General features: G+C 40.8%; 1 protein-coding gene across 4 annotated transcripts; it reads left to right on the plus strand.

Annotated features, from left to right (window-relative positions):
* The first annotated feature begins 42,619 nt into the window (after positions 1 to 42,619).
* Positions 42,620 to 225,140, plus strand: PRUNE2 (prune homolog 2 with BCH domain). Of its 4 annotated transcripts, XM_075128716.1 has the most exons (20): positions 42,620 to 42,814; positions 84,479 to 84,583; positions 85,571 to 85,773; positions 87,433 to 87,596; positions 99,529 to 99,681; positions 103,094 to 103,188; positions 151,417 to 151,575; positions 153,180 to 159,819; positions 160,307 to 161,141; positions 189,977 to 190,056; positions 191,253 to 191,453; positions 198,423 to 198,599; positions 205,775 to 205,877; positions 212,312 to 212,443; positions 212,610 to 212,696; positions 214,793 to 214,891; positions 217,348 to 217,383; positions 217,933 to 217,971; positions 220,317 to 220,364; positions 224,708 to 225,140. In XM_075128716.1, exons 1-20 carry the CDS (start codon positions 42,779 to 42,781, stop codon positions 224,739 to 224,741), a joined length of 9,426 nt encoding a protein of 3,141 aa, XP_074984817.1. In that variant the 5' UTR covers positions 42,620 to 42,778; the 3' UTR covers positions 224,742 to 225,140. The 4 variants fall into 4 exon arrangements, with proteins under 4 accessions (XP_074984817.1, XP_074984818.1, XP_074984819.1 ...); XM_075128717.1 differs by lacking the exon at positions 217,933 to 217,971; XM_075128718.1 differs by lacking the exons at positions 217,933 to 217,971; positions 220,317 to 220,364.
* The last annotated feature ends 681 nt before the right edge of the window (positions 225,141 to 225,821 follow it).

Raw genomic sequence — 225,821 nt, forward strand, 5'->3', positions numbered from 1 at the left:
TTTCAGCTGGAATGATTCAGCCATTTATGAAAATGAGCCTAGGGGAAAATGCATTGTTATACTCAAGTTAAAAAATCTTTTTACAACTATTTCATTGAGAAGCTCTAGCACTGTCTGTTGTTGAAACTGGGCAGAGGTGTCATCACATTGGTGTTACCAATATGCCTTTTGCAATTCCTCTGAAAAACTACCCAAATACAAGCCCTTTGAAAATATTCAGTTTACACATGCTCAGTAGAAAGGGATTAATATTTTCAAGGTCAATTCTTAAAAGATTGTCAGTAGTGAACATGCTCCAGCCCAGTGTTGCAGGAACTGAGCAAATCTTTCCTCCTAGCTGCTCCAGGCCATTGTGGTACTCGGCACCAGAAGCAAGAGCCTGGAGTCACATAGGGATTTAAATACCGAATGTTTAGGTGCCTAGAAAACACTGGAATAATAAGGGGATCTACAAACCCTGAGTTACAATCACAGGACTGGAAGGGACCTTGAGAGTTCATCTAGTCCAGTCCCCTGCACTCATGGCAGGACTTAGGTGCTTAGACTCCCTGTACAATGCATGGGGAGAGATGCCTAAGAATGGGATCCACAAAAGGCAGTATGCTGGGTGGCTCCCCACCTAAGATAGCCAATGACAAATGTTGATTAAATGGGTGTTCTAAATCCTGTTTGCCATCCACAGCTGGGCACTCATTTTATGGAGTTAAGCAGCTTAGGCACCCAAGCTACTCTTGCATGAAACACTAGAGTAGGAAGTGTGCTTCCCTTCTAAGTTTTAGCCCAGCAGTTAGAACACATACCCAGGATGTGAGAGATCTGGGTTAAAATCCCCACCTCTGCCTGATGCAGAGAAAGTACTTCAGCCGGGATCTTGCAGAAGAGTGCCCTAATCACAAGGCAAAAGTCCTTCTGTGGATCTAAAAAGAAAAGGAGTACTTGTGGCACCTTAGAGACTAACCAATTTATTTGAGCATGAGCTTTCGTGAGCTACAGCTCACTTCATCGGATGCATACCGTGGAAACTGCAGCAGACTTTATATATACACAGAGAATAAAGTCTGCTGCAGTTTCCACGGTATGCATCCGATGAAGTGAGCTGTAGCTCACGAAAGCTCATGCTCAAATAAATTGGTTAGTCTCTAAGGTGCCACAAGTACTCCTTTTCTTTTTGCGAATACAGACTAACACGGCTGTTACTCTGAAATCTGTGGATCTAGGCCACCATTCCTCTTCTGTCAGCAAATATCTGTGACACCAACTGGCAAATTGTGTGCCTCATCCCTCTCTAGTGGCTGCTTGACATAGAGGATGACAGCTTACTACTTCTATCAGTTACTTCATTAGCTCAAGTATCAGATGTGTGTGCTGTGGAAAGGTTCCAAACCTCTGGATGAATCATGGGGTTCTACATAATTGAATTCCTGCTTTTTTTTTTTTTTTATAAAGTTTGCTTTTTAAAAGTCTAGGAAATTACATACAAGAAGCCAGGTTAAAAGAACATTCAGGTTGCAAAGTGACACACTCAAAAGTAAGGAAATGCCAGAATTAAAAATGCCTGTGCAATGTGAATTCAGCTATCTTGTGTTTATGCATTAGGATACATAACCACATAATGTGGTGTTTTTATTTTTTAAGCAGCTCAGGCAGTAGAGGCTTATGGTTTTAGATTCAGAGGTCTTGCATTTGACCCCCCCTGCTGATGACTCACCAAAGTGAGCATTTTACAAGTGCTGACCTGTAGAAGGATTTAATCTCAATGGACTGACCCACACAAAGAATTACAGTTTTACACAAGTATACACACAGAAAGTATTACACAAGAACAAGAAAAACAAACAGCTTCTTCCAAAAATATCAAGCACTTTTCAAATAACTAACCAACCAAAAGGTCCCCCAAAATCCCATAGTATCAAAGTTTTGGGACTTGTAGGCAGAAAACAAAGCCAAAGCTTACTATTGGGATCAGTCTTAAATCATTTAGTTTCATGAAATAGCTTCTAGATAAGGGAAACATACATACATACAAACATCACATAATTTATATAGTTAGTCAGAAATTACACAAAGTTCATTAAATCTCATCTAGGGAATTTAAGTGAACTCAAGTAAGTAAATTAAGTGCTGAGTTAATTAAGTTGTTAATTAGTTAATTAACTGCTATGGTTTTAAGAGATGCCATTAACAAACTGACAAATTTCAGTTTAATTTCCTATATATAGAAAGTCTTTATGAAACTGTAAAGCTTGGGGGCTTAATTCCTTCCACAGAGTTTAGAACCAAACACTAACATATTCATAATAGGATTTTTATTATTCAGTGGCGAGGGTAGTTTTTAAACCATTTAACTAATTGCTTTTTTTTAAAAAATAAAGCCTTTTTGTATTGCACTATTTTATTCTAAAATAGAGCTTCAGACAAATAAAAAATGAAAATAAGATAGTAAAAATTTCACTGTTGAACTTCATTAGATACGTATAGAAGAATTTGCTTCTTTAGAATGAGATCGCTGTAGACACTGTTAAATAAAATTTCACTTTTTGAGTGCCAACAGTGCCTGGTCATTATATACTTTTATGACTGAGCACCTGTGGAAAGTACTACTGTTTGAAGAGCTAGACATCCAGGATATCTTACTCCTAGCTCAAGCTCACGTGATACAGCAAACCTTTCCCCTGGCATATATTGTTTTTACAAATGATTGATGACCTGGCCATGATCAAAAAATGATGGTGAGGCTAGGACTGCCTTAATGTGGTAGTGACCCATTCACAAAGAAGTTATAATATCCCATAATGTAAGGGTTTGAGTTAAAAAAAAAAAAAGAAAAAGAAAAAAGGTAGAAATGAACGCAACCTTAACCACCGCATTTGAACTTTGGGGAAGTTTGGCTTTAAAACCAAATTTAGATCCCAACTTCTGCAGCTTGGGCCTATTGCTAAAGTTTCACTTCAAAACAAAAGAAAATCCTATTGTTAGACAGAGATGTTAGAAGCATCATTTTTAGGCACAAGATGCTGAGGCAGCCTGTTTGGTTAAAAGTGTAAGACAGTGAAGCACTGAAAGTGTGGGGGCAATGTTTTAATATCCAGGGCACAGATGTGACATTTTTTGGGTGGGAGATGAATGAGCTCTCAATACATTCATGCCTGCACTCTTTCCACCTTGCTTCTTCTGTTTGGTGAATGCTCCAAAGGCCAGCTCCGACAGCGACAAAGATGGTGAAAGGCTCACAAGTGAGGTCACCATTCTGCATAAGACTTGGATCTAACTCTGTTCTATCGTCGATCTATTTGTCTGGGATCTAACAGCATGACATCACAATATCCTCAGCCAGCAGACTGACAGCCATATTTCACTATGGTATGTACCTTGAAATGGGCTTGGACACTAAACAGGATATTTGATTACACATACTGTTGCCTACATTACACTATTAGACACTAAACTCACGCAAACAATAACTGCGTGAACTCCTGTATAGGGTTAACTGCTTTGAATTTTCCATACATTGCTACGTCCAAAATCTGGAAATCATAGACACTGGAAATAGAAAGGCCTATCAGGTTTATCTCCTGACCAATGCAGATTGTTTCCTATGATACATCTTCAAGTGTTTTCTCCAGTCTAATTTAAATGCCTTAAGCAGCATTAAGACTCCCATTACTTCCTTTAGAGGCTATTCTAAATTGTATATATCTCACTGTCAGGAAGTTTTTTTTGATATTCAGCCTAAGTTTCCTTTCCTTTTATCATACTACTCCAAGCTGTCCCCCCTTGTACCATACTAAAAAATTCTTGATGGTATCTGGCGCTTATCCCCTTCAAATATTTGTGGATGGTTATCATGTAGCACCCCTTTAGCCAGGATATTAAAATACCCAAATATGTGTTTGTTCTCATAAGTCATTTCCTCCATCCCCCTGATCACTTTGACTGCTTTTTAAAAATTGCATCCAGTTAGTCTACATCTTGCTGGTAATGAGTTTTATAGAGCTGAAGAGAGTACCCTCAGTGTGGTCATCAGAGCAATTTATAGGGGAACTGCTACCTCTCAACTCCATAAAAATGAAGTCTTTGCAAATCAAAGCACTGAATTATTTTCTGGTATGATAGTTCATTGCCATAAAGTACCCTTATTTTCTTTAGTATTTATACTCCTATGAGCACAGGTTAAAAAGTGACTAGCTCGTTATTAGCAATGACATGTCTTTGAATTCTTATACATTGGACAAAGTAAGATTTGCTGCCAGCTTTTAGGATTGCAGAAATACTCACTCATTAGTACCTCAGATTCTGTTTAAAAAAAAAAAATCCATTCTAACTTTAACTAATCTGACAAACTCTCTTCCCAGCTGGAATAACTATTGATTTTATCATCCAAAATTATCCAAAAAACCCAAAATCTCTACCCACAGTCCCTTAAAAATAGTTGCCCATTCCTTATTGCAGTAGTGTTGGGTGCAGTTGCTGTTTGTAATGCAGCCAGCAGAGGAAGCACAAGTTAACTGACAAACCTTGTTCCTGGAGATTCATTATCATTAGTGTACGGACAATCACTGTTGTTCCAGTCTTCTCCATTTTGTTTTGAAGTTTAATACAGGATAAAAATGTTAAATAACTCTTGATTCTGGATATGGAGAGCAGTTTCTCTCTCTTTTTTAAGAAGCTGTATGTGTTTATATGGTTATTTGCAGGTAAATATACACATAGAATACAAATACATAGGTTTTAAGTGCAGTATTGTGATCTGTAAGGAAAAAGGCAGGTATTTGGTGCTGTACTGTTCTACTTAATAATACACAATATTTGGTGCTATATTTTTATACATAAGTGTTTAGTGTAAAATTGTTGTATGCTGTTAGGTCCTCAAGTAACTGCTGTATAGTTTTTATACATAGTTAGTTACTATGGACAGGAAATTGTTATGCAATCTTGCACGTGTTGTTTAATCATCATCATCATGATGATTTTCAGAGGTGCTAGGAACATACAGCTTCCTTTAGTTTCAATGTTTTTTTGTAAAGTTGGAAGAGTGCATCCTAGAACATGATAGATTGGGTTTTTAATCAAAACTCTTATTCATGTGTGACCAAAATGTCTCTCTCTTTCAGAAAATATATACATGGTGTTGTAATAGATCAGATGAGTAAGGCTATAGCACTGACTGGTAAGCCCAATCAAGAACAATGCCACCACCTTTATAATGTGTTTTGGAGGATGCCTGGCCAGATGTCAGGTATAGTACCTTGCAATTCTGCTTCCTTTAAAAAAAAAACAAAAACAAAAAACAGTACATGCTGTCCATTATTCAGAGCTGTACAGATAATGACATTTGTCCTTTAGACATGCCTGCTTTTCTGAGGCATTTCAATATTTTTTCAGTTTTAAGGGGATTTTCTGAATGTTTTTCCGTAGGTGGAGGTAGTGCCATCCTGGCTGGAGATATTGATGAGCTAATCTTTGAAGATTTTATTTTTGAGTGAGGGCTTCAAATGAATGCAGCACTGAAATCTGAAAAATAGGTGCTGTAGAAGAGTATGTTTATTCTGCTTCTATTTATATATGGTTTTGTGGGGGAAATCAGGGGCCAAGTCTTTGATTTCAGAGTGTTTACTGAATAGACATGTAGCTTCTTTATTATGTACTTTCAAACAGTTGATGTGGCTTTGGGCCATCATGAATTTGTGTATTTACCTTTGTGGAATCTACAAAGGCCAGTGTGGTCATTGAAGGGCTGACTTTTTTGAATGCACCCAAGCTCTCTGTGTGGTACAAAGATATGCTATCCAGTCTATTAGGTAATCTGCCTGATAGAAGTTAATGTTTGGAAGAACCAATCCCTGCGTCTTTTGCTGCCCAAAGAGTATTGTATTTGATTCTTTGCTATTTCTCTCGCCAAGTGAAAATGGAAATGTATGAATCAAGAGATCATAACAAGCCTGTTAGGAGCATCAGGGGTAGGTAATGGAAAAGGTACACAAACATAAATTTTGGTAGAAAGGGCATTTTAATTGCCGATATTATACTTCCTAATGCTGGCAGGAGAACTGATAATCAATCTTTGAAAGTTTGTTCAAATAATGGGGGCAGTTGTATCACAGAGTCATTATGTCCATGTACATTATTGTTCCTCCAAAGCATGCAGTAGTCTGCATGGGATCTTTCTCAGCATAAAGGAACAGAATCCATGGAGTGCCACGCAGGAAGTCCATGGTTGTCAGCAATGCTGTTGGTTCTGATTGCAGAAGGTCTTCAAAGCCATGCTGCGCCCCCTCTGCTCAGCCCTGATAGTTCTTAAAACAGTGGCTCCACACTGGCCTGACAACTCTGTGGAACTAAGGAGTTAACATTCCTATTATTCCTGTATGCAAGAGGTCCTTGAGCCTTTAATGAATTAAGAGCATAATAAAGGCCATACTGGGTCAGACCAATGGTTCATCTAGCCCAGTATCTTGTCTTCTGACAGGAGCCAATGCTAGAATCTTTCAGAGAGAATGAACAGAACAGGACAATTATCATGTGATCCATCCCCTATAGTCCAGTCCCAACATCTGGGATTATATTTCTCTTTCTGAAATGGTGCTGAATGTACCTAACTGGTTCCCATTTTAAATACATTTCAAACATTCTTGCTTCACTGATTCATTTTAAACAAAAGCTATACTTTTATATGTAAACAAAATAGGGACAAAACTATCTGATTCTGAGGTATGCAGTGTACTAGAAATTGGTCCCATAAAAGATATTACCTCGCCCACGTTGTCTCTCTAATGATTCTGAAATAAACTTTCTAGAAAGGTACCATAGGGGTACAGGAGGGGAGACTTACCACCAGGCACCTCAGATCAGGACACAGCATTGCAGGGGTTCTTCTATGCTAGGACCCTCAAATGTCTGAAATTCTGGTTTTGCAGCAGCCTGTAGTTTCTGTGGCCCAACCCTCTGGCAAGGTCACTTTTCAAATTTAATCCACATCCAGACAGGAAAAAAAAAAAAGTTTAAGCCTTTATATCAGGCTTTCAGCACCTTTCTGGGACTCATATGTCCTCACCTCTTTGAGTCCCAAAGCTAGTACTTCACCTCTTGCTGGCGGAGGGCCAAGGGAACCCAGGCTCACTCTCTTCCCTGGGTTCCAGCACAGTACTCATTTGTGATCAGCTAAGGATAGCTGCTTACAATCCTGGTTGCTTCCCTGGACTGCTCTTACCTCTCCCATGCTTGTCAGCATCTCTCACAGGGCTGTAGCCTCCACTATTCCTGCTCTGGAGTTCTGTTCTGTCCTCTCATGTAGCTTCTTCTCTTAGGCACTTCCTCAGGGCCACTCCCAGCTGCTGGAGAACTCCAGACTCTCCACCCTACTTTGCTGTGGGCCCTCCTTTATGGAGCTCCACCCTTCTCCTCAGCAGGGCCCAGTACTAAAGTGGGCCTGATTCCCCACCCATCCAGGTGTAACCTGGTGGGCTAATTAGGCCCTAAGACTCCTGTTAACTCTTTATTTGCCACTGTGGAGCACATGGCCCCATCACAGGTTCAAATGTTGTCTCCTTCCATGTGCTGCTGAAGAGAAAGAGAGAGATTTGAGTATGAACCTTTCCTGTTTGTTGTTCTCTTTGAGGTCACACTATATCGCTTCTGTCTAGCTGCAAATACAATGCACATATTTTTTATGGTTATTAGAGTAAGTTAACATTTTAAGATTGATTTTCAAAAGAAAAATACCACAAACAAATGATACAACATATACATCCCTAAATCCATGAGCTCTCTCTCACTTCTATACCTTCTAATGTAGTAAAACCAAAGTAAAAACATTTGGGACTAGGACTTGAGGGATCTAGTAAAACACGTACAAAAATAAAGACAAAAAATATACCAATCCTGCAGACAGGGAGAAAACATTTCTTGGGATGCTTCTAAATAAATTCAAGTCAGATTCATGTCTAAAGAATTACCAGAACTCATAAAAGGCATCCTCAAGTAGTCAGAGTGTTAAGGCCCAGGGAAGTATAGATGAAATCTCCAGAGTATTTGCCAGAGCAATAACTATATATATAAAAAAAAGTTTTTTTGTGGCCATGTATCCAGTTAGGTCACCAAAAAATAAAATAAAAAAAATAGATCAGTAGTGCTGGTGGAAGAATGCAAAATATTTTTATTTTGTTTATCATTTATTTTTCACTGAAATTTTGAATTTTTGAACAATGTTGAACACTGTAACAGATGGTTAAAAAAATTCCACAAAAAATTACGGACATTTTTGTAAAAAGTTTGTTAAAATTTCAAAACTTTGAACATATTCGCCCAGCTTGGGTAGTCAAATATCAACTCACTCTTCCTCCTACTGGCAGTTTAAGTAACATGGGCCATGAAGAAAGTACTGTGTGCAGCCTCCAAACCAAATGGAGTCAAGGGATCTGCATAGAAGAGGTGTTCTAGTCCCTAGCAGGTCAGCCCCTCTTCTAGTGCTCTGGCAGCCTGGCTTTTTCAGGAACCACATCAACATTGAGTGCCCACTCAGTATTTGTGGAGAAAAGATCTCTCTGTGGGAGTGCAGGCAATGAGCTTAAGTTAATGTTGCTTCTAGCACCATTAATTTAGGCAAGGATACTTGCTACCAATAAGCGTGTGGGGGTGTCACAGGCAGTGGCTGCTACAAAGCTCTGAAAACAGCGTTCCAGCAAAGGAGATTTCTGTAGGGGCTCAGCAAGCTGGGGCAGAGGGAGATGGTTTGGAACTGGCACTCCGCCACTTCTCTCATCCTGTCCAGCCTCGCCAGATATGCCCGATCTTTGTCCCTTCTACTCACGGAAATGGAGGAAAGAATCAGGCTCTAAACAATTAATCTGGCAACATCACTTGTAATGCTGATGCCAAATGCTGGCTTAAAAAAAAATTCCAGAAATTCTAGGTTTAAGATGTTCAACCTGTGACTTTGAATCGGACGCCAGATGTGAACTTTGTGGCTTAGGCCCATGCCTATTTTATTACACCAAAGGAAAAAAAAATCAGCACTATCTGTAGTGAGGTGAATTGTCCCAAGATTGTTCTCTACGGTTTTTCTTTCTCACCATATTATACAATGTCTGTCCATTTTTCCCAGGTGCAGATTGTTCATCCAAGTCTACTGCAATGGAAAATAAACTCCATAGAAGTGAGCAGACCGTGGTGATGATTTGGAAAGCTCAGTGCTCCGAGAAAACTGCAGCCCAGAGTGGATTCTGCAGGTGTAGAAATGTAAAGAGTTATACAGCGGTACTGCAACAAAAGTGCCTCAGAACTAATCGGTGCCATAGAATTCTCCACTGCCCTCCTCTAATGGAATGTTTCCTTACACCATTTATTTAGGGTATGTCTACACTACGGAATAAGGTCGAATTTATAGAAGTCGGTTTTTTAGAAATCGGTTTTATATATTCGAGTGTGTGTGTCCCCACAGAAAATGCTCTAAGTGCATTAAGTGCATTAACTCGGCGGAGTGCTTCCACAGTACCGAGGCTAGAGTCGACTTCCGGAGCGTTGCACTGTGGGTAGCTATCCCACATTTCCCGCAGTCTCCGCTGCCCATTGGAATTCTGGGTTGAGATCCCAATGCCTGATGGGGCTAAAACATTGTCGCGGGTAGTTCTGGGTACATATCGTCAGGCCCCCGTTCCCTCCCTCCCTCCGTGAAAGCAAGGGCAGACAATCGTTTCGCGCCTTTTTTCCTGAGTTACCTGTGCAGACGCCATACCACGGCAAGCATGGAGCCCGCTCAGGTAACCATCACCGTATGTCTCCTGGGTGCTGGCAGACGTGGTACGGCATTGCTACACTGCTGGTTACACGCAGCCAGACACCAGGGCGGTTAGAAGAGCACAGGAGGGTGCGGTACGCATCAGAGAAGCTTTGAAAACCAGTTTCATGACTGGCCAGGCTACGGTGTGAAAGTTCTGTTTGTTTCTCCTTGGTGAAACCCCCCGCCCCTTGGTTCACTCTACTTCCCTGTAAGCTAACCACCCCCCCTCCCTTTAATCATTGCTTGCAGAGGCAATAAAGTCATTGTTGCTTCACATTCATGCATTCTTTATTCATTCATCACACAAATAGGGGGATGACTACCAAGGTAGCCCAGGAGGGGTGGTGGAGGAGGGAAGGAAAATGCCACACAGCACTTTAAGCACAGCACTTTAAAAGTTTACAACTTTAAAATTTATTGAATGCCAGCCTTCTTTTTTTTGGGCAATCCTCTGTGGCGGAGTGGCTGGTGGCCCCCCCCACCGCGTTCTTGGGCGCCTGGGTGTGGAGGCTATGGAACTTGGGGAGGAGGGCGGTTGGTTACACAGGGGCTGTAGTGGCAGCCTGTGCTCCAGCTGCCTTTGCTGCAGCTCAACCATACACTGGAGCAAACTGGTTTGGTCCTCCAGCAGCCTCAGCATTGAATCCTGCCTCCTCTCATCACGCTGCCGCCACATTTGAGCTTCAGCCCTGTCTTCAGCCCGCCACTTACTCTCTTCAGCCCGCCACCTCTCCTCCTGGTCATTTTGTGCTTTCCTGCACTCTGACATTATTTGCCTCCACGCATTCGTCTGTGTTCTGTCAGTGCGGAAGGACAGCATGAGCTCGGAGAACATTTCATCTCGAGTGTGTTTTTTTTCTTTCTAATCTTCACTAGCCTCTGGGAAGGAGAAGATCCTGTGATCATTGAAACACATGCAGCTGGTGGAGAAAAAAAAAGGGACAGCGGTATTTAAAAAGACACATTTTATAAAACAGTGGCTACACTCTTTCAGGGTAAACCTTGCTGTTAACATTACATACATAGCACATGTGCTTTCGTTACAAGGTCGCATTTTGCCTCCCCCCACCACGTGGCTACCCCTTCAAACCTCCCCTCTCCCCGTGGCTAACAGCGGGGAACATTTCTGTTTAGCCACAGGCAAACAGCCCAGCAGGAATGGGCACCTCTGAGTGTCCCCTGAAGAAAAGCACTCTATTTCAACCAGGTGACCATGAATGATATCTCACTCTCCTGAGGATAACACAGAGAGATAAAGAACGGATGTTGTTTGAACGCCAGCAAACATACACTGCAATGCTTTGTTGTACAATGATTCCCGAGTATGTGTTACTGGCCTGGAGTGATAAAGTGTCCTACCATGAAGGACGCAATAAGGCTGCCCTCCCCAGAAACCTTTTGCAAAGGCTTTGGGAGTACACCCAGGAGAGCTGCGAATGCCAGGGCAAAGTAATCCTTTCACATGCTTGCTTTTAAACCATGTATAGTATTTTAAAAGGTACACTCACCGGAGGTTCCTTCTCCGCCTGCCGGGTCCAGGAAGCAGCCTTGGGTGGATTCAGGGGGTACTGGCTCCAGGTCCAGGGTGAGAAACAGTTCCTGGCTGTCGGGAAAACCAGTTTCTCCACTTGCTTGCTGTGAGCTATCTACAACCTCATCATCATCATCATCATCTTCTTCTTCGTCCCCAAAACCTGCTTCCGTGTTGCCTCCATCTCCATTGAAGGAGTCAAACAACACGGCTGGGGTAGTGGTGGCTGAACCCCCTAAAATGGCATGCAGCTCATCATAGAAACGGCATGTTTGGGGCTCTGACCCGGAGCGGCCGTTCGCCTCTCTGGTTTTCTGGTAGGCTTGCCTCAGCTCCTTCAGTTTCACGCGGCACTGCTTCGGGTCCCTGTTATGGCCTCTGTCCTTCATGCCCTGGGAGATTTTGACAAAGGTTTTGGCATTTCGAAAACTGGAACGGAGTTCTGATAGCATGGATTCCTCTCCCCAAACAGCGATCAGATCCCGTACCTCCCGTTCGGTCCATGCTGGAGCTCTTTTGCGATTCTGGGACTCCATTATGGTCACCTCTGCTGATGAGCTCTGCATGGTCACCTGCAGCTTGCCACACTGGTCAAACAGGAAATGAGATTCAAAAGTTCGTGGTTCTTTTCCTGTCTACCTGGCCAGTGCATCTGAGTTGAGAGTGCTGTCCATAGCGGTCACAATGGAGCACTCTGGGATAGCTCCCGGAGGCCAATACCGTCGAATTGTGTCCACAGTACCCCAAATTCGAGCCGGCAAGGCCGATTTAAGCGCGAATCCACTTGTCAGGGGTGGAGTAAGGAAATCGATTTTAAGAGCCCTTTAAGTCGAAATAAAGGGCTTCATCATGTGGACGGGTGCAGGTTTACATCGATTTAATGCTGCTAAATTCGACCTAAAGACCTAGTGTAGACCAGGGAGAAGCTTTGAAATTCTGCAGTCTCAGGGGCTTGATGATTTGTTGATCTCTTCTACTTGGGAGGGAGATTAAGCTGCTGTTTCTGTGACAGACATTCATGCGGCTCTTTGACCAGCCACTAGAGGGCACTCCATCTTTAAAAGACTAGACGAGCTCCCTTCTGGCCAAAAGGGTGGGTCCCTTTCTGCATTTCAGGGCCCTCCTCCTTTTATTGCAATTAAAGGAGTTTTTTTCTGGAAATTATTGGGAATAGGGTTGGGCCTAAGATGTTTATGGCCCACTTTCTGTGCACTTACATTGGTATATAGCAGGAATTGACTCAATTTACACCTGTGAAGTTGATCGTGTTGGCAACTTTCGAGTCGCATAAAACCAACCTCCTTTGCCCTGTCCCAGCCCCACCCCTCCTCTGAGGTCCCACCCCTGCCCTGCCCCTTCTTCAAGACCCCTCCACCGCACACTCTATCCCCTCTCCTTCTATTGCTTGCTTTCCCCACCCTCACTCACTCGCTCATTTTCATCAGGCTGGGGCAGAAGGTTGGGGTGCTAGATGGGGTGAGGGCTCCAACTGGGGGTGCAGGCTCTGGGGAGGGGCCAGAAATGAGTTCAGGCTGAGGGAGGGGGCTCTAGGCTGGAGGGTAGCAATGAGGAGTTCAGAGTATGGGAGGGGCTCCAGGCTGAGGAAGAGGTGTGGGGTGCGGGTTCTGGGGGGGGGGGTCTAGAAATGAGTTCAGGGTATGGGAGGGGGCTTTGGGCTGGGGCAAGGGTGCAGACTCTGGGGTTGGGGCTGTGGGGTGTAGGAGGGTGCTCTGGGCTAGGACCCACTGTACCCCCCACTGGAGTTTTAATGACTCAGTCAGTGGTGTTGACCGAAGCCGACAGGGTCCCTTTTCAACTGGCCGTTCCAGTCAAAAACTGGATACCTGGTAACCCTAGCAAGTTGAACTAGTGTAAAACCAGTGTGAATGAGAGGAAATCTTTGATCAGTTTCTTGTAACCAGAAGGGCAAGTAAATTTGTCTCTTCTTCCAGCTAATATTCCCACTGGTAGTAGTACTCTTGAGCATGGCTTCTAAAAGGGAGAGATAAGAACAAAAACTTCTTCCGCTGGAATTGATATTCTAACTACATTAAAAAAACCTTAAATTTTGATAATAAATTAGGTTTTCTTTGTATAATTGTGAAGAGCAAATTATTCTGAATCAGCAAAATACACTCATTTTCTCTTCATTTTCATTCTCAGAAAGAAGGGAAACAAGCTCAGGCATATCCAGACTTAATGTGTAAAAGAATAAAAATCTTCTGAGGTTTAAAAAGCACACCTGTTTGCAGTTGCAGCGTTGGGAAGATAGCAAAAAGGTAACAGTCCCAAAGCTATGTGACCTTGACAGAAATCTTACAAACCAACAACTCCTGACTTGGGACACCGTTTTATTTCGTTTGGTTGAGTTGAAAGAGCTTCTACAGCTCTGTGACAGCCTTCTTAGTGAAATTAAAAGGAATATATGCCTGTTTTGCAAATTGCTCTGTTATATACAGAGATATGGGGGATAACATCAGGGAGAAGTGTCCCTCTAGCATCACCACTGGGTTAGGGGAAGTAAGAGCCTCCTTGTTTGACAGACAATTGACAGTAATGGATAGGATTCATAGATTTCAAGGCCAAAAGGGACTATTAAGATCTTCTAGACTGATCACCCACATACCAGGCCATAGCATAGGGCCCATCAGTTGGGGGAACACTTCCTAGGGCAAGTAGAGAGGAATGGCTGAGGCATAACAACACAGAGCTCCCCACAGCAACCCCCCAACTTCTTTGAAAGGTAGGGAACACAAAACTTAAAACACTCGTTTAAGTGATTTGCTGGATCAGGGGGAGAGTGCTCAGCACCTTGCAGGATGAAGCCCATAGGGGGAAGCATTTAACAGTAGGAATTAACTCTGAAATTGAAAATGCTTTAAATTTTAAATAAAGTGCTTATCTGGGTCTGCTACTAAGGGCAGACACTACTGAATAGTGACATCATTTGTGTGACTCCAGAGGTAGTGAAGAGAGATGGAAGGGATTCAAAATCAGATTCCATTCTTATGCTATAATATCAGTAGACTAAACATTGTTAAGGTCCAAAAATATAGAGTGATGCATAATACTGCACTGACATTGTAAAAGCGTATGAGACATTTGAATAATATATTTACACCAAATATTAGACCACCACCCTTCACTCATGTCACTGCCCAGAAACAGAATGGCATGCTGTTTTGTATAGTGACTTAAAAAGCAAAGTAGACATTAGTAAACATCACGTTTTGTTTAAATATTAAATTTTAAAGTGCACCATTCATTTAATGAGCCAATTAACAAACCATTTGTTTCTGTGCAAATGTAAGGATAACAAGGAATTCAGCAACCAGGATGTCAGCGGCAAGGAAGAGAAAGGCTAACATTACAAAACAAAAAACAGAGCCTCTCAAAAAAAAAGCAAGCTTCTAATTAAATCTGAATATCATTTTATGGAACAGAAACCAGAGATGGTTCAGTATGATTTAAAACCTCCATTTCCGAAATGGCTCTGAGCATTTAAATGCTCAAAGTAATTAAGGGTGCAACCTCTCTGTGGCACAAGTGTTGTGACTTAGATGCTTGTCTTTTGCAAAAAGACGAGAATTATGAGGGAGGTAGAAATCTAGTATGTTATAGAGATTTAGCTTTCCTAAATAAAATGACTATCCAAAAGGAGACTTGTTACATATACAGGTTGTGTAAAGATGTTCTGGACTGTAGTTTCTGAAAACGTGTTAGGCCACTCTGTATAACTTTGTAATATAAAGGTTGTCATCAGTATACACTTCCCTGTTCAATCTGCAAAGATCCGGAAGTTCACTTCTGGAGATATTCAACACAATGGAAAGGCAGCACATTTAAAACTAATACATATTTTATTTACACAACATAATTAACCCGGAAACCCACTGCCTCCAGATGTTATTGAGAAGATAACAGGTTTTAAAAAAAGAATTAGATATTTACATGAAGACCATCATCCAGGTACATCAGCTGTGGAACAAGAGAGTGGACATAAACCCTCATGGTTCAAGGCATATCTCAGCTGCTAAGTGACATGGGTTAGCCATAGAGCTGGTTAGGAAACGGGAAGAGCAGCCCATTGGAGCTGGTGGGGGCTTGGAACCAGGGTGGACCAGCAGCCCCCACCCACCTCTTATAACGCTGTTTGGCAGCCACCTGCTTTGTCCACTGCTTGCAGGAAGAGCAGCCCATTGGAGCTAGCTGGTGGGGGCTTGGAACCAAGGTAGGCTGGCAGCCCCCCCATCAGCTCCCCTAAGTTGCCTGTGTGGCAGCCGCCCAGCAGGCTATCAATTGCCAGGCAGTTCAGCTGTCCCTCCCCCTACTGTGTGTGCTGCTCCTGCCCTCTGCTTGGAGCTGCTCCTGGGAGCCTCCTGCTTGCTGTGCAGGGGTTGGTGCTGATGTCAGGGTGTCCCCCTCCCCCCGCTCCTTCACCCCATCTCCACAGAGCAGGGATGGAAGGAGCTTGCTGGCAGCAGCTGCTGTCTCAACTTGCTGTTCTACTTAAAAAGGCAATGTATGTATGTAGAGTGGGGTCAGCATATTTAAAAGGGGCAAAGCAAAGCACTTTTCTCTCTCTCTCTCTCTCTCACACACACGTACGTGTCTCTCAGGGGTGAGGGTGAGGGGGTATGGGCTGGCACAGCGTACCGGTAAACGGTAGCCACCAGTACTGGCCTGTGCAGCTGACTTTAAAGCGCTGCCGTGGCAGTGCTTTAAGAACTCTGCTTAGAGCCCTGCCACAGCAGCGCTCTAACCTCGCTGCCCCTTTTGCACCCTGATCGGCGGCCCAGCCGGGTCCCTAACAGGACGGCCGCCAATGCAGGGGGGGGGGCACCAAAAGGGGTAGCGACGACCTGGCAGGGCCGCCGATGGGGGGCGCAAAAGGGGTGGCAAAAGAAGTAGCTGCCCCGGGGCTGCCGCTGGAGCCCCAGGCAGCGCGGGCCAGGGAGCACAGATGGACAGGCTAGGGGACGCTGACCCCCCAGCCCTGCCCCTGCTGCCTGAGGCCACGCCCCTTCTGGGGGGAGAGGGGCAGCGCCCAGAGAGGCCCCATACCAGTAAGAGCTGCATTTTACTTTCACCCCTGGTGCGTGTCTGTCTCTCTCTGCCATGCTGTGTCCCCTCCCTCCATTTCTGCTGCCTTGTAGAGTGGGAGGCTAAATTAACACCATGTTAATCCTTGAGGGCTCAGCCAAGTGCTAGGTCACCATTTAGCAGTTAGGCATTCCCTGGGAAATATCCACCCTCTGACTCCACCACCTCAACCAAGTGTCATAATCATCATTGCTGTGTACAGTATTAAATGGTTAGTTTAAAACTTATACTGTGTATTTTTTATTCAAACACACACAGTGTCTTATCTGGCAAAAAAAATATTCCCTGGAACCTAACCCTCCCCTCCCCCCTGCATTTACATTAAATCTTATGGAGAAATTGGATTCACTTAAAGTAGCATTTTTCAGGAACATAACTACAATGCTAAGTGAGGAGTTACTGTACATGCAGCTTTGAAGTTGGCTTTTCACAATTTTGTTGTTTAATTTTACTAGCCAAACAAAGCAACAACCTGAAAGCTCATAGAAAGTGAAGACATTTGGGTATGAAGGTGGCCAGTGAAAAATTAAAAATTCAAATACATTACCTCACTCACCTCTTCTGATAAGGACTGAGGCAGCAGGCCCTTTAAAAAGAATGATCAAAGCTGTTAAATCCCCATGGTTGCCACAAGCAGAGTGCAATGAAATTATTTGTAGATCTTCAGCTCCTACACTGCACACAAGTACACTACGAAACTGATGAGAAATAGTGGCGTAGCAGTTAGAGCAAGAGACTGGGGGTCAGAACGCCTTGGTTTTATTCCTGATTCATCCATTGACTCATTGTGGCTACATCTACACTTCGAGCTGGGGGTGGGGTATGATGCGCCTGCTCATGTACGCATACTCACACCAATTCTGACGGAGCTAGTACAAGAAGAAGTCGAAGTAGAAGTGTAGCCATGATAGCAACAGCCGACGCATGGCTTAGCTGTATTGAGTACAAACCTGCCTGAAACGTGCTTGGCCTGGCCAAGCAGTACCTCCACTGCCTGTCCTACAGTGGCTACACTTCTACTTGCACTAGCTTGAATATGTGTGCACAAGCAAGGGAAATCACACCCCTAAGTTTGCAGTGCAGCTGTAATCTTTGAGCAAGTCATTTCACGGTGTATCAAATTTAACCATGTGTAAAATGTATAGAATATTTGTCTGTCTCATATGGTCTTGTCAGGCTTAAGGAATTAATATTTCTACCTCAATTTGAGATCTTCAGATAAAAGGTGTTATAGAAATGTTTTCTTCTTAGATAATATATCTGAAAGGAAATGGGTGGAAAAAAAAAAACCCACGTTAGCTGAGTGGTGCCATACACAGATAAGAGGTACAATATATTTTATATGGGAGGTATTACCACTACATTGGAAAGGGAAAACATTAGCTGAGTACAATTTCTAGTACTAAATCCTCTCTTTTTTTTAAAATATATTATATAGATATAAAAATAAAAAAAAAAAGAGGAGAATTTTAAAAGTAAACATTATGCAGAGTATTGCTAATTTAGGCTCTGATCCTGCAAGCATATTCTTCACTTTAATCAAATGGATAGTCGCTACACATGTGACTAAATGTAGGCATGTGCTTATATGCTTGCAGGATCAGAGCCTTAATGAGGATTTAAGAGGCATTATCGGTAATCATGCTATAAATCAAGCTAAATGTAAGAAACTAAGGTGCAAGTCTCCAAAGTGAGTCCAGGAGCACCAGACGACTGATTTTAACAGTCATAGTTTCTGTATCTTAAATGTATAATGTCTGCGGTGCAAGGACAGTGGAAGCAAATTGCCACCCACTAACAGCAGAAGCAAGTTACTATATGAACAGAAGTAAAACAGAGTTTTGATTGGCAGGTAAATTAGAAAATTCTGACCTTTGACAACCAATATCACCCCTTTATTTGAATTAAGTTTTTGTGTGTAGAATACTTGCAAACAGCATTTTGCTAGAGAATAAAAAGTTAGTTAGCTATAGTGCTCTGTGGACAGCTTAACGCTCTAGGCAAATTTCTGTTTAATTGGCTATCCAAGGCAGAAAATGAGCAGTGACAGGGAGATCCCTGAAATGTCCTCTATCCCCACTGTGGACACATCCATGTGAAGGAGAGATAGAGGAGAAGAAAATACAGTCTAACCACAGAAGTGGATAGATTAATTGCCAAGTAAATTCCTTCTAGGTTTCTTGAAGAGATTGCTAAGAAAAAACAAACAACAACAACAAAAAACAAAACAGCAACCTAATAATGCATTTTTGTATTGTACTATACTACATTTGCAACAAATAATGCTAATCATGTACCATTGCTAAAGGGGGAAAAAGTTTTGTTGAACCCCTCATACAGCTGTAGCATTTCAGGCAGCTCTAATTTCTACTTTTCCCTAGCAGTTAGTCTCACTTTCAGTTAACAATGGTTCAAATGACACAAAAATGCATTCCCACAAGGATTTATTAACTATGAGAAAAATCAGAAAGAAGGAGGAGGAATCTGTTGAAGCTAGCCTTCCTGAATATTGGGATCTAGGGACCCACCTTGCACCCATACAGAATGCGTTGCAGAGCACAGAATCACAGTATATTTGTGACAACACAATCCAGTCTCTGTTCTTCCATTATTATTCTCTATTTTCAGGGAAAAGTATCTTTTGTAAAATGTATCAAAATTGGTTTGGACATTGAGTTAACCAAAACAGGAGACGGACACCTTTTAGTGGCTTCTGTGATGGTTTTAGCCGTCTTTTAGCAAAATAAAAAAAGCCTGGTCTTAACTAAACTCAGAGAGGTCACAAATGTAAACATGATGGAGAGAGGAGTCTTTAAATTTAACTATTTCTTACATCAACTAGGCCTGCTTCACCACTGAAATCAGTAGAATATTCTAGTGCCAGAATGGAGTAAGGCAGAGGTGAATCAAACCAGCTGAGTGACAGGGTTCCAGAGGTCTGCATGGACATATGGGGATTACTTACAAAAAAGTCTGGATTTAAAAGACTAAAGAGGCAGCGGAAGTTTAGAAATACCTAAACAGCATCAGCTAAAATAGAAGTTTGATACAGCACAAATATACAAAGATGGAGCATTATTAGAACCTAGATCCGTAAGAGTTTGTTGTGAATATTGGGATAGCATGAGAAAGGGTATGGTGTGCCATACCCTGTTTCTGATATTAATCTGGTTATTTCTGTGTTCACAGCATATCACAGAGAAATTAGAGGGGGAAAAAAACCAACAACAAATTCTGTTGTTGGAAGGTTGCAATGTAGCACGACTTTATTTCTTAATATTCAGAACAATAGACACAGAACCCAAAAAACAGAGGAAACAGTCTGGTCCCTCAAACAGCAAAGCACAACCAACCCGACCTTGCTTTAAGCAGTCTCTTTCCAAATGGGACTCTGCAGCCACGCTTTGCTACAGAGTCCCCTAGCCACAGGTGCTGGAACTAGGGATGCTGGGGGTCCTGCTGTACCCCCTGGCTTGAAGTGATTTCCATCATATACAGGGTTTACAGTTTGATTCAATGGTTCTCAGCACCCTCTATAAAAATTGTTCCAGCACCACTGCCCCTAGCTTGCCAGCAGGACCAGGAAACAGCCTCAGTCTTAAAGAGAGAGCTTGCAATCCCAACACAATCCTCAGGTACTATATATAAAAAAATAAAATAAATAAAAAAATTTGTGGTTCCTATAAAACAAACCCACAGTACAGGACTCTAAAGATGTCTGAGTTGCAGAATTTCTGCGAAGGAATGACCGACTGGACAACTGTAGCCTATGCATCCAGAGCCTCCACAGACACATACATTTAAAGCTTCCTGCTACCCCTGAAAAAAGGGAAGGAGGATGTGGGAGCAGCTGCTGTTGCTATGTAAGATACAGGTGTGGCTACAGAAATCAAAGTTCATCCTTTGTTTTGGAAGGTGGGGCTTTGGTTTGCAGGGGCAGAATGCTGCAGCAGGTAGTGGCTTATAGCAGGAACTTGTTGATCTATTACATAATGTTTAAAAAGTTGATTTGTTAAACACAAGCTTTTCTTGCTCTAATAAGAAACAATGCAGTTCATGGGCACTAACACAAACACTTCTAAGTAGTTCTTAAATCACAGAACCTGTCTTTGTTATAAATACTAGAAGTTGTACAAAACTGTATCAGGGAAATACAAATGATCCAGATTTATTTAAGAGTTGATTTATTCCTGCTGCTTCCTGGTTCTACTGTAAGATGGCACAAAAGAGCTTTTGTTAAACTAAAGCCTCTGCTGAGAGCCTATTTTGACTGCTCTAGAGCTAGGTCTACACTTGGAGGTCGGGGTGCAAATCCCAGCTCATGCAGACATACTCATGCGAGCTGTCACAAGTGAGTGCGCTAAAGATAGTAGTGTAGCTGTGGTAACATGGACAGTGGCGCATGTCGACATGAGCTAGCCGTCTCAAGTACATACACACAGGGCCCAGGTGGGTTTGTACTCAGGATGGCTAGGCCATGCCACTGTTCGCTGCTGCCCCTGCTACACGACTATTTTTAGTGTACTAGCTTGATGAGAGCTACTGCTAATGTGTCTGCATACGCTGGCAATCACACCCATAGCTCTAAAGTGTAGATGTAGCCTCAGAACTGCTTACTGTGTTGATGTTCTTCCATCTTCTAACAACAACAACGGCCCTCAAAAATACTCCCTAATATTTTGGAGGCTGTCTCTACTGAGGAGTTACAATATAAAGGATAACAAGTTCAACATATCTTTAAGGAAAATGTACTGGTTTCTAATCAAGAGGCTTAATTCTAAGCCCAAATTTTGCTGTTGGGTATCACACACAGCTCCCATTGACTTCTGCCCCATTGCTTCAGCTTTTATCCATGCAAAACTACCAGTGATCCAATAAATACAAAAGTAGAGAATTGCCCCTTTAACACAAAAGATTCAGATGGAGTCCAGTCTCCCCCTTTAAAGATAGCAGTGTCTTCAGCTGAAGGATGATGGCATTTCCAGTGCTGCATGGGGAAGCTCCTACAACAGCTGCCTGCACTGTATTTGTACTGTGTGTAAGTAAATCTGAGTAAATATTGTAATTAGGAACATAATAGCACATTTTGATTGCCTTTAATAAGTAATACCAACATGAATCTTTTCTTAGTAGTGACACTAATGATCATTAATAGCCAAGACTGTTAGCTTTACACCATGAATTCTTGGCTGAAGAGCTTTATAAGTACAAAATACACTGCTATTGAAGCAGAAAATAAATGGAAAAAAAATATCAGCAACACTCATTATCCTGCAATAATCTCCAGAAATCTATATCATAAATGAAAAAACCTGTTGTCTCTTTTGGTCTTTAAACAACAATAATATGAAGAAACCACATGGGCACAGTAGGCTTTCACATACCCATGTTTACTTTCTATATGCAGACATGCAAGGCCTAGTAATATACTATAGCTCTGGCTAGTTTCTAAAACAAGGAACAATGAGTGCCACTAGACAGCACATCTTTTAAAAGAGATACCACCAAATCTCTCCCTAGTACAGTGGCACGTGCCTGTAATCCCAACTACTTGGGAGGCTGAGGCTGGTGGATCGCTCAGGGGTTCTGGGTTGGGGTGTGCTATGCTGATCAGGTGTCCGGTATCACTGACAGCCTAGTCAGCGGGGTGGCTGAAGGACTGGCTAGAACACCTCAACAGACATGTTGCGATTGGTGCTCTCTCCGTGAGGGCTGATGGACTGATTGATCAAGGCGACTACCCAACTCTTACAGCTGGCATACACCTCCCCTTTTAAAGTAAGGGAACAAAAGTATTACAAATGCTTTTTCATTAAATTATATAACATACTCCAAATTAAGTCTGAGAGGTAAGTTATGACTTCTCTCTGGATAAGATCTTGTAGGCATCACAGCAATATCTGGATCAGAGTCTGTACTTTTTGGGGTAGCTGGATCAGGAACATCTTCCTGTTCTGTTATGGTCACTTGTGTTACCCGCACCCACTTTTACTAGGACTCAAGCCATAACCCAGCTGATTTAGGCACCCCCACCCTTTCCCAGTTCTCCGGCAAGGGAAGGTGCCCTTCGCTCAGAGCCCTAGTTCCTACAGCTCAGGGCCACCCTTACCCAGTTCCTAGGTCTCAGGGCATACTCTTCTGTGGGTTTGCAGGATCTGTTACCAGTGAAAGAGCTGACACAGTAACATCCTTAGCCTCTATTTATTAACAGTTACCAAAACAGAATACACATGCTAAGCATACAATGCTCACCACTCCCAACAAGGTAGATGAACTTTTCCTGCTGGCCAGTCAGGATCAGGTCATCCAGGGACTCCAGCTTCTGCATGGTGTAATTGGCAGGGTGTTGAAGTCAATCAGCTCTGATATTGGGGCTGTGTCCTTTTTCCAAAGAACTTCCTTTTGGATCCCAGGTTAGATAGTGAAACTTGAGTCCTGCTTAGCTGTACCTTAACCAATTGTTTTAATAAAGTTGTAAATCGTTTTACTACCAGACAGTACTTTTCACCAAGCCTAGCCCACTATGAAACAATCTTTACCCAATTAGACCCCACCACCTTAGTTGATTTACATCTTGGAAAATTAATTTTAAAAAAACCAGACAGAGACCATGAACAATAGATTAGTAGGGACTATAAAGCAAAACAATAAAGTAGAGTGATAATTTATCTGGTGATAATGGGTACTATTAGAACAGGATCTCCTTCTTAACAGACCGACATTACATTATTTTAATGTAATTTAGAAGGAATGTGAGGATGTGACTTTGTTTCTTGGCTCATGGCTGCTGCTCTCCTAATATGGCTGCAGAATAAAGGCCTCAAATACTTTATCATTAATTATACAAATTAAGTCAGAGGTAGATTAATGACTTTTCTCTGGATAATGTCTTGTAGGTTTCATAGTAGTATCTGGATCTGCATCTGTATTTTCAGGGGTAGCCGTATCAGGAACGTCTTCCTGTTTGTAGTGTTAGGGTCACTTGCAGTAGAAACAGGGACATGAGGCTCAGTGGTATAGTCACACATCACTGTCTGTGGTGGTATTGTAGGCTCGTTAGTTTCAAAAAGCATCTCTGGTGTAGAACATGCTGAGGAACTTGCACTCAAAATCTGGTGTTATGTCTTCTCCATGACATTTGGTGCCACTCTATGATGTAATTACTCCAGGATTTCATAGAATCATAGAATATCAGGGTTGGAAGGGACCCCAGAAGGTCATCTAGTCCAACCCCCTGCTCGAAGCAGGAACATGAACTGTCTCACTGCTTTCTTACAGATCAAAGTGTATGCATACCTTTCGTAGGTTAATATTTCAGCTTGAGGAGACATATCCGCATTAGCTCTTATTGAGCTATCATGCTCAAGATGAGTGTAGCTGCTGTGATGCAAGTGGTAGGAGGGGGTAACCACCTTAAGTACATAGCCATCCAAAAATACTAGGTACGTACTTGGCCTGCTAGCGCCTCATCTTGCTTACACCACAGTGGCTACACTCTAGCTTTTACTGAGCTATTAGTCTAAATATAATGCAGATATGTCTCCTCAAGCTGGAATTTATACCTCCAGCTCTACATGTAGACGTATGCAAAGACATTTTCTACCAGGTGAAAACTGCACAGCTATGTGTGACCATTTTAATCACACTGTTTCGTAATGTCTCTCTGTAGACTAGACATTACCAAGTCCAGGCAACACCTTAAATTACATCCTAGAAACATCACATCACTTGTGTCCAATTTGTAACACCATACACTGCATTCATAGAGGACAACAGAAAGTTTGCAATCTTGTGTTATAGGATGCCTTTATCCAGAGCCAGAGCTCAAATTGCTTATTTGAATGTCTGGATAAATCTTTCCACTATTCCATTTGCAGCAGGCTTATAGCTAGCGGATGTCTGACAAAATTTCTCTTGACAAACACTTGAAGATCTTCCAATGTCAACTGAGTTCTATTGTCACAATCTGTTCAGGAACTCCATTCCTTGAAAACAAGTCTTAATACTTTCAACACTATGCTGAATTAGCTGAATTCATGCAGAATGAGCATCTATTCTATTGCAATCAAAACCCATGACCCATAAGTGATCCAGTGTAGTCTACGTGGATTCACTGCCACAGGCTGATGGGCCATTCCCATGGATACAAAGGAGCATGTTTAGGTATGTGTTGCATTTGCTGACAACCTTGACATTGTTTTGCTATTTTCTCTATTTGTGCATCAATCCCTGGCCACCACACAAAACACCTGGCAACTACTTTCATTATTACAATCCCCAAGTGGTCTTCAAATAATTTTGGAGTGTGTGTGACCTAAGCTTTGTAGGAATAACTACTCTAGTGTCACACATTGGGCAACTTTGTTATACACTTAAATTGTTCTTTCTGAGCAAAGAAAGCTGGACACAGTTGTTTGTGTACAGAAGTCCATCTATTCATTATAATATCATACACATTAAAAATGATCCAATGTTGACTAGTTTCACTTTGTATCATGGCATTTGTCACTGAAAAGGGTGCAATTTGTGCCAGATAGAACATCTACTATCCCTGGTTCCACTTCAGTGTTCTTACCTGCCACTTCTAAGGGCAAGTGTGATAAGCAATCTGCATTTACCTGTTGGTTGCTATATTTGAACTCTATAGCTAGGTCTTTACCACAATTAAAAGCCTGTGGCTAGCCCAGGCCACCTGATTTGGGCTCACAGGGCTCAAGTTGTGGGACTGTTTCATTGCAGCATAGACTTCCATGCTTGGGCTGGGATCCTCTCATGGTCCTTGAGCCCAGGTTCTAGCCTGAGCCTGGAAGCCTACCTTGCAATTCAACAGCCCTGCAGCCTAAGCCCCCATGAGCCTGAGTCAGCTGGCAGGGGCCAGCCATGGGTTTTTAACTGCAGTGTAGACATACTCATGGGCATGCGCACTCAGGGTACCACCCATCTCTGTAACGGTAACTTCACTGCAGCCATTAGTAGTAATCCTCTCTTTAGCGTTTAAAAAAAAAAAAAAGTGAAACTCAGGGTTGCTCATTGGTAACCCCACTAAGTAATTTCCCAGACAGAGAAAGATATTGGTTAAACTTTTTAATGCCCCAGACAAAACTCTGAGCTTTTATCAATTTCAGCATAGTTACGTTTTTCCAGAAACAAGAAATCTAGAAGCAAAGACAATACAATAGGCCTTTCAGTAGGATATTCCATCACGTGGGAAATTACTACCCCTATTCCAGAAAGGGGAAGCATCATACGATAACTTCATAGGAAAGTCTGCGGTGTAAAAGAACTCTTTTACATGTTATAAGCTGCCTTTGCTTCCTACACTAGGTGGATCAACTCCATTTCTGACAATCTTTGTGGTTGGGGTGCCTTAAGGATAGTTTCAGTTCTGTACTGTGATTTATGCCAGTCATCTTTGTCAATGGTATGACTGCAATGTGAAAATTCAAAGACTCATTTACATCTTTTCCTTGTTTACTCTAAAGACCATGCTCAGACAGGCAGTCTCACAAGTACCTTTGGGAGGTTCCCACTGTGCTCTTTATCACTAGATCCCATGACCAATATATCATCTAAGTAACACAATGCTAGGAATACCGTTATACTTGAGTCATAGCTCACCGGCAAAGAGCAGGTGTGGACGCTATTCCAAACACACCTATTATATTTAAAAAGGACTGTGTGTGTGTTAATAGTGAGGTACTCCTTGTCGCTCTCTTCAATCTTCATTTATAGGTAGATTTAAGCAAGGTCAATAGAGAAAAGCCTAACACCAGCTAATGAAGCAAATACATTTTCCATTCCAGGAGAATGATACTGATCCATATACAGTAGTTGGGTTAATAGTAACCTTGAAATCACCATAGGTAGAGGCAGCCCCATTCTTTTTGAATTACTTGTACTAGAAGCATGATCCTTTCACCTTGAGTATAATTCCAGAGTGCTGGAACATGAGCAGCCACCTCAAGTGCCCTCCTGTGGCCAGAGGTCACTCTGCAGTACCCTGCCTCTGTCCCTACCCTCTCCCCCCTGGCCCTTTAAGAATTCACTCAGTTCAAAGCTAGTTCAAACAATCCCCCCCAAGGAGGCTCATTTACTGAATCCTCCAGTGCACACTGGCCCCTCAGACACCAACCCTAGTTTAGTCTCTCTCTCTCTCCCACCACATAGTCCAAAATAACACAGTGTCTTTCAAAAGAGAAAACACAAATTCACAATCTTCATCTAGTTTCTTCTAGGCAAAGCCCCACCTTTCTGAGCAACTGTCTGATTCCTAGCCCTTTTTGTCTGGAGTTTGTCCTTCTCCACAGGCCTTTCCAGATAAGTTTATGTAGTTTCTCCCCTACTTAAGTAGGCTCTCTCACAGACCTCCCTGCCTCGAGCTTTCCTCACTAGCTCCTGAGCTTCTCCCCCTGCTGACTCACGGTCCTGCAGGAGTCTTTTTATTCCCTGCAGAGCTTACAGACGTAGCTGAAGTTTCCTAGGTTTCCCCCCTTCACTACAACTTCTTGCTCCTTTTGCATTGGAATCACCTGGGTGATTCCAGGTGGGGCTCATCTTGTAATCAGGACTGGCTTTGCCCCAGGCTCTCCAGGCCATTCGGGTGAGCCACGGTGTTACAAAAAGAAAAGGAGTACTTGTGGCACCTTAGAGACTAACCAATTTATTTGAGCATGAAATAAAAGCTCATGCTCAAATAAATTGGTTAGTCTCTAAGGTGCCACAAGTACTCCTTTTCTTTTTGCGAATACAGACTAACATGGCTGTTACTCTGAAACCTGTCATGTTACAAAAACACTCACATGTTCTCTTTTGTCTTAAGTAAGAGTGTAAGGTCTATAAGGCAGGTGTAACCTTTGGGTGGGCAAGAGTTCATTTCATTGCCTTTCTCCAGTGCCTAACCCCTATCCCCCCCCAAAAAAAAACTCCCATAGAAGAGCAGCAGAAGACCCAGAATTTAGTCTTTAAGGACTTTCAGCAAGGATTCCACAGGGTCAACCCCCCACTCATTCAAGTCCTAAAAAGAACAAAAGGAATGAAAAGTGCCAACTTTATAAATCTTATGATAAAGAAACATAACAATAATACTTAATTTTTACAACATAACATGGCTATTTTATAATCTTCATACATTATCTTCACAATTATACATGAGCATAAATAAAGAAAACAAATTAAATCTAAACAGGTCAGTCCCCACAGAAACACAATGAGAAGAAACTCAGAGCTCCCAAAAGCTTTAGGTTGAGTTCACCTGAGTTAGAGTCTTTGATCACCAAATCTATACAGTCTGCTGAGTCAAAAGCAACATCCTCCCTCCACTTGTTTGTAGGGATCTTCAGCTGGAATCCATGCAGACTCTTCCTCTGCTGAAATCACTGTTAGCAAGTCAATTAACTGATTAATCAAGCTCAGTTAAATAAATAGATTTAAAAAAATCCTCTTGCAAGAAAATACAAAACTGAGAATAGCAAAATATAAACAACTCTTTCCCCATTTTCACTGTCAAAGCTGAATCCCCACTCTGTCACTCCAAGTGCAGAAAGTGGGGGCTCACAAGGATTCTAAAAATTAATACTTGCCACTCCAGGCTTGTATTAAATTCTCAAGGATACAGTTTTACTCTGATCTTGGCTTGGTAAATGCTGCTACCACCGAAATGAAAACAAAACAAAACAAAAAACCCTTTGAACCCAGGAAGGAATGCCTTGGGAATTCGTCCCTGTGGGGTACCCTCAAGCCCTTTCAGCTCCCTCCTGGGAAGACCTGAGAAAGAAAACCAAAGGAAACTAGCTGTGGCCATGAGTTAATTAAACAACATATTGCACAAACCTCTTAGGACACCAAAAATCCAATCCTGTTCTTAAAAAAGGTAAATTTTATTAAAAACAAAAAGAAAGAAAATACATCTGGAACTTAGGCTTTTAATAGATTTTAATAGAGCAATTCCAAAAACAAAGCACCCAAAATAGCTTTCTTGGGGGTTCATCTTAAAGGCTACAAGCGACTAAAAGAATCTGGGGTTTGCACAGAGGAAATCCACAAGCCTTAAAAAATAAACAGAAATAAACCTGATCGACTCTAGCTAAACATTCTGAACTACTTACACCTTTAGGTTGTTAAAAGTAGTTCTAGATATGATCTGATGATTTTCATATCTGGTTCAAACTTTACACCGCATTCCTGCTGCCCTGTCTCTTCAGCCCAGAGAGCAACAGACAAAGGGAAAGTTTCTTTCCTATTTTTTAAAAGTTCTATCCTTCCCATTGGCTCTTTTGGTTAGGTGCCCATTCCTTTTCTTTTACCTGTGGGCTTGTTAACTCTTTACAGCAGGAGCGGGCAAACTTTTTGGCCTGAGGGCCACATCAGATTTCAGAAATTGTATGGAGGGCCGGTTAGGAGAGGTGCTGCCTCCCCAAACAGCCAGGCGTGGCCCGGCCCCCACCCCCTATCCAACCCCCTCTGCTTCTCGCCCCCTGACAGCCTCCCTGGGACTCCTGCCCCATCCAACCCCTCCTGTTCCCTGACAGCCCCCCCGGGACCCCTGCCCCATCCACCCCCCTGCTCTCTGTCCCCTGACTGCCCCCAGATCCGTGCCCCTAACTTCCCCCTGCCACCCCATCCAACCCCAATCTCCTTCCTGACTGCCCCCCCCCAAGGATACCTGCCCCATCCAACCACCCCTTCTCCCTGACCACCCGCGGATCCCCCGCCCCTAACTGCGCTCCACCGCCCTATCCAACCCCTCCTCTCATTCCTTCCTGCCCCTGGGGGACCCCTGCCCCATCCATCTCCCCTGCTCCCTGACTTCCCCCCACCCCGACTGCCCCCCACCACCCCATCCAACCCCTCCTCTCCTTCCTGACTTCCACCCCCATACCCCTGCCTCATCCAACCACCCCTTCTCCCTGACTGCCCCCGGAACCCCTTCCCCCATTCAAGCCCCCTGTTCCCTGCCCTCTGACTACCTCAACCCCAATCCACACTCCTGGCCCCTGCCCTCCCCTGCCCTCTATCCAACCCTGTGACAGATGTCTGTTACCAATCTGCCTGAGGCATCAGAGATCAGGCTGAAGCCGCAGGATCATTTGGGGAGGAGATGACAAAACACACCAAGTGTCTGAATTTTAAACCTTTATTGATAAAATAATAAAATAACAGTGGAGAGTGATGGGAGCTCCCCACATCACTTAAAGGAAGGAAGAAAGCGTTAGTGCCCCAACCTCTAACCCACTTTCATACTCACACATGCTCTACCCAAGGCTGGCCAAGCCTGGGTGTAACGTAAGCAGAAGAGGGGGAAGGGTGGACTGGAGTTCTGTCCTGGGCTTAGGTTGTCCGGGATACGCTGTGATCTCCAAATTACTCCAGCTCTCAGGAGTGTTTTAAGTCCTGGGTTCCTTTGGGGGTGTTCCATTCCGCGACCTCTGTTCCTGGTGCTCTTTGTGCTAGTCCAAACCAGCTTTCTGTGGTCTTCTTCGCTTTCCCAAAACACAACGGCTCCAGGGATATGAAGATCTGCTCCTCCCCTCGTCGTCTCACCTGTGTTTTCCATCTCTGCAGCCCTAGTTTGCTCATGGCTGGCTGTGGCTGAGTGAGAGATAAACTTCTCATCTAGCGCCTTGACCTTGGACTGGGGCCGGCATCTTATCATTGGACTGAGCTTGCTAGCTGCAGTGTTGAGTTGACCTATTCTCTGCTCTCTTTCTCCTTCCCCCTTTGGCCTCTTGCAGCCTGCAAAAGAATCTTCCACTCCCCACTCACACCTTTGACCCTCCGCAAAATGCTTTGCGATGCTTGTAACAGCATTAGCAACATGCAGTGCTGATCTGCCTTCCTCAGGGGAATCCCTGAGGTTGTGACAAACCTGCTCCCTGCCCCCTTACCACGCTGCCTGGAGCACTGGTGGCTGGCAGCGCGGCTGCACCAGAACAGGCAGCCGTGCTGCCCAGCTGGAGCCAGCCACGCACCGCGCAGCACAGAGCACTGGGTCAGGCTGGGCTCTGCAGCTGCACTGCCCCAGGGGCTCACAGCCCCGCCACCCAGAGCATTGTGCTGGCGGTGCAGTGAGCTGAGGTGCAGAGGAGGGGGGACAACAGGGGAGGGGCCGCGGGCTAGCCTTGTGGGCCAGGAGCTCAGGGGCCAGGCAGAACGGTCCTGCGGGCCGGATGTGGCCTGCGGGCCGTAGTTTGCCCACCTCTGCTTTACAGGCAAAGCAAGCAGAGAACAGCTACCAAGAGGGATTTTACAGCTAACTGGCTGGCTGGGTGTCCATAAAAGGGAGCTCCCCCGCTGCATTTATCACAAGCACATTTAAAGAGAAGTTGGTGAATCATATTAGCTGAGACAATTTAATTAAGACAGTTTTGCTAAAATCAAACATTTGAAGTATACAATTAAAATAAAATAAAATAAAATAATTTTCCCTTCTAATTTCCTCTTTCTATAATTAACACTGTCAGGGCTTCCCTGTTGGAGGGTTAACAATATCACTAACCTGCTGCATAATGCTTCAGAGGTCTGGAAAACAGTCTCCTTTCTGTCCTGGGTTCAGCTTCTCCCAACCCGCACATTGCCCTTTGTGAAGCAGCTGCCCTGACTACTTGATCTCATGGAATCTGAGTCCAGTTAGAGGGAACCTATTGGAGCATACTGAAAACTACCACACCTAATTCCAGAAACTTCTGGATGTGGACTGCTAATTGTGCATTAGCCTAGCTACTCACTCCTACCTACCCCCCAATAGATCGCTTCAAGAGATATCTCCCTATGGGTTAAACAGGCACTGTACTGTCCCATGTGTTTGTGGAGCAACCATTACTATGTGGTCTCAGTCCTGACTGGATCTTGAAATGCTATCACAATACAAATTAAAACTCATACTCAAATGTTTATTTGTGTTGACATATGCTTACAATGGAATTGCCCAGCCAGTGGATTTCCACATGAATGTTACCACCTTTCCAGCACCCCTGGAAATTAGTAAGGATAAGAGTTAGGCCCCAGATACAAAGCTCAAATCTGAATCTAAACTTTCTCAAGGTTTGAGTAATTAAGAAATGGGGTTCCTGTTTGTGCTCATCTCTAATAAGGAATCAAAACAAATCCCAAATATTTTCTTATGTAGGAAATAAGGTGGAGCTAGATTATGGAAACAATGGAAAGTAACAAAGACCTACATGAAGTGTTCACAATGTCCTGTACCATGTAGTATATCTGGGAATATAATTCTAAATATACTTTATGTACTTTTGACTGGAAAATTACAGTGGTGATGCAAGGAGCTTTTTAAAAGATCATAATGTCTAGGCATTCCATTTCTACATAATCACCAGGGCTATAATTCTCGAGGACACAGACAGTAAATATTATTGCAGTCATTTGTAAATCCTTGCATTGTTTTAGCACAGCTAAAGTTTAAAACAGGACCTTTTCCCAAGACCTATGAGAAAAGAGGGCATGCCTTTCTGACTTGCTTCACTTGGAAGCAAGTCATCATGTATATTTGCATATTCAGAAGCACAAAAGCATATAAAAATGTACCCATTGATCTTAGTTTCTCTCTCTGCTTGATTACAGGATATTTTGTGAACAAATCTGCTGCTATACTTTGAATGGAAACTCAGCACTACAAAGGAGACTTTTATAATAATTTAAATAAATCAATGAATGAGATTCAGGGGTAAACTCTCATTTTGATTCATGCACATAATTCCCATTGATGTCAATGGGAATTATGCATACATATCAAGGGGAGACTATATCCCTTAGGATGGGCCTCTGAAAGGATTACTAATTTACTTTGTTTAGGTACATCAGAAAGATGAATGAATAACTAGAAATAATAAGAGCCTGGTTCTCCTCTCATTTACTTCACTATAAATCAGGAGTGATTCCGTAGTCACCAATGGTGTTATATTAGTGTACATGGAAGGAGAATCAGGCCTAGGATCTCCATCAAATACTATATACATGCAAACTTCAGTACACTCTTTACAATTAACAATGAATAATGAATAGAATTATTTGCATAAATGCATCATTTAAAATGCAGTTTCAAGAGATTTACATATTTAGAGTATATTTTTACAAATATTTTCCTTCAGTTCTCTGTCTTGTCAATGCTCTATCCTGGTGGCAATCTACAGCTATTCACTAACAAACCAGTGCTCACACACCTATACATTAGAATAAAGCAACATAGAGTGTATCAGCGGCATCTGTGGTCTTCCAGTAGGGGGCATGAAGCATGTTTTTGCCAGTACCTTTTGAGAGACCACTAAGCGTATGTCTACACTACGAAATTAGGTCGAATTTATAGAAGTCGATTTTTTAGGAAGCGATTTTATATAGTCAATTGTGTGTGTCCCCACCAAGGGCATTAAGTCAGCAGAGTGCATCCACAGTATCGAGGCTAGTGTCGACTTTCGGAGCATTGCACTGTGGGTAGCTATCCCACAGTTCCCGCAGTCTTCGCCACCCATTGGAATTCTGGGTTGAGCTTCCAATGCCTGATGGGGCAAAACCATTGTTGCGGGTGGTTTGGGGTACATGTCGTCAGTTGCCCCTCTCTCCGTGAGAGCAATGGCAGACAATCGTTTCACACCTTTTTTCCACACAGACACCATACCACGGCAAATGTGCAGCCCGCTCAGCTGGTGTTGTGTCCTGGGTGCTGCTGGCAGCAGATGGTGCAGTAGGGCTATAAACCATCGTCATCGAACGACCGCTCCTGCTGCCACTCTGCTCTCCTGCTCTGGAAGCAGATGGTGCAGTAGGGCTGCAAACCATCATCATCAAATGACTGCTTCCACTGCCACTCTGCTCTCCTGCAGATGCCATACCACGGCAAGCATAGAGACCACTCAGATCACCACGGCAGTTATGAGCACTGTAAACACCTCCTGCATTATCCTGCAGTATATGCAGCACCAGAACCTGCAAAAGCAGACGAGGAGGCAATGGCAGGGCAGTGATGAGAGTGATGGGGAAATGGACAGACTTCTCTCAAAGTACGGGCCCTGGCAATTTGGACATCATGGTGGTAATGGGGTAGGTTCATGCCATTGAACACTGATTCTGGGCCAGGGAAACAAGCACAGTCTGGTGGGATCGCATAGTGTTGCAGGTCTGGGATGATTCCCAGTGGCTGCGAAACTTTCACACACATAAGGGCACTTTTATGGAACTTTGTGATTTGCTTTCCCTGCCCTGAAGTGCAGGAATACCAAGATGAGAGCAGCCCTAATAGTTCACAAATGAGTGGCAATAGCCCTGTGGAAGCTTGCAAAGCCAGACAGCTACCGGTCAGTCGGGAATCAATTTGGAGTGGGCAAATCTACTGTGGGAGCTGCTGTGATCCACGTAGCCAACGCAATCACTGAGCTGCTGCTATCAAGGGTAGTGACTCTGGGAAATGTGCAGGTCATAGTGGATGGCTTTGCTGAAATGGGATTCCCTAACTGTGGTAGGGTGATAGACGGAACCCATATCCCTATCTTGGCACCAGAGCACCAAGGCAGCCAGTACATAAACCAAAAGGGGTATTTTTCAATGGTGCTGCAAGTACTGGTGGATCACAAGGGATGTTTCACCAACATCACCGTGGGATGGCTGGGAAAGGTACATGATGCTCGCATCTTGAGGAACTCTGGTCTGTCTGAACGGCTGCAGCAAGGGACTTACTTTCCAGACCAGAAAATAACCATTGGGGATGTTGAAATGCCTATAGTTATCCTTGCGGACCCAGCCTACCCCTTAATGCCATGGCTCATGAAGCCATACCCAGGCACCCTGAACAGTAGTCAGGAGCAGTTCAACTATAGGCCGAGCAAGCGCAGAATGGTGGTAGAATGTGCATTTGGACGTTTAAAAGTGCGCTGGCGCAGTTTACTGACTCGGTTAGACCTCAGCGCAACCAATATTCCCACTGTTATTACTGCTTGCTGTGTGCTGCACAATATCTGTGAGAGTGTAAGGGGGGAACATTTATGGCGGGGTGGGAGGTTGAGGCAAATTGCCTCGCCGCTGGTTATACGCAGCCAGACACCAGAGCAGTTAGAAGAGTACAGGAGGGCGCAGTGCGCATCAGAGAAGCTTTGAAAACCAGTTTCATGACTGGCCAGACTACAGTGTGAAAGTTCTGTTTGTTTCTCCTTGATGAAAACCCCCACCCCTTGGTTCACTCTACTTCCCTGTAAGCCATCCGCCCTCCTCTCCCTTCAGTCACCGCTTGCAGAGGCAATAAAGTCATTGTTGTTTCAAATTCATGCATTCTTTATTAATTCATCACAGAAATAGGGGGATAACTGCCAAGGTAGCCTGGGAGTGGTTGGGGAGGAGGGAAGCACCGGGTGGGGTGGAAGGACAAGGCCACACTGCACTTCAAAATTTATTGAATGCCAGCCTTCTGTTGCTTGGGCAGTCCTCTGGGGTGGAGTGGTTGGGTGCCCGGAGTCCTCCCACCCCCGCGTTCTTGGGCGTCTGGGTGAGGAGGCTATGGAACTTGGGGAGGAGGGCGGTTGGTTACACAGGGGCTGCAGTGGCGGTCTGTGCTCCTGCTGCCTTTCCTTCAGCTCAGCCATATGCCAGAGCATATCAGTTTGATCCTCCAGTAGCCTCAGCATTGCATCCTGCCTCCTCCCATCATGCTGCCACCACCGGTCCTCTTGCTGCAGCCTCCTGTCCTCACGTTCATTTTGTGCTTTCCTGGACTCTGACACTGTCTGCCTCCACACATTCTGCTGGGCTCTTTCAGTGTGAGAGGCCTGCATGAGCTCAGAGAACATTTCATCGCAAGCACGTTTTTTTCATCTTCTTATCTGCACTAGCCTCTGGGACAGAGATGATAGGGGGAGCGTTGAAACATTTGCAGCTGCGGGAGTTAAAAAATGGAGAGCAGTATTTAAAAAGACACATTTTAGAGAACAATGGGTAGACTCTTTCATGGTGAACCAAGCTGTTAACATTACATACCACATGTGCTTTCTTTACAAGGTCTCATTTTGCCTCTTATATTGAGGGCCTGCCAGTTTGGTGTGAGAGATCACACACGCAGGGCCGGGCAATAGACTTTGGCTTGCAGGGAGTCATAGTAAGCCACAGTCTTTTGGCTTCTTTAACCTTCATAACATGTGGGAATGGTTTCAAAAAGCAGTGCCCTCCTTTCCCATACCAAGCACCCGTTGGGTTGGCCATTTAAAATGGGTTGGCCATTTAAAAGGAGGGGCTGCGGTTTTCAGGTTAACATGCAGCACAAACCCAGCTAAACCACCCCCTCACACCCAATTATCTGGGATGATCGCTTCACCCGTCCCCCCACCATGTGGCTAACACCGGGGATGATTTCTTTTCAGCCACAGGCAAACAGCCCAGCAGGAACGGCCACCTCTGACTGTCCCCTTAATAAAATTCCCCTATTTCAACTAGGTGACCATGAAGGATATCATTCTCCTGAGGATAACACAGAAAGATAAAGAACAGATGCTGCTTGAATGCCAGCAAACACCGGGACCATACGCTACCATGCTTTCTTATGCAATGATTCCAGACTATGTGCCACTGGCCTGCCGTGGTAAAGTGTCCTACCATGGAGGAGGCAATAAGGCTGCCCTCCCCAGAAACCTTTTGCAAAGGCTTTGGGAGTACCTCCAGGAGAGCTTCATGGAGATGTCCCTGGAGGATTTCCGCTCCATCCCCAGACATGTTAACAGAGTTTTCCAGTAGCTGTACTGGCCGCGAATGCATCCCAAGACTTCAGGGCAAATTAATCATTAAACATGCTTGCTTTTAAACCCTGCATTATATTTACAAAGGTACACTCACCAGAGGTGCCTTCTCCACCTTCAAGGTCTGGGAGCCTGGGTTGGGAGGGTATTGTCTCCAGGGTGATAAACAGTTCCTGGCTGTCGAGGAGAACGGTTTCTCCGCTTGCCTGCTGTGCGCTGTCTTCCTCATCCCCAAAATCCTCATCCCTGTTGCATGAGACTCCCTTGCAGGAGTCCACATACAGGGGTGTGGCAGTTGTAGGGGCACCCCCTAGAATTGCATGCAGCTTATCATAGAAGCAGCATGTCTGGGGGTTTGACCCGGACCAGCCGTTTGCCTCTTTGGTTTTTTGGTAGCCTTGCCTGAGCTCCTTAAGTTTCATGCGGCACTGCTGCGGGTCCCTGTTATAGCCTCTGTCCTTCATGCCCTTGGAGACTTTTTCAAATATTTTGGCATTTCATCTTTTGGAACGGAGTTCTGATAGCATGGATTTGTCTCCCCATACAGCGATCAGATCCAGTACCTCCCGTTTGGTCCATGCTGGGGCTCTTTTGCGATTCTGGGACTCCATGATCACCTGTGCTAATGAGCTCTGCATGGTCACCTGTGCTGATCAGCTTGCCACACTGGCTAAACAGGAAATTGAAATTCAAAAGTTCGCGGGGCTTTTTTCTTGTCTACCTGGCCAGTGCATCTGAGTCGAGAGTGCTGTCCAGAGTGGTCACAATGGAGCACTCTGGGATAGCTCCTGGAGGCCAATACCATCAAATTGCATCCATACTACTCCCAAATTCGACCCGGCAATGTCGATTTTAGTGCTAATACCCTCGCCGCGGAGGAATACAGAAATCGATTTTAAGAGCCCTTTCAGTCGACAAAAATGGCTTTTGGACGGGTACAGGGTTAAATCAATCTAACACTGCTAAATTCGACCTAAACTCGTAGTGTAGACCAGGACTCAGGGAGCCAGTGGGAGACAAAAAGGGTAGGGAGTAAAAATGTGTTCACCAACTACATCCACAAACCCCTCACATTCAATCAAGTCTCTTAATAATGCATGCAAACAGATATCTGCAAAATTACTTAATCTGAAAGTGCAAGCAAATGGGTTTGCGGACAATGTAACAATGCAGTTTTGCATCCTCTGAGAAAATTCAGTCTTCATTGTCCAGTAAATCTTCAACCAAGTGCTATATGCCTCCACAAACCTGCATTGTATCTCATTTTTTGAAGTATTCATGAGACAGATTTCTACTTTAAGCATTCATTCCACAAACTTCAGTTTTCCTGCTAAACTACATTGAATATTTTCATTAGTTTTGTTGAAAGGAAATGTTTGTGTTACTCTCACAGTCTCAGTTTTCACAAGACAGTATTGATTACATATTGAGACAAAGTTTTAAACAGACCCTGAACTGTTAGGTCTCAAATTATGCAGCCATCTCTATGTTGCAGTTAAATCTGTTTCAAGTATGAGACACAACTGTAATTGTAAGATTATATTTTGCAAAATATATAATCACTTAAAACGTCTTGTGACAAAGTTCCTCCTCTGCCGTGGTGGGGCCTGCACTTATTGGCAGATTTGCTTGCCTCAGAGATTCACGGCAGCCCTCAGGTTGGCCACTTTTGCTCGTGGCTCAAACCTACCGTTCACTCAGCTAACCTCATCACTGGCCAGCATGGGAAAAAGGAAGGAGAACAATCCCCGCAGTCTCTGCTGATCCACCATGTGGGTCAGCGAACAGCCCAGAGTCCTTCCCCTCTGGTGGAACCCACAGTCCAGGTCAACTCCTCCTGTGTCTGATCAGGAGTTGAGAGGTTTGTGGGGAACCCAGGCCCGCCCTCTACTCTGGGTTTCAGCCTAGGGCCCTGTAGACTGCAGCAGTCTAGAGTGCCTCCTGGAACAGCTGTGCGACGCTACAACTCCCTAGGCTACTGCCCCATGGCCTCCTCCCAACACCTTCTTTACCCTCACTACAGGATCTTCCTCCTGGTGTCTGATAATGCTTGTACTCCTCAGTGCTCCAGCAGTACGCCTTCTCATTCTCAGCTCCTAGTATCTCTTGCTCCTAGCTCCTTGCAAGCACACCACAAACTGAAGTGAGATCCTTTTTAAACTCAGGTGACCTGATTATCCAGCCTGCCCTAACTGAATATAGCAGCTTCTTAATTGGCTCTAGGTGTCATAATTAGCCTGCCTGCCTGAATTTGTTCCAGCAAGTTCCTTCTTGTTCTGGAACTGCCCCTGTTACCTTACCCAGGGAAAATGGACCTGCTTAATCTGGGACTAATGTATCTGCCTTCTAACACTCTCTTAAACTAAAGTGTGTCTGAGATGGGTGTAACTACCTGCGCAGTTGGCTGCACAGACAAATACAGATGGTTCAAGAGCATGGGATTCAGCCACAGAGCAACATTAAGTGTCCAGATGTGAACAGAAGGCTTTAAACACATCTCTAGAACATGAGGGGAGAACATGACTTTCATACTGTCCCTGTAGCCTCACCCATCTGACTGTCAGTACATTTTGGAAAAAATAAAAAACAAACAAACAAACAAGCAAACAAAACCCCACAGTCTCCTGTAGCCATCTGGCCTGACCCTGTCACAGTCTATATTTTCTAAGTGGCAAATGAAAATCTAGAGTCAAAGACAGGGTCATTAAAGTAATGGGTTTCAAATTTTAAAAAACCCCAAACACCACGAATAAATGTAGTAATATCCTCTCTATTCTACTGTGAAATTTTGTAGGATGAAATATGTTTTTTCTTGAATACTCTGTCCTTTCCAGTGATTGTTTCTGAGAATTATGCCCTTTGGGCTAGACTACAAACCACTACATATTTGAATCTTGATATATCTTTATAATTGCAAAGGGAATTAAAACCAATAGTAAAAGGTTCTATAGCCATATAAATAAGAAGAAAACAAAGAAAGAAGAAGTGGGACCGCTAAACACTGAGGATGGAGTGGAGGTTAAGGATAATCTAGGCATGGCCCAATATCTAAACAAATACTTTGTCTCAGTCTTTAATGAGGCTAATGAGGAGCTTAGGGATAATGGTAGGACAACAAATGGGAAGAATATGGAGGTAGATATTACTACATCCAAGGTAGAAACCAAACTTGAACAGTTTAATGGGACTAAATCAGGGGGGCCCAGATAATCTTCATCCAATAATATTAAAGGAACTGGCACATGAAATTGCAAGCCCATTAGCAAAATTTTTTAATGAATCTGTAAACTTAGGGTTGTACCGTATGACTGGAGAATTGCTAACAGACTTCCTATTTTTAAGAAAGGAAAAAAAGTGATCTGGGTAACTACAGGCCTGTTAGTTTGACATCTGTAGTTGCAAGGTCTTGGAAAATTTTTTGAAGGAGAAAGTAGTTAAGGACATTGAGGTCAATGGTAATTGGGACAAAACATGGTTTTACAAAAGGTAGATCGTGTCAAACCAACCTGATCTCCTTCTTTGAGAAGGTAACAGATTTTTTAGACAAAGGAAAAGCAGTGGATCTAATTTACCTTGATTTCAGTAAGGCATTTGATACGATTCCACATCAGGAATTATTAGCTAAATTGGAAAAGATGGGGATCAATATGAAAATTGAAAGGTGGATAAAGAACTGGTTAAAGAGGAGACTACAATGGGTCACACTGAAAGGTGAACTGTCAGGCTGGGAGGAGGTTACTAGTGGAGTTCCTCAGGGATCGGTTTTGGGACCAATCTTATTTAATCTTTTTATTACTGACCTTGGCACAAAAAGCAGGAATGTGCTAATAAAGTTTGCAAATGACACAAAGCTGGGAGGTATTGCCAATACAGAGAAGGACCGGGATATCACACAGGAAGATCTGGATGCCCTTGTAAACTGGAGTAATAGTAATAGAATGAAATTTAATAGCGTAAAGTGCAAGGTCATGTATTTAGGGATTAATAACAAGAATTTTTGTTATAATCTGGGGATGCATCACTTGGAAGTAACAGAGGAGGAGAAGGACCTTGGAATATTGGTTGCTCACAGGATGACTATGAGCCGCCAATGAGATATGGCGGTGAAAAAAGCTAATGCGGTCTTGGGATTCATCAGGTGAGGTATTTCCAATCGAGATAAGGAGGTGTTAGTACTGTTATACAAGGCAATTGTGAGACCTCATCTGGAATATTGTGTGCAGTTCTGGTCTCCCATGTTTAAGAAGGATGAAGTCAAACTGGAACGGGTACAGAGAAGGGCTACTAGGATGATCCGAGGAATGGAAAACCTGTCTTATGAAAGGAGACTCAAAGAGCTTGGCTTGTTTAGCCTAACCAAAAGAAGGCTGAGAGGAGATATGATTGGTATCTATAAATATATCAGAGGGATAAATACCACGGAGGGAGAAGAATTATTTAAACTCCGTACCAATGTAGACACAAGAACAAATGGATATAAACTGGCCATCAGGAAGTTTAGACTTGAAATTAGACGAAGGTTTCTAACCATCAGAGGAGTGAAGTTCTGGAACAGCCTTCCAAGGGAAGCAGTTGGGGCAAAAGACATATCTGGCTTCAAGACTAAGCTTGATAAGTTTATGGAGGGGACGATATGGTGGGATAGCCTAATTTTGGCAATTAATTGATCTTCGACTATTAGGGTAGATATGCCCAATGGCCTGTGATGGGATGTTACATGGGGTGGGATCTGAGTTACTACAGATAATTCTTTCCTGGGTGTCTGGCTGGTGAGTCTTGCCCACATGCTCAGGGTTTAGCTGATCACCATATTTGGGGTCGGGAAGGAATTTTCCTCCAGGGCAGATTGGCAGAGGCCCTGGGGTTTTTTCGCCTTCCTTTGCAGTGTGGGGCACGAGTCACTTGCTGGAGGATTCTCTGCACCTTGAAGTCTTTAAACCACGATTTGAGGACTTCAATAGCTCAGACATAGGTTAGGGGGTTGTTACAGGAGTGCATGGGTGAGATTCTGTGGCTTGTATGGTGCAGAAGGTCAGACTAGATGATCATAATGGTCCCTTCTGACCTTAAAGTCTACGATTCTAATTTGAGTGGTTGGGGTGCAGTTCAGTTTTTCTGTTCCATGGAACAAATTAGAATAAGAGCATATTACCACGTAGGATATATAGTTGGTGACAGACAGATCAGTAATATCATCTGCAAAATATCATGAAAGAACTATTAAACCAAGTGGGAGTGAAATAGAGCCCACATGTTAATGAGGAATCAGATGCTGTTGGAATTTCCTGAAATATTTTCAGTAGGCTGTAAAATAATACAAGGGAGAAAAATTCCCAGACCTCAGAGCACAGAATTTATTAATAATCACCAGTTACTAACTCCACAGATGAAGCACAATTGATTGGGAGTAATAATTGTGATGATTTCATATTCAGGTTACTTATCTATAGAAAGGGATATAAGCCAAGGGGTACTAGTGGTCAGAGCAGTAGAGGCAGCCAGGACTTCTGGGTTTTAGTCCCAGCTTTGCTATTGACTCACTGTGTAACCTTGAGTTAGCAATGTCCATTGACTTCAGTGGGCCCTGGATAGGGCCCTCAATCCCTTTGCAATTCAGTTTGTCCCCCTGTAAAATGGGTCAGAACCATAGGTGCTGGTGCTGGGGGTGCTACGGTCCCCCTGACTTGAAGCGGTTTTCATCATATACAGAGTTTACCCTTTGGTTCAAGGGCTCTCGGCACCCCCACTATACAAATTGTTCCAGCACTTCTGCAAAGAACTATTAAGCTACCTCACAGGTCAATTAGGTTGATTTAATTAACCTTTGTACATTGACTAAGGGCACCACCTGAGAGATGCCGTATGAGTAATTATTGTAAAGAAAGGATGCTCTTGTATTTAAAGCACAGGACTGGAAGTTTGGAGTAGTAACCACACCGTCCTTAGATGGTTACCCACTTAAATCCCCAGCTCTCTTATCAGACTAAATCCTTTTAGGCTCTAATCTATTGTTCCTCGCTGAGGTAAGTTTATTGTAATGTAGTGGCCACGAGGCAACGTGTGTGTCAGGGGCACAGCAACACTTCCGTGTAATTCTGTTTTAAATCACTCCTCTGGAGCAGACACATCCGACTATGAGCTGAGTGCACTGCCTTGTCCAGACAGCGCTTCCATTCCTTACCCGGCCAATAAAACCCACTGCAGTGCCAGCCAGGCGCTGGAGAGAGAGAGAGAGACACACACACATACACACAGAGCTTCCTCAGCGCATCTTTGCTGCAGAGTTCCCTGCATCCCCTCACTTTGTCCTCACTTTTGGGCGCTGTCCATGGTTGCAGCACTTGCCTGCTTGACGTCAGCCAGCCGGAGACGCCCGTGCTATTGGCTGAGGAGCCAGGCCGACCTTTGGAATTGTGCGCGCAACCCCGCTCCCGCCCCACTCCGCCCCGGGCACCCCTGTCTCTTACTCCCACCTTCCAGGCTAGGGAGAGGAGTTGGCCGGGCAGCGCTGCGCTGAGCGGGGGACAGGCGGACAGCAGCAGCAGCAGCCCGGGCAGTCGCAGCTGGAAGGAGCCGCCCCGCTCAGGCCAGAGGCTCCGTGCATGGAACTTTGCCCTGCCTGCTCGGATTCCGTATGACAACAACATGGAAGAATTTTTGCAGCGCACCAAATCCAAGCTGGTAAGTTATAGAGGAGAGTTAAAAAGGGAGGGGGCAGCAAAGCCTTAGGTGACTGTTACTTTGCGGGTCTGTTTGCATTTGTGCGCTGCACACAAAAACCTTCTGGGCAGCTTTTTAGTCCACGCAAAAGGATAATCTGTTAGTAAGAGTTAATGAGCAACCTGAGCAGCTGGAGCAAGACATAACGTGTGATCTTTCAGTGGATCACGTTTTGTTTTTCTTTCTATTGTCTCATCTAAAGTAACCGAATTGTAACCCTGCGCTTAGCACTCTTTGATCATTTTATGGAGTGTTCTAAAAACCATATTTGACTTCCATATGGGGAATAACAGTAAATGGGGCACTTCAGGAAGTTATTTATGAGTTTGTAAAGTGTCTTTCATATGCATCAAGTTGCTGTAAAAATGACCAAAACATAGAAATCTATCAAAAGTAGAGGAGAAAACAGTCTATCTACTGTGCAACCTCTATGATCTGAAGGTCATTTGGAACAGGGAATAAGTTTGGGTAGTCAAGATTTCAAATAATCAAAGGAATTTGCAAGGTAATTCAGATCCTTAGCTTGTGTTAACTGATGTCACCCTATTGAAATCAGGCAGCAGAGCTGCACCAGTTGATGATCTGGCCCCAGATATTTACTATATACCTTTCTTCAGACAGTTCTATAATCTGTTAAAGAACCAGTCCCACATTAGTTGCCTTTAGTGGGCTGCCTGCTATTCATGTGTTCACATGCAGGTTAGCATAATGTTACCCATTGGGCTGCTAATACTGTTGTCCTTGCTCAGGCAAAATTCCCATTGAAGTCATGGGAGTTTTGCCTCAGTAATTTATGAAAATCAGGCCCTGCATGCTTGTATTTTTTTCCTGGGATGTTATCATAAAAGAAAAATAAACTTCAGTGTTGATACTTCCAGTAGCAGCAACTTCCTGATTTCCAGACCTGTTTTGAAGCTTTAGAGAGAGAGGCACTACACTGGAGAGAGCCTCCATTCCTAAGCCAACCACACCCTACTTATAATAACTTGGAAGTTGTTAAGCTGTCTTTTGCTGTCGTGTATCAAGTTAAAAACAATGCTTTAATTTGACAATGAAGGCACCTTCTAAGAGGGGTAGCAAAGCACAAGAGGAAATACTTAACGGCTGATCCCCTTAACCTTAAGCACTCTGTGCAGGCAATCAGTAAAGTCTACATCAGGAATGTCTATTTGATCACGTGGCAGAAAATGTGCAGTGGTATTGTCGTAACTCTGCCTGTTAAAAGGTTGTTTAAATGTTCTCCTGTTATGCTTTTAGGATGCATTCTAACCATCAGAGGAGTGAAGTTCTGGAACAGCCTTCCAAGGGGAGCAGTGGGGGCAAAAAACCTAACTGGTTTCAAGAATGAGCTTGATAAGTTGGTGGAGGGGATGGTATGATGAGATTCCCTGCCATGGCATATGGCCCATCTGCAACTGCTATTAGCAAATATTAGCAAAACTGTTAGCAAAACTGCCAGAGATAGGACACTAGATGGGGAGGGCTCTGAGTTACTACTGAGTATTCTTTCCCAGCTGCCTGGCTGGTGGGTCTTGCTGACATGCTAACTGATTGCCATATTTGGAGTCGGGAAGGAATTTTCCCGCAAGTCAGATTGGTGGAGGCCCTGGTTGTTGTTGTTTTGCCTTCCTTTGCAGTATGAGGCATGGGTCACTTGCTGGTTTAAAGTAGAGTAAATGGTGGAGTAACCTGAAGTGTTTATTGATTTGAGCACTTCACTAACTCAGCCAGAGGCTATGGGCCTATTACAAGAGTGGATTGGTGATGTTCTGTGGCCTGCAATGTGCAGGAGGTCAGACTAGCTCATCATGATGGTCCCTTCTGGCCTTAAAGTCTGAGTCTATGAGCTCCTTGCTCCAGTGCACCTGTGTTTTGCTTAGATACAGTGGAGGTTCAAACTCTATATATTTACTTTAAGGGTTAAATTATGCAATCTTTACTTACAGTGAGTGGTACCTTAGGCCATAACAGTCCCATTGGTTTAAAGTGATTACAGTAGAATGGCTTGCAGAGTACCACTCATAGAATCATAGAATAACAGAGTTGGAAGGGACCTCTGGAGGCCATCTAGTCCAACCCCCTGCCCAGAGCAGGACCAATCCCAACTAAATCATCCCAGCCAGGGCTTTGTCAAGCCTGACCTTAAAAACTTCCAAGGAAGGGAATTCCACCACCTCCCTAGGTAACGCATTCCAGTGTTTCACCACCCTCCTAGTGAAAACGTTTTTCCTAATGTCCAACCTAAATCTCCCCCACTGCAACTTGAGACTATTACTCCTTGTTCTGTCCTCTGCTATCACTGAGAATAGTCTAGATCCATCCTCTTTGGATCCACCTTTCAGGTAGTTAAAAGCGGTTATCAAATCCCCCCTCATTGTTCGCTTCGGTAGACTAAACAATCCCAGTTCCCTCAGCCTCTCCTCATAAGTCATGTGATCCCTAATCCCTAAGACCCCTAATCATTTTTGTTGCCCTTCGCTGGACTCTCTCCAATTTCTCCACATCCTTCTTGTAGTGTGGGGCCCAAAACTGGACACAGTACTCCAGATGAGGCCTCACCAGTGTTGAATAGAGGGGAACGATCACGTCCCTCGATCTGCTGGCAATGCCCCTACTTATACACCTCAAAATGCCACTGGCCTTCTTGGCAACAAGGGCACACTGTTGACTCATATCCAGCTTCTTGTCCACTGTCACCCCTAGGTCCTTCTCTGCAGAACTGCTGCCTAGCCATTCGGTCCCTAGTCTGTAGCTGTGCATGGGATTCTTCCATCCTAAGTGCAGGACTCTGCACTTGTCCTTGTTGAACCTCATCAGATTTCTTTTGGCCCAATCCTCCAATTTGTCTAGGTCCCTCTGTATCCTATCCCTCCCCTCCAGCGTATCTACCACTCCTCCCAGTTTAGTATCATCCGCAAACTTGCTGAGGGTGCAATCCACACCATCCTCCAGATCATTAATGAAGATATTGAACAAAACCGGCCCACTCAGTTATCGCAAGGGTGGCAAAATCTGGCCTTAAATGAACAATTGCTTCAGATTATACAGGAAAGTTTATTACTGTGAGCGCTTCATCATTCATTTGTATCTGACTCCAGCCACAACATTAATCAATGCTGGTTTCCTTTCATGGCATAAGTTCTAGCCTGTATGATACGGTTTAGTCACGGAGGTCATGGCAGTCATGGATTTTGTGACTTTACCGGACCTCCATGACTTCTTCAGCTTCAGCTGTCAGTGGCTGCCGCCAGCGCTGGAGCCAGGGCCGTGTGCTCCCCCGCTGAGGCTGGGGTTGGAGCTGGGGCTGCGTCCCCTCCCCCCGGTTTCTACTGGAGCTGGGGCTGTACACAACTATCCTGGGGCTGGAGCCAAGACTGTGTATGTCCCGCTCTCCCACGACCCGAGCCTACAACTGGAGTTGGAGCTGGAACTGTGGGCCTTTGCGCTGCAGCTGCGGCCGGGGCTGGAGTCCCCACCCCTCTCATGGCTATGGAGGGGCTGGAGCTAGGGCTGTGCCCCCTGCCATGGCAATGGAGCTCAGGCTGTCAGTCCCCCCCTGGGGCTCCAGCTGTCTTCCCCCTCCCCAGCCCTGCTCCCCGGATAGTTTTAGTATAGTCACACACAGGTCACAGGCTCCTGTGAATTTTTGTTTATTGCCTGTGACCCGTCTGTGACTTTTACTAAAAATAACTGTGACAAAATCTTAATCATGTATAGGACTGTCCTATTTCATGATTTCAAATAATACAGTATTATGTAGCACTCTATAACTGCCAAAAAAGTAAAAATCTCTGCACAGCATCTAATGATATTAAAATCTCCATTAATGTATTCTTTTAAAGAAAATAAATTTTATTGTTATTTTATATGCAGTGTCAGATTATTCTCAGTAATGCTCAGTGCAGAATTTTTAGTTACAAAAATGCAATCCAGAGATATGTTTGTATAGGACAAGACAACTGTTACTCTAAAGCTGAAGGAAAAAAAGGCTAGTGAAAAAAATATTAAGGTGTGGGACAGTAATTATCCTGAAATGATCCACATTTATGGTCCAGTCCTGCAATTCTTTCTCAGGCAAAATTCTATTTGAAATCAATGAGCGTTTTGCTTAAGTAAGTGCTGAGTATGGCCCTGGTCTAGGACAAATTCTGGAGGTGGGGCTGGTGGGGGGCGGGGGGGGGGGATCAGAGGTGGGAGTAAGTGACATATTCTGCTACAGTGGTTCTGGGCTTCATCATAGGCAAGTTAGAATATTTTGGCCCCTCATACAGTCTTGAATCCAGAGAGCAGAAAGGTGGCAGAAAGCCACAATTTGCCCCTTCCTGTCTCATGGCTGCTCCTTCTATGCTGAATTGGAACTACTGGTTTTGCTTTCTCTTTAAGGATTATTAGATTATGGAAAAAAGAACCTCCAAAATACACAAGTGAAGGTCTCCAACTAGAGAACTCGTTAAAACTAGTCACACCACTTAATTTGGGGGTGGGGGGGATTTGAACTCTACTGCAACACAGACATTAGTAATGGGTCAAACCATCCCCCCACATGTGGAGGGATTCTCTGTAAGTGGATCACCCCTACCAGATGCTAAAGAGTGACTGAAGTTCTGCTGAGGAACTATTTCCTCCTTGTTCAGACACTATCGAGGGCTGTCCACATTGTGTGGAGTCAATTTTGGAGTGTGAGGGTGTGGAGTTTCAATAGACCAATAGAGAAGTGAAGGGATGGAAGATGAGACTGTGGAATAGTTTCCTTAAGGAAGTGGTGGAAGCCCTATCCTTTGACACTTTTTAAAACTAAACTAGGCAGTACACTATACACAACTATACTCTGCTATAATGTGGAGCAGAGAACAATTTTGCATTGGCTAGGAGATAGATTATGGAGTCTATTAGCCTTCTGTGTTTCTATGCAAAGCCACACAGAATGCCAGTATGTAGCACTAAGGTAAAAATAAAAAAGTATTTCCCTATTGATTTTCCTCCTTTGTAGATAGCACAGATAAATGTTTTCTTTTTTGTTATCACTAATATGTCTTGCACTTGTCCACTCCTTGCACTGGCATTTTCAAATAAATAACATTCTTCTGTTCACACAAAATGAATGGAAGGGGAAAAGGTACTATAAAAATCTTTGTGCATTGTCCCTTTAAAGTGGAAGGGTGAAGTGCATCAGAATAGTTGGAGCCTGAGAATGCACAAGAAATCCTAGCCTCCCAACCTCTCGATATTGGGATATCTGCATGGTTAGCCTGCTTCACTGATGATTATTTTGCAAGAGCAACATTAAGGTCCAAAGGGATTTCAACTGCATCAGAGCCCAGTTTGCTAGGGGAGCATGCTAGCACTCGCAACTCATTCTTGGTTCTGCCCCCACTGCCAGCCAGTTATATCCCTGAAATACCAGGATACAAAAGACATAGAGACGCTGCTCCTGGCTTAAGAGGATGCATTTGTGTACATGCTTTTTTTGCAGCCTCTGATGCCTTCCTTCAGTGCTAATAAGCCACATTTAACGTGTGTTTGTTGGTATGGCTTCTCTAGTTGTCATGCAAAACAGGAGGCATAGAGGCCTTTATCAGTGGGAATATGTATGGTTGTAGGGAAACTGTTCAATATGGCATTTCTGCTGGAAGACAACTGGGAGTGCTCACATATTGTTCATGAGTGTGCCACACAATAGTAAATTTTTTCTTAGTGGCAGGAAATTTGATGTGCTGCATAATTTATATATATGCAAACGTGTGCACACACACGCACACACATATTGAAGTGGGAGGACAAATTCAAAGTCTAAACTACCTGACGTGTCTGTATTTTTTTTCCTCTAGCAAAAGATACAGAGTCTTGTGCCAATAATATTAGAATGACTGTTAAGCATTTGAATGATGCCATATGTCCTAATGAGAGTTTAATGTAAGATTGCAGCACAATACATGCAGTGGAAAGAGTGGCAGTGAAAGGGTTAAGGACTTTTTTTTAAAATGACATCTGGAAGATGTCAAACAGTGTTCTCTTTTCATTTTGTTCATAACCATGTTTTGTTTACTTTGTCATTTGATGATAAACGTATGGTATGTAATAGCTCCACTGTGCAGGCCCTTTTCCTGTCTGTGTAATTACATCCAGGCTATATATATTTCCCTGAAGTTTTAGTTCAGTATTCTTAAACTTCCTGTCCTAAACTGCTGTTAAAGAGCTGTTATGTTCCACCAAAGAGGTAGCCACATTTCAGTGATTCCTGTAAAAAACTTTGAATGCTGTGGTATGAAAGATTTGTAATGATTGATGCAAAGCTGACCGATGGGTTATTCTGAACAGAAATTATAAATGTTTGAAGAAATATATTGGAGTTCTGTGAAGCTGGTTAGTTGTTTGTTCAAATGCTTTAATTTTCAGTACTTCATAATAAAGGGCAATGTCACTTACACATAATCAGGACACCAGTGCTTGTAAATGTATTAATATTTGTACAATGTTTTCAAAATGTAACAACTATATAGTGCCATGTAATGTTTGTTAATAGTGCAGTTCCTTCTCAGATAGAAATAAGTAATTTTCCAGAGGTTAATAAATACTATTAATTTACTTTGTCCCTGTAAAATTAATAAGGCTCCAATTCAGCAGTGTACCTCACTTTAAGCATATGAGTAGTCCCACTGAAGTCAATGGCAAATGCTTCAATTGCTGAATCAGGGCCTAAAATTCTAGCAAAATCTACAAGAAACTGAACTTTGGCCTATCGTGGGTCTCGGGCAGGGGAAATTTGGGGGAAGAAGATTTTAGCTTTGCGGGAGAGGGAGGAAAGAAGAAACATTTCTCTGGTAGTATACATTTTAAAAAAATCCAGTCATTTGAATTTGCTCTCTTTGACCCAATGAATGCTGAATTATTTCTGTAAAGTGGGACAGCTTCAACAAGAGACATTGACCATCAGAGAGAAAGGCTGTATAGCTCAATGGTTGGGGACTCACCTAGGATGTAGGAGATCCCCCCATTCTAGTCCCTCCTATCAATCAGGTAGAGCCAGGCCTTGAATTCGGGTCTCCTACAGCTTAAATAAGTACTGTAACCACTAGGTTATTGGGTGTTTTAGGGTGGACCAGGTCTCTGTCGCCCTCAAAATTCCATCCTGGACCTGCAAAAACCTTCCTAACAAAAGTTTTGTCAAAAATAATATATTTCTGCACAAAGGTTTGGGTCCAACAAATTGGCATTTTTTGACATAAGCATTTTGTTGAAAAATTCCTGACCAGGTTCAGGTAGAAAGTCTTGAGGCAGATGAATCTGTGAGCAGAGGAAAGGAGAGGTTTATTCATTGCATGGATCTGCCATTTATTACATGGATGTTATCTCCATGTGTGTGTATATTTTAATTCCCATCCATATTGAAATCATAATGTGATCTTAGAAGTGTTTCTTAATTCAGTTGTTACAATCAGGTTTCCTGTAAGCAGTACTCACAGTGATTTTTGTCTGAGAACTGTATTAGCCAAACCATTCTATAGACCACCTCCAAAAGCTAAAGTGACTATCAGGACAGTTCTGGGTTTCCAGAAGGTAATGGCCTGTTGTTCTGGGAACTTCCTTTGGAACAACTGAAGTGGCCTAGTGTTTCATAGCCAATGTAATAAACAATGTTTGGTGTGAAAGAAAGCTTTGATAGTGTTTATACTCATTTAAGGTGTTCAAAGTGAATTTCCATGAGTCTTGTTCAGTATTACATGACAGACACGTTCAGAAAACTAAGTTATTGGAAACGTTCTCCATTCCAAGAAATATACATGTGTCATTAATTGGTCAAAAACTAGCCACAGCAACACTATAATACATTAAAAAAAATCTTTATATGCTTATTTTGCAATGATAAAAATGGTGCCACAAAAATATCCTGGGATCTTGATTTTGAAAATATGGTCTCCTTATCTGGAGCAGTTCTATAGCACCGCTCTCAGACGAAGCCTCCCTGTCCATAATGATCGGAGAAATGCTGCTAGATCTTTCTAAAAACAGCTGTGTTTAAATGTTGTTGTAATCAGCACAGTTCTGATCCCTATGTGGGAAAGTCTATATTTTTTTCTGCAGTGATTGGCACTTTCTAAATAACTAAGCTAGTGAGGTAGCCAGTCTGATTAGGCGGTAGACCATCACATTGTAATAAGTCTCTTTTTTTCGAATAGAAAGTCTCATTGTACAATGATTTATTACTGAACAACAACAACAACAAAAGTATAGCAACTTGAGAAGTTTAATAAATGCTTGAGTTTTGCTAGGCAGCAGTTGGAAAAAAACAAAAGACAAAACCTGAGCCACCTGATTAGCTATTATTGTGCTTTTGTGTTCAGTAGAAATCAGTCGAATTTTTTTTTCCTAGAGATAAACTTGTCATACTATTCAAATCCAGATTTTATCTCCCCCTCCCCCACCCATCTCAAAGTTATTTGGATTTATTATTCTGGCTTACTTTTGTTTTCTGGATTTTTTTTTAAAATTCAGGCAGGAGAAAAGAAAATATTTTCATCTGACTTCAACCATTTGGTGTTAAGAAAATAAGCAAAATTTCTTTCTTCTGTAAAGTTTGACTTATCTGTCCTTTCACTTGACTTGGTCTGAACAACAGATGTGATGGTCGTCATGACAGACAGTTCATTTGCTACGCCAAAATACAGTAATTAGTTCTCAAAGTTTACCTAAGTTATAGAAAAAATAAAGTTTAACTTTAAAATGAAGTTCTGTTTACTTCACAAAAGGATTATGATGTAGACTGTGCCATTCAGGCCCAATCTAGAGCAGGGGGTGGTCCACTATTTTCCTGAGGTGTGCAGACTCTATGTAATTAGATTTCACCAATGCAGTAACAAATGTGAACTCCTGAAACACTGCTTTACCATGGAGCCACAGATATTCCTTGGGTTTTCCAAGCTAGCTTGCCACACCAAAAATCACGAAATATTCATGTTGCTTTCAGTCCCAAGAGACCAGTCACTAGCCCTAGGTCAATTTGTACCTTAGATCTCTCACCAGAGAGAATGCTTGCAGTCAATCCTGTAATAAACCAACTAAAGATTTATTAATTAGGAAAAAAGAAATGAGAGTTATTACAAGGTGCACACACATATATATGAATTAGTTATGTTATATGGGTTTAAAAGGTGACAGTTGTAATAATCTGTCAGCTCTGAATGTCTTTTAGGGCTAACCCAGGTTGACCCTGGGGAACTCTACTTCTGCTTCTTGGCTCCAGCTCTGAGAGAATCCAGACAACAAATGAGAAATGAAAACTTTTCTTGTCAGCTATAATTTCCTTCTTCCAGAATTCAAGCTGATGGGACAAGATCTTTTGCACATAGTTTCTTCATGGATGTGAAGGGGCAGTTAAAGTCTTTTATTGTGATGTCCCACAATGGCCCCTTTAGTTTTGATATCCCCCCCAACATGTTCACAGCAAACACTTTTTTCCAGTTATAAAGCAAAAACTTAAATATTACCTTGTAGTAGGTGAAGAAGATATTATAAGTGAAATTATGAACTTCTTATAAGCTGCTGATATATTAAAGTCTAAACACTATAAACACATTGTTATAAGTTCAATACTCATCTTAATCATACTAACACATGGGTGAAACAGGCTGCTTTCCAGCAATGAATTTGTCCGTGATCAGCTGAGATCTAAAGCCTTGTCAAGTGCTGGCACTTTGTTTGCCAGCGTCACACCTGACATCAGATTGCTTTGTGTTTTCATCATGTGTGATAATCTCATAATGCTAACTTCATAACACCATCTCAGAACCTGATAGCACAATTATATTTTGTGGACATCTGCAACTTCATACAATGGGCCAGCTTTCCCAGGCAGATTATTGCTACTATGCCAAGAAGAGTGGCACAGATAGATTGAACCATAGTTCATTTAGAACCATAGTTTCCCCCCATCCTAGAAACTAATGTGTATGTGCATTGTGCACAGAGCGTTTGAGGGGGAAGAAGGAAAGGTGGGGGCATTTACTCTCTCCCCAAATATTCCCTCCCAGAGCAGAATTTTCAAGGTGAGGCTTCTCACTTTCCACCTAGACAATCTCTTCATTCTGCCCCTTAGGAATTAAAGTATCTGGGATCCATCAGGCATGCCCAAACCAGGCAAACTCAACTCAACTCTCCTCTCGCCCCCACCCCATAAACTCCACTTCGTGCTTACCTGTCTCTCTGCACAAACCTCCCTTATTTATCTGTAGCAACAAACAAACAAAAAGAAGTGTAGAAATTTATAATTTATAGGTTCACCTGCATCCAATAATAAGAAACACCTTGGCTCTTCTAAACAAGTTCTAGGGGGTCTCATCTTCCTTATGGGCTGCCATTTTCGGTTCTTACCGTGTTACATAGCTGGCCAGTTACCTATGTGAACAGCCAGCCCATCCTGTCTGCACTTGGATGCTATATTCCCATGAGATTGTCCCTGACTGCATTTTGCTACACTCCTGGAATGCAACCAAGGAGGGAGAATGACATTCTAGGACTTTCAAACCCACATTAATCACTGTATCCTCCAACTGAAATTCATAAATTTAAGTTGTAATTTTTAAATGTACAAAAATCTCCATTTCCAGTGTTCAGACTGAGACCACTTGGTGATGGCTTGATCCCCACATTACCCTAAAAATGTTATTAAAAATCAAACATAGTCATTGCTTCTTTAAACAAATAGTCATTAAAAGCTAGGGACTTCTTTGCAGACCAGCTAATAATTACCAATCTAGAATTAACAAGGAGCTGTAAGAACAGAATCTGCATGTGTGCTCTTCGCTCCCCATCAATCAGGAGTAGTTATATAGTGACAGAAGTGCATAGTAACCTATAACAAACGCTGTTTAAGAAATATTAGGGTTGTGGCAGAAACCAAGGAAATTAAGTTAAACCTTCATCCTTAACCCAACACATAGCAATAAGCCATAGCTGCACCAGTCATAGTCACATGAGCCCTCCTGGTGCAACAGGAGAAGTCAAGGATGGATTTCTTTACTTTTTACAGTTTGTGTCTCATCTTTGAAGATGATCTTGTAGACTATTGTTTGCATTCAAAGCATTTTAAAGTGAAAACATCCTGCACTGAGATTTTTAAATGTATGTTATTGATTGATTATACTGTAAGAGCTCTGGGCTCTTTTTTAAGTGCAGATTATTGAACTAATGGATTGTAATAGCTCCAAATTGGATAAATAGTGCCCTAAGCTTCCTTCAGACAGACAGTGTGTATCCTTGTGTGCCTTGGCTTTGCTCACAGGATTATTTTGTGAAGCCAGTAGGAATCTTGGTGGCTGTAAGGATTGGTATTGGAGTATAGACCCTTTCATACACATGTGGTCAGATCACAGTCAGCCCACACAAGTAAAGTGTCATTATCATCTATTGGCTGTTTTGCACATGAATTGAGTTTAGTGGTCTCATTTCAGTTCCTAGTAGGCAAGAGACCATACCTCAGATACTAGCGAAATTGCACCACTGTTGTCAATTTAATGAAGAGGTCACAGACTCAAGACTGATCTAGAAATGGAGATTCTGGTCCCTGCACCCCTTTCTCTTGGCACAAAGGGAAAGTGTTGAATAGAGGGGAACGATCACGTCCCTCGATCTGCTGGCAATGCCCCTACTTATACACCTCAAAATGCCACTGGCCTTCTTGGCAACAAGGGCACACTGGTATGGTGCTTCCTCCTGGCCATTCTGGGGAATAGCTCATCACAGCTCAACACCCCTTCCTGCGTTTGCACACTGTACTTCCCACCTCAGTCTCAGTCTCTTTGTCTGTACCCCTCTCACATCTTGGGAGGTGCTGTGGCCTCTTAGTGAGAGCACTCTGGCTAGATCACTATTGTGGTTTCCCCTTCTGGGGGTTGGAAAGTCTCTTCTTACACACAGGCTCAGGCAGTCTTCCTACCCACTGGTGCCACTTCCTTAGTGGTTGGTTGGGGAACCTGGGCCCACCCTCTACTTTGGCTTCCTGCTCAGAGACCCTCTAGCCAGCAGTCAAAGTGTGTTCCACCCTGTACCATGCTCCATTTCCCTGAGCCCTTTTCTAGCCATCTGGCTCTCCATTCCTTCTCTGGGTCTGCCAGCTTCACCACTCCTTCCTCCCAGGAGTTACTTTAGGGTATACATCTCTGCAGCCTCCAAATACTCCTCCCTCTTCCAAGGAGTGACTGCAGCCTTTCCCCATGGCCCTGTCTCTTGTCAGCTTCCTGGCTTATTCCTGCACAGGTGAGCTTCTAATTAAGTCTTCTCTCAGTCTTAATTCCTAATAGATTAATTAGCCCATGTGGCCTCCATTAACCCCTTCAGGTTGCGTGTGAGGTAGACACCCCATCATACTGACCCGGGGAAAATTCCTACCTGACTCCAAATATGGTGATCGGTTAGACCCTGAGCATGTGGGCAAGACCCAGCAGCCAGTCACCTGGGAAAGAATTCTTTGTAGTAATGCAGAGTCCTCCCCATCTAGTGTCCCATCACCGGCTGTTGAAGATTTTTGCTACTAGCTGTCACAGGTCGGCTACATGCCATTGTAGGCAGTCTCATCTTACCATCCCCTCCACAAACTTACTAAGCTCATCATACCATACCCTCCTAAACTTATCAAGTCTTGAAGCCAGTTAGATTTCTTGCACCCCACTACTCCCCTTGGAAGGCTGTTCCAGACTTCACTCCTCTGATGGTTAGAAACCTTCATCTAATGTGAAGCCTAAATTTATTGATGGACGGTTTATATCTATTTGTTCTTCTATCAATACTGGCGCTTAACTTAAATACCACCTCCCCACCCCGGTATTTATCCCAGTGATGTTTTTGTAGAGAGCAATCAGCCTTCTTTTGGTTAGGCTAAACAAGCCCAGCTCTTTGAATCTGTGCTCACCAGATAGGTTTTCCATTCCTTTGATCATCCTACTAGCCCTTCTGTACACCTATTTCAGTTTGAATTAATCTTTCTTAACTATGGGAGACCAGAATTGCCCACAGTAAGACCAGATGAGGTCTCACCAGTGCCTTGCATCTTGGTACTAACACTTCCCTGTCTACTGGAAATGCCTCTCCTGATGCATCGTAGGACTGCCTTAGCCTTTTTCATGGTTGCATTGCATTGGCTGCTCATAATCATCCTGTGATCAACCAATACCCTGGTCTTTCTCCTCCTCTGTTGCTTCCAAAGAGGGATTCTCCAAGAAAAGGTTGAGGTGTGCTGTGCAGGAAAGCCCTCTGCACTCTCTGTTCTGTGGATGAGAAGACTTCAGTCTCCAGGTCTGTCAATACAGCATCTTTCATCAGTACTAAACAAACACTCAAATGTAAAAGGTAGAATAATTTAGACCTTACATCTCTGCCCTTTCAGACCACAGGCTTTGTATTTCAGAGAAAGGGCCTTATATTGAGAGGTAAGGCAGGTAAGGAAATAAACACAGTCTTTTAAATTATTTTTTAATTTGGTTTGGAAGAACCTTTTATGGCTTACCCTGAAAATGAGCTAAATGTTGAAATAAGTGTACAACAGTTAAATTTCTGCAAGTTTTTCTCCCATAACAAAATTAGGTGTGATGTTCTATGCAGTCATCATTTGACATGCTCTGATATGTATTTTCAAAGTTGGAGATTAATGAGTATGTCATTAGTAGAAATATTCAGAGCATCACAGGTACTTGATAACACATTTAAAGTCAACTGACTGTCACTTAACAGGAAGTAGAGCCTGGCTACGTCCTCCAGAGATCCATAAAGAACACACATCTGTGACTAATATAACAGATGACTGGATGTCACCAGTGCTTTATACAGCACAGCTGAAAGATCATTTATCTTGAAGTAAAAAAGTCAACCCTCATGATAAGCAGGTCAGATATGACAGTCTTGGGTAGCTAGACAGTGACATACTTCATGGCCCAGACCAGGGGTGGCCAATCTGTGGCTCCGGAGCCACATGTGGCTCTTCAGAAGTTAATAAGTGATTCCTTTATAGGAGTATAGGCACTGACGCCAGGGCTGGAGCTACAGGTGACAACTTTCCAGTGGGCCAGGGGGTGTTCACTGCTCAACCTCTGGCTCTGCCACAGGCCCTGCCCCCACTCCACCCCTTCCCACCCCCTCCCTTGAGTCTACAGTGCCCTTGCTCCTCCCCCATCCCCCCCAAAGCCTCCTGCATGCCACGAAACAGCTGATCAAGAGGTGCAGGAAGGGAGGGGGAGGCGCTGATTGGTGGGGCTGCTGACGTATTACTGTGGCTCTTTGGCAATGTACATTGGTAAATTCTGGCTCCTTCTCAGGCTCAGGTTGGCCACCCCTGGCCCAGACGGACTATGTGGCATATTGTTTTGAAGCATGTCACATGGTCATGCCTGTCTTGTGAGGTGCCTAGCACATTTCAGAGTGCTTGAAAAATAACAGTAGCAGTAATACATGTTGGTAAGTTGGTATAAGTGTGACTTGTGTGCCAAAGGGGTAGAAGCAGTGGTGAGCTGGAGCCGGTTCATGCAAACCGGTTGTTAAATTCTGAAGCCGGTTTAGAACTGGTTGTTAAAGGGGTGGGCAAACTCTGGCCCGCGGGCCATATTCGGCCCGCAAGACCGTCCTGTCCAGCCCGCCTGAGTTCCCAGCTGTGGAGGCTCCCCTGGCTGAGAATCCCTTTTTAATTTTCACTCACCGGCGGTGCTCTGGGTCTTCGGCAGCACTTTGGCGGCATGCACCTCAGTGCCGCCGAAGACCCAGAGTGAGTGAAGGACCTGCCGCCAAAGTGCCGCAGAAGACCCGGAGCGACTGAAGGAACCGGTTCTTCGGATTTTGTCAGCTCATCACTGAGTAGAAGGGTGGGAATGTAGCAGCAAAAGCAATCAACACAGCAAAAGAATGTAACAAAGAAGTGCAGTGGAAGAGGGTAGGGGAAGGACTGCTTTATCTTACATTTCTTGATGTTCCTATTTATAGAACCCCTACTTTCAATCCATTCTGCATGAATGTTACTCTCATACTTCCTCATATAACACGTATGTCACCTCTAAATTTGGCTCAGTGCACCAGATTCATCCTGATGTACTTCAGCTGAAAATTGGAATTACACAAGGATTAATTAGTCCCTATGTATTGATGATAAGCTCCCTAGAGTTGGGACTGAGTCTTCCTACTATATAGCACAATTTCATTGAAAATCTGGGCGGAGGATCCTATTTCTCATAATTTTTCTCCTAACACAGGTGGGCAAGAATATTCACATCACTAGTTAATAAAAATAAATAAAATAAAAGGGAAAGAAAACAATCAGTCTCCATAGTGATTATTTCTCTAAGGGACTTGTTCTGCCAAAACAATCACAATGGAAGTGCATAACCCAAAATACTTCCTAGGAATGATGGGCCTGATTCTGATCTAACACCTGTGAAAATAAAGAGCTATTCTATTCTCAGTGGAGCTATTCTAGTGCAAAATGAATGTGAATGAGATCAGAATCAGGCCTATTGTATGAAAATAAATAAAAAGGAGAAGTGTGGCAAATAGCAGGATGGTATGTGGGAAATGACACTAAAATGATTTGCTGAATCTGGAACAAGCATTTTGATTTGTGTGGGGTTCCTGGTTCTTGCAAGAGCCGAAGTAAACTGGGAAAAGGCCATTGAGAGTATCTCCTTCTCGCTCTTTATCTGCATTCTGTCTGTGATTGCCCACTTTGCATTCTGCTATCCTTGGAGAGATATTAATTTCGACAACCAAGGTTTATATAATTGCATATGTTTCTGAGGGCATTTAATTAACTAAAATAAACATGCATAAAAAGTTTAAAATATCTTAAACCCATCAAGGTTTAATAATTAGGCTTTTTCCTAGCAGTGTTTTGCAAACACACCTATAAAGCATGAATACTTCTAATGGGAGACCAGAAAGAAAATGTAAATCAAATAAACCAAAATGTGTGTTGAAAAGAGGATTGTGTTTCCTAATATCCTGGGGTAGAGTTCTTTTTCTTCCCTTCCTCCTCTTTTATAATCCTTTTTGTTCTTTTTAGCTCCTGTTATTGTGCATAAGCTGAAAAATGGATTTTGCACTTAGCTCTGGAGGAGGCCAGATTGGATCACATTTCGATTTCTTTGAATAAGTTTAGCACCTAACACTAAACATTTCTGGTCTCTGTCTCAGAAAAATCCCATACTGGTATAGTGTCAGCATCCCCTCTGAGTGCAGTGTCCTGGGGTGTCACTATAGGAGAGATGATCACTAAGGTAGTCTGATCTGAGCCCATTAAGGGCTTTAAAGATGAGGACCAGAATATTGAACTGGACCTGCTAGTGAATGGGGAGCCAATGGAGGACACAGAGCGCTGGTCTGACTGTGCTCACTGTGACTAATTCCACTTTACAAGCTTGCTGATATGCATTGTACAAGCTGGAGTTTGTGGATGGCCTTGGCTGATAACCCAAGAAAAGAGTGTTAGAGGAGACAGGGAAATTAGTTTTCCCCTCCCCACTGTCAGCAGATGGGTGGCAGGGCTAGGAAGAGGAATGGCTGTATCATGTCCTTTCTGTCCCCAATCCCAGGCATGTGCACTTCTGGATCAGGAACCAACTAGGGAGTGGGCATGGTGCAGGGTAGAGTTAACTCTTTTTCTCGAGTAATGGCAATACAGAGAACCAGAGGAGGATTAGACACCAAAGGGCTGTTGGTACACATTGTAAGCTCTTTGGGACAGGGAACATCTTTCTGTTATGTGTTTGAGCAGTACCTGGCACATAGGGCCCTGATCCCTAGTTAGGAAACCCTAAGCACTACCACAATACAAATAACAACGTTAAAACCTTTAAAACTATGGCAGAAATAGTCCTTTTATTTTCTAGAATAATAAACAATAAACACACACACAGTTGATTGGCCCATAGTTCATGTACCTTCCTGGGCCTTTCTCTATTCATAATTTAACAAAACCCACAAACCTTAGCCGTAGCTGTATCCTGGGCTCCCCGCAGGGCCTTATATCCAGGCACTTTAAGCTTATTTCCAATGTTTACTAATAAGTAATGTCTAAATTCTCAGAGGCAGAAAAAAATAACTTGTAGAAATGCTCTATATCCTCTTTAATGTGGTGAAAGACATCAGTAGTCCATCGATATATCACTCAATCTTGTCTTACCTTTTTGTTCACAAATGTCAGAAAAAAGAAACGGTATCTGTATCAGACAACTTTGGGACTGTTTAAAGTCATAGTAGTGCTAGATCGTTGAAAAAAAGTCTTCAATCTTAATACTGTTTTGTTTCTTCTTCTCTGATCCTTTTCTATTTTTCTGTCAACAATTGCTCTGTCAGTGTCAGTGTTTGTGTCCATTTCTCTGTTTATTCATGTGTTTGTTTCTGTCTGTTTTTAATGACCATGTAAAATGGTTTCTCTTTCAGTCCCATTCCTTTGTCCTTAAATCTTTTTTCCCTTTTGTCTCGTTTTAGTTAGTACCTCATTTTCTGACTCCTTGCTTTCTTTTCCCCACTTTATCAATCCTTCCTTTCCTTATCTTGTTCTTTCTTTCCCAGCATGTTTACAGACACATTGCTGCAGTTAAAGCAGCTTGACTCTCATGACTTTAAATTTCTATTGTGATCACAGGGCAGCGATAGGAACATCAAGGCTTGCTCACTTGAACCCCATTAGTAGTAACACAAGACTTTGTTTTCATTTGCTTGGTGGTCATTAAAGAGATACTTGTTAGCAGATATCATTACTGGGGAATAGGCTCTTTTTCAGTCTTGTTTAGAACACTTTGTTTTGCACCTTAATTTTGATAAGGTTTTGTAAACAAAATTTAAAATGTCTATCATTTTATTATTAGAATAGGTCACTCCAAGGTATGTGGAAATACAGGTGTATGCTATAGCCACTTATCAAGTGCTAAAGTTACTTAGCTTCCTCTGTTGTGCCTCACATAAGGTTTGAATACTCAACACCTACAGATATTGTGATATTCTGTTATTCCTTGATCAGTTTCTTAAATAACACTCAAGTGCCTGGGTTAGGGCTAGATTTTAGAGTTGAGTTGAAATGTTCTTCTGAAGTCTCAAGTATATAACTTGTTGCTTCTTGTTTGCAGAAACAGGCTGCCCCTTCCCAGCAATCTGTGGGGAAGGAGCTTTGAAGGAGCGTAGGGGAAGGCCACAGTGCTCAGCTGGCAGGTGTGGGTGTCAGGGCCAATGCGAGGGAGTGTGTATGGCTGGGATGGGAGCTGTTGTGCCCCTCAGGTCTGCCACCTTTCCATTGGGTGGAGGTGGGGGAACAAGCTAACTGATTGGATTTTGCCAGTCCTCCCCCTTGCCTATTTAAGCTTACCTGTGCTTTTCAAAAGCCTCTTACCCTACCATGGCCTCCCTCCCCTTTGTATAGCATTGTGTTATTTATGAAGCTGCAGATCTGACTGATGGCCTGTTTGGGGATCAGGAAAAAGTTTTTCCCAATAGAGCAAACTAACAAGTGGTCTGGTGGGATTATTTTGCCTTCCTCCCAGGATCCTGGGAGATCATAACATTAAGACTGAGAATGGATTAATATTAAGAAAAATGATACTCTTTTAGCATGTTACTACTTGAGGCTAGTGTCTAGTGCAGATAAAGATAAAAGGGACCAGCTTCTGGTGGTAGATGAGACCTGAGATTGTACTGATGGTCCTGAAATCTTTGAGGGACAGAGGTGCTCCCTTGGGAACCTCTACCTCCTCCATGCAGGGGAGGTGGAGAGGATTCAGAAATGAGCTGAGTCTTAGAGATGGGCCCAAGCAGGTCTACTCCAAGTTATTGGTGATATGGTGGGAGTCCTGAACATTGCACAAGACCCAGTTAAATGTCTGTCATGAGAGACTGGGCATATAATGCCCCTTCCAGTATTTAATATATACATAAAGTTGCAGCCTGCTGCTTAAATTTATCCTGTGTGTGTGTCTGTCATTCATTCACCTGCATCTACTGATAAATAGCTTGGTGATTGTCATTAGCCATGCATAAAATTGTTGTAAATTAGAGATTTTTACTGGTTAAGCAGCCTTGTTAGTATTCTTTAGAGGTGGAGTTCACCGGAGTAATCATTTGACGAACAAAGCTGGTGAGGGAGAAAAGGACATAGTATCATTTCCAACAGAGAAGAGACAAGAGTTGCATAAATAAATAGGATGTTTGTCCTATTATTTCCACTAACATGACTCACTGTTTTGGTTCAAGACTGAAAATATCTTAGAGGAAACAGAGGAAACCTAATACTGCTACTTCTAAAAGCTGTCAACATTTCATCTGTGTTCTTGTCATGAATTTATCTAATGCAAGGCTCAATATGAGCTGTAGTTTGTATTAAGATCAATATTGTGGTAAGCTGAGAATCCATTGCACTTAATATGTCACCATAAGAGAAATTTGAAAATCTGTGGACAATAATACAAGCAAATAGCACCTGAGAAACTGATTCTGTATTGGCACGGTTTTTTGTTTTGTTTGTTTGTTTTTTTGCTGTAGGGAAAAATTGTGCAGGGCCTGTAGACTTTTGTCTTTTACAGTAATTAAACTGAAGTCTCTGATGGCTTAATTAGTCTTGGACACTGTCATGTTTTAGTTAACACATAGCAATAATTGGTGAAGAACCTGTTGTTTAGACTTGAATTATATTTGTATTAGATGTCGTGTTATTCAGATCCCTAAATCTGATTCGCATCTGTTGCTGAGATATGTCTCTATTAAGAAGATTTGCCATTTAAGTGGCTCCACTGTATTCTCCAAATGCTGTTTCTTTGGTGGAGCATTACTGAAAAGAAGGTGACATTCAGGAAAAAAGAATCTACATGTGATTCTGTTTAAACTATGATGCGAAGATCTCCTTGTCCTTGTGTATTTCAAAGTGACATTTAAAGCCAGGATTTATTTTGGTGCTAAGCACAAGTATCACTTTGCATTCCTGATGTTAATTGATTGCACAATCCAGAAGTCAGAAAATTAAAATTTAAGCCCCTTGTGGTAATGTTAATTCAAACACATTGAACATCCCATATATTTCAAGGTATACACTTAATAACAAACTTTAATATGCTAATGTACACATTTTATTTCAGAGATCTATTTTAAATTGGAAACTTTCCATGTCGATATTATAATGCTAATATAGCACTACAGTTAGTATCATAGCTCCCTAATATTGGCAAAAAGTACTATAATGCATGTGTGACGGGCTTTTAAAAATATATTCTAACAATGGCCTGGATCTCCAAAAGGAGTTAGGTGCTGAAGTCCTTGTTTCAGGCATCTGAGTGCTAGTTTTGGCTCCACTGTGATGCACAAAACTGCTGCCTAACCCCTGTAGCCACCTAAACTCACTTGGCACTACATTTTCAGAGTAAAAGTTCCCTCAGTGCCTATGTTTCTGCATCTGGGCATGTGTCCTGCTGTCTCCCTCTAGGCACCCAGGCACCTATCTCCTAAGCCCCAGAATGATTCACACACTGGGGGTGGGGGAGTGGGAAGAGAGGTGTTCAGCCACCTAGGCTGACCACCGGATCAGGCCCCATTTAAAAAAAAAGTCAAGCAGAAGGAGGAGGTGCCCATGTTGTACCTCCTGCCAGGAGCCGGTAGATCGGAGGCTGGTAGGAGCTGCCTGGCCTGCTTGGGCCCCTGGCTCTCCACACTGTCGTTGCCAAAGATAATTGGCAATGGTTCAGATAGCTCCCAAGTCAGCTCCTTGAGTATTCTAGGATGTATTTCATCAGCTGACCTGAAGGTATCTAACTTGTTTAAGGCTGTGTCTACACTACGTCTTACGTCAGCGTAATCTATCTGTTTCAGGGGGTGTAAATAAACCACCCCACTGAGCAACGTAAGTTACACCAAGATAAGCGCTCATGTGCACAGTGGTACGTTGGCGGGAGAGTTTCTCCCCTCGACATAACTTCTGCCATCGGGGAGGTGGTTTTATTATGCCAATGGGCGAGCTCTCTCCTGTTGGCATAGAGCATCTTCACCAGACGTACTGCAGGGGCACAGCTACATTAGTACAGCTGCACCGTTGCAGCACTGTACTCGGAGACATGCCCTAAGTCATTTTTAACGTGTTCCTTCCCTATTTTAGCCTCTGATCCTACCTCATTTTCACTGGCATTCACTTTGTTAGATGTCCAATCACTACTAATCTATTTGGTGAAAACTGAAACAAAAAAGGCATTTAGCACTTCCTCCATTTTCTGTCATTGTCTCTCCCCGTCATTGAGTAATGGGCCTACTCTCTCCTTGGTCGTCTTCTTGCTTCTAATGTAATTTGGAGAATGTTTTCTTGTTACCCTTTATGTTTCTAGCTAATTGAATCTCATTGTATTCCTGTATTAGAAATTCTTTCTAATTTTGTCCCTACATGCTTGTGGTGTTGTTTTTTTATATTCATCCTTCATAATTTGACCTACTTTCCACTTTTTGCAGGACTCTTTTTTGAGTTTTTGTAGGACTCTTTTTTGAGTTTCAGATCATTGAAGATCTCCTGGTTAACTCAGGGTGGACTGTCTTCCTACACAGTGAGATAATTTGCTCTTGTGCCCTTAATAATGTCTCTTTGAAAAAACATCAGCTCTCCCAAACTGTTTTCCCTTTAGACTTCCTTCCCACCGGATCTCACGTACCAACTCCCTCAGTTTGTTTAAATTTGCCTTTCTGAAATCCATTATCTGTATTCTGCAGTTTTCTCTCCTACCATTCCTTAGAATCATGACATCTATCCTTTCATGATCACTTTCACCCAAGCTGCCTTCCACTTTCAAATTCTCAACCAGTTCCTCCTTATTTGCCAAAATCAAATCTAGAACAGCCTCGCCCCTAGTTGCTTTCTCCACTATAGGTATACAGGGTATGCTTCTTTCTGTGAATATGGCCAGCTCTGGCCAGTGTAGAGGAGACAGCGATGGTTCTGCTTACTCGCTCTCTCTCTCTCCTCCCTGCCCCTTTTGGGATTCCTGTCTCTTGGGGTACTGGGGGGGTACTTAAAGAGCAGGGATGGCAATTCTTTCCCCTCAGACTGCCAACCACACTAGGCAGAATCTAATCCTCAGTAAGAACTACTGTCCTGATTTTCCACCACAACACTGCAGTAACAGTTACTAGGCCCTCTTGGTCTACATGGGCTGCTAAGATGCCAGACACACACGTCTTTTTAGACAGAAGTATCATATACTCTTAGCCACATTTCAAAGCACTCACTCTAACCAAAAGTTGCCCTGTTTCAGTCTCCCACCCCTCTGCCTTTGTGTGTTGCAAGAGAAAAATCTCGAGTAAATTATTTCTCATATTGTGTTCCTGTTGTGAGCACATGTGAAAATTTGTGTTGATATTATTGTTTTTACAATAATGGCTTTACTTTTTCATCTCATTAATATTAAAATCACCACAGACAAAAGTTTTAGATTGCCACTGTATATTACCTTTCAGTGCATTTAATTAATGTGTATTTGTCCTACAATATTATCATTCCCTAATCATTGTACTGAGCAAGCACCACAGTGACACGGTAAGTTGCTTTGTTTTGTTCCATATGTCTGTGTTCCAAGTTTTCCAGAGTTTTAATTGGTTCCCTGTAGAATAACATTTACCAGCATACAATATAGAAAATGCTGACTGTATTTGTTATCATATATTTTAGTACATTGGTGGCAATGGATCACTTTGCTTCTAATTGTGATTGTGAGATTATTTAATGCAACTATAATAAACTTAAAAAACAACACCCCATAGTGTGCCAAATTGTATTAAGGTCCATTTTTAATAGTGTGAGGATGTTGGGGGTGGGGGGGTGGGGCGGGGTGGGCAAAGTCTGGTTCCTAAAAGCTTTTATATAAAGTTTATGTTGAAATATATTTTGTATGCAGTGTTGTTGCAGCTGTGTCGTCCAGTTGGTTAGTCTTCATAAACTGATGATGTGGTGTTGTGTAGTGTCCATGTGGTGGGTTCCGGTGCCATGGCAAAATATATTTTGTTAGTTGGGAGCAGTTTGGAAAGCAATATAGAGGCTTGCTTGTGGTTACAATGAGAGGAATGTGTACTGCTGGGAACATGCAAGGCCGTCCTTAGGATTTATGGGGCCCTACGCAGTATTATTAAACTGGTGCCCCTATGTCCAACTTGCTCTTAGCAACATAAACATAAGCTTACAGTATTGGAAAAGTTTCAGAGTAACAGCCGTGTTAGTCTGTATTCGCAAAAAGAAAAGGAGTACTTGTGGCACCTTAGAGACTAACCAATTTATTTGAGCATGAGCTTTCGTGAGCTACAGCTCACTTCATCAGATGCATGCCGTGGAAACTGCAGCAGACTTTATTTATACACAGAGAATATGTATTGGAAAACTTACCGAATGCACTTTATTAAAACCAGTTTAAACAAATTAAGCACACTATAATGCTAATGGACCCTCCTCCCCCCAATTACTGACACACCGAGCTTCGAACGGAAGCCTGGGTTCGCAGTCTGGGGGGAGGGATGAGGCAGCAAAGGATACCAAGCCTCCATGGTGGTGGGGGAGATGGGGCAGGGGGAACTGGGTCTCCAGTTGCTCCCTGGGGCCAGGGCCGAGGGGGCTTATCTAGAACAAGGAGCACCCAGTGATCGGGATGTCCGTCCAGTGGGTGCTGGTGCCGTCTCCGCCCAGCATGGTCCGGGAACCCCATGCTGTTGAGCCTCCGCATTCGAATAATGGCGGGGCCAGCGCACAGGGCGAGAAGGGAGCTGCATGCACAGGACCCTTGCATCATCGCTGCCCCAGGCCCCGCAGGGGCCCGAGAGCACAGGGAGGAGGCCGCGGCCACGTCCTGGGGGAGCCCAGCTGTCCACAGTGCATGGTGGCGCAGCAACCAGAAACCCCTGGGCCTGCCGCTGACCCTCCCCCCTCCCGCACCACCAAGTGGTACGAGACTTTGGGGGGAGGAGGTGGGGCCGGAGCGGAGCTGCAGAGGCTGAGAACTCCTCTCCGCCCCGTCACTGGCAGGAGCTCTCAGCTGGCAGCGGGCTGGCTGAGAGGAGCAAGTGGGCTGGGGGAGGGAGAAGGCAGCCCAGGGCCCGCCAGCCGAAAGCAGCCAGGGGGAGGGGCTGAGCCAGAGAGGAACCAGCGCTGTGGCCACTCTTTGGCTGGCCGCCCTGGGCACCCGTCCCAGCTCCCCACCCCTGGTCCCAGTGATGCCCCAAATTTTCTGGTGCCCTACGGAGCCATGTATGCTCCATATGCCTAAGGATGGCCCTGGGAACATGAAAAGCAAAAAAGACAAAATATATGGTGCCTAATGCTTCATGCCAATGTTATATTATCAGCATTAACTCCATTGACTGCAGAGGAGTTATTCTGATGTTATGCTATGTAATGGAGTAGCGTATCAGGTCCCAAATCTGTGGTGTCCCACTTTTGATACACCAGTTCCAGCACTGTTCTGATAAGAGACTTCTAGTACAAAAGAAAACTGGGCTGACTGAAAAAGAGAGCTCCCTTTCAGATGCAGTGTAAGCTAAATTAGTGGTGACTGAAGGAGTGTGGGCTACACCTATGTCACAGTTAGACCATTACAGTCTAGGGTTAGGGTTAGGGCTCACCTGTGGTGCTGTCAGTGTGGAGGGCTAAATTGTTTTGCCCTCTGAGGCAGACTAACCCATGCAGTATTATTCCTCACAGCAATCTGAAACCAACCAGTTCAGTCTGTTAATAGTCTATTTGGATTTTATGGGCTCAGCAAAAGTTATAAGCTGCAGCCCATGATCAGAAGGGATGCCGAGTAATTCCTAAACTCAGGAAATTGCAAGGGTGCAGCCCTTGCATATAGATACAAAAGGTTAATTGTTCCCTCCCCCATCCCTTGCTTACCTCTGGAGGGCTGGATGTAATCAAGCTTGTTTTTAGCTATGACTATAAATAGAGTAACTCCCCAATTCTCCCTCCTCTTATATCATCCTCACAAGGATGAGCTTTGGAGACTGAAGACTTATTGGTGACTATTGACATAAGTTGAAAAGTGTACATGTCGGGGAAAAGATGATACATGAACACGACATCTCTCTAGAACTATGATATTTTCCACTGCCCATACTCAATATGCTCTCTGATTAGTACAGTGATGAGGGTAGTACAAAAACCCATATAAAATAGCACAGCATATGCAAACCTTCATAGTTATTAATTTCTACTTCTTTTTCCACCCAAACTTGATGCCGGAGGTCCTCTTCAGTCAGGACTATTTACATGCCAAATTTCAAGTTTCAAGCTTTAGTCATTCACATTATTTGTGGGTAGGGAAAGGGTAGCAATGGTGTCTTCAAGTGGGAAATGTTTCCTTTTTCCAACACATTCCTAAGTCAAAAACAGTATAGCACAGGTAATGCTCTAATTCTCCAAAGGGAAGGGGGAACTACCAGAAAACCTTTGGGTGGAGACCAGTCATGAAAAGCTTTATCCAAAAACGATGAAATTTTCAGATGGGTATGAACATGTAAAAACAGACATATATTTGTGTTCGGGGCAGTGGTTTTACTCTATCTAACATCCATATGGATTGCTTATATATTTGTCATTTTTAAATGGTTATAAAGCATCCAGGGGTTATGAATATATAAGTGCAGAATGTTCTGTCTTTCTGTTTTGTGCATCCTTTATTTATGAAGACTGACATTTCATTACAAGAGTGAAACACACAGACAGGTGGACAGAGTTATAAAAAACAGAGCACTCAGGATTAGTTTATCAGTTCCAATATATTTCCTATTAATATTAACAGTGATGTTATACATATATTATTAATTCATTTGGATAATTAGATTATTACCTGCTTTACTGCTGTATTGGTTTAGGAATATGTTGGGGGAAAAAAACAGCCCTTTCTCACTGTAACAGTTATTCTTCTGTGCAAAAGATGGAGGCACCAAATGAGGCTAAGCACTCTTTGGTTATAGATAAATAACATAACATATTATATTAAAATAATAGCATTCATGACTGCAATTTTGGAAAACCAGTAATTACCTATATTTTCCAGTACATCATTTTCTAGTATACCATAATTTCATTAATGTAGCCGTTGTTGGAAGCCTATTTTCTCTTTCATATGTAACTTTAGCGCCCTCGTGGCCAAGATGGAGCCTGCTCTGCAGGTTCCTCTGGCCAAGAGAAGGTGCGCACAAGAACGCATCAGGAAAAATCCCTTCCACCCCAGGGGCACCTGTTCCACCCCCTACTCCTCCCAGAGTGAACACACACACCCACCGGAAAAGTACAGTGGATATAACAAAGGGAAATATTTATTTACAGAGGGATGAGAGGAGAAAAACAACAAGGGGAAATCTAGGGGGAGCAGTAGAACAGGGTTGCATTCAAACCAAGGCCCCACAGGCCCAGCGGTAGCACAATCTGAAAGGGCAGACACTGAGCAATGTGTCTGCACACAGAGTTCAGGAGCCACACAGAGCGACCACCTCCCCACTTAACTGGCTAGCAGCCTCCTTATTCCCAATGCAGAGTCACAAGCCCCAGTACTCACAGCCCCATGCAGCTCTGGGCAGCAGTGATACTGGGTCTAGCTCCAGCCTGTCCTTCTCAGGCGATTCCCCACTGGCACAGTGCTCCTCCTGGCCCGTCCTGGCGTGTCCCCGATCGGCCGCCCTGTCCTTCCCAGGGTTCAGGTAGGTTCTCTCTCTGCCTCACTTTGTGAGGGCCTGTGGGCTGCATCCCCTCTCTTTCTCTCTTTCTCGCTCGCTTGCTCGCTCCAGAGCCCCACCTGGAGTTTCCCTCCTTTCTCACACTGCTCCCCCTCCCCGATTAGGAAAAATATGTAAAGGGGCCATGCTTTCTAAACCCCAAGGGGTCACACATACATACCCAGTTTCCATGGGATATCACCTTGACATACATCTCTCACAAAGACACTTGCACTCAAGAGTATTACAATAGATCTCCCCAGTGAAAAAGAAAAGTTACCTATGGTAAAGAGAGTGTTTTGGGAAAATCCTTCCAGGAAGTGGGGTTTCTAGCGGGCGTAAAGGGAGTTAGGGGAGTCATGCTAATTAATTTCTACATTTTCAACCAGGAAAAAAGAAATTATTAATAAAATAATATTAATATAAGAGAATATTGGACATATGCAGAGCCATCCATGCTACAGTCAAAAAAGGGAGGGAATTAAAAAAGTTAAATTATGTTAAAATGTTCTTTTTTTAAAAAGGCAAATTTAAAAATTGACTTCAACAGCTCAGTCATTTGTTCTAGCTACAACTATGATTTTTGCCCTCATCTATAAGTAATATGATCTGGTTCATTATATTTCACCTCAATTCTTTCACAGGTATGGAAGCAAACCTGAAACCCAAGATGGGGTCAGTGCAATTATTGCTAATCCCTTTTCGCTCCACTATGCATCCAACATAATTTTGAGTATTGTTAATGATGAATGTGAGACAGAAGCTCACATAGAAGATCTGTAGCAAAATGAAATGTAACCATGTATATTATATAATTGTGTGTGCGTGTGTATGCAAAATATGCAATTTCACACACACATATATTCCAAACAAATAAAACATACAAACACACACACATAAAGAGTACATACATTCAAACAAAAAATACATTAAAAATCTTAAGATTGCCAGGTAAAGCACTCAAGTCAGAAAATGACAATGTTAATACCGCCTGTACAATCTTAATGTTGCTCCCCAGTACAAATACATTACAATATAGTCTAATTACATAGTCACATACTATTTTTTCCCAAGGACCACTGCCTCAGTTCCGTGTGTGACCACATGTTTCATGTACTACATACCATCCAAACTATAACTCAATAAGAAATGTTTGCCATAGGATTTATTATGGCTCTCATCTGGCATGCAGTGTCTGAGTCTAGATACATTTATCATTTTATTATTTATATATTATATATTGATATTTTATTTTTAGATGTTAAGTGACTATCCCCATTTTAGAGTTAGAGAACTGAGGCACACAGTAACTTGCCCAAAGTGGGGAATCTGTGGCACAGGCAGGAAGAGAACTTGCACTTACTGCATCCAAGACCAGTACCTCTTTGATAGAGTCCTCTTGACTCTGAAGTATTGCTGATTCATGCTTAAACAATAGTTCTACTGAGAACATTTTCCTTGTTCAGTCATAGAGGATATGTCCTGCTTTTGTCTTGGCAGGGAAAGCAGTTAGGTATCTTTATTTGGCCTGAGATCATTTCAATGGATTTTTCGTTTCTCTTGTTTTGTCACAAAAAAGTGTGTGTGTGTGGGGGGGGGGGGGGATTGTGGTTTTTGTGTGTGTGTGTGTGTGTGGCTAAAATCAAGTTAGTTTAATATCTGACTGACTCCAGTTGGAATTATTTCTAGGTGTAAGTGCAGAACTGGGCTTTAAGAGACAACTTTTCAGACACTGGTGCCAAAGTTGTGCCCACAAAATTTGTGTGCACACCTACAACATGATCAAAATATGCAGCTGTATATGTATGTCCCTGTTTTCTTGAGCAATGAGCAGTTTTGGATGACAGGTGATATTAGGCACATGATTAGACACATGCCAAGTCCAAAAGCAGCACAGGGTCTGAAGATCTGGCCTGAATAGTAAATTATGGAAACACTTGAGAATTGAACATTTAACATTTAAAGGTTAGAAAATATCAAGGAAAATCTGTGCCAGATCAATAGGTGGAATAGATCTGATTTTAAAAGGAGCAGACAAAACTTCTGAGGAATGTTGTTAGTTCTATGGCAGTTCTCTTGATATTTAAATAGTTTCTGTGCTTTTTTTGTGCTTTCAAGCCATCCTTTTTAGGGGGGAACAGCACACAGAGATCATTTTTTAAAATCTATTTTTCACAATGTGGGTAGTTGGTGTGATGAATAAGTTAGGCTGCGTAGAGGTAGGATCCAGAAATAGGCAGAGCTGATTAGCATGTAAACAAACTCATCAATCACTTCAAATGGATATTTTAAGTCATTGGAAACTATTTCTTGCATAGAAGTGAAATTTACTATTGTGCAGAGGCCCAGAACAGGCCCTATGTGTAAGGCTGATTCCCTGGATGAACTGTCAGAGTGTAGACCTGAACCTAAGAACTGTGGATTAGAATTCACCAGGAAAAGGAATTTCCATTTTGCAGGAAATTCCAGGTTGTCAAAGTTTCGCTTTGATCTGCGTGGGAATGTAATGTTGACATCACAGAATTTGCGGCAAAATGGAACAGTTTGGTTGAGCTCCACCAACCAGGCAGCCAGCCAGCCAGCCAGGTTTCATTAATGAAAATTCAACAGAATAGATGGAAAACTGTTCCATCAGAAATTTTTCAATCAGCTCTACTCTGGATTTTAAAGTATGAGCCTTTACTGCCTGAGCTAACTGACCCCGATCTGCTAAGAAAGCCTATAGTAGGCTCATCAACTTTTTGCATCTAGTCCAACCACTACTAAAGGGGGACAGAACTCCCCACTGAACAAGTGTTTGTTACATATTCGCCACTTAAGCCCCACATACATCCTCTTTTCATGGCCGGTGGCACACAGGCCTTGTACTAGGCTCAACTCAAAAGCCCTCAAGCCAATGGAGATATCATGCTGCCTGCTATTCTGGGACAAATTCAGAGAATATTCTGAAATGACTGCTCAGGGTTGTGCTCATGGATCAAAAGGTTAGAACTGAGCCCTTAATATCCATTGAACAAATTCTCTGTTAAATGGTTTAAAGTCACATTCAGTTCACATGCATCTAAAGAAGTGGATATTCACCCACGAAAGCTTATGCTCCAATACATCTGATAGTCTATAAGGTGCCACAGGACTCTTTGCCGCTTATTCAGTTCACAGGATGTATTCATACCCTGTTCCCAAAGGGACAAATCCTGTTCCAAGCTTCCAGCAGAAGCAGCCAGGTTTAGTGCTAAGGGTTCTCCCACAGGGGAAGAATTCAATTCTTTGGGCCACACTGAGGCAGCAGAACTGCTCCATGGTTGCTACACCAGCATCAGGACTGGAGTAGCCTTCACAGGCACGTCACCCGCCATGTGGTTGCCAGTGGGCAGTGACTGTGCAGCACCTTACCTACTAGCCATATTCCCGTCATCCCATGTACTTTCCTCTTCCAAAGAACTATGTCATAGAGACATGCAGAGAATCCTCATAAAGCTGCCTTCTGTACTCTCTTCAGGAGTGCCCTAAATCTTGCCCCTGTCCCATGGCGTAGATGTTGCAGTGGTTCTATTGCAGGCAGGGTCCACCACATGCACAGAGAGCAGAGTAAGATCTGGGGCAACCCCTTAATTCAGAATGCGAGGTTATCATGTCTGTTTTGTAGGGGAGAGGGTAAGAGGAACTGGTGCAGGAATACTGGTCTGAAGATTGTGAACATAATGTATGATTTTCTTTTTATAGTAGAGGAAGTCAGCTCACAGCAGCTCCTTCTATGTAGGAGCATTTCAACCTTGTATTAATACAGTAAGGAGGAAAGGAAGATGATGTCTTGATTGTAATTGAGATATCATGATGTGATTAGCCACTGTTACAGTATATATTAGCTGAAGACGTTGCAATCCTGATTCAAAGCATATGTAGGACATATGAATGAGTCAGATGATAAGAACGAATAATAAAGGTTTCTTACCACAGTTGTCTTATTTTCAGAGAACAAAGCTAGGTAGAAAAGGAAGTTTTACTATAAAATACCAGAGTGCATCTTCTATTTGGGTACCAGATTGCAGGGGCAGTTTATTGTTTAATAATATACATAAATTTCAAACTGTGTTGTACTTTTTGATCACTATGGGCTTAATCCTCAGCTGATGTAAATCGATGTAGCGCTGTTGGCTTAAATTGAGCTATGCTGATTTACACCAGCTGAGAATGTGACCTGTGTCTAATTAATTTCATACCTCACACCTGGAATATCAAGAGTCAATCTTTTAAAAGTGAATACGTTGTTACAGTGTGACTACTGCACAGAATATATCTTTTATAAAGCTGTATAGAAACTCATTAATCATAACAGAAATCTGTGGGTTCCACTCAGGGGGACAGAGATTTGTTTAGTGACACAAATCTCACTCATCTACCTAGGCTGCTTTCAGGTTTTCAGAATTGCTAACAATTGAGTATGGGTTTGCATTAGTACAAGGGGGCTCCGCTAGGCGGAATGGATTTACAAATTTTGCTGAGCTGGAAGAGGAAGCTTCACATTTGATCCCCATATTTTTCTTCTAGCTAATTGACTAGTCCCAGGACATGCAGGCTAGGTTTGTGTGGGGGGGAAGAGCTTCTGTTCTCTGAAAGTATGTCTGCACTGCAATGTAAGCCTAGGGTTCAAACTCAGGTGCAAGCCAAACTCCTCTTCCATCTACGTACAAATTGTGCTAACCCAGGACTCAGACCCCATGTCCCAGCCCGTTCAAGGGCTAGAGTGGTCACGTTTGGGAGGGTGCTAGGAAGTCTGGGATATGGACGTTTGGACTCAGGGCCACATAATGCAGCGTAGATTCTGGAATCCCAGGTTGGGACACAGCTTTCTATAATTCCGAACCTGGGGTTGCAAATGAGTGTAGACGCTCCTGCTCTAGGTTAACAAACTCAAGGTTTGCTAATTCAAGTTCTACTAATCCTGGGCCTACGGCACTGTAAAGCACATTAGGGGTGTTCTCATTGAGAATACAGTGGCAGTTCAGCAACTCCTGGGAGGCTGGGACTAAAGAGTAAGCACTGAAGGAGCCTTCCAGAGGAGCTGAAAATGCTGATGATCGCAAGTACTGGGGCTCTGCAGGAAGAGCTGTCATACATATAAAGGGAAGGGTAACAACCTTTAAGTATGCAGTAATATAAAATCCCTCCTGGCCAGAGGTACAGAATCCCTTTACCTGTAAAGGGTTAAGAAGCTCAGATAACCTGGTTGGCACCTGACTAAAAGGACCAATAAGGGGAGAAGATACTTTCAAATCTGTGGGGGGAAGGTTTTGCTTTCTCTTTGTGTGTGTTCTCTCTGAGACAAAGAGAGAGACCAAGCAAGTAATCTAGCTCCTACTGAATGATACATCTAACTTACAGAAATAGTAAGTAATAGCGAGGAAATACGTTAGAGTATCTTTTGTTTTAGCTTGTGAATTTTCCCTGTGCTAAGAGGGAGGTTTATCCCTGTTTTTGTAACTTTAAAGTTTTGCCTAGAGGGGAATCCTCTGTGTTTTGAATCTTATTATACTGTAAAATTACCTTCCATCCTGATTCTTTTCTTTTACTTTTTTTTACAGAGGTGTTTCTTTTACTTTTTTTTCTTTATAATAAAGTTATGTTTTTTAAGAATCTGATTGGTTTTTAGTGTCCTAAAAACCCAAGGGTCTGGTCTGTGCTCACCTGGTTTACCTATTTGGTTGGTAGATTATTCTCAAGCCTTCCCAGGAAGGGGGGTGAAGGGGTTTGGGGGGATATTTTAGGGAAACAGGAACTCCAAGTGATCCTTTTCTTGAATCTTTGTCTAACTCACTTGGTGGTGGCAGCGATATCAAGGGCAAGGACGAAATGTGTGCCTTGGGGAAGTTTTTAACCTAAGCTGGTAGCAATAAGCTTAGGGGGTCTTTCATGCGGGTCCCCACATCTGTACCCCAGAGTTCAGAGTGGGGAAGGAACCTTGATAAGAACAAAGTGCTGTTCAGAGCATCGTAAGAGAAGAGAGCATGATCTTTCCTATCAAATAAAACAGAAGACATGACGGGAGGAGGTACTGCTGCACTCCAAAGTAGGCTGGCAGGACTGTGTAGCTAAGCTCTCCAAGGAGTATAGGCCTTGTGGAGTCTTCCTGTTAACGAGGAGTGATCCTCTGAAAGCCAAGAAGCTAGCTAAGTCATATCAAAAGTGAACAAAGGCTGCCTGTATCGTGCTGATTGTTGACCTGGAGTATCTGCTAGTATCTGAAGAGGCTGTGACAAATTAACAGAATGGTTTTCTCAGAAAAATCTTTGAAAGCAGATTGAGGTGTCACCAGTGACAGGTAATACTGCCAGTATGGTATGATTCTGAGTGCATTAATACAAATTTTGACCGCTGCTGTTTCACCGTGATGCTCCAAAGGGATAGTATCTCTTTGTTTACAATGTAATGAAAATGCAGTATGAAGTTGCCTTAGGGAAGCAGTACCTTGTGCATTGATTATATTGTCACAGACACATTACAAGATTAGGCCCTAAATGCTAAATTTTGAAGATAAAATTATATTTTTAAATTTTGCAATCAGAAAAGATAACTTTATAATATTTTTTCAAATATTCTCTTTACTATAATCTCAAACCTATTTGTACCATTTTCTTTGCCAGATCTTAATTGCCTGTTAACATCTTTTCTTGAAATCATCATAAGATACTTTAGCTATAGACAGTGAAAACGTTGGCTATTTCTGGAACTATGTTTGATAATTTATAATCTATCGTGAATTCATGTTACTTCCCTAAGTAACCCCTGGATGATGTTGCATTATTTGTCAGTAATCATTAGCTGAGATGGTGATGTCATTCCAGGAAATATTGCCTTTTAGAGATTGTATTTCAAACACTGCATCCTCAGCAGAACAGATCCAAGGTTAAAAATAGCTGGCTGCATGATCACCAGTTAAATTGCACACCTGCAGAATTGGAGAAAAACCCCAGGATCTTTGGCTCCAAACACACAAACTTTTCCCAGTTGAGCTAAAAAAATGTTTGTCACTTAGCACTAAATAGTAAGTTGATAAGCACTGAGTAGCACTAAAGCTTATATCATCTACAAGCTGCTGCTGCTAGAGGTCTAGGTGATCACGTACATTTGAACAGGTCTGATATTCCATACATCAGAGGACAGTATGAAATAAATTCTAATATATTACACTGATAACATGCTTGTGGTGGGTAAGATATTTGCACTGTTAGAACATACAGGTTTCCTATGCTTCTGTGAGGCACAGCGGCCACTAATTAGCTATCTGGGTACGTTGGAATATAAAGGCTTACACTATAAGATTTACTATGTTGGAATATAAAGACTTACACTATAAGACTTACTTTAATTATGGTGTCTAATAAATGCCTGGATCAAGTGGTAGAGATGCTTGGGACAGGAAACACAAATCACTGCCAGTATGTGTGTGATGCTGGCTTATATGAATCTCTGGATATTAATTGAGTGATTTAAGTAGTTATCTCTAGGAAAAAGAAGAAGGATGGTTCACAGGTTAGGGCACTAGCTGGAGACAGGGGTTCAATTCCCTACTCCACAAGTCTTCCTGTGTGACCCAGGGCAAGCAACTTAGCCTCTCTGGGCCTCAGTTCCCCATCTGTAAAATGGGGATAGTACTTTCCTACCTCACAGGGGTGAGTGGGAATAAACATGTTAAAGACATGTGCTCAGATACTGTGGTAATGGGGTCATAAGTACATAACATAGATAGAAAATTAAATATTTAAGAGGTCAGTGAGATATTTATAGAGGGACCCAAACTATGTGGTGTTTTGTTGTTAGAGTTCAACATGTGCTTGATTGTGCTACATGGGATGGGCAGCAAGAGCTGAAGTGTTTTCTGTGCCACTCGTTCTTGCAGCAGGAACTTCCTGGAGGAGATGTACTTACAGAGAGGGGGTGAGCCTGACCATAGGCCTTTTGTGTTCTGGAAAATCAAATGAAATGACCGAGGGTCATTGTGTTTCTGTTGCCTATATGTTATTGGTTACACTGGAGAACGTGCTACTAAGAATTATTTTTGTATATTCAAATGGCGCAGTGAGTTACCTGCTCAGGTTGTATCACATGTGAGTAATTTTTGTTTTGTTTTGGCATGAAGCAGCATTTGACTTTGTAGGGGAGGGATTAGGGATAAACTCCTCCTAAGGCAGAGCAGTCAAAGCAGCCTTACTTGCTAGAATTTAGATGCTGCTGGAGGGAGCCTGGGAGCAGGCAGAAACCTGACTCCCCATATGAGCTACAAGGTGTTTTGCTAATTTATGATCTGATTGATAGAAAACGATTTAAAAGGCCCTGTGATTGTTCCATGTATTTTACTGTTCTTTTCTCTCCCCTTTAATTATTTAAAAAATGTAAAAAAAAAAAATGGTTCATAGAAACCTTTCTTGGTTCTTCAGTGGAATATCCCTGCCTCTCAGTTTGCAGCTTTGACTGGGGCCTCCTTTCCACTGGGCTCTGCCTGATCCTCACATGCAGTGAGGCGCAGGCTCAAAGGACTACCAACTCAGGCTGCAGTCTGGACCCCAGCCCAGAGCTCGGACTTTCAGCCTGCTAGGTCCCAGCAGGAGCTGCTGCTACAGCCCATGCAGATGCAGTTGCACATCCTCCTCTAATCCAGGAGCAGGAAAGCTCAGATCACAGTAGGAAGTAGGGGTGGGATTTTGTGCCAGCTCTCTAGCCAGTCAGAGGTCTGTGTGGGTGAGAGGCCAGCTTCTTCCCCTGCCAGCCAGGGTTCCAGGGTCAGCGCCAAATTTCACAGCATCGCTGTTGGTCTGGGGAGTGGGACTCCACACGAGCATCATTTGACCCAAAGTTTCTAATCTTTGTATTTGCTTCATTTCCAAAGATTCTATTATTTTGCATTTCTCTTGGATGTATTTAAATGAGTGGCCTTAAATACAGAAACTTACCTGTGGAGTGGGTACTAATGGTGAGTTCTCATAGTTACCTGTAGTGCAGCTGGTATACACTATCTACCAATTGTCTGATATACAGTATCTAATGCACTTCTACAAGCTTGTGGAGGTAGCCAGGAAGAACTATTTCAGATCAAAAGCTGCTGCTTTTTTCCAAGAGCCTCTTGGCCTAATGAGATCAGGATGCTTTAATGGATAAGGATATTTATTCTGATAAGGGAGAATTTCATATAGGAACATAAAAGTTAACTTAGCTTTAGGTTAAGCTCTACCTTTTAATAATAATTAAAGATTACTTGTTTTTTAATTATTTTTATAGGGGACATTGACAGGCAGAGCTTTTATTCCCATAAGTAACATGTTAATATCTAGTTACTGGACTTTTCATGAATAATTAGTTTGATCATGCATAATTCAACTAGTGCAGGCTGCCTCTTTAAAACTACTGCAGACACACTATTTTGCAATAAATAATCTTTAGGATGGAGAAAGAAGATGAGGTCTCAAGCCTTCTTCTCAGAGTCATTGTTTTTTTTTTACATTTTTAGAAAAAATGAAGACATATGATAAGTGGCTCTCCATAACTGAGAGAATAGGCTCAAACTACGAATGGGGGGTTATACAACAGGTCAGACCAGATGATCTAATTGTTCCTTCTGGCCTTAAATTCTGTGAATCTATGAAATAACATTGGAAGGTCTGTTGGACATAACGTTTTTTAAAGGAATGTTTTCTGATCAAATGTGATAAAAACATAGATTTTGTGAAAACAACTTTTTTGCAGACCCCCAGGGCAATTAGAATGTTTCAGCTGCCATATTTCTGGACGCTGCAGCATTGTTTTAAAGTATGGGAGCCTGAAAGTTAAAGTGAAACCTACTGGTCAATGCTTCTGTGGGTCATGAAAGTGAAACAAATGGTGAACAAGCAGCCAAAATAGTGCAAGTTATTTTTTTAACAGTCTTTCATTTTTAATAGTTTTGGGTGTTATAAGAAACATAGATAAGGACATTTTAATGTATTTATTTATTAAATATAGGTCTTTTAACCTGACTTTGTCCTTTAAAAATCTGGAGGCATGCTCAGGACAGTGCCTGTGTTTGATTAGGAACATTCCATTACCTGGGATTCTTGGTTCCTCTAGCACACAACGAGGGGAGTGAAATTCCCACGTAAATTGCCGTATGGAAGAGGATTAGAGAATGGGAATTTTGGAAGGAGCTGTTACAGTTACCAGGATAACTGTATCTCGTGTCTGATCCCTTCTTGTCTGTTCAAGTGCACCCCCTCTCAGATCTTGGGCCTGTAGCTATCACCTCAGGGTAGAGTCATGGAATTCTCCCACTCTCAGACTGGGCTGCAGTCCCCTGTGATCAGCTGTGATTACTTCAGCTGTCCTGGTTTGTCTTCAGCACCTCCAATTGCATCCCCTCCAGGACAATGACAATGGTAACCAGTGACTACATTGCCTTCTAAAAGCAAAGCATTATTTATTTAGAACAAAAGCATTTAGGAGAAAACAGATCTTACAACAATAAACAGTCTACATGCTTGCCTGTCTTTCTCTAAGGCATACCATTCCTGGAAGCTAGGGGATATCCAGTGTCTGTTCTCCCTCTGCAGAGCCTCTCTCTATGTCAGCATGTCCCCCTTGACAGCAGTTGACGTGTCGTCCCCCCCCCCCCACCGCCCCCAGAAAAGAGATTTTTACAACTGTTTAAAGTCTGAGAGAGACATGGTGGGTGAGGCAATATCTTTTATTGGACCAACTTCTGTTGGTGAAAGAGACTCGCTTTGGCACTCCACAGAGCTCTTCTTCAGGTCTGAAGTTCTTTCGATCTCTTTGTTCCCAGCATTCCCAGCAGAACAGCTGTGTCACTTAGTTGGAGACAGGATACAGTATGCTTGAAGCTAATACTTTTCTCATTGTCTTGTAATTGCCCCCTAAGTGTTGTTCCAAGGTTGCTTATCTGGGCTCATTGGATCGCTTCCCTGCTTGTTTTTTCCACTGGCTGCTACTGAGTTATATCAATACAGGAAATCCTAATAGCCCACCATAATTGTACAATAATTTTATCTCCCTATCCAAGTCTCATATAGGGTTCACAAAATTATTACATCTCAGTATTCTTAGACTATTACATAGTAATGCCATGTCAGTCACAAGAGGGTTGAAGAGAAGATGGATAGATAACGGGATGGGGAAATAAAAGCAGGGAAACTGTGGGCGTGTGAAGAAGGCAAATGCTGGTTTAGAAATTTGAACGCTCCTTGTCCTTTAAAGCAACTACAAAGACAAAGGATTATCGGAAGCTGCTATATTTAGGTTTTTATCTCACCTACCCAATTTGTTTCTCTTTGGAACTGCAGCATATCTTTATAGCAAAGCCACTGCTAATTAGTAACATGGGTATTTTGTGTGAATTTTAGTGTACAGGAAAGGTGTCACATGGACAATGCTGGAGACTGAAGTTCTCTCTCTTTATTTTATTTTTATTTAAGAAAACACGATGGTGTCTGAGCAATCGTATGGAGCTGAAGTTGGAGCTGGAGTTTAATCTCTGTGCCTATTCAATCCTAGGCCTTTCTGCTGGGACTGCCACTGCGGTTTCTTGCTTGCTAGTGTCACATTTTTAGGATGTGGACATGTGTTCACTGGGAAGTAGACAAGATCAAGAAACTCATTTTATAGAGGCACCATGACTGCCATATAGATGGTAGATACTACTGGTTGGATTGTATTCTGAGAGGTGACAGGCTCACTATCTAATTATCAACCCCCCTGATCCATTCAATCGCTTATTGCTTTTGTAGAATACACAAATGCCACAAAAATAACCCAAAGGCTGAAATAGCACATTTGTCAAGGAGCTAAAGAAAAAGAATGTCAATACATTTCTGTTTGTATTAAAGAAGCCAAGAAGTCATGAGTTTTTATTTAGTCATTAGGATGGCACTGAAATTGGCATTATTTGGTAATCCTAAAAATATTTTGAGCAAGGACAATTTGAGAAAGGGGAAAAATTAGAAATTGGGTGTGACACTGGCAGACCAGGTGCCAGCTCATGCCAAGGTCCCTAGGCCTCACTGAACACTGACAACCATAGCTGGAAACCAGTCTGGTTCAACTGTGTGTTAGCATTGATAAAATAGATGTTAAGCTGATAAGAATGTGTTTAGTGTTTAGACTCAATGAAATGTTTGTAGGATGCTGCATGCATTTATCTCACTTATATCATCTGTAGCCCATGGTAAAAAGTAATATTGAGTGTTTGCATTGTAAACCTCTGTAGTTGTGTAACTCACCAAATAGAAAAGAAGAATGAATTAATGTAAAGTGCTGGCCCGCTGTTCCATTGTAAAACATCAAAGGACAAAGACTTTGTTGATTGCTTTTCCCCAACTCCCAGAAGAGGAGACAGGCACCAATACTTGTTCCATCAGTTTGAACTCTGAAGAAAGGGAATTAAAAATCCCTGGCCAGACGAACTGTATTATGTTGCTTGGAATTTGGAGAGGGCAAAATTTCTAAGCATAAAGAAGGGATTACCAAGCTGCTTAGCCTGGGTTAGCTCTGAAGGACATAGAAAGCTTGCATATCACAGCAACTACTGTTACCTTTTGGAACCTGAGGCTTGGTTTACACTACAGAGTTAGATCGACAAGGCATCTTATGCCGACCTAAATCTGTAAGTGTCTACACTAAAATTTCGTTCCTGGTGACATAACTGTCCTGCTACGCTGACTTAGGCCATGTCTACCACTACCACTTATGTCAGCAAAACTTATGTCGCTCAGGGTTGTGAAAAAACTCACCTCCTGAATGACCTAAGAAGTTTTGCTGGCATAAGTGGTAGTATGCACAGCACTATGTTGACGGGAGAGCTTTTCCCACCAACGTAGCTACCACTGCTGGGTGGTTTAATTATGTCAATGGGAGAGCTCTCTTCCGTTGGCATAGAGTAGCTACACAAGAGATCGTACAGTGACGCATATAGACATAGCCTTAATAACTCCACCTCCACGAGAGGCATAGAGTCAGTGTCGATGTAGTTAGGTTGGCGGAGTGTTAGTGTTGCTTACATTGACAGTTACTGGGTTTTAGAAGCCATCCCACAATACCCCACACTGACAGTGTAATCGGTACAAGTGCTCCTGGTGAGGAAGTGCACTGCTGACATAAGGAGCAAAGTGTAGACACGCAAAGTGTAGATGTAATCACTGTGTGATGCCATAAGTTAGGTTAACTTAGTTTTGTAGTGTAGACATGCCCTAAGACAATGACTCATTTGTGTGTGTATATTTACCTGCTTTAACCTTGTAAATCACTCTTATTTCTTTTTCTTAATAAGTCTTTAGTTAGTTTATTATAGGATTGGCTACAAGAATTGTCTTTGGTGAGAGATCTAAGGTACAATTGAGCTGGGGGTAAGTCACTAGTCCTTTGGGACTGGAAGTAACCTGAATATTGTGATTTTGTTGGCATAAGGGACCATCTATCACAAAGATAGGGGGCAAGATAGACTGGAGTACCCAAGGGGACTGTCTGTGACTCCATATTAAGGCTGTTGTAGTGCTTGAGGAGTTCACACTTTATACTTGGTTGGTGAAATCTAAGTATAGAACACACAGCCAGTTTGGGGTTTGTGCCCTGCTTCTTCACAGTTTGTCCTGAGGTTGGCACTCACGGTCATGAGCCACTCTAGACAGCTTGACATAGGGAAATAAAGAAGTAGAGAAATATCGATGGTAGAAAAGATGTACATTTAAGTCATAGGTGTCTGCTCTAGACAGTTTTTACAACTGCATTGTTCAGAAAGGTATCTTGCTTAAGTAGTTTCCTTCCAAGTGCACAGGAGATTGGGAACGATTGACCTGGTTTTATTACCCAAGCGTATTTTGAATGATTGTGTTCTACATAATGAAAAAAGAGCTGTACCTCTTTTTTCTCTCCTGGTAGAGTGAAGATTAGACATTTGTATTCTTTTATTAACAGGTAATTGAGGCAAGTATGCTAATTATAGCTCTTTGCAGGAAGATTAGATTTCACTTGAGAAAGTGTAGAAAATTAACTCAAAATAACAAAATGTACTTCAACCTTCAGACATGGAAAAGAACCTCTTTAATTGTGTATGTTTGGATGTGAGACACCTATATTAGTGTCAGACACATTTGTTTCTCAAATTAAGATGCACAGCTCATTAAAAGCAATAGGCTAGAACATTTCTGTACAGTTGGCATCTCATTAATGATGTGTTCAAGGAAAAGCATAATTCGCAATCATCTGACGTGTGTGGGGGTGTGTGTATGAATTGTGCATGAACCTCTCTGAAATACTTCGCATTTACACAGCATGTTTGGCATTTCCCTGTCTATTGTTTGGAAGGGACCCAATTTTACCCGATATTGAATGTCCTTAATTCCTGTTGCTGTCAGTGGGAATTAAAGACATGCAGCACCTCACAGAGGTGTGCTCGTCTTCTTGCAGGATCAGGCTTAAGGCTAGTTACATTTTTAAAGTTGCAAATATCAGGCCAAGTGGCAGACAAGGAAAACAGCTACTACCAGAAGAACTCACCATGCTTTGTGATTCAGTGGTTTGTCAAGTAGGTCTTCACCCCTTGCCCCCATGCTGCTTTGATAACTACGTCTGTGTAGTGTGTTTAGCATCTCACCATTCGCACTGGAAGCTGCTTTTCTCATTATTCCACCTACACCATTGATTTTAGTGGGAACTGACCTATGTGAGTTCAGTCCATATGTCTAAACCTGGGTCCCCATGCACTCCAAGCTCCTATCGACTTCATTGGGAGTTATGGGTGCATGGGGATTGGACTGACCCTATAATGAGCACATTTATTATGCTGACTGACTGAGAAGTTTTACAATTAAGCAAAACATTTAGATATTTCAATTGGCAAGTTAAATGTCTGCATTCCTTGCTGTTTTTTACAGTCACCTTTTAAAATGGTCTTATATGTTTCAGAACCGGAGCAAACGCCTTGGGAAAGTCCATGTTGTTCTTGGGAATAAACCATGTGATTTGGATTCTCTCATTTCTGCATTAACATATGCCTACTTCCTAGACAAGGTAAAAAGAAAAATGAGATCCTGACTTATTTGTTATAGATGTAATAATGTTCAGCAAATAAAAACATGCATGTACAAAATTAGGGTCTGATCCCCTGGCAGTCAAAGACAAGACTCCCGTTGAGTTAAGTGGGAGCAGATGGCAGCCCTTTATTATACAGAAGTAATGATCTAGAGATTATCTACATACAAGAGATGAATGGCAATAACGAAAACCCGAAGAACATGTTAATGCAATGTAGGTGAAATTCATTGCCAGCACATGGCCTATTCATCGCTAAAAGCTGACTTAAGTGATGCATAGAACTCATGCAAATCCTAATCTTGTGCACAGGGTTGAGTTTCATCCTCAAATCTTTGATACAAATAACATATCCATTGTTATTCTTTTTGTTCAGTAGACTGTTGATTCACAGGAGACAGAGGACAGATTACTATCATTTACTTACTGCTTGTGTCACAGTTGCACCTACAAGACCCCTTTGTTCTAAGCACTGTACATATGCATAGTAAAAGTCAGTCACCACAGAAAGTGAAATCTTGACCCCTCTAAAGTCAATGGAATTTTATGGGATCAGAATTTTTTCTCTTGACTTTAGTGGGATCACAATTTCACCAAGAGTAATTAAGTAACTTGTCCATGGTTATACAATATATGTGTCTTAGAGCTGGGAATTGAACTAAGATCTCCTGATTTTTAGTCAAACGGCTTAACCATGAGACCAAACCAAGTTTGAAAGGTAAACGTTGACTACAGTTGATGGGGATTTAGGCACATGCTGAAAAAACAGAAATAGAATTTTTAGCAATTTCCCCCACTCATTTTTCCAACATCTCTCTTACAGCTACATAAAGAGGAATCAGCAAAGAGGAATTATCTGTGGGAAAATAAGGTTTACTGATGGGCAGAAATTCAGACAAAATTGTCCCAATGAAAGTCAGTTATTCTTTTGCACCATTCTGACAGATACACATTCTCTTGTTACAGGTCAGTCCCCCGGATGTTCTATGCTTGCCCGTGCTGAACATACCAAGAAGAGAATTCAGCTACTACCCAGAAACAAGGTTTATTTTGGAAGAGTTGAATATCCCAGAATCATTCCATATCTTCCAAGATGAAATCAATTTGCATCAGCTGAATGATGAAGGGAAATTGTCTTTAACGCTTGTTAACAGCAACATGCTGGCAAGGTATAGTGTTCTGTGTACGATAAAGTGGCCATGCTAGATTGAGCTGTTTTAAAGGTTATATTTTAAGTAGTTTTAGGACTATAAATGCTGTCTTAACATTTTCTGTTCTATATCTGTAACACAATGTGGAATCACAGAAGAGACAGAAGACCCAACATTATTTTCCCTTCATTATGACCATTGAGTACAACATGCTACACGTATTAGTCTAACAAATTTATTTGAGCACGAAAGCTCATGCTCAAATAAATTTGTTAGTCTCTAAGGTGCCACACGTACTCCTTTTCTTTTTGCGAATACAGACTAACACGGCTGCTACTCTGAAACGTATTAGTCGGTTTGTTTCACTTTTCTGATGGACCATTTTATGTATTTTACTAAAAGCCCTTGATGCACCTTCATAGATCTCAGTTTAGACACTATTGAATTAGATTTATTATCCCAGAGCTTTATATAAGGTCTGTAAACTGCAGGTCACACTGGAATCCATACAGGGTATCATCGAACAACTACATCCCTTACTCCATGGGGACCCCATCCTGAAGAATCTTTCCTGAACCTCCTCTTCTGGCCTTCAGACAACCCCCTAGCCTCTCAAAGGTCATCATCAGAAGCAAGTTCCCCACAGACCAGGACACACCAATTCAAAGCGGCACCAGACCCTGTCAGAACAACAAATGCAAAACCTGCAGACATACCTCCACTGCTACAATGATCAATGCCTCCCACAACACACCTGTCAAGTTCCATGAGTCCTACACATGCCTATCACATGTGTTATACTTCATCCAGTGCACTACGTGCCCCAGTAACAACTATGTGGTTGAAACCAGACAAACACTACGCTTTTGAATGAGCTCACACAGGAAAATGATAAAAGACAAAAACACCCTATCATCCTTGGGTGAAAATTTTTCCAAAGCAATCACTCTATATCTGACCTATCAGGCCTCATCTTCAAAGGAAACCTGCACAGCATTTTCAAAAGATAAGCGTGGAAACTTAAATTCATAACTTTGCTAGACACTAAAAATCATGGTCTTAATAAAGAGACTGGATTTAGGGGTTATTACAACAATCTGTAACCCACTAACCCTGCCCTCTTTTTTGTCCTATGACTACAGGGGTGTTAATGGGTCACTTCACTTTGAAAAGTCCCTTAGAATATGTGCTAACTACTTATGCTAAACCTTGTATTTAGCGGTGACATTCTAAAAGTACCTTTCCCAGACATGAGGAAGAGCTCTGTATAGCTCAACTGCTTGTCTCTCTCACCAATAGAAGTTGGTCCAATAAAAGATATTATCTCACCCACCTTGTCTCTTACAAGCATTCAAGTCTGAGTACATACTAAATATCAAACAGTAGTTATTTTAAAGAAGCTAAGAATCTATCACTCTACAATAGTGACTTAAGTTTAGGACATTGTGGTCAAGAAATTAATGAACATTTTTTTTTGTTTCATTCACAGTAGAATTTGAATGAGAATGACTAGAGTGTAGCATTATGCCAGCAGCTGTTATTAAGTGATAGCTCTTTTTAAAAAATAATTTGTACTATTAACAATAGCAAAATAACTGAAAAGGCTACACTGGTGTGTTTACAGATCAAATAATTAGAATTTTTTTAATTTGTATTTTTAAAAATTTTGTGTGATAGTGATGATAAAAGTTTGGAATCAGCTGTTGTCAAAGTCATCAATCCAGATGAGCGATGTGATGCCAACTTGGGGTTACAGGCGTCTTCTTCCTCTTTAGTAGTAAAAGAGATTCTTCAAGAGGCACCAGAGTTAATCACTCAGCAACTGGCTCATCTCCTCAGAGGTGAGAGATTATTCTTTTTATTAAATACTGAAAGGTTTAATGGAGTGTTGCTGAATTTGCTCATGCAGAAAGAGTGCGATCCATTCTTTGGTTAACAATCCCTTTAAAGACCACGGGAAGCTCCATAAAAGAAGCAGGGAGTAAAGAGTTTGTTAAAGAGTAACATTATATTTAATATTAAAAATGTGCATTTAAAAACAGGCATGAGGGGTCTTTACTGTATCACTAGAGAGGAATATTAAATGGAGCTATCTGCACATCAGTTGGGTAGATGGAATAGCTCTTATAGTTCTAACTTTGTTTCCAGTGACTGTGTGGTATTAGGAATAAAGATACTCTTACCCTGTAGTGCATAATGAATATGGATCAAGATCCCATGCTTGCATGTTAAAACTTCTAATCAAAGCCATGTTTATTTAATCTTGTTTTGGTGGTATAATGTGTAACTTTCATGATCTAAGAATGCCATAATCAAATTGCCATGACACTTTCTTCTCAGTTTGCCTCATTTGTGCACCACAGTATTAAGCAGTAGGGCTTCAGTATAGTCACAAATGTTTCTCAGTTTTTCTTTTTAGCTTGTTACATTTGCCATTATCTTCATTTTTGCAGTGTCACTGCTTTTAAATTTGTGATATCTGTTAGACAGAAAGCTGAAGCTGTAGAAGAACTGACGGTTGCCCATAAGTTAGTTATGTACTTTTATCATTCCCTCTTCAGAACATACTTTAAAAAATAACCAGTTTAAATTGTGAACTCATGCTTGCTAAATTTTCTTTTCTGAAAAATTAACGTAGACAAATGTCGCAACTCCAGTGCTGAATTTTTGCATACACCTAAGTATAAGAAAAGATATGAGTTTATTTTACTCTGTTCTGTACCTCATAACATGCCCTCCATCATGGTATCTGAACTATTGAATTTATACTGAGAGACTACAAAAGTTTGTATTTTTATAAGGCTTTTTCATATTTTCATGAGGAAAGGGTGTTACCTTTTAATACAGAATTTGGTCAAATCTCTGTACATGTTTCATAACTAATGGTCCCCAGTAAAGCTGCCATTAAATATTTCGCAGTCTGCAAATCTCTGTAGAATAGCTCTATGGGAAACTGTGCCCTCAACTAACCAAGTAAGCATAATCATTTATCTTTGTGACAGAACCAAAAAAAAAAAAAAAGGCATTTGGGGGATTTATGTCAAGAGGCCTCTATGACAATGCAAAGTGACTGGAGCTAGTAGGATATTACTGATAATAACGCCTTTATGTAGTTCATTATTTAGAGGTAGAATTATAGCTTATTATTCAAACACTTCAAATATATTTGCTATAAAAGCTAAACATAGGCAAGATTTTTCTTTTAATGCAACCATAAGGGCCCAATCCTGCATATACTTGTTAATGTGTGTAGTGATTAGCACCATAATTAGTTCTGTTGAAATCAGGAGGATTATTCATGATTGTAAACAATATTATTTGATAGTAAGTGTTTGCGGAATTGGGCCCATGCCTAGTAGAATTACAGTTATCTATCATATTAATACAGCTTCAACAACCGATGAAGTGAGCTGTAGCTCACGAAAGCTTATGCTCAAATAAATTGGTTAGTCTCTAAGGTGCCACAAGTACTCCTTTTCTTTTTGCATGGTATCTAGTTATTCTGTTGATATCTAATGGTATAGAAAATAGTAAGGTACTGAATTAAACAGTATAATAAGCTCTGATGTGACTTTTAAAAAGTTTTTAGTAGTTAGGAGACCACATTTACAAATTCAGGAAAAATCAGTAAATACCAACATCTCTTAATTTTAATTTTTAATACATTGTCCAAGCTGTTAAGACTATAAATATTTACAGATAGTAGACCAAATTCTTACAACTTACCCGAATCCTATATATGAAGGGTTTCTTCAGGTATGTTGGCAACAAGAAGAAAGCCAAGGAAAGTGTGGGCCCCTTACTGAATGAGGGCGGCAACCTAGTGACAGGGGATGTGGAAAAAGCTAATGTGCTCAATGTTTTTTTTTGCCTCTGTCTTCACTAACAAGGTCAGCTCCCAGACTGCTGCGCTGGGCATCACAGCATGGGGAGTAGATGGCCAGCCCTCTGTGGAGAAAGAGGTGGTTAGGGACTATTTAGAAAAGCTGGACGTGCACAAGTCCATGGGGCCGGACGAGTTGCATCCGAGAGTGCTAAAGGAATTGGCGGCTGTGATTGCAGAGCCATTGGCCATTATCTTTGAAAACTCGTGGCGAACGGGGGAAGTCCCGGATGACTGGAAAAAGGCTAATGTAGTGCCAATCTTTAAAAAAGGGAAGGAGGAGGATCCTGGGAACTACAGGCCAGTCAGCCTCACCTCAGTCCCCGGAAAAATCATGGAGCAGGTCCTCAAGGAATCAATCCTGAAGCACTTGCATGAGAGGAAAGTGATCAGGAACAGTCAGCATGGATTCACCAAGGGAAGGTCATGCCTGACTAATCTAATCACCTTCTATGATGAGATTACTGGTTCTGTGGATGAAGGGAAAGCAGTGGATTTATTGTTTCTTGACTTTAGCAAAGCTTTTGACACTGTTTCCCACAGTATTCTTGTCAGCAAGTTAAAGAAGTATGGGCTGGATGAATGCACTATAAGGTGGGTAGAAAGTTGGCTAGATTGTCGGGCTCAACGGGTAGTGATCAATGGCTCCATGTCTAGTTGGCAGCCGGTGTCAAGTGGAGTGCCCCACGGGTCGGTCCTGGGGCCGGTTTTGTTCAATATCTTCATAAATGATCTGGAGGATGGTGTGGATTGCACCCTCAGCAAGTTTGCGGATGACACTAAACTGGGAGGAGTGGTAGATACGCTGGAGGGCAGGGATAGGATACAGAGGGACCTAGACAAATTGGAGGATTGGGCCAAAAGAAATCTGATGAGGTTCAATAAGGATAAGTGCAGGGTCCTGCACTTAGGACGGAAGAACCCAATGCACAGCTACAGACTAGGGACCGAATGGCTAGGCAGCAGTTCTGCGGAAAAGGACCTAGGGGTGACAGTGGATGAGAAGCTGGATATGAGTCAGCAGTGTGCCCTTGTTGCCAAGAAGGCCAATGGCATTTTGGGATGTATAAGTAGGGGCATAGCGAGCAGATCGAGGGACGTGATCGTTCCTCTCTATTCGACATTGGTGAGGCCTCATCTGGAGTATTGTGTCCAGTTTTGGGCCCCACACTACAAGAAGGATATGGATAAATTGGAGAGAGTCCAGCGAAGGGCAACAAAAATGATTAGGGGTGTGGAACACATGACTTATGAGGAGAGGCTGAGGGAACTGGGATTGTTTAGTCTGCAGAAGAGAAGAATGAGGGGGGATTTGATAGCTACTTTCAACTACCTGAGAGGTAGTTCCAGAGAGGATGGTTCTAGACTATTCTCAGTGGTAGAAGAGGACAGGACAAGGAGTAATGGTCTCAAGTTGGAGTGGGGGAGGTTTAGATTGGATATTAGGAAAACCTTTTTCACTAGGAGGGTGGTGAAACACTGGAATGCGTTACCTAGGGAGGTGGTAGAATCTCCTTCCTTAGAAGTTTTTAAGGTCAGGCTTGACAAAGCCCTGGCTGGGATGATTTAATTGGGGATTGGTCCTGCTTTGAGCAGGGGGTTGGACTAGATGACCTCCTGAGGTCCCTTCCAACCCTGATATTCTGTGATTCTATGATTCTATATGCAGCTGTACTGTTATAAGAGTCTTGCCTTTTGCAAGAGGACTGTTAAATTCTGGGATCTCAAATCACTGTTGGGAGCAGCCATGGAGAACAAGGCAACCAATTACAGTGCTGGAAATGTAGAAAAATTCCCACTCATATACAGATACCAAAATGATTTGCTCTTCATGGCCATTCTGACTTTGTAGCTACCAGCAGAGGACCATATTCTGGGGTGAAGAATAGCTGTTTTGTGCTGCACCGCCAGTGGATATATGCTGTAAGGCTGACATATCTCACTCTAGCATGATTGCTCCAGGGCATAGGTGATATTCCAGTGGCATAAAGCCAGTATAGAAGTACCGACACTAGTATTCCTCCCTTTTAATACTATCTGTAGCGTAAAATAATTGTATAATTTACATGGAGCAATTTTTGTTGGTGTTTAGGTTCGGAGAGCTAACGTGAAAGTCAAAGTGCTATGAATTTGGATTTGATTTCATAAAATTGCTGAGCGGAGATAATCAGCACTGAAGTCAATGGGAGCTTTAACATTTATTTTAGTGGGCACTGATTCAGGCCTTTAGGATGTATGGGGGGTGATATTGCAATGTTAGTAACATGATTCAAATGCCTAGGTTTAGAGATATCTTTTCAGTTGTGCTGCACCAGCTGTAACAGTTTCATTAGGTGCCATCTCAACAGACTTCTTTGGAATTCTGAAACTTTGGCTCACAGTATTTATTAATTTTAATAATAGCTGAAAGTATTTAAAAATACTCTGTGTACTATTATAAGTTTGAACAAATTAGACATGCTTTTGAATGGAAAAAAAGGGAGAAGGGAAGAAAAGGCATATCCATGCAAAACTTAACATCATTAATGTAGGCAGTATTATTATTTAAGGTCTTTTTTAAGCTGTATGCTTTCCTGATATCTTTGTCTCTTCTTCAGACACACTGTGAGTTAATTCTACCCTTGGGCCTTAATCAGAATCTGCTCCAAGAGTCAAAGTACTGCACAATCATATCTGCCTTAAGTCAGTGCTTGTTCTGACTCTGGATTTGTGCCAGAAGCAAACGATTATAAAATCTGCCAGAGTCTTGGGCCTGTATTACTTTATTTCCCCAGAGATGTTTACTAGGGGACTGTTGCCAAACTCAAGATCCATTACATTGCTGAATCATTACATTTTTTGTTGGAGCCAGCTGGCAAGGAGTGATTCAAAAAACTGATTGTCGTGTACCTTGAGTCAGTGCATTCTTGAAAATGCCTCCTTCTGTTTATTTGTATAAGGACTTGAAGGATGCCACAAGATGCAGATTGCAACACGTAAATACTAGCAGTTTTTTACCAAGATGAACAACAATATTTATAGATACTGAATTTGATTTTTCTGGAGATGAACGGAAGCATTAATACCTTTCAGTGCGGTGCTGGTGCAGTTCAGCTTTCAAAATTAGTTTGTTATTTTAGCAACTCACAACAGGTCCTTTTTGGGAGTTTGGGAAAGGTGCCAGCATTTATCAGATGCATGATTCACACTTTTCTTAAATGGTCATGAAGTCCAAGTGAATTGCATCCCTTTATTGTACATTAGTATGAGAGAGAAAGGGGAACATTTTCAGCTTCACCAAACAATGATTTTTTGGCTTGATAAGATGTTTTTCCTACTGTGTCTAGAAACAAAGCGTTTTCCAGAAGGCAAATATTTTTTCCACCAAGATTGTGTAGCATTTCAGCTAGGAATCTTTTTTTTTTAAACTGCTGATCATCAATGAGGGCTGCTTTTTTGCTCTATGTACAGTTTTCATGAAATGTTGCTTCTTTTCCGACCTCCCTACCATCCGTTCTTTTTCATCTTAAAGATCAAAACCTAGGTGAAAAAGGGAGGCATCTGTATTTTCATTGCACTATTCTTTTCAGCCACAAACTTATCATGCAGGAGATGCCTGTGCTGTTTTTAATGTTTTCCCAAAACAACTTCTGCCTTCATTAGATCATGTTTAATATTAATGCAGAGCAATTGCTTTTGGCAAAAGTGGTACTTCTGAACTGCTTTGAGAAAAGAATAAAATGCCCATCATTTTTTTTAAAGCAGCATAGCATATTATCCATTGTCCTCTCTCCTCACCCCACCCCCAAAACCCAGTAATGCAGTGTGATGCACATGGTAAGTAATATCAACCCTTGGATTATATATTGTATTTTCTTTTGTTTGTGTGTGTCAGTAGACAGAAGAGCTTCTGGAGTCCTTTCAGGAATCCAATGGGAGTTGCACTAGCTCTCAGTAAAAGCAAGTTGTTGGCAGGAGGTGTTCCTAGCTGATGGATCTCCTTTACAACAGAGACTTAAAAGAGTACATGACTAAATGGACTGCTGACCTGACTCAGTCTGGGAAAGTGGTAATGAAAGTGATATACTGGTGTCCCACTGAGCCCACCCGTTCCACCAGCCTCACCCTGTCCCGCAGTGCCAGGCCCTCAAGCCTCCTCGAGCACACACACACACAGGTAGGGCCACACCCAGTTGCAAAAGACACAGACACTGAGATCAGCTCTGCGTGGGAAGACTCAGCTTGGGGATTACTCAGTACTCCAGTGCACACTACCTCTGGAGTATAAACCCAAAAGTATATTGTCTTGCGCTGCCCAGAAATGTGTACAGCGTAAGCTCATGAAAATCGCCCCCTCCCTCAATGTGGAGGAAGATAAGCGCAGCTTTTTGCCCCCTTCCCCCATTATGAATTGTACAAACTGGGTTTTAGAAAACAAAGCAAGTTTATTAACTACAAAGGATAGATTTTAAGTGATCACAAGGGATAGCAAACAGCTCAAAGCAGATTACTGAGCAAATAAAACAAACACACAAACTAAGCTCAATACACTAAAGAAACTGGTTACAAGTAGTAATTTCTCACCCTAAATGTTATTTTAGGCATTTCTTTAACAGGCCAGACACCTTTTCTGGTCCGGGCTCAGCTCTTCTTTCCCCCTCAGTGCTTGTTTCTTAGATCTTCTCAACAGTCATCCTGGGTGGAGAGTCAGTGAAGAAGGAGCCCTGATTAACTCTTGCTTCCCTGCCTTAAATAGGATTTACATATGGCGGGAATCCTTCGTTTCCCAGTTTGGTCTCCACGCCTTTTGTGGAAAAATACTAGTAGGTCAAGATGGGGTCCAGTACCAGGTGACATAATCACCTGACCCTGCAGTGTCAAAGCAGCATCCCAGGAAGCTTCTCAGGAAGATGGGAAATTAGCATCTTCAAAGTCTTATTGCCCTTCCTAATGGCCCTTCCAGGCTGATTGCCTTCTGTCTGGTGGGCATTCCCCAGGTGCTAACACTTCAGTAATTTATACACAGTCAGTATTTCTAACTTCAGATATAGAAATGATAAATGCATACAAATAGGATAATCAGAGTCAGTACATCATAACCTTTCCAATGATACCTCACATGACCCATCTTGCATAAAACACATTTTAGTTATGCCATATTCATATCATAATATTTCTATGAAGAATATGGGGCGTACATGCCACAGTGTTCTTAGCTGATGGATCTCCTTTACAACAGATACTTAAAAGAGTACATGACTTAAATGGACTGCTGATCTGACTCAGTCTGGGAAAGTGGTAATGAAAGCATGCCTAGGATGAAGAGAAATGAGGTGAGGCAGTGTTACTTAGGACAAACTCTGAGTTCGTTTTTCTAAACTATGTGGGATCTTAAACCCCATAAAGAAATTGAGGGCTCCATATCCCACTAATATGCAGGGATTTTGTGTGTATGTCCCATGAATACTAACAAGCACAATGTATACATTGAAGGAAGAATACACCCGTGTTGACATTGGGAATTGCAGATGTTTCTATATTAGTTTGAGAAGACTCTTTCTCTCTCTTCCTTTTTTCTTAGCAGAAGCATTAAACAACAGAATGCCTACGACAAAAAAGCTTTTAAAATTGGGTGCCTGTTTGATTAATTACTCCATTAATGCTATAAGGCCTACATTTCATGTTGGGATGAAAATGCTTGTTCCCCTTAAAACCCAAAGTGGGTTTCCTATCAGAAAGTTTTGCACACAACCAGACTATGTCAAGTTGCAACTCTTGAGAGGAACCTAGCAATCAAGAGTACAAGGCTGCTTTCAAATAGCCAGGTGAAATGCATATCTGTACTCTTTCTTGCACCCGTGTTCAAACTCTGATTTTAAAATATGCAATAACTCACATGTGTGTATCCTAGTGAGGGTCTGATCAAATTCTAAGAGAGCTTTCCCAATGGAAATTCACAAGAACATATCATAGCAGTGAAAACCAGATACAGGGACATAGCAGTATAGAGTTATCTTCAAACAATCCTTCGAGCTCTTTTGATTTGGGAGGTAAAGGTAAAAACGTTTAGAAACAGAACTCCCTGTTTTAAAATATATTTATAAGGATTGGCAGATTAATTTAAACTAGCTTCGTGAATGTTCAGAAAATCATTTTTACAATGCTCTATAATAAAACTGTTCTTGAACTGAAAAATGGAATTGTCACTGGTAAGAATTTTTATTATGAAGATTCGTTCTGATTTAAGGGGCTTGATTCTTCTTTCCCTCACACCTGTCCATATTAGGAATAACTTAGTTAAAGTCAAGTGAGTTATGCCAGTATAAGGCTGGTGTGAGATTTTAGAATCCAGCTGCCATAGTGTCTTGGGGTCAGATCTTCAAAAGCCCCTAGCTCACATTGATGTCAGTGGGCATTGGGGCCTATTATCTTGAAAATCTGGGCCCTAGATTTTCATTTACCTGAACTCCACTATTCATGTAAAAGAAACAGAAATTGACTGTGTGAGACACACACACACAAAATATTTTGCTCAAATTCTGAGAATCAAATTTTATTTTTCTTTTACTGTTTCTGTATTGCCTTTGCCTTCAGCATTTTTTTAGAATTACATAATTCTGCACTTATGTCACAGCTTAATTGAAAACCTGGATTGATCAGGGAAAAGCTGTCGTGTAATTATTGCTCAATTTTTAATCAATTGTAATTAGACTGTGTTATATTAAAAGAAAATTAGTAACATGATGTTGTAATTGTACTGAAGCATAATTTACTTGATCTTAGTTCTTTCTATACAATTAGGTATACAAATCTGGGTTGACCTTCTAGCCATCTGTAATTCTGAATTGATGAGTGTGTATGGTTTTTATATCTAATACCTGTTACTTTATTGCACTTTCCAGTACTTTGTGCTCTGATTTCCTCTGCTTCTTAAGATACTATTTTTTAAATCCATTGGTTAATGGTTCAGATGACACATACAATAGTAACTGTTCCATCTCTTATATTAAAAAAACCCCAACCAACTGAACCACCACTAAAGATACAGGCCTACATTTTGAAAAATGAATAAAGATTATGGGTGCTTCAGCTTTTGGATACCCAACTTTACATACCTGAAAATCAGACCCCTTAAGGTGTTCAAAAATTGGGATCCCTAAATCACTAGCAACTTTTGAAAATGTGGGCCACAGTATATATTTTCTGTACAGTCTTGTTTCTTTTATGATTTTTAATACTACCACACAGAGAGGAATACTATTTAAAATAAGACTGACATAAACCCAAGAAAATTAAGGGTAAAAGAGAGAAATTCTGGAAATTCTAAGATAAGAAAGAAATTCCATCCTGGATTCACCCTACAATAAATATTAAAAATGTCTACAGTCTCTCCAGGGAGTGGTATGTTACAATAATTTTTATGGCTCTATGTATTTTCAGGTTGTATGTCTCCATATGAACATGTTAGGCCAAATTCATCCCTTGGACTAATATGTCAACTAGTCTCAGTTCCTCAGAGAGATTCACTCCCTACTTCAGAGTACTACTCCCATACCAGCATTTGTCTGCTAGTGAGGCCTATACTTAAAGTTGCAAAATTGTTTCCAGTAGCAGATCATCCTGCGTTCATGCACTTATAACTTTTTGAAGAAAGGTTTCAGAGTAGCAGCCGTGTTAGTCTGTATTCGCAAAAAGAAAAGGAGTACTTGTGGCACCTTAGCGACTAACACATTTATTGGAGCATAAGCTTTCGTGAGCTACAGCTGAAGTGAGCTGTAGCTCACGAAAGCTTATGCTCAGATAAATTTGTTAGTCTCTAAGGTGCCACAAGTACTCCTTTTCTTTTTTTGAAGAAAGTTACTATTGAGGATAAAACATTCATCTCCAAAGGTGATGGTTGTAAAGTTTGAGGAAAATCCTTTCAGTGATCAGAGGGTGGAAAACCCCCCACACTTTTCCAGTTTAGAAACATTCAAACTATACTTTTTTGCCAGGACTATGCCAAAAACAACCAAAATTTGAAATCTAAAAGACTTTGACATGCAAATAGTCCTTGAGGAGAGGAGTGTATCTGCTAGGTTGGAAAAATCTTTGCTGCTTCTCAGGGAACTGAAAACCCCCCATAAGGCACTTACCCAACTATGCAGTGTTTTACATTGAAAGGGTAGGGGATTCCACTCATTTTACAGGCTTGTGGTCTAATGAACAGGATACTGGAGTGGGAGTCAGGAGACCTGGATTCAATTCCTAGCTCTGCCGTTAACCTGCTTTGTTAACCTGCGCAGCCTTCCCTACCCGGCCCTCCATACAGTTTCTCAATGCCGATGTGCCTCTCAGGCCAAAAAGTTTGCCCACCCCTGTCCTAGCATAATGGGGCCCTGATCTTGGTTGGGGTCTCTATGAACTACTTTAATATAAATAATAATGCTGAAGCATAAGATTTTATTATTCTTAATTTAGCATGAATAATTGGCAGTGAATGCTTTCTTTGGGCATATTAGCAAATGGGAACAAAGCCTTCTGGAAGTTAAAGGATGACCTTGAATCCTTACCCGGCCAGCAATATTTGTCACATCAAGGCTGGAATCTGGAAGATGGTATGCTCTATGTAATCCTCGGAAAAGACGACAACTCTATTTAGCTCTTGCAACAGGGTGCCAGTTGTGCTGCAATTATTTAATGGACGCTTTTTTAACTTTGAAATTAATGTGTCGTATTTGGCTGAACGTGCTATGCTTTCATCTAAATACATTGGCATGGAGTTATCTAGAGTCGATTACACTGGAATGACTAGTGACTGACTTAAATCATAAGTTTAAAGTTATCCTCAAAGTCCTTTGTGAAGTTGTTACTTGTGTGCTGTATACAAGAAGAGTTTTGTGTTATATGGGTAATAAGAAGGGCCATTAGAAATCCTCAGCATGGAAATAATGGAGTCAATAAATACGATAAAATCAATCATTTGCTTAAAATGCTTAATCTAGATTTGTTTAATTGTGGTGTGGGTGATATTGTGTATGTATTTGTGTACTTATTTCAGGGTTCTGCTGGCTGTATTTTAGCAGTCACACTCTATGTCCATTGATACTGACATCCTGTGTGGGGAAAAAGAGGGAGATCAGCTACCAGGCAGGATGGATTTGTAAACAGGTAGCTCCCGGGAAAAGCAATTACTTGTATTTAAAGAGACGTTCACTTCAAAAAACATCATGCTAATTTTTGGGACCTATCATGAAGTCAGTGGAAATGTTGCTATTGGCTTCCTGGGGCAAGCTTGGGATCGTTACGTTTAAATATAACAAAACCCTATAGAAATAGAAATTATATGATAAATTAAAGTAGCTTTTCCTAATGTGCTAGATTTATCAAAATAACAAATTACCAGTATAGATTTTTAAAGAATTTGATACTTTGGCTGCTTAGAAAATGGGAATTTGGCATGTTAGTTTGTACTGGTCCTTGTAACAAGTATATGAAGGCTATATCTTCACTGCAGAGTAAGCTTGAGTTATCTACACTTGAATTAATGCATCTTGAGTAAGCGTAGCTCTAGTGAGAGTAGCCACACAGGGAAATAACACTTGAGCTACAGAAGAGTGACTGGATTACTTTATGGGGTGATTGTTAGCAGCTGATGCGTTATGCTAAGTCTAGCTGTGACCTACAAATCTATATCCCCTGACAGGCCAGCCAACTCAAATTAAAAAAAGCACCAATACATGCCAGTTAAGGCTCTGTGTGTGCAGAGAGCACTCGAGTTATAACTTGAGTTAACTCTACAGTGAAGACAAGCCCAAAGGAGGAAAGGGCTTTAAAGGGGAAGGGGAAACGGGTACAGTAAGAATTGCAGTTTCTCTAGTACCTTTTCACTGTTGTACAGGAGGAGTTGACTTTGCTGTTTCACATTTCAGGAAGCATTCTCTTCAAATGTATGTCTATGGAACCCGAAAGACTTACAGAACAACAGGAAGAAATACTGTCAATTCTAGAAGAAAAATTTCCAGAGCTGCCTCCTCGAGAAGACATTATCTCTGTTTTCCAGGAGACCCCATTTAAGGCTCAAGGTAATGCAGTTTACTTCCATTCCTCAGGCAGCTTGTCATTTTTGTCATGTGGCTACATCTAGATAGAATGGATCATTATGTGAGATGACAGTAGTTGAAATAAAAAATTAAAAATGTCTTCATTTGTATTAACATATGATGGTTACTTTTAAGTTAAATGACTGACTTAAGGTGGAGCATAGAAGTCTTGTTTCTGTGGACTGTCCATGCTAGCTGCGGTCTAAACCAGATAATTAATACTGTCTAGTATGTATGTGTATATATATATATATATATACACATACATACATACATGCACAATTTAGTGGGCCTCAACACAACATGGTGGGCTATAGCCACTGATCCAGCCATAGGGAGGATGCTCAGCATTAATTCAAGTGTAGATAGCTCAATGCCATCTTGGGGATGGATTTTACTTTCTGAACCTACTTCACCTGCATAGAGCTCAGTTTCTTGGACTCTATGCTGGTGAAATGACTTTAACCCTAAATAAAACTTGAAATAGCAAGAAGTTATTTTAATAATGGAAAAGTATATTTCTTTTTCATTGTCACTCAAATGAGACTGAACCATTTTTACTCCATGCCTCCAAAAACATTCTCTATCTGGGTTTGAAGGTGCTTTTTCCCAGGCTAGCTAGCCTGGCTGGGGTATAGGCTAGCGCTCCTTGGCGCTGCTTCCAGGCAGCTTGGTAATCCACCCACTTTGTAATGAAGACACAGACTAATTCACATGAGCACTGATAGTCCTTCAGTGCTTTCTCTCAGTTCCTGCCATGTGCCCAGGTCGACAGAGAAGTTGTCCCACCATCCAGAAAAACATGGAGGCTGGGAGAAAAAATTCTCTTCCCAGCTGGATTAGAGACTGCAACTTCAATGCAGCCTCCCTGTGAGAAACCAGGTGAAAATAGCTCCAGCTGAACTGGCTGACCTCCCTGATTGCATAAGCTAGGATCTGCCAGTCAAGGGCAAAGGAGAAGAATGTGTGATGTCCACCATATGGCTTGGCTCAAGTGATCTGCCCTAATATTCAGTATCAAACTTGAAATACATTGTAAACAGCAGTGGGATGAAATTTCTGAACGTTGGGCCTGATTTTCCTAAACCTACTTGTTTAAATCAGTAGCAGTGCAATTGAAATCAGTGTAGCTATATTGAAATGAAACTGGTATAATTGAGGGCAGAATCAGTCTCATTGTTCCTTTTCTGTTATTCTCTGTGCTCCAAAATCAAGGTCAAGCAATATACAAAACAAAAGACATATACAAAAAGCTTCTATTAAGAGTTCATGCATATGAACAAAATTCAGTGAAACGTCACTTCATAGATACAATACAGAAGTGAATATAGCTTGATTTCAGTGGTTTCTGCAGCTTGAATAAAGCAGTTGACATGCTTCTAGTACTTCCCAGCTCTGTCATGTACAGCCTCTGTATACACATTAGGAATATCAGTGGCTTTTTTTTGCTGCCATGTCACATTACAAACGCATGTCCAGTTTGCTTTTCATTATTATCCCAAAATCCCTTTAATCATCACTGCTTCCCTAGGACATCTCCCTCTGATTGAGTTAAATTTTTTTGGAGTATTCCTCCCAAATGTATTAGCTTTCTGTTTGCACAGTTGAAATAGACGGAATTTTATTTTTATGTTTCTTGTCCCTTTAGGTGTCTGATGGGTGTTGCCAGTTTAGACCAATGTGCTCTTTAGCTCCTCTTTTAGATCATTAATGAAAATATTAAAATATATTTAAAAGGCCATACTTCCTGTGATCACAAACACTATTCACATTTGCCATTCATGGCCCCAGTTCTACAAAGATTAATAAATGTGCTTAACTTTGCTCATTGTGTGTAGGCCTATTGACTTCAATATATGGAAGTCAGTGGCAAAACTCTCATTGACTTCAATAAGGCCAGGATTTTACCTAACAGGATTACTAACAATACATCAAGTGAAGTCTGCCTGTGTGTCTTTTTAGGATTGGGATCCATGGAGTTTCATGCACAGAGATAAGACCATAGTTGGCTGTTAATGAAACTACACTGTTTAAAAAAAAAAAAATTAGCCACTTTTCTACTACTCTTGGAAGCAGCTTTAGTATGGCCATTGATGCATCATAATTTCAAGTGCCCCTAAACAGGGAGTAGCATACTAGCTACATTGTTGTGTGTTTTATCAATATTGTTTACGATTTTATTACAAATTACATAGTTAGCGTTGCGTATGTTTGTGTGCTCTATGTGCAGGTAGATGGGGATGAGATTCTGAGGTCCTTTGCAAGTCAGATGAACGGTTTGCCTTTATGTATCTAGTTTGTTAGGCAGAAGTGGAACAATTCAACAAAATAGCAGTTCCAGGTTTCATCTAAGAAGCAGTGCTCATTTACAAACCTGAATCCATAGGTTTACTGGTTATTTTGGGCACATTGAAGAGAATAGCTACTCTGCTTATTAAAGACTCTAATGTCTATATATAGTAATTTTTGAAATGAAAATATCAAAGATTTTGACTATACATGAGAACCTGCCAGTTCATCTTGTCAATAGATTGCTGATTGAAGAGAATCTAGCTACTGAATTCGTTGATGAGCAGTTATGATTTATATGGCTGTTTTAGTCATGAGTGGTTATCTGGCTATATTATCTGCACTATCGGTAGGGGTCAATTGACCATGTTCCTATGCATCATGCATTATTTAAATATAGTTTTAGAGAATGTTGCAGCCTCTTAGCTGGACATCTCCCATTACATGAAAGCTATATGGTTAAATGAAATATTTGAAAATTCACAACATTCCTGGCTCCTATATAATAAGAATCCAGATCCCACAATTAAAGAGTCACCCAGTAGATGATGATGATAAACTCTCCTGTGTCATCCATACACACATTAATCTGTACCTGAGGGTTATATTAATCTTTAATCCCACACAGAAACAGCCATTCGTACAATGTTAGTTTAAGGAAGATCAGTGGTAGAATGTAATCTGAAGTTTATATTTACAGTATGTACCTTAATTGCTTCAGCTCTGAATGATTTGTTACAACAATTCTATATTAGTGCCACAAGTTTTATATCCATGATCTAAAGATTAGAGTATGGGCACTCATTGACAAGTTGTATTCGATATGCTTCCAGATCAGAGCCTTTACAACTTCATCGAGGGAAACTGATGAGGATCTTTGTCTTTTAATTCTTTTGAACTTTGTTTACTCTGATATTAAAGTAGTAGTGCAATGCTACGAATATTAATTTAAATAATAAAATAATAGTGTTAATTTTTTGATGTGAGCCCCGAAAAGCCAGAAGAGTTAACATTAAGGCTAAAGTTCTGGTCTTCACTCATCCTTTTGCATTTGACTAGCTCTGAAACTTGTATGTATTGAACAGTTTTTCTGTACCTCAAACAGGTTTAAATATTGAGGAGGCTATGTTGAAGGATCTCAAGGAGCTGTCGGATGGAGAAATTAAAGTAGCAGTTAGCACGGTGTACATGACCCTTGAGGTAAGAGGAAACATAAACAGAATATAGCTGCTAAACAACCAAGCTGCATAAGGTGGCCTGTTCTTTCACATAGATTTTCAGTTACTTGTTTTCTCAAGATAGAGTATGAGCAGATTTTGTCAATGATGTAATACATTTTTATTAATGCTGTAGTTATTTGTGGTCTGACTTTCATTACTATGCATCTGAATATCCTTTCAAATAAAAGTAATTTACCAGTATGCTTTAGAGCAACAACTGCAGAAAATTGCAATGCTTGGATCAGAACCTACCCTTCTGTGCAGTGGGGTTAATAATCTCTCAACTCCTTGAGAAAAGCGTCCCCTTGTTTTTTTACTTTTATACACCTGCTTTGAATGCTGTGAAAACAGTCATGTTGGTCATAAATTATAGACGTTCCAGGGTTGATAAGAAAACCTTCCAATTTGTTAATCAGATGGCTGCTTGTCTCAGGCATTTCCTATGTTAACAGTACTGGTGAAAGTCATTTTTTTGGTTGCTGGTTTTCAGTGTCACACTTCTGAACTGACCCCACTTAAATTGGAGTGCTCTTAGTTAAATGTGTGCATAACTATTAGCTGTTCAGAGTTATGCATATTTTACAAAAAGAAAAGGAGCTGTAGCTCGCGAAAGTTTATGCTGAAATAAATTTGTTAGTCTCTAAGGTGCCACAAGTCCTCCTTTTCTTTTTGCGGATACAGACTAACACTGCGGCTACTCTGAAACCTGGCATATTTTACAGATATTCTTTCCTCTAGTGTATTGTTTTTAATGAATATTGTGCTGATATCACTTTAGAATTAGCTGTTATATGTGTAGAAGTACAGATCAAAATCATTCAGGGCCAGGTTGAGGCTGGCTCTTCACAGGTGTGAGAACGCAAAGGGACACACAAGGAACCTTCTCCTTCCCCGTAAGCCCATGTTCAGGGACTAGCCACAATGTGGGTGGGAAGTGCAGCAACTGAGTATGACTAGTCCTGCAAGTGGCATCAGTCACCTCAGAAGGAGTGGGGTAAGACACGAGCCTAAGGCAGCTGTTACATTTGCTCCTATTTCTCCTGGGGGCTTTTACTATTTTGCAGTCCCTTCATATACCCCATCAGTGTAGGTGGTCGCTTTTAGTCCCAGCCAAGTCCTCACACACTGAGCAGGTGCATATAAAGCACGCCTCATCTAAAAGCATTGTGGTTTGTATTACTGACTCATCTATCTTGTGTTAGCCAAAATGATCCTTTACATACAGATAGGGTAACCAATAGAAGGAGTGAAAAATCGGGAGACTTTTTTTTCCCCAGGAGGATAGCCTCTGTAAAACAAAGCTGCCAATATGGGGACTGTCCCGCTAATTGAACATCTGGTCACCCTACATACAGAGAGCCAATGGCCAAAAATACCCAAGACTGTATTTGTGCTGCATCACCAATTCAAACAAGTAAAAATGAACTTTTTGGCTATCAGTGAATGAGCCCCCTATGTTCCACAAACATTGATTCTCAAACTCTGCAAACTTCATGCCTCGCTGACTATGAGACAAGCAGAAGTTAAGCTGGAGGGGAGGGGGGAACAGATGTTTTATGATTTGGTCATGTTTTATTCTTTCTCCCTTCCCGTATTATTTTAAATAGGCTTCCTGGAAGAAGCCATCATTGCTCTCTTATTGGTAGATGAATGTTGCAAGTAGGTGATGGGGTTCTACCCCATCCCCAGTCACCAAGGACTTGATTTTAAGAGCTCCCACAACTCCACTGAACTCAATAGGAGCTGAGGGTCCTGGGCATCTGTCTTTCTGTTGCCAAGCTTCTTGGGTGCCATGAAGTATGAATTAATCTTTGACCTTTCAATTTTGTGGTCTTCATGCTCTCATTGGATGTCCTTCTGAAATGACACTGTCAGCAAGGGAAGAGCCTAGTGTGTTAATGATGTGAGCCCTTCAAACTTGTCCCTCACTGAGTGATGTTTAGTCAGTTGGAGAAGAACCTGTTAGGACATGTAGGGCATTAAGTGTGCTCAGGTACAGAGTGTTTTGGTATAATATCAAATAACCTAATTTACTGCAGTTATGGCAGTTGAGCAGTACAGAATGGGAGAATCCATGAAACACAGCATTTTGGGGTACAAGAGAGGAATAGTTCCCCTTGAAAATAGAGGTTAGTTTTCATCTTTGAAAACACCACAAGGCCTATGAAAATTCCAGGGATAGCAGTTCCAGCGGCTTAGGTCTGCTGGATCTAGTCTGTAGCTTTGTATTGTTGAATATCATCCTGTTGTGTTTAAAATGTCAGACTTGGATTTTCTTTCCTGACTTATTCAAAACACTTTATAATTGCTCAGAGAAGCATGTTTCGTATCAAGATATCTTCTGTGAAGGGATTTCAAAGCTACATACCTTTAATCATACTAGATATTAATTGTACTGGCTAGTATGTCAAAAAGTTAATGTCTAGCTTACTAAATAAGTGATAGAGTGTCAATAGTGTCAGTGACAGTAATTTACATGCTGGCACAGTAATCAATCAGTTTAAAAAACCACATGTTAGAAAGTTAAGAAATGAACAGTTAAAGGGTCCAGCCACTTTCTCACTGCCATACAATCCTCCATTATCCTCCATCACTCCACCAAACTTGCACGGCCCACTCAGCTTTAACTTTGGCCCCTAAAATTTGCAAAAATATACAAATGTCAAAATAACCAATAACAAGATGGTTGGAATTACATTCTTTGAATAAGAAATGGGATTTTATAATCATCTAATAATTTATTTTAACCATTGTCTATCATTTTGCTAATTTAGGTGAGTGGTACAAATTAGGCTTATAATGAGCTTCAGTATTAAATTAAGATGCTTTTTTTACTTCCTGGAAAGAGTATGTGGAATGCAGCTTCTGTGCTCTTTGCTCTATCCAGATCCAACATCCAGGTAGCACTCACGTAGCTCAGCTGGGAGATGGAGGATCTTTACGTCTACTTTGCACAACTGTATTAAGGCTAGTCACATTCTAGCCCATAATTTGTATCCCTTTCTTCTACTACTTGACCACTGCAATGTTTTTATAGTTCTAAAAGCAGACAAGTTTCAGAACTGGCCTCAGTGAATATATTGTATCACATTTGACTTTAGAATACTTTTGTGCAGGGAACACCAAGATTTGGTTCTTAAGCAGTGAAGTGGTTCACAAGAACATTGTTTGAGGCATAACTAAATGGAACTTTCTAGGGGAAGGAGATTCAGTTGCATATCCACAAAACAATCAATTCTTTCCTTGAGTTAAATGATCTTTAATCACTATCCATCAAGTCACTGATATTACCAGCATTTTTGACTGAAGTTACCTGAAAGTGATTCCTAGAAGTCATTCCTTCTAGTTCTTCTCTTTGCAAAAGAAACATGCTTTAACTGAAGTGGCATTGCTTTAGCCTCTGTGGCTGGAGATTAATTTTTGCGGTTGCTGAGTTACTACACTCTGTTCAAACGCTTCCAAAACTCTGTCTGGCTTACAGTGCTTGACAGAAGCACATAGGACAGTTGTTGGCTTGTAGCAATCTGCAACAGCACCAACAGAGTCAGGGGTGGATTTGCAAAACCATGGTGTACTGCTCTGCCTGCCACATCCCCAGCAAGCAGAACTCTGTAACCCATAATAGGAATAATAATTAACAATAGGCAAAAATCTGAAAACCTGAGTCTTTTACTTCAGGCAAAGTCCTGAAGACATGAGTCTTTACTCTGATAAAACTCATGTTCACCTTCCTGTGGGTTTTGCTTGTATAAATACTTCCGGATTTGCTCTAGTAATAATGATGATAATTCCTACTACTTAGCACTTATGCAGTGCTTTCCATGTTCTAAGTGCTGTACAGATATTAACTAATTAAACATCAATGAGGACATGAGACACTGCTTTTGCTTTGCTTTGCTTTAATGCCGCAGATGTTGCATCTATAATGTGTTTGCTTCTTTAGAAAACTAACAGGGTCAAACTGTTCTTCCAGCCAACAGATACCTAAGAGCATCTTTTGATGAAGAGTTTTCTTAGGCCTTATTATTTGCTTTGGTTTCATGATCTCTCCTGATCTGTTAGGATTTATTGGTTCTGATGGTTACACAGCTGCTGCTGCTGTTGCTTCTAATAGTGATAATAAAGTGATTATATCTACTGCAACCCATCAGGAATAGTGTGTTGTTCACAAACATATGTTTATTGCTGTAGTTGCTATGTGTCATGAAGAATGAAAATGGCACACCTGAAACACTCAGGCTGTGAATGGGTTAAATGCGTATTTAAGAATGATAAAGACTTCTTAAAATCAATCTATCAAGTGACATTGATATTCTAATAAATGAAATAACATACATAGTCTTTCTTATACCCATAAAAAGCATGCTATCTTTTATTATTGGTTTTACAGATCTATAATGAAATTAGAGTCTGTCTTAGCTCCTGTGTTTCTGAGAGGAAGGATGGTTTTGTGGACAGGCACTGGGATGGAACTCAGGATGTTTGAGTTCATATCCCAGCTCTGCCATTGACATCCTGTGCAATCTTGAATAAGTCACTCTGCCTCTGTAAAATGGGGATAATAACACTTCTTTACCTCATAGATGAGTTGTGAAGATAAATTCTGCAATATTTGTGAACTGTTCAGTTATTATGGAGTTAAGACCTGAGTTTTCTATTAAAATATAGATGCTAATATCCCTTGTTAGAGAAAATGTTTGCTAAAATGTTCTTTGGTTTAGGGGAAAGGTAATAGTGGCAATAATTGAATAATTTCTTCAGTTACCAACTAATTCACTATTAGTATCACTAGTCAATATTCACATTGCAGTACCACTGAGAGGCCTGAAAAGTATCAAGGTCTATGGTTCTTGGTGCTATACAAACACATAGGAAGGCACAATCCCTGCTCCAGTATGTTTACAATTTGGGAAGACAAGGGACATATGAGGGGTGTGAGGGGTTGGAATATAATCAAATATATATATTTTATGTATATGTGAGTATATTTATTGCTGTTATTATATTAATAAAGTGTCACATATCCTCACCTGCCCATCATCAATTTGCTGATCTCTTATAGGCATCTTGGCAGAGATGGATCTTGAGGAGTCTTTTAAAGAAATAGAGGGTAGTATTAAAGGAATAGAGGGCTTTATTGATTAATTCAGGGAAAGCATTTCATGCATACAAATAAGGATTTGTGTGAGGAGCTGGATGTACACAGCTTTGCATTTTTCAGATAAAGCTCTTTCTGTTTGGGGTTTTGTAGATTTAAATTACAGTGAAGTTCTAGGTTAAAACAAGAAATGAACAGAACCATATCATACACAAACTGCATCTTATTTACATGCATGGCAGCATTTGTTCAAGACAGTGGCAACAGAGAAGTAACATGGCCCAAGTGGCTGTTGTTTTCATTACTTGTACTGGAAAGTTTCTCCAAGTCATGATGGAGATTATTCATAGGGTATTGTAGCAAAACTGAGTGCATGCACTGCTGTTAATTTCTGTTTTATTATGTTATACCCTGAGAGTATATTTTGCTTGTTCTCTGTTGGAATTCCCTTGAAAATGAGAAGCATCTTCTCAATGTGACTTTCCGGGAAAGTCATTTTTTCCTGAGAGATGAATAATACTTTGTGAATTGAACTTTCCATTTCTCCTCTTTCCTCACAATGCAATATAGTGAACAAGATATGCAACTTTCATGGAACTTTTCTTTATGGTTTCTTATGAAAGCTTGATGACTTTTTTGCTGGAGTCTGTGGTCCAACCGTTTCAATGCTGTGGGCTGGATGCTAGTTTGGACTGGAGGCACCTCCATAGGCCCATTACCAAAATATAATTCCAGAGAGATGACTCTGAGGATCATCATTGCTCACTGGCTACCTCACCAGCTACCTTCACCTTTCTGCTGCTGTAGAGAAGTGCTGCATGTGCCGGAGGGAGACTGACTCTATAAAATGACCTCTTCCACATTGCGTGACCTCCCATGTAGGAGGCCATTTTGTCTCCACATGTAGATTGTGCAGCATTTCACTCACTGCAATACCCTCTATGTTCTGGGTAGCTGAATGCCATAGGAGCGGATGCCATAGGAGTTCTGGGGGCTGGATGGAATTGTCCTGCAGGCCAGGTTCAGCCTGCAGGCTCTCAGTTGGACCACTTAATGATAACACAACTAGCAGTATCTTTAAAGAGAAAAAAAATAACATAAATAGAGATTTCTCAAGGAAACTTAAGGAAGCCAGTTGAAAAATATGGCCAACAGGTATCTGGTCTTGATCAGTATATGTGAGAGAAACTGAATGCTGATTGACTGATGAGATAGTGCTCTATTAAAGTTCTTACATCACATTCCTCACCCTGATATCTGAGCACACTTTATAATTTTGTAAAGTGTTCTTTAGGTAGGGCAATCCCCACATGATAGCGTAGCTGACTCTATACTTCCTGCTGCTGGCCCTCCTGGTCAGGGTGGGGTGTGTCCCAGGAATGGAAGAGGGGGTGGATACAGCACTTTGTGCTCTGCTGATCTTGGGCTGGTGGAACAATTCCCCAAGAGGCTGTTACAGCCAGCATAACTTAGAGCAGCCTGGAGGCTCTTATAAATTTCACTTGGATTTGAAACAGCCCTCAGCTGTCTCAAGGATTGAATAGGGGAAGGACAGAAAGGTGGCATAACATCACGTATGCCTCTCCTCCTTCGATCCTGCTGAACATTGGCCAGACCCAAGGATCAAGCCCTAGATTTTGATCTCCTAACCAGCCCAACTGGTGTCCAAGAGAAGGAAAACTCCTTGGTTAAATTTCAAAATCTTTTTCAAAATAGCATTAGTAGTAGCACAGTGTATACATTTGCAAGTTTTTTCTGGCAGATTTGTATGGTGTTTTGTGTATTATGAAGACAGATTTTTATTTAAGTATTACACATTATACCTATATAAAAACAAGTAACTCTCTCAGCTGTAGCATGGCAGGCATTTTCAAACAACTTTTAAACTAGTTGGGTTACTACATAAATCATAATGTATTTAATTTTATTTGAAGGGTTGAACTTCCATTGTCTGTTTTTGCTGATCACATCACAGACTTGGCAAACTTTTCTTTTCCAGTATAAATATACACATTATGTTTTTGAAATGGTGTCAGATTGGTACATGGATTTGTTTTGGATGCTAAAAAAGCAAGTAAACATGTTAACATTTAATCTTCCAGTAATGGAATTGGAAACAAAATTCTCAGCAACTTACAATGCTGTTCAGAGATATTTTTCTGATGCCTGTTGTGAGAAGTTAGGGTATGTAAAATAAATGATGTATGGAGCTGTAGGAATGCGACTTTTGCAGGCTACCTTATGTCTAAGGAACATTAAACATAGGGTTCTCGTTTAGCAAATAAATAACCATTCATTTCAATGGCTGCATAGTCTGGACTTTTGTGCATATTTTTACAAAGATGAGGCGAGGCCATTAGGGATTTAATATAAAATAAATCGCCAAGGGGTCTTCTTGTAGTCCTAGTCTTTCTGCCACATGGTGTGTTACTAATGTGCATAAATGGGCTTAAATGAATTTGTTATCTGTATTACATTTGCAGTATGTATATATTTATATATTATTTTTTAATTATGTTTAAAAATAAAACATTAAATACATTCTTTGTGTGTGTTGAAAACATTTCATTTGTAAATAAATCAACCTTAATTAAGTTTTTTTTTAAATGTCAGTGTGTGAAATCTGCCTATAGGTAAATATGTGTTTATATATATATATATATAAATAAAATACACACACTCTCTCTCACACACACACACACACACAGCTAAATGTACTTGAATTTTCTATCCCGGAAGTATTCAGAGAGTTAAGTCATTACATTACAAGAATGAATAGTACAGTCAAAGATCCATTAATGAAAATATCATAATTATGCAACTCTACCATTCTGGAGGATGGTACCTATGCTATTGATGCCCCAGGTTGCATGAAGAATCCCGTTTGGAATGAATACAGATTGGTACTAGATGCTGACAGGCTAACCAAGGCATGTGGGTTTTCTTTTGTGGTTGTCTATCCTGCTCTACAAGTGCAGAAGGGAAACAGGTGGGAATGTGTATGGGTCATCCCAGATTGTTTATTTATGACCTTAACTGCTTATTAATTGATTGTAGAAAAGCAAAAAGTGTCATCAGCTATGGTTATAGTGATTATCTCCATCACTTCTAGTCTTTAAATCAGGATTAGATAGCCTTCTACAAAACATACGATAGCCAAGACAGAAGTTATGGGCTTGATGTGGAAATTACTGGGTGAGATATTATGGCTTGTGTTCGGTAGGAGGTGATCATATTTGTGATCATAGGTGATCATATTTGTCCCTTCTAGCCTTAAAATCTATGAATAACATTGACCAGTCTCAGGGCATGTACTAGTAAATTGAAGTCATGTTGAGCTTAAAGATGGTGCATAATATTTTATAAGGTATATTTGCTTATCTTATTCTATAGCTACCACCATTATACACAGTATAAACTGGAAAAACAAAAACAAGATTTGTACTGCTGGTATCATTTAAGAATGTCATTCATAGTCATATTTGGTTTGTTTTCCCCATTTCTTTCCGTAGCAGTTTATGTTTTATGAAGTTCCAGTGACCTGTGCTATATTTTGTTTGGTATCAGATCTAAATCTGTGTCTGGCATATACTGTAATAAAGGGAGTTTTGCCATACTATTTCTTTGCTAGTCAATCTCAGTTTAAAATTCAGATAGCTGGTATGAATTGGCTAAATAAATAAATAAATAAGATATAATCTTATAAGCGTACCCATACATTAGCTTCTTCTAATCTAATTTTCTATAATAGGCAAATATTTTTTATGTTTTTAAATATATCTGTCATTTAACAAAGTTAGTAGGTTTTTCCTTTCATTAGAAGCTTACAAGAATATTTGTTTCTAGCTGTAAAGAAAATAATACTGTTTGTTTATAGAATATGAACTCTTGATTGTATGATGTTGAGCAAGTGTCTCTCTCATACATATATATAGATAACAGAACATCTACAATTTCATTTTGGTGGTAAAGAGAAGGCTCATTATTGGACTTCATTCCTGACTTGTATAAATTTGACTAATTTATCATTTTTGTACCCTTCTTGCTTTTGTCAGTAGCACTTCAGCTCAGCTGTTCATGGGGCATAGACACTGACAGCGGGAGGTGCTATTTTGAGAAATGTTCAGCATAAAAATATGTTCATATGATGTATCATACACTTTTCTTATCCCTAAAGAACTCTACAGCCTGGATATTTAATACAAAAGCAATTTTAATATGTTAAAATACATTGTTTGAACATATTGATTGAGAACCTATTAACAAAAGTTGTTGTAGGTTTAAATTTGATTCCGTACTATGTAGTATTCATTTTGTTTCTTGATATTTTGTGGGTGATCATCTAAGCAGGATGTTAAACTGTTAACCCACCAGTGTTACCAAATACCAAATTTAAATAAAAAAGTAGAGTCACTTTCTTCTATTATAATTTGCTGAAATGTTTGGATATGCGTGTTGTGTAATATAAAATGAAGACAAATACATATGCCATTTATTCTAGTTATAAAAAGTTACAGAACCTCTAACGGAAGTAGAATATTACCAAAAGGAATGGTCTGATTGGTCACTGAAAATTCTAACCCATGATTTCCAACTTTTTATTAAGACCTAATTTACAAAAATCCCCTTACACCATGCAATAGTTATTTACAATAGAGATATTTTGTTGAGGAATAAGGCTCCCCATTCAGCAAAGCAATTAAACATGTACTTACCATGTTCTTAAATCCATCCCTATTTACCAGTGCATGTTCTAAAGTGCTTTGCTGAATCCGATCTTAGATAGATGGCAGTTCACTTGTAATATATACAGTAACCTGAATGGTAACACACTACTTATACACCTTCTGCTAAATTTTAGGGGCCTAATCTGCAATCCATATTCTATTCTTAGACATAGCTACATAGGAATTTCCAAACTGTTCAAACCAATTGTCCTATGTAGGTCAGTGATGTACTCCTAAAATCCAAAGACAACTTTAATTCTGATTTACAGGAAATACTTGTCAATTCTTTCACTAACTAAGGTACTTCTGACTATTTAAAGTTTATAATGCACGTATATATTTCAGGGTTCCCCTCATGCATCCCTGAGAAGGTGCAGGGAGAATTATCTCAACATCTTTTGTTGTCGTTTCTTCTCATCTGCAGCCTCCTGCTTTCAGCCAAAACACTGAAGCACCAGTCAGTAAAAGCTTTCTCTGATGGCATCTTTTCTGTGTTGGCTTCAGTGATGGAGACTCATACATAGTTTTTTCAAAAAATAATGCTGTTTATGAATGATATATTATTTCCTTTTTGGTCCTGAATATTATCCTGTGTATGAGGTAATTATCCCGAGTCAGTTGTGTATTACAATTTGGATCTGTTCACTAGATCTAGAGATATGAAGGAACTATAGGCACTTTTCAAAGTTTCAAAGACTCTTAATATTTCTTTTTTCTGAAAACTAGTTGCTCTGATTCCTTAACATTCATAAAAAATACTTGTCACTGAAAATTTTGAATGCCCCTAGTTTTCTTCTTTGCTGGAGTTGGTTGGTATCAAAAGCATCCTTGGAGATGTGATTTAATGTTGGAGAGACTGTCCACCTTTCCACAAGGTGGTTCTTGCCACATTAGACAATACCACCAGACCCTGTTATGTCTTACTTCTTAATTCTTACTTACAAGTGAAAATCACAGGGCCATCCTCAGATATAAATGTGCAGCTCCCATTTACTTAAATGGAGTTTTATGTGTGTATTTGATGACTTCTGGGAATCAACTGCATAGATATTTATCTTTCTAGATACTTTTATGGTCCCCTTCATCTTCATACCTAAACACCTCTCATTTGCACTGTGTAAATCAGGAGTAACTCCATTGATGTCAATGGGGTTACACCCATATAAAGGCAGAGTGAGGTAGAAATAGGAGTCAATGAATTTATCCTTACAACATTCCTGTGAGATAGGGAAATCTTATTATCTGCATTTTACAAATGAGGTATTGAGACACAGAGAGAACTGGGATGAGATTGTGCAACTTTTACTCACACAGGTGAGTGCTCAGTCTAGGCTGTGTGAAAAAGTGCTCATGGAGCATGAATAAGAGTTGCACAGTGTAGCAGGTCAGTATGATAGCCAGCTGGCCTAGTGGTCAGGCAGTGGCTTTTCAATATGCCCATCCTGGACAGAGCCTTGTCTGGTCCTATACAGCAGGCCTCCGTCTCTCCTGTGTGTTCCTTCTTCCCCCCTTCAGGTTCTTTCACTACAGAGGGAAAGGGGAGCAGGAGAGGACGATGCAAGTCATTCCATTCCACCAGATCTCAACATAGGGCCCTAAAGGGATGTTGCAGTGTCTGGACCACTTGTTGGTCCACCTCAAGTTACATTCCCCCAGGGTCACTTCATACCAGGTGTGGCTCCTCCATTTAGGGTGTGGTCACAGTCTTAGTAGTATTTGCTTCACCTGTGGGATACAACATCCTGTTCTTCAGGGCCTCTTGTGGGTTCACAGCTCTGGGGCAGCCTGTAACACCTTCCCCCCGTCACTGGCCTACCACTGCCCCTTTAAATTGTCTCATCACCTGGAGCATACCTTGCAGCTGTTGAGGGTTGGGACCTCCCTGGCCCAATACTGCCCCATGCCTTGCTTGGTTTCGCATAGGATCTGTAAACCCCTCATCCTCAGTCCAGCCCTTTTGTCCAGCATCACATGAGAAGTCTGTGCTAAAACAGGAAACAGAACCCAGTTCCCTGAGGGCCTGTTTTGTGCCTTGACCACAAGACCATGCTTCCTCTTCTAGGACTTGGTTCCAGCCAGGCCTTAATGGGTAGGATTTTCACAGTGCTCAGTATTGGCCTAACTCTTCTCCCACTGAAGTCTATAGGAGTGTTAATACTGTCTTCATTAGGAACAGAATTAGGTTAATGCTGAGCACTCTTGAAAATCGCAACCTGAATTCTAATTTTGCCATCAAAAACCAGCAACTGGGTGTCTGTTTGCTACTATTTGTGCTTACATTTGTTATGAGTGAAAAATTACAGAGATAAGTAATTGGAGGCATGAAACTGCAAATACAAAATGAAAAAGGCCCTTTGGAAGTTTAAATCCTGCTGTTCAGAAAGAGGGGCTTACATACATTGTATAACTTTGACTATGGTCACATTTTACAATTTAAAAATTTCTTTGTATTTTTTTTTTAGTCAGGTTTCCAAGGGATCACACAATGAATCTTCAGAAATGACAAAACCACCAATAAGATTCTTAATCTTTTATTTCCATATGACTCAGCAGCACCAGGAAATTCACCCTTCCCTCTATTACTAGTTTTACAGAGGGCCCTGGCCTGCAAAAAATACGCTTGGCATCTTTGCACAAAAGTTGATTTTTCCAGATTTTTTTTCTCTGAATTGTTTCCCTACTGTGTGTAGAGTTCTAGGCAGAAAAGATGTTAGAGTAGATTACCTGAAGTGGGAATCATTGTATCATATCCTCAGCTGCCATACATTTGCATAGCATCACTGATTTCCCTGGCTCTATTCTGATTTACTCCACCTGAGGATTACTTTATCTAATAAAAAAAATGCAGTTATGCGTTTGAATGAACTCTGATTATAATAGTGAACTGCTATTCCTTGAAACAAAAGAACTGTGCTTTATAGCCTTAAAGTCCTAATATTGAGCCTGATGCAAAATTCATTCTAGGTATTTGATTATGCTGTCTATGGACTTGCTTTTTTTTTTTTTCCTTAAAATTTTGTTCATTAGCCATTTCCTTTTGTATTTAGAAACATCACTAGCAGTATTGTTTCTCTACACTTGTGGCTTAACCTGACATTCCATGTAAAGGGAAAAGAATTAATTCAAGAATAAAAAAGTGATTTCTCTTTCACATCTCTCAATTCAATATTTGCCATATGGAAGGCTCAGCATCAGTCTCTCAGCAGGCCTAATTTATGGCAAACTCACATTGATGGAACAGAAGAAAAGATGATACAAAGAAAATACCACAAAATTAATATTTTCTCTTATTTTACTGTCCCAAATATATTCAGGTTAAGTCCATAAAGTTGGGGTATGCAGCTGTGGTATATACCATAACATACAGAGTTTCTAAAGACTAAGATCTCACACATATTTATTGCCATGGGACTGACTAAAGCTGGTGTGACAATGTGTGAATTATACTTCACTGTGCCAGTTCGGCACGCTGCCAGGCCTGCGTCTGGGGGAATATTTACACCATGGAGAGTAGGTGATAGGAGGCAGTACCACTTTCCTTGTGAAAAGGGGAGCTTTATTTTTTGACTGGGGTGCCACCAGCTGAACAGATGAGCTGATTCTGTTGTCCTCTGCCAGGATCTGCAACAGCAGAAGCCAGAATAAACCCCAGGTGTTTTTTTTCCTCCATATTTTAAAACAGAAAAGCTACATCATTGACATTTCCAAAGGGTCCTATTTTCTTTGAGATTCTGCTGCCTTCTGCAGATCCTGTGATGTCTCTGTACAAATATTTCCACCATACATGTACCTCTCTGCACTGGGGGCCCTTGTTGGGGCTACTGTCCTTCAGACAGAGGAGAAGCGGACTCCCATTGCAGCTTTGTCAACACCATTCCTCAGTCTATCAATGGGGCAGACTACTGTGGACCAACAAGAATCACTCCCTCCTCCAAAAGGCTGCATGTTTTTTCCTCAGTGTCCCCAGCGCAGTGAGCAGGAGAGGGAGAGAGGGAAATGACGTAGGGTTAACCTCATGGGAAATCAGAACAGTATCACTACACACCGCATTGGCAACATGCCTTAAAGTTTCAAGCTATTTTTTTTAAATCTAGAAGCAGTTTAAGATATATGTACAGTCAACTGTACAAAGAAACTTGCTTCCACTTGAGTGCTTTCAGTTTTGGTACATAAATGGACACATCTATCTGACAGTATGATCACAGACCTATGGCCTTGTAAAGTTACAAAAATAAAATATAAAACCAGGCATGGCTTGGGCTCCTTCTTATTGGTTCTGCAGCAACTAACTCCCTTTCCAGAGCTGTTCTGACCAATGCTGGTACTGGGTGGCATGGGGGTGGCCAACATGAGCAGCCAGTGGAGGGGTGAAGATGGCATCCACGGGAAGGGGGTGCCCGTGGGGAAAGGTGGCGGGGGCCATCTCCATGCCATATCAGACCAGTGGTCCGTCTAGTCAGGTATCTTGCCTCTCTGTGTCCATGTGCTTCCGAAGAAGGTGTAAGATAATTGTGTATTGGCCAATTACAGAAAATTCTAATCCTTGTCAATTAGGAGCTGGCTTGTACCCAGAAGCATAGAGGTTTGTATCCCTTAACATTTAAGTGCTTTAGAAAAATCTCACCCTAAATCCATAATTGAATTGGACTCAATGGTCCCATCAAATCCCATAGACACGTTCAATAATAATTTAATTTCAACCTATTAAAAAGTCGACTTGCAGCTTCATCTGCCAACTGGAAAAGAGTTAGGGTTTCTTATATATTGAGGGATAAGACGTCTCACATGTAATAGACACTCATTTATTGCAGTCGGAACCAGTGAGCAAGTACTAAAGTGCTAAATCCAAAATATATCTTTGACCCATTATTACAGATTCAAAAGGCAAGCATGTTTTCAAATGACACCGTGCGCTGCCAGTGATGTATCAACATCCGATGCCATTATTCTTCTCTAAATGTGATAATAATGTGATGTATTAACATTAAAAAAAAGTTTGACTCTACAAAAGCAGCTGGAAGTGGACAACCACAATATGCATAAATCTAATTCCTACCATTAGATGCACACTGATATATATTGTTAAAAGTTCCTCATAGTTAGGATTCCTTTTAAGCAAAATACTTGCACTGGAATGCAGTTGGTGTGGTACATGAATACATTTGGGAATATTCGTTTTTCAGTGGCAATCAAGAATTTGTATTTTTTTCATCTCTCTGAGATGTTGAATGGGTTTTGGAACATGTTGGTGAGAAGGATCATACATTTCAGGTGATAATCAAGTCCAAAAGCTTTTTATGCCAATGATTTCATAATCTTTCCTTGTGTTTTATTGGTAATGAAATCAGAAGGCCAAATCCTGCACTAGCCAGTACTGTGATAGGGAACAGGAACACAGCTCCTCAGTGCATAGTATGCTACAGGGACCATGACATCCTGGGTAAGATTCCAAAGGGGTTATTTAAGAGTTGTACATTGGGGTGTGGATTACTGCTTCTCTGAAAAGGAACAGCGTACATCTTGGCCAGTGCCTACTGTTGACACCACCAGACACGCTAGCTAACTTTGCAGCTGTCCATATCCTCTAACCATCAGACCATACCCACATGGGGCTGTGCTGTGCAGACCACCCTGATAACCCATTTCTCCTCTCTATCACTACCTGTCCTGTTGCTGCATAGTGGCAACCCAGTGGTGGATTAATGCATGAGCTCATGCCCAGGGCCCCCAGCCAATTTGGGGGTCCCCCCAGGAGCACTAGAACCTGTGTAGAAATGGAGGGCCACCGGTGCTGGAACTGTGGCCCCACCCCCTACTTCTCCTCTTCCCCCCAAGGTCCTGCCCCCTGGCCAGGCTGGAAGCTGGAGCTGGGCTGTAGTAAGAGCAGCCCAGGGAGCTGGGCCACTGTGGGGAGCCTCAGCCCTCCACCTGCCCTGGGCAGGTGGAGGGTCTGGGACTCCCCACAATGGCTTGGGCTCCCTGCGCAGCTCTTACTACTGCCCAGCTCCAGCGTCTGGCCTGGCCAGGGGATGGGGCCTTGGGGAGGAGCAGGGATTGGGGTCCTATGGTGAGGGAGGGCTAAGGCCCACATCAGCCTCCTACTGGGAAGAGGCTGGTGCCACTAACAGGGGCTGTGCTTCCCGGCTGGGGAGCTTATCACCTTATCAGCTCTCTTATCAGTCTTGGCCACAGCTGCTACGCACCTACTTGAGGCCACTACACCTATGTTAAAAATTGGGTAGGCATGGCGTTCTCACTTTTAAAAGTGGGGGGGCCTTGGCCCTCCCTTATTCTGACACCCCGGGCCCCTGGGGTGGGGGGTCCAAATGTTCTTTGTGCCCAGGGTCCCAATAAACCTTAATTTGTCTCTGACTGCACCCCAGTGTGTGCCTGCCACAAGGTGCGTCATGAAGACCATAGTTTAATTAGTATAATAAATACTCTTTTTTAAAATGTTATGTATGTTGGTTTTTAAAGCCAAATATATTTAACAATAACTCCAGGGAGGGCATGTGCAGGGCATGAGATAAGCTGATTGTAGCACATCATCCACTGCATGTTAGTGTGGTGTTTTAAAAATATATATATATTTGGACAGTGAGCCAGGAAGAGAGTCCATGGTGCAAGTAAGTGATGACTGGTAACTGAAGGGAGTGAGCATTATGTAGGAGAGGGAGTTTGCATTGTCTACCAGGTCAGGGAGGCCATTTTAGAGGTAGGGGACAACACGAGAAAAGGCACAGAATCCCCTGTGAGAAAAGAAAGCAGGCTGAAATGACAGAGTGTAGTACCAGGGGAGAAGTGAGGGTAACGAGATGAGGTGTGACCCAGAATAGACACAAGGAGCAGACTTATGGACTAAAAAGATGCCATTTTTACATCAACACTTTCTCTATATAATTAGATATTAAATTGCACTTGCGAAAATATTGGTATTTGCACATTAAACTGGGCCACTGAATTGTCCCTCAATGCGTGATTAAAATCTTGGTTTGAAACTCTATCCCTTGTACTGTAAATGAACTTGATCTAAATAAAAGACACAGGAACACGAAAATGTAGAAAACCACTACTTTTAGAGATAGTATGACCAGTTCTGAACACTGTACGTGAGGTATTGAGACATCTATATAGATAGAGATAGATGGTTATGTAATGCCTTGTATAGGCAGTGTCTTGTCTCACAATGGTTTGATTTGTTTCCAGGAGAAATGTTGGACTGTCTCACTTAAGTGTCACCTACATATCTGGATAAACAGGACATTCTGCTATGTGAAGTGTACAGATGTGTTTGCTCCATTTTCTTTTTTTCTTTGATTCCCTTTCCCCCTTTTTTCTTTTTAATCCTAGTAAGTTGTTACTTATTAACCCTATGCACTTGTCTGTTTGTGAACCTTCTCTTGTGGTCGTTTAGAGCTTTCTCGGAAATGGGTTCAGTCTCTAAATGGTTTTCGTGTTGCAAGTGAGTTTTGAAAGGACTAAAAGAACCTGGGGTGCCCAACAAGAGAACATTTTGCCTTGTGGAGGCAATGTCTATCATGATCATATGGTTTGTAAAATTAATGACAGTTCCACAGTTTAAAGCAAACTGGAGGAAAACACCCACTATCCAAATATAGAAGGGAGTTTTATTCTGAATCTGAACCATATGCAATAGTATTTGAGACATAATCACAGGAAGTACTGTTGAAGCTCTTCATAAAAGTTTAACTGAGAACTTTTTGCTTGTTGTTGTTTAATTAGGCCAAGCTACGCAAAGATCTTTGGAAAATGCTCATTTTTTGGTCAAAAGAGTAACTTTTTCTTGAGGAAAAGATTGTAGTAGTTATGCAGTATCTCTGCAGTGCTGATTCAGTCTTGCTCTCTTGTTAAGTAGCTACTTCTGAGATTATATTTTTGTAAAAATGTTTCTGATCAGCTAGTGAAAGTTTGTTTGGAATGTTAAGTGCAATTATATTGACATATGGTGATAATGTGATAAAGCATAAGGGTTAAAGGTTGAAGGAACCATGGCATGGCAATTAGCAATGTAAATGAAAAATTCATTATCTAACATGCTGAGAAGTTGATGAACTGTACAATAAATCTGAGCCCAAGTCACTACTGAGATAAGTCATTTCAGACATTATAGTATTTATGAGTATCCTGGACAGTGTTTTGAATTTCCTGATGAAATATCTTGTCGTATGGAAATATTTTATCCATTAGTTTAGAGTAACTCTACAGTAAAAAGTCACAAGACCCTAAGCTATGCTGCAAGCAATACAATGTGGAACAGGAAGAAATATGAGCGACATTAAAGCTCGCATTGCCTAGACTATTTTCAGGATAAAGTTATTGGGAAAGATTCTGATCTCAACTACTGCAGTCTAAATTATCTCAAATGACTTAAATTGACTTAACTGAAGTTATTCCATATTACAGTGGTGTAATTGAGACCCATTGTTTGAGTGTCATAAATGTTCAAAAAAGTTACATATACTGCACATAATATGATGGTGATTTTTAATAATCACACAGGAGGCAAGCTAGTTCAAGGGAAGGCACAGAACTTATGTGGAATCTTATATTTAAGGTGCTATAATGATGAGACTGACTGCCTTCCAAAGTTGTCAGAAGTTAACAATTCATTTATGCCTTTTAAAATATTGTATAGCAACTAGAAACTATGGGCTAAATTCAGTACTGAGGTAAGAGAGTGCCTCTTCAGTGTAGCTATTCTCATTTACCAGGGTTGCATTTGGCTGTATATAAATGACACGATACAATAAATAATATTCCAAGTAATGCATAGATATATTTAGTAGAAATAGCCTACAAGGACAGGGAGACCTGTAAATCCAAAATTAGAGTGAGTTTTCTTTACAATGAGTTACATAAATGCGCTTGATTAAAAATAAAATAGGTGAAAAGAGAACATATATTTGACTCAAAATTATTGAAGAACAGTTTATCTCTTTAAAGGCTACCTGTTTAATGTTGCCATGGAAAGTTATACACTGTCTATTCTGCTTCATATGTTTTCTATCTATGTTGGACTGCAACTTGTTTATTTGGACAGTTTTCCCATTCTGTAGTAGCCATATTTCTCATTATTAGGACAAAGTGTTTGAGTGGGTGAATATTAATTTTTATAGTGCTTCCAAGGAAGAGCCATGTTCCACACACTCTTCATTCTAGTTGTTTGAAATGCATTAATAATAAATAATGATAATAAACAATAAACTTTATATTTATATAGCACTTAGAATCCTAAACCAAATCCTGAAGTTCTTACTTCGTACTTACTCAAACACCCTTCCCTCACATCTAGGTCTATATTTAATCTATGTCACTCTCACTTCATTCATCAACAGTTTCTCTGTGTAGAAGGGTGACCGCTGTTTAACACTACAAAGAGACCTAATGCAATATTTCAGACTCGGAAGTGAGGAATACAACTGAAAATGCAAGGAGCACATAGGCAGACTATGGGTATCCCCATTAAAATTTAGCTGGGAAGAGGGGGCTAAGAGAGACAAGTCTCTATAGATCTGAACCTGTAAAAGTACTTTATCTTTCTATTGATTGCTTCTGAAGCCAATTTTCCTTTTCTCTTATGCTTCCTTATAGGCTCTCTTTTGTATTGAAAACTGTTTTCAATTTATAAATAAGACCAAATGAAAGTGTTGGAAACTGTAAAAGACTTACATAAATGTGACTTTTGTTGGTGACCGTAGCTTTTCATGCTGACCAGTATCATCTCAGTTACACTGTGCTCTCCCCATCTTTCTATCTGTTGTCTCTTGTGCTGTATTTACAATGATAGTTCTTTAGGGGCAGGGACCATCTCTTTCTTATATAGTTGTAGTATCCCTAGCACAATGGGGCTGGTACTTTTAGGCATTACTGGTAATACAAATAATAAATCATAATAATATATACAAGTAGATAAGAATTGCTTAGTTGGGACGTCCTCCACGTTGCAGTCATTAATGTGTTCATCCTCACAAATAGCCCTGTGAGATAGGGAAGTACTAATGTCCCCATGTTACAGATGGGAAACTCAGGCACAAAGGGATTAAGGGACCATCTAAGCCCGCTGAAGTCAATGGAAAGACTCCCATTGACTACAGTGGGCCTTTAATCAGCCCCCCAGTCACTTGTCCAAGGTCACCCCAAAAGTCTATAACAGATCCAGGAAATGAACTCAATCTCCTCCTGTAATCTCAAGACTATCTGTCCTCCTTTCTGTTGGCTGTGCTATTTTGGATAGCCAACTGTACGATATGTTTGAGCAAATATATTCTGAATAAACTGTATTTTGAAGAAGAAATGCTTGATCTGTCACTCATGGGCTAGATCCTTATCCCTGCTGTGGCCACATGTATGGTTAGAGACCCCCTATGCTCCAGCAGTTAATAATTTCTGGACTGCCCCTTGGGGCCCATTGCAGCTTGGCACAAGTTAGAGCCAGTCCCAGTACCAGGTGGTTAAAGGTGCTCTTCCCCCACCTTGGGTCCTGCACTGAGCAGAGCAAAGCCAGATCTGAGGATATGGCCTATGTTACTGTATAACATAGGCCATGTTGAAATCATGATTAAAAATGGGAGAGAAAACAATTCTACTGTAACTTATCACATTTATAGGATGCACTTTTTCTTTAATTGACTTGGAATTTTTTACTCAGGGCAAGCTCCTACATGGTGCTTGGTATTCATTCCACTGACTTAAATGGGAGTTGAGGGTGCTGAGCATCTCAAAGGAGAACTCAACACCTCACAGCATTGAGCCCTTGGAGATACCTTGAAGAATAGGACTTTAGAGTGTTGCCCTTATGTAAATAGATTTGTTTAGAATGGTACCCCTAAAAAGCTCATCATTGTAGGGAAAAGTATTGCCCTCAAGTCTGAATGCTCGCTAAGTTTATGGGCTCTTCCTTTCAGCACCTGGCTTTGATTTCTATTAGTTTCCTCATCTTAGGAGGTAGCTTGTGGCTATTACAGTGGGGAGAAGTGCAGCCTGCTTTCCACTGTCACCAGACGCTCCCTTTTCATTCCTGATGTGTTCTTGCTTCTGATTCACTTGAGGTTGAAATTTCCTTTTGGTTGTGGATGCAAACTTCCAATTCTTCTACTCTGGGTATTGTGGGAGCTTGATTAAAATGTGATTACAGCAGGACAGAGTTGCAGTGGATGGACTGGCCAATATTGAAGCCATGAGAAGCTTAACCTCAATTTAGAAGTAAGCCACTTCCCTTCTTTTGTTTATCAGCATATCGTGTTATCTAATTTCTTGAAAAGTCCCTGAGCACACATCTCGTGAGAACTAGAACAAATTGTCAAGTAAAAGGCAAATAAGATATAAGTGGTAAGATTTATCATCTCAGTTTGTGAGAAATCTGTGTCTATCTAGCAGCTCACCTAAATGTTATTAATGAAATAATATTTTTAATTAAAGTGTCTTCAAATGTTAAAACATTGTAAAGTGTAACTACTCTTAGTTAATTTTCATTTAGTTTGTTCACTTGTAAAGTGAATTATCTTGAATCTCAGAGAAGGTTTTTGTTTTTTAGATATAATAATAAATCTGAGTGTCATGCTGTTAATACTGTGCTTATATAAACGTTACCCCGTACTCCCACACACAATGCTTTTTAATCAAATTGGGGGGAGCAGCCTCATATATTCTTTATTTTACTACACACACAGTAACTGGTCTCGTATTTTGAAATTTCTATGGCTTGTAAAATGCTATTAATAATGTTTCCAGTGACTTTTGATAATGCCTTAGATAAATCAATAACTTTTTCTTCATATTTACATTATGTAGAATACTGTAAGCAGGGCTCCGTGAAAGCAATTCAGGCCTGCCCTATGAAACATCCCACATGGGAGTTACCCTAAACCTTGCCCTGCCTGGGTGGTAGTGGAAGAAGCCACCCATACACAAATAATTTGCAGGTTTGGTTGAGCCCCATCATCATACTTCTTTGGACAGACGCACCCCAGACTACCACTCCCTGCCTCTTCTGGAGGAGGAATGACTCAGGCCCCAGTCATCCAAAGTACTCGTCTAGTAACTTAACCCTTTAACAGCCCAATAAGATGAATGGGGCAGATCAGACCTCTTAGAGCTTTTGTTTCATGTCATCTGCAGACTTAACAACGCTGTATCAGTTGCCCGTGAGCCACATTTTCAAGGTGTTCTTCACGATGATGACAGCTAGAAACAATCTTTTGTAAATGAAAGCTGAACTTATGTAATCACATGAGCATAGGGGCTGGGGCACTGGGCCCATGACTGTGAAGCCTGTGCGTTAATCAAGAATGAAGTTTACATAATAGAATTTCCTTAGGAAATGAAGTATCTGTTTATTGAACGAAAAATTGACAATGTTTTAAGGGTGGCAACTATAGGCCATGCAAACTCATCTAACTGGTGCTTTTGTTCCATGCCCATCACCAGAGTAGCTGATTCTACATAAAAATGATTTGTTATAGAATCATAAAACTATAGGGTTAGAAGAGACTTCTAGGCTCATCTAGTCTAACCCCCTGCCAAGATTCAGGGTTTGTTGTGTCTAACAGTCCAAGACAGATGGGTATCTGGCCTCTTTTTGAAAACCTCCATGACTTCGCTAGGCAATTTCTTCCATTGTCCTACTGTTCTCACAGTTAGGAGGTTTTTCGTGAGATTTAATCTAAATCTGGTATGCTGTAGTTTGAACCCATTGCTTCTTGTCCTACCCTCTGTGGTAAGAGAGAACAATTTTTCTCCATCTTTCTTATGGCAGCCTTTCAAGTATTTGAAGACCACTGTCATGTCCCCCCTTATTCTCCTCTTTTCCAGACTAAACATACCCCATTCCTTCAGCCTTTGCTCATATTGCTTACCTTCCATTCCTTTGATTATCTTTGTCACTCCAGTTTCTCTATTTCTTTTAGACAGTGGTGACCAAAATTGGACACAGTACTCCAGCTGAGGCCTAACCAGTGCTGAGTAGAGCGGTACTATAACCTCCCATGACTTGCATGCTATTCCTATGTTAATGCAACTCAAAATTGCATTTGCTTTTTTTTGTAATAGCATCGCATTGTTGACTCATGTTAAAGTTGTGATCCACCACAACTCCCAGATCCTTCTCAGAAGTGCTGCTGCCAAACCAGCCATTCTGTATTTGTGCATTTAGTTTTTCTTCCCTATGTGTAACACCTTGCATTTGTTGTTGTTGCATTTCATGTTGTTGTCCATAGCCCAGTTCTCCAATTTATCAAGATCCCTTTGAATTTTATTTCTCTCCTCCATAGTGTTTGCAACCTCCCCTAGCTTTTTGTCATCTGAAAATTGGATCATTTTACTCTCTATTCCTACATCCAGCTCATTAATAAAGATGTTAAATAACACAGGACCCAGAACAGATCCCTGTGGAACCCCACTTGAGACCTCCTTTCAATCTGACATCATTCCATTAATAGTTACGCTTTGTTTGCAGTTGTTTAACCAGTTACATATCCACTTAATGGTACTTCTACCGAGCCCATGTTTCTTAAAGCTTACTTATGAGAATGTCGTGTAAAAAGCCTTGTTAAAGGTCAGGTATATTATGTCCACTGCATTCCCCCTGTTCACCAAACCAGTGATCTTATCAAGGAAGGAAATCAAGCTGGTTTGGCATAATTTGTTCTACTTCAAGCCCTGCATCCTTGACTATGAGTGCATGTGGGACAGAACATCAGCAAACATTTGAGTCTGCATTTCTGTGTCAAACGCGGGTGTTTGTTCTCCAGTGCTGGTGGCCCACAGAAGGATGGCTGGTCACATGTGGCTGGCCCTCCTTAATTCAAGAGGCTTCTAAACATTTACCTGGCAAAGAAGAGCCAAGAGTCCTGTACCATAGGTGAAAGAGCAAGACTAGCTGTCTTTACTAAGGGCTGCTGCTTCATAAGACACATAAGCTGTTCTCTGAGACTGGAGCCACTGCTGAGAGAATAATATTGGGGAGAGCAGGGGGAGAAGAGATCTAGCAGGGTGGGTGACATGTTCAGGGGAGGAAGAACCCAAGCAATATGGGAGAGCAAGAGGAACAGGACAGATGTGAAACAGAGATAAAATAGTAAGAAAAAACCCTAATTACATTAAAGACCATTAAAAATACCTACATACTTTCCTAATGTTGTTTTTCCATGTCAGAAATTGCGGAAGTTATTTGAGCAAGTGCAGTAAAGACTTTTTGTGATCATGAATGGGAGAAGTGGTCTGCAAAGCTAGGAGTGAAATAGGAGGTGAGCTACGATCAAGCAAAGAGGACAGTCCCACAGACAAGCTCTTTACACAGGTGTGTTCCACTCTGAAAAAGTTGGAGAATACTTGTTATGAAGCGTCAGGTATTTCCCTGTTACCTGAGAAAACTAAGTCATTGTCATGGCTGAGAATTTTAGACGTGTTCTTTTCTCTGGAAAGTCAGAGCCACCTAGTGTCTCAGAGAAAAAAATATCTAAAGCAGTAAGATGCATACTTATTTTTTCCAGTTTAGTCACATCCTGAAAGACCCTCGAATGTTATAAATAACAAGTTGCGTGCAACATTAATTAGATCTGGATGTTTCTGGAAATAACTTGTCCATGAAGATATATAGTAAAATAAAGACTATTAGTCACAGTGCACCATTAACTTTTATTTATTCCATACGCACAATGCTTAAGAGGCAGGGAGAAGATTGGGTAAAACAATGGCTCGCTCTAGGCCTTCCTCAAGAAGTTTTTCCTATTCTTAAAAATCCTCAATATAATTACTAAATCTCTCCCTCTCAATTAATAGTTAACTTCCTTTCCCAATTATCTACTCAATTACTACCTAAAAAAAATCACTTGTATTAAAGTGTGGTTCTACTCTGAAAAGTGACTCCATGAAAATGGCAAGGTGGGGTACCATGTTTGTCCTATCAGTGATTTCAAGTCAAATATGTTCAGTTTTTAAGTTAATTTTTTTTTCTTTAACTGCCAGACTTGCTAATTCAGGTCAAGCTCTGAAAGGCAAGCAGGATATTTTCTATCTAATACTTCATCGCCATTGATAAAGGTTCTGCAGGCCAGATAACCTCATGGTTTTCTAGTTATGCCCTAGTGATACTTGTGCCGTTTCATTATCTTGAAAAGTCTTGGACAGATGTACCTATTTGGAACTTAATCATGTCTGAGACAAAAAATGCAATAGAATCCAGCTTGCTGTCTTTTACCTGTAGTGGGTGTTCAGGGCTAACTGGAGGGAAAAAACCAACAAAACTTTACTTTTGTCAGTAAAGTCAAGAGATATTAACTAATAAATTTAGCTTGTAATGTTCACTGTCAATTTAACTGAAGTAGAAGTTGGTCAAATCTCTTGCACACAATGTGAATAAGACAGCATTTATTTGTAAGTTGAAGCAAATGATTATAAATGAATTGAGAAATATCTCCTGGGATTGGACATAAAGGTCTTGTAAACTGAAATTTTTATAAACAAACAGCTGTTGGGAAAATACCATTATGCTGTAATAGCTGCTATTAAAATCCATTAGCAATCTTGATGGCCTCTTTGAATTTGATGCATCATTTGCTCTGAACAGTATTTCTTTCTAAATATTTTTTACCAAAAATCTTTAGATTAAACAAGACAGTGACAACAGACTAGGAGATTAGTACCGATTATGTACTTTGCTTGCACCAGCCAATCAAGCTTTGAGGAATGCTGCATATTCTCCAGTTTAAATGTCATTGGGCAAATATAAACAAATTGATTTGAATAAGTGTAAGGTTTTCTCCATCACTGTGGGGCTACTGGCAAAAATATAACATCCTACATCCTCTGATCAAATAGTTCCATATTAAAACGAGTTTGTAATTTAAGGGTCAAAAAAACCAAACAAAAAGCAAACAATCCTACTATTTTTAAATTATTGCAATGTACTTGAAACTGTCACCTATTCCTGCTTACCGATTCAGATAACATATAGGATGCCAACTGCCTTCAGGGTGGGGCAGGCTACAGTTCATGTTTCTGCCAGAATGAGTCAGATTTCTAATGAGATGTTGAAAAATGTGCAGTCAAATATAATACAGCAACTCTCCTCTTACAGGAACAATTCAAATATTAGAGTTAAATCTCCAGAAGCAGTTATATATTGTCTTATCATTCACTGATGCTTCAAGTTCGCCATCTGGTGGATGAGAAACTGTGTAGCAGCCTAAACCTTAATTTCAACAGTAACATTTTAAACATGGGATAATCATTTCTTGCTGAGTGTACTATTTACTTCCTGTCTCTATGAGTACATGATGTTTTGTTTTATTTTAGTTTTATTTTATACTTTTATAACGTTTATTCTACTGCTCTACAGTGCTCTGAGTACCTTGTCAGAGAGTTCTTTATAAATAATGTTTGTACATGTGGACACTCACATACATGAACACACACACACACACACACACACACGATATTTCTCCTCTGTTCATTTTTCTCTAATACTATCCCCATGGTCCATTCTGGAGAGGAAGTGAGGTGTTAGTGTATCTTCACCCCTTTGCCCAGATGAAAGGGAGACTAATATATCTTCCTTCCCTTGCATGTCAGTAGGGCTGTCAGATGTTCTTTACTATTGTGTACCCCTATTATCATGCAAAGAAAACCCAGAGTGGCAACAGCACAGAGCACATTCCTGGGGGTGGGAGTGAGTAGGAAAGAAATCAGTATTGTTTTAACATCTTAAATATCTTAGCACTGCTGAAGCAGCTGCCAATACATTACGAATTCCCCTCCTAGCAGAGATCCCATACTATTGCTGGTATTTTGGGTCTCTTCTAGTTGGCATTGAAGTTGCCAGCTGGGTGATAAGGAGGCAGCTGTGCTGAACAGCACAGTGGAGCTGCCTGAAGCTGGAAGCAAACAGCCACTTGAGTTGGGCTTGAAAGTACTTCACTTTAAATTATTTTAATATTTTTCAGGATGTTGGGATGAGGAAGTTACTTGGAAACTACTTGCTGTGCCAGTTGTTCACTTTTAAAGAAAATAACCAGTAATATTTTTGTCATGAATTGCTTCAATAATATACACCTTTAATATATATAAATATGGCTATAATTCTATCATACGACCCTGAATTTCACCCTTATTGTGTATAAGTGTAATTACAGTATATCCTATATCCACTTAGAAAAGCTACCTTAAAGACTGATAAGATGCATTCAGAAGCCAGGAAGTACCAAAGAATGTCCCTGCATTATGAGAGTTTTCTTTTTCACATATCTTGTATTTAAAAATCCTTAGGATTTAGATGGTATACAATAGAAAAAGCACAAACCGAATGATGAGAACAGAAAAATATTCACTGATCATCATCCATGTTGTCCACTGCATGAGGCAGGTGTTTGGAGACAAATATAGCATGTAGTTATGTAGTTAGGCTACGGGTCTGATTCACTATTGCTTTACTCTAGTTTTGTGCTGGCGTAAATCAATGGAATTGCATCACTGTGAAACCAGAGGAACACAATGGTGATTTAATGTCATAATGCATACACATAAGGGCACAGAGTTAAGGTTGTACAGCCTTAACATTTTTATTTTCTGGCCTCTTAGTGCTTTGCATTGCAGCAGTGTAACTTTCAGGTATGGAATTTCCTGCATCTTTTAAGAAGTAAAAATTAAAAATAAAAAAAATTCCCTCATGCATGTGCAAGTCTTTGATAGAAAGCGATAGAATGTTCTGTACTATGGCCCTAATTTAGAAAACACTGAAACACCTTTGTAACTTTAAGCAGGAATTTAAGCTCTTTTGCCTTCAATGGGATTTAAGCACACATTGAAGTGATTTGCTGTATCAGGAGTTACAAGTGTTGCTACCTGTTATGAACACATTCCTGCTTTGTGCGCTGATTCCTCTATTTTTGCTTAGCCTCATTACGATTATGCATGAAAACAATTTTCGAATTTGAAAAATTATATTTAAATATTTGGGTTCAAATTCTCATCTGGCTCCATTGAAGTCAATGGAGGTCCGTCAGAAGAGAATTTGGCTCTTTACTTTGTTTAGTGAAACTTTCCATTTGATTCATTCACAAAATATTCTAGCCTTTTCCTTAGATCAAGAAAAGGTTTGAAGGATAACGTTATATACAGAATCAGAGTGTATTGTGTATGGCTATGTACTGCAGGTGCACTTTAAAAGTTAATGTCTGTGTTAAGAGATATTATAGGTTTGAGTGGTATTCCCTATGTTTAAATTGAGAAATAATGCTATACATGGTACTAGCTGTAGAATGGGAATGAACTTTATAAGTGTTCTCTGTATAGTATGCCTACACCTTTATTCATGTAGGAAATGATCCTTGGGACCAGCCAGACAGCACTTGACTCAGGACCTAAATGGTAGGAGAGGTTGGCTTTAAGGTGTTCTAACCTATGCCAGCTAGTAAAGAGCCCTTGTAATGTTGAGGCCTCTAGTGGGACACTACTGAGAGTATCAATTCAGGACAAATTGCTTAGAGTAAGGCCGTCACAGCCCAAAGCTGGGTGTCCTTTATTACTAAGGCACACCAAACCAGCCAAACAGAGAGGACTTTAGTCTCACCCCACTGGCTAACCATAAGTCATACAAGCAATTCGCTTAGACACACCAGTTTCCCAGTATCACCAGTGCCACTTGTTATGGAGACGAATCGTTATGAAAACCAATACCCCAGTAAAAGAAAAAAGGTTCTCCCGATCCCAAAGGACCAAGCCCCAGACCCAGGTCAATATATAAGTCAGATCTTACCCACAAATCACACTGTTTCCAATCTGTTAGAATCTAAAATCTAAAGGTTTATTTATAAAAAGAAAGAAATATAGATGAGAGTTAAAATTGGTTAAATGGAATCAATTACATACAGTAATGGCAAAGTTTTTGGTTCAGGCTAATAGTAGTGATGTAATAAACTACAGGCTTAAATCAAGTCTCTGGAGTACATCCACAGCTTGAATGAGTCATTCAGTCCTTTGTTCAGAGCTTCAGTGTGGCAAGGTTCCTCCAGAGGTAAGAAGCAGGATTGAAGACAAAATGGAGAGGTTTCCAGGGCCTTTTATATTCTCTCTCTTGTGGGCAGAAACCCCTTTTTGTTCTCCTGTGCAAAATCACAGCAACAAGATGGCGTTTGTAGCCACCTGGGCAAGACACATATCCATGAATGACTCAGTTTGCAGGCGGCAGCCATTGCTCACATGCTAGCTTGAACATCCCAGGAAGACTTCTCATATGTGGATTGGAGTCTCCCAAGGTCCATTGTCAGTTAAGTGTTTCTTGATTGGGCACTTAATCTGCAAATTCCTTTCTCAAGAAGCTGACCAAATGCTTCACTAATGCTACTTAAAATTAAACACAATGAGATATAAGTACATAGCCAATACTCATAATTTCAGCTACAAAAATGACATACACATACAGATAGCATAATCATAACCAGCAAATCATAACCTTTTTATAGATACCTCACACAACAACCTTTGTACAATATTTCCTGCAAATATATAACAGTGGTTGCAACAATGATCTGTACGGTCACAGTTTATGTCAATAACGTCACAGCCCCTAAAGGCTGTCATATCATTTAATGATCGCTGGAACAGTTACCCTTGACATGAACACCCCCCCCTTCTGCTGGTGGAAGTTTCCACCAGCCATATAGGCCAGCTTTAGATCTGCTTTGTGCTGTTGTGGAAATACCAAGTGGACATAAATTGTACCAAGATCAGTGTAGTATCATCCTTGGAAGCCGAATGGATTGGATGTTGAGCCTATCTGGAGGTACATATTTTGTAAGCCACTCTAGCTATTTATGGAAACTTGCAAGCAAGCACAAGATTTGACCTCTTTACTAAACTCCCAGAGAAAGAGGGATATTCTCCCCTAGTCACCCATGTACACATTCTCAGTTATAACCATTGGGTGTTACATACAAGCAGCAAGTGGAGAATATGTGCCAGATTCACCATTACTCTCCAGCTGCTTTGTGCCACTGCGATAGTTGATCAGTTAAGCCAAGTTTATCACTTTAATGCCACTAGAGCAGTGTATCTGGCCCTGAAACTCAAATAAGTTATTTTAGAAACTCTGGGACTTAGACTCACTGTTTTGCACATTGTGTAGCCATTTATACCGGTGCATAATGAGTGCAAAACCATACCATTATCAAATATACAATTGAGTAAGTTGTAGAACAGTGGAAAATTAGGCATTGCATGTTGATAGCTTTCAATTCAATACAGTTGAGCCAGATTCTCTCCTTATTAATACCTGTGCAATCCACTCGTAACTCCGCTTATATTTTGTTTGTAGAACCGTTGATTATTTCAACATTTACTTTTTCTGCCTTGGCCATTTTCAGTATAAAACAAATCCATACGTAGTTGCTGAGCTTTCACCAAGTGTAGCTGAGTGCATGGCATAGGATAAGCATCTGCAAAGAACTTTTTTTTTTCTTGCTTGGGTAGATAATGACTCTTATATCTCATCTGAAGGAACTGACTGTTTAACAAATGAGTTGCTGAAGGCATCTCTTAACTCGCATAACCATGAGTGCTTATTAGTATCCTTATCAAAACTTCAGTGAATTACAAAGAACTGCTAGCTATAATCTTTGTAAACAGATTGGAACTTTTTTGGTGGCTAATCCAAAATATTTGGTCATCTCTGTCCAGTTCCTAATGGACAGGTGTCCACATCACTGAAACAGTCATAATAAATGGTGCCCTTTTAGAGTAGATCCAACTCCATTGAAGTTAATGGAAGGATTCCCTTAACTTCGGTGGGAACTGGATCAGAACCTTGGACAGCCTCAGCAGAGAGGTTAAGAACTGAATGGGCATGGAGAATGAACTACTCCTTCACCTCAGAAGTTTTCCAGGTCAAGGTTCCTGTTCAATGACAAGAAAATGTGATGGTGTCTATTTTGCTGCTGCGCATGCTGAATCTATAATACAGTAGTAGGGTTCAGTTCAGTGATGCCAATTCAGCTCATTTTACGAGAAGCAAATGTACTAAAAAAGAATATATACTATAATTACATTTCTCTCTCTTTGGAATAGTGTGAGTGAAACATTGTTTTGACTATCCGGTACTAAGGGCTGAGCTAATATATTGAGGTAAATTACACACCCATTCTGCTTCATGGATTAAGAATTTATTTATGGGATCACACCTTGTGAAAGTTTGTGGGGTTGCTGTTCCATAAAAGTGGTACATTTTGCTAGTCGCAGGCCTCCAGAAATGATATGGCTACTGACAAGTTTCAGCTGAGTGAGCTGATCATGGCAAGAAGTACTTAAATAGTAATACGGACCTGTTCCAAAGCCCATTGATACTAATGAGTCTTTCCATTAACTTCTGTAGAGTTTGGATCAGGCTGTATTTGCCTCGGAATGCAACATGAGTAAGTAATGGATTCAGGGGGATTCAGACAGATGGGGCAAGTAATGACTATTTGCACTGCAGTAGTGCCAGAGACCCTAGTGAGGTCTGGGCCCCATTTTGCTGGATACTGTGCACACAAATAGAAGGACATGGTCCCTGTCCTGAAGATCTTACGGTATAATTTAAGAGAAGACAGTATGAACACAAGGACAGAATAGGGGAGACAGAAGAAAGATAACGGTGACAGGAGCACTAGCTATATGCTCAACCTGAGGATTCAGAGACTTTCAAATGGTTAAATATTAGATATAACTAACCAAATAAATAGAATGGGTATCAGCAGTTCCAGCTGGCCATCCAGTAACAGGGAGAGTGACAAATTTGGAAATGGTGACCTGAAGCTTGTGAGCATTACCAGGTGTCTAAAGGAGAGAATATGCACTGGGAAGTGGCAGCAGTACTGGAGTGGAGAAAGAGATTGTAGAAGAAGAAAGGATATGTCTACACTTGACACTAAGCACAGGCACTGACTCAGGTTTGAGTCTAAGTCCCTGTTCCATCCACACACAAATCAGTCTGACTCAGGTCAGCAAGAACTCAGAACCTGAGTTGTAGAACCTTGCTGGGGGTGGGGAGGGTGAGTCAGAGCCAAAGTCCCACTTTGACTAGGGTCTAAGCCCTGTTCTTTTGCAGTGTGGATGCAGCTAAAACCACAGACCTGAGCCAGAAGGTCTGTGTAGTGCAGTATGGATGTGCTAGCATGACTGAGAGACACAGATCTACTAGCAGTTGTACATCCAGCTTTACAATGCAGTGTGGACACTTAAGTGTGGGCTTGAAAACACACAGTCCACGAGCCTGGTCCTGCAGACGCGGGTTTACAATGCAGTTCTGGAGGAGAGAGCGTGATTGGAGGAATAAAAGATTGTGGGAAGGAGTCAAACAAAATGTGAGATAGAGTGAGGAGAGAGAAGGGAGCAGCAGTTCCTTGAAGATAGGGGCTGGAAGAAAGGTTGCCAGAAGAAGTGAGACAGCCTAAGGGGCTGAGATTGGGGAAACATTAATGGCAAAATTGTCAAAAATATATCCTGTTAAGCAAAGAACCTTGAGGGGAGAACCCCTTCCCCACCTACCATTATTGTCCTGAGTAGCTTCTTTCGCGTAAACGCCAGCTGATAATTTAATGAAGGAAATATGACATTGTTAGATACAATCCACAGTTTGGCTCTTTTAAGAGGGATTTTAAGTTGACACTTTGGGCCAAATTCTGAGATTAATTCTCCATTGGTGTAATTTAAATGCGGAGTGAACCAGAAGAATGTGAAAGGTATGTAAATCTGGACCCTTACAGCTGGCTTTACATTTGGCACTGTGGCTGCATTTCTCTATAGGAAACAGCATCATTGATAAAGAAAATATTTTCAACCACAGTTGTTTCCTTTGTTCCATTTTTTCTGGATCTCCAACCATTTCATGCTAAGTGAAATGATGTACATGTTTATATGTCGTTTATTCTCATCACTTAACTATACAGAAATTTTTATATCCTGGATGTTTATTTGCTGAACTTTCTGCTCTCTTCTTTTTGAATATGTGGTGCTTTCCCCTCTGGAAAAGCTCTGCAATGCCATCCAGAAGATTCCGATTACTTTCACAACCCACCCTAATCTAAGAAACACTCACATCTAGATATTAAGTACAAACAAATCAGGATGTAGCTAATTAGTTAATTCTAAGCAACCTAAACTTAAACACAAAGACAGATTCTCTACTATAATTTAGCTACTTTGTGCAAAGGGGTGAGCAGAGAATTTCCTTATATAGGTGAATACTTGGCTGGCATAAGCCTAATGGAGATGGCTCATGATCAGGTACCCCTCCCTCCATCTCAGGAGAAGTGAGGGAAGGGAGAGGACATGCCAGAGGCATGGTAGAACAGAACTCTGCTAGGCCAGTCCAACAATGGTAGAAGTTAGAGCAGTCCATAGACTTCTCTAGCTGATGCTAATGTCAGCCAATGCAGGGTCTGGGAAAGGAGTAGTCACTGGGCAGACTGTAGGCCAAATACAGACCAACAAATGCTTTTGAACAGACCCTGAAGTCTTTTTATTTACTTATTATTATCATTATTGTTGTTGTTTTATTATTTTCTCTGTAGTCTGGACCTTGACCAAGAAATTTGGACCTTGACAAAAAATAATTGACTATCCTTGGTCTAGGAGCTGTAACTTAACTAGTGCACAGATAGCCCTCTCTTTTCCTGTGCCCGGCAGCACTCAGGCACAGGAGAGATTTGAGTCCATGTGTCATGGGGTCCACTCACTGTAGGTGGTGCCTCCTCCTGGTGGTCCTGGTGTATAGATTTCTTCCAGGTCTGACACTTCCCCTTGTGGTCTCTCAACCTGTTGACCTCTTTCTGTCTACAATCCCTTTCTTACTCCAGGAGCTATAGCTTCCTTTTCATAACTCAGACCTCTGGCCAGGTCACTACAAGGTTTCTCCTTCCAGGGTATAGAGCCTCTGGACCTGCTGTCCAGGCAATGCCACTCTGTTAATAGATGGTAGGGAATTTTACCTAGGCCTAACCGCAACTCTTGAGTTCCAGTTCCAGGGTCCCTACAACATGCAACCAAGGTCTGCTCAGTCCCTAAGCTTGCTGCTCTCTCACACTGGGCTGCTTTCTACCCACAGGCTTTCTTCTCCACTGTTCTATCTTCTGGATATACCCTTCCCTCTGAGTCAGGCTCCCAGGGTCTTACTCTTTCCCTGGGTTCCCTCCTTCCCTCTCTAATGTACAGAGGATAGCTGCAGACTGCCTCACTGCAACCAATTTCTGTTGCCCGCATCCTAGCTTTATACTAGCCCAGCTGCTACTGCTCAGCTGAGCTCCATCTTCCAATCAGGGGTTGCTTCTCCAGTCTAAACCCCTCATGTGTGGTCTGTCTCACTAACTGGCCCCTTTCTCAGCTTCCTTCATCCTTTCCGGATTGGTATGGTGTGAACACCCCATGATACTACAGAATTAATGTCTTCAGAGGTAAACCTAATTACATTTTTTATAAATATGTTCTTTGCTCAGAAATGAACTGATGTTTTATTAACTTGAATGAGCATGTTTTCTGAAGTTCTGAAAAACAGTTATCTTCTGTGTAAGACACACTCTGTGTATATCATTTTTCTGGCAACGTATGTCTGATGGTGCCCATTGTGCAAAGAACTTGGTCCATAGTACTGCTAGCTTCCTCCTGCCAAACAGTGGTCCAGTCCTGCTGTTCTCAGGTAAATGTCCCACTGAAGTTAAGGGGGAACTGCATCCCCTCTATGATGATGACGACCTGTGAGATACAGCACTTTTTAAAAAAGAAAACTACAGATATTTGCATTATCATTTTTGTAACTATCCTCCAATTGCAGCCTCGGGGAGAAAATTAAAAGTGTCTGTAAAAATCAGTATTAAAACAGAGCATTTTTAAACAGTCATGCCCTGCATTTCTTGATTATGTTTAGGAAGAATTAATGTTTCGAGATAATGTCTGTTCTTTCACGGGTTTGCAGTGGTTAAATCAATAGTTAATGAGGTTCGTGATGTAATTCGAGCCTCTAGTTTGTTTATGCTAGACCAACTTTATACATACTCCAAACAAATTATCTCTTATAATCACCAGCCTGAAGATAAATCTCTAAATGTTTTTCTGATGATAGTGCTGTGGTTGGCAGGTGTTAAAAGTGCCTCCCAGGGACAAAGATTGAAGATGGGCTTGTTCCCACAAATCCTTCAGGCGAGGATGTTTAGCTCTCTATCCTGTCATCTGCGGAGGAGCCTTGTATGGTGCCCTGCTAATGAAATCTAATAGGCAAAGGTCATATATCTTTGTGAAGAAAAATGCAAAGCTGGTGAGTGATGAATGTGCTCTGTGGGGTTCAGTGGACGGTGCTCAGGGATAAAATCCATGTTTAAACAGTATTGCAGGCTGTTTGGCATATCTGTATTCTTTATGGTTTAAGTACCCTTTATAACCTCTTTACCTGGTGATATGTCTGAAATAAATATGAAAATAACTTCAGCTTGCATGCAACTTATTTGCTTAAATGCAAAAAAATAAAATAAAACCCCTAAGTGATTGAACATCTGCAAGTTTTTAGAGTGATAATGAACATGAGAAACTACACTATGTAAAGCACCTCATGTAAATGAAATAAACAATTTTTATTTGTCCTGTTTATAAAACATTGAATTAAAATGTAATTGTCTCTGCAGACAAACTACCTGAAGAACTGCACTATTTAGTGTAAAGATGCTAGGTTGATACTAGTTTCAGCCATCTGTAAATCAAACCCATCGGATCACTAAGAAATGGAATTTTAAACAAAATATTCAGTACCAGGTTGCATATAGAGCTGTGGAAGAATGCATGTCAGGCCCTTTAAGAAATCTTTAATCTGAAGTTATAAGGAATTAAATAAACCAGATATTGTTGAATCACGACTGTTTTGGGAAAAGTTACCAGTTCATTTGCCGTAGTTATACTGCTGAGCTAAGAGACAGTTCAATAAATCAACGCAAGCTTGATGGATTCTACAAACCATTGCAATGAGTGCGTGGAAGAGGAAAGAAATGTCTTAGTATTCCCTCTTTGACAAAAGGGTATGCAAAGAGCCTGAATGGATGGATGGTTGATTAATTTTGCCAGAAATTTTCTTGACAGCTAGAAATGTGTTTTTTTATGACCATGTTTGCATGCAAGTTATTTTGTAAGGTATGAATTATTGCATATACATTTACATCTGAGGGTTATCTGGCTAAAATGTACAGCTCCTGGTCAGTATGTATACTAGTGATGCCTCTGTATAGCTTAGTACACCACACCCGGCAGGATGGCCCATGCTAATTTTGCCTATTATCTCTTCCTCCTCTATCAACAATGAAATCAAATATTACACATGATTCAGCATTGATCTTAGGATTGCACCTGGCAGGTTTGTGTTTTCTCAATAATATTTTAAGTGGATTTACAAGCTAATAAAAGAACTGAAAATTTGGATGCAAGTTCTTAGCATATTATATAGCAAGAAAAATGTAATACAAAGAAGACTGACAAGGGTATAAACAGATATAATTGCTCTTTTCAATGGCAGGTGGGCTTGTATTTAAAAATACAGTGCTTTAGCAAATCCCTGACATATACTTTCTTCCATTATATCTTTCTGTCCTGGATGTATAGAGCTAGATTTTCAAAAGCGTGACTTCTTTTTTTCCATATCCAATTTTCCTCCCGTACAATTTGTACCCATTTTTTGTGCCCTCAGTAAGAATGGTGGGTGCAAATCTGAGTACTTGTGATTACAGTTTTGTGATATAGACACAAATCAGGCAGTTAGCAATGCAAATGCTCTCGTTTGCTCCTGTAATTTATTTTTCAGAGACAACGTTATAGACACAAATTTTACAGGCCTAAAATGCACCTGAAAAAGGGAAGCTGAGCTTCAGCCTATGGGGAAGTGTAAATTTTAAAAACTTAAAGATACAAAAACATTTGTAGTCAAAATGGCAGTTTCATTTATTACTGTAGGAATAGATACAATGTGTTGATTAAAAAGGAAAAACCTCAAGTCATTAACAAGTGGAAGATTTACCAGCTCTTGGGCAAATCCATTTTTTTTCTTAAACGTGGCAAGCAAATATACAGTAAACAGAGTTTCCCCTCTAGCTCACCCGTTCAGAATCATCCCCATCCCTACCTTAACTCCTGAACTTGTACCCAACTTTGCCTCTGCTGGACTTAATGATGCCAGTTAGTAAGTGCCATCATGGTATACCAGTGCACACCATCTCAGTCTGTACACCACTGACAAATGTCAGTTGCTGTTTATTTAGTATTAGATCGAGTAATCATTTCTTGTTTGTAGTGTTGTTGTAACAGTGTAGGTCCCAGGATCTGAGAGAGACAAGGTGGGTGAGGTAATGGAAGGGACAAGCTTTTGGCCTTCACAGAGTTTTTCCTCACGTCTAGGGTAACATTCTGGTTACCTTCCCCAATCCTGAGGAAGAATTCTGTGAAGGCCGAAAGATTGTCCATTCCACCAACAGAAGTTGATCCAGTAAAATATATAACCTCACCCACCTTGTCTCTCTTAATCATTTCTTATCTCTCATGCAGTAACAATAGGAGTTAACCAATTATTTCTGCTTCTGAGTCTCCACTCTACCAAAATTCTTTGAGCATGTTAAGTTAATTTGTGTAGACTTTCAAAAAGCCTTTAACAAAGTTTCTCACAAGAAGCTATGAAACTACGCCTATTAGTGAACTTTCTGTACTGTAATGTTTTAACAATTGGGCTTTAAGACTCTGAAAAGAGTAATCAATCAATGTTCTAGTCTAGGGTATATGTTGCCTACCCATAACAGAAGGATTCCTTCTTACCTATGGAGAAAAACACACAGTTTACGTAAGTCTATTATGGTGGAGGATGAGTCACTTCTGAAGTGTTAGGCATGGGCCACTGCTGAAGGCAGGGTGTTCCACTGGATGGATCAATTGCCTGAACCAATATAACAGTTCTTATTTTCTTCTAACATATGGAAAGGCCATACTCCTATTACCAAACTCAAAATATGGCCAAAATATGCTGGCTGCCCCAGGCAGCTTTGAAAATGCTGGTTGATATAAATGAGATTTGGTTGTTTACCTGTATAACTTTTTTTTCAGAATTTTGAGACTTTTCAGTTTACGCACTCCCAGAACCCCATCTCGGCTTGTGCTACATGCATATAAAGCACAGGAATTTTAAATTAGTTACAAAGTTTTGTTAAAAAGACAAATTGAAATAGACAAACCAGAGTTTTAATCCGTACTCATCTGAAATGTTATCAACAGTGGATAAAGGCTATTTATCTTGGATTATTCCTTCAAAAAGCATGGATTATTATACTCTGTGTGAACAAACAGGAAATGTGTGTCCGATGTGGAGAATGTAATGCATCAGTGAAACTGTTCAGCCACACCTCCATTGAACACAATGTGATAATTCCATTGGTTATACTTGAATTCTTGGTTTACTTCCATTGTCTCATTTCCCCTGTGCGTCTCTGAACAATTATTCTGCCTTGCATAGGCAGGATGATTCTTGCTGAACCACGCAACTATCACCAATCCACTTTATTCTTGCAACTCAGCTCTGAATAGGAAGAGCAAGAATTTATCCTTACAATTAATGTCCAGCAGAGACACCAGGGCTTTGTGCTTTTTAACTGTTCTGTATCCAATTCAAACTCTACTTCAGGATATGGGACCTAATGTTTAAATTCCTTAATTGGCTAAGCTCAAGGTACAAGGTGCTCAGATTCTGTAGTAAAGAGTGTGGTATAGGAACTTATATAGAATAGAATAGAACAGAACAGAAGCAGCTCTCTCAGATACCACCTCTCTTTCTGTTCTTTGCTTTAGCACCTTCACTTGACCTTTTCCTGGAAGTTTAGAACAGCAGCTATAAAAAGAGGAGTGGAGAATTTAGGTCCTTTTTGGGACAGATTGATATTACCTTTATTCATATACATGGTGCTTGGATATTAGTGGTAGTAACAGCAAAATTGCATATAGGTAGATTGGTACATGTGCCAGATGAACATAAACCTCTCTCATGGAGAGCACAGGATTTTGTATTAAGCAGATCCACCAGTGGTGGATACCAAAGAGGACTAGAACAATAAATGCATTTATGTGCTTTAGATCTATTCTAATAAATATCTATGTGATTTCGCTATAATTTTTTTTCAATTTCTTGACCTTACCTGAAAACTTGTATAAAAGTAGATTGTGTCTGTTTTCAGGAGGGGGCTTCCGGTAATTAGTCTGGATTTACAACAAATGGCACACAGACTGTTAGCTCTGCATGTGTGCGATAACATTGGTGTTTACCCTATTATATTGCAATTTAAGTATGTCGTAAAGTTTTCTGGAGCACACAGAAAGAAACAGGAAAGCAGAAGTAGTGACCATGAAATACAAAGAAGGTCTAATGAGATAAAGCACGTCTCAACTTGTGAATCATTATGGTTAGAAATAGTTGCTTTTATTAAGAAAATTATAATAGAGACACAATTATATTCTTCACTTTTACTTTGTGATGGTTGGGTATTTTTAGCAAATGAGTTGTCAGCAGAAAGGCTTCATTAGACCCATCAGGATATCTGCCCATGAATAACAAATCCCAAACTGTACTGGCAGTTTCCTTGAGCCAAAATGATGGAGCACCTCTGACAAAAGCCATATTGTGCTCTCCATGTGAGAAGTGTGGAGAACAAAAGAGACAGTTTGTTCTTAATATGGTCAGGTTAATATTGACACAGTTAGCTCAGAAGACTCAGAAGTGTGTGTAATGTACATTTACAGTGATCACTTGGATAATTGACTGTTGGATGTCATAAATCAGAAAGTGTTACTAGAGAGGGAGAAATTACAATTCACTTTTAAGTGTTGTTCAGAGGTTTCTTGTCAAGTAAAATTGTTCAGGTTTGCAAACATGACCACTGTTAAATAGACAATATTCCTACAACTGCTGAAACATTACCTTGCACAGAGAAAAATAGTTTAATTTTTACCAGTACTATTAAACATATGTAATCCACTTTCTGTAAGTTAAAATAAAGACACACAATTATTGAATTTGTCAAGCCTAGAAATGCTTCAAAATTATTCAGATTTTCATAAACTCCAATTTACTTTGGGGAATACATTCTAAATTACATTGAGTAAATGACCTGGAAAATAAAACAAAATATTCTCCTTTAAATTTTACCGTTTGGTTTGGTTATTTACATCATTTCATCATGTTATATTAATATGAGCCTTCTTATATACATTATGTATACAACCTGATATTACTCACAGCTCACACTTTGAAGGAAATGGTTTGGAGTTTGTTGTAGGAATGCAAAGATATTGGCTTTTCTTGCAAAGAGCTGATCACTATGCCACATAGTTTGGGACACTTATTTAAAATTATACTGTACCTGTTTACAATAGTTTTGCCTTTGTTACAAGAGTAAATAAAGGACAGCATGAAAACTAGTAAAATATATACATAGTGCTTTACAGCTACCGAGTGCTTGTGCAAACAATTTTTAAACCAACAAGAGCTAAAATACTAAAGTAAAAAAATCTTACCAAAAAGTAATAGGTAATTGACCTTCCCCATTGTTTCATTGTGCCCTTATTGTATTTCTTATTATGCTATTTCTTTAACTCCATGAGCATATTTATTTTTACAGTGTTTATAATGAATTTTGAATTGGCAGTTAAGCTTGTGAAATCATTGGTAGTCTTCCATTTCTGCAGGAAATAATATATTCCCAGTTAACATTTGTAATAAATGCAGTATTCTACTGATGATTATTTACACAGCTATAGAAAGTTTGTTCTTAAAGGTTCCGTAGTTCCAATCTCCCATGAATTGTCTAAGTTTTGTGATACTCTGCCATTTGGAAGAACCGGACTCTTATGATGATGAGTAGTAGAAAATCTTTTTTTTAAGAGGATATTTATCTTGCTTGTCACAAATGAAGCCTATATTTTTATGTTAGCTGGAATAATTACAGAAATCTATCTCAGAGCACAACATGTTTGAGCTACTTTTTGGACACACTTCACTGAAATGACTATTCAAAAGCACTTTATGAAACATATATCATTATTGATATACCAGCATTATACAGGAAACTTTAGAAAGTTTTATGTACCAGCAAGCAGCCTTTCTTAAATATTTGAAATAATGTTAGCTACTGTCTGGTAATACTAATGTGAGCGATGTTGTCATTTTGTTGGCCATATGGTGTAAATCTTCCTGACAACAGAGTGAATAAGGAGACATTGGTTTTATGTCTCCTCTGAAGAATGACACTATCAGCAGCACAGCATCTCAGAGACATACTTGGGTAATATTTGAAGGGAGCATGGCTGGGTTCCTCAGCTGGCATTTGAACTTGAAGCCCTCTGACTCAGAAATAAGAGAACTGCATCATGCTGAGCTACCATACAGAGTACTAGTCGTATTTGGCTTTTACGTGACAAATTTTCTTCATGAGGCAGGAATCTCTTTGTCTTGCCGCAATCATCGTGGAATCTACTGGAATGAGGGGTGCAGGTTTATTTTGCGAGGGATTCTTTATTTGGTGAGATGGGAGTGACACTGGTGGCTGGGGAAAGTACTCCGAGGACATGAATGAGGTTATGACTGTTCACTATTTACTAGGTGTTCCTACCCTTTTGTCTCAGTGGGTTTTCAATTTCAGGTTCTTGTTGTATCCATCAGTGTTCTCGGATTTTTGGATAGCAGCAGTAGCCAGAAATTCTTTTTCCTATTATCATCTCAGCTGTCTCAGATATTGTGTCCTTTCCTCTCCGATGCAGACTTTGTCTGAGTTTTCTAGGTCTTCATCATCTCCAGGCTAAACTACTGTAGTCCACTACCTAAGCCCCCATGAAAGCTTCAACTAGTACAGACTGTGGCTGCTTACCACATCAGAGGGACAGTCAGAAGTGAGCATATTACTTCTCTGCTCTATACACTGGCTGCCAGTCCACCCTGGGTGCAATTCAAAATTTTAACTACAGAGCTGGCTGTTCCGCATTCCTGTGTACTGCTGTGGTAGGGAGAGATGCTATGCTGCTGTCTGAATTGAACCAGAATATTGCACTGGTAGTTTCAATATAAAAAGCCAACTTCATCTCCTTTGTCAAAGCCAACTTCTGAACAGCAAAATGTGATATGAAGGCTGACCTGGGAAAATACTAAGAGACAATCTATATACTCTTAGGAAATATTCACTCAGTCCACGACACATCCCCAAATACCTTATTAGCTTTATTCTCTGGGTTGTGTCCTCCAGCTCTTCATGTTCACCATCACTGGATACTTGGAGGACTTGGAGGAATATTCTCAATGGGGAGTTAGACACACAAGGTGAGATTTTCAAAAGTGCCAAAACATGTTAGGTACTTAACTCTAGTTGACTTTCAGTGGGAGTTGGGCACCTAGCTCCTCTTTGTGCCTTTGAAAATCTGCCCCTTAGACTATGCAGTCACACACACACACAAACATCCAGGGAAGCCCTAGACAACACAGCCACAACTCAAAGACATTTCCTCCTGATATCTTCCAGAAGATCATGGAGAATGGAATGAAAAGAAGGCATATAAAATAAGCCACTATTTCTGACTTGTCCCAAGATAAGAATCCCTGGCTGTCACAGCTCCACCAAGCGCCACCTCTCGGCCACTCACCAGATTGCTGTGAGAGGATCCAGTCATTGGATGCCATGTGTGTTAAGCCTCCACAGTCTGAACAAAATCCAGGTACTCCTGCTGTCTTAGGGACTCTGGGCACACTCTTGGGGTACAGATATTCTATATGGCAGCCTCTCTTGGGAGCTGTGACCACATCGTTCCTTGGCCAGCCCTGGAAACCAGTGCTGACCCCTCAGGTTCTTCCATTATTTAAACAACTACACACTGTCTCCTTTAACTCCACTAGAAGATGAGCGCCTTCTGGTTTATCTTTTAAAGAGAGCACTTGGTAGGTGTAACACTTAACACACACACAGATACTTTGCACAAGTTTCTAAAACCCTATTGCTCTTTCTTTAATAGCATGAGAAATACACACACCTACACAAAAGTAATAAACCCAACACGTGTTTCCCTACCTCCGTTTCCTCACCACTCTTCGAGAGCATTCTTTGGGGTTGGGCCAGAGTAATGGATAGTCATCCAGGGTCCTTCTGCTTTAGTGCACTGCTTGGATTCTGAAACATGGAACCTTCTCCCACAAGCTTGCTTTCCCTGAGCTTAGTCAGACCATCCTCTTTCCCAAAATTCCTGTGCGTTTCCCTGGGTCTTACTCCTGTGAGCCATTATTACAAGGTAGTATCATCACCTTGGTATCTTTGTTCTGCCCTTGGTAAGATTCCACACTCTGAGTGCCCAACTACCTGTTGAAGGAGAATTGGTTACTCCCTAGGACAGTGCTACTCAAAGTGGTGGTCCGCGGACCGGTGCAGGTCCGCGAGCCATCAGCTGCCGGTCTGCGCGCACATTGGAAAAAAAAATGCCTGTCCCCCACATCAGATAGCTTGAAAAGCACTGCCCTAGGAGTCAGTTCCTCTTTTGTTCTCCCCAAGGAAGGCCTACTCAGGTACTGATAATCCTTAACTATGAGCTATTGTCTCTGGTCTGGGAGGTATATGCCTACAGCAATTTTATAATAGGAACCAGAATTCATAAATGGTACAGTCAGACTTCCCAAAATTGCCAGACCGGCTACCCCCATATCATACAATATATGAAAGTTGAAGAAATATAAGTTTATTATAGCACAGAACCCTAACAGAACCAGATACAAAAAAGCTCTGGGGGCAATGTAATTAGCTAGATCCATTTAGTAAAAACCCCTTTGAAGTTGGAAAGATGAGTATTTCCATTTCCATTTTTGCTGCTCCCTTGCAGTAACAATTTCCCAACTTTTAGTCTTCCTTTCAGATGGAATTAATGTCTTTTGTGATTGACCATTTTAGTTTCAGACTGTGTTGGGATGGTAGAATTCAGAATAGGAGTATACTGAGGCAAAAAAATTGTAATTTATATGCACTTTAAGACCTCCTTTACACTGCCAGGTAGGTGCAAAGAGGATTTAGTGTAAATGAGAATCAGGCCCTAAATATTAAATCCCACAAGTTCCATGGATGCCTGATGAAAATAAATAGAAAACCAATTTGTGGTAAAAATGGAGAAACATCTTTGTTTACCAGTTATAGAGTGAATGACAAAAAGTGAATAAATCACATCTATAATTTATGCATTTTATGTTCTCATAAATCATTTGCCTGTCAACATTTCCGTAATTTATTAATACTGAATCTTTTAAACATAATAATGGAAATTGGCTAGCATAAATCATAAAGGTTTCAGTTGGAATATTTGTGTTTATATTAGGGCCGTGTGAGCAGTTTGCATAGAATGCAGAACCCGTTTGAAATCAAGAGGGGATTGGGGTTCACTTCAATTAGAATTGTGCCATGGTTCCCAGACCTAGGTTCAGGCTATTCACACAGCCTTACTACAGTCCTCCCATAGATGCTCCTCACCTTGGAAGCTTGTGTTCAGTCTGATACCCTTTGGCCAAATTCTGTCCTCAGTCTCACTGATATAAATCCATTCATTTAATTTAAATCAGTTTCACTGATGTCTACAAACAATTTGACAATGGGTAGGCCTCTGTTGTGCTTAGATCACAGACTCTCATGCTGGCCAATATTGTCTCATTGTATCTTTGTACTCCCCCATCTGTTTGTCTGTATTCACCAGTTGTCTCTTGTTTTATACTTAGATTGTAAGCTCTTTGGGACTGAGGCTGTCTTTTGCTCTGTGTTTGTATAGTGCCTAGCACAATGAGGTCCTGGTGCATGACTATGGCTCCTAGTCATATGGTAATGCAAATAAATAATAATAACAATAAGTTGCAACAGGGCCAAAACGTATCCCAGGAATCAAGGAGCTGAATCCAGCTGTCTGGTTGCACTCAACTCCCCACAACCTCTCCTGTGCTGAGAAAAAAAAAATCTTACTAGACTATTATTTTCTGAATCAAGATAATTTTGAATTTTAAAACTTATTTAGTGCCATTTAAAATCATTAAAGTTGCCATATTGATATTCCTAAATCGTGACTGGAAAGACAGAAAGAATCCCAGTCAGCTGATACAATCCTCTCTTTATCTGCACAAGAGGTTGAGAGCAAATGGTGGGCATACTGACCTCCTAGTGTTGCTCATCCCTGAACTGGAGAGCGAAAATGTCTAGGGATAGTATCTTTATAGTTCGTCCTCATGCTTCTTTCAATCCTTGGCATTCTGGTGACACTGTCAACAAGGAATGCTCGACTCCAGACTTCAGAGCATGAATCTAACGTATAGCACCTGGCCAGTTTTGGTCAGAGCATCTGTAATGACATGTATAATATTGACCATTCACTGTTTGTAGTAAAGTGGTTCAGTTTAAAGCCTGTTGACAATTCTGCTGTGTACTCTTGCTGCTCCAATGGAGATAGGAATTCTGACAATCAAATCCATCTTTGTTTAGCTTCTTGTTAAAAACTGGAACTGGATCATTTTATTCTCTAAAGAATGTTTAATAACTCCTTTACAACTGCTGTGAGAAAAATCCAATATAAAAACTAAAAAGGAGTGTTAATATGAGGTCCAGGATTGAAACATAATTTAGTGCCCTAATTAACATTAATTAATGTTACTTTGTATGGCCAGAAAACATGCTTCAGGCCAGATTCTGGCCCATGTTAAGTCCCCTTTATGCTGCTCCAGTAGTGTAAAGGCGGGAAGGTGTGGGGCGGGAGGTACTATAAACTGAAAAGTCCCTGCTGTGGGAGAATCCTTAGATTATTTTGAGTCTATGTAACCAGCTCTTTGTCAGCTCCTTCCAGCTGCCCCTTGTCATAGGATGCCTGACTGCAATCATAGACAGCATAAAATCCTCTAGGAGATTTTTATGAACCCATGTGACTTATGTGGTCTTGAGGCTGCTCTAAGTTACACTAGAGACTGCAGTGCCCCTGGCTGTCCCAGGGAGCAAAAAGATGGCAGAAAGCCATGCTCCCCCCCATAGGTGCACTTGTGGCTTTTTCAGCACACCTGCCAAGTTGGCCCTCTGAAAGGATAATAGATGTGCAATGTGTTTATTTTGGAATTCAGACCATTTCATCACAGTCTCTCACAACTTTTTGCCATTGTGCACTACTTGTGATGTAAGTCTATCGGAACCTGATACGGATGTCCAACAATAAGATGCTACCATCAGTTTGTGCAGCAATCCTAGTAACACTCATTGTTCTAACACTCAGTGTTCATTGTGTAGCAATCCTAACACTCATTGAATCTCATTGTTACATACCACAGAAATACATACCACATGTCCAAGCAAGATGGACATGCATCTTTAATGTAGAAAAACAATATTTTTACTTTATAAACAGTTGACAAAAAGTTTTTTTGTTTTAATTTTAACTTAAGGGAAGATGAAACACATTTTTGGACATGTTTGAGCAGATTAATAAATTGTATTTGTATACATGTAACCAAAACAGCAGTTTATCAGGTAGAAGTCAGTTGGGGGTTGGGGAATTGGGAGTGGGGAATAAAATGCCAACCTGTATATACAGTTGTGCTGTACTGATGATGAACTACTGTTTATTCAGGGAGAGCATAGCTTGGCAGCAACAGAAGAACCATCACAGCATATGACATTGTGCTTCGCTAGGAGACAACAATACATTATCTCAAATACAAATAGCACAAGCACAAGGGAAGAATACAAATGTTTTCTCAGACTTTGCTCATTATTTCACTGGGTGGCTATCAGAACTGAGAACTACAGAAAGACAGACAGAGATCATAGGTACTGCATGTGTTTCTGTTACCAACACTTAAAAGTGATACACCTGGTTTAGGTTGGAAAATCTAAGGCCTGGTTTACACTACAGAGTTAGGTTGGCATAAGGCAACTAAATCAGTGCAAATACCCTGGTTACGACACGCACCGCTGACACAAGGAGGGTAGTGTGGACATGCAAAAGCGATTTAATTACTGCAGTGTCTGTACGGTGCCATAAATTAGGTCGACATAATTTTGTAGTGTACTTTTGTATATTTAGACCTACTTTAAAGCCCATTTCCAGTGTCAGAGTGGTTTAGAGGGGCCTTAAGTAAATGAGAATCTAGCCCAACAGTATTTGGTGCAATTTTCTTCATAATTATGTGTATTTGTTGTTCAGTGAATTATGATAGCCACTCTTGTGTACAAATTTTAAAACTACATTGTCTCACATCTTTTTCTTATAGAACCAGCTAACATATCTCTATTGCTGGAGATTACAGCCTGTCACTATTTTGGAAAGCATTGCATGACTTCAAAGAGCATTGGATTAGGTGCTGAATGAGGCAGGAATTCTGTGAATAAAATAGTATGTGATAATATAATTAAAGGGTATATCATAATGCAGATGTACAAGGGACAAAATTAAAGTTGCACAAGCAACTTAAATGTGGCTTTTCCTAATTTTTCAGTGTTTGACTTTGCAACCTTAATAACATTCTGTTAGCATAGTTATTTTAAATGTAACATTATGACAAAATCATAAATCCTTTATATATACATTTTTCTAAAGCAAATGTTTCTATTCTGGGCATTGCAGCAGCCCATTGCTCATAAGCAACCCTACAATAACAAATCAGACTAACAGGTAAGGCAAGAATACTTGCAAGCTTCTAAGAGGGTAGATATACTGCACACGGTGAATAAAAATTATGAAAAGTAACATGTCTTCTAATTGTGCTGTGAGGATGGTTCTTGAAATCACAGCTGTTGTCTGACTTTAGTAAGGCTGGTGATAATTGTTATAACAATTAGGATATGCTTCTGCTCTCAGTTATACCCATGCTACCACACTGACTTGTACTTTAACATGGTTGATGGCTTGCCCAAACATTGAGCTCTAAAGAGCAAGGGAAATAAGTACAGTTGCCCGGAGGATGACAATTCCATTTTATGAAAACTTTCAAGGTTTCAGAATTTCTTTTCATTCCAATGCAGAACAAAACCAAACTCTCTCAAATATTTACACAAAAAAGGACTTGTGCATGTGTGTGCACTGATCTGGAATGTGAGAGGTTCAGGGTCAAGTCTCTGTTATGGTTGATTTTGAGTGCTGTAGGATGAAAAATTCAGTTCTAAATCAGAAAGAACAGCGGATGTCCCACATCCCAGGTCAGTTCCCTAACCATCTAGGTATAGAGTGTCTGTCTCTCACCCCAGGAGCTTCTTAATAAAAGTTTTGTGGAAACTGATATATCTTTGATGACGAGTTCTAAGAATAAGCTATCAAATCCTTTACTATATAATTTTTTGTTATATTTCAGGATTGCATATTTCACAGGAATATCACTGGTGACCTGAAAGCATTTATAGATAAATATGGTTTTGATGTTCTTGTGATTTTGGCCAACTATTTAGCAGAGGATGAGCAGGCTAAGCGACAGATAGTGGTGTATTCAGAAAACTTAGAGCTATGCAATCAAGTAAGTACTATAAAGAAAGAATGAAACATTGTCCTTCCTGAACTGAGTATGCTTGAAAATAGTTATTGTATAATTAAATGGGTTAAAATTAAATTAAAACACTGAATAACCATTTAACATGTGATGGTGTGGGTGCTACAACACTTTATTGTCATGGATGTGGAATGACTGCATTGTTTATGTTTGCAGTATTGCTGAAGCTATGTTGGGCCCAGAATATGAGAGAGTTAAAGTGGGTGACCACCTTCTGTTTATGGAAGAAGGGAGAAAGATGTTTTTAAGCTTCACAGAGCTCTTCCCCAGATCTGAGCTTGTTCCTTCTTCCAGCAAAAGTTGGTCAAATAAAAGATATTACCTCACCCATTATCTCTTGCATTATTTATGTATTGCATAACAAAGCACTACCATATTTGACAGTGTTCCAGAGCAATCATGCAGCAAGATCCAGTGGTCAAAAGAAAGAGAAGGGGGATATACAGATGATTTTTCATTAAAAAATGTTCATAACATTTTTGTGTTGATTTGACTTGATTGTGTGTTTCATTGTGGCCTACTCAATGGCGATCTGGGTTGTGAACACATATACAATATAAACGAGAGGAAAACCAAAGGGACTGTTTAGATTTGGATTAGATATAAGGTAAAGTTCAGGATTCTGATTTGAGTTTGGGTTTTAACAGCAACAAAAGTTGCCAGCTATTTTCATGAAATTTTGGACAAAAATGGAGGAAGTGCTTCTGAGCTCCACTCTGAGCATCTTGTAAGATTTTCTTCATCTTAAGTGAAAATCTCAGAAGGTAATTTTGGCCACATCCAAACCAGAAATGGAAGAAACAAGTTTCTAGTTTTGGTTCCAACCTGTAAGCTGGACTATTGGTGTTGGTTGAGATCCAGGAATTTAAAATCAGACTCCTGCTACCTATTCAAAATGTGGAAGAGTTCTGATTCAAGGTTTTGATTTTATTTCATGAATAGTATAAATATTTCACTAGATCTTTGGGCACCATACAGTTGTTACTATTAAAGAAAAATTATTTTTAGTATTCTAGACCTGTTTTTAAATTATTTTAAATTCAGTGCACACTGAGGTGCTAATCCTTCAACTGGATCTGCATGGGCGGGCAGAGCCTTGTAACAGGGTGGAGCCCACTTGACTTTGAGGAGACTTTGTACAGTCCCAAGAGCTCACAGACATGGATCTGATTGCAGGACAGTGGCCTAAATAAGTACTTCCCCCTTTGGTGTAGAAATGCATTTCTTTAACACTTTCTGGGAGCATTCAGTTTCTTTTTCACCTTTTACAGATTTTAGTCAGCTTTCCTAGAATAGCAAACAAAAATCTGAGTTTATTTTAGGAGTGAAGAATTAATTTGAAAAGTCAAATTATAGCATTTCAAGTAAATATTTGTTAATTAAATAATAAATGTTATGCAATGATCTTCTTAAGTTTAAGAGGATTAATGTGTTCAAAGTTCATTAAAAAGATAGGTAAAGCAAGATAGCTGAGAAATCAACTGACAAGAATAGGTAGGCAATAATACTATTAGTATACATTTGTAACTGTCCTTACAATGACTTTTTGAAACCACTGTATTTTCCAACAGATTTGCTGTGAATTAGAAGAATGTCAGAATCCTTGCCTGGAGCTGGATCCTTTAGAATGCGGATGTGACCAATTCCTCGTTTATCACCAAGACAATACTTTGGTGACTGGTGATCAAATTTTTCTAATAATTAAAGAAGTTATTAACAGAAGACAGCCAGAAATGGTACCAAACAGCAGAACGTCTTCTACTGAAGCTGTTGCTGGGAGTGCTCCACTTTCACAGGGATCTTCTGGTATCATGGAGCTATATGGTTCTGACATAGAACCACAGCCCAGTTCTGTCAATTTTATAGAAAATCCTCAAGATCTCAATGGATCTATCCAAGCCCATGTTGATGTTAATATAGACCTTGTGAGTCCAGACAGTGGATTGGCTACCATTAGAAGCAGCCGGTCTTCCAAGGAGAGCTCAGTTTTTCTCAGTGATGATAGTCCAGTTGCAGAAGGTGCTCATCACAGTCTCCTTCCAGGTTTTGATTCCTATAGCCCCATTCCTGAAGGAGCAATACCAGAAGAACAACAACCTCAGTCTAGAAACAACAGTGATAACTTTGATTTTTTCAGTTTTGATCTAGCACCTATGGTTACAATTCGATCTGAATCTTCTTCTCGTTCTGTTGATTATTCCCCAGCAGATGACTTCTTCCTGAATAGTGATTCATCAGAAGGACAACCACCTATTGTGCAGAAAGAATTTGATGAGACAAATCTATCAGAAAATGACATGGCTAATTATTCATCCAATTTACTAATGACTACAAATGAAGAAGACAGTTTAGTAGAATTTGATGATGAATTTAGGCAAGAAAATCCTGGAGATTTGTCTGAAAAAACTTCAAGTTTGACAGATTTAGTGGAAGATGATTCTTCTTCACCTGAGGTGTTGAAAAATGTTGAAACAAGAATTCCCCCAACTCCTATGAACAGTCTTGTAGAAAGCTCACCATTAGATAATGGACCACCTTTGTTTTTTCCACAAGATGTAATTAAAAAAATTAATGAAATAGATAGTGCAAGCTATTCTCAGTCACGTGCTAGGTATGGAAGCTGGTGGGATGGTTTTGAATTAGATTCTAAAAATGCTGATGCGTGGAGTTCAAGTGAACAGGAATCTGTATTTCAAAGCCCTGATTCATGGAAAGATTGTAAAGCAAGCCCATTACTTCGGGAACACTTTGATAGAAGAGCCTCAGATTCTGTATTCCTGCAAAAACAGCCAAGGCAGACGGAATACTCAAGAACAGGTCTGTGGGAGAATCAGTTTAACCCTGTCCGAGATAAACATAGCTTAGAGCTGCAGAAGAAAACCACTGAACACTCACACAGGCAAAGTGCATCTTTAGCAGAGACAAAACAACACAGGGAAGCATTTACTAATTTGTGGAAGTCCAGTCAGCTGACCCCAGTGATATCAGCTCCATGGTGTAACACTGTAGGTGAAAGTGGACAACTCGATGCAGAATCTTACGATGTTTGGACAGAGTTTGATCAAGAAGACGGCGCTAAGCCATCAGAAAATGTATGGAGTATGCTGAAACTGGACACTGATCAAACTTCTGTGAGGAGTCGTGAAGCCTGGGCCATGTCCAAAACTAATCTATCATATTCTTCAGAAAACACTGCAGAAAATGAGTCTGAAAACCTGAACAATGAAGTAGCTTCAGAAGCCTGGAACAAAGGGAGGGCTTATCTAGTGGAAGAATACAGCACTTTTGAAAATACAAAGTCCAGTATTGATAATGTGCAGAACAATTCTAATCTAGCCATAGAAAATCAAAATGTATTAGGTGACACTAAATATAGACCAAAACAATTTGAAAATATGGATGTCTGGGATCTGTATGAAAAAGACATAGAGAAAGAAGTACTAGAAACTCTGGTTCCATGGGAAGATTCTGTCTTGTCATATAGATGCTCAGACTTTAGCTCATCAAATGCCGGTGAAGATTTAGTTGTTTCTCCACCAGATACCAATTATTCAACATCTGATTCATACATATCACCTACATATATAGGGGACGAAAGGGAAAATGAGGACAAGCATTTTGACAGAGAAACAATTTTCGATGAAGTGATTAACTCAAATTCAGATGAACCTAAAATATTGGAGGAAACAGATAAGGAATCATTACCACAACCATCCATTAGAAGCATGCCTTTTCTAAGCTCAGGAAACACAGAAATGTGGAATGTGTCTCCTAATAATGTCAGTCAGTTAAAAGCAGAAAATTCTGAAATTACTGCTCTTCCAAACACTTGTACAGTTTCACGGAATTCAGAACAAATAGCTGCTAAGTATTTTTCAGGTGATGAGAATATCAGTGAAAGTAATTCTAGTTCTGAGGACACTGGAGTCATGCAGGTGTATAATCAAACAGTCAACCACTTATCTCAGCCACATGGTGGACTGAATACCAGACCAACTGCAGCTGAAAAAAATGTAGAAATATGGAACAGGGTCATCCTTGAGGATACACAGTCATCTACAAGCACTTCAGAGATGGGTAATGGTTTGGACTTGAAAGGAAGTGACTTAGAAAATGAGGTTTCAGTTAATGGGCAAGTACAAGAAAGCATTAATAAAGATTCAGAATTGAGAACTCAGCTTTCAGAGCAACAGTTGAATCTCTGGAGTGTACACCTTCAGCAGAATCATCAGGCAGGATGGGAGAATAATGGTATCTCTGGTACTTCTCAACAAGGAATAGATGAATATAAAAGAATAGATGAGATGAGTGGACAGCTAACCATTAGCAATGTTTGGAACACAACCATGCAAGATAACAGAGTGTCACCATCAGTGTTATCCAAACTATCATGTATAACAGATTCAGAAGAAAGTACACCACCATCCGAAATTCCTAACTCACCAGAAAAAATAAGGAACAGTGACATTTTCAAAGCTTTAGAAACAGAGAAATCAGAAATAAATATGCCCTTTTCTTGTCCGTCTAACCCTGCCAATCAGGAACAGAGGAAAGGAACTTTGCAGAACAATGCAGAATCTTCTGCAACAAGTCACGAGGAAGAAAGACATTCTGGGCATTTAGATTTCTATAATCTCCAAAATTACAGCCATAGTAATATATCACAGTCACTTCCTAGAAATACTGATAAGGAAAGTACCGCTACAGAGGGTGCAACAAGTCCCGAGATGAAAAGTGCCTCTGAAAGTTATAACAAAGGTGAGGATGGCCAAGAAAATCATTCTCCTACAGTGCCTGAAAATCTAGATAGCTGGAATGACTCTGCGAAGAGTAGCTCTCAATCAGTTGCATCAAGTCCTTTGATAAATGAAGCACCAGAGGTGTTCAGAGGGGCTCAGGAGAGTTTATCTGAGGAAGTTCCTAGCAATTTAGAGATCTGCAGTTTTGAATTAGGTTTTTCTGAACTCAGTCCAGAGATAAGTGATGCTCATGAAACACCTTTCATGAGTGAGATTCTGCAGACTAAAATTCAAGTGAATCCCTCTTCTGAATCTGCTGAAGTGCCTGGCATTACAAATATATCTGTGATGGATAATACATTATCACATGAAATGGATTCTGGGGGAAATGATGCTTCTGAAGGTTTAGAATCTGGGAATAAACTTCCAGATGAGGAACATGTTGACATCACATCTCATCATGATTTTCCCCAAATTCTAGGTGTTTGGAATTCACACATGTGTGAAGATACACAGTCTCCTGGAACAAGTCCTGAGACAAGTGAGGTTCCTGAAATGACAAACACCATGAATAGCCTTCCAGGAGATACACAAATCAAAAGTGATTGTGAAGAGGATAATGTATGGAGTGGTTCAACAAATGATTATACACAGTCCAGTGCCACAAGTCCTGATATAAGTGATGCCTCTGAAAATGTGCATGTTTGGGGGAGCATGCCAGCTACCTGTCATAGAGAAAGTGAAGACATTTGGAATATCACCAATGATGGATTAGAAAAAGCTCCTGAAAAGGGGGGCTTTGAGAATAAAAGTCAGGAAGAATCTGAAGAGAGCATTGATCACAAAGTTCCTAAAAATTTAGATCTTTGGAATGCACATGTAGATGATGATACAGTATCTTCTTTATCAAGTCCTGAAGCAAATGAGGATTCCAAAAATTCAGAGGCACCTCAGGCAGTGATAAAAATAGATTCCAACTGTCAAGCAAATGAGAATAAAGTTTCTGAAACTAAAGAACACTATTATGCACAATCCAGTGCAGTGAGTTCTGAAGACAGTTTAGATGCTGAAACGGAACTGGAGAAAGAGGTTCAGATGGCCATCTTAAATAAAAACTCTGAAAATGTAAAATCTTGGAATATATCAAAGGAAGAGGATATTATGCACTTAAACACAACTAACAATGATACCTGTGAAGCTTTTGAATATTTAGACGGTTGGGAAACAAGTCAGGGAGAATTTCAAGTGAATACTTTCCAAGAAAATCCACACCATCCACATGTTTGGAATTCATGTACAATGGATTACTATATTGCCCCATCTTCTGCAGCAGGACATAAAGAATATTCTTCAAAGAATTCAGAATCATGGAATATATCATTGCAAGCTGATTCTGAAATAAATCAAAGGTCCACTGTGGAAACATTTGGATTTCCGGATGACCATTCAGAATGGTGGAATTCAGAAACGCATAAACACAAGCCAATAGAGGGGCAATATTCTAATTCAGATGGTGGTTTAGAAATTAATCAATTGGCAAACATTAAGCTTGATGCCTGGGGAGCACCAGTACAAAGTGAAGAACTAAAAGTTGCATATCCTGCTTATCTAGGTAGCCACGAAAATCAGTCTCCCCCTCTGTACTTTAATGAAGAGAAATATGAAAGTATAGTGCATTCCAGGAATATTCACAAGAGTCAAATTGATCCAGATATTGTACAGCATAAACTGTCTGATCCACTGGCACTGGCTAAGAAAGAAAGGGATTTAAAAGAGCAGCCTTTTGTCACAGTTGATGGAGATCAAGATACTTCTAAAAATGCTTTTCCAGAAAAGTGGCAACCAGATATGCCAAACACATTCGCTCAGGCAAACCTAATACTTGATCTTTCAAGAGATAATGTGGACGTTCAAATAAAAACTTCAAATAAAGATCTATTTGTTCAAGAACAATGGAATACCGGTGGAACTTCAGAATTCTGCAGCTCCCCCAAAAATGCTTTCATTGCAAATGACTCATCCCAAAAACTGATAGAAAAGTCAAGCCTGAGGTGGAACGAGTTAGCTGAAGTTCGCCAGATTACATGTTCCCCATATACTTTACAGGACAAGACTCAGGAAAGTAATCAGCTATTCTCAGTAGATCCTGATTTGTGGACTGATGCTGAACAGCTTTTCATTTTGAAAGCTGAGGGTGAAAATCCTGATATATTAAGTCACTGTGACCAAGACAGTAGTTCACGGGCCTCAAACAGGCCTGATGTTTGCCATGAATATGAAGCTAAGCATGCTTCTTCACAATCTACTCAAGCTTTGGCTGAGGCTGGAGAAGTTAGTCAGTTGGTTCTCACAGTGTCCAATATAAGCAAAGAAGCAGACTTTGATGTTAAACAGCAATTAGTAACTCACAAAGTAGAGACATATCCTGATCGAAATAGTCCAGAAAATAATGATGGAACACAGGTTGATCAGCTAATATCTCCTAAAGCTCATGAAGCTTCTGAATTCAGAAAGGAAAATATCTTAAAAAAATCTGACTTAGAAAAGAAACCAGTTGTTGAATTAATAGATTCAGCAGGCTCCTCTGCTGAAGATTTGGGAATGGCTTCCTTGCATCTTAAAGATGCTTACTATGAAAATAATATTCTTGCAGCTTCTGTCAAGGTAGTTCACTCCCAGAGACATTTAGTTGCCACTGATTTCTTTCCCCTTGATAATTCGGAAGAAAGCATAAAAGATATGAGTGTCTCAGCTGAAACTGGCCAAATTCCAGCTATTGACCATACAGCAGTGACTTCCGATAAAGTAGAAATATCAGACATGTGTGTTGATGGGAATGAGACTGGTATAGAAAATAGCTCCAACACATCAATCACTAACAGCCAGTCATTAGGTGAAGTAAGCAAACTGACAATATTAAACAGTGAACACAATGTAGCAGTAGAAAGAGATGCAACTGACGAACAAACACTCTTCTTAAAAACCTCATTGGATGATAATGATAGAGATGCTGCAGTTTGTCAGCATGCTGATGATGTCGTAAAAGAACCTGAACATTTGCCTGATAGCCATAATCCTTGGTTTAAAGAATCACCTAATGAACAGTCACCAGTGGTGTACTCTTCTCCATCTGATGTATCGTTTAATACAGAAGCCACTGGCAGCAAAAAGAGAGGAAAGGAAATTTCATTAAAGCAGCAGTTTTCTGGCAATGTTTCGGTGGAAATGCTATTATCTCCACTTACTCCTCAAAAAGATAAAATGAGCTTTTTAGAGACCAAAGACAGCCTTGCCAAAGATCAGTCATTTGACTCATTTGCAGAGTGCCTCCAGGAAGACCAGGCATTGGGATCTTTACCATTAGAGTCAGAAGTGATGCCTGAATCCTCTGATATCGTGAAAGGATTAGAACATGAAGCACAAACAAGTAATACTCATTCACCAGCAGGTGGAGTCACAGGATCACCCAATGGTAAGAAATTATGCACAGTCTAATAAAATAAGTTAATGGGACAAAGTAGTAAATGTCTGAGAAGGAGTATTGCTACTGAACAGTAAGATACAGTATAGCTGCTGCATGGTGAGACTTTAGCTGAGTGGCATTTGGAATACATGTGTCTTCCTGAAACTCTGGATCTTGGAAAGACCTGTATTCTCTTCATTGTAGCTAGATCAAAAACTGAAACTTTGAAGGAGGGAGCGTCATTTACCGCATATTTGTATAATGCCTGGCATAAAGGACCCCAGCCTCACTGGCCTCTTGGCACTACCCAATATTAAATAAAATAAAATAATAATAAATAATAATAATAATAATAATAATATAAAATGCAAGAATAAATTAACACAGGACATAGGCTATCAAAGGCAAATAAAAATGGGTTTATTTTACAGGACTCATTTGAAAAACAATAATTGCTAACTGCTGAAACTGAAATTTTGTTTGTTTTGCATTTTAGAAGCTGCCAGTGACCCCCTCTATACTGAGGGGAATGGAAGAAATTCCACTGAGAGCCCTGAACTGATAAGTACAGAGAGTAAGGAAGATATGAGGACACAGGTGAACAAAGATCAGACTGCACTAGAGATGGATTACATCCTTGTTACTGCTGAAGAAAATGGATCTATGAAGAAGGATATCCTTGAAACAAAGGAAAGTGATTTTGCATTTCAAGAAGCTAATGTGGCTGAACAAACAGAGTCTCATGAAGCCTTTTCAGCAGGCTCCTCAGATACATTTCAGTCAATTTCCATAATAAATGAAAGTAAAGACCAATCTTTTTTGACTACTGAATGGGGTTCTTTTCATTTAGCAGAGAAAAGTCCTTCTGTTTTGCCTCAAAGACTGGGTGATGAAAAGAGATCCCCTGAAAGCCCTGCGCAAGACCACAGTTGGACAGTGCTGGGCAAAAATGAAGTCAGTGATATATCACCTGAAGAAATTTCAAGCAGGACAGAAACAATGGACTCAGGGTCTGGACATTCTGTCAAAGAACTGGAAGCAGTTTTAGACCAGGAGTTGATCCATGACAAACAATCTGGAGTTCAGCTAAAAAAAATCCCTCACAAATCATTTGAACAAGAGAAATATTCTCCCTTAGACAGTCTGACGAGGGAGGACAAAAATTCAAGCATCGTAAGGACAGATGCTCTTTTATTGCAGGTTGTTGGCGGTCATGGTATATGGGAAGTACATTCACAGCAGCATCCTGGAGATGGCATGGCAACTGAACAAGAAATGGAGGAGGAAACAGAGTTTCTCAACAGTGAACGAGAACTAAATCGAGTTTCAGGGTAAGGAAATGCCCACACAGTCTGTTTTTGAGAATCTTCTAGGAAACGGTAGTCAGTGTTATTTAAATAGATGAGGATCCTGCAAAGGTGACAACATTCAAAAATGAAGTATTAGTTGTACTTACAGGATTTCTCTCTCTCCTTTTGTAACAAACAGAGCCTAGGTTAGTGATAGCCCAAAGTGGGTCCATTTAAAATTGTTTCATAATTTTGAAGGAGATTATAGGAACCACAGGGATAACCTTTCCATCACAGGCATAATTCCAACCCCAGTTTACACCACGCAGCTTTTAGCGACAAAAATCGGGACTGTCCCTATAAAATCGGGACATCTGGTCACCTTATGTTAGGGTCCCCTTCCTACTCCACCATTTTAAAACAATAGACCTATAACTAAACCTGATCGTCACTTTGTTTTTCAAAGTAAGGATCCTGGGAAGTGTGAGGGAAGCTTCTTTTTGGGAATCAAATAAAAGGATTTAATTGGCTTGTTCTTGCTTCGCCTCTTTACAGCTGCAGTTTGGTGGCTTTTTTTTTTTTTTTTTTTTTTTTTAATGGGGAAGTTGTTCATGTGAAATGCAAGATACTGCCCTTGGGAGGGATATTTCTTATTGCATACCAGCATTGGGACTTAATTGGAAACAGAGTGCTTGATGACATTTAGAACTTCCATTACCCCACTATAATTGGTTCACATGTTGTTTTAGGCTTCCTGAAAATTTCACTAACAAGCAGCAGTATTGACAGTCAGCCTGTTTTCAAGAAGCACTGCATGCATTACTGCGGCAGCGTACACTGATAATTGCATGTACTGACAGCATTTAATATACCAAACAACTACAGTTTGCTGGCCCAAAACAAATCACATTTGAATAAGATTAATGCTGTACTCGGTGAAAAGAACAGGAGTACTTGTGGCACCTTAGAGACTAACAAATTTATTTGAGCATAAGCTTTCATGGGCTACAGCCCCCTTCATCAGATGCATAGAATGGAACATATAATAAAAAGATTTATATACATACAGAGAACATGAAAAGGTGGAAGTTGCCATACCAACTCTAAGAGGCTAATTAGGGTTGGTATGGTTTCAGAGTAGCAGCCGTGTTAGTTTGTATTCGCAAAAAGAAAAGGAGGACTTGTGGCACCTTAGAGACTAACCAATTTATTTGCGCATAAGCTTTCGTGAGCTACAGCTCACTTCATCGGATGCATACTGTGGAAAGTGTAGAAGATCTTTTTATACACACAAAGCATGAAAAAATACCTCCCCCCACCCCACTCTCCTGCTGGTAATAGCTTATCTAAAGTGATCACTCCCCTTACAATGTGTATGATAATCAAGGGGGGTAAGGGAGAAAACCTGGATCTGTGCTGGAAATGGCCCAACTTGATTATCATACACATTGTAAGGAGAGTGATCACTTTAGATAAGCTATTACCAGCAGGAGAGTGGGGTGGGGGGAGGTATTTTTTCATGCTTTGTGTGTATAAAAAGATCTTCTACACTTTCCACAGTATGCATCCGATGAAGTGAGCTGTAGCTCACGAAAGCTCATGCTCAAATAAATTGGTTAGTCTCTAAGGTGCCACAAGTACTCCTTTTCTTTTTAGGGTTGGTATGGCAACTTCCACCTTTTCATGTTCTCTGTATGTATATATATATATCTTATTATATGTTCCAAACTATGCATCTGATGAAGGGGGGCTGTAGCCCATGAAAGCTTATGCTCAAATAAATTGGTTAGTCTCTAAGGTGCCACAAGTACGCCTGTTCTTTTTGCGGATACAGACTAACACGCTGCTACTCTGAAACCTGTTGTTGTATTCAGTGTTTTTGTAGCCTTGTTGATCCCAAGCTATTGGAGAGACAAGCCTTGTATGTAGCTATGACACCACTCTGAGAATGGTTCCCAGACCCAAAGAAGAGCTCGGTGTAAGCTCAAAACCTTGTCTATCTCACCAACAGAACTTGGTCCAATCAAAGGTATAATCTCACCCACCTCATCTGTCTAAGATAGATGTTGGCAATCTCAGAACCTCAATAGTTCCCTCACTGATTTTTCCCCCCAGACAGGTTAAAGAAACCTCCGTCTCCTGTTCTGTTTCAATCCACACATGGTTAAAAAAAACCTTCTGTAGAATACTTCAGCTATTTGGTATTTTTTATCTCAGATAAACATTGGTTTCATTCTAAGTGTAGGCCCTGATCCTGCAAACATTTGACTTCAATGGCACTACTTGCATGCTGAAAGTTAAGCACCTGCATAAATGTTTGGCAGGATTGACGTTTGGCGCCTTAGTTTTTTGAAGAACAAACATTGTTTGTTGCTGTACAAAACCATAAAGGAAGAAGACATTGTCCCTATCTCAAATTATTTATAGTCTATAGATGGACAGCACAAGAATGCATTGAGGATGATGGTAGCTTAACTGACATCGGTTAGCATTTATTGCCATAGAGGAAGAAGCAAATCTTCAGAAGAGGTTTGAAGGCAGAGAGGGTCGGTGCTTATCAATTTCCGTACAGTAAAAAAGTAAAGCAATGGAAACTCTGTCCCAGTGCTTGACCTTGAGACTTTCATAACAGATGGCCAAATGGGACAACAAATTGGAAGGGGTACTTAAGAAAGGTGTGGGTTTGTTCGTCTCACAGGCGCAAGTCAGCTGTAGGCTCTTTAGCCTCCCACTAAAAGCATTTTATATTAAAAGCTGCCAGATGCTGGCCCTGCTTAAGTCACCCTGATTAATTACATGGAGACAGCATCCCAGGCTTCTCGCATGCCATGCCTGCACGACTCAGTGGTGTTAATGTCTTCACACAGGAAGTGAGAATAATTCTAAATATCCATTTTTCACTGCTATTTTTATGTCACCACTGTGGATCTGAGAAAAGTTTTGAAGAAGCAAACACTAAATAGCTAACTTTTTGGTGAGATTCCTCAAAATATGGTGGCTGATTCTGGTCTTACACAGACACTAGAAAAATGAGTCCCTGTAGGTCTGAATTTGTCAAAGTGCTCAGCACCCTCGGTTGGAACCCAATTTTCAGAAGGGCTCAGTCCTGTTTAGGAGCCCGGGGAGGGCAGATTTCCAAAGGAATGCAGCATGTTGGATGCTGAGCTCATTTGTAACTTTAGCCCAATTGTGGGTTCTGAGCATTTGAAAAATGTGGCCCTCTGTTACAGCAACTAGTGGTAGCAATGGGGTAAGTGCTAATAGGGGCAAGGCTCAGGCTTTTCAGAGCGTGTTTGTGTGGCACAGGGTGTGTCTAGACTGCAATCAAAGGGTGGGATTGTAGCTTGAACTGACATACTTGAGTTAGCTTTAATCTAGTTAGCTTGGGTCCTGGAGCAGTGAAGTTGTAGCACCATGTGCTTTAGTGTGGGTTGTACTAGCCTGTCTGGATCCCTGGGTAATTACTCACAGGGTGAGCCAACGCTGAAGCTCATGCTGCAGTGGCTTCGCTATCCTGGGACCCGAGCTAGCTGTATTAGTTAGCTCAGGTATATCAGCTCAAGCTGCAGTCACACTTAGGCCTGGTCTACACGGGGGGGGGGGTCGATCTAAGATACGCAACTTCAGCTACGAGAATAGCACCCCCGTCAGCTCCGCTTGTGCCTCTCACCTTGGTGGAGTTCCAGAGTTGACAGCAGAGCAATCGGGGATCGATTTATCGCGTCTACACTACACATGATAAATCGATCCCTGATAGATTGATCACTACCCACTGGTCTGGCGGGTAGTATAGACGTGGCCTTAGGGATTGCAGTCTAGCTAGACATACCCACAGCCATAGATGCTGGAACTAGGGTTCCTGCCGCACTGCCTGACGAAGTGGTTTCTATCACATAGAGGGTTTACAGTTTGGTTCAGTGGCTCTCAGCACCCCCACTATACAAATTGTTCCAGCACCCCTGCCCCCGGTGGTAAAACTACCTGAGCTCTGTCTACACTAGCAGCTTACACCTATAGTGATGCTCGCTCTTGATATAATATAATATAATATGATAAAAACTATCATCAAATTTTTCTAGTGTGGCCACACCCTATTATATGGGTCTACTCTCCCCCTCGGGCTTTGCAGTGACAGCTAAATACCAGGTGCCTGTCCCACAGCTCCAGGTATTTCTGCTCTCTGTATTAATGTTGAGGCCCAAAGAAGTAAAGGAAAGTGAGCCAGTTAGGCTGCGGCTGTATTAAAAACACATATAAATATAATTTGCCAAATGGAAAGGGACAAACACATATGGGAACAATTATAGTCATTTTATTAAGGCTGTTGTATAAATCGAGCAATCAGCAACTTGGGAACTACTCTGATTTGGTGTGTGTAATTAGGGACTCTTTTATATGCATTTTGGTGACATATTAAAAAAGAAAAAATATTTCTTTAATTTGCTCTAGCATGAAATCCCTCTGGGGCCTGCTCCTTTGTCTGAAATAAATATCCTGTTTCGTGGATAAAGTTTAAAGCAGCAGTGGAACACAAATTTCTCAACCCAATGACTGGCTGGTTAGCACAAGATACTGCCACAAGAACATCCATGTACCCATATACAGGAACAACCTATTGATATTCTCTTTTTGGTCAATTGCTGAATCAGGGCCTTGAATTGGTAGAATGAGGGGAGGGAGAAGATGCAGGTTACATAATTGTCAGCCCTCCCCCAGTAACCGTCTGACAGTTCAGCTATGAAAATTCAATGGAATCAGTTTGACTGTTTTGTTGGGGAAGAAATTAAGAATGAGAGACCATAAATAAAAACAAGACATGAAAACTTGGATAAAGAGGGGGATAAAAACTTGAAGTCCCCCTTCCTTGAATCAGTCACTGTCCTGTCCTTTCCTTATGGCAGATCAACAAATTCCTTGACAAGAGTTGATAGAGGGGTTCAAGCAGGTTGCAAGAGGGTTTTAGGAGGCCATGAAGGTCCTCTCCTCCTGCCTTGCCTTGAGACACCCACAACAATATCAGAAAATCAAAATCAATAAGAAATGTAATAACCCAGGGCTGATTGACATCATTCACAGAATCTTTTAAAAAATTTATTTCTGGCATTAAAATATGTAAGAAAGACCATAAAGCAATGTCAATAAGAGCTGAATGCTAGAAATAATAAGTCCTGGCATGTATTTGGCCTCATGTAAAATACAAAAAGATCTGATAGCACATTATTAATGTCACTCTCATTGGAAAGAAAATAGCTTTTTGTATGGCTTTTCTTACATGAACAGCCAAGAATGACTAATTTAGAAAGAAAAAATTCATGGAGTACTATACAGGTCTAGGATGTCTAGAATAACATCTTTCTCTGCTAGTGCTGATGTGATGCCAACAGTAAAATTTCCTGAGTCTGAAGGTCATTTTTTTGTGGCAGAGTAACTCATCTTACATAACTATATGAAACTGGATAGTACAACAGTAATTAAGGTCCGGAGCACAATAGATGGTGGTATTAGCTTACATATAACCACTCTTTTCTGTGCATGTTCGAAGTAATGTTTATAAAATATGTCATTTTTAGAAAGGCTGTAAAGTATTGTTGGAAGTAATATTCCTGCCTCCTCTCTGCATTTTGGGGTTGGGACTTCCCCTCCCGCTTCTCCTCTGGAGGCAGCAGCAGTCATTTGAAGAGGCTCTGTAGGCTGGTGCTGAGAGAAAAATTGATTTACCAGTTTGGTGACTAAGCTGAAAAATTAAAAAACAATTTTTGAAAAAAACCTGTTCATTTTGAACTGAAACTTAAAAAAAAAGTTTTCTTGCCAAAAAAAAACAAAAAAAACCAAAAAATTATTTTGGATCAAACAAAACATTTTCTTTGAACAAAACAAATTTTTCCCCATTTTTTGTTTTATTTTGTTATGCTTTCCGGTGTTTATTACTCTTTGAAAAACACATCTAGCTAAAAGAAAAGGAGTACTTGTGGCACCTTAGCGACTAACCAATTTATTTGAGCATAAGCTTTCGTGAGCTACAGCTCACTTCATCGGATGCATACTGTGGAAACTGCAGAAGACATTATATACACAGAGACCATGAAACAATACCTCCTCCCACCCCACTCTCCTGCTGGTAATAGTTTATGTAAAGTGATCACTCCCCTTACAATGTGTATGATAATCAAGTTGGGCCATTTCCAGCACAAATCCAGGTTTTCTCACCCTCTGCCCCCCCCCCCCACACACACACACACAAACTCACTCTCCTGCTGGTAATAGCCCATCCAAAGTGACCACTCTCTTTACAATGTGTATGATAATCAAGGTGGGCCATTTCCAGCACAAATCCAGGTTTTCTCACCCCCCACCCACCCTCCAAATACCACACACACAAACTCACTCTCCTGCTGGTAATAGCTTATTCAAAGTGACCACTCTCCTTACAGTGTGTATGAAAATCAAGGTGGGCCATTTCCAGCACAAATCCAGGTTTTCTCACCCCCCCCACAAACTCACTCTCCTTTTCTTTTTGCGAATACAGACTAACACGGCTGTTACTCTGACATCTAGCTAAATTGCACAACAAAAAAAGTCAAAATGTTTCTTTAAAAAATGTCAAAACAAAACGTTTCACCTTTTTCTATTTTTTTTTTTCATTTTTTATCTGGATGAAAGTATGTGCCTGATTTGATTTACATTTTCCAGCAAATTTACTGTTCAACCAAAAAAATTTGCCCAGCTCTACTATAGGCATCATCCCAGGTATGTTTGTTTGCATGTATGGTAGATGGTGGTGGTAGGAAATTATAAGAGTATTTCTCAAGGAAAGAGGCTTCATCTCACAAGCACTGGAATTATAGGTACTGGAACAACATATAGAAGCATGGACACGCTCCCAGTGATACCCTGTGCCTTTTTGTCCCCAGCCGGTGGACTTACGCCTTCACATTGTCTCTGTTCCCCTTCATGTTTTCGTGTCATAAACCCCTTGCAACTACCTTCTCCCCTTACCACGTCAGGATAGTTGAGGATTAGAAGTAGATTTAAGAATAAGAACCCAGTGAGTAAAAGAATTTATGCTGCTCAAAGGTCAGGATAGATGTGGACCTCAAGAGGGCTGTCTGGTGGAATGGAAGAGGTGTAGCAAAAAAGCTAAAGGATGGGGATGCAAAAAACCCAAAACCAAACAAACCAAAAAGGCTGAGGCAGAATGGAAGGGTGAAGGGGGAGGAGATGTAGGAGCAGGAATAAAAGCCTGGTTCAGTCAGGCACTGGGGAACACGTAGAATTGAGTAAGAGGTGAGGAAGCTAGAATGGCTGCTGGAGAGGCAGGCAGATAGGAAGATGAATTGTGAGAGGAGGAAAAGGGGAGTAGAATGAGCTGGAGAAGGGATCATGAACACCAGGACGGGGCTGTTTGAGGAGTCAGGACTGGTGAGAGCAGTAATAGAATCAGGTGTATATTGGAAGGGGAGCTGGACAGAAGGGGAGCTGGGCAAAATAATAGATATTTTTAGTTCTTTAGAAATTCTGAAAAAGAAAGAGATGTCCCATCTCTGCTGTGTCAGCACAATCTGGGCCCAACAGAGAATCTGGCCCATTATGTTTATTAAGCAAAAAAATATTTTTTTAAGTTTGTTGTAATCATAAACAGCTGGATTCTTCAGTATTCTGCATGGTAGTCCTCTGCCTCTGTGCTGCTTTATAGGCCAGCCTCTCCCTAGGGAGATCTCAAAGGCATCATCTTTAAATGAGGAGAAGTGGACAGGACTTTATTCACTCCTATCACAACTGTTCCTTAACTGGTCAGTGTCACTCTGCAACAACGCTGGGCACTCTGGGGACCGAGCTTATTGCTTTAGTATACTTCCAGTCCCTGCTGAACTGCAGGATTAGAGACTTGAACTGAGAATTGAACCCAGGTCTGACAAATGGTAGAGCACATTATTACTACTGGCATTGTTATTCATTATTATTTAAACAGCACTATAGGTGTGCCTGGTGCTTTACAAGTACTAAATCTGGCAAGGGCCTAGCCCCTTGTACCTTACCATATTACTTGCCATTAGGACTTGGCTTAAGAACTGGTCAGGAAAAGAAAAATGCCAATTCAGCAAAACACAAAGTGCGCATGGGAAAGGGTCAGTTTTGACAAATTCCTGTGTTGAATAAGATGAACTTTTGAATTTGTCAAAACATCCCATCTGGACATTTTCCAAAAAAAAAAAAAAAAAAAAGAGTCAATATTTTGATTCAGAATAACTTTTTGTTTTGAAACATAAATTAATAGTATTTTGTTTTTGTTTTTTTAAATCAAAATTAAATGTTTCAGAATTATCAAAATGAAATATTTCAACTGACCCAAACTGATTTCCCCCTTCCCCCCGCCACCCAGATTATTGGTTCTCAAATTGTTTTAAGATTTGGACTTTTCACCCATATTTGAGACAGGAAAATGTTTTGAAACCTCAATTTTTCCCAGGATGGGAAAACTATTCCTATCCAGCGTTACTCATTATGTGTTTTTTAATGATATTTCATTATTTGCAAAGATATCATCATCATTTGCAAAGTTACATCTATGAAAGTAGAAGAATGAAACAGGCATACCCAGCCTGGATGCATTTTAGGGCACTTTAGTAAATACAAAAAGAAAAGGAGTACTTGTGGCACCTTAGAGACTAACCAATTTATTTGAGCATGAGCTTTCGTGAGCTACAGCTCACTTCATCGGATGCATACCGTGGAAACTGCAGCAGACTTTATATACACACAGAGAATATGAAACAATACCTCCTCCCACCCCACTGTCCTGCTGGTAATAGCTTATCTAAAGTGATCATCAAGTTGGGCCATTTCCAGCACAAATCCAGGTTTTCTCACCCTCCACCCCCCCCACACAAATTCACTCTCCTGCTGGTGATAGCCCATCCAAAGTGACAACTCTCTACACAATGTGCATGATAATCAAGTTGGGCCATTTCCTGCACAAATCCAGGTTCTCTCACCCCCTCACCTGGATTTGTGCAGGAAATGGCCCAACTTGATTATCATGCACATTGTGTAGAGAGTTGTCACTTTGGATGGGCTATCACCAGCAGGAGAGTGAATTTGTGTGGGGGGGTGGAGGGTGAGAAAACCTGGATTTGTGCTGGAAATGGCCCAACTTGATGATCACTTTAGATAAGCTATTACCAGCAGGACAGTGGGGTGGGAGGAGGTATTGTTTCATATTCTCTGTGTGTATATAAAGTCTGCTGCAGTTTCCACGGTATGCATCCGATGAAGTGAGCTGTAGCTCACGAAAGCTCATGCTCAAATAAATTGGTTAGTCTCTAAGGTGCCACAAGTACTCCTTTTCTTTTTGCGAATACAGACTAACATGGCTGTTACTCTGAAACCTTTAGTAAATACGTAATTGACCTCATTCAAGCATTTCCTTTTCCCAATATTTTCTGCATCACTCCAATTTAATAACAGTGAATTAAATTATTGAAGTTTTAACTTGATGGAAATCGTGAAACTTACTTTTCATACTTAGCTTTCTTAACATCCTTTATTCCCCCACACTTCCTGTGACCCAGCAAGCCATGACAACTATCTTTTTTGTTAAAAGAAAAGGAGTACTTGTGGCACCCAGTTTTGGGGTGGTAATATATTTTCCACTACCATCTGGATGCTGGAAAATAATTAAAATGTAATGCAGTTTTGCATTGAAGAGCCAGATGTTAAAAATAGCAGAAGCAAATATGTAAAAAAAAAAAAACCATTTCTGTAAAAAAAAAAAAACCACCAGCTTTATTATTTACTGCATGCCACATACAAAGTACTTTATACCCAGCTTTTAATAAGACTGGGACAGCTATTCATGAATTGCTAAATAAATAAAAAAAACTTCCGTTACTAACTCACTTTGTGAATTGTACCTTTTATTTAATTCAGGAAACACAGATAATAGACCCCCTTCTAAAGTAAAAACAATAAAATTATTCTGAATGTAGACTGTTGCTAAAGAGCATCTGTTATACAAAAAACTCCCCCTTCTGTCCAACCCTCATTTTTCTGGGTAAATGTACTATGTTCCGTTCACTGTAGATCAGCTGTACTCAATTTCAGCTCAAAGCATTAACAATGCTGACCCCATTCTTGCAATCTGATCCATATGGGTTGACCCTCGCCCTGTCAGGGAGTCCCAGTGAAGTCAATGGGGCTCGGCACAGGGAATTTAATTGCAGTAGATCTAATTGTAGTATTGGAGACTTAGTTTTTATTACATTTCTAATTTCATTGGGGTATGTGATTATCAGGTTAATAATGATATAATTGCACACGTTGTACGCCATGTAGTTGTAGCCATCTTGGTCCCAGGATATTAGAGAGACAGTATGGGTGAGGTAATCTTAACCTTTCCCACACCTGAAGAAGAGTACTGTGTGGCTCAAAATCTTTCACCAACAGAAGTTTGGTCCAATAAAAGATATTACCTCATTTGCCTTGTCTATCATTGCACAAGCACAATTTTGTACTTTTTACTATGGATATTTTTTTCCTAAGTGCCCAGCATAACATGAGATTAAAATTTCAGACTGCTAGCAAAACCAAACCCAAACCAAACCAATACAAAACCCAACAACTCCAACAACAATCATAAAGGAACTTGATTTTCAGAATTGTTACACTGCCCTCAGCACCACGAATCACATTTCTGCAGCAACATCCTCTTTGAGAGGGAGCATGTTTTATATCTTTTTAAACGCTCAGTAGTTGTCTTTTTTCTTGCAATCTGGCCCAAAGGGGAGTTTCACAAGTCAACTGAAGTTAATTCAGCTTCAGGGGCTGCTGACTTCCAGTGTCCCCCCTCTCTCCAGGACTGTGAGGGAAAAATCCAGAAAAGCCCAGCCCACTCCCCTCTCTTTCTCCTTCTCTGTAATGCTGGAAGCACAAGGAGACCATGCCCCCAATGGGGCTTTCACAGAATCAGGCTCACGAGGCTCCAGGGAAAGAACCTTTCCTGCAGGCTCCCCACCTCCTGTATTCTCAGAGGAGAGCGTAGAGCCTTTAGTAAAGCCTGAAATATTGCTTTATTGAACACACCCTGCTCCATACGATGGTTTTAATAATATTCACATTTTCGTAACTAAACCATTAAACTGAAACAAGTCATCTAAAGCATGCTTGATTATGTATGTGTTATATAACCACAAGAGGCAAACAGAAATGAGGGCTGGGATGAGCTGAATCCATATGAACTTCTGTCTCATTTCTCACTGCAAGCTTTCCTCAGGCTCTTGAAATGAAACAGCAAGCAGCTTTTCACAACTGACAGCTGACCCTCCATGTAAAAGTTTGGGGATACTGTGACAGAGCTCCACAGGACCATTAAAAAAATATTTCCCACAGATAAAGCTCCAGTCAGCTCTCTCTCATTCACCCAACCAGAGTGGCTGTGATTTCTGGTACATACAGCAGGCTACCCAAAGGCAGGTGATCATCCTTATTTAGAAGTACCACTAGTCATGTGACCAGAAAATGGTGGAGAATCTGTATTGCTAGTAAACTGCTACAGGAAGAGGGATGCTGAAGTGCAGCAATAAAGCATCTGTATTATTTTCCCTCTAAAAAAACCTCTCCTCAAGTCTTTAGAAGGTAAGCATCTCTTTGCATTACGAGAATGATATGCAAAGTGTTTTTCTGGTTAACGGTTCTGCTGTTGCAGTTCATTCAGAGAAAAAAGAAGGGATGAGAGGAATGTTTGTCAGCAGGATGCAAAGCATCTAGTTCCTCATTACTGAAAATCAGGCAGCTGTATTTTAATTATGTTGCAACTCTTTATGAGAGGAGCTTACATCCATTCGATGGACTTGTTTTGTCAGGGAGCAGACGCGGTATTTATAATTAGGGAACAAAACTTCAGTGTAAAATCAATCACCTAACACTTCTGATTATTTTCAGTTCATTTGCATAGCTTTCAGGGGGGGGGGGGTCGAGGGAGTGGAGAAGAGAAAACCGAGGCATTGTCATTGTGTTTTTAAACGACTGCTTAACTACTGGCATAGCAAGAATTTGAGATAGCACTAACGGTGCAGTACTTGACAGTCTATTGTTTTTGGTCCTTTGCTATCAACTGAAGCATATGACATTTCCCGCCCCCCCCCTTTGCAACACCCTTTTCAGTTATGTAGTATAAAGAGTCTTGTAACCTTGTGAGAGTGCTCTCTCTCTCTCTCTCTCTCTCAAGGTTACAAGAATTAAGGTAAAGGTTAAGAATGTCAACTGACATGAGTGCTGAAGAACTAATGCAAAAGTTGCTTTGTACAGGAATTAGTTTCATTCCTTTTTAGTGTCAGGAGCTTACCGGTTTCATTAGCTCATTTGCATTTTTAATCTGTGAAGAGAGAACGAAAATTATCCTTGTGGAGGAATTTTTGTGAACAAATACTTTTCTAGTCCAGAGAAATGACAGTGGTGCAGAACAACTTGGAGAATATATATAGAATATCTAACTACGAAGTACTTAAAACAGCTTGGGGAAGAAATGTGTCGTGTTGATAGTACCATTTTGAGTAAATGAGGGGTTACGATTTGGACTCATTTATACCTCTTAAGAAGCAGAGCTATGCTAGGGGAGGGGGAGGAGGCGCACAGCAGTGCCAGGAGGCATCATGCCTTCCTTAGTCATACTGCCTCCTGGGGGAGCACATTGGGCTGTGAAAAGACAAGTACCACACATCAAGCCAGAACAGCCATCCAGCCACATTTGGGGAGGAGCTCTTCCCTCACCCTGTCCAGACACATCCTTTTGAGGCCACTAATGTTCCCCATAGTACTAGCTACCTTTACTCATTTCTTCAGACCACATTCTCCTGTCCAGCCATCCAGAGTGTGCTTTCTCCCTGCATGGGAACACTGAGGATAAAAAAAGTCCTTTGCATCCTCTCCATGACTGGCCTGGCCCTAATTTAGCATTGGGTGTACCAGGGTACCATGGCAGAGCTGCAGAAAGTCCATATAGTTCCATCTATTTACTAGTGTTAGCCAGTGGTTACGGTTAGTCCATCTCCAACCTAATAACAGGAGTTCATTGTAGTTTTGCAGCATGCCCTTAACATCTAGCTCTTACAGCAGAGACAAACTGGAAAAAGATGACAGATAAGAGCTGGAAAAAGCAATGACAGTGCAGAGCAAATACATTTTAAGAGCCTGTGATAATATTGGCACTCTTATCTGAGCAGCCACTCTACTAAGGAAGAGTCACTCTTTATGTCAAATCCATGTGTTCAGATAAATGTGTGGGTTTAAAAAAATCAGTAAGCTACGGCTCCTAGGTGGTAAAGAAAGCAATTCTGTCAGCACAAGTAAATATGGTTCCTATTATTTATATCACAGTAGCACCCAAAGGTCCCAGGAATGGGGTCCTATTGTATTAGATGCTGTGCAAACACATAGAAAGACATGGTCGTGCAATGTGATGCAAAAATAAACAAGAAGAGCAAGCAGAGGAGAATGAGAGTGACACTAATGATGTCATGTGGTTGAACCAACTGTTCTCTCTTTTGAATATTGAAAAAGATGGCTTAGTTGTTAATGGACTTTATGACAGCACATTAACCGATTAAAATATTGTTACACAAATTTAGTGCTGCAAAAGATTGATAATTCTGGAACTGAGACCTTTTATTTATGGGATAAGTGCAAATTGGACAGCAAGAGAGCAAGCTTCCCTATTTCATCTCACCAATACAGGGCTTGATCGCTCATAGAGTATGAAAGGTGTTTGCCTACGGCAGGAAAATATTATAGGCAGCAAAATGTATAGAAATGCTCTTTGTGCGAGCGACTGCAGGCTAGTATGGATCAAACATTTGCCAGCTTACCTAAAGCAGCAGGACCTATAGCCAACCCCGCACCAAACTTTGATCTACAAGGATAAACTCCTGATGAAACAGGGGAGCTCAGGGTCTAGTCTATCCCAGGCCTCTGTGCTTTCTGCCCAATATTCTGATGGTGCTTTTTCCGATGTGGAAACCTGCCCAGTAGGATGTGGATTGACTCAATCAACTCTCATTTCACAATAGACATCAAATAGCTATCGCATATGCTAATGACTTTCATACACTGCTGATGTGGAACAGATTCAAACCAAATATCTAGAGGCAAAAGGCACATTTACTTTTCAATAGTAAAACAAATTCTTCAGTATTTGTTCCCAGTGAAAGAGGAAGTTAGTTCTTAGTGTTAGAAATTTTAGTGCTTTCAGTTCTGAAATAGAAGGATTAAGTATTACATGATGAAATTCCCTTCAAGAAGAGTCAGCTGTCAACTCCCCATGCCACATTGTCCTTTCTGGAGGATCACGTGAGATGTGTTACTTATGGAAATAACATTCCTGCTCCAGAAGAGCCAATGAGATGGCAGTGAAATGTCAACTCCTGGAGGGGAAGCATCTCAACATATATTCAGTACAGGAGATAATGTTGGAGAGAATTCTGGGGCACAATTATTGAGCATTATATTGCACACTCATCTGCAAAGATAGCACAAGAGGTTGAGTGGAGTACATGGAGACAGTATAGCTCCCCAACCAGCTACCGTGAGAGTCATTGTGAGGTTCATGGTAAAACACCTGGCTGTAGGTACATGGTGTTGTACTGGGTATGCCACAGACTCAGCAGGTGTTTCAAACAGGAGACTCTTTATGCTGTAGCACATGATGTGATACACTATTATATGTCTGACAGGAAAGAAGTCTTTATTAAGAATGGCAGAAAGGAAAGGGTGCAAGCACAGTAGGTGCACACACATTGTTTTTGGTTATGAAATAAATAAGGCCATGAAACTCCTAGTTAAAGTGCCACGGGGCAATCCAACCAGTTGGGAATAAGGCTATAGAGCATACTCTCCAGGATGCCCATTTAAGACCTGATTGAGGAAAGCCACCCTGTTCAAGGAAGCACTTAAGTATATGTTGAACTTTTACTAAATGGGACCTAGCATGTGCTGAAGTTTTCCTGAATTGTGGACTTAAACCCATCTTCCCTTGTAAAGTCTTTGTATCATATTCAATCCTGGTGTAACTCCATTGATGACAGTGGAGTTGCACCCTCTTACACCAGGACTGACCTTGATCCTTTGGTTCTGTAATCTCACAAACATGATGTTTTACCTTCCACACCCTATATCTGATGCCCTTCACATCACTAATGCTCTTTCTGGGGCCATTCTGCATTGTGCCCTTGCTGGATATTGTATCAGTAGCCCAGCATGCTCTCCTCAAGGGTCTCTCCTATAGGGATGATACTGGATTATGAGCCCTTTGCCAACTCCTCTCCTTGGGTTTGCCACATCTAGTGTCTCCTGCATGCTACTTCTCCTACTGGCTCTATTTCCGACCTTTTGATTTTCCCCCCCTCTTCTCCTGGGGCTGGAAACTGCCCCAACTAGGACCCCATAATATGGGATCCTGTCCATCCTGATCTGGTCATTGTCATTTTAAGCACAGCTGAGGCCCCTCCAGCATGGGCCGGTGGCATGGTTTATTCATGCTTATCTTCCGTGAGGTTAGGCCACAATGCCTTGGGAACATTTGCCTATAAAAGGGTATTTTGAGTAGTTTGAATAAAACGTCCTTGGATCAGTTTTCACAAGCCCTCTCGATGCAGCTCTTTGGCTGCATTCCAACTGCTTTCTCTTTCAGTCTCAGTGCTCCCCGGTCCCCTCCTTCCCTGGTTCCAATCCAGCTGTTATCAGCTCTGCATTCCCTGACACACTGGCTCTGGCACTTTCAGAGTATCCCCCTGTCTAATGTTTCCTTGTGTGCCCAGATTTGGTTGGTCTGCAGCCTTTTACTGGCTCCAGGGGTCCCACTGATTTATCATAGCGGTCTTCTTCTTAGGGTAGTTGATGGTGAGACACACACAGAGCATCTGTAAGACAGTCTGAGGCCTTTAGATGAGACAGGGCAGATCTTCCCTGCTTTTTATGTCAGATTTCTTCTGGGATCCAGTTCTTAAAAGGTCCCAAAGTATCCATTCATCCACCTGTTCTTCTAAAGCTGCAGTATTGCTCTGCGTCCCTGCCTTTCTCGTCAGTTGATCTGTGGCTGATCCTTCAAGCCATGTGGGAGAATTTTAGTCTTAACTTGGAATTTCTATGATTTCAGAATTCAGGTTAGGAATTCAGTATAAATTTATATCTTAACCTGAATGAGCTGCAGGCTCACTACAGCAATTTAAGATATACATGTATACTGAAGTCCTAACCTGAACTATGAAATTACAGAATTTCAAAAGTAAGACGAAAATTTTAGGTAGAACAATGCAAAAGAGAAAAAAACCTAGATATTGTAGGAAAACGGAAAAATAGATAAAAATGCAAAAATAGGGGAGAGGTATAGCAATAGCAAGAGAATAAAGGAGAAAGCAATACAGCAGACAAAAAGGAGCGAAAAGGGGTAAGAGAATCATGGATTCAGGATTATGTTAGACTAGAGGTGCAATTGCACAGTGTAGAAATAATACATAGGAAAAAAGGTAAAAACAAGTGTCACAGGGAGACAAATATGATGACAACCAGAAGGCATCTGTAGCATAAGAAATTTGTGTGCACATACCCCTTTAAAAAAATCAATATACTGCAAATCGTGCCAATTCTCAACTTGGCAGCAACGAAGGAACTGAATTCAGATCCTTGTGTTCTAATAAACTGATTTGCAGAAGTGCCGAGTATCTGCAGTGCCTATTGATTTCAGCTAGAGTTGTGGATGCTTAGCACCTCTGAAAATCAGGCCCAAAAGTCTCCATCACTTGTGTTAAAGAGGAATCTCTTTCGAGAAAAAAAAAAAAAGGGTGTAAAGTTGTTAGTAGGATAGGACCTTTTACCCACTGTTGACAGATCTGATTCCATCCCATAGAGGACAGTTATAGACGTCTCTACCACGAGGCAAATGTGTTAAGCAGTGCAAAAGGAAGACCATGAAAAACAAAAAAAGATTTAATTTAAAAAAAATAACACTGGAGAAAGCCAACAAAGTTGCAGAGCCAAACAGATCAGTTGTACAGGAGTAACACTAGTTGTATTTTAAAATTGTCAAGGCCATTGTGAATTTCTTTATCAGAACTATTTAAAGAAATTTTAGTCTTATAGGAGTAGGTGAAGGGGAATTCTCATCGTGCCAAGCATATTGGAAGTCCTTGTGTGGAGCACAACATACACCTTCTTTTCTGCTTCTTCTGTTATGGCAAAAACAGACAAAAATAAGATAAACCGTACAAATACTAAAGCTATTTGAAAAATAGGAAAACTTCAAGATTTCTTTTGTGAACAATCCATCCCTTTTTGTCAAAATTCAAAGTTTCAACAAAACTTTTCACTGAAATTTTGAAATTCAGAAAATTTCAGCCATCTAGCTTATATCTAGTTGAAAAACGTGATGAATTTTTAAGGGAAATTTTTTACAACAAAACCAATCACTTTTCTGATCTAACTTTGAAATTTCAGTGAAAAATTGACTAAAAGAATTGAAATTCAGAAAATTTCAACCAGCTCTAATGTTCATTGTCAAACAACTTTTAGATCTGAGGCACACAGGACAGGGACATAGGAAGTCATGAGTTCAAATCCTGGTTCTGAAAATGACTACCTCTAAGGGCTTTGGTAAGTTGCCTAACTTCTCTATCTCAGTATCTCCATCTATAAAATGGGAATAATGGCACTTGCATACCTATTGCGCAGCAGTGTTGTGAAAAATGATAAGTTAATATTTGCACAGCACCTTGCACTGTGTATTATAGTATGGTTATTAAAATATATGGCTCAAACAGAGACCCATTGTCCAATATTTTATAGTATGTAACTAGAAGAATGATTCAAGGTTTTTTAGTGATGAATAAATTCCAACATTCAGGATATTGATTTTTTCTACCTTAATTTTATTATCGCCCAAGAATTAAACTTAGTAACCACTTGGACATATTCTGTAGTACATGATTAAATCAACCCTGCACCTATTTCTTCTTAATTTGCAGATCTTAATTAGAAATAATTAATTAGCTTACACTAGTCACTTGCATGTAATATGATTATACCACAGGATCTGTTACACCACTTTGGGTAATAGTAATTGCTTCTGCTTCCAAATCTCAGATGTCCAGACATGGATTCCCTCTAGGCTGTTCATTTTTATTTATTTTTATTATTTTTTTGGTGTGCAGATACAGGTGAGATAGGGAATCACTAAAAAGTCCACTTGAACTGTAATGTCCTTCCTGCATTGAATCCAAGCTGTGCAATACGTGTCACTTTGATTTGTTGAATACTGTTCTGTATTTTGGGGCTCTTCAGTTTATCAACCTAAGAATCCCTTCCAAAGCCTCTTTTAAAAACAAGTTGTAGAAATTTCCTGCTTACAGATTTGTAGCACAGAAATGTTGCAGTTAGGAACTGATTCTAGGAAGTCATTTTGAAGATTTTCATGTCAGTATATTTTTTCTCTCCCTAGACTAGGTTGGGCTAATGGGTCTGACTTATGGTTTATATTTCTCTTTCTAGCTGAGTATTTCCTGACAACTTTTCTATATATTTTTTGGAGTGGGAGCTTATGGCCTAATACTCTATCATCTTCTCCCTTCCTAATTGTGTATAATGATACCGTATTTTCTGAATCTCCTGTTTTGTTGTGGTTGTTTGATATTGTCTGGTTAGCATGTTTCCGGCTGAGCCTGAAAATCCCTTCTACTTGCCCTAGTTAGATGATCAGCTTCAAAAGGCAAAGGCACACACATGCAATTAATGTGCTTTCCTACCAGTTCTTGTAGCTTAATATGTTACTTGAAATAACCCATCTCATTTGTAAAACAGTTAACATTGTTCACATCTGTAACCAGAAGAATCGTTTCCTATTCAAAATGCACAACAGACTGACTACATTTTAAATCATTTCTGTTGTACTTTTGAAAAAGTAGTCCAAGAATGGTAGATGACCCTAGACCATTGATATTTATGGTAATATTTCTCATCAGAAATATTGATAAAGAAAGGCCCTGGCATTCAGTTATCTTTTCAAATAGAGAAAGAACTCTAGTTACAGGACATCACAGTACAAACACGTAAACATATAGTAATATTTTTTAATAAAAAGGAAGCAGAAAGGCCTTTTCTTTTTGGAATAAAAGCAAAACTGCCAAACAGTTTCTAATTCTAAAAAATATATGTCTGACAAGAGTTTGATCTGCAGTAATGATGGGTTCTGCAGCTGTGTTACCTGAATGCAAAAGGGAGGGTTAAAGCAAGTACAACATTGGAAAGGGATGTATGACCACCCTCCCACCCCCATTGAAACTAGTGAAAGTTACCCCATGTGTGTTATCTGAAGGGATTATTTTGGATCCAAGTGCCTTAAACTGAAAAAGATGTCTTACTTTGTAGCATAGAATTGTAAGTGGAAGAGAAATATCATTAGCAATTAAGCAAAGATATTTTGCCAAATTCATCTCTGGTGTAATTCCATTAACTTCTGTTATCATATTAATTTGGCTCATTCAGACTGAGGCCCAGATTTTAGGTGGCCCTGAGTAAATACTCAAGAAGGGGAAGAAGGCAGTCCCACCCCTGCCCTTGGGCCTGCCACAATGTGATTGGATAGTTCAGGCATGGCTTTAGGTTAGTGCTGATAATGGGAAGGTGAAAGAGCTGAGGGCTGGATCCCACCTGATATTGAGCACTCTTAATCCATGCTGAACTTTAAGCATGAAAGTAGTTTAACTGAAGTCAAGTTAAGAACATGCGTAAGTGCTTTGCTGGATCAGGGTGAGGGTACTCAACACCCTGCAGAATCGAGCGCTAGGAAGGGAAAGAGCGGGGGTAGGCAAGAAAGAACAGATTACAAGTGACGGGGGGGAAGAACACATGTCGAGCTGAAAGGGAGTGCTACTTTGGCTCCTTGCAGATATCACAAGGAAGGATTTTTTTAAGGGAGGAAGAAACAAGAATAAAAAAAAATATTGCATTGTGATGTCCAATACCACCTTTTACTAATTCTCCTTGCTTGATTTTTATGTGACTTGTATTATATCTGAAATAGGGATAAGAAGGAATAGAGAATAAATTCTGCACTGTGTTTTGTTTTGTTTTTGTTTTTAGTCCACCAGGCAGATGCAAGAGAGAGAGGATCTTCAATCCCCTAAAATTATTTTTATATCTGTTGAGCCATCTCACAATGAACCCATTCTCCCTCCAAAAGCTCCACCTTTCATTGAGAATCAGTGACAAAACAGGCACTAACCAAGCCTGTTGTTTATTGCAAGGCCATGGTGGCACCAGGGTTATCTGTGAAATTTGAGTAGCTTGTTTGTTTTTAATATGGCTAATTTTCCAGTCTCCTCTCTGAATGGCATTCTCTTTGTACTTTGTTCTCCAGTCTTACCATTATTATTTTTCAAAACAACATGGATAAGCAGCATTTTTATGTGATTATGGGTGTGACATTCTTTGCATTTACCTTTCTTTGACCACTTTATAAAAGCCCTGAACATAGTGCCCTGCAGAGTAAAAAAAATAAATACATTTCTGCACATAGGAGGGGAAAATATGAAAGATCTGTGAAAAAACGTAGAAAATGTCAGTGTGCTGTTTCCTGGCCTAGCAGCCTTCTCCAGCCTAAATGTGCTACATGTGACGTAGCTTTTGGGCATAGAAAACGGGAGGGTGAAAGGCCTGCGCTGGGAATGGCGAACTGCAGCCACTGGGAGCTGTGGGTGGCCATGCAGTGTAAACAAACTGTCTGGCGGCCCACCAGCAGATTGCCCTGACAGGCTGCAGGTTGCCCACCACTGATCTAGAGGTTGTTTCATCAGATATGTGGCTAACTAAACCATAAAAAGGGAATGTAAAAGAGTTCAGCTGCAAGTCAGCTTTTCCCACCCCCATTCGCTCTCAGACAAATCTGATATCTGGCTCTGAACTGCCTTTAAGAAATACACATTTTTGGACTTACTTTTGTGCAAGACTGCAGGCCTTATATATCAAAGCTAATGTCCCGTAACCTGATTCCTAATGCAGCTGATCATTGAATGACTGGTCTGTGTACCACACAAGTCATTTAGGACACAAAGTTTAATTTACTTTGACCTCAGTTTCAAGAGAAAACATCTTTTTATCAATCCACTAAATCGTGTATGACTATAATGGAGCCTCTAATGCAGCTGAGTAGACCTTCAACAAGGAGCATTCACCGGAAAGAAAAAGTGTTCTCTCTATTCCTAACATTGTGGTCAGCATCACCTTGTGTGCCTGGAAATTCTTCAAGCATGGACGTAAGGGGTTTCCGATGTACTAACGCTTCCCTCTGTGGGTGAAGGAGTGGGAAGGGTTTGCCCACTGTAGAATGGAGTTCCTGCATTACCAGAGGATTCTGCTGACATTTGTGGAGGCCCAATGCCTATAGGTGGGTTCCCAGCCTATGCTCTGCCAAGGATTTGTCTGTTATCTGCTGCCTCCAGAATTCCTTTCAGCGCGTGGAGGAGGAACCCAAGTCAGTTAATGCAAAGAACGTCAGGTTTTTACAAAAATCCTGCCAGATTGGGGGTGATTGTGCTGCAGAAAGTCAGCATGCCCCCACCTTGCCCATTTCTGCACCGCTGGGGAGTTTGAGGAAGAAGTGTACAATACAGTAGAAGCAGTACTCCTCCTTTCCATGCCCTTCCCCCAGTCCACCAGGTTTTTACCCATTCTGGCTGTGAAAGGGGAAATGAAAACAATAGTCATCTGAGAATAACTAAGGCTAGTTCCCGTCTCTTTTTTTAAATGTCTGCTTTGCATATTAATTTATAAGTAAATAAACATTAATCATGTCTCCATTCTGTAAAAACTTTGTTTTTACTGACGATATTAGAGCTCATGTTTCCAGCGTGACATGCTTATTTGGTCAGTCTAGGGTGCATACAAGGGCTCTAAAAATATCATTCTCAGGACATTTTTCTCAAGTGCTATTCATTGTTTATTTCATAGAAAAGGGACTTGACACTAAAAAAAAAAAAAAGCATTATCTCAGCAAAAACTGCTTAGCTATTTACATTCAGCTTTGCTGTAAGGCCATAATATATGCCCCTGTTTGATTTGAAATGCAGGAGATTATTTTATGTCAACAAGGCTGTTTATGGTCATGTTTTAAATTATTTTTTATATACCTACAGTGTCCCAAATCTGTCAAGTCTCCATCTGGAGGAGGGTACCTCTTGCTTCCAGAGCTGTCACACAACAAATACCCCACCTTGAATATTGTATATTAATTACATAAAAATGCTGTTCCATCAAATTGAGCTTAGAGATTCTTGGCCAAATTCTGTTCTCAATTATTTGAATATCACTCCTATTGAAATCAATGGGCTAGTTCAACCTGTGAAGAGAATGTAGTTTATAGGGGTAGAGATTCAATTCACGCTTGGGGTGTAAAACTTTAACAGCCCATTAATAACAAATTATTAACTCAGTTTAATTCATTTCAGAAAATTGCTCCTTTAGATATTATTTGTATAGCGATAGCACCTAGGAGGCCAATCAGAGACCAGGACCCCATTGTTCTAGGCATGGTACAAACACAGATCAAAAAGATGGTCCATCTCTCAAAGAGCTTACAGTAGTATCCTAGTTTTGTCTTTTGTTTTGCTACAGAACACTTTTAAATAAAATGGACACAATTGGGATAAAACTCATTTTAAATTTATTTTTGCACTTGAGATTATGAAACAAAGTATTTTTTAAATTTACCATTCACCATTTATGTTGCCTGTTTTATTTTTGCTTTTCGCCCATTATAAGGAATAAAAATTACCTTGTGACTTTCACTTACAATCACGTTCTGCTTTCAGATACTTATGCAATAGCACAGTGGTTCTCAAACTGGTGTCCCCTTTCACATATTCCAGAGTGGTAGCTTTATTAGTCTGTATCAGCAAAAATGAAGAGTCCTTGTGGCACCTTAGAGACTAACAAATTTATTTGAGCATAAGCTTTCGTGGGCTAAAACCCACTTCATCCGATGCATGGAGTGAAAAATACAGTAAGCAGTATATATATATATATGAAAAGATAGGAGTTGCCTTACCAAGTGGGGGGGAGGGGAGCAGTGCTAACGAGGCAAATTCAGTTAACGTGGAAGTGGCCTATTCTCAACAGTTGATTATTTTTGCAGTGCTAACCGGGCCAGTGTAATCTAGGTGGACGTCGCCCACTTCCAACAGTTGACAAGAAGGTGTGAGTATCAGCAGAGGGAAAATTACTTGTTGTAGTGACCCATCCACTCCCAGTCTTTATTCAGGCCTAATTTGATGGTGTCCAGTTTGCAAATTAATTCCAGTTCTGCAGTTTCTCATTGAAGTCTGTTTTTGAATTTTTGTTGAAGAATTGCCACTTTTAAGTCTGTTATTGAGTGTCCAGGGAGATTGGAGTGCTCTCCTACTGGTTTTTGAATGTTACAATTCTTGATGTCAGATTTGTGTCCATTTATTCATTTGTGTAGAGACTGTCCAGTTTGGCCAATGTACATGGCAGAGGGACATTGCTGGCACATGATGGCATATATCACATTGGTAGATGTGCAGGTGAACGAGCCTCTGATGATGTGACTCATGTGGTTAGGTCCTATGACAGTGTCCCTTGAATAGATATGCAGACAGAGTTGGCAACGGGGTTTGTTGCAAGGATAGGTTCCTGGGTTAGTGTTTTTGTTGTGTGGTGGTAGTTGCTGGTGAGTATTTGCTTCAGGTTAGGGGGGCTGTCTGTAAGCGAGGACAGCACTACAAAAGTAATCGACTGTTGAGACTAGGCTACTTCCACCTTAATTGAATTGGTCTCGTTAGCACTGACCTCCCTCTTGGTTAGGCAACTCCCATCTTCACATGTATACTCCTTACTGTATTTTTCACTCCATGCATCTGATGAAGTGGGTTTTAGCCCACAAAAGTTTATGCCCAAATAAATCCCTTTCACATAGCAAGCCTCTGAGTGTGATCCCCCTTATAAATTAAAAACACTTTTTTATATTTAACATCAGAAATGCTGGAGGCAAAGTAGGGTTTGGTTGGAAGCTGACAGCTCACGACCCCCCATGTAATAAACTCGCGACCCCAAGTTTGAGAATTCTTGCAATAACAGAATATTTTTCTGTTTCACAGAACAATAAGGGAAATTTAAATTTAAAAACAAACCATATTTTAGCGACATTTTTAAAATATCAAGAAAACATGTCTATTAATATTGGCCAACCTTTTCAAACTTGTGCCTACAGACACCTAAATAAGTGGCCTGATTTTCAGAAGTGCCAAACTCCTGCAGTCTCATGCTTAGATTTAGGCATCTAAATTGTAAAATGTTAATAAAACACATTTTAAATAAAACCTGAATGTGGACACTAAAGCAAATATATTCACAAATATATACACTCCCGCTCTGATGTTTGCATACAGTATCTTATTTAGCTTTACTGGGACATCTAAATGTCATTATAAAACTCAGGCTTCATTTCATATTCGTTTAAAAGGATGAATTAATTTTAATAACAGAATTTTACTGTGTATTGGTCAAAGCATTTAAATAGTTAATCGTTTATTTACATTTTGTAAGAAAATAGTGATGACATTCAAAGTATCAGTTTTCTGTAGCGCTTCTGTGCACAGATAACATTTATTTTGATTCTACTGTTTAGTGTTAACAATTACAAACAATTTAATGCCATTTATTTTATCCATTAGCAGGGTGCTTTGATCAGACTTTTTCATTTATTCTACTGTTGTCCATAACAAGAAAGAAAAATACAAAGCCTCTTTGACAACCACCAGACGTGTTCCAAAGTGGTGTGTTTTGTAGATGAAATTAAGTAATTAAAACAATTCCTTTTTCAGTACTCAAGTTATTCGACTTTGCATAGGAAATTCATTGTGCAATAAATCTAGTGAAGTGATGACAAAGCATTTCATTGCTTTCTCACAATCAACAACACACCACACCACAGAAACACTAACCGAGGAACCAATCCCTGTAACAAACCTCGTTGCCTACTCTGTCCCCATATCTATTTTAGTGACACCATCAGAGGACCCAATCACATTAGCCAGACCATCATGGACTCATTCACCTGCACATCTACTAATGTGATATATGCCATCATGTGCCAGCAATGCCCCTCTGCCGTGTACATTGGCCAAACCGGACAGTCTCTACGTAAAAGAATAAATGGACACAAATCGGACATCAGGAATGGTAACATACAAAAGCCAGTAGGGGAACACTTCAGTCTTCCTGGACAGTCTATAACAGATTTAAAAGTAGCCATACTTGAACAAAAAAACTTCAGAAACAGACTTCAAAGAGAAACTGCAGAACTAAAATTCATTTGCAAATTTAACGCCATTAATTTGGGCTTGAATAGGGACCAGGAGTGGCTGGCTCACAACAAAAGCAGCTTTGCCTCTCCTGGAATTGACACCTCCTCAACAGTTATTGGGAGTGGACAACATCCACCCTGATCCAATTGGCCCTGTCAACACTGGCTCTCCACTTGTGAGGTAACTCCCCTCTCTTCATGTATCAATATAATAATGTCTGCATCTGTAATTTTCACTCCATGCATCTGAAGAAGTAGGTTTTTTACCCACAAAAGCTTATGCCCAAATAAATCTGTTGGAGTCCGTTGGCACCTTAAAGACTTTGTCATTTCATTTAGGGAGAAGGCCTGCCCATGCATCATCCACAATGTAGAAGCCTTTGGTTCTCTATACAGTTCCCAGGCTCCATAGCCACAGAGCAGAGATGGAATCCTAAAATGGAAACTTGCCCATCTAGCTCTGGCCCCTGCAGCGTCTAGACATGACATTGTTACATGAGACTAGATAATAAGGTGCCTCCTCTGATGTTCCTTCATGGGCATATATTTGCCCAGCTGAGTGATATTTAAGGAGATTGTACAGGCCACCAATTCTAAAAGCTCATTGAAAGAAACTGGGTGACACTCTGTCAAGAGGAAAGCTAATCTTATGGTAAAAGAAACGGACTGGAATCAGGTGTTTGGGGCTCAATTCCTTGCTATGCCACAGTCTTCCTCTGTCACCTTGTACAAGTCATTTAAGGCCTGATCCAAAGCCCCTTGAAATCAGTGGAATTTTTCTATTGACATCAGTGAGCTTTGGATCGAGCCCTTAAACGTTCTGTGCCTCAGTTCCCTATCTGCAAACTGAAGGTAATAGTTCCCTTCTCTCACCCTTTGTCTGGCATGTCTGTTTAGATTGTAAGCTGTTCAGGGCAGGGACTGTCGCTTACTGTGTGTTTGCATAGTGTTTAGCACAATGGGGCCCAGATGTTGGTTGGGGTCTCTATGCACTACCACCATACGATAAATACACAATAATAATAAATAACCAAAGAAGGCCATGCTCTGACACTGCTCCCAGGATGCTGGCCAAACAGCCAGATAGGATTTTTTCCCCCAACAAAGTAGATAGAAAGAATGTACAACAAGGAATGCTGTAACAAAGAACTAACGCAAGTTGGATTAATTAGACTCCCCATCAGTTCAAGTGAGTCTGCTGGATGAGACTCTGCTGAAGATATATCAGAGGAAAATTCTTACTACTTTGCCCTTATCACAACTCCAGCACAGGAATGTTAAAATTTTCTATACTGCTACTGATCTGCCTCATACTCACTTTTCCACAACCATTACTTTAACCTCCATCTTTGTTAATTCTTAATTCCAAGACTGTTTCCCTTGGTGCCCTGTGATGATGAAGTGTACAGGAGACAACTAGGTGGCAGTCAATTGTTATAATATTCTCCTAAACCATTAGCAGAGTTGTGCAGTGGATAAACAGAGCCTTCTGTAGATACAACTGAATGGAAACTGGCTCCTTCAAAACAAAAAGAAAAGGAGTACTTGTGGCACCTTAGAGACTAACCAATTTATTTGAGGATAAGCTTTCGTGAGCTACAGCTCACTTATGCTCAGATAAATTGGTTAGTCTCTAAGGTGCCACAAGTACTCCTTTTCTTTTTGCGAATACAGACTAACACGGCTGTTACTCTGAATCCTTCATAACAGGTCCTGCATGTGGACAGGACAGGCTATAACATCATTAACAGGCTGTAACATCAGTCTCAGCCCAAAAATAAGATCCAGAGTATGATTTTTTGGGGTGGAGGGGGGGAGGAGAGAAGTCTCATACAAATCCATTTAGCCAAATTTCTGTGATCCAGATGTGAAAACAAAATTATTTTTCTGCTGCTAAAAAAAACAACAAAAAAGCCAGACTATGTTGTAGCTTAAATTGCTACTGTAAAAATATGCCTGAGGCTATACATTTGCATATTCACAATAATGTTTAAAAGTTTACCTAATACTGTGTGTTTTGTGTGACCTTGCCTTCCATAAGAATGCACATTTCACAATGTAATCAATGACAATTTCTTTGAATGAGCAAGGAAAGCAGGATCAGGTCTGCTGATGGTATTAGAAATTCCCCTGTTACATTAACATCTTTGATCTTGTATTTTTTTCAATAATTAATTCGTAGTTATTTTCAACATTCCAGTTGGATGTTTATAGAGAGTTGGTTGCCTATTCTCAAAAAGCTATTTAGCCATGGCATTTTGGGCTTTTTTTTTCAGTTCACAAACTATCTGCAAACAAAATTATGTTTTCCACAATTTTTTTTCTTTTTTAAAGTTATTCAACTAAATTTTTATGTGAAGATATTTCACTTTGGATTTCCTATGAAATGTTTCCTGCAAATATTGCTTTGTGTAATCAGTATTCATAATTTAAAATTGAGCTGTTTGGAAAGGACACATAGGTCACACAATATGTTTATTCTGATTGATTTAGTGTAACTTTTCAGAATAAGGCTTATGGTGTAAATACTCGCAGTTATGAAACTGAAATTTACTTTAAATTAATATTCTGTCACATTCATTTCAAATTTGCTGTTTCTGTGAACATTCCTACTAGCAAACTTATTTGTAAAAATTTCACAGAAAGTGAATACAAAGGGGGAATGAACACAGCTGAAGTGATTTATTTTAAAAAATTCTAACATTTGCAATTTCCCCCCAGCATTTGCTATACATTATCCCAATTAATAGTCATTTTTAGGTATAATTATTAGGATAGTTCCCTAATATTTTCCTAACTAATATTACTTGATATGAAAGTTAAACATTTGGTAGGAGTTTCTGCAACATAGAAAATCTGTCACAAAATTCCAGGATATTATTTTTGTGCTTCTGAGTTCTTTCAGTCCTATACATGCCTTTCTGAAATTCCATGATAGAATGAGACACTTTAGCTGATTCACATGCAAAATAGCCCTAAAATATGAATAAAATCAAAAAATGTAATATCCTTTTAGTCTTAATGTTGATGTACAGCAAATGTGATTATGGTAATTAGGTTATTATGGAAGTCTTGCTATGATATGTGATTTGCGTGCAGTGGCTCAGGATAGCCACAACTTTCTGGCACCTAGTGCTGCATTAGCAACTTGCGAGAAGCCCAAAAGCTGCACTTAATTTGCATAAAATGGAAACAACTGCAGTCTGCTGAAGTGGGGTTACACAATGCTACGTCCTAATCCAAACTCAAGTGCGTGATTATGTGGTGGGGTTTGCACTCTCCAGGGGCCACATCTCCATATCAACAATAGAGGTAACTAAGAGCTACCTAGACATGTTCCATCAGCCACATTGTGGTCATCACTATATGACTGTAGCCTGTTTGCAAATCAAATATTAAAATTAGACATGTATGAGGAAAGACAGTGCTCCAAATTAGATCAAATTGATCTTGGTCATCTTGCATATAAAATACAGTATGTCAATTTAAGGTGTTGCTTTGTTGTTGTTTTTTCCAGATTGGTACCAGAGGATGTGGGAATGGACATCCCCTTTGAGGAGGGTGTACTAAGTCCTGATACTACAGAGATCAGGCCTGGTAAGAGAAACATTTATTCATTCATTCATTCAGTTATGTCTGATTTCCATGACATTTAATTATTCAGTGAGAAGGACATTTCTGTGCTGATAAGGCATCATTTCAGTGTTAGAAAAAAAGTGTTGTTTGCTTTATTTAGTTAATTCTGTACTTCACGTGACAAATGATAATAATTAGCAATGTGCCACATATTTTCCCTTGTGCCCTGGTGTCAGCTGTCTGTTAATTATCACAAGAACTAAATGCATTAAGTACTCTGCCTTAAGTATGCTAAATTGGACTTCAGTCTAAATGGGGTAAGTAAGTTCAGATATTAAAAGACACTAATCCAAAGAAGAGAGCTTAAAATATTGCATAAAATGCAGTAGCAGGAAAGAAATCATGCCAAACTTGTATTTTAATTAACTGAGAATATCTTTAATTACACCCAACTATGAGGAACAAGGTTATGTTGCATATTTATAACTACTACTGTAGAGAATTTCACATTATATAATCAGACAAAATACACAGCAGCATATTTGCAAAATACCACCACAAGAATGATACCAAACAAATACTACAATAGATACCTAAAGGTATATTCATTCAAAGGTACCTTGGTTCAACATTGAAATGAACTGTGTGATCCACATATACTGTCAGAAGCACATCTGAACTTTGCTTTTGGCCCATAATTTTGTAATAAAAACAAAATGCACCTGTGTCTAAATATTACAGAAGTTTGGAAAAGGTGGTAACCAGATCTGAACTTTCCCGCTCAGGCATGTCTTCAAAGGAGCTAGATCCCATTTTGAACAATTTAAGAGAAAGTGATTATGATTAATAATGGTGTTACTATCAGAGTTTGGAACATGACAATACAAATCCTTCATCTGTTATTTAAATATAATGATAATTTTAACTAAATTTATAGGGCCAAATTCTGTCCTGGGATGCTTCCATATGCATCTCACTGAGGTCATTGGGAATTCATGTAATTTAGAGCTTCTAGCTACATTTGACATTTCTGAAGACATAAATCTATTTTCGTTTCTTGTTAACTTTTTTTACAATTGATTTTATATATTATACAATTTTAAATGACTGGTTGATAGAAAATATCATTGTTGAATGTGTTTGATGTTATTCAAAAGCATTCAGTAGAGCAGTTTTATCTAATACAGATACTCTTCTCTTTCTTCATATTTATTTAGAGCCACCTAATTCTCTGGATCTTAATGGCTCCCACCCCAGAAGAATAAAGCTCACTGCTCCAAACATCAACCTTTCTTTGGACCGAAGTGAAGGGTCTGTCCTTTCTGATGATAATCTGGATACGCCAGATGAAATTGACATCAATGTAGATGACCTTGACACTCCTGATGAAGCAGATTCTTTTGAATACACTGGAAATGGTAATGAGCTAAACTGGGAAGACATTATGCAGAAATAAAGCAGGCTTTTCCTCATTGTTTTAGATGGGCCTAGGTCTGTCTCTTGTATGTCAGCCTTTAGGCAGTGTAAGTAAATCTAATACTTCACCCATTTTCCGTTCATAAGGAACATCTGTCTCTTCCGCATGGAAAGTAATCAGTGGTGTCTACTTCTTTAGCGCCACACTGAGAACTAACTTAATTGATTAGCTGGTTATCTTGGAGGTAAGAACAGCTAGTTATAGAAATGCAGAAGTTCAGACTCCTCTCACTCCCCAGCACTACTATGGGACTTGTCCTGAGAAAAATCCCTCTTTGATTAGGAGCATATCTCAGAGTTTACCAGTTCTTTGACAGTCAGTACTGGCTTGGTTACAGTTATAGGTATTACTACTTTGGTTTTCAGTATGTTTATGTTACATAACTAGGAAGTACATTGGCAGTTTTGAAAATTTGATCCTGTCTCTCTTAACATTATTCATTTCCAGATTTCTCTTTCTCAGTGAATATTTTGGTTTCAGATTATTTTTGCTGATATCATAGCAGATTAATCTTATTTTATTATTTTCTGTCTGTTAGTCTAATCTCCATAGGTTCCTTTGTGTTCTCTTTCTCCTCGTCAGTGTTTGGGATAACACCCATTTATGTGTTTCATAAAAGTTTTCTTTACCTCTTCTTCTAGAATCTAGATCATTAATGAAGATCATTAATCTAGATCATTAAATAAAACTCAATCTAACACACTTCCTGGCAATACCTAGTAGACAACTTACGAAACCAAAAGTTAATGTTTTGTCATAACCCTTTGTGGACCTTCAGCCAGTTTTTATACTTTGGGACTGTTCGCATTCAAGTCAGTTTGAATTAATATTGAGAGAAATTTCATAATATACTGTAGTAAATGCTTTACTAAAATCCCAATTATTCTATCTACTCCTTTTCATTCATTTACTAATTATTAATTTAGTAATTCTCGTTAAAAAAATAAAATGTTTGAATTTATCTGGCAAGATCAGTTCTTAATAAACCAGTGCTTCTTATTGCACCTGGTTCCATTATCTTTTACATGTTTAGTGACTTTTTTTCTCTCCATATTTGTTCGTTGTGTTCCTGGCGAGAGAAGTGAGACTTACAAAAGAATAATTGTCAAGATCACTCTTACTTATTTCTTGGGGCAATACTCTCTCTAGATACTTAGTTGGTCCTCATCACTATGTGAGGAGCTGAGATACCAATCATTAATGGATTTTATCCTCTCAATTCCTCTGTGGGTTGGGGATTTATCTCCATTTTACAGAGAAGGAACTGAGGTGGAAGGTAAATGATGAAACTTGCCCAAGGTCACACACGGAGTCTGCAATTGAGCTGGAAATTGAATAAGTCTCCCAAGTCCCCCATACAGTGCCCTTCTAGACTAGACCATCCTTACTACTTTGGTACAAGCCCGCTTTTCCATACCTTTTTAAAAATAAGGGTCATATTGTAAAAAAATATTAAAAGGTCATTGTTCTTAGAGATAAAGGGATAATTTCAGTAAGGGATAATCTGTTATGTGCCAGCAATGAAATGTACAGGACCAGTGCAGTTCCCAAAGAGTGTATCACTGGCAGGGAGGGGCCAGGAGAGAAGGGGAAGTGTTGATTTAGTGCTTGACTAAGCACCTGTGCTGGCAGAGCTCCTGTTGAGCTCCAAGTAGAAATTAAAGCTGTCTTTCCTCTGAGAGATGGTGTCAGTGCAAACACCACCAACCCGCCACTGCAGTTATCCCCATGTGGTGCAGTGGGCCAAACTACTACCCCCTCCTTTACCAGTGGAAATTAATCTGGCCCTAATTATGTTATAAAGTACTGTACATTTTATTAAGGTGAAAGTTTATTCAGAATTTAAATTATTGTCAATTAGGCCCTAATCCAACAATGCATTAAGGGCCTTGGAGTTAATGGGAGTACTACAAGCTTAAGCACATGCTTATGTGTTTACTTGACCAAAGCCTTAATTCTGTATATGAAATGCTTCTCCAGCTGGATGTAGTGTCTGCAATAGAATATAGAGTTCCAGTGAATTCAGCATTCTTCCTTGGTTAAGTTAAAGCAAGTTAGATTTTTGTGTTGCTAGCAAACGAACGGACATCATTGTTTGGAGTCAGTATTTGGACTGCAAGTTTTTATAATAAAATATCAGTTAATATTAATCACTCTTCCCAACTTAGAGAAAATGCTGCAAAACAATATGCAGTTAATGAAGCATGTGTACTTGTAATCGCAGTCCTGCAAAGAAAAACATGGTACAATGAAAGTCCTTCTGGGGCATATTACAGCAGAAAAAAATCTCCCTATTACAAAATTTCTGTGAACACCTGGCCAAATCATGATAGTCATCAGATAAGGAGACACAAGGTTTTTTGTTCTGCTCATATCATTCTAGATAGACATTATATCGGAATAAAAGTCAGTTCGGACTTTGAAATTTACAGAACAAATCTAGTGAGCATGTTGCATGGATCAGCAGTATTCTGAAAGTCAGCGGTGAAACTTAACATGTTTCACAACGAATGTATTATTATTTTTGTTACAGTATTGCCTAGAAGCCACAACTACTGAATGCATCCGATGAAGTGAGCTGTAGCTCACGAAAGCTTATGCTCAAATAAATTTGTTAGTCTCTAAGGTGCCACAAGTCCTCCTTTTAACCAATTTTTGTGTTCCAAAATGCTAGGCACAGCAGTCCCTGCAATGAAGACTATACAGTCTAAATAGACAAGACAAAGTGTTGAAGAAAGGAAGTAGTATTATCCCTGTTTCATAGATAGGGAGCTAAAGGACTGAGAAATGAAGGGACTTGTCCAAGGTCATATAAGCTTGCATATGGCAGAACCAAGTAACTGAACCATGATCAACTGAATCTAATTCTAGTGCCTTAACCCAGATACCATTCTCTCTCTCATACTACTTATGTAAAACAATTTGTAACATTGATTAATTCAGCTGTTCTCATGGTGAGAGGGATATGGCTATTGTGCAAATTCTTTTTTGTTACATGATTGGCCTTATATACAATGTGGTTATTTGTGTAGATGAATAATAATTATAATTTTTTTCTATGTGGGGAACCACACATTCACAACCAACAACAGAGGACAACTTTTTAATACATTTAAACTAAATTCTTCCTTGCATATAAATGTTCTATTACTGGAGAGGACATTGTAAATTAAAAGTACTTGGAATGATCATTTAAACATCCAAGGAACAGTAATGCCAGCTTAAGTTGTTATTGCTAAAGAGGATATCACTGTGTATTCAGCCATCCATAAGTATTTCTAATGTCACTTCTGGGTAGAAGACAGAATTTGTTATGGGCAGATGTGGAGCGTGATGATGAGCTGACTAGATGGTTGAAATGTAAAAAAAAAAAACCAAATCCACCCTGGTTGCTGCAGAGAGCTTTTCAGAATTTGACTATATTGAATACTGCATGAAAGCAAACTATTTCTGAATATAAGAAAATGGGGGTGGGGGGGAAGGGAAATCAGCTGGATGCAAAATGGATGCAAATACCAATGATTTCAATGGAAATTGTTCTCATTTACTCCAAGTCTGAATTTGGCCCCATGTTTTTATGTCACTTTCTAAATCAGACAGTTCATCATTTACTCACTAACTATGAGCCATATGCCAAGTACCATTAATTTAAAGAGTTCAAGGTGTCCATTCCTATTATTTCTTATACTTGGAGGGTTATGTCCTGGATTGGACCTGAAATGTCTATGTGAACTGGCAGAACTCTGCTCAGGGAATTTATTCCTTTACTCAGATTAGCAAAAAACAGCCTCAGGTTGATTTAAGTGCTCCATGTACCTCACATGAAAAAAACACCCTTTTAAATCAGAAATCAGACTGGCTGAGTAGGAAGAAAATCTTCCTAGGGGATTTGTGTCTTTACAAAGCTGTGTCTAGTGAGAAAATAGGGTCTGAATCAAATTATTTGATTTACATCAATAGCCAATCACAGTGTCATAGAATCATAGAATCATAGAATATAAGGGTTGGAAGGGACCCCAGAAGGTCATCTAGTCCAACCCCCTGCTCGAAGCAGGACCAATTCCCAGTTAAATCATCCCAGCCAGGGCTTTGTCAAGCCTGACCTTAAAAACCTCTAAGGAAGGAGATTCTACCACCTCCCTAGGTAACGCATTCCAGTGTTTCACCACCCTCTTAGTGAAAAAGTTTTTCCTAATATCCAATCTAAACCTCCCCCACTGCAGCTTGAGATCATTACTCCTCGTTCTGTCATCTGATACCATTGAGAACAGTCTAGAGCCATCCTCTTTGGAACCCCCTTTCAGGTAGTTGAAAGCAGCTATCAAATCCCCCCTCATTCTTCTCTTCTGCAGGCTAAACAATCCCAGCTCCCTCAGCCTCTCCTCATAACTCATGTGTTCCAGACCCCTAATCATTTTTGTTGCCCTTCGCTGGACTCTCTCCAATTTATCCACATCCTTCTTGAAGTGTGGGGCCCAAAACTGGACACAGTACTCCAGATGAGGCCTCACCAATGTCGAATAGAGGGGAACGATCACGTCCCTCGATCTGCTCGCTATGCCCCTACTTATACATCCCAAAATGCCATTGGCCTTCTTGGCAACAAGGGCACACTGCTGACTCATATCCAGCTTCTCGTCCACTGTCACCCCTAGGTCCTTTTCCGCAGAACTGCTGCCTAGCCATTCGGTCCCTAGTCTGTAGCTGTGCATTGGGTTCTTCCGTCCTAAGTGCAGGACCCTGCACTTATCCTTATTGAACCTCATCAGATTTCTTTTGGCCCAATCCTCCAATTTGTCTAGGTCCTTCTGTATCCTATCCCTCCCCTCCAGCGTATCTACCACTCCTCCCAGTTTAGTATCATCCGCAAATTTGCTGAGAGTGCAATCCACACCATCCACAAATCCTGTCTCGAGTACCCAGTATGAGTTCAGTTGGAGCTGTTTCAGCCTGCATTGGTTTAGAACCAGTACAAAAATCACTAAACAGTTCAGACTTAAGTGTTTCAGATAATGTTCCCCTTACTGCCCCACAGTACACTTGTGGCCTTTCAAACCGCCATGCGCAGAAACTACTGCTCCTGGGAAGTTGTGACAAGAACTGCAGGACAAATACCCAGGAGACCGTGCTAGCATGGACACAGGGCAAAACTACAGTGGTTCTGTACATGAATATGCATGGCTAATGTGGACGCTGTTTGTATTAGAATAGTGTGCCTTCATTAGCTCAGTTAGGAATGCTGCATTAAACAGAACAGATATGTCAACATAAATACAAACTATAACTATATTTGGTGATTCAGCCAAACTAATTAGATTCTTGGCTTTTTTTGTTAGGCTTTAAAACCTTGCTTCCATTTCCCCCCAAATCTCCTTGCTAGATATATTTAGTCTTTTCACCTAAGACTGAGCATGCTATTTATGTGTGTCACGCATTGAAACAAATTCTCTGCTTTTCTGCCATATGTGTCTTCTGGGCTGTTTCCTCTCTTTCTGACCAGGAGATGTTTGCTCAGACTGCCTGCTTATTTGTGGTGTGTGTTCACAATGCTAAAATGCTCCAGGAAGATTAATAAAAAATAGATGGAAAAGAGGAACAGATTCACTCAAAAATCCTACGTTGTACTCACTAGCTAGGGAAAGAAATTAAGTAATTCCAACTACAAATGAAGTTAGTACCATATGTTAATTTTTATGTAGCCAGCCACTAAATCTGGCAACCTGAGATACAATTAGACATACATTAGCAGCCATGCTTTTCAATGCAGAATGGATATATATGTTTTGCTAATTACTTGACATACTCGCGGGAGTATCAGAAACCAACTCTGGTCCCTTGCTACTCTGTTAATCTATCTACTCCTAACTTAGAACTAAATTCTGCAGCATCTTTTGACACTATGCAACTCTCAAAATGTAGTAGAAATACAGTGACACCCTGCATGGGCTGGGGGGACAAGGAAACAGAGGGGCTGTGCTGAGGGACTCCATAGTCCTCTGTGGATTTTGTATCTGAGTGTGGCTGCTGCGCTCTGAATTTTATGGACCAGTGCATCACAACCCTGTGAGGTATGCCCATAGTGGTGGTCAGGCTGCATTGCTGCTCCCTTCCTGGATGCAAAGTATGAAGGAAGGGAGTTTGTAGTTCCTCCATCCGTGCTTCTATTTGTTCCTTTTAGCAGGGGACAAAGACTTCATCCTTAGATGAAAGGGATTACAGAGAATAAAATCCACACCCTGAAAATTTTGTTTAATATATTCGAGCAGACAGCCATGTGGAGTAGTGGCAGTGCAATGCACTATCATCGTCATCTGAGTCTGATGGTTTTGGATGTGGAGTAGTACTCAGAATGTTGTTTGGTTTAATTGGGTATTTCTCCATTTCAGACCTCTTTGACGTCCACCAAAAAATAGGAGGAACACTTGAGAAAAGGGAAAGAAAGTTGAGAACAATGCAGCCCTATTGTTAATTACTTCCTCTCTCCTCCTCCCCCCTTTCCCCCCAACCCTGGCAAGCACTGGTATGACCAAGGGATTAATTTTTCCATTTTCACTTTGTACTTTACTTTTTGGTACAATTATCACACCAGCAGCCCATATATCATTGAAGAGCAGCAGTTCAATAGGCACTGCAAGTTGCTAATCAGAGTGTTACATTGCATTTTGTTACCAGAAAAATGTAAAGGCAATTCTGCACTGTGATTATTTACTATCATGTTCAAAATGGCGAAAAGGGAGGCAGATCTGACCAAGTGGCTGTTACAGGGTCAAATTCTGTTCTCATTTATAGCACTGTAAATCCAGACTAACTAATGGCTTTAAAGGGAAAGTTGAGTTCATTGAATTACTACAAATTTGGACCACTAATTATGAAGATGCTATAGTAATATGTGCTGTTTTATTGTTTTCAGAAGACCAAGCAGCTGTTAGGGATGTTTTCCAAGAAGAGTCTGAATCCATTCCGGAGTATACTGCTGAGGAAGAGCGACAAGACAACAGGTTATGGAGAACGGTAGTGATTGGAGAACAGGAGCAGAGGATTGATATGAAAGTCATTGAGCCTTACAAAAAAGTTATTTCCCATGGAGGTAGGGAACTCCTAAAAGCATTTTTAGGGTGATGTGAAAAATCATGCTTCGTCAGCCAGTGGGAAAACTGAGTTCATTCTTCAGCCACCCGTATAAACAACATGTTGGCTCAGACCCTCACATTACAGTAAATACTAGGGGGCCAGATTCATGCCTGGGTTGCTGTTGCTGAAGACCCAGGTGCAGAGCCGAAAGTCCACTGAGAAGGAGACTGTGATGGCAAAAAAGCAGCTGCAAACTCCTGTCCATCAAAGGGCCAGCGGGCCACGAGCATAGACCTAAAAATTAGTGGTATTGTCAGAAAAGGGACATGGTCAATTTAACCATAGGATGCCCTGACTCAGCACATCTCCTGAGCAGTCTTTGCCAGCTGGGATCATATAGAGCCCCCAGTGGAACTTAAAGCCTCATCTGTGGCAGAAACCCCATAGGAGAATAATTGTATAGAAATACCACCTACCCTCCCTGCAGGGTGAATCTTTCTGGAGATATAGGGAGGTCAATTGGTTCAAGGCGGTATCATTTTCATATTTCTGTTCCATGGGTGAATTTGGGGTGAATTTAACCCTCAGAGTTTGGAAGTTCACTTGGAGAGACTGGATATGGGGTTTGGGTTATATCGCTCAGCAGTATTCCTTGTTGTGCTGAATTATTTCTGGGAGAGGCAATGGGCCTGATTCTGTTTTAACTTACACTGGGGAAAATCAGAAGTAACTCCAATGAAGTAAATTGACTTCAGCCAGTGTAAAACTGGTGTAAAGGGAGATCTACCTGAGTCAGGCCTAATGTTTGATTCAACCTGGGAAAGGTAGAAGTGAGACGATCATAGACTCATAAGACTGGAAGGGACCTCAAGAGGTCATCTAGTCCAGTCCCCTGCACTCATGGCAGGACTAAGTATTATCTAGACCATTCCTGACAGGTGTTTGTCCAACTGCGCTTAAAAATCTCCAGTGACAGGTACTTTAAACACCTAAGCATCTCAAACAGTAAACAAACGAATATAAATGCCTTATTAGCAGCATGATATTCATAGCATAAAATTCCCTTTCAGTAAAGAGTGAATGCTTTGGTTTTTGTATAGCCAGCTGTACTGAAAAATCTACTCTGTAGGTTATAGCTGTAATCATTTTTGCCTCATGAAGTATGCTCTTCCATGAGTCATTAAACTACTTTTATTCTGTGCATGACTGCAACCTTTTTCCAGAGCAAGGTGTACAGTTCCAAATAGGAGGTGCGGTTAAAGGAAAAACTGCCTGTAATATATGCAGTGCTTCCCTGTGGCTTCAGCATATGTGCCATTGATTAACCGGGAACATTGCTAAAGTTATTTTCTGCCATTCATGAGCATCAGCCGTCAGCCTTTCACCAGCAATCCCAGCAAATATTTTATTTTGTGTTCCTTGCATACTTGGTAATTGTTAGACAAATCCATCAAATATAACTAGGAAAGTGACCTAATTTAAGCTGTGTACTTGTAGTATTGGAGAGGCAAAGTGGGTGCGGTAACATCTTTTATTGGATCAGCTTCTTCTGGTGAGAGAGACAAGTTATCAAGCCACACAGACTCTGTTTGAGGTCTGGTCAGGTCTTCCTCAATCCTTCTGGTCACTAACAACCTAAAAGCACCGCCAGTGTTGATACAGTAACTAAGCCAGCCCAAGTTATTTACCCCATTGGACTTGTTACCATAGATACTTAAAATAAGAACATTAAAAATAAATAAAAATGTCTTTCCATTGACATATCAGGTTCATGATCCCTTTTGATACACTATGCATATGAGAAGATTAATGGGAGTGCTGTTTATTAACTTTGAATGGTTGTTAACACAGTATAACCACTGAGGTCTTACAAGTTTTTCCACTGTTGTCGTGTTGCTCACTAGCAGTGTTATTGAAATTTAAGCTATCATTTCTACTACATTTTCAGGGTCAGATCCTTAGCTAGTATAAACCAGTATAGCTCCCTTGAAGTTAATAGAATTACAATTACATCAATCACTCATAGACTTGAAGGCCAGAAGGCACCATCATGATCATCTAATGTGACCTATATTAAAGCCTGCAGAGACTTACATCACTCAGCGTACAAAAGGATTAATCATAAGTTAGAAAAGTCATTTTAACATCCAGAAAAACCAGTTTTCAACCATAACACCACTATTAAAGACCGTGAAGGTATTTCATAAATGGATGGTATAATTAAGGAAGAAAAACAGAAAGAATTGCAACATTGCTAGTGGTATTTATTTACATTTTAAATGTATGTGCCAAATAAACACTCTAGATGCATATACTATGAAAACATTTACACAACTTTCCAGATTAGTGCCCTTACATATGCATTTACAGTAGTTTCTATTAAAATGAAAATGAGTCAATGATATGACTGTCATGTGATTTCAGTGGGAGCAGGAACAGGCTCTTTGTCACACAATCCTACTGTTAAAATTACTGCTAACTTAGCTTTTGAGCAGGAACTGCCTTCTGTGCGGAATTCCGCCTTATCCTGTGATGGCTTTGTAATCATGGACAGTTTTCCACTGGGGACCAGACCACTCAATTCAGTTTTATGTATGAACTAATTAGGATTTAAATTCAGCTCTCCAGGAGTGAAAGCCAAGTGGTCTAGCCCATTCCCCACCATTTAGGTGCTCTGGGTCTGATTCTTCATGGCATTATACCAGGTTTACATCAATGCAACTCTGCTGAGCAAATGTAACAGAAATGATGACTTAACCTTAATGAAGAAAAGGTGAGTAGTGTGCAGCTCTATAACAAGTGTGCATTGCCTCAGACCTGTTTGACACATGCTTTCAACTTTCTCGTCCATCCTATTCTTGCCTGAAAGATCCAGTAAATTAGGTGACACTAACTGAATCTGGCAAGCTGCCAAAAGTAGAAATGAAGCTGTCTGTTGTGACAGTAGTTTATGGTAATACTGTTTCCAAGAGAAATGGCCCTGCCTCGCCTTTAGCACTCATTTTGGAAGTGGTGACCATTTTCTTCAGCGTAATAACCTGTTAAACTGACCCCTTATTTTGCTTCTGCCATCTTCCTTCTCTCCGGGCTGTTGTGTACTAAGAGATAGTGAGCACCTTGTCTTTGACGTGGCTGATGGTTTTATCAGCAATATGTGCATGACATGTTCACCCACAACAGCAAGCTGCATGCTATTTGGTGAATTTTTGTCTGGCATCTTCTTATTCTTCAGACAGGAAAGTGTGACAAATGTACTCATTCCAATGCAAAGTTTTGTAAAGAACCACACAAATCTGAGCTGGAAACCTCTACTAAGTCTTCTAGCCCATCACCTTGAAACTGCATGATTTGCTTTCAAAATGATTGCAGCTAGAATTTAACAGTTTAATCCTTGTAAAGGAAACATAAGAATCAGCAATACACACCAACACTACATTGACCAATTTAGAAACATTGGGTGAAATCCTGACCCCCCTGAAGTTAATGAGATTACAACCTTTATTTATCAAGACTCAGATCCTTCCCTCCTGCAGCTGCAGATGTGGAAATGATGCAGTTTCATTGCATATGTATGAGGCAGGATTTGGAGAGCCTGAGCAATTGGTATGGCATTACTACAAAGTCCACCTCCATCAGAGTCCTTTGCATAGATATTCAGGAGCAGGAGTAGGGCTGGTGGAGCCTGTCTGCTTAGATAGCAAAGAAAGGTGCTTGAGAAATAAATTAACTAGAGTTTAGATAGATCGACCACTACATGGATTCACTGGCCATATTCCTGAGAGGGATGGTGGTGTTCAGAATCTGAGCGGTGACCAGAGTGTGAGTGGAGAGGAATGGATAGTAGATACAGCTCTTCAGCCAAGGGCAGAGGTTTCCTTCCACACCAGCCCCTGGGGAAATTCCTCAATGATCAGTCTGGCTGCTTCCACTGAACAATGGGCAAGGAATTTGTGCCAACTCTTGTTAGCGTCTTCTGATGAAGGATTAAAAAGCACCACTGTCTCGCATGAACATTGCTTGTCCATAAGACAGCATAAAAAGAATATGTGATAGAAAAAAAGATTCCACAGATCAAACTATGTGGTTAGGTGCACATTATCTTTTTGGGTTTATGTGGAACTGCAAGATAATGCCCTTAGCAGAGCTGTATAAAATACTGGACACATCTGCCACTGTGACCTGGTAATGCCAAGCTCCTGGGCAAGTTGAAAGGATTGGCTCTTGATTTCATTATGTTAGTTGTATAGGGAATCCCTAGACATTTCCTAATTTATGTAAGCAAGTAAATCCCATCCCAACTTTCAAAGAAGAGGAGAAAAATACTGCCTTGTTCTTGAATGTATGGACTTAATATAGCCCATTATTTAATACAGCTAATCTGATTTAATACAGCTCATGTTATTGGTTAGCTGAAGGCTATGTTGTCTCTTTCACCAACAGAAACTGGTCCAAGAGAAGATATTATCTCACCCACCTTGTCTCAGTTGAAGACTGTATCAGTTGCTGCTCTCCCTTTTGAGATTGGTACTTAAGTCTGAAAAAAAGGAAGAATAAAACAGGGGGGTTCAATGTTCTCCTCTAATTCCTGTTTAGAAGACTGGGTTATTCCTTCATTTGAAGGCCTCTGAATATGAAGATCTTACAAACATGAGAGTTGGCTGTCCTTTTTTCTCCTGCTTACTCCAAGTTCAGGAAAAAGCACATTTAATTGTTGGTTTGAAATAATGCAAGCTGCTGTGTGACTTTGAAAACTTCTGTGATTAGCATTGTTAATTGGATAATTGCAAATGTAAATATATGCTAATTCTGCCAATCGTCTTATTCAGATAAATTATATTTTATCAAATATGACATGTTTCAATTGTAAAAATTCAGGAGAACAAAACTGAAATCCTTCTGCAGACTACTTTCCAAAGTGAGGATTTGAAGCAATATGGTTCAATGGATAAACCGTGGCACTAGAGACAGGAGACTGATCCAGGTCACAGGCTTGATGTGAACCTTTTTCTTCTCAAAAAGAAAAGGAGGACTTGTGGCACCTTAGAGACTAACAAATTTATTTGAGCATAAGCTTTCGTGAGCATCCGATGAAGTGAGCTGTAGCTCACGAAAGCTTATGCTCAAATAAATTTGTTAGTCTCTAAGGTGCCACAAGTCCTCCTTTTCTTTTTGCAGATACAGACTAACACGGCTGCTACTCTGAAACCTGTCATTTTTCTTCTCAGTCACTGATCCTCTCTCTGTATCAGTGTGCCCATTTGTAACGTGAGGATAATTATATTTTCTGTCCTTTATAAAACATTTGAGATCCTTGAATGAGAGATGGTGTATGCATGTGTGACCAGCCCGACCACCACCTCAACTGGTCAGCACTTGGGCAAACTCCTTGCTGGGAGAGGACACCTTTGCCCATGCCCTTTTGACTGAGACTGGGTGGGAATTAATCTCCAGAAATCCTTTTGCCTCCTGTTCCTTAGGTGTTGAAAACTTTTCTCCCTTGAGGAGCGGTCTACTTGAAATACCCACCCAGCAGCAGATTTCCTTAAAACAAGATTGAAAACAGAGAGAAAAGGGAATTAACACATAAGGACCAGTTTGCCTAATACAGCTCTCTCTCACTTACCTTCTTATTAGCTAAATTATGAAAGACATTTTCATCTTAGTTCTAGAGACAAAAGAATGCTCTTACTCTTACATGTCTAAAAAGCTAGTCCTCTCTGATCTTCCTTGATAAGTCGCTGCACAGAGAGAATTCCTCTTTTGCGCCTACATCTAACCTGTTTATCCAGGTGTTCATTACTAAATTCAAAAAACCACCTCTGCATTTCTGTAGGAATGTTTTTGCATGACTCCTGTCCAGGGAAAAGTTCAGTCAGGGTTGCCCTTTCCAGGATCGTCTTCTAACCACCTCTACCCTACAACTAAATTTCTCCCAGCCGTCTCGTCACCAAACTGATATGTCAAAAGCTCTGGTGATTTTCATTTCTTTAGAAAAGGAGTACTTGTGGCACCTTAGAGACTAACCAATTTATTTGAGCATGAGCTTTCGTGAGCTACAGCTCACTTCATCAGATGTATACCGTGGAAACTGCAGCAGACTTTATATACACACAGAGAATATGAAACAATACCTCCTCCCACCCCACTGTCCTGCTGGTAATAGCTTATCTAAAGTGATCAACAGGTGGGCCATTTCCAGCACAAATCCAGGTTTTCTCACCCTCCACCCCCCCACACAAATTCACTCTCCTGCTGGTGCTAGCCCATCCAAAGTGACAACTCTTTACATAATCAAGTCGGGCTATTTCCTGCATAGATCCAGGTTTTCTCACATCCCCCCCACCCCCATACACACACAAACTCACTCTCCTGCTGGTAATAGCTCATCTAAACTGACCACTCTCCAAGTTTAAATCCAAGTTAAACCAGAACATCTGGGGGGGGGGGGGTAGGAAAAAACAAGAGGAAACAGGCTACCTTGCATAATGACTTAGCCACTCCCAGTCTCTATTTAAGCCTAAATTAATAGTATCCAATTTGCAAATGAATTCCAATTCAGCAGTTTCTTGCTGGAGTCTGGATTTGAAGTTTTTTTGTTTTAAGATAGCGACCTTCATGTCTGTGATTGCGTGACCAGAGAGATTGAAGTGTTCTCCGACTGGTTTATGACTGTTATAATTCTTGACATCTGATTTGTGTCCATTTATTCTTTTACAGTCTCTTCGTAAAAGAATAAATGGACACAAATCAGATTCCACGGTATACATCTGATGAAGTGAGCTGTAGCTCACGAAAGCTCATGCTCAAATAAATTGGTTAGTCTCTAAGGTGCCACAAGTACTCCTTTTCTTTTTGCGAATACAGACTAACACGGCTGTTCCTCTGAAACCTGTCATTTCTTTAGATTAACTACAGCAATCAGTGTTTGTCCTGAGCTATTGTTCCCTTCTATGGGAGCCAACTCATGCCCCCCTTGTGACTATACCAAGTCTCCATCTCTGCTGGCGGCAGAGGTAGCTGGGATTTTAAATACTGGGCTTAAACAAAAGGATTTACTTGATCTCCATTAGGCTTAAAAAATTAGATTAAAAAAATCACCATATTCCAGGCCTCCCATAATTATTTTCTTTTTAAGATGATCTTGTTAAGAGCCTTTACTGCGAGACAAATGCCTTTTTGTTTGTTCCACAGGATACTATGGTGATGGTCTAAATGCCATCATTGTGTTTGCTGCATGTTTCCTGCCAGACAGCAGTCGAGCTGATTACAACTATGTCATGGAAAATCTTTTCCTGTGAGTGATATGTGTGAACAATGTGACAGTCTTTTGCGTTAATACGTATAATTACGTACTGATAGATAAGCTGTGTTTAATTAAGAGATCATTTAGAATATTAAAGGGGGTGACTTGAATGCTATGGGGAAAAACTGCCTCAGGTAGAATGCTCAGTGAAGCACTCCTTGGCTCTAAAATCATTAAATCACTTCACCAGTGAGTGCCAGTCCTACTTGTAGGGGAGAGCAGCCTTTCCTGCCTTTAACCCTCAGTTCATTTTTCAAATATTATTATTTGTATTGCGTAGCACCTAGGAGTCCCAGTCTTGGACCAGGGCCCCATTGTCCTAGGTGCTGCATAGACACAGAACAAAAAGACTGTCACACAGGGGCACCATTTCAGATTCGGGGGGGGGGGGGGAGAGAGGGACAACTTTAATCATGATTCCAAGGGTTACTTAGAAACCTGGAAACTCTAGGTTTTTTGCAGATAAAAGGAGGGACACAACCAAAAATTATAACTCAAGGGGGCGGAGGGGTGCCTCAGCACAAAAAGTTTGAAAACCACTCAGGGTGCAGGCAGGAGATATCTAGGGGCTGTGTACAGGAGGGGTATAGCTCAGGGTGCAGGGAGACAGGTAGCTAGGGGCTGTGTGCAGGCAGGGATGTAGCTCAGGGGATAGCTAGGGGCTGTGTACCGGGAGGGGTGTAGCTCAGGGTGCAGGGAGACAGGTAGCTAGGGGCTGCGTGGAGGCAGGGATGTAGCTCAGGGGATAGCTAGGGGCTGTGTACCGGGAGGGGTGTAGCTCAGGGTGCAGGGAGACAGGTAGCTAGGGGCTGCGTGGAGGCAGGGATGTAGCTCAGGGGATAGCTAGGGGCTGTGTACCGGGAGGGGTATAGCTCAGGGTGCAGGGAGACAGGTAGCTAGGGGCTGTGTGCAGGCAGGGATGTAGCTCAGGGGACAGCTAGGGGCTGTGTACCGGGAGGGGTATAGCTCAGGGTGCAGGGAGACAGGTAGCTAGGGGCTGTGTGCAGGCAGGGATGTAGCTCAGGGGACAGCTAGGGGCTGTGTACCGGGAGGGGTGTAGCTCAGGGTGCAGGGAGACAGGTAGCTAGGGGCTGTGTGCAGGCAAGGATGTAGCTCAGGGGATAGCTAGGGGCTGTGTACCGGGAGGGGTGTAGCTCAGGGTGCAGGGAGACAGGTAGCTAGGGGCTGTGTGCAGGCAGGGATGTAGCTCAGGGGACAGCTAGGGGCTGTGTACCGGGAGGGGTGTAGCTCAGGGTGCAGGGAGACAGGTAGCTAGGGGCTGTGTGCAGGCAGGGATGTAGCTCTGGGGATAGCTAGGGGCTGTGTACCGGGAGGGGTGTAGCTCAGGGTGCAGGGAGACAGGTAGCTAGGGGCTGTGTGCAGGCAGGGATGTAGCTCAGGGGATAGCTAGGGGCTGTGTACCGGGAGGGGTGTAGCTCAGGGTGCAGGGAGACAGGTAGCTAGGGGCTGTGTGCAGGCAGGGATGTAGCTCAGGGGATAGCTAGGGGCTGTGTACCGGGAGGGGTGTAGCTCAGAGTGCAGGGAGACAGGTAGCTAGGGGCTGTGTGCAGGCAGGGATGTAGCTCTGGGGATAGCTAGGGGCTGTGTACCGGGAGGGGTGTAGCTCAGGGTGCAGGGAGACAGGTAGCTAGGGGCTGTGTGCAGGCAGGGATGTAGCTCAGGGGATAGCTAGGGGCTGTGTACCGGGAGGGGTGTAGCTCAGGGTGCAGGGAGACAGGTAGCTAGGGGCTGTGTGCAGGCAGGGATGTAGCTCAGGGGATAGCTAGGGGCTGTGTACCGGGAGGGGTGTAGCTCAGGGTGCAGGGAGACAGGTAGCTAGGGGCTGTGTGCAGGCAGGGATGTAGCTCAGGGGATAGCTAGGGGCTGTGTACCGGGAGGGGTGTAGCTCAGAGTGCAGGGAGACAGGTAGCTAGGGGCTGTGTGCAGGCAGGGATGTAGCTCTGGGGATAGCTAGGGGCTGTGTACCGGGAGGGGTGTAGCTCAGGGTGCAGGGAGGGGCTGTATCCAAAGGGGTGCTGCTGCTATTGCTGGGCCGGCCATGTGCTCAGTCTCTAGTTGGCCCAGAGGGGGCAGATCCGTGGGGCAGGAGCTGGGGCGAGGGGCGCGCTCTGCCCACCTGAGTACACGATGGGCAGGAGGAAGGGGACTCCCCAACATCAGCCTGCGGCCAGTTCTGCACAGCAGATCAGGAGGCAGGCTCCCGGTCCCAAGCAGCATGGCCAGTGGTAGCTCGGTGGTGAGGTGGCAGGGGCAGGGCAGCGGCTGCACACTGCAGTGGAGCAGGGCAGCGGGGGAAGGAGGGCAGCATCTTCCCTCCTGATGCAAACTTCACCCAAATGTGGCACAAAACTTGGGGGGAGGGGGCAGATACCCCCTCTCCCCTACCTTCCCTGGATGGGACCCTTGCAGTCACTGCCGCAAAAAGTTTAGGACGATTCCCGACTCCAGCTGCTTCTGAGTCGGGCACTACGAATGGCAATTGCCAGTGAGGAAGGACATATGAATTTGACCAAGTGAACCCAACTTTGTTTTAATTTTTAACAACAAAGGTAACTCCTAATGGCGACTTGTTCTGGCAGCAAATAGCTGGAGAAGGCAATGGCTGCCCTGAGCTGTCTCCAGTCTGCCTCACTCTGCTACTGAAATCGTAATCTGGCTGAGCCTCCAAGGTCCACAAACCTGATTAATATGAAAGTCATAGAATCATAGGACTGGAAGGGACCTCGAGAGGACATCTAGTCCAGTCCCCTGCACTCATGGCAGGATTAAGTATTATCTAGTCCTGGTGAGCTTGCACAGTTCAAAGGCCAACCAATGCCTGGCCTTACACAGGCTGCTGCATAAGGAAATGGTGAACCTGACCATTAAAGCACAACTCCCTGCAGTTCCGTCCCCCGGAACACAAATGAGGGGTTCATGCCTAATTCATAGGAAAGATTGTCTCAGCTCGGGATAAAATATGACCCATACAATATAAGGCTTAATGGTGGATCATATTTGAAGCATACCCTAATAAGGTAACCAAAACACAATAGAGCAAAAAAGAAACCCTGCAACCACAGGTGCTGGAATTAGAGGTGCTGCTGCACCCCCCAGCTTGAAGTGGTTTCCATCATACAGAGGGTTTACCGCCTGGTTCAGTGCCTCTCAGCACCCCCACTATGCAAATTGTTCCAGCACCCCTGCCTGCAACACCACAAACAGAAAAACAACAGCACTTGATTTCCTCCCTGTTCAGACCATTACTAGTATTTTTCTGAAAGGAGCTGCTGCATCTAAATCCGACCTATCATCACCAGCAGTCAATTGAGCTACGAACAGAGTAGCATCCTCGAGGTGCAAAAAACAACAGAGCATAATTATGACTCAGATTGAACAATTATTCTGTGACTTAGTTGAACCCCTCAGTTTTTAAGTAAAGTTGTGTGTAATCAGGATAGACTTATAGAGGAGGAGTCTTTAAGGGTTAAGAGCTAGATTTTTCTCTCAATGATGCTACAGTAAATAACAAATAATTTCATTGCCTTCAAGACTTAAAAGCTTCCCCACTCAAGGCTATCAGCAGGGTCCATTTTTTTTTTAACTCCATTGTTTTCACTGGGATTACTTCAGATTTATACCAGTGTAAATGAGAGCAGAATTTAGACCTGTGTCTTCAACTTGTCTTGCAACTGGCAGACTCCTGTTTCTTTCATACACAGAGGTTCAGGGTAGTGAAACTACAGAGGAAGTATCTGGCCACCCATTTATTTTGTTTGTGGCAGGGTAGGGGTATGTGCATGGAACCAAAGAGATGTCAGTATATGGATCCCTAGTACAACAGGCTATAAATATATTTGCATAAATTCTTCCTAGTTAATTGTATGAGGAATCTCGGGGAGTCCTGCATCCCCTCATTTTATTATCTAGCACTTCTTGGCCTTAAGCAAAGTACTTTGCATAGGTAATCCTGCAACTGGAATGCTGTATTCACCAGATGTCAGCTCCATATCAGTGATTTTACAATCTATGACCAGCAATTGGGCATTTAGTTGTTTACATACTTTACCTACTGTGGTTACAGTGCCCTTTGGGTCATCAAAGCTTTCTGTCATCAATTTGTTACCTTGACTAATCCGGTTGGATACTGAGAGTCTGGGCCAAGATTCAAACCCCAGGAGACAGCAGCTGCTGATGCCCTTCCCTGGGATGCTGCAGACCCAGACTGAAATGCCTGCTGTCTCAACTGCAGCTGCTTAATCCTCAGCATGTTAGAGGCAAACAGTTACAAGTTCCACACAAGAATCAGTCCACAACCCGCTAAAACTATTTGCTGAAGTCTGAAGAGACAGTTTGTGCTTTCAAACTCAAGTAGAGCATTGTAGAAGAATCTCTCCAGTCATTAAGACATTTCCTTTCACCCACAATTTATTTTATTAAAAAGGAAAAAAAAATCTTTCATTCTCATGAGGTAGATGAGGAGCCAGGCATCATAAGGGTGGCTGTTTTTTCCTAAAATGGCAATTGCTGTAATTCAGCCATGTTACTGATCACAATAGCATTCACTTATGGAAACAGGGAGGAAGCAGTCTCTCCACTTCAGGAATTACTAGGTGAAATTCTATGGCTTGTGTTATGCAGAAGGTCAGACTAGATGATCATAATGGTCATCTCTAGCCTTAAAATCTATAAATCACTCTCTCTTTATTCTTGATGTTTATTATGATTGACTATCTGTATAGCACCCACCAATCCTCTGCATTTTATACACATAAAAAGACTTGCTCCCTTCTCCAAGGTCCCAGTCCTGCAAAGACTTACACGCCTGCTTAAACTTAGGCATTGTGCGTAGTCCCACTGACGATTCACTGCAATGAGAAGTCAGCTTTAAATTCCACAGGATTACTCACAGTGCGTAAAGTTCAACATATGTATGAGTCTTTGCAGGGTCGAGGCCTAAGTAGACAACATAGAAATGCAAAAGGGAAGAAAGGCAATAAAAAGTACTGTGAGTCAGTAGCGAAGTGTGACACTAGTCTGGGTAGTTCCATGAATTTAATTTAATTAATGTATCCTTATATTTATTTAAAATGGGATTACAAATACTCCCGGAAGGTGAGAACTGGGCTTCAGATTCTTGTTTGGAAGAGCAATATTTTAAGAAAGGATTTAAAGGAGGAGAGTAGACTGTGAGGTGCTCAAAAACAACAGTGATAAGGCCCATTAAATACATAGGTAAAGGTTTCCCTGCCATTTTTATAAAGACACAGCCCTAGGGCTGGATGGTAGAGTCCAAAATTTTTTGCAAGGGATATTAAACTTCATGCTTCAGGGTATAAGCCAATTTCTAACTATTGCAGAGCAAAGTTGCAGTGTTCTGCTAACGTCTACAGGCTTCTAACAAACGTTTCAGCAGATTGCTCAGGCGTTAGGCTGTTCTGGTGACAACAAGGCCTTTAATGGAAGATGCTATGTTTAGGCACAACACATTTCTGAAGGTCGTTTATCAACTTTTTCCTCTCTCAAAGGCAAAGACTCTGAAAATGTGCTCAGCCTTTCTACCAGTGGCATCAGTGTTGCAGAGCTGGATGAGACCTAATGGGGTTGGGGGGAGAGAGGTGATCATCTGTTTCTGTGGAGACAAGACCAGAATTTAAATTGTCCTGTTATTGGCGACTACCATGGGGGTGAATCTGGCCAACAGAGTGCAGTCCTGTCATAAACTATTGTAGGGTTGGGGATTCATATTAGCATTATGTAGGTCTCAGGGATTTATGTTCAAAAAGGACCCTATGGTTAGAAGTACTAAGGGGTATTCTGTCCCTTCAGCAGAAGCAGGGCGGTTCATACTGCCTCCTAGCTGGTTTAATAGTTTTGGAATTCAAAAGCTTGGTAATACCTGTCACTCACAGACCCAGGAGATAGGATCTGTTGCACCTTCTGAGAACAAGAATTACAACTAAGTGTCTTTATGTTCCTTTTTTTTGGTCTTATTTTCCCGAGTAAACATGCCAATGACTAACGATAAAGCTAAGTTTTTCTTTGTCTGTGCTAGTCAGATCTCAGCACCACTTGGAATTTAATTATCTTGGTCTCCCTTGTTGACTGTTGGCATAATGTGTTTAAATGGGGTAAAAACCCCACCCGTAATGATGGAAGTGTTCCAGACTCACTTTCTGAAAGGAAGTTTTCCAAAGGAAACTATATTTTTCTGAAGCTGAAGATACGTTTATAGCTTGCAGGATAAGCAACCCCAAACTAGCTTTGAGTCAGTTGTCAATGTCTGCTTTTAATTTAAAGCAAAATGAAAAGCTGTTTTAGTCTAAGTGTGCTTGTATTAATTAATTTATGCCTAATTATGTGGTTTTGATTAGGGATAAATGGATAAAAGATTGCTCACTCACAGGCTTTTACTCTCCAATCAGATATGTAATAAGTACCTTAGAGCTGATGGTAGCTGAAGACTATATGATTGTCTACTTGAATGGAGCAACACCACGAAGAAAGATGCCTGGATTTGGCTGGATGAAAAAATGTTACCAGATGATTGATAGACGGTGAGCACTGTATATTTTCCTCCTTGACCACACCCACTATTTTAAATGCCACCCTTTGACACTTCTTCTCATTATCGAGCCTGCTCTTAGATTATTGATTGCATATAGTGTTTCTATGTGACATTTTTATTTTTAAGAAGCTGAAGCATTTTTCTTTCCAACTTAGGTTAAGGAAGAATTTGAAATCATTTATAATCGTTCATCCTTCTTGGTTTATCAGAACTATTCTAGCAGTGACACGACCTTTTATAAGGTATGTAATACATATCAGTTTTATTTTTACTCAGTGTCCTTCAAAACATAGAAGCCCATGAATGGTCAGAAATGGCTTTAGCACAGGACTTGCTTGTTCCTGATGGCCTTCCACAGACGCATGCTTAATTTACAAGTCCTTGCACATACTTCCCAGGTCCTGGAAGATGAAGTGTGTATTGGGGTATTTGCAAAACCTTACTACACATGAACAACTGGAGTAAGAAATTGCATACATCATAGGCACCCAGTTGGACACCTGTATTTGTGTGTACAAGTGGGACTCTCTTATTTTTTTAATTGGCCTTAACTGTTAAGGGTATCTTGGACTATCCCTGCACAAAGCCCAAGTGGGTGTTTTATTGAAATTTCTTAGTTAGAAAACTCATGATGTGGATTACTTAATTACTTATTGTCCAGTGGTCAAGCTCCTGATCGGCCCTTAAAAAAAAAGGGCCAGAGAGCAATGACTGAGCAGCACATCCAGCCTGAAGATGAAAATGAAAACAGGCCTTTATCCTCAGTTTCCTTGTAAACGCTGGTTGAAACTATAGTAAAGAACAAAACTGTCAGACACATAGATGAACATAATTTGTTGGGGAATAGTCAACATGGTTTTTGAAAAGGGAAAACATGCCTCACCAATCTACTAGAATTCTTTGAGGGCTCAACAAGCATGTGGACAAGGGGGATCCAGTGGATATAGTGTATTTAGATTTTCAGAAAGCCTTTGACAAGGTCCCTAATAAAAGGCTCTTAAGCAAAGTAAGCAGTCATGGGAGGGAAGGTACTCTGATGGATTGGTAACTGGTTAAAAGATAGGACACAAAGGGTAGGAATAAATGGTCAGTTTCCAGAATGGAGAGAGGTAAATAGTGGTGTCCCCCAGGGGTCTGTACTGGGCTCAGTCCTATTTAATGTATTCATAAATGATCTGGGAAAAGGGGTAAACAGTGAGGTAGCAAAATTTGCAGATGATACAAAACTACTCAAGATAGTTAAGTCCCAGGCAGACTGCGAAGAGTTACAAAAGGATCTCTCAAAACTGGGGGACTGGGCAACAACATGGCAGATGAATTCAGTGTTGATAAATACAAAGTAATTCACATTGAAAAACATAATCCCAACTATACATATAAGATGGGGTCTAAATTAGCTGTTACCACTCAAGAAAGAGATCTTGGAGTCATTGTGAATAGTCCCCTGAAAACATCCACTCAATATGCAGCGGCAGTCAAAAAAGCAAACAGAATGTTGGGAATCATTAAGAAAGGGATATATAATAAGGCAGAAAATATAATATTGCCTCTATATAAATCCATGGTACAGTACGCTCACATCTTGAATACTGCGTGCAGATGTGGTCGCCTTATCTCAGAAAAGATATATTGGGATTGGAAAAGGTTCAGAAAAGGGCAACAAAAATGATTAGGGGTATGGAATGGCTGCCGTACGAGGAGAGATTAATAAGACTGGGACTTTTCAGATTGGAAAAGAGATGACTAAGGAGGGATATGATAGAGGTCTATAAAATCATGACTGATGTGGAGAAAGTAAATAAGGAAGTGTTATTTATTCCTTCTCCTAACACAAGACCTAGGGCTCACCCAATGAAATTAATAGGTAGCAGGTTTAAAACAAACAAAGAGAAGTATTTTTTCATAGAACACACATTCAACCTGTGGAACTCCTTGCCAGAGGATGTTGTGAAGGTGAAGACTATAACAGGGTTAAAAAAAACTAGATAAATTCATGGAGGATAGGTCCGTCAATGACTATTCGCCAGGATGGGCAGGAATGTTGTCCCTAGCCTCTATTTGCCAGAAGCTGGGAATGGGTGACAGGGGATGGACCACTTAATGATTACCTATTCTGTTCATTCACTCTGGGGCACCTGGCAATGGCCACTGTTGGATGACAGGGTACTGGACTAGATGGACCTTTGCTCTGAGCTGTTATGGCTGTTCTTACGTTATAATCAGGTAATTCCTCAGTGAGCACTCACACCAAAAGGGAAGGCTCCACTCCCTATGTTTTCTTTTAGTGGGAGACTGTGAAGGGGGAAATGAAATCATGTGTGGCATTTCTGTGTTTCAGTTCAAAATTCAGCAGCAAGATCCAGTATGTTGGCACGTTGGCAGAACTCAGTGAGCTGATTCCAATGGAATATGTACACATTCCAGAGAGTATTGTCAAGTAAGTGAAGCATAATAAAAAAGAATGTACTTGTACCGGTGAAAAAAGTTACCATCATCCAAGCAAGGTATTGTTATTTGCAAGCCTGAACTATAACCAGATTTTGCTTCTAAATCTGATTTCACATGGAGTGACATGATTATTTGTGATGTTTGGATTGGAGGGCTCGTATTCAAGAGTCTATACGGGAGTTAGAAAACTTTTAATTTTATTAAGAATTATTAAGAGTCAGCATTAATTCAGCTGCACAAGCAGGAGTGAGCCAATTCCAGTTTTGTCTGGTTCCACAAAAATTCCACCCCACTCTGAAGCAGTAAAACATTCAGTCAATGAAACACAAGAAAGAGTTATTATCTAATCAGAACAAACTCTTAATTCACTAATCATAACCTGAAGGCAGGACAGGAAAGCTTAATCCTTTCATGAGTATCCTGCTACATTTTGAATGATTGCTCTGCAGTTAAGTCTTACTGTGCTTTTTGTCTTTAATCTTACTGCACTTAGGACCGAAGCAATAATTTAAAGATAGCCAATTGATAAGATCACTCTCTTTTGCACAGTGAAAGCCCTGGGGCTCACCTATTATCTTTTGTCAAATAATTGGGAAAAGTAACTCATGAGCAAGACTAAAAGAAAATGGAAAACAGCAATTAGCCTGGTGAGGAAACTATATTGCTTCCATAAGTAGTAGTGGGGCAAACAAGGAAATACCTGCCCTGGTTGGAGGTGCTTGTGACATCTCTAAAAGAAAGGTTCTTCACACTAGGGCAGGGGTGGCCAACCTGAGCCTGAGAAGGAGCCAGAATTGACCAATGTACATTGCCAAAGAGCCACAGTAATACATCAGCAGCCCCCCATCAGCTGTTCCCCTGCTCCCAGGGCCTCCTACCCACCTGCAGCCCTGCCAATCAGCACCTCCCAATCAGCTGTTTCCTGATGTGCAGGGAGGGGAGGGGGGAGGAGCGAAGGCACTGCAGGCTCAAGGGAGGGGGTGGGAAGGGATGGAGTGAGGGCAGGGCCTGTGGCAGAGCCAGGGGTTGAGTAGTGAGCACCCGCCCCCGCCTCCCCCCAGCACACTGGAAAGTTGGCGCCTCTAGCTCCAGCCCTGGAGTTGGTGCCTATACAAGGAGCTGCATATTAACTTCTGAAGAGCCGCATGTGACTCCAGAGCCACAGGTTGGCCACCCCTGCACTAGGGTATACATACTCTTCTCTTCGTGCAGATTTATTTTGCAAAGAAGGGGTCTTAGCACACTTCCTTTGCCTTGTTCAAAACCGGGTATGTCTGACACACGGAAGAAAAAAATAATGCATGTCAGAGATAATGTAACTTTGCAATAATGATCCATAAAGAAACTATGATTGACTTCCAAGTTTTTTAATCTTACTAAATAATTTCAGCCTCTCCCTCGTTTTCAGTTCTGCAATAGATGACAATCTGAGATGAGTATCGATGCTGTCCTATATTTCACAAGCTATTCAGTGTAGCTGTCAGAGATGCATACAAAATGCCTCAATCTATATGATAGATTTAACAAACATCTTTCAGTTGCATTTATAAAAAAACATTTGGGTTCAGGGAGCAGGAAATGAGATGTTTTGAGATATGCAAGCTCCTCAGATTCAATAGCTTTGGAAGGCATAGTGATGCTGGTAAAGATAGTTCAGTACAATTGAAGTTCTGGCGAGTAAGATGATGCACAGACAGTGGAGATTTCATTGTCTGTGCGACTACTTTACTGGCAGGATAAATGTGTTGATGAGGCGTAGTTATAATACTCAGCTGGCAGTTTTTGATCTGAAAAAGTTTAAATGGATTCATGTCCCAGACGTGCAAATGCTCTCTACAAATGTCCTCAACCCTTTCTCTTTTATTTTTTTTTTCTTTCTTTCCTTTCTCCTTCTGTACTTCATGGCATCTTTCTTGCCCCTCCCTCCTTGATCCTTTTTTAACTCATTGTCATTCCCCTTGTCTCTTTTCCCCCCTCCCTACTTTTCCTGCACATGTTTCTGTACCTGTACAAGGGGGGTGATCTGAGGGGCCAGGAGATGTGTCTTGCATCCCAGGCTGTAAGTGCACATGCTGCTGCCAGCAGCAAGAAGAGCAGTATACTGTGCTCCAGTTTGCCTCTTCCCTGCCTGCCATGAGGAACCCTGCTCGGATTAGAAGAATTAATGGAGCAGAGACTGCACCAGTTAGCATCCTGGTTCCTTTGTTGAGTAGTGCAGAGTTTGCCTCTTCACCAATAGCAAGTCTGCTGGACCCATGGACAAAAGAAGGATTCATGCCAGTTTTTTACTTGTTTTGTTTTTACTCAGGATGTATTCAAAATAGATTAGGTTTTTGTTTTGTGGTTAGGTTTGGTTTTTAAGTGGAATAAAGTTTGCTCATTTTTCTACTTCTATATTATTTGAATTTATAGATGTTTCCCCTTCATTCACTTTTATCTTGTAAGGTATGATGAAGAGAAGTGTTTTAAGAGAAGAATGAGGTAATATTCTTGCTCTGCAGCTCATGCTACTGTCCATAATGGAGTGAACACGTGTGAACTAGGCTTTCACATATAGGTGACCTCAACAGCTGATTGAGAGAGGTTTCCCGTGCATTTGCTTGTATGTAATTTGCTGTCTTACTTCCCCCTTCGAGCTGTTGAGATCAGCCTCCTTTGCAACTAAAACCTACTACACTGGAAAAATCCTTGACTTGGCTGAGGCTGCAGCTAATTTACTTGTATCTGGTAGAGCAATGGAATGTTTTCAGCTTCGTACAGCGAGCATGCCTCAAACCCCTGCTACTTTTATGTGTCTGCCTCCAGATGAGCTCAACAAGGAGTTACAGAGTAAAAGAGGGTAAAACTGAACAGGCAAAAATGACGCAATATTGAATAGAAGAACCTTAGGGACAGTGCAGAAAATGGAGTGAATATTTTAGAAGCATGTACCTTACTTGTTCTTTGCTCTGCTATTGCTCTGCTTCTCTCTTATGCTCTGCTTGCTTCTTCTTTGTTTCTTCTCTACATCAATAACTTTTACTCATGCAGACTGGATGAAGAGCTGAGGGAAGCATCAGAAACAGCTAAGTAAGACACTATTCAGCTCGCTGCTGGCATTACTTTCACTTGGTTTACAGGAATGGATTGAGTGTAACTTCACATTATGTTTTCCACTGCCGTCAGATCTTCAGTGCTTCAGGACTGAGCCCTGGTACCTCTAGGCTTGGCAGTTGATATCCCCAGCACCTCTGGGCTCGCTGCATCAGTTATGAATGTAAAAAAATGGCTTGAGCCTCGGCACCTAATTACTTGAGCCCCAGCACTTCTTTCATTACAAATTAAGCACTGCAGATCATAATCTGAATTACTGTAGAAGGATGCCACATTTGAGAATCCATTTCCTTCTCTCTCACAAAGGTTTGCTGTTGACGTCAGTGATCAGCAGGGACCTAGTTTTCTGTGATTAAAATACCCCCAAAATTCTCCAATAAAAAAAACCATAAAAACCTCATGTTTTTCTGTGACTAAAATCAAATGCTGAAGTTTAGTTTCCCTAGCCACAATATATATAGGTATCAGTTGAACACAATGGTTTATTGAACCCCGTTTATCTGACCTAATTGGGACCAGTGTCAGCGGGGCTCAGGCTGTCAGCCCCGGTTTGGTTAATACGAAGAACCGGATAATGGAGCCTCAGATAAACAGGGTTCTACCGTATATGTTTTTAGTTTTTCACAAAATGTAAAAAGTAAAGATTGTCTGTGAAAATGCAAATTCCATATTTTTCTGCGGCAAACTGATTTCTAGGATCCCTGCTGATCAGTCCTTTAGAGTAGTTCCTTAAGCATTCCACCTACCCCACTCATGAGATGACTTACTCTATTTATGATATCCAGTGTGGACACTTTTCAAAAACGAAAAATTACACTGATTTACTCAGTGAAGCTGGGCCATGATGTAGCTGAATCACCAGATGGGTTGACTGACATACCCTCAACTGGGTACACAGTAAATCAGTGGTTCAGCTGGGGATCAGACCCTAGTATCCTTCTGGCTCCCATGCCTTTGCTTTGAGCCTAAGACACACTCAGACAGTATGGAAGAAGAGCACTGTAGAAGTCCCTAGATAGAGACACACAACACTTCACTTTCACCAAGTTATGGGTAATGAGAGTGGATACTATGATGACAAAAAAACTTTTAAAATGTGGCCTGTTCCAGATTTCAGTTGGGATAAAGCAATTTTGCAGTGTTCTGGGGCAAATGAGTCTTGAATTAACTGCATGAGCTTTAGCCAGCACAGCCTTAAAATACAATCCTGGTTTTCCATTTCAGATTTATAACTATAGATGACTCAACACTGCCATTTTTGAAGAAGTTAAAATTTATCAAAGATATTAATTCAAATTGCCCTGTAGATGATCAAACTGTTATTCCAATGCTACACCAAAAGCTAAATTATAGTGGGGTTTTTTTTTGTAGAGCATATTTTTTCTTGTGCACATTAGTCATAAGGTCTCTGAAGAAGGGAGTTGCATCTGCAGGTCCTATCTGACTTCTTTCCCTACTTTTTTGGAACCAGCCACTGTTTTTGAAGATTCTCTTCTGTCTCCTCTTTTTGCTTTATGCAGTTTACATTTTCAGCCATGCAGTTTTGTGTCTGTTGTATTGATTCCTGATGCCTCCTCATTTGTGGTCAGACATTCCCATCAAATTCTTTTGAGAATTCAGCCTGTATAGCCACAGAAGAGAAAGGCGACATGTAAAAAACCCAAAATACTTGTATTCACCTTATATACACCAGCTGTTAGTCCGGGAGAAACTTGACTGACTCAGTGCCAGTAGCAAAAGATCACATTTAAATCGCCCTTGTAAACAGCAAATATCTGATATTTGTGTGCATGTGACATCAGGCATTTACCCAGACACCCAAAAATAGGGACAGAAGAAGAACATGGTGAGAAATGGGGCTGCATCCATTCTATTCAAAACATCCTTCTGTGTGCTGTCAGCATTCCGTATGTGCCAAATAAATCAGAATACCTGAGAAGGAAAACTGCATGGGAGAAAATTGCTGTCTTGTTAATAACCTTTCCTGTGTAGATTGCAAGTTAGAGCACAGGAAGTGCAGGGGGAAGTAGAGAGGCACATGGGGACATTATTGTTAGGTGTACAGAGTCTGTTTGTAGTACATTTCCCATCCACAGTCAAATATGTTCTAAGGAAATAGCCATAAAAAGACTCCTCTGAGTTAATCAGTGTAATGTCGCTCACACTGAACTGTTACATTCATGTTAATATTGTTTTATGTTATTACCCAATCACCAGGACTCACTACAGTGAGTTACATCCCAAAATATAATTTCATATTTTAAAAGAGAAAGAAATGCAGAGGAAAATGTTTACTGCTGCCTATTTTCTCTTGAACCCAGAACTAGCTGCCTCTCAAATGAGCCGGAAATGACTTCTATGGAGCAGGAGTAAGAATTTACAACTAATGACAGTTACATTGTTATGTTATTTTATGACCATGCAGTTTGACTCTGAGGGCTGGGTAAACTCCATATAGTTTTTTGCAAAACCAAATGCTTTCCAGTTTTCTTTTCAAGAGCCTAATCTGGGGTTTACAAATAGAAAAAATGGTGTTTCATTGCTGCACTCAAGATGATTGAATTGTACGTATTTATAGTGCAGTGGTGTTTAAAATGTTCTCGCTGCTTTCCAAACAGAGGCAAACACGGTCCTTGTCCTGATGACTGTACAGGTTAAAAACAAAGACATATGGCAGGTGGGGTAGGGTGTGGGGGCGGGGGGGGGAGGTATAAAGTGATCAGGGCGATGAAAGGCACATGTCTCATTAGTTACAAGTTTGTTTTTCAGTGGCACATCCCAAGCTTCTGCTTCAAAGCTCATTGAAGTAAATGGGAGTCATTCCATTTATTTTAATGAGCTCTGGATCAGGCTTTAAATTCCCCTCTTCTCTTGATGTGCTTCACAGCAATCCCTGACTTCATTTCCAGTGTGTTTATGCCCCTCCTTCCCAAAATTGGACTTGGGTAATGGGAGCAGTTCAATGATCATTCAGTTGTTAACACTGAGGCAGTATTTTGGCACACGGCTCCTAAAGCCACATCATAACCGAAGCAGGTGAGCAGAGGCCCATCTTGTGTGGCTGCAAAAGTGTGTAAGGTTCTTTCTTGCACTGCCAATTCCTGTCATTGGCAGTAGCCTGTGCAGGGCAGCAGGTTCCACAGAACTGCTTTGTGCCCCACCTGCACAGGTGGGTGGGAAGGGGTGCATTATGGGTAGACCCTTGGCAGTGCACTGGGCTGTGTAGCAGTGTGTTATAATACTGCGCCCAGGATAGACACAGCACTGTTTAATACCTTCCTCAGAGCACTGGAAAGACCAGGATGGAGGTTGGGACACTCAGGGTCACAATGTCCCCTTCAGACTGCTCCAGGGGCAGCACAACAGCATGCTGCCCTGTACTTAGGGTGAATTATAACATCATGATCTTGTCTATAATGAGTTGGAAACGTGCCAAAACAGGGAATAATGGGATTTTTCATTGACACTGTTTTTTTTTTACTCAGCTGTATAATTCAGGGAAAATATAGATTCTACCCTTAAAATGACCACTTGAGCCATGCAAGAATTACCACTTTTGTGTGAAATTTCATTTAAAGTTTTGCAATTTCATTTTGCTTCACGGTCCCACAACCTTGGCTTTTCAATGAAGTTTTGCAATGTTTCATTGTGAAACCCCCAATCTTTATTGAAAGAATATTCCAAATTTTGAAGGGTTTTCCCTAAAAATGTCAATTTTTAAAATTAAAATCAGGAAAATGGACACATTTTCCAAAATTTAAAAATGCAAAAAAAGTATGAAGATTTTAGTGTAGATGTAATTGATACTTTATACAGTTCCATTGACTTCCAGTACCTATCAGCTGTTGAACCGTTTCCCCTAACGTTGCTTTCACTATTTCACGGTGGACTAATTATACATATCAAAATATTCTATTAAGCACATTCTAAGTTGCATCAAACAAAAAAACGTGTCTCTAACGTACAAAACAGCACTCCCAAGGTATTAGTTCCTAATTCAGGAAGCAGTATAGCATTACTGGTTCATTGAACAATTCTGTTCTTTTACTAGCACAATTATAAACAAGTAAGCAGATAGGTAAGTAAGTAAGCAGACTTCCCCTGGAGAACTGACATGTGGAATAAGAAGGAACCATTTTTATATAGTCGCTTTTCAGAATAAAACTATACTTTACGCTGTCTCAGGGTCGTACCTGGTATCTGTGGCAGAACCAAGAATAGAACCCTGGCCTGCAGACCTGTGCCCCTATTAAAAACACATGCACATCTCTCTCCCCCTCCCCCCCAACGCACAGGATACCTAGTGAAGACTTCAGCTTTGTACATACTATCACTTTGGTCAGTAAAACTTCTATCGGCCAGCAATGTGAAAAAACACCTCCCTGGCTGACATAGGTTTCACCAGCAAAAGCACTAGTGTGGACAGTGCTATGTCATCAGGAGAGGGTCTCCTGCTGACAGAGCTAACACGGCTCGTTGGGTGTGGTTTAATTATGCCGGCAGGAGAGCTCTCTCCTGCCAGCAAAGAGCGCTACGCGGGAGATGGTACAGCGACACCACTGTAGCAGTACAACTGTGCCTCTGTAAGGGTCGTAGCGTAGCCATAGCCTCAGTTTCAGAGCTCTGTGGAAAAAAAATGTACCACTGTCAAAACAGATTTTAAAAATAATCGTGGGGTTTGACAAAAAAGCAATAAAATAAAATGTGTGGCATCACCAATTTTTCTGTTTTCCACAAAAGACTGGTTTTGCAGCAAAAATGACACAGTTCGTCGATGAGAACAGCAAATTTTCATTGGGTCTAATGTGTGAACATTTGGGATGAATTCCAAGCTGAACTCTTGCTGTTTCTCATGCCAAAAAAGTGTGTGTCCATTTTCCAAAATGGCAAAAATTCACCCTTGTTCATAATCATAAATTCTTGCAAAAAATCAGTTTTCACCCATAAACGTCCTCTCATTGATACTGATAGTTTTGCACAAATCTGTTCAATATCCCTTCTGCTGAAACCTCTCTGGAGTCTGCCTAGCCCTTAGCTTGTTGTGTTTTTTTCTTTATATCCATTTGGAAGGTTTTTGTCTGGTGGTGTGCTCTCATGTTTTCCGTTTTTGTGGTTTGAATGACAACTTTCTTTCTTTTTTTTTTCTCTTTAAACAAAGTACTCAGTACGCTGAAGCATTTTGCATGTTTTAAAAACAATACTGATCTTGTGAGACCATAAATATGCAGTATGCCTCTAGGAGAGCTTTACAGCAGCTCTGTATTCTACAAAGAAAAATAATGATCTAATGTGGTGGCAGCTCCTTAGTCTAAAGCATACCAATGAAACTGGGGGATGGATTCATCAAAGGCATAATGGGGAGATATTTTCCAGATTTGTAAATTTTAACTAATAAGTGCTCTGCTTATTACAATGAGAAACAGCATCACTTACAGACAGATGTATTGCTGATTACTTGGTGCCCTGATTCCCAATTACCCTAATTGCCCTAATTACTTGGTGTGGGAATGGGAACAGGGACATGGAAGGAATGAACGAGGGCTTCACAAGATACTTCTCACATCCCAAATCCATGAAGCTCCCTTCCTAAAGAACACTGCAGGGCCAGAGGTTAGGTAGGGGCACATTCAGGGGTTAGGAGGATGGGTTGGATACGGGGAACTTCTGCTGTCCCTGGCAAGGCTCTCAGGGACCCAAGAGAATTCTCATTCACCAGCCATTTTGGAGTTAATGGTGGTAGAATCATCCATTCCAGGATTTCTGTTCCTTCCCTTCAGAGGAAGAAATGTATACAAGGGGTGTAGCCAAAGGCTGCAGCAGAAAGCATGGCAGGGGGAAGTCCATCTTGAAGGATCACTGGGGTACTGCAGGGATATGCTCTACTTTTCCCATGGATGCATCAAGTTTGCAGGCTGCACTTCCCCTCAATGAACCTTGCTGTATTTTTAGAGATCAAAGCCTTTTAAAATATATTTATGGAAAATGGCACATAGAGGTACAGTAGACAATGCACTTCAGCATGGAGAAAACACTGACCTTCTACAAATATTGACATTTGGGAATAATTATCAGTCTATCGATTTCTTCATTTTCATGGCAGAAAGTTCCATAAATAATGTCTGTATATTATTCCTTTAAGGAATCGACCTCTCTGCTTTAAAATGATATAGTGCAAATATAAATCTACATTCATTTCCATTTATAATTATATCATTAACTCCACATAGTATATCTCAGATTTCAGTAATCCGCATGCTTGAGCAAATGGATGAGTTGCCCATTTGTGCTGGCAGGGATATTGTATGTCTGCATTGCAAGTTTATTTTAAATTCCTGTAAATATGCCCACATTGCTGCCAGTGCTTCTTGAAATGGATGGCAAAAATGTGCTTCTGAATACATCCTTAATGAAGCCATTGTGTAGCCCAGTCCCCACCCCACACACACACACTTAGGGCCCAATTCTACTCCTACCGCAATCAACGAGAATTTGGCAATTGACAACAAAGGGAGCAGCATCAGGCCTTTAAATTTTCCATATTAAGTAGAAGCAAGATAGGGCCCAAAGGGACTGTCTAAAGTATTTAACACTGGAGCACTGAAGTCAACGAGAGTGCTCAGCACACTGCAGGACTGGAACCTCAAGACTGAGAAAAGTAGCAGCAATGTGTTGCATAGCACTGAATTATTGTTTTGTTTTGTTTATTTTAAAGACTTGATGTGACGCTGCGAAAAGAAAAACCATAACTTCCAGGCACTTGAAGAAGAGCGGTTGTCTGCATCTGTCTCCCTGACACAGAAGGCCATGGAGGAAGGGGCAGTTTGGTTCATTTCTTTTCGGTTTATGATTAGCTCCGTGCTATTCAGAATTTCTGAAGAAAGCTAAGGGCTCGACCCTGTTGCCATAGAGGCTGCAGGCTTTTGCTCTCACTTTGTTTATTATCTTCAGAGGTGTCGTTTGCAATAAGAAAATTGATTTAATTTAGCACTGTTTTATGTAACTGTGTATATTTTTAATTTAAAAATATCAGAGTTAACCAACAATGTGCCTCAAGGGTAATTCAGTGGAACCCTCACAAGAGAGTAGTTATGTTTTGTCTTCAGTATTTTATGCCTAGCTTAATAAAGTGGTATTATTACAGTAAACACTCTTAGCTTAGTTTGTTTCACGGATTAGCTGTAACGCTACTGTTTAAAATATATCTAGAGATAGTTTATATTTTTCTCTGATTGTGTTGATAGCTCTTGCTGTCTGCGAAACTCTGCTTGTTCAGGTTGTGCTACTGATGACTTTACACAATCATTTGCTTGGCCAGAGAGAAGCCTACTTTTTTAATAAATATATGAGTCATTAAAGAGATTTCTCAGAGAGAACATAACTAATTGAAAATGTAATTTTAGTAATTGGGTTCAGTGTTTTTATTTTTTAACGTCAGGGTTTTTTTAAAAGTGGTCAGTCCTCTAAATGATTATCTCATGCCCTAACAGTGTTGGCAATATTACAAAAAGCAAACTCGGTATATCTAAAACTGTGATAATTCAAAATGGCATCTTTAGCGCAAGTAATACAGGCTGATTATTCCATGTTTGTAGTATTAACACTGCAGATTTTCTAAGTGCTAGATAAAATATACAAATCCATAGCATGGTGCCATGATCATTAAATGCTGATATCAAAATAGTCTGAGAGTATATTTTATATCAGTAAAATAATGATTGAAATGCAATTTGAGTGATATAGCAAGAGTACTCACCAGAAAATAAGCCCCACCGCCCAAAAATAACATCTATGCACAGCTGCTATACCACATTCCGGTATGTAAGGCC

The sequence above is a fragment of the Caretta caretta genome, chromosome 5 (assembly GCF_965140235.1).
Source record: "Caretta caretta isolate rCarCar2 chromosome 5, rCarCar1.hap1, whole genome shotgun sequence".
Classification (NCBI taxonomy): Eukaryota; Metazoa; Chordata; order Testudines; family Cheloniidae; genus Caretta; species Caretta caretta.

What these genes read in the sequence shown, in the direction of transcription:
- PRUNE2 (XM_075128716.1), top strand. Translation starts at nt 42,779, where the DNA reads ATGGAAGAATTTTTGCAGCGCACCAAATCCAAGCTG. An exon ending in CGGTGTACATGACCCTTGAG is followed by an intron (nt 103,189 to 151,416) that starts GTAAGAGGAAAC and finishes GTTATATTTCAG; the next exon opens with GATTGCATATTTCACAGGAA. An exon ending in TTTTGAATACACTGGAAATG is followed by an intron (nt 191,454 to 198,422) that starts GTAATGAGCTAA and finishes TATTGTTTTCAG; the next exon opens with AAGACCAAGCAGCTGTTAGG.